The sequence below is a fragment of the Anolis carolinensis genome, chromosome 6, assembly GCF_035594765.1.
Source record: "Anolis carolinensis isolate JA03-04 chromosome 6, rAnoCar3.1.pri, whole genome shotgun sequence".
Taxonomy (NCBI): Eukaryota; Metazoa; Chordata; class Lepidosauria; order Squamata; family Dactyloidae; genus Anolis; species Anolis carolinensis.
The window spans coordinates 112,651,417-112,939,774 of record NC_085846.1 but is presented as its reverse complement, the minus strand read 5'-3'; the positions used below and the strand labels follow the sequence as shown (position 1 = coordinate 112,939,774).

Sequence of the window (288,358 nt, the reverse complement as noted above, 5' to 3'; positions counted from 1 at the left end):
CACCATTCCTAACAGCCTACCGGCTGTTAGGAATGGTGGGAGTTGAAGTCCAAAACACCTGGAGGGCCCAAGTTTGCCCATGCCTGCTCTAGACAAATTGCCTTCCAAGCAGGAGAAGGCAACCCCTTCTTTGGCCAGCAATTGTCTCCTTTCCATAGCTGGGATTATAGAAGGAATAACAGGATTTGCAGCAAGCTTGCGGAGAGAATCCTTGCCAAAAAGGGCCGTTGGTGGGTGGATGGCCGTCCCAGCTGCTGGTACACAAGGCAATTAGAGATGTGCCCGGACATGCCGTTCAGGCCGGAACGTCTTGTTAAAGAGAGATGAAATTCCATCACAAGGCAAGGACAGCCACTTTTGGGACAAACCCTGGAAGCCCTGGGCGTCGGTACAAAGTTCTCCAGAATTTCTAGTAGCATCGGCCAGGGTTTTGCTCTCTTCTGTTTCCCATTCATAGAATCACAAAGTTGGAAAGGACCATAAGAGTCGTCCGACAGAACTGGTGGAAATGTCTTCTGTCTAAAGTACAAGTGTGGCTAAAAGTTTCAAAAGTGTTTGTCCCAACTCAAGGAAACCCACCGAATCAATGAGAAAATGGTAAATCAAAACTTACCCAACTTCTATTTTAGTGAAAATAATAATAATAATAATAATAATAATAATAATAATAATAATAATAATAAGGCCAAGATCGAAAAATCAGCTGATGACCCAAAATGCAGACTGTGCAAGGAAACCGACGAAACCATTGATCATATCCTCAGCTGCTGTAAGAAAATTGCACAGACAGACTACAAACAGAGGCACAACTATGTGGCCCAAATGATTCATTGGAACTTATGCCTCAAGAACCACCTGCCAGCAGCAAAGAACTGGTGGGATCACAAACCTGCAAAAGTATTGGAAAATGAGCACGCAAAAATACTGTGGGACTTCCGAATCCAGACTGACAAAGTTCTGGAACACAACACACCAGACATCACAGTTGTGGAAAAGAAAAAGGTTTGGATCATTGATGTTGCCATCCCAGGTGACAGTCGCATTGACGAAAAACAACAGGAAAAACTCAGCCGCTATCAGGACCTCAAGATTGAACTTCAAAGACTCTGGCAGAAACCAGTGCAGGTGGTCCCAGTGGTGATGGGCACACTGGGTGCCGTGTCAAAAGATCTCAACCAGCATTTGGAAACTAGACATTGACAAAATTACGATCTGCCAACTGCAAAAGGCCACCCTGCTGGGATCTGCGCGCATCATCCGAAAATACATCACACAGTCCTAGACCCTTGGGAAGTGTTCGACTTATGATTTTTGTGATATGAAATCCAGCATATCTATCTTGTTTGCTGTGTCATAATAAAATAATAATAATAATAATACTTTATTTATACCCCGCCACCATCTCCCCATGGGGACTCGGGGCGGCTCACACGGGGCAAGGCCCAACTAGCACAATTTACAGAAACAACAGCATAAATACATTGAACAATATACAAAAAATAATAAAACACAGTAAGACATTAAAACAAGAGTCAATACAGCAGTAAATCAATCAACCATCAAGTACAATTCAGTCGACTTCATTGGTGGGGGTGGGACTGCAGCAGCAATATAAAATAACATCATCAGTTAAAATACCAGAATAAAAGGGACCTAATAAAATTCTGGATAGAGTTATAGTGCCAACTGAGGCTTTTCCAAGTTCTACTCCGAACAAAAGGTGCGAGTGGAGCTCCAATTAGTCAGGCCTCCATATCAGGGGATTTCACTTTGTATATTTTAGTATTACAGGTTTAATTAATATGGATGAGAATGAAGTCAGACAAAAAGTTCTTCATACCTTTTGAGTTCCTCTTTTAATTCTTTCTGACAATTTCTCAAGTAAAAAAAACCCAGTGGGTTGATTTGGATTTTTCAGGTGTCTCTAGGGGTTTTAGGGGCTCATAACTAATAATATAATATACTAGCTTTGCCCAGCCATGCGTTGCTGTGGCTTATGGGAATCCTTTGTTGGCCAGGTGGAATAGCAGTGAATAGCCTTGCAGTCTCAAAGCCTGGCCGTTTTCTGGAGTAGCTGAAGCTTTCTTTGTATGAACGTAGAGGCATGGATGAGGGGTTGTGCTGCCACGTTTAGTGTTTCTGGGATGTGTAGTTTTGTTGTTTTGTCCTAGGCCGAAATTTCATTACCCTTTTATATATATAGATTGTATATGCATATAATTTTTATAATAATAATATTATTTATTTATTTATTATTCAAACGTATATGCCGCCACTCCCCTAGGGCTCGGGGCGGCTTACAAGAACAGGCTAAAATCAACAATTTAAAAACATCTTAAAAACATCTTTAAAAACATCCGAAAAGCACCTTTTATGATGTAATACAATATAAAAATAATACCCTATTATAATTGTATATTTTACTAATAATATTACAATATACTGTTATAGTACAATATAGCAATAAAAGGTAAAGGTAAAGGTTTCCCCTGACGTTAAGTCCAGTTATGTCCAACTCTGGGGGGTTAGTGCTCATCTTCATATCTAAGCCGAAGAGCCAGTGTTGTCCATAGACACCTCCAAAGTCATGTGGCCGGCATGACTGCATTGAATGCCGTTACCTTCCCACCGGAGCGGTACCTATTGATCTACTCACATTTGCATGTTTTCGAACTGCTAGGTTGGCAGAAGCTGGAGCTAACAGCGGGCGCTCACTCCGCTCCCCAGGTTTGAACCTGGGACCTTTCGGTCTGCAAGTTCAGCAGCTCAGCGCTTTAACACACTAAGCCACTGGAGGCTCCCAAATATAGCAATATATAATGCTTATATTGTACTGTGTTAATAATATAATATATTGTATGTAAGTATAACTTGTAAGCCACCCTGAGTCCCCTTTGGGGTGAGAAGGGCGGGATATAAATGTTGCTAATAAATAATAAATAAATAACATAGTTCCCCAGGGATTACATTCAACCTACTTTGGTCTGTATTCTTTTGGCAAACAGTGGCGTGGTTAGTCAAAATAATATCTATTTCCATGTCAACATGGTTGGCAGTTCAAGGCTGTGGGTCAGGGTGAGCTCCTGCTGTTAGTCCGAGCTCCTGCCAACCTAGCAGTTCGAAAACATACATCTGGTAGAGTTAACTAGGCATATTAACAATATGAATAAAGACCTACAATCAATAAAATCCTTCCTATCAGAATGTAATGCCCTACTCACCGTGATAGCTGAGTCTCTGGCTAAACTGGAATCTGAACGTACAAAAGCGAGTAGATAAATAGGTACCAATTTGGCGGGAAGGTAATAAAGGTGCCCATGCAGCCATGCCAGCAACACGACCAGGAGGTGTCGATGAACAACAGGCTCCTCGACTTGGAAAATGGAACAAGCGCACCTCCCCATGGCCAGAGTTGAGCACCACCTCCAGAAAGCTGGAGATCAAAGGAGAAGCCTTTACCTTTGTTCTGTGTATTTGTATGTCATTGTTATTCCACCGTATTAAAGGCATTGAATGTTGGCCTATCTGTATATGTTGTAATCCACTCTGAGTCCCCTCGGGGAGATAGCGTGGAATATAAATAAAGTGTATTAGCATATTATTGTTATTTTCATCTGATCTGCCAGAAATACAAACTTTTACTCCCAAAAGAACATATGCTTTGAGCAAATAAACTATGAGCAAAGGGGGTTATGGGTTAATGTCAATGCACACTCTTTGCTTCTTGCATGATAATTCCAAAACAATTATAACCAAAGGCACTGCAGAAGGAGATTTCCAGAGTCACTACTTACCTGCTTGCTAGAATGGACGTGGTTTTTGTTCCTGTTGCTGTCCAAGAGACCGCCGCACTTGCCCAGGGCAGCAAGATCCTTCATAATAGAATTGATCGCTGCCTCTTCGTCTGCAAATCAAAGGAAATGGATGAGCATCCTGAAAAATATGCTAACTCAAGAATGGGCCAACTTGGGACCTCGAGGTGTTTTGGACTGCAACTCCCACCATTCCTAACAGCCTCAGGCCCTTTCCTTTTCCCCCTCAGCCGCTTAAGCCATGCCAATCCATCATGGAAAAGAGGACATGAGCCAATGCAAACAAAAACATGTTTTTCCTGTACATGAAACCAGAACAGAGACAGGCAGAGAGTGTGTTTCTCACTCTCGCACCTCAGCGCTGGTTCACCTTGCTCTTAACACACATTCCACCACAGCAGGCTAGGTTTAAACAGTTTATTGATAAAAGATAGCAAAGTCTGAATAAAAAGTAGTAAAGAAAGCAAACATCCAAATGCAATGGCAGTCAATAAAAATAATATAATTCAGTAGTAAAAACAATTTGCAGAATATAAATCCAAGTCTCAGATATAGGAAATTAGTCCTTAGAAACAAGGCACCATGAACTTCAGAGTCAAATGTAAAACACAGTTTCCATGAGCTTAGACAAGGCAGAAAATGTGCTTCCAAAGATCAACTTTGCTTCGTCTGAAATCACTTTCTGTTTCTCCTGTATTTAGCCATGTTTACAAGCCAGAAAGGCATTTCTCTGCCCTTGAATTCCCACACATTTACCAGCTATTGTAAGGGAACGTCTGGGGCAATTAACCTTCAACCTGAACCTTGTATCTCTGTCTAAGGAAGATTCCTCTGACTCACTGTCCGAAACACCTGGAGCTTATTGATGTTCTGAATCTAGTGAAAGGTCATCCTTATCATTGTTTTCTATTTCCTCACCAGCTTGCGGCCTCTCTGACAATTCAACATTCCCAACATCATCAGAGCCTTCAATATTTCCAAAATCAACATTGCTTTGGTCAGCCTGCATAAACCCAAATCCCCCTTCATCATCAGACTGAACCACAAAACTCACAGCTCTAAATCATTATAGGGTGCATCTACAATGTGAAATGAACACAGTTTGATACCACTTTGCTATGGCTCAATGCTATAGGATCACGGGAGCTGTAATTTTATATAGCCTTTAGCCTTCGCTGCCAAAGAGTTCAAGTGTCTCACCTAACTACAACTCCCATGATTCTGTAACATGGAGCTGAAGCAGTTCAAGTGGTGTCAAACTTTTTGGGGATTGTGGATGACAGATGGAAGCTCTTACGTGTGCCCATGAGCCCAGAGATACCCTGCAGAATGATGCACCACTCATATTTGCAGAACAGATAACACAGGAACTTTTACTGAATTCAAAAGATCAACAGAACAATGGTATTTACAATAGTCCCTCTGTTTGCTTACAGAAAACAACAGGCAATCCTTCCTTAGTCCATAAGTCTGCTTCAGTGAAGATCAGCAGTAAACAAGGTCTCAAAAATAGTCAGGCCTCCCTGAGTACAAAGCCATCTTCTTTCCAGCTAGTACTCAGAAAACTCACACACAGAGAGAGAAACCTGTTCAAATCGGTTCTCCAGCAGCAGGATAGAAACAGTGGCAAAACCAATTTCCAGTTCCTTGCAAACTCAGCCAATCGGCTCTATGAATTTAATATTCCAGTTAATATACATGTAGTATCTTTGCATACCATGACAAAACTGCATTAATTCTATAGTGTAGATGCATCTGGAATTGGTGTTTTCATTCCCCCAACCCCAAAAAGGGGGAATTTCCCTTCTGCTGACTTTGACACCATAGCTTCCCTTTTCAAGCCATTCTTGAGAACTCGTGCGGTTTGCCAGCTTGGTCGCATATTGTATTGGCCTCGTTGGTTATTATGTTGTTGCCCTGAGTTTGAAAGAGGAAACGTGAAGATCTGCAATGTTTGCATGTACAATATGGGTGGGTTAACTCACAGCAATCCCATTAAACTGCATTGATTCTACAGTGTAGATCAGGCATGGGCCAACTTGTGAAATTTTCCTGATATCACACTTCCTTTAACTTCTCAGCAAGGCAAAAGTGAGAAGAAGAAGAAAATAAAAACAAGCCGCCAGTTAATTGCCGCCTTTGGCACACTTGTAATTTCACTTCCGAGAACATTGTAAAGCGGTCAGTGACTGGATGTCTTCGTCATCTCGATTCAAAACTCAGCAGACAATCGAGATAGGAAACAATGGCAGCAGTTTTCCCTCTAATGCTGAACTCCGATGTGCGGTGCCAAGGGTTTTGCAGCGATGCCCAAACTCAAATACGGGGAAGGGGGAAAGGAGAGAGGTCTGAGAACTCAAAAGTCTGCGGATGAAAAACAAACACATGCATGGATTCCAATCTTCCATCAAAGGAGGCGACCCATCTTTTTCTCCCCAGATGTACAAAAATGCAAAAACCATATACAGGATCCTGTGTGCTAACCTCTAGTAGTGTATGTGTGTGTGTTATATATAGTGGTTTCCCCACATATCTGTGTGTATGCATGTGGATAATAGTTTTTCTGTATGTGTGTGTGTGTATGTGTGTATGTGTACGTCTCCATTTTTGCAGGGATCCTGTGCCCCTATAAATATAGATATTGTGGTTTTCCCATATATGTATGCCTTTATGTGTTGTATGTATGTTATGCATTGTGGATTTCCCCTTTTTGCAGGGATCCTGTGCTCTAACCCCTATGTGTGTGTGTGTGTTATATATAGTGGTCTCCCCACATATCTCTCTCTGTGTGTATATGTGCATGTGCATAATAGTTTTCCCGTATGTGTGTGTGTGTATGCATGTGTGTATGTGTATGCCTCCATTTTTGCAGAGATCCTGTGCACTATTCCCTACTAATATGTGTATGTGTGTGTGTGTGTGTGTATGAATGAATGTTTGTGTATGTGTGTGTGTGTGTGTGTGTGTGTGTGAAAGTGGATAACAGTTTTCCTGTATGTGTGTGTGTATGTGAATGCATGTGTGTATGTGTATGCCTCCATTTTTGCAGGGATCCTGTGCACTATTCCATACTAATATGTATGTGTGTGTGTGCATGAATGAATGTTTGTGTGTGTGTGTGTGTGTGTGAGTGTGAGTGTATGTGTACAGTGGTCTCCCCACATATCTCTGTGTGTGTGTATATGTGCATGTGGATAATAGTTTTCCCGTATGTGTGTGTGTGTATGTGTGTATGCATGTGCGTATGTGTATGTCTCAATTTTTGCAGGGATCCTATGCACTATTCCCTACTAATATGTGTGTGTGTGTATGCATGAATGAATATATGTGTGTGTGTGTGAGTGTATGTATATAGTGGTTTCCCCACATAAGTGTGTGCTTGTATATGCATGTGGATAGTAGTTTCCCCACATATCTGTGTGTGTGTGTGTATGCATGTGTATATGACATTTTTCTGCACTTTGGCCCAGATTTTTTGATCCAACTCATGGCTTTTAACATTATTTTGTATATTGACCTTTTATGACTGTTTTTATCCATGTTGATGTTTTATTGTTGGCTGATTTGTTTATTGTTTTTTGTTTTGATTTTGTGCTGTTGTGTCCGGGCATAGCCCCATGTAAGCCACCCCAAGTCCCTTCGGGGAGATGGGGCGGGGTATAAGAATAAAGTTTTTTTATTATTATTATTATTATTATTATTATTATTATTATTATTATTATTATTATTATTATTATATGTCTCCATTTTTCCAGGGATCCTGTGCCCTAACCCCCACTAATACATACACCCATATTTACTCAAGTCTAATGTGCTATCAAATCTAATGCACACCTCAATTTTCAAAACCCTGAAACCCCAAAAAAGTATTTACCACATTACATGAATTGAAAAAAAAGTGAACATCAGAATCAAATAAATATGGTATATTATGGCTTTTCCCATATATCTAAGAGAAGACCTCTTTAGAAATCTCTAAATCCTCCAGTGCAACTCTACGGACAACTTTCAGAGAATTGCGCATCTATAAACGGCACTGTGGCTTTCTTCAATCTTGACATTAGATTCCTTTTGATGTAGCCTAGAATTGCATTGGCCTTTTTAGCTGCTGCATCACACTATGGAGTCACATTCCACATGGATTGTTTTCAAGCCAGGTGTCACGTATCCTTAATTTACACAATAATATTTAAATTGCACTAAGAATTAAGCCAAATGACTTCTAATCTCAGGAAGCTCCCTATCTTGTTTCATGTACACAATGCTTCTTTGCTCAGCTCAGTTTCCCATGAGCCCGAAACCTATAGCCACAAGCCTGTCACCAGCTCTCCCAGTTAGCTGAATATTACCCTTAAACTGGTCCTGGCAATACTATAGCAAGTCTCATTTTGTATAAAGCTACCCATGTTTTATAAAATGGAATAAAAAGCCAGAATTTGGTTTCTTAGTTCGACATCACAGTTTGGAAGCCGGATGAGAAAATAACGACAAGAAACACACTCGACCACCCAAACAGGTTGAGCTGTCATACGACGTGGAATTGGGGAATATCTTAGCAATGTTTGGATGGTCTAGACAGCTCTGTTATTGTTGGCTTCACTATAGCAGGCTATTAGTTGGAAGAAACTTGTTTGAGGTTCCAAGGATCTGTTTCCATCAATAATGGAAAAATGGGGAGAAAAGCCACATTTTGAAAGATTTAGAAGGAAGACAGCAGGGGCCAGGAAAAGACAGGCTTGCAGACATAGTCCAGGGCAATATTTTCTCATGATATGCAAAACAAGGACCACCCAGGAATATAGTGGCGAGTGTGCAAATACACACTCACCTTGTACAAGACCACCTATGATACAGGTTGAGAGCTCTTATCCAGAACTGAAATCCAACTAACTCCAAATATGGATTAGCCAGTGATGCCTTTGCTATGTTGTAATTCAATGTACCCAAACTTTGTTTCATGCACAGAATTATTTTTAAATACTCTATAAAATTAGCTTCATGCTGTATGTATAAAGTGCATACGAAGCATAAATGCATGCTATGTTTAGACTTGGGTCCCATCTTGTAAAGCAAATAATGTTTCCCAAATTCTGAAAGCCAAAACACTTCTGGTCCCAAGAATTTTGAATAAGTGCATCTAAACAAGACTCGGGTTTGACTTGTGTGTAGATGGGGAATTTCTTAAGTCTAAATACAAATGCAAAATCATTGTAACATCCATGTGTTGGCAAAATGCTAAATAGTGAGAAGGCATTCTATGGGTCAAAGTCGGAAGATGCATCTACACTGCAGAATTAATGTAGTTTGGCACCATGTGTTGTCGAAAGCTTTCAGGGCCAGAATCACAGGATTGTTGTGTGTTTTCCAGGCTGTATGGCCATGTTCCAGAAGCATTCTCGCCTGACGTTTCGCCCACATCTATGGCAGGCATCCTGGGAGTTGTAGTTTACTCAGACCCCATCACTCTTTGGCAAAAAATAATTAAAAGCTTGTGAACCTTGTAAAACTGCAATTCCCAGATATCCTAGTGTTGAGCCATGACAGATAAAGTGGTGTCAAACTGCATCAGTTCTGCAGTGTAGAGGTAACTCAAATCAAACGCTCCCCTAGATAAACAAAATGTTCAATTACAAAAATCCAGCTCCACAAAACCCCATAAACCCTTCTATTTTCCACTCAAATTGTGATAGGAAATGATATGGTGCCAATGCTGATCACCATACTGGAGACAAAACGGACCCACAGATATATTTGGGAATTAGAAATTGGTCCCTGTAACCCAAGGATTCCCAACCTTTGGGCCTCCAGTTGTTTTGGACTTCAATTCCCAGAAATCCCAGCTATCTTACCATCTGTTAGGAATTGTGGGAGTTGAAGTCCAAAACACCTGGAGGCCCCAAGTTTGCCCATGCCTTGTGTAGATGCACCCAAAAATAGAAATTATTTTTTCACCAGTCATAATGAAGTGTTGACGAAAGAGTATCTTTCGTGAGACCCGCACACCACACACTGCGATGGAGAGTTTGGAAAACCCCACCTCGGTTTGTAATAAGAAAATACTTGCACATCTGTTTTTCCTCAATGTTCACGCTTAAGTGTCTGTGATAGCAGTATTGTGAGTTCTCAAACAGGGATTTCCCTCTCTCCTTTCCAGATGAGATTCCCCAACTGCTATGGTAAAACCACAATACGAGAGGGTTTGCAACCCACTGCCATGACAACAGCAACTACACTATCCAAAACACGGAGCGGACCCCGGGGAGAAAGTTAGCCGTGGGTTGCGTTTCCTTGGCTTCTGCTCACTCACTCTTGCCAACACTTTCGAAGCAAGAAGCATTCACTTCAACACGCTATGCTTTTGACTTGCTGTGTAAAAGGTGAAACTGGTGCATCTCCAAATACCAAAGGAATGGTACTATAACTTTTAAAGATGTTAGTACGGCTTGAGCATCCCTTATCCGGAATTAAGAAATCAAAAATAGCCTATCTCAATGCTACTGGGAGTTATAGTTTTACAAAATCTTCAGCCTTCTCTGCCAAAGAGTGCTGGTGCCTCACCAAACTACAACTCCCATAGTTGCACAGCCTTGAGTCATGGCAGTTAAAGTGTGTCAAACAAATTGCATTAATTCCGCAATGTAGGTGCACCCTCAAGGAAACATCCATGTGTATGTGTGTTTCCATGTTGCTTGTCAATTTGTGAATTTCACAGGGCTTTCCTAGGCAACGAATACTCAGCGGTGGTTTTGCCAGTCCCTAGTATTTGTTGGGGTCTCCCATCCAAGTACTAACCAAGACTGACCCTGCTTAGCTTTCAGGATCTGAAGGGATCTGGTGCTTCGATGCACCCCAAAACCCAGAAAAATCAGGAATAAGGAAGCTCCTCTTGAGTAAAAGGCCACACAAGAATAAGGAAAACTAAAAGCAACCCAACTATTTAATGACTATTTAATAATAATTCAAGCAAGATTGACATCAGTCCTCAGTATTAGTTACTAAATCAATATAGATTCTTAGCTATCCAGCTGCTTGAATCTGCTTCCAATTCTTCCTGACTTCCTTTGTTATTTAGGCTGGATCCAAGATAATACTTTGTTCCTGAAACACACTTGCAATTGGGTTGTATGCATATAATTTTCTTTGGTTGACAATACCACAATCAGACTATCCCAAATGTGCGATTCCATATTTTGAATTGCACCAATATCCAATTGATACTGAGACCCCAAGATTCTATACCACTGAGCCATGGTAGTTAAAGCGGCATCAAACTGCATTACTTCTACAGTGGAGATTCACCCTAGTACAGAGCAGGTTATGGAGACTATCTGGCCAGGCAAGTTCTTTCCTAGTTACGTGGTTTACGGTCCAGAATATGGTGACATAACCTGTTAATCTGGAAAATTAGCATTGATAGGACTATTTATACTTCAAAGAGCCTCCTTCATAGGGATCAAGATGCCACCCACTCATGGTTAAAAATAAAATGAACTTCTTCCCAGTCCTTCTGTTGCCAACCAGTATCAACAGCTTTGGCATTTCTTGAGAGCATGCCAAGGAGAACGTTAATTCAGTATCAATTAGTATTTACAGCCATCACCAAGGAGTAATTTTAAGTGTTGTTTCTGAAATGCAGTTCATGCGCTTTGACTTCAAGAGTCCTTATTTTGTTCCAGAAAGTGGCTCAAACAATGCATCCGATGAGCCGGGGCAACAAGCGCAGTTCCTTCCATTGTTGGGTAAAGAAAAGGAACCTTGCCATTTTGCACCTTATCACAATGGGTTAAAGCCAAACTACAGAGCTTCTACACAGTGACCAAAAGCAACAAAGTTCTCTTCCCATGAACTTAATATATATCTAACCTCCCAAGCACATACAGTCGTCTCTCCACATTTGCGGTGTTGACTTTTGCAGATTTGATTGAAATTTTTCTCTGGTCAGCATCCCCCAGTTGTGCTGAGGGATCTGTAGATTTCTAGAGGTCAAAACTGTAAGTAATCAAATCTGCAAAAGTCAAAGCTTTGTAGACATGACCTTGACCCAGGAAAGGTTCAAGCACTTTTTAAAGTCAAGGATTGCATTCACAAGCCTTGTTTCTAAATCCAAAGCCCACTCTCCTGATGGAACAGAACAAACTGCAGCCTTCCAGATGTCTCTGTATCACAACTCCCATCAGCTCTAGTCATGATGTCTAATGAAGTGGAATATGGGAGTTGTAGTCCACCATCTGGAGGGCCACATGCCATGCCAGATTCTGCCCATGAGCCATGAGTTTGAGACATGATTTTAGAGACGTACTAAAGAAAAAGAGAGCTTGGAAAAGTTGCTCTTGCCTCATTAACTTCTCCTGGTTACTTGACATTAGCTCAGGGCTCCTCTCATCCCAAATTGACCTCAAATGAATCTGTGGCACTTTATCTATGTTTCTGAGTCCGCAACTTATAATGTGCACTTTGCTAATCTATCATTACAACCTCACTGTTTTTAATTCTATGTTGTTAGTAAGTGTGTTTCATTTTTCTGGTCAATGTTTAAATATTATAACTGGTGCATATTATTGTTTATTGATGTATAGTACATTGTTATTATTTTCTATCTGATATTTCTGTGAGCTGTCCCAAGTCCCCTCCGGGGGAGATGGTGGCGGGCTACAAATAAACTTCTTATTATTATTATTATTATTATTATTATTATTATTATTATTATTATTATTATTATTATTATTAACAAGAATGGTTGAGAAGCGACACCCAAAAGCCACTTTTCCACATTCTTCATGGTTGCGTTAATTGATGACTAGAGTTGCAAACTTGGTTCTGTTCACAAGATCCAAGCCAGTTCCAGATACAGTTCAATGCAACTTGATGCAGAAGTGTTGTCATGGTCATGAAACTCTTGTTCCACGGTGCAATGATACCTGTCCAGGATCCTAATCTCTCTCCAGCACCAAACTAGTTGATGGAGTTCTTGGCTCTACTTCTCTTTATCTTATTAGGATGTTGCCTCTCCAACCAGACTAATATGTATCCAACAAGAAATACAAACTCTCATTTGGATTCCACCAAAACACTGGAAAACCTAACACATAAACATGTCCCGCAACCCTTTCAAACCGCTCCAAAAAGTATCCAAAAAGAAATACAAACTATCATTTGAAGCCCACCAAAAACACTGGAAAGCCCAACACATAAAACATGTCCCGCAACCCTTTCAAACCAAGAAATAATGGATTCTTACCCATGGCCGTATCTTCATCAGGTCTGTATCTCAATGTAGGAGGTTACTTGTCCTGGGTTGACCTTCAAAGCCAAGGGATGACCCTATAATAAGAAGAATAGACAAAATATGAATAAAGGACCCTTGGGTAGCTATAGTCTCATGGTAGGTTTTGAGTATCCTGGATCAAAGCTGGGCATCTTTCCTATTCTAGAAGAGCCTCTTGCTGCAACCACAAGGCATGGTCAAACTTGGGCCCTCCAGGTGTTTTGGACTTCAACTCCCACAATTCCTAACAGCCGGTAGGCTGTTAGGAATTGTGGGAGTTGAAGTCCAAAACACCTGGAGGGCCCAAGTTTGCCCATGCCTGATGTAAATGATTAAAAGGTTATTATCCAAAGCAATGTTTGAGTACATCCAAGACACCTCAGCAGCAAGTACACATATATTTACACAAACTTATTTTGAGAGATTAAGGCAGGAAGAAAACAAAACATGCACTGAGCCAATAGTCCAAAATGGACATGAAAGCTAAACATGTTTATTCCTTTCGCTTGCTGTTATTTCCTATCAAAGACTCTACTACGGTTATGTTGGGAAACAGAAACTTAGCTGAGCCATCACAAGTCCTTTGACTCAAAGGAAGAAGCAAAATAAGGTCAATATAATGGTTCCAAAGAAACTCCAATCCAAGAAAGTGGCAGAAGAAATCTACATTGGGGACAATGACCAAGGATAGAGTCCAGTTTCCAATCTTCTATCTACCCATCTATCTATCCATTTAAAAAAAAAAAAAAGTCAGCTCCAGAGCATTTTGGATAAGAGATACCCAATCTATATTTTAAAAATAAACCTCATCAATGTAATCAAAGGCAAAGGTGGCTATGATAGTTACAAGCAAAATGCCAGTATTGACATTAGATCTTAAATACGTCAACCAAAGGAGTAAAATACCTTTCATGTTGCTCTAATAAAAGTATTACGCTAATTTGGATTAATGAGTGTAATCTTCTCAGTTTCTAAACTGCTGCCAATACAAACCATGGTGCATCTATACTGCAGAATTAACACAGTTTAATACCACTTTCACTGCCATGGCTCAATGCAATAGAATCCTGGGAATTGTTATTGGATTTATGAGCATAAGCTTCTCAGTTTCTAAACCACTGTCAATACAGACCATGGGTGCATCTACACTGCAGAATTAACACAGTTTGACACCACTTTCACTGCCATGGCTCAATGCAATAGAATCCTGGGAATTGTTATTGGAATTATGAGCGTGAGCTTCTCAGTTTCTAAACCACTGCCAATACAGACCATGGGTGCATCTACACTGCAGAATTAACACTGTTTAATACCACTTTCACTGCCACGGCTCAATGCAATAGAATCCTGGGCATTGTCATTGGATTTATGAGTGTAATCTTCTCAGTTTCTAAACTGCTGCTAATATAGACCATGGTGCATCTACACTGCAGAATTAACACAGTTTGACACCACTTTCACTGCCACGGCTCAATGCAATAGAATCCTGGGAATTGTTATTGGAATTATGAGCGTGAGCTTCTCAGTTTCTAAACCACTGCAAATACAGACCATGGTTGCATCTACACTGCAGAATTAACACAGTTTGACACCACTTTCACTGCTACGGCTTAATGCAATGAAATCCCGGAAGTTGTTGCTTCAAATGGGCTTTAGCCTTCTCTGCTGATGCTTCATCAAACTGCAACTCCCATTAATGAGCCATTGCCATTAAAGTGGCATCAAACTGCATTAATTATACAGTGCAGATGCAGTCCGGATTGCAGAAGTCGCCCTATACAACATTGCTAAAAACTGGGGGTTTCGTTTGTTTTCCAAACGGTGTTGCAGCAACAGACTGAGCTCTGGATTCAGCAAGCAAAATAACACACACACATATATAGATGATAAAAAATACAAAATGGAAAAAGAAATCTTTGCTTTAAAAAGATTCCACAGCGCTAACTTTCAGCGAGTTTCCGGGAGGCCTGCCAGCCGAAGCGGAGAAGGTTTATTATATATGCGTCTGTGTGTCTTGTTGTTGTATGGAACAGTTCAAAAAATATGATCGTCATTTGCCGGAGCTCTTGGGGCCAGCAAAGGGAAGTTCGAACTGCAATAATAACTAAATAATGAGAAACGGCTTGAAAAAGCGAGTGGGTCTCTGAGCTGGAGAAACAAGCGGAGTGTTTGCTTTGAAGGAAAAAGGCCAGTTGCAATAAGGAGGAAGAACGAGAACAAGCGGCGTTTGGGTTTATTTGTAGTCAAGGCACTTAAACATAGATCGGGACGAGGGACCGAAATAGTAGCCGTTTTCATCATAATTGCATTCTGTGAGCCTTCTGGGCATCGGGGTTAAGTTTTAGTTTTGTCATTTTTAGGAAAGAAATGTTTGCACAGCTGGGAAAAATGATTAGAAAGGCTGAAATAAATTGACTAGGTTAGTATAAATAGAGGATGAACGGCCATCTGCAAGGAGGGCTTGGATTGTGGCAGAAAGGAGTTAGATGGGATGGCAAATCTAGTTCTATAGGTGCATCTACACTGCAGAATAAATGCAGTTTGATGCCACTTCTACTGAATCATGGGCATTGTAGTTTTACCAAATCCTTAGCCTTCTCGGCTGAAGACTGCTATGGTTCCCAGAATTCTCTAGCATTGGGCCATGGCAGTTAAATGGTATCAAACTGCATTAAATCTACAGTGTAGATGCACTTACCCAGTTCTATAGGTGCATCTACAGTGCAGAATAAATGCAGTTTGATGCTACTTTTACTGAATCATGTACATTGTAGTTTTACCAAGTCCTTGGCCTACTCAGCTGAAGACTGCTATGATTCCCAGGATTCCCTAGCATTGAGCCATGGCAGTTAAATGGTATCAAACTGTATTAAATCTACAGTGTAGATGCACTTACCCAGTTCTATAGGTGCATCTACAGTGCAGAATAAATGCAGTTTGATGCCACTTCTACTGAATCATGGGCATTGTAGTTTTACCAAGTCCTTAGCCTACTCGGCTGAAGACTGCTATGGTTCCCAGGATGCCCTAGCATTGAGCCATGGCAGTTAAAGTGGCATCAAACTGCATTAAATCTACAGTGTAGATGCACCCTCTGTTGCATTCTGGATTTGGGCACGCTGTTGGAGATATTTGCAGGATTTTTTTAGATGCAGAATGTGTCCACTTGGCACATCGTCTCCCGAATCTGACTCATGCCACAACGTTGTTACCATCTATGGAACAAATAGGAAAGAGTGGCTTGCAAGGCTATGGGGTACAGAAGGAAAGAATGTGGATGAGAAAAACTATTTATGTTGTTTCGCCTTTATATCTAGGGCCCCATGCCATTTATGTGTCCTTTACATGATGAAGAAAAGAAAGCTGGTTTCTATTGCAAAGGTTTCAGGAATCTATGATTCTATGATTCTAAGCAGCCAGGCTTTGAAGCTGCAAGGCCATTCAATGTTAATCAAGGTGGCCAATTGCAACATTTGCCTCAGGCAGACAAGAGGCACCCTGGACCTTCCACAGATATACAAACCACACTTGATAGTTTCCAACTAACCCCACAACCTGTGAGGATGCCTGCCATAGGTGTGGGTGAAATGTCAGGAGAGAATGCTTCTGGAATTTGGCCATACACCAACCCAGCTCCTTGCCCGCATTGCATGCTAGAAGCTATCATGCAAACAATTGGTGCCTTTCATTTTTCGGTTGTATTCATGCTGAAGAATTAATAAGTTTGATAATACTTTAACTGTATGCATGGCTCAGTGTTATAGAATACTGGGATTTATAGTTTATTGTGGCACCAGAGCTCTCCGAAAGAGAAAGCTAAATAGTTTGCAATGCTACTAATCCTAGAATTCTGTATCAATGAGCCATGGATGTTAAGAGAAATAAAAGACATGGACAAACTGACTTTTTTGTTGAAGAAAAATACAGGCAAGATAATGAAAAGAACGAATTGGGACGACCTTCAGGACTATCTGGATAATTTGAGAAAATGAAGATTACAAGAGACAATTTTACTATTTTTTATTTTTTTTTAGTAAGGAAAAATATTTTTGAATAATAAGAAAATATTATCCAAGAAGATGGAATGGAAGTCACATTTATTTATTTATTTTTTATTTTCTGTTGTTTTGTTTTTGTGTGTGTGGGTATATTTTTATAGATTGTAGACTTTTATCTTTCTTTCTCTTTCCTACTTTTCTATACCTTGGTTGTTCTCACTCTTTCGATGTAGTATAAAAAAATTTAATAAAATTCTCTTTTAAAAAAATGAGCCATGGATGTTAAAGCGGTGTCAAAGTGCAACAATTCTGAACAGTGTAGACCAGGAATGGGCAAACTTGGGCCCTCCAGGTGTTTTGGACTACAACTCCCACCATTCCTAACATTCCCTAATTGTATGGGCCTCAAGCCACCTGTCAATTTATGAAGACCCCATTGATTATATAGGGTTTAAGGACTACTCAGAGATGGATCTGTCAGTTCTTTCCATCTGAAACAGAACCTTCAGCTCCTGGTTTCTGTTGGCGGTCTCCCACCCAAGTACTAACCAGGGCTGACCCTGCTTAGCATCCAAGATCAGACAGGATCTTAGACGAATCAGATGCCTCTGTTCTGAGAGGATTTTCCCATGACATTGAAACAAATTGTTCCTCTTTCTCTAAACTTGAATTGCAAAGGTGAATCTCACCCTTAAAGGGAAGCTGGCTACTTTCCTCATTCCACAAGAGTTTCCCATATCTGTGGTTTCAAATAGCAGAAGATTCTTGCCTTATGCAGAACTTATGTAGCTCTCCAAGAATGCATTCTTGCACCTATTTGTTTATTAGTCTAGCACTTTGTGGGAGTCATTTCCCAGCAAGAATGCCTAGGGTTGTGACTGGATGCTAACTTGGAAAGCAGTCATCATTGATTTCAATGGGGTTTGCACAATAATGCACAAGTGCAAAATGTTGATAAATTCTCAATATTATACCCAGTGGGCAGATAAATGAATCTGCATTTGTAGTTGTTGTTGAGTGCCTTCAAGTCATTTCCAATGCATGGCATCACTATCACCCTAGTTTCCAAAGCCATAGAATTAACGTAGTTTGAACACGGTTAATGCAATGGAAGCCTGGGATTTGTAGTTTGCTGAGGCACCAGCACTTTTGGGCAGAGAAGGCTAAAGACCTTGTAAAACTACAATTCCCAGGGTTTCAAAGCACTGAGCCATGGCAATTCAAGTGACATCAAACTATGTTAATTCAACAGTGTAGAAACAGCCTTCTTTCATGTATGTATATACAGTAGAGTCTCACTTATCCAAGCCTCGCTTATCCAAGTTTCTGGATTATCCAAGCCATTTTTGTAGTCAATGTTTCCAATATATCATGATATTTTGGTGCTAAGTCTTATTATTATATGACACAGCAAACGAGATATATATGCTGGATTTCGTATTACAAAATCACAAGTCGAACACTTCCCAAGTGTCTAGGACTGTGTGATGTATTATTGTTGTTGTTGTTGTTGTTGTTGAGTCTCACTTTTCCAAGACTCGCTTATCCAACATTCTGGATTATCCAACGCATTTTTGTAGTCAATGTTTTCAATATATCGTGATATTTTGGTGCTAAATTTGTAAGTACAGTAATTACAACATAACATTACTGCATATTGAACTACTTTTTCTGCCAAATTTGTTGTCTAACATGATGTTTTGGTGCTTAATTTGTAAAATCATAACCTAATTTGATGTTTAATAGGCTTTTCCTTAATCCCTCCTTATGATCCAAGATATTCATTTATCCAAGCTTCTGCCGGCCCGTTTAGCTTGGATAAGTGAGACTCTACTGTACCTTTAAGTCATATTATTATTATTATTATTATTATTATTATTATTATTATTATTACAGTAGAGTCTCACTTATCCAAGCTAAACGGGCCGGCAGAACCTTGGATAAGTGAATATCTTGGATAATAAAGAGGGATTAAGGAAAAGCCTATTAAACATCAAATTAGGTTGTGATTTTACAAATTAAGCACCAAAACATCATGTTATACAACAAATTCGACAGAAAAAGTAGTTCAATACGCAGTAACGTTATATTGTAATTACTGTATTTACAAATTTAGCACCAAAATATCATGATATATTGAAAACATTGACTACAAAAATGCATTGGATAATCCAGAACCTTGGATAAGTGAGACTCTACTGTACCTTTAAGTCTTCTTCTTCTTCTTCTTCTTCTTCTTCTTATTATTATTATTATTATTATTATTATTATAGTAGAGTCTCACTTATCCAAGACTCGCTTATCCAAGGTTCTGGATTATCCAATGCATTTTTGTAGTCAATGTTTGCAATATATCGTGATATTTTGATGCTAAAGTCATAAATACAGTAATTACAATATAACATTGCTGCGTATTGAACTACGTTTTCTGTCAAATTTGTTGTATAACATGATGTTTTGGTGCTTAATTTGTAAAATCATAACCTAATTTGATGTTTAATAGACTTTTTCTTAATCTCTCCTTATTATTCAAGATATTCGCTTATCCAAGGTTCTGCCGGCCCGTTTAGCTTGGATAAGTGAGACTCTACTGTATTATTATTATTATTATTATTATTATTATTATTATTATTATTATCGACATTTATATCCTGCCCTTCTCACCCCGAATGGGACTTAGGGCGGCTTACAAGTTATATGTACATATGATAAATTATATTATTAGCATAGCACAATATAAGCTTTATATTTTACTATATTGTATGTTGTTGCTCTTGTTATGTTATATTATGTTGACTCATGGCAACCCCATGAAATTCAGAAAGGTTTTTTAAAGCAAGGATTCCTGTATGCAGAAGTAACTTTACCAGTTCCTAGGTCTGAAAAATAGCTTTCAGCACCTGGTATTCATTGTTGGTCTCCCATCCAAGCACTAACCAGGGCTGACCCGGCTTAGCTTTCAAGATCAGACTGGATCTGATGCCTTTTTGGGTCTTTGAGCTTCTCAAGTTTCTTTTACTAAGTCCATTACACTAAAATCAGTCTTAATGTCATGCCCTCAAGTTACGCAATAAACTTTGTCGAAGTCTATTCGCAGTTCCTACCAAGGTGAAATGATGCAGCCTGTTTGTTTATTTCGTTCTGTACAATCCAATCAATACCTACCAAAGCACAAAGCACGTTTCCAGGTATTTTTCTCTATCTTCTCAAACTAACATAGTCCTTTCTTTGAAATAATAATAATAATACAAAGACAAGTTCTTTCCACCCCTTGGTCAATACTTTCATCCCTGAAGACGGGTGTTCAATTTGTGCAACATGGTACAGTTTTTCTTAATAAGTGCTAAGCAACTAGTTAAAGCAGCAACTTCTTATCGGTGACGAATGTCAAACGTGCCAGACATCCTATTGACCAGATCTAATCCAACATGGTTTTAATGGCACATTTCACCCCTGTAACATAGTGTGTTGAAGTTGATCTTCAACTTGCTCATATGCAAGAAAAACAAGCTAGAGTTGGCACATAACGAAGGATGCATCTACACTTTAAATTAATGCAGATCAACACCACTTGAACCACCATGGCTCAATGATACACAATCATGGGAGCTGTCATTTCACATAATCTTCAGCCTTCTCTGCCTCACACCAAACTACAAAACCCACGATTCCACAGCATTGAGCCATGGCAGTTCAAGTGGTGTCATTCTGCATTAACTTTGCAGTGCAGATGTGGCCAATATTACAGAATGGAATAACATAGAACATTATAGCATAGAATGACTTCTTTTTTGCAACCTATTGATCCCATCACTCATCCCTTGGTTTAAAACACATATAAAGCTGGGTTGCTGTGAGTTTTCCAGGCTTGTATGGCCATGTCCCAGAAGCATTATCTCCTGACGTTTCACCCACATTTATGACAGGCATACTCAGAGGTTGTGAGATTGATGAACCAACCTGGATACAGCATATTATTTGAGAACACAGAAATGTTGGGCCACTCAAAAAACCACCATGTCAGACGACACAGAGAAGCCAGTGAAATCCACAAGCATATGGACAATAAAACCTGGCTACAAGCATTAAAAAAAACGCTAAAATCAGGACAATAAATAAAGAACAACACTCAAAAACATGGGAATTCCAGACAGGAAACAATCAGGGCCGGCTAACACCAACCAACAACGGATTACCCCAGGCAGGAAGCAGCCAGGCATTGAAGCTGCAAGACTATTCAATGCTAATCAAGGTGGCCAACTGCAACATTCACACTTGCCTCAAGCAGACAAGAGTTCTTTCTCCCACAGATATATACATAAACCCCACTTGCCTAGTTTCCAATTAACTTCACAACCTCTGAGGATGCCTGCCATAGCTGTGGGTGAAGCGTTAGGAGAGAATGCTTCTGGAACATGGCCATACAGCCCAGAAATCTCACAGCAACCCAGTGATTCCAGCCATGAAAGCCTCTGACAACATATAGAAAACCTTTTTGCATCTCAATCAAGATATAAAGTATAACAACAACACCAATAATATAATATAGCCAATAATAATAATAATAATAATATGATGATGATGATGATGATGATGATGATGAAGAAAAACAACAGGAAAAACTCAGCCGCTTTCAGGACCTCAAGATTCAACTGCAAAGACTCTGGCAGAAACCAGTGCAGGTGGTCCCGGTGGTGATGGGCACACTGGGTGCCGTGCCAAAAGATCTCAGCTGGCATTTGGAAACAATAGACATTGACAAAATTACGATCTGCCAACTGCAAAAGGCCACCCTGCTGGGATCTGCGCACATCATCCGAAAATACATCACACAGTCCTAGACACTTGGGAAGTGTTCGACTTGTGATTTTGTAATATGAAATCCAGGATATCTATCTTGTTTGCTGTGTCATAATAGTAATAATAATAATAATAATAATAATAATAATAATAATAATAATAATAATAATAATAATAATAAACGTGTTACCTTCCTTTCCTCACACATTGTTTAGATTGCATAGGTAAAAACATAAGACCATTAAAATACACAGAGCTATGATTGAAACACATTAAAATCATGGTTGGTGTGTGTGTGTGCCGATTTCGTCCATCTGTTTCACCATCAAGAGGAAACGGAAGCGCACCTTTTGTGCAAACCTGCTGAGACATCTTTTGGCCGGAGTCTCTCCACATATAACTGGCCTTAAAAAAACAACAGAGGCTAAACTCCATACAAAAACCCCTGTGCCAAGTCATAAGGAGGAAGACAGGTCCTGTTTCAACTTGTGCATCCATTGCAGAATCCATGCCAACATCCAGAGATCCATCTGCCTTCATCCTACATACAAGGCTGGGGTCCAACCATATGAAACAAATTATAGTTGGCCCTCTGTAGCCATGGATGCAATGGCTCTCTAAACACAACCATAAGACTGATGTAGCCCTTGAAATAAATAAGTTTGATACTCCTGGTTGAGAGGTTCGTAGACAGAGAATATTCATCAAATCCACCAAATAAACAAATCTGCAAAAGCCAAACCTGCAAATATGGAAGACTGACTGCATGCTGAAAGACAGGAATAATACCGAATGGTGCCTTATGATGAGTCAGATTTGAGGAGAAATTGATGGGTGACCTATCAATGGCGTTCCATGCAGTCATGCCAGCCACACTACCAAGAAGGTGTCTACAAACAACACTGGCTCTTTAGCGTAGAAATGGAAATGAACACCAACCCCCAGATTTGGACATGACTAGACTTAATGTCAGGGGAAAACATTTACCTTTACCTGATGGGTGACTAACTCTCACTTGTAAGAATGCAAGGAGCAACTTCCACATCTCCATCTATAACTTAGCCGTATGGTTCTACTACTCAATTATGCTAATTCCTTGGTTATGGAAAGCACGTGGCTCCATGTGTTCATCTCATATGGCACAATGACTTCAAGGATCAATATTATGGGTACATTTCAATCATTGCAAACATCTGCTCCACATATTTCCATGGAAATCATAAATGTCTGCATGTGTCTTCAAGTCACCTGCCAACTCATGGAAATTTATTTATTCATTTACAGTATTTATATTCCGCCCTTCTCACCCCGAAGGGGACTCAGGGCGGATCACAATGCACATATACATGGCAAACATTCAATGCCTTTATTAGACATACGACATATAGACAGACACAAAGGCAATTTAACATTTTCCAGCTTCTGGCTTCATGAGGATATGCTCAGTTCCAGCCACAGGGGGAGCTGCTGCTTCACCATCCACTTGTGACACTGAGTCCTTGATGGAGTACTTCCTCATTCTTCCACACACTGCTGGAAGGTTTTTATGGTGTCATAAATTAGTTAAATTAGCCTCCCACATAAAGCAGTACCTAAATTTCGTACTCGACAGATGCAACTGTTTTTCGGGCTGCATAGGTCAACAGCAAGCTAGGCTATTAATGGTCAGGAGCTCGCTCCGACCCAGGCTGGATTCGAACTCATGACCTCTCGGTCAGTAATGACTTGTTGCAGCTGGCTACTAATCAGCCCATGAACTTCATAGAATTTCCTTAAGAAAGGAGTTGGTTTTGCCAGTTTCTTCATCAGAAATAAAGTCAGTGGGACTCAGAATGTGTTGGCAGTCTCCCACCCAAGTACTAACCAAGGCTGATCTTGCTTAGCTTCCAAGATCTTGTGTCTTTAGGGTATTTATGCCCTGGAAATCATGAAAGACCATTAAGAGGGCAGGCAGTTTGTACCTGGAGCAGATTTCATAGAGCTGGTAGCATTTTATGGAACATCAAGTGCAACTGGCAAATTAATGCAAAATTCTTCAGCCCTCATATTCTAATATGGGATAAGAGCAGCTCTGGGAAGCAATAAAAGGACATGTTCATATGGCCATTGCAAAGCACTGAGACTGACTTCAGTTATTTATGCTTCTTGCATGTACTTCAAGGTGCAATTCCACAGAAGACTTTGACCTACACCGCTGCTAGCCTAACAATATAAAGGCTGACACTACTTACACTGCAATTTAAAGCACACCTAGTTGGAATTAAGTCCCACTCATAATGGATCATTTCTAAGTGGAAATGCACAGGGTTGGAATCTTCAAGAGCAAGAATGTGTATAAAATCTAATGGAATAGCAGGGTCAATAGATATTGATATAAGTCCAGACTCAGGGTGCATCTACACTGCAGAATTAATGCAGTTTGACACCACTTTAACTGCCATGGCTCAATGATACAGATGCAAAGGAGTTGAAATTTTACAATGCCTTTAGCCTCCTCTGCCAAAGACTGTGGGTGCCTTGCCAAACTTAAACTCCCAGGATTCCACAGTAGTTAAAGTGAAGTCAAACTGCATTAATTCTACAGTGTAGATGCACTTACCTAGGAATGAACCCCACTGAAAACAGACAGTTGCTATTTGCTCCTCTTGAATGCAATGAGTCCTAAGTCCTTAGACAAAGCAAAAGCTGGACAGGGCTCTTACTAGACCTTTAATGGTTGTGTAGAAGAGGCAATTTCATCAGGTGTTGCTTGTTACAATTTGGAAGCAAGCAACACCTGCACAAATTCCTTCTTCTTCACAACCATTAAAACTATAGTAAGAGTCCAGTTTTCATTCCAGCAACTCCTAAGACTTATAATGAACTTGGCCAACTGATTTAAACAGGGCTTATATTCTACCAACTCACAAAGCAGGTCTCCTCAATAGTATTTGCCAAAGTGTTATCACATTATATTAATAAGGGCTATGGAATTTTAATTTCCCTATCCTGGTTCCTTTGTTGATGCTGAAATAGAATTTTCTGTTTGGATTTCTGTGGGTTTCTTTCTCCTCCGTTACACCGTATTCCCCAAAGAATTTTTAATGTGCAATTTTAGCCTAGAGTTCAAAGGCTCTGATGGGAAACAACCATGTCTCAGAGGATCTCTCCTATTTAACTTGGACGGAGATGATATGAGTCTTTGGCTCTGCATTTGCATTTCTCCCCAGGAAGCTGCCTCCATTTTAAAGAGTGTACAGGTTTCCAGCTGCACAAACCAAGTCTGGGAAAAGTTACTTTTCTGGATTATCATTCTGAGGCTTTTGCAGCCAGTAGAGCCAGGAAAGAATCAGATACTATAGCCGTGTTTATATATTTTTATTTATTGTAGCAAAAGCGAACAGAGGGTACAGTTGTAATGTATTTAAAAACACAAAAAAAGTTAAAAACTTGGCATTATACTAAATGTCCTTTGACCAGAAGCTGGCCACTTGGAGTGTCTCTGGTGTTGCTATAAGAAGTTCCTCCATTGTGCATGTGGCAGGGCTCAGGCCGTATTGTAATAGGTGGTCTGTGGTTTGCTCTTCTCCATACTCACATGTTGCGGACTCCACTTTGTGGCCCCATTTCTTAAGGTTGGCTCTGCATCTCATGGTGCCAGAGTGCAGTCTGTTCAGCGGCTTCCAAGTTGCTCAGTCTTCTGTGTGCCCAATGGGAAGTCCTCTCATTCAGTATCAGCCATGACTTGAGGTTCTGGATTTTAGCCTGCCACTTTTGGACTCTCGCTTGCTGAGGTGTTCCTGCAAGTACCTCTGTAGATCTTAGAATGCAATTTCTTGATTTAAGGCATTGGCGTGCTGGCTGATATCCAAACAGAAGATTGGCCAGAGATGTCACTGCCTTGGTCCTTTCATTGTCGGCTGCTACTTCCTGGTGGATGTCAAGTGGTGCAATACCAGCTAAACAGTATAATTTCTCCAGTGGTGTGGGGTGTAGACATCCTGTGATAATATGGCATGTTTTCATTAAGAGCCACATCCACTGTTTTAAAGTGGTGAGATGTATTCCATACTGAGCATGCATATTCAGCAGCAGAGTAGCAAAGTGCAAGGGCAGATGTCTTCACTGTATCTGGTTGTGATCCCCAGGTTGTGCCAGTCAGCTTTCATATGATATTGTTTATAGAACCCACTTTTTGGTTGTTATTCAAGCAGTGCTTGTTGTAAGTCAAGGCACGGTCCAGGGTAACCTGTAAGTATTTTGTTGTGCTGCAATGTTCCAGTGGGATTCCTTCCCAGGTCATCCTCAGAACTCGGGGTACTTGTCTGTTCTTAAGATGAAAAGCACATGTCTGTGTTTTAGATGGATTAGGGATCAGCTGATTTTCCATGTAATAGGCAGTAAGAGCACCTAAAGTTTCGGAGAACTTCTGTTCAACCATTTCAAAGCTCCCTGCTTGGGTGGTGATGGCACGATCATCAGCATAGATGAAACTTTCTGTGCCTTCTGGAAGTGGCTGATCATCTGCATAAATGTTAAATATTGATGGATAGCCATGTTTAACTATATGAAATGAGGTCAAACTGAAGAAGGGGCAACTTTGTTTTCTGTTGCTTCCTCTGGAGCCTAGGACACAATGGAGCAATGGATTCAAATCACATGGCAAGAGCTGTTCAACTATAGAATATGCTACTGACTTGGAGTCTGGGAGAGTTTCCTTCTTTGGAGGTTTTTCAACAGAAACTAAATGGCCATCTATTGTGAGGGCTTGGATTGTGTCTTCCTGCATGGCAAAATGGGGTGGGACTGGGTGGCTCTTCGGGTCTAGGATTTTATGACTTTCCTTTAGTGCAGGGAGTGCAGAAAAAAGTCTTGAATGCATCAACCCCCCATGGAGATATTCCCGCTGTTTTCGCATGCACAACGCAAACCACAAGCAGGCTGGGAAACGCTCTTTGCATCAGAGCCACCTCCTGCGATGTCTTTGGTCCCTAGCAGCTGCTCATGAATTGCTATGATTTCATTGCACAGAACCAGAGCCAGCTTCGAGAGGCCCTTGGATAACAACTTGGGGAGGAGAGGGAGGACACAGCAAGCACAGAGCACTCTGCAGAGATTACAGAAATGTCCATAATAGCATGTGTGCATACAGAGATACTGAACTAGGCAGAAATCCCTTGAAAGACAGCTCACCTGTGTGGCGCAACCAGGAGAAAACAAACAAACTAGAGCTTTGGAAAAAAGAGTTGGAATCTGGAATTGGAAGAGATCCCCAAGGGCCATCTAGTCAAACCCCATTTTGCCATACAAAAATGTCCAACAGATGTCCATCCAGCCACTGCTGAAAGACATCCAGGAAATGGATCCTTCACAGTTGCCACTGCTCAATGAGAAGGCCCTGTATTTTTACATCGGGATTCCAGTCTCGTAGTGTCCAATACATGGGAACTAGCAAGGCTGCACATAAAGGTGGAAACTTTATTTTTCAAATGCACTTGTGGGAAACTCTACAGTTTTGGTTACAGCATGGAACAAAAGGAGAGTGAAGCCAAGCATTTAAACTGTGTTCAGGAGAATGAAGTTTACATATTTAAATTTAAATTCTATTGAATTTGTGGCCACTTAAAATGTCTAATTCCCACGGAGAGATCTGCTGCTCTGTACATTGGAGATGCGCAAATATTTTAAAGGCACCCGATCCCACGTGATCTCAAAAACTGGGAGACAACAAACAAATACCAGTCTCTATTTCAAAAGGAAAGGACAGGCACAGCCATCTCTGAATATTCCTTGCTTAAGAAAACCCTAAGAAATTCATGGGGTCCCCATAATAAGACATCTGACTTGGAAGCCACATGCCTATACACCCTAATGCATGTAAATGCAAGTTCTTCATTTGTCAAATGTGAAGGGATGTGAGTAAGCAGTGTCACTCTAATCCTCGAAGGCTCCCTTGGTGCTGCCCCAAACCATGGACAAGATGATCATTTTGTTTTTGTTTTTTCAGGGAGTTTGGAAATCCCCTCTGGCTCTCCAAGGCGGCCTCTTCCAGCCATTCCCTACAGAAACCAGATGCTCCGGCTCAGCCCGAATAATGATCTCACCCATTCTTAGCTCTTTCTGCCGGGCATTTCATGAGTCACGGAAAACAAGTCTCGTTGCTCGGGTAACTGCAAAGCAAGCACCTTGCTCCACTTGCGCCAGATGATGTCCAATGTTCATTGGAAACAGACCGGGATTGCAAACCATCAGGAATAGGGTTTCCCACTTTCTGGATGTTTAATGGAGTTTCAGAGAACTGCTTTGCTTCCCCAGTTATTTAGATGGGAGGGATACAACATTTAAGGATCAATGGCACTGAAGGAGGAGAAAGTTTGGCATATCAGCTGGCATTAATGCTTGGGCACCTATGTTCACCAGTTCCTAGCTGGTTCAATGAATGAATCCAAGCACTATGAGACGTGGTTTAAGCAGCCTGGAGAAGAGAAGGTTAAGAGAAGGCAGGGCACACAATAGCCATATTTAACTATTTGAAAGGAACTCATATTTTTTATGGCGCTTTATGAACCTTTTTATTAAAGATTTATAATATAATGTGCTAAAATGAAACTTCAGAGTTTCCAAGTTAACTTCAGAAAGTGTTTTCCATACAGTCTCAAGTTCATACTGTCATGATTTGTTTTTTTAAAATATAACATTATTTACTGTTCACTCTAATTCAAAACATTTTCAAAGCAAAACCCACCAGCTACTTCGCCCCCCTCTCTGTCATATGCAGAAATCCTATTTTTTTAAAAAGAGAGATTCTTTGCAAGGCAGGGAATATATCTTCATGATCAAGAGAATTTCAGAGTACAGTAGAGTCTCACTTATCCAACATAAACGGGAAGATAATGGCACTCCATGCAGTCATGCCGGCCACATGAGGTGTCTATGGACAATGCCAGCTCTTTAGCTTAGAAATGGAGATGAGCACCAACCCCTAGAGTTGGACATGACTACCTTTTTAATAATGATAATAATAATAATAATAATAATAGTAATAATAAATCTTTATTTGTACCCGTCACCATCTCAGGGGGACTCGGGACAGCTCACAGACGCACTACAGTGCCACATCTGAACCACAATACATACGGTAGGTCTTATTTTCTGGGGATGTCTTATTTTAGGGGAAATAGGGTAGTATAAAAGGTAAAGGTTTCACCTGTCATTAAATCAAGTCATGTCTGACTTGGGGGTTGGTGCTCATCTCTATTTCTAAGCCGAAGAGCCGGCATTGTCCATAGACACCTCCAAGGGCATGTGGCCTGCAGTGCTGCTATCTTCCCACCGGAGCAGTACCTATTGATCTACTCACATTTGCATGTTTTCAAGCTGCTAGGTTGGCAAAAGCTAGGGCTAACCACGGGAGCTCACCCCACTCCTCGGATTCGAACCACCAGTTTTTCGGTCATGAAGTTCAACAACACAATGGTTTAATCCGCTACACCACCGGGGGCTCCAATACATATACACATACACAAATATAAAAAGATGGCAACCTCGAGAAGCACAACCTATTTCCATGGTAACTGGACCTCTGAGCATTATGCCTTTAAAAACAGGTCGATTTGTACCTGCAAATTGTGGAAATGAGTGTTGAACGCAGGTGTGAAGAGATCTCTGCATGAGGCCACCAACTTCAAAACGCAGAGCTCAAGCTCCATTATATACAATAAGGGCTGGCAAACTTGGGCCCTCCAGGTGTTTTGGACTCCAACTCCCACAATTCCTAACAGCCTACCGGCTGTTAGGAATTGTGGGAGTTGGAGTCCAAAACACCTGGAGGACCCAAGTTTGCCCATGCTTGATATAGAGAACCAATAGTATTTGTGTTTCCATATACAGAATAAGATACCCAATCAAAGCAGGTGGTGATGGCAAGAAGTTTCGGTTCCTTGATTTTGGATTCCCAGATAAGGGAGGCTCAATCTTATCTTCTACCTTCTTATCATTCTTATTTTCGCTCCTCCGCTCCTACACCTTGTAGGACAGAAATATACTCTATAATTAAGCCTCTCCCAAATGGAAGAAGGGCTTCCCCAGTGAGCCTGTGACCTACAAACATAACCCTGCCTTGTAAACAGTTTCTAAGGCTGCATCCCTTCCATACTATCACAACGTTATGCCAGATTAAATTTAAATAGTCATCCAGTTTCCAATGATGCAAAAGATATGCATGAATGTTGTCAAATCTCAGAAAAGTTAGTTGCCAAAATGGCACAATCTTCTATTTGAAAAAAAAAATATGTTAGATATGATAGTCATCTCATTTTTTAAAACAAATTTTTATTTTTTTAAAACACAAAAAAACACATACCATACACATACAAAACATTTACAATTCCCACCACCAACACGAGGATTGTTTTCATTTACATATTCATTTCTTTTTGAGACAATATTTATATTTTTATACATTTCCATTCTATATACTATATAACATTTGTATCTTATTTCTTATGGCTTGATCTCCGGATTGATTCATGATATAGTTCTTACCCATGTCCATCTTTCTTCCATTTCTTTCGTTCTATTTTCATTAGTTTTTACAACATTTAATTTCACATTCATAATTTCAAATTCCATGTGCTTCACCATTTATTTACTGTCCATTTTGATTTATCTTTCCACCCTAATACTATTACTGCTATTATTATACCAACATAATAATAATAATAATAATAATAATAATAATAATAATAATAATAATAATAATAAAGGTGGTCCCGGTGGTGATTGGCACATTGGGTGCCGTGCCAAAAGATCTCAGCCAGCATTTGGAAACAACAGACATTGACAAAATCACAATCTGCCAACTGCAAAAGGCCACCCGACTGGGGTCTGCAAGCATCATCCAAAAATACATCACACAGTCCTAGACACTTGGGAAGTGTTCGACTTGTGATTTTGTGATACAAAATCCAGCATATCTATTTTGTTTGTTGTGTCATAATAAAATAATAATAATAATGATAGCCATCTCATTGCAAACACCAAACACTAAAGTTGTTGGTATAAACAACTTATCAAAACCCAGGTAATAATCCTTGCTCTGCTACGAAGCTTGTTGGTTGACTTTTCCCAGATTGCATCTACACTGCAGAATTAATGCGGTTTGACACCACTTTGGAATCTTGGGATTTATAGTTTGATGAAGCATCAGAACTATTTGGCAAAGAAAGCTAAAGAGCTTGCAAAACCACAACCTCACTAGGATTCCATCACATTGAGCCATTGCAGTTAAAGTGGTGTCAAACTGCATCAGTTCTATAGTGTAGATGCATTTCAAGCTCTCTGAACTTAATCGGCATCAATGGGGTGAGATTGTGAGGTAGTCTTGCTGCCTTATCACCCATCCATGCAGGATTTATAAGCCAATCGATTGAAGAAAAGAGAAGTTTTCTAAAAGTATAAAAAAGTTTTTTTCTAGTTTGTTACTCGGGATTAGCCATCTTATCTTGGGTGCATCTCACTGTGCTAGTGCTTTAAATAAACTTCCTGGCTCTTGACTTTGCCGTCTGTCTTTCTTCTCACGCCAGGAGGGAAATTCCCAAGACAAAAATGACACCGAAGGGGAGAAATAGCCAAGAATGCCACTTCTCACTACAGCGTTAAGCAGAAACCAAGAATTGGGAAGCTTCACTGGAAGGACGAACCTAACACTAAGATCCTCTGACTTCTGCAACAAATAAAAAAGAATTATGTTGTCAAAGGCTTTCATGGCAGGAATCACTGAGTTGTTAAGAGTTTTCCGGGCTGTATGGCCATATTACAGTAGCATTGTCTCCTGACGTTTCAACCACCTCTATAGTAGGCATCCTCAGAGATTGTGAGGATGTTAGAAACTAGGCAAATGGAGTTTATATATCTGTGGAATGTCTAGGGTGGGAAAAATAACTTTTGTATGCTTGAGACAAGTGTGAATGTTGCAAACATGCCAGGCATGAAACAATCAGGGCCAGTTAACATCTCTTAACAAAGGATTCCCCCCAAGCAGCCAGGTTTTGAAGCTGAAAGGCCATTCAATGCCAATCAAGGTGACTAATTTCAACATTCACACTTGCCACAAACAGATAAGATTTCTTTCTCCCAACCTGGACATTCCACAGATATATAAACCCCACTTGCCAAGTTTCTAACAGACCTTACCTCTAAGGATGCCTTCCATAGATGTGAGTGAAATGTCAGGAGAAAATGCTTCTGGAAGATGGCCATACAACCTGGAAAACTCACAACAACCCAAAGGGAGAATTCATTTGCTCGCAAATTACCTCCCAAGATGCCCGGTTGGGATTTTTCATCTTATGGTTGGACACAAAAGTTGGACAGGACACATTTGGAACAAAAATATTTCCAATTTTTCATATTTTTTTGCAAAATGTTAGGACGTCCAACCTTCCATCCAGCCTCTGAAACCTTACTCCTGCTCTAAAGGGAAGATAGCCAACAACAACAACAACAACAACAAGGAATAACAGTTTGAGTAATAACATGGTATAACAGTTTGACCATCTAGCAACCACCATGTCAGACTACACAGAGAGGCCATTGAAATCCACAAGCATGTGGACAATTTCAACAGAAAGGAGGAAACCATGAAAATGAACAAAATCTGACCACCAGTATTTTTTAAAAAAACTCTAAAATCAGGACAGTAAATAAAGAATAACACTCAGAAAACAGAGGAGTTCCAGACATGAAACAATCAGGGCCAGCTAACACGTCCCAACAAAGGATTCCCCAGTAGGAAGTAGTCAGGTTTTGAAGCTGCAAGGCCATTTAATGCTAATCGAGGTGGCCAACATTCACACTTGCCTCCAACAGACAAGAGTTATTTTTCCTACTCTGGACATTATTCCACAGATATATAAACTACACCTGGCTAGTTTCCAACAGGCCTCACAATCTCTGAGGATACCTGCCATAGATGTGGGTGAAACGTCAGGAGAGAATGCTGCTGGAACATGGCCATACAGCCCAGAAACTTACAGCAACCTACTCTGGCAACAACTCTGGAGAAAAGGGTTTCAATCCCCACGCAGCCATAGAAACCCATTGGGTGACTTTGGGAAAGTCACACTCTCTCAGCCTGAGAAGGTAACAGCAAATCCAATCTGAACAATTCCTGCTGAGAAAACCCAGCCTCCTTTTAAGTCAGAAACAATTTGATGTCATGCAACAATATTGAAAACCAACAAGTTCATCTTGCATAACCAGCAGAGCAAATGTCGAGCCGAAAACCAAGGGCTCTCACTGAAGCAACAGGTGTGAAATCAAAGAGCCAGTGTTCCTTGTTTAACTACAGTAACCAATTCTTTCCTTGCAACTTCAAAAATATATACTGCATTCCTTCAGGGTTTTTTCTTCTTCTTCTTTCAAGCCATTCTGAACGTAGCCCAATTAGTCATTCTGGTTTATATCGCTTTAGAAAACCACTGGGGTGAGTGGGGATCCGTGGCCCACGTATCACTTTCCGAGAAAAGCAAACACCGTGTCTGGAGTCTCCGAGCAAAGAAAATAACCAAGATGAATCCCATATTTCCTCTGCAGGCCCTTGTAATAGGTTTTCCACACACGTGGTGCACAGAAAAGACATTCAAACAGATTCTTGAAAAGGGAAGCTTGTAATTTAATAAGACAGAAGAATTTCAGACCTATACACTGAAATGTCAGGGCAGAATTTCTCGTTCTGTATCTTCCAGGAAGAAAGCCAGCATGGTGTAGTGGTTTGAAAATTGGACTATGGCTGCATCTACACTGTAAAATGAATGCTGTTTGGCACCACTTTCACTGCTGTGGCTCAACGTCTTGGAATAATGGGTGTTTATAGATTGCACTCATAAAATAACAACTCTCAGGATTTCATAACATTGAACCATAGCAGCTAAAGTGGTCTCAAACTGCATTAATTCCACAGTGTAGATGGTCCCTATGACTCTGGAGACTAGAGTTCAAATCCCCGCCTGTATATGAAAACCCAGCCAGAAACACCAAAACCTTTCTTCATGAGTTCGATTTATGCCAGATTCACAGGGCAAGAAATGGTCACTCAATCATCTTCTAAGGAATGTAGTGCTTCAATGCAATGCTTCTCAAGCTACCTGATGAGTCAGATTTATTATTTATTTTATTTACCACATTTGTAGCCCGAAGGGGACTCAAGGTGGCTTACACTGGCACTTGTTCAGTACCTACAAAGCACATATCCAAAAAAACTCGGGGCTATGTCTGTTTTTATTGTTGCTTTTATTGTTATTTTAAAGCCAAGTGTATTGTTTTAATCTATTTCTGTAAACTGCTCCGAGCCAAACTGGGAGTAAGAGTATACAAGTTTAATAAATAAACATGGAGCCCCCAAGATGGCGTAGTGGACTAAGTGACTTGAAGGTTGGGTTGCTGACCTGAAAGCTGCCAGGTTCGAATCCCACCCGGGGAAGAGTGTGGATGAGCTCCCTCTATCAGCTCCAGCTCCATGTGGGGACATGAGAGAAGCCTCCCACAAGGATGGTAAAAACATCAAAACATCCGGGCGTCCCCTGGGCAACGTCCTTGCAGACGGCCAATTCTCTCACTCCAGAAGCAACTCCGGTTGCTCCTGACACCAAAAAATATATATAAATAAATACATAAACAAATAAACAAATAAATATATTAAAATATACAAAATTAAAGTTAAGCGACGAGATTAAAACCTAACAATTAAAATCACACCATCCATAAGACATAGTAAGCTACTTCTTATCCCAATTTGCCAGGATTCAATGCAGTATGACCCCCATATCCACAGGGAATATATTCCTGGACCACAGATAATAGCAAACCCTATTTGAATGAATGATTCCCAAGGGAAGCATACTATAGAACTGTGCTGGAGGATACAGACAATACCGAAAGAGGATTTCTCCCTAGCATGTCTACCTCCTATAGCATGGTCAAACTCTGGACAATAATACTGGAAGACCTAGAAAATGCCTAGAGAAAATATATTTTTTCAGACACCGATAAGTGACATTGAAGGACCTATGGATACAGGGGTCATACTGTCCTATATCTGTGACATGTTGTAATCATATCTGCAAATGTCAAACATTAGCAGTTGATGGTTTGCAATGTGAGGACTATGGACATGTACAGTCAGCCCTCTGCTTTCGTGGGTTTCACACTTGCGGTTTTCATCATTGGTGAGTTTGAAATGCAGCAACTTTCCAAAGTTGGGACTGCCATGTGAACATTCATCTTCAGGAGACAAACAAATGGGCTGCTCGGGAGGCATTTTCGAGAGTTCTGCCCAGTAGCTCCCATTCTTTGCTTGGTGAAACAAAGACCCACAGCTTACAAGAAGATGAGGAGCTCCTTCATTTAACTTATGGATCAGGTTCCTCTTCCTCAGATCTCTATTGCACTGGGCAAAGGAAGAGAAGGTCCAAAGGAATAAAAACACATGGCAGACATAAAAGAGGAGGCAGAACCAGATCCACTGGAACTGGTCCCTTCTCTTTTGTTTTGCTCTGTATTTCCAGTCCCCAAGTATTTTCTTTCCTTGACCTGGGCAAAAGAGAGAGACGTGCCCTTCAGGAAGAAAAAAAGGAATTTCCCAGAAGACATCACAGCCGTTTCAGCATTGCCTCACTACAAGCTACTTCCAGTGGGATAATGAATTCTACAAACAGAAAGATGGAGTAGCCATGGGGAGCCCTTTTAGCCCAGTCATGGCAAATTTTTACATGGAACACTTTGAGAAACAAGCCCTGGAAACAACAACAACAACAAAACAGCAATAAAAAGGCCACTATATGGTTCCAATATGTAGATGACACCTTCACCATTTGGAGCCATGGAGAAGGAGAACTCAACAAGTTCTTGGACCACCTCAACAGCACCCACCCAAACATCCAATTTACCAAGGAAAAGAAATCAAAGGAAAACTTCAATTTCTAGATGTCCTAGTCATCCACAAACCAAATCAACAATTGGGCCACATGGTTTACAGAAAACCCCCACACACTGATAACATACCTATATAAAAACTCCAACCATCACTCAGGTCAAGAAATAAACACAATTAAAGCCCTGGCAGAGCATGCAAACAGAATCTGCGAGCCCCACCTTCTCCAAGGTGAAATGAATAACTTAAACTGGGCTCTACAGGCCAATGGATACTTCACTACAGATATTACAAGAGCTGCAAGACCAAGAACAAACAATGAGAGTCAAGACAAAGATCCATCTAGAGAAAAAGTGTTCTTACCATACATCATGGGAACCACTGACCGCATAGGCAAGCTGATGAAGAAACACAACCTACAAACAATCTACAGACCCACTAAGAAAATCCAACAAATACTACATTGAGTGAAGGACAAGAGGGATCCTCTCATCTCTGCAGGAGTCTACTGTATACCATGCAGCTGTGGACAAGTCTATAGAGGGACCACCAAATGCAATATTGCCCAAACACAAATCAAAGAACGTGAAAGGCACTGCAGACTAACTCTACCAGAGAAGTCAGCCGGAGCAGAGCACCTGATGAACCAAGCTGGACACAGAATATTATTTGAGAACACAGAAATGCTGGACCACTCTGACAACCATCATGTCAGATGATACAGAGAAGTCACTGAAATCTACAAGAACCATGTGGGCACTTTCAGCAGAAAGGAGGAAACCATGAAAATCAACAAAATCTGGTTACTAGTATTAAAAAAAACAAAAAAACACCAGAATCAAGACAGTAAGTAAGAAACAGAAACAGGGAAATTCCAGACAACAAGAAATCAAGTGCTAATTAACACCTCCCAAAACAGAGGATGCCTCCAGGTAACAGAGGCCAGGCTACATCTATGCAAATTACCCTCGCTGATTATTTTCTCAGCTTCATGGCTTCTCAATGCTATTCAAGCTTGCTAATGGCAACATTCACACTTGCTTAGACAAGGGTTCTTTCTCCCACCACACAGATATATATACACTCTACTTGGTTCACTGCCAACAGAACCTCTGACGATGCTAGCCACAGATGCAGGTGAAAGATCAGAAGAGAATGCTACTGGAACATGGCCATACAGCCTGAAAAACTCACAGCAACCCTGTGATTCTGGCCATGAAAACCTTCAACACATTGAGCTGGGTTTTGCAAGATCAATGACTGCAGGACCACTTTGACTCCTCCCTCCTCGGGGACAATAGTTGTGGTGCCCCATTGCTTTCCATACCATTGATATTTGCAGTAGTTCTACTTTCACTGGGGAGCTGTGCCCCTAATCTTGCAAAAGCAGAGGGACTACTCTGCAAACCTGTAAGTCACAAAGTTTGTTTGTACCTTCCAACTATCAATAGCTCTATAGAGTTTTGGACAATAGTTATGGTCATGTTATTACGACCCAATGTAAAGAAAACTCAACATGCCAGAGGTAGGGCATGCCAAGGGGAAAAGCCAGGCATAGCTTTGGAAGCACAAACAAGGCCCTGTTACTTGTAACTTCTTCCCGCCGAACAACCTCCACCTCTGTGTGATGGACCACAGCAGCACCCACGCTCTAAGCCAGCACCTCTTTGGAAAGTATTTCCCTTCTTTGCAAGATTCGAGTTCCCTTCCCGTTCTGCCCCCATCTTTCTTTTCTCGGAGGAAGCACGTCCCCGCTCGCTCGCCAGCTCCAATTGCTTTCGACATAAAGCATCTCTTTGCTGGTACTTTGCACAGTTGTGGGTTTCCACGCGCCGAAAACTAAGATTCATTGGAGGAGCCGGGAAACCAAAGACCCTGCTCTTACTTTGATGGAGGAGGGTATAAAGAAGCCTTTCAGATCTGCAGCAGAATAGCAACACTGTCAAAAGCACCTCATCCAAAAGCCCGAGAAATTCCCCTCATTGAGTTCACGCACCACAAGAAGACAATTTTATTCTTTATTAAACAGAACACAGATCGGTTTTGGATTTTGCAAACTAGTGAAGGAACCTCAATACACAGTCTTTGCCCTTTTACCAAACAGAAATTGTATTCATCTATTTTGGAATTCCAACTTGTCCCATCCCCTGGATGTATTAACTATCTGAAAACTGATATATTATCCAACATTTCACTGAATGCAAACTGGAATATGTGTTGGAAAGTGATTTAGAGTTTAGTCACGATGGCAACATATACTAATGGGAAAGTGAGGAGAGGCTGCAGCAGTTTGCTTTTGCCTGAATCTACTGGGAAGTGACTCTGTGGTCCCTCCCACACAGCTGTATAAATCCCACATTATTTGCTTTGAACTGGGTTATATGGCAGTGTGGACTCAGATAACCCAGTTCAAAGCAGATATTGTGGGTTATCTGCCTTCGGACCCTTCTGCACAGCCCTATAACCCAGAATATCAAGGCAGAAAATCCCACAATATCTGCTTTGAACTGGGTCATCTGTGTCCGCAGAGCCATATATTCCAGTTCAAAGCAGAAAATGTGGGATTTTATTCAGTTGTGTGGAAGAGGCCTTAATATTCTGGGTTATATGGGTATGGAAGGGCCCTAAATTTCTTCCTCTCTTCCCTGACCCTAAATTAATGGAGTGCAAAATACTTTTCCCATCTGTAGATGTAGGATCTCAGCCTAAGAGCAGAGCTGCTAACACACAAGGTGTATCCATGTGACACAAACACACAGCTGTGATTCTACTTCTGACTGACAAGGCTCTATCCTATCTGTAGTTTAAAAGATACTCAAGATCCCCTTTGTGTCATTCTGGGAGAATATTCTAAGCACCAAACTACAAATCCTAATATTTTGCAAGATGGAACCATGACAGTTTTAGGATCACAAAAAGCAAAAAAGAAAGCAGTGGATTCAAATGGGAAGAAAACAGATTCCGCTTAAATATTAAGAAGTATTCTTAACTGTAAGACGGCGCTCCATGCAGTCATGCAGGCCACGTGACCTTGGAGGTGTTTGTGGACAACGCCGGCTCTTTGGCTTAGAAATGGAGATGAGCACCAACCCCCAGAGTCAGGCATGACTGGACTTAACATCAGGGTTTACCTTTTTACCTAACTATAAGAGCTGTCACTGGACTGAACCTTTTTAAAGGATGGTGGATTCCCCTTCTTTGGAGGTCTGTAAACAAAGCTTGGATGGGGATTGTTCAGGAAAGCTTTAGTTGTGTAGTCCTGCAAAGAGCTGGACTTGATGGCTCTTGCAGTCCCCATCCAGCTCTCATTTGGTGAGCCACCATCGCTATAAGTGTTTGTTCTTCTTTTGTGCTGCTTAAATTATGTGTCAAAGTTGACTTCCTTTTAAAGTGTGTTTTGCTGAAAGGAATACAGTCACAATAAGTGAGTGAAAGGGCCAAACGCAACCCACTCAACTCGAAACTTTTGAGAAACTGGAAGGAACCAAGACGCCTTTTCCTTGGGACTGAAAAGAAAAGTCAAATGCTTCCATCTGATGCAACCGGCTAACAACAGCTGTGTGGGTGTGTCAGCCAACAGCCGAAATTTCCATCTCCTCTTGCAGGCATTGAGGTTGAAGATTGATCTTAGTATATATACTTGGCACCAATATTTCAACAGACTTCTTCCCATGCTTTCTACAGCAATTTCCAACACCAGAGTGCATAATTTTTGCAGCACTTAAAGCAGTGTTTCCTGAGGCATCTGAGGCTTCAGGAGGCCCATCTACACTGCCATATAATCCAGTTTATGAATCTATATTATCTCCTTTGGATTACATAGCAGTGTAGACCCAGCCTTAAACACTCAAATCCATCTCTTTTTTACATACATCCCTTATCCAAAATCCAAAATACTCCAAAATCATCCATCTTGGTGGCGAAGCAAGTAACACCTTTGATTTCTGGTGGTTCAGTGTACACAGACCTTTTTCCCCATGCACAAATGTTATCAAAAATAGTGTATAACGTTACCTTCATCTATGTGTCTATGAAACACATAGTGTCTATAAGGTGTCTATGAAACATAAACAAGTTTCACTGTAAGACTTAGGTCCCATCTGCAAGATCTCAAAGTATATGCCAATATTCCAACATTCAAGAAAATCTGAATTCCGGAAAACCTCTGGTTCCAAGCATTCCAGATAATATTCCATTAGGTTCATATGTGCAAAATATTCCAAAACCTTCATAAAGCAGCTCAGGTATAAAGGTGCTTGCTTTAACAGACCAAACCTCCATCACAAGAAAAACTCTTTGCCAACTTCAGGCCTGCTTTAAAAATACATTTCCTGGTTTCCTTCCTTTTGCTTGCAGCTCAGAACAGGTCCTACTCCATGTGTGCAAACCTGATAATCCCAATGCTAGCCATGCTACAAAGAACCTGGAAGCTAATCAGGAAATTGTACGTTCAGCAGGATCAGCCCTGGTTAGCATTTGGATGGGAGAGGGATAAGGAATATTTGCTGCTGGAAGGAAGGGTTCAAAGCAAGAAACTAGAAAGAAAGAGACACCTTGGGTGATTGTGTTATCAAAGGCTTTCATGGCCGGAATCACTGGGTTGTTGTGAGTTTTATGGGCTTTCTGGCCATGTTCCAGAAGCATTCTCTCCTGACGTTTCGCCTACATCTATGGCAGGCACCCTCAGAGGTTGTGAGGTATATGGGTTCACCATAAGCTGAGATGTGATTTGAAGGTAAACACTTACACAATGTGTAAATGCTTCAGGTTGCTGTGAGTCATCCGGGCAGTATGGCCATGTTCCAGAAGCATTTTCTCCTGACGTTTCACCCACATCTATGGCAGGCACCCTCAGATGTTGTGAGGTATATGGGTTCACCATAAGCTGAGATGTGATTTGAAGGTAAACACTTACACAATGTGTAAATGCTTCAGGTTGCTGTGAGTCATCCGGGCAGTATGGCCATGTTCTAGAAGCATTCTCTCCTGACGTTTCACCCACATCTATGGCAGGCATCCTCAGAGAGGTAAATCCTTCATTTCCAACCTCAACCCATCCACTCAGTCTATTCTATTCTTTTCTTCATACACTTGACTGCCTACTTTTTCCCCCAGGCAGGAAACAGCCAGTCTTTGAGGTTGAAAGGCCATTCAAAGCTAACTGCAACATTCACACTTGCCTCAAGCAGACAAGAGTTCTTTCTCCCACCCTGGACATTATTCCACCGATATATAAACCTCACTTGCCTAGTTTCCAACAGATCAAACAACCTCTGAGGATGCCTGACACAGATGTGGGCAAAATGTCAGGAGAGAATGCTTCTGGAACATGGCCAGACAGCCTGGAAAACACATAGCAACCAAGTGATTCTGGTCATGAAAGCCTTCGACAACACATTTTTCATGTTATTTGCACCAGAGCATTATGTGCTAAGTTATTGTGCCTATCTAAAACAAATACACACTCTACATGTTTTTTTATTTCCTTCCTGCATGATATTCAACAATAGGGAAAAACTCTGCACATGCACAATAGAACCCTAATATCATCACTCCCCTTTTGATGTCGGACTTGTTGCAAGAACTAATGTGCTTTTCCCCCTCTTTTGGACTCCAAAGCCTGGAATCCACACCTAGAGTATCCACCTATCTTGCTGGTTGGGGGATTATGGGCGCTGCAATCCACAGAAGTAATTTTTCCAAGCTGTGTTGCTGCAAGAACTAAGGTGCATTTCTCCTTCTTTTGGACTGCAAAGCCCTGAATCCACACCTAGAGTATCCACTGGTCTCGCTGGTTGGGGGAATCTGGGCATTGCAATCTACAAAATGAACTTTTCCAAGCTGTGATGCCAGGGATTGATAAAGGCCACCAGAGTTAGAAAAGACTTTGAAAACTGACTTAGAAGAGTGGAGTCACGTTGATTTCCAGGAAACGAGGCAAAGCGTGAGATAGCAAGTTACATATATATGGCAGGTTGGCAAAGTTACTTCCTTACTGGCTGCAAGGGACACATGAACTTTCAGCTTTCAGACTTTGAACTCTTTGTCAGGGTGCATTTATACAAGATATGGGCAAACTTTGGTCTTCCGGGTGTTTTGGACTCCAACTCCCACCATTCCTAACAGCCTCAGGCCCTTTCCTTTTCCCCCTCCGCCGCTTAAGCGGCGGAGGGGGAAAAGGAAAGGGCCTGAGGCTGTTAGGAATGGTGGGAGTTGGAGTCCAAAACACCTGGAAGACCAAAGTTTGCCCATGCCTGATCTACCTAATTTTTTTAGAGGCGGGTTGCAAAGACGGCTAGTTTTTGAAGAGAGAAGAAAAACACACAACAGGAAACAGAAGACATGAAGGGATGTGTGTTCAGAGAAGGAGAGATTAGAAAAAAAGGGTTTTGCACTTTGAGCGGAGTGGCCGGATTTGCAACAATAATAACAATAATACAATAATATAGCAATAATATACAACTATCCCTTTTCCATGCTGCTTTATCAGTCAGCTGGGTGGATTTTATCAATCCCTGGCATCACAGCTAATCTTTAGCAAGAACTTCACAGCATTTTTCTCTCTCTCTCGGATTGCAACTCTCATCATCCATATCTATGTCACTTCCTTATAACTGAGCAAAATCTTGAGAGACTTTTCCCTTCTTTTGGATTGCAGCTCCCATCATCCACATCTAAGGGTTTGTATTGCAGCTCCCAAAGTCTATATCTATATCATTTCCCTTGATTGTTGAGCAGACAACTTTGGAGCAATTTTTTCTCTTGGACTGCAACTCCCATCATCCATAGATAGATAGATAGATAGATAGATAGATAGATAGATAGATAGATAGATAGATAGATATCAGTCGTGCCCTTCTTGCTGGATTGACTTTTGGCAAGAACTTGACAGCATTTTTCCCTTTTTGGACTGAAACTCCCATCATCCCCATTGCTGGATTGACTTTTGGCAAGAACTTGACAGTGTTTCTCCCTCTTTAGGACTGCAACTCCCATCATCCCCATTGCTGGCTTGACTTTTGGCAAGAACTTGGCAGTGCTTCTCCCTCTTTTGTACTGCAACTCCCATCATCCATATTGCTGGATTAACTTTTGGCAAGAATGTGAGAAGTGTTTCTCCCTCTTTTGAACTCCAGCACCCATCATCCACACTTAGCACAATTACTACTCAGGCTGGCTGGAAGATAATACTTTAATTACATTAAAACTACATTCAATCCAGCAATCCTGCTGGAAAGGGAACCATACAACAAGTGTCTGTACTGACACTAATGTTGGATCTACACTGGAGAATTAATGCAGTTTGAGACTAGTTTAGCTGCCATGGCTCGATGATATGGAATCCTGGGATTTGTAAACTGGTGAGGCTCCAGCACTCTTTCTCAGAGGCTATGAGCTTGGAAAACTATATCTCCCAGGATTCCATAGCATTGAGCCACGGCAGTGAAAGTGGTGTCAAAATGCCCCAGACAAGAAGTACCTGGACTTTGAGGCTGCAAGGCTATTCAATTCTACTCAAGCTGGCCAAATGCAATATTCACACTTGCCTCAAGCAGACAAGAGTTCTTTCTCCCACCCTGGACATTCCACAGATATATAAACCTACCATCGTTCCCAACAGACCTCACAACCTCTGAGGATGCCTGCCATAGAGGCGGGCAAAACATCAGAAGAGAATGCTTCTGGAACATGGCCAGACAGTCTGGAAAACTCCCAGCAACCCAATCATTATTATTATTTTGAATTGTGTGCAAAGGTACATCTGCACTGTAGAATTAATGCAGTTTGACACCACTTTCACTGTCATGACTCACGGCTATGGTATTCTGGGACTTTCCACAGATACATAAACCCCACTTGCCTAGTTTCCAACAGACCTCACAACCTCTGAGGATGCCTGCCATAGATGTGGGTGAAACGTCAGGAGAGAATGCTTCTGGAACATGGCCAGACAGCCCGGAAAACTCACAGCAATCCATAATAATAATAATAATAATAATAATAATAATAATAATAATAATAATAATAATAATGTGAGGATGCCTGCCATAGATGTGGGTGAAACGTCAGGAGAGAATGCTTCTGGAACATGGCCAGACAGCCAGGAAAACTCACAGCAATCCATAATAATAATAATAATAATAATAATAATAATAATAATAATAAGGATGCCTGCCATATATGTGGGTGAAACGTCAGGAGAGAATGCTTCTGGAACATGGCCAGACAGCGTGGAAAACTCACAGCAATCCATAATAATAATAATACAGTAGAGTCTCACTTATCCAACACTCGCTTATCCAACGTTCTGGATTATCCAACGCATTTTTGTAGTCAATGTTTTCAATATATCGTGATATTTTGGTGCTAAATTCATAAATACAGTAATTACTACATAGCATTACTGCATACTGAACTACTTTTCCTGCCAAATTTGTTGTCTAACATGATGTTTTGGTGCTTCATTTGTAAAATCATAACCTAATTTGATGTTTAATAGGCTTTTCCTTAATCCCTCCTTATTATCCAACATATTCACTTATCCAACATTCTGCCGGCCCATTTATGTTGGATAAGCGAGACTCTACTGTATGTGTGTTATATAGTGACATGTACCTTAAAGTTTGTAACATTGATGGCTAGATTGTGTTAAGTTTTAGAACAGTAACAACAAAAAGATATTAAGATGCATTAAAAGACTATATGTGTGTCTACATATTAACAGCCCAGTTTCCATCCTGTGAATTCCTGGGATCTGTAGTTTGGGCCATTTAGAATTCCCAGCCAATCTGTCTGTGAGGATGTCTGCCATAGATGTGGGTGAAACATCAGGAGAGAATGCTTTTGGAACATGGCCAAACAACCTGGAAAACTCACAGCAACCCAAAATAATAATAATAATAATAATAATAATAATAATAATAATAATAATAATAATAATGATGATGGCACCGCTGGGCATAAAAGTCACAAATAAAGAAATACTTCTGACCTTGTTTTCCTTTTCTTGTTGCAGGAAAGGCTCAGCTCCTGGGTGGCTTCCTCGGCTCCATATCTAATCAAAACAAAATAAATGTAGAAGACAACCAAAAAAAAAATCCACTTCCAAAAGTAAATAAAGTCGAGGAAAAAGTCAAGATCTTTGAATCTCCAACTCCGAAATAAGCGATCCTTTGCTCATCATAATAGTCACCAAACTTCAGCCAAGCTGCAAAGGGACTTTTTGCAAATCTGCTGCATGAAAATCCAAAAAAAGGCACCCATGCAAAACCAGTTTCCTCTGTGCAAAACCGCAACGACTCCTCGTTCAAGAGCAAAGAAATGCGCGAGAAGGTCTTCTTCTTCTCCTTCTCGGTCTGCAAAGGAATGACTAGTAGTAGTAAGTAAGGGGAAAAAGAAAGAGGCAGAGAAAAGGGAAAAGCGCAGTCCTGGGGCCAAAGCGAAGGACAAAAGCGGCAGGAAGCGCTGACGGCAAAGGACGCCTCGGCCAATAGGAAGCCCGGGAAGGCGCCGCCCAAGCACATAGGCCGCCTGAAGACCTCCGTTTTTTTTTCTCTCATTGGAGAACAGTCATGGGCAAACTTGGGCCCGCCTTCCAGGTGTTTTGGACTGCAACTCCCACCATTCCTTAAGCGGCGGAGGGGGAAAAGGAAAGGGCCTGAGGCTGTTAGGAATGGTGGGAGTTGCAGTCCAAAACACCTGGAAGGAGGACCCAAGTTTCCCCATGCCTGATCTAAATAGAAAATGATTTGGTGCAGCCAACTCCCATCACCTTGGGTCAATTGCCACCAAACCCCACCAATACTTCACATTGGTCATGATGAGTAGGTGTGCCAAGTTTGGTGAGGTTATCGGTGAGGTTCACAATGCTCTTTGCATATGGGTGAACTACAACTCCCATCATTCTGGGTCAAGTCCCCCCAAACTCCACCAATACTTGACATTGGGCATGATGGGTCTGTGTGCCAAGTATGATCCTGATCCATCCTCAATGGGGTTCACAATGCTCTTCTCTTATGGGTGAACTACAACTCCCATCATCCCGGGACAAGTCCACCCAAACTCCACTGATACTTGACATTGGACATGATGGGTCTGTGTGCCAAGTTTGGTCCAAATCCATCATTGGTGAGGTTCGCAATGCTCTTTGCATATGGGTGAACTACAACTCCCATTATCCCGGGTCAATTCCCCCCAAACTCCGCCGATACTTGACACTGGACATGATGGGGAGGTGTGCCAACTTTGGTCCAGATCCATCATCTGTGAGATTCACAATGCTCTTTGCATATGTGTGAACTACAACTCCCATTATTCCAGGTCAAGTCCACCCAAACTCCACCAATACTTGACATTGGGCATGATGGGTCTGTGTGCCAAGTTTGGTCCAAATCCATCATCTGTGAGGTTTGCAATGCTCTTTGCATATGGGTGAACTACAACTCCCATCATTCTGGGTCAAGTCCCCCCAAACTCCACCAATACTTGACATTGGGCATGATGGGTCTGTGTGCCAAGTATGATCCTGATCCATCCTCAATGGGGTTCACAATGCTCTTCTCTTATGGGTGAACTACAACTCCCATCATCCTGGGACAAGTCCACCCAAACTCCACCAATACTTGACATTGGGTATGATGAGTAGGTGTGCCAAGTTTGGTCCAGATCCATCATTAATGGGGTTCACAGTACTTTCTGTATGCAGCTGAACTACAACTCCCATCATCCCCCCAAACCCCACCAATACTTTATATTGGTAATTATGTATCTGTATGCCAAGTATGGTCCAAATCCATTATCGGTGAGGTTCACAATGCTCTTTGCATATGGGTAAACTACAACTCCCATCATTCTGGGACAAGTCCCCCCAAACTCCACTGTTACTTGACATTGGGCATGGTGGGGAGGTGTGCCAAATATTGGTCCAGATCCATCATCGGTAGAGTTCACAATGCCCTTTACATATAAGTGAACTACAACTCCCATCATTCCAGGGTCAATCCTCCCCAAACCCCACCAATACTTCACCTTGGTCATGAAGGGTCTGTGTGCCAAGTTTGGTCCAAATCCATCATTGGAAAGGTTCACAATGCTCTTTGCATATGGGTGAACTACAACTCCCATCATCCTGAGTCAATTCCCCCCAAACTCCACTGATACTTGACACTGGGCATGATGGGTCTGTGTGCCAAGTATGGTCCAGATCCATCATTGATAGAGTTCACAATGTTCTTTGCATATGAGTGAACTACAACTCCCATTATCCTGGTTCAATCCTCCCCAAATGCCACTGATACTTGACATTGGGTATGATGAGTAGGTGTGCCAAATTTGTGGTCCAGATCCATCATTGGTAGAGTTCACAATGCTCTTCTCTTATGGGTGAACTACAACTCCCATCATCCCGGGTCAATTCCCCCCAAACTCCGCCAATACTTGACACTGGACATGATGGGGAGGTGTGCCAACTTTGGTCCAGATCCATCATTAATGGGGTTCACAGTACTCTCTGGATACAGGTGAACTACAACTCCCATCATCCCCCCCCCAAACCCCACCAATACTTTATATTGGTAATTATGTATCTGTATGCCAAGTATGGTCCAAATCCATCATCGGTGAGGTTCGCGATGCTCTTTGCATATGGGTGAACTATAACTCCCATCATCCTGAGTCAAGTCCCCCAAAACTCCACTGATACTTGACATTGGGCATGATGGGTAGGTGTGCCAAGTATGGTCCAAATCCATCATCGGTGAGGTTCACAATGCTCTTTTCATATGGGTGAACTACAACTCCCATTATCCCAGATCATTACTACAACTCCCATCATCCAGGGTCAGTTCCCCCCAAACTCCACCGATACTTGACATTGGGCATGATGAGTAGGTGTGCCAAATATGGTCCAGATCCATCATCAGTAGAGTTCACAATGTTCTTCGCATATAAGTGAACTACAACTCCCATTATACCAGGTCAATTCCCCCCAAACTCCACCCATACTTGACATTGGGCATGATGGGTAGGTGTGCCAAGTTTAGTCCAGATCCATCATTAATGGGGTTCACAATACTCTCTGGATGCAGGTGAACTACAACTCCCACCATCCCAGGCCAATTCCCTCCAAATTCCACTGATACAGTACTTGACATTGGGCATGATGGGGAGGTGTGCCAAGTTTGGCCAAGATCCAGCATCAGAATGGTTCACACTGCTCTTCTCTTATGGGTGAACTACAATTCCCATCATCTCAAGCCAATTCCCCCCAAAACCTATAAATACTTAAAAGTTCGTCATGATGGATGTGTGTGCCAAGTTTGATCCAGATTAATCCTCAACAGGGTTCACAATGTTTTCTTTCTTTCTTATGGGTGAACTACAACTCCCATCATCTCAGGTAAATTCCCCTCATACTTAACATTGGTCATGATGGGTATGTGTGTCAAGTCTGGTCCAGATCTATTGTCAGAGGGAGTTCACGGTGATTTCTGGGGGTAGGTGAACTACAACTCCCATCATCCTAGGCAACCCACGCTGAAATGACCTCTTCTATATCATTACTAGTATTATTATATTAATTTATATATAATCATTCTGGTGATAGTGGGAATCAAGGCGACTAACAACATATTTTAAACAATCTAAATTACAAACAATCCAAGACTCGGGGGGAAAGTATAAATGTAAGATTTAAAAAAATAGGTAAACAATTTGTGGTGTTCAAACATTTTAAAATGCAGTAAATCCCACTCTTCTCCCTGAAAAATATATATTAGTACAGGGACATAGTGGTGGCAAATATGTCTGTTTAGCTTGTTTTGTTGGTATGTGTGTTATATAGTGACATGTACTTTAAAGTTTGTATCATTGATGGCTAGATTGTGTTAAGTTTTAGAACAGTAACAACAAAAAGATATTAAGATGCATTAAAAGACTATATGTATGTCTACATATTAACAGCCCAGTTTCCATCCTGTGAATTCCTGGGATCTGTAGTTTGGGCCATTTAGAATTCCCAGCCAGTCTGTCTGTGTTTTGGTTTTTTTTAAGTACAGACCTTCCATAAATGCATGAAATCCATGCAATATTGAATCGACAAATTGGGACCATATCTGTGTTTTGCAGAGAAACATGTGGCTGAGTTAATTGAAATCAATACGTTCATTTAGCGGCAAGCTCAAAGCCGGCTCCTTATTCCCAGCTGCAATTAGGGAGAACACAAGCTTGTTAATACAGCCACCTTTTGTGTCCACAGATCCTGCCTCCTTTGGGAGATATATATTGCAGGCCAGACTTATTTGGGTTGCCAAGTTCGATGTCCGGAAACATATAAAACCAAAATAATCCAAAATATTTAGGAATAAATCCAAAATTCCACTCCCCTTTTTTTCCATGTATTTAAAAATTCCAGATATGTCTGTGTTTATATGTGGGTTGCTGTGAGTTTTCTGGGCTGCATGGCCATGTTCCAGAAGCATTTTCTCCTGATGTTTCGCCCATATCTATGGCAGACATCCTTGGGGTTGTGAGGTCTGTTGGAAACTAGGCAAGTGGGGTTTATATATCTGTGGAATAATGTCCAGATGGGAGAAAGAATTCTTGTCTGTTGGAGGCAAGTGGGAATGTTGCATTTGGCCACCTTGATTAGCACTGAATAGCCTTGCAGCTTCAAGGATTGTCTGCTTCCTGCCAGGGGACACTCCAGAAGCAACTCCGGTTGCTCCTGACATGAAAAAAAACAAGCCAGGAGACATCCTTTGTTGGGAAGTGTTAGCTGGCCCTGATTGTTTCCTGTCTGGAATTCCCGTTTTCTGAGTGTTGTTTTTCACAACTTCTGAAGACGCCTGCCATAGATGTGGGCAAAACATCAGGAGATAATGCTTCTGGAGCATGGACAGACAGTCCAGAAAGCTCAACGCAACATAGTGATTCTGGCCATGAAAGCCTTTGCCCTCTTTATGGAATTGCAGGCCTCTTGTATACTGCCATATAAAATCCTGATTATTAGTTTTGAAGTTGATTAAATGGCAGTGTAGATTTACATAATCCAGTTAAAAGCAGATAATGTGGATTATCTGATTTGATAGTCTGGATTATATGGCAGTGTAGATATTTATTGATATTTTATTCGTTGATCTATTTAATTTATACTCCACCAGGGCTGGTGGCGGTCTCCAAACTTTAAACTCGACATTGGGTGAAATGTTGCATCACAAAATTTACAAGACCAAAGACTTTGTACAACCATAGCTCACATGATTCCATAGCATTGAGCCCTGGCAGTTCAAGTGCTGACAAACTGCATTAATTCTACAGTGTAGATCCACCCACAGATGCTGGTTCACAGCTGAGTCTTGTAGTTTTGGGCAATATCTTCTCTAACCTGAGACCATTGGGCTAAAGCACAGTGTTACAAATGAAAGCACTCTCTTTGGCACCGACCGGAGAGATCCCAGCACAGACCGGAAAAGCCATTCTAAAGAAGCAGCAGGAAACACAAAGTTGTGCTTCCTCCGAAACCAAAGAGCCAGAAAACCACAAGAAGAGGAGGAGAGTTTCTCCTTGCAAAGATATTGCAGAGCCTCTCTCTGGATATTCAGCATTGGGGAGGGAATGCTCAGGCCCTTCTACGCTGCCAAATCAAATAGAGATTATTTGCTCTGAACTGGATTATATGGCAGTGTAGAAGGGGCCTCAATATGTAATAAATAGTGTCCCAGCAATATAATGGAAAGATTGCTGGAAGGGACCCAAGGGCCATCTAGTCTAACCCCATTCTGCTATTCTGGAAGGCATAATCAAATCACTCCTGACAGATGGCCATCCAGTCTCTGCTGAAAAATTACCAAAGAAAGGACTCCAAGGCTCCTTCTACACTGCCATATAATCCAGTTCAAAGCAGATAATTTGGATTTTATATTCAGTGTAGATGAAGTCACAGACTGCATATTCTACTGTCAAACAGCTTTAACCATCAGGAAGTTCTTCCTAATGTTTTGAGGGAACCTTTGTTATGTTTTCTAGGGTTGGTTGGTGTGTCAATCTTGTCCTTTGCTCATTCTTACCCTCTATATAACCTAAACACCTCAGATCCCACCTGATCTTGGGAGCTAAGCAGGGTCACCCCAGGTTGGTACTTGGATGGGAGACCACCAACAAAGACTGCAGTCTATAATTCAAAGGAAATAACTGGCAAAGCCACCTCTGGCTATTCCTTGCCTATGAATACAATATGAAATGCATTGCATCAGAATTAGGAGGCATCAGCTGGATCCACACTACCGTATAGTCCGGTTTCTGAATGCAGATCTGCTTTGAACTGGATTATAAAGTCTTCACTGCCATATAATTTTTATATGCCAGTGTAGATGGGGCCTTGCAGTCACATATAACACCTCCCAACAATGAATTCCCCCAGGCAATAAGCAGCCAGATCTTGAAGCTGCAAGGCTATTCAGTGCGAATCAATGTGGCCAGTTGCAACATTCACACCGGCCTCAAACACACTGGAGTTCTTTCACCCATCCTGGACCTTCCAGAGACATATAAACCCCACTTTTGTGTTAATTTTCTCATTCATTAATTCGTTCAATCACTGCCTTTCCTTCAGTGGCATCCAAGTACAGTCAGCCCTCCATTTCCACAGATTTTTTATCTATGGATTCAGTTGTCATAGTTTGGAAATATATATATATTAAAAATCCAAAAAGGAAACCTTGATTTTACCATTTTATGGAAGCACCACCATTTACTTCCCCATTGTACAGTAGAGTCTCACTTATCCAAGTTTCTGGGTTATCCAAGACATCTTTGCAGTCAATGTTTTCAATATATCATGATATTTTGGTGCTAAATTCATAAATACAGTAATTTCAACATACCATTACTGCGTCTTGAACTACTTTTTCTGTCAAATTTGTTGTATAACATGATGTTTTGGTGCTTAATTTGTAAAATCATAACCTAATTTGATGTTTAATGGGCTTTTCCTTAATCTCTCCTTATTATCCAAGATATTCGCTTATCCAAGGTTCTGCCGGCCCGTTTAGCTTGGATAAGTGACACTCTACTGTATATATAATGGGATCCTATCATCCATTGACTTTAGTATCCATGGGGTCCTGGAACCAAACCTCAACAAATCTCAAGTGAATACAAATTAAGACTCCAAGACTCCAAAATGACTAATGAAAACAGATTGCTTCCAACATTCCTCTTCTACCTTTTGCATAAAGTGTCTACATGCCTTGACATTTATTGTCCCATACTTTCAGAGGCATGGACTTTTTTATTGGGTTTTTAGCACCTCTTACTTATCTGCTATCTCCCTCCCCCTTTATCCTTTTATTTTGTGTGAACCAGAAAGAAACTCTTGCCTCTTCATTCCCAAAACAAAACCAGTGTTCCTAATACTGTCTGCTGGCCATTTATTTTTATTTTTTAAATTTTGTTTTGTTTTGTTTTGCTTCCAAACCACAACTGGGTCTTATTTTACCTACCGATGAGGAAGTAAGAAGCATATGGCTCGAGAGATAAGAGATTTGCGCTGCTGGCCGTTGAGCGCTGCTCCGGCCACTTTCCACCAAAGGCCCATTTATAAACCAAACCGTGCGTCAGTTTGCAATTGTTTCTGTGATTTTTTCCGTCCAGCGATTCCATCCCTCCTCCTCCTCCACTCGCCATCACATTTGCAGAGGAAAAACTGCAAATTTCCTGTAGGAAGATAAGTTTAAAGCAAAAGGAGATTCGAGTTGTAAATCTATTGAATACAGGCTTTGGGGTGCATCTACACTGCAGAATTAATGCAGTTTGACGCCACTTAAACTACCATGGTTGCATGTTTTGCATTCCTAGTAGTTTGGTGATTTAACATCCCTCCTTGGCCCCATCTACATTGCCATATAATGCAGTTTGACCTGCATTATATGATCGGTGTAGACTCACATAATACAGATGGAACTGAATTGTATCATCATCATCATCATCATCATCATCATCATCATCATCATCATCATCATCATCATCTTTATTTATATTCCACTCTATCTCCTGGAGGGGATTCAGTAGATAGAGTGGAATATAAACAAAGTATCTAGATACCATATATACTCGAGTATAAGCCAACCCGAATATAAGCCAAGGCACCTAATTTTACCACAAAAAAACTGGAAAAACATTGACTCAAGTATAAGCCGAGAGTGGTAAATTTCAGAAATAAAAATAGATACCAATAAAATTACATTAATTGAGGCATCAGTAGGTTAAATATTTTTGAATATTTACATAAAGCTCAAATTTAAGATAAGACTGTCCAACTCTGATCAAATCATTATTCTCATCTTCTTCAATGTAAATGTGCTTATGTATCCTTTTAATAATAATAGAGTAAAATAATACATGTAATAATAATAATAATAATAATAATAATAATAATAATAATAATAATAAATACAGGAAAATAATACATGTAATAATAAATACAGGAAAATAATAAATGAAATAATAATAATAATATCAGAGTGAAATAATACATGTATTATTATTATTATTATTAATAATAATAATAATAATAATAGAGTAAAATAAATGTAATAGTAGCAACAATAATAGAGAAAAATAATAAATGTAATAATACCAATAATAATAGAGAAAAATAATAAATGTACCATATATTCTCAAGTATAAGATGACCCAAATATAAGCCAACCAGGCCCCTCACCCGAGTATAACCCAAGGAGGGCTTTTTCAGTCTTTAAAAAAGGGCTGAAAAACTAGGCTTATACTCGAGTATATACAGTATATAAAAATTTAATGTGTGCTTTCCCCATGGAATAAACAACAAAACCACTGAACAAAATCATACCAAATTTGGCCACAAAGACATAGTCATCTAATCTGTGCCTTTCAATCAAAAAAACCTTGAAAAATAAAGTCCAAATTACAGAGGATGAGGAAGAGCCGTTCTCCCCCTAGCTGCCAGTCAGAAGGGTAGGCCCCGCTCCCTTTAGGCCCCATCCCCTTCGTGTCATAGCAACCCCCTCAGCCATAATGGTACCCGGGGGACACGCAGGGTTCATTCTGAACAACACTCTGAAAACAGGGGAATTCCAGATATGAAACAATCACAGCCAGCTAACAATTCCCAACAAAAGATTCCCCTGGGGCAGAAGCAGCCAGGCTTTGAAGCTGAAAGGCCATTACATGCAAATCATTCTGGCTAATTGCAGCATTCATACTTGCTTCCAACAGACAAAGAAGGAACAACAAGAAATATTGTGTATTCACAAGCTTTAGGAAATAACATATACAGTACTAACTTCCACCAGTTCCTCAATACTTTATTTCCCATACCACCATACTTCACCACAGCAATGCGTGGCTGGGCACAGCTAGTATTATTATAAAGAACACACATACAGCAAACATTCAGTGCCATTATATACAATTAAGAAGGTCAGACAATACACAAACAGAGATAAAGGCATTTCCCATCTTGTCCATTTTCGACATCTTGGAGGCTGTGCTCAACTCTGGCCACAGGGGTTTTGTCGCTCCACCTTCCATGCCAAGGAGTTTTCCTCTGATTGATGTCCTTAAGGGCACCTTTATTACCTCCCCACTAAAAGTAGTACCTATTTATCTACTCACATTTCTGCTTTCGACCTACTATGTGGGCAGGGAGCTGGGGCTGACGGTGGGTGCTCACTCGAACCGGGCTCCTACTGCTGACCTTTTGGTTGCCAGGATTTTCTGCAGCTAGCAGTTTAGCCCTCTGTACTAAGCCCGGCCCCCCTTCACTGCTATATAATCAAGTTCAAAATGTATTATAGTGCAAAAAGGACCCTTTTCAGGGAAAGTTAAAGGCCTTGCAAAATTTCATATCATGAAGCCATGACAGTTAAAATGGTATTAAACTGCATTAACTCTACAGTTTAGATGCACTTTGGGTTTCACAATCCGGCCAATTGGAAGGTATTGGCAGCTATGACAAAACATGACTCCGACTCATTTATGGGGAAAGTGCTAACTTGTCCTTGGTTTGCAAATCATAATGCAGAACAATTGCACAATGCAACATGACTTTTGTTCCTGGGTTATAAATGCCATTTCCTAATTGGATCTATCTTAAAATCATAGACAAGTTTTATTAAACTGAAAAAACTTTTGTTTCTGAGAAACACCCTGCAGCCCATTTTGCTATAGTTTTCCAATGAATATATCATTGAGTCTCAACCAATTCAAAATAGTTTGCGGCTGTCACAAAAACAAATTTTTGGAGTAGAGCACCTACTTTCAAAGTAAGGCCCACACAATTAAATAAGAATAACACTTTCAAACAAGGAATGGTGGGAAACAGATAGTTATTCCATTTGATTAGGATAGGGCCATAATTATGATGGACTTTAACACGGCAGGTTAAATAATCAGCTGCAGTAAATCTTGTCCATCAAAAGGTTGATAGTTCATAACCGAGGTCAGGGTGAGCTCCTGGCCTTTAACCCAGCTTCCGCCTACCTAGTGGTTTGAAAGCAAAATGTGAGTAGATAAATAGGTACTGCTTAAAAGAAGGGAAGTATTTTAAGGCACCCATAAGAAAATGCCAGCATTTTGATCAAGGAGAAAGTTTATGAACAAGGCTCTTTGGCAGGGAGATGGAGCAACAGCACGTGCACGCACGCACGCACACACACACACTCACACAGCCAAGGCTGGAACCGAGCACAAGCCACCAAGATGCCAAAGATGGGGAAAGCCTATACACACACACACACACACACACACACACACACACACACCCCTTTATCTATGTACAATTGTCTGTCTTGTCAGTGTATAAATGGCATTGAATGTTTGCCGTATATGTATATTCTGTGATCCGCTCTTAGTCTCCTTTGGGGTGAGAAGGGCAGACTATAAATACTGTAAATAAATAAGTAAATAAAACACAGGATGCATCTAAACCAGGCAGGGGGAAACTTGGGCCCTCCAGGTGTCTTGGACTTCAACTCCGACAATTCCTAACAAGCAGCAAGATGGATGGGATTTCTGGGAATCGAAGTCCAAAACACTTAGAGGGCCAAAGTTTGCCCATACCTGATCTAAACTGTAGAAGTAATGCAGTTTGACGCCACTTGAACTGCCATGGTTCAATGCTGCAGAATCATGGCAATTGTGCTTCTTTAGCCTTCTCTCCCAAAGCGTGCTGGTGTCCCGCCAAACTACAACTCCCAAGATTCCATGGCATTGAGCCCTGGAAGTTTAAAGTGGTGTCAAACTATCTGTCATATAGATGCAACCTTAGAGCAAAAATTATAATTGTACAGTTAAGATTCTCAAACTATTGTTGGTTTGGATTGCAAAGGACTGGAATACACCGTGATCTCAATTTTTGTTGAATAATTGCAAATAAAGACATTCCTCACAAATTAATCAACTTCATGTTGCTGTCAAAAAAACTAATCACTTAGAGCCCAGAAATAAAAGTATAGCAAGCATCCCTCAGCGCCACCTATTGGACAAAACAATGAATTTATTTACCTTGAATGCTTATGATAGCAAAGCTAAGGGTGCATCTCCACTGTTGAATTATTGCAGTTTGACACCACTTTAACTACCAGGGCTCAAGGCTACGGAATCACAGGTGTTGTAGTTTTACAAAACCTGTAGCCTTCTCTGCCAAAGAGTGCTGGTGCTTCACTAAACTACAAATCCCAGGAGACATAGCAGTTTATGTAGTATCAAACCACATCAATTTTACAGTATAAATACACCCAAAATCCAACTCGAACCACTTTTGGACAATGCCAGATAAGAGGAGTCAGCGAATGAGCCAGCTTGGCTTGGTCCGATGGTTATCTTCCCAGGGAACAATGGGAATGTAGTCAAAAATTTAAAAATAGCCCCATTGCGAATAGGAAGACTTATAAATCATCGGGGATAAAGGAAATGTGATTAATTTGTTAATAGGATTGCATAAACTCCGTCGGTGGCCTATTGCCAGGCCCTTTGAAAGTGCAAATCTGCAGAAGTTGAAAAAAGATTATTCAGTCTCATTAACTGGAGCCAGAAATATCAAGTTGCAATGTGAATATAGCATAGTGTCATTTCCTCGGGTCATTTCTGACTTCAAATGGTCTCAGTGTGCTTTATTTTGGTTTTATTTTGTGTGTGTGTTTTAACTTTTGTAGCTTGTGGATGTTTTAACAATGTATTTTTAGGCTTCTTCCACACTACCATATAAAATCCAGATTATCTCTTCTGAACCTAATTATACTGCAGTGTAGACTCATATAATCCAGCTCAAGGCAGATAATGTGGATAATCTGGATTATATGGCAGTGTAGGAGGAGCCTTAATTGTAGTGAGACAGTTTGAATCCTGAAATGGGATAGAAATTATTTATTGCATTTATATACCGCTTTTCTCATCCCTGGTGGGAACCAAAGTGGTTCACATGAAATAAATGGCAAAATTCAATGCCTCACAAGTATAAAATAAAATGGTACATCACACATCAAAACAGTAAACCTACAATTATGAATTAAGCCATTAAAAACTATAAAACACCAGATATGAACATAAAGCAATTAAAAACTGCACTGATCCCGAGGTTGTCATCTATCTGCTATGCTACTTTTGTCACTCACCAAATGTTTGTTTACATAGCCTTGATTTTAGTTGTTTTCTGAACAACAGGAGGGAGAGGGTGATCTAATCTCACCGGGAAGGAAGTTCCACAGCAAAGAGGCCACCACCGAAAAGGCCCCGTCTCTCATCCCCACCAATCGTACCTGCAACGGTGGCGGGATCAGGAACAGGACCTCCCCAGCTCATTTAATGCTCTAACTGGCTCATAAAGGGAGATGCGTTCAGATAAGTAAACTGAACTGGAACCATTTAGGGATTTATAGGCCAAGGACAGCACTTTGAATTGTGCTTGGTAGTACCAAAAGCTGAAGGCAACAGAGAGGTTGTATACTCCCCATATGCTGCTCTGCTTCAAGCTGCCCGTTAGATTACTTGAAGCTTCTGGGCAGTCTTCAAAGGCAACTCCATGTAGAGTGCATTGCAGTAGTCTATTTGGGGTGTAACAAGAGCATGGACTACTGTAGCCAAGTCTGACTTCCCAAGGTACGGGCACAGCTGGAACACAAGTTTTAATTGTACAAATATTCCCCTGGGCACTGCCGAAACCTGAGATTCCAGGCTCAGCAATCAGTCCAGGAGAACCTCCAAGCTGCAAACCTGTGTCTTCAGAAGGAGTGTAACCCCATCTCTGGAGACTAGGATGCGTTACAATGGCTTTAAACTACAGGAATGGAGATTCTACCTGAACATGAGGAAGAACTTCCTCGCTGTGAGAGCTGTTCAGCAGTGGAACTCTCTGCCCCAGAGTATGGCTCCTTCTTTGGAGGCTTTTAAGCAGAGGCTGGATGGCCATCTGTCGGGCGTGCTTTGAATGCAAATTTCCTACTTCTTGGCAGAATGGGTTTGGACTGGATGGCCCACGAGGTCTCTTCCAACTCTATGATTCTATGTTTGCCCTCATCTAGATGGTCAGGTGCCCCTGGTGGCACAGTGGGTTAAACCCTTGTGCCGGCAGGACTGATGACTTGAAGGTTGGGTTGCTGACCTGAAGGTTGCTGGTTCGAATCCAACTAGGGAGAGCGCAGATAAGCTCCTTCTGTCAGCTCCAGCTCTATGCAGGGACATGAGAGAAGCCTCCCACAAGGATGGTAAAAACATCAAAACATCTGCTTGTTCCCTGGGCAACATCCTTGCAGACAGCCAATTCTCTCATACCAGAAGTGACTTGCAGTTTCTCAAGTTGCTCCTGACATGGGAAAAAAATCCAGACTGGGTCAGGACGTGAACAGCCTCCTTAACAATAACAATCTATAACGGAGACAATATACATAGTCTGATGCTGAAACAATGCAGGCACTCTTGAGAATATACACTACACTCATAATTGTGCCTTTGGGTGCATCTACACTGTATAATTAGTGCAGTTTGATGTCACTTTAATTGCCATGCCACAGTGCTATGTAGTCCTGGGAGTTTTGCAAGCTTCTCAGCCTTTTCTGTCAAAGTGTTTCGCCAAACTACATCTCCCCTGATTCCATATCATTGAGCCATGGCAGTTTAAAATGGTATCAAAACTGTGTTAAATCAACAGTGTAGATGCATCTCCAGTATCCGCACTACTAGGCACATGGTATTTTGCTCCAAAACGCCTTTTGCAAGCTGAACGCTCAGCTTGCACATTATTGTTTCTATGATTAAAATATCCCACCAAGTGACTCAGCTTCCAGTTATATTAGTCACACTCAAGATTTTCGATTCATTCAGCCTCTGGAGCACAATGAGGTTTTATATTTAGTCCTGTCTGGCACAACAATGTCCCATAGTCTGGGATAGTTACTTTCTTGTGCACGTTTACAGTGATTCCCAAGGGGGGAAAGTCAAGTTAATTTTGAGTGCATCTACACTGTAGAAATTAATGCAGCTTGATACCACTTTTAATGCTGTGGACACAAAGGAGTTGGGAAAAAAGGCTAAAAACGTAAGACCATTGAAACACTTATACTGAAAGACATTGACCAAATATTAAAACATATCGAAATTATTCTGCTTGTGGAGAGAAAAAGCAGGGTATTAAAAAGATAATAATTAATATGTTTAATTATTATTATTAAATAATAATTATTAAAATTAAAGCTAACTTTAAATAATATGTTTAATTATTAATAATTGCTAAGTAATTATTAAAATCAAAACTAAATTTTAATGTTAAATTGTTATTAAATTGTTATTATTAAAATTAACATTAAAAGCTAAATATAAATGATAACTAATATGTCTATGATTAATGTTCATTAAATAATAATAATAGTACAGTAGAGTCTTGCTTATCAAACTTTCGCTCATCCAACGTTCTGCATTATCCAACGCAGTTTGCCTTTAAGTAGTCAATGTTTTGTGGTCAATGTTTTTAAAACATTGTGATGTTTTGGTGCTAAATTTGTAAATACAGTATTTATTACATAACATTACTGTGTATAGGAACCCCGGTGGCGAAGTGTGTTAAAGCGCTGAGCTGCTGAACTTGCAGACCAAAAGGTCCCAGGTTCAAATCCCAGGAGTGGAGTGAGCGCCCGCTGTTAGCTCCAGCTCCTGCCAACCTAGCAGTTCGAAAACATGCAAATGAGAGTAGATCAATAGGTACCGCTCCGGCAGGAAGGTAATGGTGCTCCATGTAGTCATGCTGGTCACATGACCCTGGAGGTGTCTATGGACAACGCCGGCTCTTCGGCTTAGAAATGGAGATGAGCACCAACCCCCAGAGTCAGACATGACTGGACTTAATGTCAGGGGAAACCTTTACCTTACTATTACTGTGTATAGAACTGCTTTTTCTATCGATTTGTTGTAAAACATGATGTTTTGGTCCTTAATTTGACATTTAATAGGCGTAATATTATCCAACATTTTCGCTTATCCAACGTTTATGTTGGATAAGTGAGACTGTACTGTAATTAAAATAAAGCTAAATGTAAATGCTAATTCATACATTTAATAATTAAATTTTATTATTAAATCATCATTATTAAAGTTAATATAAAAGCTAAATTCAAATACAGTAGAGTCTCACTTATCCAACATAAACGGGCCGGCAATATGTTGGATAATAAGGAGAGATTAAGGAGAAGCCTATTAAACATCAAATTAGGTTATGATTTTACAAATTAAGCACCAAAACATCATGTTATACAACAAATTTGACAGAAAAAGTAGTTCAATACGCAGTAATGCTATGTAGTAATGACTGTATTTACGAATTTAGCACCAAAATATCACGATGTATTGAAAACATTGACTACAAAAATGTGTTGGATAATCCAGAACGTTGGATAAGTGAGACTCTACTGTAATTAAAATGAAAGCTAAAAAGAAATGCTAATTAATACATTTATTAAATGTTATTATTAAATCATATTATTAAAATTAATATAAAATAGCCAATGTTTATGATTAATGTTTATTAAATAATAGTAATTAAAATGCATTCAACTGCTAATTAATATGTTTAATTATTATTACATGTTATTATTAAATCATTATTATTAAAATTAATATAATTTTAATATATGGCAGTTAAAAGTGGTGTCGAAGTGCATTAATTCTGCAATGTAGATGCATCAGGAGATGGCAAGCTCCTCCCTCCAGCTTCCTGCATCCTTCCTCAGTCCCCGCCTCTCTCTCTCTCTCTCTCTCTCTATCCGACTTCAGCCATGGCTTCTTCGCTCCCCAGGACAGCCCTCTGCTTACTAAGGAATGACCTGCGCTGCCACGATAATGAGGTGAGTCTTAATTAATGAAGCCCCCTCCTCTTCCTACATAGTTTTCCCAGGGAACTTTGCAAACTCTTTATGTAACTTTGGACCTTCGAGGCCCCGCCCCTTCTTCCCACGTGCAGCGTTGAAAGTGTTATCAAACGGGGTGGGCGGAGCTTTCGGCCTGCAGCCAGCCAATCAAAAGGCGGCGTCGGCTTTGAGCCCTGGGAAATGCAAATTAACCTTCCTCGTGGAAACTTTTTTTTTTTTTAAATAATCTTTATTGAAGTTTACATATACATCAGTTAAAACTACTAGATTGGGTATCCGGGAAAGGTAGAGGCACGGGTATAACTAGGGTTAGGGGATAATCTGGGGGGGGGGGGGGGGTACTAAAAGTTGGGAGTGGAGAAAGGGGTAGGAAGGAGGGCATGGGGTAAAAGGGGGAGGGGGAAGAAGGGGATGTTGGTCTTCCTTTATCTTCCGTATCGAATGTAGAAGTTATCTATTTATCATCTTTCTTTCTGTCATTATTGTGCTATATAATTTCTAAGCTTTCCCCAGTTTGTTTGTTTAATACTTTTTCCTCTGGATTCTCTTAATAGAAATGTTAATTCGTCCATTTCTTGTATTTCTATCAATTTCTGAAGCCACGCTTCTTTCGGTGGAATTTCTGCCAATTTCCAAAATTTGGCAAAGACTATTCTTGCTGCCGTAGAGCTATACATAAATAAAATGTCATCATTTTTGTCGAACTGTTCGTCTGAGTCTGTTATTCCCAGTAGATAGTATTCTGGTTTAATTGGGAATTTTTTCTTTAAGATATTTTGTGTCTCTTCGTGGATTATCTTCCAATATTTTTTGGTCATCTCACAAGACCACCAGGTATGATAGAACGAGCCTTCTTGTATCTTGCATTTCCAGCAGGAGTTGTTGTACGATTTGTACATCTGTCCAAGTTTTTTAGGGGTCATGTACCATCGATGGAATGTTTTAAGCCAGTTCTCTTTTATTTCTATTGCGTAGGTGTACTTTAATTTTTTGTTCCATATCCGTTCCCAGTCGGCTAGCATAATTGGATGTCCAATGTTTCTGGCCCAATTTATCATACAGTTTTTAATTGCTATCGTCTCCGTTGACCATTCTAGTAACGTGTTATAAATTGTAGAGATTACCTTCTTTTTTGATAGCATGATTCTATCCCACAAACCATTTGGGTCATTTCCTCGTGGAAACTTGAGCTGAGTTTGAAACTTGACCTGATGAATGCCTGCCTCTAGGAGAGAGACAACATGCAGGCACACAAACCAGAAATTTAAATTTAGCTTTTAATATTAATAATAATATTAATTAATGATTTAATAGAGAAAATTAATTATAAATAATTAAACGTATTGTTTAAATTTAGCCTTAATTTTAATAATAATAAAAATTAAAAGAATATATTATTATTTAAATTTAGCATTTATTTTAATTTTAATAATGATTTAAAGAACAATAATGAAACATATTAATTATTATTTAAATTTAGCTTTAATTTTAACCATAATAAAAATTAAAAGAACATATTATTATTTAAATTTAGTTTTTATTTTAATTTTAATTATGATTTAATAAACAATAATGAAACATATTATTTAAATTTAGCTTTAATTTTAATAATAATAAAATGATTTAATAATAAAAATTAATAACTATAATATTATTGTGTATACAGTAGAGTCTCACTTATCTAAGCCTCGCTTATCCAAGTTTCTGGATTATCCAAGCCATTTTTGTGGTTAATGTTTTCAATATATCGTGATATTTTGGTGCTAAATTTGTAAATACAGTAATTGCAACATAACATTACTGCGTATTGAACTGCTTTTTCTGTCAAATTTGTTGTAAAACATGATGTTTTGGTGCTTAATTTGTAAAATCATAATCTAATTTGATGTTTAATAGGCTTTTCCTTAATCCCTCCTTATTATCCAAGATATTCGCTTATCCAAGGTTCTGCCAGCCCGTTTAGCTTGGATAAGTGAGACTCTACTATATTATTTGAATTTAGATTTTCTTTTAATTTTCAAAATAATGATTTAATAATAACAATTAATAATAATTAAACATATTATTTGAGTTTATCTTTTATATTAGTTCTAATAATAAATGATTTAATAAAATTTAATAATTATTAAATGTAATTAGTATTTAAATTTGACTTTCATTATAATGATAATTATTATTTAATAAACAATAATAATTAAACTTATTAATCATTTTAATTTAGCTTTAATTTTAATTTTATTAATGATTTAGTAACAATCAATTAAAAGTATTAATTATAATTTAAATTTAGCTTTTATTTAAATTTTAATAATAATGATTTAATACCAATTTAACATATAATTAAAATTTAATTTTAATGATAACTATTTAATAACAATTATTACTAATTAATTAAACATATTTAAATTAGGTTTAATTTTAATAATGATTATTTAATAATGATTAATAATAATTAATTAAACATTATTATTATTATTATTATTATTATTATTATTATTATTATGTTTATTTATACCCTGCTTTTTTTCTCCATAAGCAGAATAATTGTATGCTTTAATATTTGGTCAATATCTTTCAGTATAAGTGTTTCAATGGTCTTATATTTTTATCTATTAGTTTTAACCATGTTGCACCCCACCTGGGGCCTGAGACCTGGGGTAAGACATAATAATAATAATAATAATAATAATAATAATAATTGTTACTTGTGGAAAAAAAGTATTTGTCTTTGTAATGAATCCTTAAAGCAGTGGTTTTCAACCTGTGGGTCTCCAGATGTTTTGGCCTTCAACTCCCAGAAATCCTAACAGCCGCTAAACTGGCTGGGATTTCTGGGAGTTGTAGGCCAAAACACCTGGGGAACCACAGATTGAAAACCACTGTCCTAAAGGCACCAGATGTGTCTGATCTTGGAAGATAAGCAGGGCCAATCTTGGTTGGGACTTGGATGGGAAACTTCCAGTTTAGTTGCAGTGAGCTCAATTTCAAAGCAGAGCCCCCTTTTGCCTAAGAATGCTCTCTGAAATTAATGGGACGTCACAAGCCGACAGCCATCTAGAAGAGGTTCCAGGTTGATGAGAGATGGGTCTGCTCTGGGTTTTAGTCTGAACTTTAAAAGATAACTTTAAATGATAACTCCTCATTATTCTTACTGCCGATTGGTGCTTTTTTCTGTCCTTGCAGGTCCTTCATTGGGCTCAAAGCCATGCAGACCGCATTGTTCCCCTCTACTGTTTCGACCCCCGGCACTATGCGCAGACGTATCACTACAATTTCCCCAAAACAGGGCCCTTTCGGCTCCGATTTCTGCTGGAAAGTGTGAAGGACCTCAGGGAGACACTGAAGAAGAAGGGCAGGTACGTGCCAATCCAGAAATGATGAAAACAGTGTTGAGTAAATCTATTGTTTATACAACTAATACCAGGAGGCAAGGAGCTATAGTCTGGAGAAGTAAGTTTTCCAAACTCTGGTTCTGAAGGGCATTTAGTTGTATTTTCCTTAAGGTTTTTGAGACACAAAGGTCCAAACCTGTCTAGAATCAGCAATGAATATGAATCTAGAATGAATATTTTGATAATACTTGACAAATAACTTCGGTGGCCGGAGGTTATGGTTATCTTTAATTGGTGCTTGCTGTAATTTTTCTAAAAAAATTATTTGATAGGTTAATTGGGTTTTTATATCGCGATATGATGTTTTAACTGATTGTGTATTGCATTCGGATGTATTTGTATGAATTTTATATGTTGTGCGCCACTTTGAATCCGACCCATGGGAGAAAAGCGGGATAGAAATGCATAAATAATAATAATTATAATTATAATAAGGAATACAGTTTCACATTACTGCCAGGGTTCAATGCTATTGAATCTTGGAAGTTCTAGTTTGGTGAGGCAACAGCCCTCTTTGGAAAAGAAGACTAAAGACCTTGTAAAACTACAACTTCCAAGATGATCCATGAATTGATCCATGGCACTATTTGGCAAAGGTCAACCATTGAGTTTCATAGCTTAGGAAAAACTAGAACTTAGATCTCTTCCACACAGCTGAATAAAATCCCACATTTCTTGCCTTGAGATGGAATATATGGCAGTGTGGACTCAGATAACCCAGTTCAAAGCAGATATTATGGGATTTTTTTGCCTTGATATTCTGGGATATAGGGCTGTATGGAAAGCCTCCTAGAGCTTACAAGCTCCCATCGAATACTCTCATCACTACGTCAAAGTTGTCGGTAATTTTTGCCACTTGTTTCCTCTTTTTCAGTAATTTGGTTGTGCGAAAAGGGAAGCCGGAAGATGTGGTGCGTGATTTGATCATCCAGCTGGGCTCCGTGGCTTCGGTCTCATTTCATGAAGAGGTAAGGTTTTAGGAAATTGTCAAGATAATAGCTCTATTACTTGCAGAGTCCTTTATGAGTGTGTCTATACCAGGCATGGGCCAACTTTGGCCCTCTAGGTGTTTTGGACTTCAGGTCCCACCATTCCTAACAGCCGATAGGCTGTTAGGAATGGTGGGACCTGAAGTCCAAAACACCTGGAGGGCCAAAGTTGGCCCATGCCTGGTCTATACTGTACAACAGATGCAGTTTGACACCACTTGAGCTGCCACGGAAGTTGTAGTTTGGTGCAGAAGGCTAGAGACCTTCCGGGATGCCATTGCACCGAGTTATTGTAATCAAAGCAGTATCAAACATCATTAATTACTCACCAAAAGAGATGAGAAATGTCTGATTTTCTACCAATATGACTGCTAATAGCCCCTTTAGCAGATGCAATGGCTGATGCAATCCAATGCAAGGAAGCCCAAAGCCAAGATCAGTTTTAGAAGGTTTTAATATTTACTCAAGCATTTACCTTTGCCATTTTAGCATATAAATGTTTTATACCATTTTATCTACCATATTCAATACTGTGTTTTAACCTTGTTCTTCACTGTGTTTCTTAATATCTAATTGTATACATTTCTATGCTATTCTGATGCTTGTACATTTTCTGTTGCTGGTCATTGATTGTAATAAATAAATATATAGACTAGCAAAAAAAGCCAAGATCTAGCTCTACCAAGTTCACTTATATTATCACCAACTGGACTCAGATTAATTTCATGTTTAAGATCTTTATTTTGTTTGAATGGCATAAAATGACAATTTCTAAGTAGGTAGGAGCCCCCAGTGGCGCAATGTATTAAACCCTTGTGCCGGCAGGACTGCTGACTGAAAGGTCACTGGTTCAAATCTGGGGAGCAGGGTGAGCTCCCGTCTGTCAGCTCCAGCTTCACATGTGGAGACATGAGAGAAGCCTCCCACAGGATGGTAAAAGATCAAACATCCAGGCATCCCCTGGGCAACATCCTTGCAGACGACCAATTCTCCTACACCAGAAGCAACGTGCAATTTCTCAAGTTGCTTCTGGCATAAAAACAAACAAACAAACAAACAATTGCTAGGTAGGATAAATTCATTCTTATCTCCTGCTTTCTATCTTGTTCAGGCTACAAAAGAAGAGCTCGATGTGGAGAAGGCTCTCATCCGGGTTTGCACTGAGCATGGAGTGGAGGTCCAGACCTTCTGGGGATCGACCCTTTATCACCGGCAGGACCTTCCTTTCAAGCACATTTCCCAGTGAGTCCCCTACTTCAAATACATAGGAGAAGAATTAACCAAATTCTTGCTTCAGCTGTCATGGATGGACTGCTGAGAGAAATATAAACATTAGCCAGGATGATAGGAACAATTGTCCCAATATATCTGGAGTTCCCCAACTGGAGGATATAATTCAGGCTTTGGAGACCTTTTGGGGAACCTTCTGGAAAAGCATGAAAAACAAAACTCCACCACCATCACGAATTGTTCATACACACAACTATAGTGCTGTCATTCCACTTTAACTGTAATGGCTATATTTTACAGAATTGTGGGCTTTTTAGTTTGGTGAAGCACTAGCACTGTCTGGGGTAAGATTTAATAACAAGTTCTTCATTCCTACCAATTTGGGACATGCAGGCTAGTTCGTAGAGGAATACCCGATATCCTTCTTAACCTGCCCATCATCCCCACAGGTTGCCAGATGTCTATACACAGTTCCGCAAGGCTGTGGAGTCGCAGGCGAGAGTCCGACCCGTTTTGAAGATGGAGGGTCAGATGAAGTCATTGCCTCCGGAGATCGAAGAAGGCAACATTCCTTCCCTGGAAGATTTTGGAATGACAGGTTGGAATCGATCAGTTTCCTGATCAATTTCTCATTTTCAAACTTCTGTTTCTGGTTTGAAAGTGTTATTTTCAATTTAACTGTGCTGTAATCACTTTGAAAGTAGTTGTTCTACTCCAGAAACCTTGTTTTTGTCCCTGCCACAAACTATGTTGAATTGGTTGAGACTCTAAAGAGACTCATTGAAAAACTCGAGCAGAATGTGCTGCAGAATGTCCCACAAAAACAAAATTTTTGCAGTTTAATAAACTTTTTCCATGTTTTTAGGATAGAACCAATTAGGAAATGACATTTGTAACTCAGGAACAAAAATCATGTTACAAATTTTGGTTGTTTTTTTTGGGGGGGGGGGGCTGTATGGCCAATGTTCCAGCAGCATTCTCTCCTGTCGTTTCGCCTGCATCTGTGGCTGGCATCTTCAAAGGTTCTGTTGACAGTGAGGCAAGTGGAGTGTATATATAACTGTGGAATAATGTCTAGAGTGGGGGAAAGAACCCTTGTCTGTTTAAATCAAGTGTGAATGTTGCAATTAGCAAGCTTGAAAAGCAATGAGTAGCCATGAAGTTTCCAAAGTCAATCAGTGAAGGTATCTGCATAGAGGTAGCTTCTCCAAAGAAGAATTCTGCTCTCCCAATAAATTTTTCTTTTCATAATGAATCAGACCTGAAGCCATTCTATTTGCTGTATGTGCATACTCCTAGTCAAACTGTGTTTGTACATTTGACTGAATCCTAATCTTTTCCTTGGCAGAACCACTCCGTGATCCACGCTCTGCCTTTCTCTGCAGCGGAGGGGAAACACAGGCCTTAATGAGATTGCAACATTATTTCTGGGAGACAGTAAGGAAGCATGCAACCTTTTGGTTTGGGGAGCGGAAATACGAACATGGCAATAGAGCCCTTGCTTTGATCTTAGGAGGTGTTGCCAAATTCATTCCACAGCTGTTGTGGTTGTTAAGGGTCTGGAACTCAACCTCATCTTCTGGCCACTTTAAGTTAGGGTTTTCTTAGCAGGATTTATCCAGAGAAAATTGACCATTGCCATCTTCTTCTAAAACTGAGGGTTTCACTTGCTCAAGGTGGGCTTCCGTGGCTGAAAAGAGATTTGAATCCAGGTCCCCAATAATCTAGTGCTCTAACCACTGGACAATGCTGTCTCAGCCCTCTAGTACTCAATCCCTAGTGGCCTGAATAAAGGCACGGCACACATAAGAAGTTGCCTTTTAATATGTTAGGTTGGGAGCAAAGAGACTGGAAACTTTGCTTAAGCAAATGCCACACAGGCTGCAGCTATGAATCAATTCAGTCTATTTGTTTATTCAAGGGAGCATCTTCTGATCACTGACATAAATCTCTCTGTGTCTGTTTAAATAAATATATTGCATTCAATATAAATACGTAAATATTACTTGTCTTGCTTTCAATATAAATATGTAAACACGTCTAAAGATTTGCACAACCACATAAGTAAATATTAGCTGAGCATTTGTTGACCGAATGAAAACATTGATGTATGCTGATTGAAACACTGTATACACTGGCCTGGCTACAATATACAAACAATGCAATGCTTTCTTTGTAGCATTTATGGTTGTGGAATTCATAATTCCCATTGGTGGTCAATAGGTGGCTCTCTATTCTATGTTATAGAATCTTATAACATTCAGTTTGCCAAATCTTCAGTATGGTTGAGTCTCCCTTATTCCGAAATTTGAAATGCTCCAAAAACTTAAAACATTTGTTGCCAGACTTTCACTTCTGTCTCTGGGGAAAGGGGACTAGCCACATATCTGGTAGCCACTAAGTTTTGCTTCAAGGAGCTCATCCCTCATTTATTATGTATATGGAAATACAGATATTCCAAAATATCTGTATCCAAACCATTTTGGATAATGGAGACTCTTTTTGTATTATTTCCTTTGGGGAAAAAAGACTGCTGGTGTTGTTTCTCTTAAAACACATAAATATGCTCTTTTTTTATATTTGTACAGAATCTAGTTGCGTCTTACAAGGAGACACGGAATGGATTAATAGGACTGGATTATTCAACCAAGTTTGCACCATGGTAAATGTCTTGCACTCAGTGACTTGGCTTGAATATTGGGTTTCCCTGTCCACGCTTCTCAGAAGACATCCTTCAAAAGTCATTTCAAAGTGGCTTTGGTCAAAGAACAGCCTATCCACATCAACCTCAGTGACATATCAAAATATTGAGAATTGCGATTTTTCATAACAAAATATCTCAGTATGATATTATGGCAAAGAAACATTGGTTGTTTTTTAAGTATCTGGTTTAAATTAAGATGGGATTTGGTCAACAGAAAAAGTAAGGTAGGGATTGTAATGACAAAGACAAGTATCCACTGTTACAGTAATACAGAAATGGTTTTAGATGTCATTAAACCTATATTTAGTTCAATGCATCAATATGAATACAGATACAAAAAGCATTGCTATACAATCAAAGGACTGTTACAGTCACAGTAAAAATAATATTTTTCTCTTGAAAGAAGAATGGACTCCTCTTCTCATGAACAATAATTGTTCTTTAGTTCTTTAATTGTTCCAGATGTACAAATTGACTCCTCTTCTTATATTTAATAATTGTTCTTATTTCTTTACTATGGATAGTAGACTCCAAAACCACAACCGGTTCCAACTCAAAAGAGTTTTCATTAGGTGGATTGTAGTCTATTCTTTAAGTTGTTTTTCTGAGTTTTTTGATATGGATCCTATAGAGAATATATATAGTGGCTAAAGGTTATTTACAATACACATAGTTACATGAGATATACAAGATACATAACAAAGATAATGTAAAAGTATGTTTTCCTCCTACAGTAGAGTCTCACTTATCCAAGCTAAACGGGCCGGCAGAAGCTTGGATAAGCGAATATCTTGGATAATAAGGAGGGATTAAGGAAAAGCCTATTAAACATCAAATTAGGTTATGATTTTACAAATTAAGCACCAAAACTTCATGTTATACAACAAATTTGAGAGAAAAAGTAATTCAGTACGCAGTAATGTTATGTTGTAATTACTGTATTTATGACTTTAGCACCAAAATATCATGATATATTGAAAACATTGACTATAAAAATGGCTTGGATTATCCAGAGGCTTGGATAAGCGAGGCTTGGATAAGTGAGACTCTACTGTATTTTCTTTCTAATTATGGGGAGAAAGGGATTTAAGTTTAGATAGGCTCAAATTGGTCTCACACTTTTGCCTTTCTACCCACTGGAATTTGGCTTTGGAAAACTTCGTTGAAATTGGTTTGGATTTGGTCCTTGGGTGAAGCAGGTTTACCACCTTTGACATAAGACACATCTTGATAACATTTTTGTTTTTGTTTTTCCAGGTTGGCTCTGGGCTGCATCTCACCGCGATATATTTACGACCAGATTCAGAAATATGAAAAAGAGAGGACAGCAAACCAGAGCACCTATTGGTAGGATATGCTCTCCAGCAGGCATGGGCAAACTTGGAACCTCCAGGTGTTTTGGACTTCAACACCCATGATTCCTAACAGCCTCAGGCCCTTTCCTTTACCCCCTCAGCCGCTTAAGCGGCTGAGGGGGAAAAGGAAAGGGCCTGAGGCTGTTAGGAATGGTGGGTGTTGAAGTCCAAAACACCTGGAGGGCTCAAGTTTGCCCATGCCTTCTCTACAGGGATAACCCTGAAAATACGAACCTGCTGGGTAGAACATGGGAGAAAAAGATGAATTCTTGTACATTCTTTACTCATTCATATCTGCTTACATTACCAAACACATTCCCTTTCCCACCGCTGTGACATTGCAACGCTTACTCAGATTCAATTGGCTTTGTTGCAAAAATCTGTTGGCTGACTTTCTCTGATGTCATGGAATTACTAAAATTCTGATTGGTGGGAGCAGAGGAGAATCTATTGACAAGAGAAAACTGACCATTGCAGGTTCTATAAAAGAGCTGAAATTCAGGAAAATATTGATGTTTCCAACCATTTTCAGTTGGCTCTGTAATTATTGATTTGCATCCATGAATTCCACCATCCACACCTTGAATATCTCTTTCTGTCAGTTCCTAAAAGCAAGCCTTGGTCTTTCTGTTTTATACGATGAATAACATTTTACAAGGCATTATATAGATAAGTGGATTTCATCATTTGGTGGCTTACTTATCAGTGGACGGTTGAATGTATTGTGGTTTTCAGTCTGAATTTTAAAGGAAATTTCCAAGATGCTGGAAACCTTCCTCCCCAGATAGGTTTCTACACAGGCATGGGCAAATTTCATCTCTCCAGTGTTTTGGACTTCAACTCCCACAATTCCTAACAGCCAGCAGGAAGTCCAAAACACCTGGAGGGCCAAAGTTTGCCCGTGCCTGGTTTAGCAGCTTGCCTGGTTCCTTTAAATTTTGGACTACAGCCCAGAGCAGATTTATCAATTTGCTAACATGGTACTGCTATTGCGTAGCAGTTTAGGACAAAGTATTTAGACCAGGCACGGGCAAACTTTGGCCCTCCAGGTGTTTTGGATTTCAACTCCCACAATTCCTAACAGCCAGCAGTTGGAGTCCAAAACACCTGGAGGGCCAAAGTTTGCCCATGTCTGATTTAGATTGTATTTAGACTTACAGTTGGCTTCTCTCTTTGCATAACACCAGCTGGTTTTGAGTCGGGCACTGCGGTTGCAGTTCCCATTCACTTCCATTGTTGACTAGGGTTGATGGAAGATTCAATACAAACAAATCCCAAAAGCCACGTGTTGCCCATCTTTTTTTTAATTGAGCTGCTGCCTTTTTGGTGGGGCCACTCCCTTGGGCTTTTGCAACGTTCATAGCAATTATTTATTTCCATTGAGATATTTTTATCTTATGGGTTTTGCAAAATGGGTCATGTCCGTTCCTAGATCTCTGAGGGATCTGATATGTTTGGAGAGCTTTCTTTATTTTATTTTTTTACAACAGAAATTGTGTATCTGTCTCTGTCTCCTCCAGGGTGCTGTTTGAACTGGCATGGAGGGATTACTTCCGATTTGTGGCCCTGAAATACGGCAGAAAGATTTTCTTTCCGAGAGGTGAGTCACCAAAATGTGGCCATTCATGGGGTGCTTTCATCAGTAAGGTAGCTAAAATTATTTTCATCTCCTAGACCAGGCTTAAGCGGCTGAGTGGGAAAAGGAAAGGGCCTGAGGCGGTTAGGAATGGTGGGAGTTGGAGTCCAAAACACCTGGAGGACCAACGTTTCACCATGCATGTCCTAGACAGACTGCAAAGGAGGAATGGACAAGGTTAATTTTCATACATTGCAGCCTAAAGGTGGTTTGTTGATGCTGAAACTGGAAAGAACATATTTCAAAATGTTCTTCATATCTCAGATACATTGACAGTCAGTCTTTTGAGTATCAGATTAGGGATCTGAGTGACCGGATTTCAAATCATTGACCAGCTATGGAAACACATTGGGCGATCTTTGGGCAAGTCACACTCAGCCTTAGAGGAAGGCAATGGCAAGCCCACTTTGAAGAAACCTTGCCAAGAAAACCATATGAAAGGATTGTCAGTAAGTCACAGTTGACATGAGGCATAATAAGGACAAAGCTTGTGCCTGTCATTTCAGTTTGTTAAGTAGATTATGGCATCAGAATTGGAAAGGGATGTCAAGAAGTGATTAAACTGAGACAAGTTACCTCCATCAGTCTCAATCCCTTTCCTGACAAATCTGGCATCGGCTCAGATCACACAGGGACAAAGTTCAGACTTCTCAGTTTTCAGCTGTAAACAGCGGCTTAAACTTTATTGCAGATATATACATCTTATATTCACAGAATGCCGGATGTCTGACTTCTTCAAAGATCACATGAGAAGTATACTCACACATTCCATTCTTATCTTAAACATGAGGTATATCCTGTCACAGATCGGAACCTCCAACTGCTACGCTCTAGCAATGCATACCCACTCTATGCATTTAACCATTGCACTACTGGATTACAAACACACACACCAATAGCCAGCTTTAAACTCTAAGTACAGTTTCATACTACATCAAAACAACTTCATCAACAAGGGACGCATGGATCAATGAGTCCAACCCCCTGCTCAATGCAGGATCTTCAGCTAAAGCATCCCCAATGGGAATCTATCCAGCCTCTTTCCAAAGATATCTGAAAAAGGAGACCCCAACAATTCTATGGGCAATCAATCCCATTACTGAACAGCTCTTGCCATCAATGAACGAAATCTACCCTCCTGCAACTTCAAACCATTAGACCTAGTAATACCCTTAATCTTCACCATCTGATGCTTCTCATTAACATTCAATTTCTTGTCCTCCCATTTTCTCTTCTGTTGCCCCACTCCCTCCCACAGGGCTTCAAGATAAAGACATTTCCTGGAAGAAAGACCCCAAACTCTTTGATGCTTGGAAAGGTCAGTAAATGTAGGCTGTGGCCCGCACAGTGGGAACAGAAAAGCATCTTTCCTATATCTCTATTGGCCTGAAAACAGCCATCCCAACCATGAAGATGTGTTGGGCTACCAACTCTGTCATGAGGATGATGGGAGTTGTAGGTAGGGACCTAAGAATGAGTGAATGTATAGGTAATTTTTTAATGACTTCTTCCCTTCACAGAAGGAAGAACTGGTGTTCCCTTTGTCGATGCCAACATGCGTGAGCTGGCCACGACGGGCTTCATGTCAAACCGAGGGCGCCAGAATGTGGCCAGCTTCTTGACCAAGGATTTGGGGCTGGACTGGAGGATGGGAGCCGAGTGGTTTGAATCTTTATTGGTACTAATTGAAGGGCTTGATTGCTCTCTTCAGGGTGCCTTTATATTCTGGTCTTTTAGAGTCAAATCTCTAAGGTGGAGGGTACGGAAATCACAATCAGGGGACCTTGTATGAACCCTACAAATAGTGTTTTTGTTGCACCAGATTTGCCAGGATACCTGTTATTTCTTGGGTGCAGAAAACTGCATGAATTGTTTCTTGGCAATCCATCTTTTTAAATAGCTTACAGCCAACCCTTGCATTGTTTACACATAAAAGTTTAGCACCAGAAAGGGAGCTTTGGCCACTTTTGAGTTTTTGTGCTCCCAGGGCAGAAACCATGGAATATGACTTGGGGGTTGTAGTTTGGTAAGTCTCTAGCACTCTTTGGCAGACAAGGCGAAAGCTCTTGCAAAACTACAATCCCCAGAATTTCATAGACTTGAGCTATGGCAGTTAAAGTGGTGCTAAACTGCATTAATTCTTCAGTGTAGATGTGCCCCTAGTAAAATTATCCAGACTTGGTCTAAGGGATGCATTTCACCAGGACTAATTGCCCTTTTGTCACCTTCCCTTTCTGTTTTGGGAATCAGGTGGCTTTAAATTGCTTTCAGATTTTTGTAAGTGCTTGATCATGTGTTATTCACATAGCTTATTAGTACCCATATGTCTAAACCAAGGATATCTCATGAGACAACTGGACTCATTGGAAAACACAGCAAAAGAATCAGGAGAATGGAAAGCGAATTCTGCTAAATATCTGATCCAGCATTTTTTAATAATGGTGTGTCTGTTTCCTTCCTCCAAGGTGGATTACGATGTTTGCAGCAACTACGGCAACTGGCTTTACAGCGCCGGCATTGGCAACGACCCCAGGGAAAACAGGAAATTTAACATGATTAAGCAAGCCTTGGATTACGATGGCAATGTAGGTTCTCACCAATAAATATTAATACCTAAAGCAACGTATTGAGCTTTTTCCTGCTTCTTTGGTTATATTGCTACAGTCTCAGCCCTGATGGATTTACATATAATGAATTATTTTAAAGTTCACTTAAAAGGATTGGGCCCCTCTTGTCTGGAGTTACAAAATCCAAAATATGCCAAAATCCACAAATGTGATAGTGACATCTTTGTTTCTTGGTAGTTCAGTATACGCAAAACCTTTCATGCAGAAAATTATTTAAAATATTGAATAAAATGACCTTCAGGATATGTATGTATACAAGGTGTATACAAAACATAATTGAATTCCATGTTTACTCATCTCTCTGATAATGCATTATATAAGTACAGTAGAGTCTCACTTATCCAAGACTCACTTATCCAAGCCTCTGGATAATCCAAGCCATTTCTGTAGTCAATGTTTTCAATATATTGTGATATTTTGGTGCTAAATTCGTAAATACAGTAATTACAACATAACATTACTGAGTATTGAACTACTTTTTCTGTCAAATTTGTTATATAACATGACGTTTTGGTGCTTAATTTGGAAAATCATAACCTAATTTGATGTTTAATAGGCTTTTCCTTAATCCCTCCTTATTATCCAAGATATTCGCTTATCCAAGCTTCTGCTGGCCTGTTTAGCTTGGATAAGTGAGACTCTACTGTATATATAAATACAAGTATTTCAATATCTTTAAAAATCTGAAATTACTTCTGGTCTTTGGAAAACTCAACCTGTATTTCAATGAATGTATGCCTTCAATTATACATTGCATTTGATTGTAGAGTTGATTGCTTTGTGTCATTTTGTTGAGGGATAGAAAAATTGGATAGAAATCTGATAACAGTTGAATCATACACAAAATATCGCTGTTGCATCCAAAACTCTAAAAAGTTTCACAAGCCAGCAACAACTTTGCCAATTCTGGACTGTATAATATTCTAATTATTATGAAGAAATTCATTTGAGTAATGTTTACTGTTACACAATATTCCCGGGTTATAAATGTCATTTCCTAATTGGTTCTATCAGGAAAACATAGAAAATGTTTATCAAACTGCAAAAACCTTGTTTTTGTGGGATTGCCCATAGCATATTTTGCTGTAGTTTTTCAATGACTATCTCAACCAATTCAACATAGTTTGTGGCAGGCACAAAAACCAAGTTTCTGGAGCATAACAACTAATTTCAGAACCAAGGGTCGCGCCATTAAACAGGAAATAATACTTTCATACCAGGAACAGAAGTTTTCAAATTTTGTTACATAGTGTTATCTAGATTTTTTCATTATGCTGAGGAACATATCCACTTTGGATAATGGGATCATACTATATGTGCTATTTGGAACTAAATGTTGCTGGTACTCTTTTGCCATTGCAGGGAGATTATGCCAGGCTCTGGGTTCCGGAATTGCAGTGCATCAGAGGAGGAGACGTACACACTCCGTGGGCTTTAAGCAATGGGGCTCTTTCACAGGCTGGCGTCAGCCTTGGCAGCAGCTACCCTGTGCCCATCATCAAGGCTCCAGAATGGGGCAGGCACATCAACCAGAAGCCGGTAAGTATGGTGCAGAACCTGCAGTGCCTAGGCAATAAGTGCAAGCCACAAAGTTGCTTTGTAGGTGCATCTACATTAGATCTGGGCAAACTTCAGGTGTTTTGGACTTCAACTCTCTCGATTCCTAACAGGCGGAAATGAGGAGGTTGAAGACAAAAACACCTGTGTTACGGGTTGATGATGATAAATGGAAGCTCTTACGTGTGCCCACGATCCAGAGTCACCCGCAGAACAATAACATGCCACTCAGGTTTGCAGAACAAAAACACAGGATCTTGATTTATTTTTTTTTCATGTCAGGAGCAACTTGAGTCGCTTCTGGAGTGAGAGAATTGGCCGTCTGCAAGGACGTTGCCCAGGGGACGCCCTGATTTTTTTTGTTTTGATGTTTTTACCATCCTTGTGGGAGGCTTCTCTCATGTCCCCGCATGGAGCTAGAGCTGACAGAAGGAGCTCATCCGCACTCTCCCCGGGTGGGATTTGAACCTGGCAGCTTTCAGGTCAGCAACCCAACCTTCAAGTCACTTAGTCCACTATGCCACCTTTACTGATTGCAAGAGATCAAAAACAGTAGTATTTACAATGGTCCTCTAATCACTTACAGAAGTCCACAGTCATAAATAGTCCTTTCTCAGTCCACAAATCTGCTTCAGAGAAGAATACAGTCCTGGTTCTTCTCCCTCCTTTCTCAGCAGCAAACAGTCCTCAAAATAGCAAGGCCTCTCTGAGTACACACTGCTCTCTAGCAGTACTCAGCCAGCACTGAAAAACTTGTCCAAACTGGTTCTGCAGCAGCAGAACAGAAACAGTACCACACCAATCCCCAGATCTTTTCAGACTCAGCCAATCAGCTTCATTGACTTCATTTTCCAGTTAACACACACACATGCAAACCATGACAACTTGGAGGGCTGAAGTTTGCCCAGGCCTGATCTACATTGTAGAGTTTGGATTCACTTTAACTGCCATGGCTCAATGCTATGGATTTCTGGGATTTATAGTTCAGTGAGGCACCAGCATTCTTTGACAGAGAAGGCTAAAGACCATGTAAAACGACAACACAAATCCATAGCCTTGAGCCCTGGTAGTTAAAGTGGTACCAAACTGCATTACTTCTACAGTATAGATTCTCTGTCTGTTACATGCCACTGCTGGGAAAGCTGGAAATATTATACCAAATGCCAGCATATGGATGAAGTGAAAGGCTGAATGTCTTCTAATCCCAGTCTATTTTGCTTCTGCATGAAATAATGGTTTACTCTTGTCTTTTCTCTCTTTTTAAATTTGTGGCAGAGCAACCAAGGTCCGAAGGGGAGAAAGGGCCCTTCACACACCCCAAAGCAACACAAAAATAGAGGAGTGGATTTTTATTTCTCTCACAAGAAGGATTTATCCTGAATGGGATGGCTATGGCGTTGTTGTGTTGGACCTCTGGATCTTTGAAGGCTCTGATTTGACAAACCAAAGAGTTCACTGTATCCAGATTTGGAGGAGCATTTAAATTAATGGTGGGAATTGTATGTCCCATGTGCTGTTTGCATCCATGAAAGACCTTTGCATAATCCTGTAAAGCCCTCTATTACACAAAAATTACTTTTAAAAATCCCCACAAAAATGATTCTGTAGCCTGCAGATGGAGTAACACTCCAACAAAACAGGGTGCAATTATTACATGTACAGTGTTTTCACTTTCAAACCTATTGTTAAGAAATTAAGGGTGCATAAACTCACTGTCAATGCTATGGCTTAATGCTATGGAATGATGGGAATTGTAGTTTTAAAAAGCCTTCTCTGCCAAAGCGTGCTGTGGCCTCACCAAACTACAAATCTCAGGATTCCAAACCATTGTGGCATGGCAGTTAAAGTGATGTAAAAATCATTAATTCTCTGGTGGAGATGCACTCCCAATAGTGACCTCCTTGTCATTTCTTATTTTGCCAGAAATTGCTTGTGATTGCAGCCCCATTCCTAAACAACTCCAGGATCTAAGAAAGCAATTTTGCCATATTTACGTATTTTCATCCTTAATATTATAGAACTTTTGCAATAAAATGCCAAAGTGCAATGCCTACAAAATGCCTACAAAGTGCAATCCTATAGAACTTGAGAAAAGAGTTGGACTTTTACGTAACCCTAATCTACAAGCTGCCCCAGCTAACTGATCTCTTGCTTTAAATATTTGCCTTTTTTGCAGTGAAATGTCTTTCACTTCTAATTTGTTTTTGTTTTTAAAATAATGTTTTCTATCTTTGGGAAAGGTTTGGGTTTGACTAGTATATTAGTTCTTTCCTTTGGGCTTGATTTTTTGATGCTGGAATTATTCAGGGCTGGGGTATAACGCTTCTTTGCAAAAAACGTCATAAGATAAATAAATGGAATTGGCAGCAATATGTCTCACTTTTGTATTTTTTTCCTTCCTTCAAAACAAAAAATATGGAGATCTCAGCAATGAGGGCAAAGGCTTTTGCCAATCCACTTGACCCTGAGACAAACAGTGAAAATGACTGGATTACATTGGGTAAATGATGAGCAGGTGCCGACACTAGGTGTTGTTTAAGCTGTTTAGTTCTTCGGCCAACTTCTTTGGACTCAGGCAGGTTGGGGGACCAGCTGTCTTCTGCTCAAGCCAGATTGGTTGATTGTACCAAAGTCCCATATCCAAAATTGACAGAACCCAGTCAACCCCAAGAAGCATAGCTGTTTCGGGTGGTCGGGGTAGGGAGATGGGTGATCGTCTCTATCCCTTTGGGAGCTAGGACCTCGGTCCCACTTTCCAGATCATGTACAGTACCAAAAACCAGACCTTCATGTTCTCCAACTGCACCTTATTTATTTATTTATTTATTTATTTACAGTATTTATATTCTGCCCTTCTCACCTTGAAGGGGACTCGGGGCAGATCACAATGCACATATACATGGCAAACATTCAATGCCATTAGACATACGAAATACAGACAGACACAGAGGCAATTTAACATTTTCCAGCTTCCGGCTTCATGAGGGTATGCTGGATTCCAGCAAAAGGGGGAGGTGCCACTTCATTGACCACTTGTGACACCAAGTCCTTGAGGGTAGTACTTCCTCATTCCTTTCTGTATGCTGCTGGAAGTTTTTATGGTGTCGTAAATTAGTTAAATTAGCCTCCCCGCATAAAGTGGTACCTAAATTTTCTACTCGACAGAGGCAACTGTCTTTCGAGCTGTATAGGTCAACACTGAGCTAGACTGTTAATGGTCGGGAGCTCAATCTGACCCGGGCTGGCTTTGAACTCATGACCTCTTGGTGATTTGTTGCAGCTGGCTACTAACCATCTGCGCCACAGCCCAGCCCCATCTTTTGGGATGCCCAGTATCTCCGCTTGAAGAAGTTGGAAGTTGGTGGAAGTTGGAAGTTTCCACTTAACGCATCCCTCTTTCTCAGGAGTCACAATCAGTAGGTTGCGGGAAAGGGCCTGAGGCTGTTAGGAAGTGTGGGAACTGAAGTCCAAAACACCTGGAGGGCCCAGGTTTGCCCATGCCTGCTGTAGACATAGACTCTTTATGTTGAACTTTCAATCATTAATAATAAAGTGGCTGCATCAAATCACCTTCCAATCAGGTGTCGGGTAGGTATATCCCCACTGGGATGAAAACAGTTTGACAGCTTTGACAGATTTGGTGGGGCTCAAAGCAGAGGCGGTTCGGAGCGGGTGCCGGGCGCACCGAAAGCGAAGCCGGTTTGGCGCTCCTCCTCCTCCTCCTCCTCCTCCTCCCCGACGGGAAAGTTGCGGAAGAAGGAAGGGAAAGCGAGGCCGAAGCAGGAAGGAGCCATGGCCGGTTCTTCTCCGTCTCCGTCTCCGTCTCCGTCCGGGGAAGATGAGGAGGGCGGCGGGTGGCGGGCGGCGCCCTTGGTGGCGCTGAACTACGCGCTGCGCCGGCGGCTGTCGCTGCTGCTGAACCCGGGCGCGGCGGTGGCGGCGGACTGGGCCTCGCTGGCCGAGGCGCTGGGCTACGAGTTCCTCGAGATCCGCGCCTTCGAGGCCCACGCCGACCCCACGGCCCAGCTGCTCCACGACTGGCAGAGGCGGGCCAGCCCCCCCGCCACCGCCGGAGCCCTCCTCGACGCCCTCCGACGCCTCCACCGGCACGACGTCCTCGCAGACCTCGCGCCCGCCATCGGTGAGCACGCCACGCACGAACTACAGCTCCCAGCACGCCCCAGATGGCACTGCCACCCAAACCACAACTCCCCCAAAACCCCAGATAGCAATTCCCCCGAACTACAGCTTCCAACAACCCCAGGCTGTCCTTCTCCCCACACTACAACTCCCACAACACCTTAGCTACCATTTCCACCTATATAACTCTCACAATCCCCAGTTACCCTTTTCTCCCAAACTATAGCGCCCAGGATACTCGAGCTAGCATTCCACCCAAACTACAGCTCCCAGAATGCCCCAGTTAGCATTTCCACCCAAACGACAACTCCCAAAACGCCCCAGCTGCCATTTCCACCCAAACTACAGCTCCCAGAATGCCCTAGCTAGCATTTCCACCCAAACTATAGCTCCCAGGATGATCCAGCTGGCATTGCCACCCAAACTACAGCTCCCAGAATGCCCCAGTTAGCATTTCCACCCAAACGACAACTCCCAAAACGCCCCAGCTGCCATTTCCACCCAAACTACAGCTCCCAGAATGCCCTAGCTAGCATTTCCACCCAAACTATAGCTCCCAGGATGATCCAGCTGGCATTGCCACCCAAACTACAGCTCCCAGAATGCCTCAGTTAGCATTTCCACCCAAACAACAACTCCCAAAACGCCCCAGCTGCCATTTCCACCCAAACTACAGCTCCCAGAATGCCCTAGCTAGCATTTCCACCCAAACTATAGCTCCCAGGATGATCCAGCTGGCATTGCCACCCAAACTACAGCTCCCAGAATGCCCCAGTTAGCATTTCCACCCAAACGACAACTCCCAAAACGCCCCAGCTGCCATTTCCACCCAAACTACAACTCACATAACACCCTAGCTACCATTTCTAGCTATATAACTCTCACAATCCCTAGTTACCATTTCCGCCCAAACTACAACTCCCAGGATGCCCCAGGCCGCACATCTCCCCAAACTACAACTCCCACAACACCCAGCTATCATAACCTATATAACTCCCACAATCCCGTTACCATTTCTGCCCAAACTACGATTCTCAGAAAGCCCCAGATAGCAATCCCCCCCCCAAACTACAACTCCCAACAACCCCAGGCTGCGCTTCTCCCCAACTACAACTCACACAACACCCCAGCTACCATTTCCACCTATGGTATATAACACCCACAATCCTCAGTTACCATTTCCGCCCAAACTACAACTCCCAGGATGCCCCAGGCCACGCTTCTCCCCAAACTACAACTCCCACAACACCCTAGCTACCATTTCCACCTATATAACTCGCCAGTTACCATTTCCGCCCAAACTACAACTCTCAGGACGGCCCAGCTGGCATCTCCACCCAAACTACGACTCCCAGCACACCCCAGCTAGCATTGCCGCCCAAACTGCAACTCCCAAGATGCCACAGCAACCATTTCCACCTATAAACTCCCACAATCCCCAGTAACCATTTTCTCCCAAACTAGACTCCCAGGACACCCCAGATGACATTTTCATCCAAATTACAACTCCCAGAAAGCCCCAAATAGCAATTCCCCCCAAACTTTAACTCCCAACACAGCTTCTCCCCAAACTACAACTCCCACAACACCCCAGCAACCATTTCCAGCTATATAACTCCCACAATCCCCAGTTACCATTTCTGCTCAAACTCCCAGGACGCCCTATATAGCATTTCCACCCAAACTGCAACTCCCAGGACATCCCAGGTAACATTTCCGCCCAAACTACAGCTCCCAGGATGCCCCAGCTGGCATTTCCACCCAGACTGCAACTTCCAGGATTCTCCAGCATCCTCAGCGAGCAACCTTTCCCAAACTACAGCTCTCAGAATCTCCCTACCAGCACTTCTGATTCTTATATTCCTGAGAGGGGGGCCTTCTGGCAGGGGGATTCTGGGAGTTGCAGTCCGAAAAAAGTGCTGGATGGAAAATAGAAGAGTTGTAGTGTGGTGGAAATGTGTGCCTTTCAAAAAATGTTATTTTATGGTTGGCTCCTCCTTCTGACTTACTTCTTCCCCAAATTTGCATCACATCCGTTCCTGCACCCAAGTGAGACTCTGCCGTCTTGCAACAGGGCTTTCCTGCCAAGATTTGCTCAGAGGCTGAGTTGTCTTTGCCTTCCTCTTTCTCTGGAGGTTTTTAAACAGAGATTAGATGGCCATCTGTCAAGAGAGTGTAGTGTTCTGGCGGTGGGTACGTAGGTGACTGGAGCCCTATTCTTGACCCACATGTTCTTCCACAGTGAAGACATTGGTTTCCAGATGGAAGCGGTCCCGGTCAGGGTTGGCTTGACACGCCTTCCTTTTGTCACATAGAATCATAGAGTTGGAAGAGACTCCAGTCCAACCCCCTGCCAAGTAGCAGGAAATCGCATTCAAAGCACCCCCAACAGATGGCCATCCAGCCTCTGCTTAAAAGCCTCCAAAGAAGGAGCCTCCACCACAGTCCGGGGCAGAGAGTTCCACTGCCGAACAGCCCTCACAGTGAGGAAGTTCTTCCTGATGTTCAGGTGGAATCTCCTTTCCTGTAGTTTGAAGCCGTTGTTCCGTGTCCTAGTCTCCAGGACAGTAGAAAACAAACCTTGCTCCCTCCTCCCTATGACTTCCCTTCACGTATTTGTACATGGCTATCATGTCTCCTCTCAGCCTTCTCTTCTGCAGGCTAAACATGCCTAGTTCTTTAAGCCGCTCCTCATAGGGCTTGTTCTCCAGATCCTTAATCATTTTAGTTGCCCTCCTCTGGACGCTTTCCAGCTTGTCAACATCTCCCTTCAATTGCGGTGCCCAGAATTGGACACAGTGTGATTCCAGGTGTGGTCACGTTTCTCCCTTTCGCCCTCCATTTGTGCCTCTTCAGATTCCACAGCACTGCTGGTCACAGCTGGTCTCCAGCTAGAGCGCTCAAGGGCCAGGGCTTCCCAGTTCTCAGTATCTATGCCACAGTTTTTGAGGTTGGCTTTAAGCCAAGCCATGGTGGAATGGGGTCGGACTGCATGGGGTCTTAATCAGCATGTAACGCTGATTAAGAGACATCTCTGGGTCCCTTTGCAGAGGAGGACTGCAAGAAATACCTGCAGAGGAAGCGAGAGGAGCAGGCTGAGCGGCCAGTTCAGGTCCCGGCGGTGGACAGCAGCTTCCCAAGGATGTCCGAACTGCGCGGTATCACCACCCAGGACGACCCCATGGGTAATAGTGGTTTTCTGGACAGTATTGGTTTCAGTGGAATGGAATGGAACACTTTTTCCATCATCATCCTATCTTTAACAACAACAACAACAACTCCCCTTCTTCCTCCTCCTCTCCTCCTCCTTTGCAGGGCAATTCCCGGAGATGTTTGATGCCTTCATTTGCTACTGCCAGAGTGATCTCCCCTTCGTTCAAGAAATGATCCAAGAGCTGGAGCACACTGACCACAAGGTGAAGCTCTGCGTCTTTGACCGGGACGTCCTCCCAGGAACCTGTGTGTGGTCCATCACTAGCGAACTGATAGAGAGGCGGTAAGACAAATCACGGGGCTCTAAGCTGTCATGCCGGCCACATGACCTTGGAGATGTCTATGGACAATGCGGGCTCCAACCCACAGAATCAGACTCGGCTAGACTTAATGTCCGGGGAAAACTTTTACCTTTTTCCTTAAGACAAATATTTAATTTTTTTGATTTTTAATTTTTTTAAATATAATAATTCAGTACATTCGTTATACAGTAGAGTCTCACTTATCCAACATAAACGGGCCGGCAGAACGTTGGATAAGCGAAAATTTTGAATAATAGGAGGGATTAAGGAAAAGCCTATTAAACATCAAATTACGTTATGATTTTACAAATTAAGCACCAAAAACATCATGTTTTACAACAAATCGACAGAAAAAGCAGTTCAATACACAGTAACGTTATGTAGTAATAATTACTGTATTTACAAATTTAGCACCAAAACATCACAGTGTATTGAAAACATTGACTACAAAAACATTGGCTACAAATAAATTGACTACAAATAAAGATAAATGGCATAAAATGAACTTACAGTAACAACATTGTTGGAAGGTTAATTCGTAAAAAGTTCAGTCCTTGCTGCCTAGAGAAAGAATTGTGGATCTGGGCGGGAGGCAGGCTATGTTGGATAATCTAGGTCGTTGGATAAGTGAAGGTTGCATAAGTGAGACTCTGTAAAGAAAATCCAATGTGTTGTCGAAGGCTTTCATCGCTGGAATCACTGGGTTTTGTGGGTTTCCCGGGCTGTGTGGCCATGTTCCAGAAGCATTCTCTTCTGACGTTTCGCCCAGATCTATGGCAGGCATCCTCAGAAGTTGTGAGGTCTGTTTATATATCTGTGGGAATGTCCAGGGTGGGAGAAAGAACTCTTTATCTGTTTGCGACAAGTGTGAATGTTGCAGTTGGTCACCTTGATTAGCATTGAATGGCCTTGCAGCTTCTTGCCTGGGGGAATCCTTTGTTGGGTGGTGTTAGCTGGCTCTGATTGTGTCATGCTTGGAATTCCCCTGTCATCAGAGTGTTATTAAATAATAATAATAATAACAAAACTTTATTTATATACCGTCCTATCTCCTCGAGAGGATTCAGAGTGGCTTCCAACATAGCAAAGAAACCATACAACAAATTTAACATAATAAAGAATAATAAACATGAAACAAGAACATTCAATTCAAAACAACCAGTAAAATTAAAAAAAGTTACAAAATGCTCCATCAGTGGAGCCAGATATAATGATCAGGGCTTCAGAGCGGGCAACTATCAAGTGTTAGGCAAGACAAGTGCAACAGTTCTTTACTATCCTGAGTTTTTTTAATACTGGAGCCAGATTTTGTGAATTTTCATGGTTTTAAGCGGCTGGGGGGGTGGGGGAGGAAGGGGTCTGAGGCTGTTAGGAATTGTGGGAGTTGAAGTCCAAAACCCCTGGAGGGCCGAAGTTTGCCCATACCTGGTATGAGGTGTCAATGAATGCCGAGTTTAGGCTTAGGTCCATCTCCAGAATTTTTGCAAATCCATGCATGGCAGGTCCTGGGCATCCGCTGGGGATTGGCTTTCCTGTATTCTAACTCCTGATCTGTCAGGACTATCTTTTGTCAAAAATAATCTAAAAGTGCCTTGTTTCTCCCTCAACCAATGTGATATTCCTCTTCTTGAGCTTCTCTCTTTAATGCGCCCTGTTTTTCTCACCCCCTCTCCCGTTTCTATTTTGCTGCAGCTGCCGAAAAATGGTAGTAGTCATCTCAGATGATTACCTGGAGAGTGAAGAATGCGATTTCCAAACCAAGTTTGCTCTCAGCCTCTCACCAGGTTAGTTGGTAAATAAATAAACACTTGGGTAGACTGTATCACATAGATAAGGAGTGGGGAAATGCACCTCCGCCCCAATCCTGGGGCCTCCAATGTCTGTGCCATTCATTCCCCCAAAGCCAACAAACCTCCTTCTCCTTCAAATTGTCTCTGCTTTGGGCTGCATCTTGGTCAAAAGAGTGTCAGTAAGGGCCCTTCCACACAGCCCTATATTCCAGAATATCATGGCAGAAATTCCCACTTTATATATGGCAGTGTGGACTCAGATAACCCAGTTCAAAGCAGATATTGTGGGATTTTCTGCCTTGATATTCTAGGATATAGGGCTGTGTGGAAGGGCTCGAAGTTTCCCATCTGGTCACAATTTGGGCCAGACTCATACATCCCAACTGTCCCATATTTGGCAAGGACAGTCCCAGTTCATCCCCTTTCATCCCACTATTTTCAGCTTCTTGTACATGTAGCAGTATTTTTCTTTCTTTTTTCTTTTGAAATCATATAATTAATTATCTGACACATACAATCTAATATACAACCAGAAAATATGCATTCAAAAATAATGAAAGTTGTCTATATCTGTATTCAAATGGCAACTTGTGCAAAATAAGTTTAACATACTTTACCATTCACTCAAATTCAAGACCTTTTCAAAGCAACATCCATGCAAACTATTCCTAACTAGAACTATTGGTTACTATGTTTTAGGAAAAACTGTTTCCATCTGGATAATAGCAATAGTGCCAACAGCTATTTATCACCCCTCTATATCATATGCAAAAATACTAATTTAATTTTTTAAAAAGAGACTCCTTGCAAGGCAGGGGATATAGCTTCAGGATCAAGAGAATTTCAGAATATGTCTAAACACATCATGATATCACATTAATAAAAAATAAACCCATATGAATGGGAACAGGCAATAAAATATTTTCTTGTGGGTTGAGCTTTCTGATGGTTTTACATACACAAGTATGGATAACTATAAAAACCCAATTTGCATAAATTGAAAGATGTTTAAAATCAAAATCAAATGTTTCATTAACGTTATGCCAATATGTTTAACCTTTTCAAGAATCACTTATTTCTAATTTTGTAACATTCCAGCTTGTCCAAATAGCATTACAGTAGAGTCTCGCTTATCCAACCTTCGCTTATCCAGTGTTCTGTATTATCCAACGCAGTCTGCCTTTTAGTAGTCAATTTTTTGTAGTAAATGTTGCAATGTTTTGGTGCTAAATTCGTAAATACAGTAATTACTACACAACATTACCGTGCATTGAACTGCTTTTTCTGTCAATTTGTTCTAAAACATGATGTTTTGGTGTTTAATTTGTAAAATTATAATGCAATTTTATGTTTAATAGGCTTTTCCTTAATCCCTCATTATCCAACATTTTTGCTTATCCAACGTTCTGCCAGCCCGTTTATGTTGGAAAAGCGAGACTCTACTGTACGTATTTCTTTTTCTTTAAATATCTTTTTCCTTTCCCTCTTATTTTTTTCTTTTTTTCCCTATCCCTTCCTTTCCTTGACAACCACACAAACTTAACGTTCACATCTCAAGAGTACTGCCATAATACATAAACTATAGAAAATAAAGTCACATCAAATAGTTCCAAAGGATTCTTCATCATGACTTTTTTTCTTTTCTTTCCACTTTTGCTCTCAGTGTAATGCACCTGCTGTCATACCAGAAATTACATTACGACTTCTGTGCCGAATTTTATAGGGGAAATGTTTCTTGCACTTACCCACAATAGTCTGATTCAGTATAAGGCACCTTCATATATTCCACAGCAAAAGCAGTTGGGGGTAAAATGTCTTTTGGTAAATGATGCATATTTTTCGCCCCACTTCCATGCAGTCTTGTTCTCCTTTCGTAGGGATCTGAAAACTTGGATGTTCCAACAAGCTGCCCCATCCTTTTGGGGAGATTGAGGTGGGGTACAAAATAAAGTTATTATTATTCTTATTCATAATAATTTCTTCCAGGGGCTCGCCAGAAGCGCCTCATCCCGGTGAAGTGCAAGACCATGAAGAAGGAGTTCCCAAGCATCTTGAGGTTCATCACCCTTTGCGACTACACCAATCCTGCCACCAAAAAATGGTTCTGGATGCGGTTGGCCAAGTCCCTCTTGCTGCCCTGAGGCCAAGTGTTAAGAATAGGCATCTCTTGCTTTGTCTGGACTGTGTTTTCAAGGAGGATCAGCCGGTCTCTCTTCACCTTCACCCCAAGCAATGGTTTAAACTTTGCCAAATCTCATGAAACAACATTCTGCTTCAAAACATGGCCAGTTTTAAAAACGTGAGTGATGTTAAGGGTGAAAGGTAAGGACAGGTTCATCTGCTCAAGAGGCATTTGCAAGGTATCAATTCCTGCATTTAACCTCCTCGCCATCCTGCCAAACAGGAGAACCAAGAAAAACTGGACCAAGAAGGAGAGAACTTTCAACAGCATTGGCGTACAAACTGCTGGTAATCTTTAATAAGATGTTGATATTTTCTCTGCTGTTTAAATGTGGGGCCAAAAAGCATCCTTTATCCACAAGAGAACAATAATCCTGTTTCTAATACAGGTGAGTTCTATGTGCCTTAAAACAGGTCTTAGTTGTGGACCAAGAGGGCTTGTGTTTAATGGAGTGCCAACATGTAAACGCAACATGGAGCACAACATCAGCACCAAGCTTGTGTGGGTTCTGTACTGCCAGGTTGTTGTTGTTGTTTGTCTCTGAAATGTGCAGTCTTCTCTTTATAAGACAGAAGTCAAAGCCTGGAAGGAATGACCAGAAACAATGGCTTTAGTTTTCACGTCAACACTCTGCCTTCCAGCAAGAGGTGAATATTTTCTTTTCCTTTGGTTTACTGATACCTTTCCTGCCTCTGGGCAATGGGTAGGAATCAGCCCTGGACAAACAAATAACATGTTTACTACATGGGATTGTCTGCATTATTTGCATAGCCTGCCTTAAAAAATCTTTTGCCTTAGAGCAAGCTTGTAGTACTCAGTTTAGAAATAGCAATAGACTGGCACCATATGACTTTCCAGAATTTAATTAAGCACTTGGCTATATGAGCCTCCCCATATTTTGGGGTTGAACCTTTGTGGATTTGATGAATTGTGGTTAATTTTCAGTGGAAGACATTCTACCCCTGAATGGATATCAAAAGTAGACTGTCAGATTATCTCTAAATACGGAATAAATCTCAGGAGGGGCACCTGGTTTCCTTGCACAAAATGAGATGAGCAAATACTCTGTTGACTCTCTCAGCTGATATGGCCTGACGTAAAGGAGGTGAGGTGGTGGTCTTGCATACCTGGAAGCTTGTTCACTTATTATCTGGATTTGAGATGCCTTTTCTTGTTGGTTTTGCAAGTTGAGGGTTTGCAGGGTATTTAAACCATCATCTCTTGCTCACTTTTCCAGATTATTCATGGCCCATGACACTTTTTGCTATTGATTGTGTGTTCCATTGTGAACCTATCCAAGAATGACTTGCCTTTAACTGTTACACGGGGCCCCTGGTGGCACAGTGTGTTAAAGCGCTGAGCTGCTGAACTTGCGGACCAAAAGGTCCCAGGTTCAAATTCTGGGAGTGGAATGAGCGCCCACTGTTAGCCCCAGCTCCTGCCAACCTAGCAGTTCGAAAACATGCAAATGTGAGTAGATCAATAGGTACCACTCCGGCGGGAAGGTAACGGCACTCCATGAAGTAATGCCGGCCACATGACCTGGAGATGTCTATGGACAACGCCGGCTCTTCGGGTTAGAAATTGAGATGAGCACCAACCCCCAGAGTTGGTCACGACTGGACTTAACATCAGGGGAAACCTTTACCTTACCTAACGGTTACACATCCATACTGCACAATTATGGTACCTTAATATTGCAATATTTGCTATGGCTTCATTCTCTAAAATCTTGGGAAATGCAGTTTTGTGAAATATTGTACAATCCCTGAATCTTCAGGACTGGTATCTGTAGTTTCCCTTACCCATATCCAAACAAAAGAGGCATCTCTGGGCATTTTGAAGGCTCTCAAGTATGATTCTGTGGTTTGCTTCTGCTGGAAGTTGAACACAAAAGTTGCACTGGAGGACCTAGAAATCCTACAGAATTGTTTGATTTAGGTATTTCCTAGATCATGCAGCATGATTCTGTGGTATGTCTCTGCTGGAAGTCCTCCATTTAAATAGAATTTGCCATTACCCGTGGTTTCATGTTTCCATGGTATGTCCAGGAATGTATCCCTTGCAGATACTGAATTCATATTGTATTAAAAATTATATGCTACAGAGGTCTAGTGTCTCATGAAACTGCAAAGCCCAGCATTATGGAAAATGCAGCCATGGTAGTTAAAATGAACTCGACAGTGTTATACATGTGTAGTATGCAAGAAACCATTGCAGTGTCTAATAATCAATGAGAAACCTCGGGAGGAGGAGAGCTCTTAGTTACTTCAAAGGAGTCTGATTTCTTGACTACAGTCTCCACTTAGATTGATGACTAGCCAAGATAACGAAAATCAATAACTATTCTAATGGCTTCCTTATCTACTTCGAAGTTATTTAAATCTTATCTCCACTTCCTTGCATCACTTCTTCTGTCTTTCATTTATTTTTGTATGGGGCTTTGGAAGCAGGACCTCCTCTGGATACCAAAATCAGAGGATGCTCAGGTCCCATTATGTACAATGGTGTAGTAAAATGGTACCCATTTTATAAAATAGCGAAGACATAGACAAATGCATGAGAGAGCTGGAGGATCTATGAAATGGTGGAGTCTAAAGCAGGGCATACATAGGGCTCGGTGCTTGCAAAAATCAGGATTTGCTTTTTGGAATTTTTCATCCAAATGTTTTCAAGTTGTGATTGGTTGAAATCATGGATACAGAATTTGTGGATACTGAATATACTTCTCTGATTTCAATTTCACATGTTTTTTCATGGGGGTCCTATCACACCTATCAGCAACAAATATTTGACTATCAGAACATAATGGAAGTCATGATGGACTAGACCAGTTTCCTCTAGTGCAAGATACACATTTTATCAGCCTTACCCACAGCTTCTTAAAGGAGGTAGTTAAAGAATTGGAAAAGAGTTTGCTTAGTACTGTTGCATATCTGCTGTTCTTTTTGTTTGCTGCTTCAGATCCATCCTTGTTGTTTCAGCAGATTTGTAAAATCCGGGGCAGAGAAGGGAATTTCCCATAAATTGCAGCTGCACATTGTTTGCTGGATACATTGTAAGTGTTTGATGTGTCTGTTACTTCATGGGTCTTTTATGAGCTGATTTTAAAATGTTACTGTAACGTACTATGAGCATTATTCGGGAGGACAAGGTTTTCTAAATACTTTTCAATAATAAAAAAGTTGACAACTGTGGATATGGTCACTGTTCAAAATACCAGTTTCTATCAAACGATGGGTGAAATCCTATATGTGCAAATCAGAGCTTGTGGTTTTACAGCCTTCTTTGCCAAAGAGTACTGAGAACTACGGATCCCAGGATTCCATACCATTGTAGTTCAAGTGGTGTCAAGATACATGAAATCTACTATGTAGATGCACATTTTGTTAAAGAATACTCAAATGTGGTTTCTCTGAAATAGAGACTGTAATACCTGTATTTCTTGGTGGCCTCCCATCCAAGTCCAAACAAAGCAGGGCCCTTCTTATCTCCAAAGAGTAGACAGGACCTGGTACCTTTAAGATACTCTTTCATTGTCCCTTCCTTTGCCTAGTAGTTTACACACTCCCAATTCATCCAATCACACAGGATGTACATCTACAACAGGCATGGGCGAACTTCGGCCCTCCAGGTAGGCTGTTAGGAATTTTGGGAGTTGAAGTCCAAAACACCTGGAGGGCCAAAGTTTGCCCAGTCCTGTTCTACAAGGAACACACATTTACCAGTTTCTCGATGGACTGTCCTTATGTTATAAATAATTGAATCATGTTGCAAATGTCGCTCACTATTATGCTTGTTCTCCTAAAAGTCCTGGACTTTAACACAGCATTTTCCCCCCTGTGGGCTATCAACCTTGGCTAGGAACAAACAGCTAGAATAATTTACTACTTGTGGAAAAGATATCTAAATGGAAGTGATTGTAATAGAAGTTTTCATTCTGGGAGACCACACCTTATTGCAGAACAGATTCCTTTTTTCTTCCTAACATAGCTATTTGTTAACTCTCAATGGAATATTATAACCACATCCAAAACAACTCATAGGTCCTGCTTTTTCTGTGCTTTTTCTTATGGGTGTGTGTATATTGATAGATAGATAGATAGATAGATAGATAGATAGATAGATAGATAGATAGATAGGGAGCCAGCATGGTGAACCACTTTGGAGACATGGGTTCGAATCTCACCTTGGTCATGAAAGCCCTTGGGTGACCCTGGACAAGTCACACATTCTGAGCCCCAGAAAGCCATGCGACTGGGTTGCCAAAAGTCAGGGACGGCTTGAAAGTACTCAGCAACAACAACAAATATACATTTAGCACTTGCTGAATTAAAAATATTGACTTTCTTCCATAAAGCTTTGGAAAATGGAAATCCCCATAACCTTTTGGAGACTGTATAATCTTTGGAAAGGCATGACCTTGTTAAAAGTCATAATATTTTGAAAAATGATGCCATAACCTCTTGGTAAAGCAAGACCTGTTAGAGTCATAACCTTTTGGGAAAAAGTATTCATGCAAGGCAATTACGGTAGGTTCCTTAGCTGTTAGACTGATAAACTTAGATATCTCTTTGTTCTGTTAGGAACAAAGATACGCCAATTCACAAACATATATAGAGAGAGTTTCAGAAGTGTTCTTTTTAGTTGTCCAAAAAAACTATTCTCCCTTAAAATATAGTTGCTTTTAAATCATGCTTTCAAGAGACAAAAATAAGTAGACTTCTTTAAAAGTTGATTTACTCACAAATTTCATGTATTTAGCATAGAGGTACTTTGCTTATCAATCCAGTTACAATCGGATTTGAAGTAGTTTCTCTGTGTCGGTAACACCGGGTATCTTTCTCACAATCAACAGTCCAAAATCAAAAGCATATGTCTGTTCTGAGAGTCTAATAGAATCTCTGTCTAGTCTGAACATCCAGTGGCGTTTGATGGCTTCTGTACAGCATTCTATTCCTACAGACTTCTAAAAGCATACAGAACCCTGAACAAGCCCAGATCTGATTACATGGTCTGCAGCCCCTTCCACAACAAAAGAGTTAAGGAAAATTGCAAATCAATACACAGATATACAACACAGTAAACCATCTGAATTATATACACAAATAACTAATGAAGGTTTGAGAAGGTTGCTATTTCCAACAGAGATTAGGTGGGATTCCAGCCCTAAACAAATTGCAGAAGGAGTAATGTTACCATAGTGTTGGATTTAGTAAACCAAATTCAGCCATACAATCTGCCATACAATCCAGTTTGAAACTATTATAATGGTTAGTGTAGACCAGGCATGGGCAAACTTTGGCCCTTCCTCCAGGTGTTTTGGACTTCAATTCCCACAATGAATGTCAAGAATGAAATAAGTCCACCATGAGCATCCCTAGCATTTCCAATGCGCAACCCTTCTTGCTTCTTCTCTGCATTCCAGCTTTCTCCCTCCCCGAATGCCATGTGTTTCACTCTCTAATCCTTCCTTGTTTTTTCCTCCCCTATATACACAGAAATGCTCCTATTTTTAGCAGCTGTCAGCCAGCGCAGTGACATTGTCCTTGGCCTTTAAGCAATGGCTACATAATAGAAGGGGAGGGGGGCACTTTGCAAGGCTCACATTTGCTGAGTAGACATTGAATGAGGCTGCCTCCCCCCAGACCCTTTTAAATGGATGTTGTGGGCAAAAAAAAAGTTATCTCCGTTCCTGCAGTGAAAGCTGAAAGTGCAACCAAAGGTGAAAAAGAAATGCATGCCTCTCAAGGCTATTATCCACACATCTCAAGAGAAGAAAATCTTGTTTACATCGATCCCTTGATTTCTGCTGGGGTTTGGTTGCAGACTCCCCCCTTTATCTGTTTATCAAATCCATGGATGCTCAAAAACCACGATTTACAAAGGTGTAGTGAAAAGGTGCTCTCTCTTTAAAATGGCAAAATCATGGGGTCGATTTTGGGAATTAAAAAAAATTCAAGGCACAGATGGTTGAATCGTGGATGTGGAATCTGTGGATATGGAGAACCAATAATATTTGGATTTTCAACCTGTGCAAACTTTGCACAGTCAATTAGTTACTTTTTGTAAAAAGGAAGAAATTTCTGTATTCTGTGGACTGTGCAATAAAATCAAAGGCTCAGGGTAACCCCAAGGGCCATCCAATTCAACCCCATTCTGCCAGGCAGGAAAACATAAAGCACTCCCGACAGATGCCCATCCAGCTACTGTTTAAAAACCTTCCAAAGAAGGAGACTTCAGCACATTCTCAGGCACCATATTCTAGTACTTAACAGCTTTTGCCACAAGAACGTTCTTCCTAATATGCAGTGGGATTTCTTTCCCTGCAGTTTGAATCAATTATTTCATGTCCCAGGTTGCATCTACACTATAAAATTAATGCAGTTTGATGCCACTTGAACTTCCGTGGTTCAGTGCTATGGAATCCTGTGAGTTGTAGTTTGGTGTGGCACCAGCACTTTGGTAGAAAAGGCTAAAGACAATGCAGATAAAGTGAGATGAAATTGTACTAATGGAAACAGTGACCCAGCAAGTTAAATACCTGGCATTGGTGCAAATTTCCAATATGCAAGATTGTCTACATGCATTATTGTCTGCCTCTAGCACAAACCTTTTGAGTGTTGATGCAGCAACATTGAAAACGTATTGCTCCCCAATTATAACCTATTTTTAAAAATATTATATTTTCAGACTGAGCCTTATCAGCAAGGCACAGCAAGTGCCATAAGTGGTAGATACTGGGGCCAAAATTATAGGACAGGAAATTGTCAATAATTTATCACTATAATTTTGCCTCCGCATGGATACAGAAAAATTAGATCTTTTGTCTCAGCTGCTGCGTCTTGGGTCATTTCCATTAGCTTTCAGATGACTTTTTCATTGAACCGCAAGGAGTGATGTTAATAAAAGATTGTATTGTGGATTGTACAGTTGCGTCCAAGCTGCGACAGAGAAAATAAAATATGGCATTTAATTCTCTCCATTGGCAGAACTACAAGGTAGTATGCCAGGAAGGGACAGAAGAAGACAATCCTTTGATTGCCACATTAAAATGATTTCAGATTAACGTGTTTACTAAATACTGATTTAGGTTCAAACCCAGTAAGATTATCTGAGGACAAAATAGGTGTGGACACATGGTGTATGCAGGTATATTGTGGAAAATAGAGACGGAGATGTGGGTGCATCTACACTGTAGAATTAATGCAGCTTGACACCACTTTAAGTGCCATGGCTCAAAGCAATGAAATCCTGAGAATTGTAGTTTTGCAAGGTCTTTAGCCTTCGCTGCCATTTGGTGCTTCACCAAATGACACCTCCCAGAATTCTATAGCATTGAGCCATGGCACTTAAAGTGGTGTCAAACTGCATTAATTCTACAATGTGGATGTAACTTGAGTGTGAATTCAAATAGAAGTCACATTGACCAACATCTTACCATACAATAGGGAGAAGGGAAATAAAAGTATGAAAAAAGAGAAATATAATATATACCGTATACTAGAGTATAAGCCAACCCGAATATAAGCTGAGGCACCTAATTTTACCACAAAAAACTGGGAAAACATTGACTCCAGTATAAGCCGAGATAGCAATAAAATTACATTAATTGAGGCATCAGTAGTTTAAATGTTTTTGAACCTTTACATCAAACTGTTATTATTAATAATAATAAAAATAGAGTAAAATAAATGTAAAAGTCACAACAATAATAGAGTAAAATAATAAATGTAATAATAATAATAATTAATAGAATAAAATAATAAATGTAACAATAACAATAATAATAGAGAAAAATAATAAATATACCATATATACTTGAGTATAAGCCAACCTGAATATAAGCCCACCAGGACCCTCACCCGAGTATAAGCCGCGGAGGGTTTTTTCAGTCCTAAAAAAGGGCTGAAAAACTAGGCTTATACTCGAGTATATACAGTAATATAATATGAATGTTTTCATCCCCAAATACAGACATGACACCCAGAGAGAGAGGATGAATCAAAAAAGGTTGCTGCTAACAGCTAAATGAATATTTTAAAAAATTGAGCTCAAAGTGCCACAATAAAGCACATGCAGAAAACATTCTTATGTGTATGTCTTTATGAATTGATGCCGGCTTGGCATAGTTTAGGAAAATGGGAGATGGACAGGGAGGCCAGTAGAAAGGGAATGGAAAAATGAACTGGCAAAAGGCTTACTGAGAAGAGCATGAGCAGCCATCGTTTGAAAGGCTCCGCATTACAGAGAGTAATTGGTGCAGGAAACCTCTTTGGCACCCGGCGACGCTCAGCTTTTGGCTCTTGTTTTGGAAACCTTGGACTCATTCATGGCCGAAGCCACATCAAGAACGAAGGGCAAGTGACTCCAATGCAGTTCCAAACAACAAGACAGGCCGGGAGGAGTAGGTTTGGTGGTTTCGCAAACCACAGCAACAAAAGCTGGTGCCCGGTACTTCCTGGTGGGTTTAGCAAAGCCACAGGCCAGGTTCAAGGGCCTGTCTGCTTAACAAACCAGAAAATATCTCCCACGAGCAGCGACATGGTCAAGCTTTTGGCTTGCCAAGGATCGCTTGGGTATTTTGCAGCCAAAGAGGACGGGCATTGTTGGTTGGGCAAAGCATGACAGCAGCCATTGTTTCTAGTGCATGACAAAGGCTGCCAAGTTCAAGCCGTGAGTCAGTACTTTTGAGTATCGGAAGCGAGAGTTTTGCTCAACGCAGCTCTTTCCATAATAAGCGATCTTAATGTTATCGAAAAAAGATAGATTCAACATGGATTCTAATATATATATAAATTTAATTAAGTTCTTTGCATTTTAAGGGAGCCTCAGGTGGCGCAGTGTGTTAAAGCGCTGAGCTGCTGAACTTGCAGACCGAAAGGTCACAAGTTTGAATCCGGGGAGCGGAGTGAGTGCCTGCTGTTAGCCCCAGCTTCTGCCAACCTAGCAGTTCGAAGAAATGCAAATGTGAGTAGATCAATAGGTACCTCTCCGGTGGGAAGGTAACGACACTGCATGCAGTCATGCCGGCCACATGACCTGGAGGTGTCTATGGATAACGCCGGCTCTTCAGCTGAGAAATGGAGATGAGCACCAACCCCCGGAGTCAGACACGACTAGATTTAACGTCAGGGGAAACCTTTACCTTTACCTTTGCATTTTATGAAGTTTTGCAATATCGAAATAATAACATCCGCCCTCCCCGCAATGGACTTCATTTCCAGTACTCCGTCGAGGATACTACACGTTCCAAAACACCTGAAGAGGAGGACACAGTGGATGTAACGTACCTGGATTTCAGTGAGCCCTTCCTTCAACAAGGTCCCAGTGATCTTCTGGCAAACAAACTAGTCTAATGTGGGCTAGGCAAAACTATGGTTAGGTGGTTCTGTAATCATTTAAATGAACAAACTTAAAGGGTGCTCACCAACATGTCTTCTTCATCCTGGAAAGAAGTGACAAGTGAAGTGCCATAAGCAGGGTTCTGTCCTGGGTTCTGTTCAACATCTTTATTAATGACTTTGTTGTGATTCAGCTGGAACCCCAGAGTGACTCTGATGGGGATTATGGGGTTCAGGTTCAAAATTACTCTGATGGGAATTATGGAATTCAGGTTCAGAGTGTCCCTGTTGTAGAAGATGAGGAACAGGAAGTTTTTCCCACAGCAGGGAATGATGTTGATACTGAAACTAGCCAGGTGCAAATTGACTCAGAAAAGGAGGACAGTTCTCAGTCTGATTGCATGCAGACAGATGCCAATGAGCTGGCTGGCCTTGATGAAACGGAATCTCTAGATCGAGCTGGCCGTTTGGAATTCAGGGTTCGAAGGAATGTGAGAATAGCAAACAAGATGGAGGTCAGAGGCCAAAGAAATGCTTTCATGCTATGCAAAGGGTATTAAAACAGTGTGTTGGGAAACAAACCTTTGTCAAAGCAACTTCTCGCTCAAGTCAAGAAGCAACCTCTCGTTTTCCTGGATTATCTTGCAGCCTTGGTGTATTTATGTTCATGGGACTTTGTCATGCTCTAATGGGACCTTGTCTATTTCTTATGATTTCTTGGATTATTCTTTGAAGCCTTGTTTTGTAACAATCTTTTGGAGCTTTACTTTTGCTTTTGAAGAACTATTTATTTTCTATTTCCTAATAAACTACAAAAGACTTCAACCTGTGTGCAGCCTGGTGTATACAGCAAGGTGAAACTAGCCTGCGGTGCGACAGACTTAGATGAAGGGTTAGAAGGTATGATCATCAAGTTTGCAGACGGGACCAAATTGGGAGGGATAGCCAATACTCCAGAAGACAGGAGCAGCATTCAAAATGATCTTAGCAGATTACAGCTGGGCCAAAACTAACAAAATGAGTTTCAACATGGACAAATGCAGGATGCTCCACTCAGGCAGAAAAAAAAGAGAAACGCACAGATACAGGATGGGATATGCCTGGCTCAACAGCAGAGAGCGTGAAAAAGATCTTGGAGTCCTCGTGGACAAGTTAAACATGAGCCAACAATGTCATGCAGCAGCAAAAAAAGCCAATGGGATTTTGGCCTTCATAAATAGGGGGTTGGTGCTCATCTCCATTTCTAAACCGAAGAGCCGGCGTTGTCCGTAGACACCTCCAAGGTCATGTGGCTGGCATGACTGCATGCAGCACCATTATTTTTCCACCAGAGTGGTACCTATTGATCTACTCACATTTGCATGTTTCCAAACTGCTATGTTAGCAGAAGCTGAGGCTAACAGCGGGAGCTCCTCCCGGATTCGAACCACCAAGCTTTCGGTCAGTAAGTTCAGCCAAGGGGGGCATACGACTAGACTTAACATCAGGGGAAACCTTTACCTTTTAAAATAGGAGTCTAGTGTCCAGATCCAGGGAAGTCATGCCACCTCTTTATTCTGTCTTGGTCAGACCACAACTGGAATCACACTGTGTCCAATACAATCACACTGTGTTTAGCAGTGGAACTCTCTGCCTCGGAGTGTAGTGAAGGCTCCTTCTTTGGAGGCTTTTAAGCAGAGGCTGGATGGCCATCTGTCGGGGGTGATTTGAATGCGATTTTCCTGCTTCTTGTCATTCAAAGCACCCCCTGGCTGTAACACTAGGACTGGGCTAACCTTGGCCCTCCAGGTGTTTTGGACTCCAACTCCCACAATTCCTAACAGCCTACCGGCTGTTAGGAATTGTGGGAGTTGGAGTCCAAAACACCTGGAGGGCCCAAGCTTGCTCTAGAGCCCACCTCAACACTTTTCCCTGAACTACACTTCCCAGGGTTCCAATCGACGTCGCCACGGCAACGTTCTAAAGTGGCAGTTATAACTGGATAGGACCTTAACCAGCACCAGCATTACACAAGCCCCAATTCGAGGTTCCTACGCGATTGACAGCTGGACAACCCAATGACGTAGAAGACATCCATTTTCACCTCACGTTTCCTCCAATCACCATCAAGCACATGCTCCCGCCCTTCCAATTTCCCCCCGTCTGAGGCGCCTCTTCCGCCATCTTGTGTGTGGCGCCACATCGCTTCAGAAGCTTGTCAAAAGCCGGACCGCTTCACCATAATCTACATTTCGGGGGCGAAAGGGAAATAAATACTTTCTCCAAATAGGGGAAGAACGGGTGAGGCTGCGCCGAAAGGGGGTCGCTGTGGAGACGCGCCCAAGATGGCGCCTGCGTCACACCCGTGCGTGCCAGTGTGCGTGTGACGACACGTCGCTTCTGGGCATGGGCAGGTGGGAAGAGCACGGCTAAGTTTGGCTGCTGTTAGTCGGAGGAGGGAGTGGACGCTGGAGGTTGGAGTAGCTGCTGAGGAAGAGGAGGAGGAGGAGGAGGAGGAGAAGGAGGCAACAGCTGGGCAAGCCCTCCTTCTCTTTCCCTCAGCTGCTTTGGAAGAACCTGGCCTGGCCCAGCCTTTGCTCTCTTTCGTGGAGCTGGAGGAGCAGCTGTCCTTGCCATGGCTTCTGCTGCTGCTGCTGCTTCTGCTACTGAGGACTCCAGCTCTTTGCCTTGGTCCATCAACAAGGATGACTATGAGCTGCAGGAGGTGATTGGTGAGTGATTTGGGGCCTAGCCTTCCTTCCTTCAACTGATATATCCCATTGATCATCTCACTTCCAATCAAAGGCAAGGGCAGGCGAAAGTGGAATATAAATATAATAATAGTCACCACACTGCAAATGGACATGGAATGCACCATCATCCACACTGCAAATGGAATTATTATATTTAATCATTATTATATTTATGGTATTCTGCTTTTCTTCTCTGTAACAGACTCTTAAGTGGCAAACTATTACTGTGTATATATGTATACAGAATATATATATATATATATATATATATCCACACAATACATACATACACACATACACATATATTTCATTGTTACTTATACGCTGCTTTTTCTCTCTTAACACTCTTAAATGAACTATATATATTCCTCTCTTTAACAGACTCTTAAGTGGCAAACTATTACTATGTATATATGTATACAGTGTATATATGTGTATATATACATATATACAGTAGAGTCTCACTAATCCAAGCTAAACGGGCGGCAGAAGCTTGGATAAGCAAATATCTTGGATTATAAGGACTGATCAAGGAAAAGCCTATTAAACATCAAATTAGGTTATGATTTTACAAATTAAGCACCAAAACTTCATGTTATACAACAAATTTGACAGAAAAAGTAGTTCAATACGCAGTAATGTTATGTTGTAATTACTGTATTTACGAATTTAGCACCAAAATATCACGATATATTGGAAACATTGACTACAAAAATGGCTTGGATTATCCAGAGGCTTGGATAAGCGAGGCTTGGATTAGTGAGACTCTACTGTATATATATCTCCACACAATACATACATACACACATACACATATATTTCATTGTTACTTATATGCTGCTTTTTCTCAACACTCTTAAATGAACTATATATTTTCCTCTCTTTAACAGACTCTTAAGTGGCAAACTATTACTGTGTATATATGTATGTATATGTATGTATGTATGTATATATATTTCCACACAATACATACATACACACATACACACATATTTCATTGGATTTATATGCTGCTTTTTCTCTCAACACTCTTAAAAGAACTATATATATATAATATTTCATTATATTCTTGTGTGTACATGCTGCTTTTTTCGCTTTGCAGACTCTTAAGTGGCAAACTTTTTATATATCATATTATATGTATATATACACATATACATGTAATATAATATATATATATATATATATATATATATAGTATTTATATGGTGCTTTTTCTCTCTTAACAGACTCTTAAGTGGCAAACTGTTATTATATATTGGATATTCTATATAATATAATATAATATTATTATAATGAAATATTTTGATATTATATTTCATTATATTATTGTATTTATGTGATCCTTTTCTTTCTTAACAGACTTTTAAGTGGAAACCTATTACTCTATTATATGTATATGTATATATGTATATCATTATATTTATATGTTGGTTTTCCTCTCTTAACAGACTCATAGGTGGCAAATATAGAGATATACATATATATATATATATATATATATATATATATACATATATATTGTATATACATATACTATTCATAATAATATATTGTACTACAATATAATACTAATAATGCAATATAATAATAATTATATATATATTATATGTAATATTACTAATAACAAGATATTGATATAGTACAATATAGTAATTTATTGCTAGCATTGTACTATGCTAATAATATAATATTGTATGTAAATTTAATTTGTAAGCCTCTCTGAGTCCCCTTCAGGGTGAGAAGGGCAGGATATAAATGTAATAAATAAATAATATACATATATCATAATATAAATATACACAACTTTTTCTCTCTTAACAGACGCTTAAGTGGTGAACTGTTATTTCTATATTATATGTATATAGATTGATATTTCATTATTGTTATATTTATATACTGCTTTTTCTTAACAGAGTCTTTAAGCGGTGAACAGTTGTTGTTGTATTATATGCCTTATAATCCTTTTCTTCTCTCCGAAAGAAGACCCTTTAAAACTACAAAATAAATAATAACAATTTTAAATCATTCAATAACCATGCTAGAAATGATACAATATACAGGGTGTATAATCTAAAGCCTAAATACCGTAAGTGCTAAAATAGAATTTAACCAAACACTATTTGATATTTAAACTATTTAAACCATTAATAAACTATTTAAAATACATAAAACACCACATAACAACCCAATACCCCCTCTCTCTTTGCACTACATATGCTTTTTTGTGGGGGGTTGGGTTTTCTTGCCTGTTTGTGCACAAGCTTTTGCTGCATTTGTATAGAGGAAAAAGACAGAAGGAGGAGAATTCTGGAAAGGAGAGCTTTATGTGTGCATGTGTCCCAGGGATTGTGTGCATTTTAGTGATTTTTGGAGCTGAAAGGGCCAACTGTTTCACACTTGATTTGCATATATTGTGTGTGCATTGCACACTTGGGTACGGGTAGCACATATTGAGTATGTTTGTATCTGTTCTTGAGTATGCCCGAGTCACTTTACTCTTACCCTCTCTCCTCCCAGGATGTAGAAGCTGCCTTGAGTCTCCTTTAAGAGGGGACAAAGGAGAATAAATATAATAATAATACTAATAATACTGGGTGGGTCACTTTGCTCTTGTGACTGTGCCCTCTTGCCCCTGATGGCTGGAGCTGCTTTGAGTCTCCGTTAAGAGATGAAGTGGAATATAAGTATTATAATAATATGATGCTATGGTATTAAATGGTATGGTAATAAAGGCAGTTATTCAGTATTGAAATCCCTCTGTGACTTTTGGCCTAAATTGCAATAGTAGTATTAATAATAACAGGCATTTCCTTGTGACCTCCTGACTGTGGAGCAGTTTGTGAAATGGAATAATAAAGTCAATGCAAGGGGGTGTGTATGCGCAGGCATGCTTCGGCCATGCGGCCTTATCCAAAGCGTATCTTTTTTTCTAAGGAGTGTAAATGAGTATGGCTTTTTCCTAAATAAGTGGAATGTGCAGCTAAATCGTGGTGCGTCCTTTTCATCTGGCAAAGAGGCCACGGGAGCGTTTGTATGTCTGCTTTTCTGTGTCTGTCTGCTCTTGGTAGTGACAGGCAAATCTCCTCCTAGTAACTGTGGGTGGTGCCGGGCTTCGCCGATAGTTATTTTCTGTGTGTCTGATGCCTTCTAATTCTGGAAACACTGCCTTTTGTATATGTCTTTTTGTCATTCATTCTAAACCATGTGAGTTATGTTTCGGGAATCTTTACGGAGAATCTCTCTGACTGCAACCTTTAAAAATAAAACTTTGTAAAAATGTCTCTGAAAAAGAGAACTCTTGAAAAGTGTGTGCTTTGGGGAACAGGGCTATATTGTGCCAAAATAATAATCTTTGGGGAATTTCAGCAGGGTTATTAAGTGCAAGTAAAAACGATTGTACCAAACAGTTTTAATACACTTTTAAAGCAGATTGGGATCTTATTATTAGATTTTATTCGACAAGCTGACATGTATAGTTATGATGCTGGTTCCCTAAGCTTGCTCTTGTGTGGCCATATAAAGCACTACAGAAGCTCTGAATTTAAAAGCAGTGCTTTATGGGGATCTACATTTTTTTTCCAGTGGAATGATATTGTGCCTTTATAGTGGGTTGTACTTGTCGCTAGCCTTAACATTCCTCTCTGGGCTAATGCTTAAGGGATGAAGAGGGCTGAATACCTGTGGTTTAAAGCCTCTGAGGCTTTGAGGGGGTGTGTCTCTGCTGCAATTCAGATTGTTGCAGTTGGATTTTTGTGCTTAAACTTTCTCCAACCAGTGTCCTGAGAATGCTATGTACCCAAAAGGGTTTTTAATTCTTAAACTGTGTCTTTTTTTGGTATCGTTTTGTACAGAGGCTCAGCACTTATTATGATCTGGGTTCCCCTTTACTTGTAGGTCAGTCTACTGGAACTCTTGATCCAGTAGATGCTTTGACTCTGGAGCTTGCAGTATCGGACTGCGGACCCCAGTTCCGTCAAAGAATTTATTGCAGGTTGGAAAGGAAGGCTTGGATGCCGAGACACAACCTTGCAAATTGCATTCTGTTGCTGAAGCAGCACTTGCCGTACTTCATCCTGACAGCACGTTCCTGGTGCAGTGACCTCTGGGGATGAGGCATTGGTGCCTTTGGAAGATATAGGAGTTGCTGACCTTGGTTAGACCAAGAGTCCAGCATAGGAGTAGGAGGCAAGCTCTGTTCCAGACATTATGCCCAAGGCATTATTTCTGCTCAGTGAGGCAACCTGGGAGAAAAGTTGCTGGCAGCATGGATATATTGCAGACAGAACAGGCTTGAAGCACAGAAGGCAAACTGAGATAGATGAGGAAATAATGGCGATGGAAGGTCTGTAAGATTGGCAAGTCGAGAATTGTTGGTGATATGGTGAGCCAATACAGGGATCCTAGAATAAGAGTTGGAAAAGATTCCAAAGGCCATTTAGTCCAACCCCATTCTGCCACTCAGGAAGACACAATCCAAGCCCTCCTGACAGATGACCTTCCTGCCAGTGCTTAAAAATCTCTAGAGCTTCCACACCTGTGATCATTTTAATTGCCTTTCTCTGGACATGTTTTATCTTGCCATTAGCATTCTCGAATTGCAGTGCCCAGAACTGGACACAGTATAATTCCAGGTGAGGTGTGAGCAAAAGTAAGGACGATGACTTCCCTTGATCCAGACAAGCTCAATTCCAGAAGCTTACTGGGATAAATGAGAAGTAGTGGGCAAGTCATAGACTGTTGGGGCTACAGTGAGCCGTTTTGGTGTAGCTTTAACTAAACACAGGGATAAGTGGTACATCTGTACTATTGAATTAATGTAACTTGACACCACTTAAACTGCCTTGACATAATGTTGTGGCTTAGTTTTACAAGGTCTTTGGTCTCCTCTTCTGAAGAGTGCTGGCACCTCACCAAACTACAGCTCCCATGATTCCATAACAATTGAGCCATGATAGCTAAAGTGATGTCAGATGCAATTAATTCTGCATTAATTAACCCATAGATAGAATGGTTCTAATGTTACAGCCTGAACTCTCCAAGGAAGCCTTTAAGTTGAAAGAGTAAGCACCAATTTGCAGATCTTACTGAAGTCTTTTGGTCATCTTACAACACTTAAGTCCATTGATGAAGCAGCACAGACCCTTGTCTGAGCCCATCTTCTATGGTAGTGTACAACGAGTGTCCATAGTTGATATTTTCTCTTCTTTGGAGGCATTGTCCATTCCAGGACAGATTTGATTCTCCTAGGCTGACCTATTGTGTATGATTTTCTACAGAGTATCACATATTTGACTCTGTGGAAGAGTTGTCTTCTGGAGAGCATTTTCGATGTTAATTCCCCCTCTGGGTTTTTGAGAAGTAACTTTTTAAATACAGGACTTATGAAAACCTCTGACAAAGAAGCTGCATTTTACAACTTAGACACTGCTTTTCCTCCTTGTCGTCTTTCTAGCTGGAGGTTTATTTTAGTAAAATTGACAATAAAACTTGAGCTAGGAAAGAGCGGGATTATGTTCTAGCCAATTGTATTATAGCTGTGACTGCTTGCCTACAACTGGCAAAGTAAACAGCAGCTGCCTCCAAAGTCCCTTATTGAACAATAAATCAGAAAATGGGATGGCAGATAAACCTGCCTTACTCCAGCATGTTATAGGAAAACGGATTTGTAGGTTTGGCCAGCAAAATGGAAATCATAGCAAACATGAAAGTTGGTGAAGGAAAAGCTATCCCTGGATGCTATATCCGAAAGACTCCATATGTCTTTTTCTGCAAGGCTTATTTGACCTGGTTGTTTTGGTTCCCAAGTGCATATTGTTAGTTCTGGATAAAAAGTTTGCTAAATATGTCAAGCTGCTCTTTGCTGTGTTGCAAGAACCTATCCCAGTTTTTTCCATGTTATTCCTGCCTGCAGTATTATAGTGTCTGTTGGAGAATAAAATGCTGGAAGGCATATACTTTGTTAACTGAGATATACTAATACTATTTGCTCTTGGAGGAAGTAACTGAGTATTCCTTGCCTGAAAGAAAACCTTGTGAAATTCATAGGGTTGTCATAAGTTGACAGTAGAGTTGAAGGCTCATATGTATACAAGATTTTAGAAGCTGTATGATGGGTTTCCCTCTGGGAAAAATGCAGCATATTAATGGATGAATGGAAGACTGAGATTGGGCTCAATGGCCCTAAGAGTCTCTTCATGAATCTACAAAATAAATGTCAAAACACAGGTCTCTCCCTTATGCCATTGCTTTTCTGTCACTTTTCAGAGTATGTTACACTTGCTGTCAACACCAGAATTGGTCCCAGGCTGACATGATAAATATTAAAGAAAAGAAGCTGTGTTGGGTTGAGTTTGGCCACTACCCGATTCCTTCTCGCATCTACAAAATCCTCCGTCTTGGTTTCAGTACGCTGTTCCGGTACCCTCCCATGCACGTTGTTGCTGGCTCTCATAAATGAGTCAGTCAGTTGTGGGTCAAACTCCACTGTCAGTGACTCTTTCCCTGTTTTCCTTGTTGGGCCTTGCATGCTTTTCAGGTGATCCAATGGGGGTTCCCTCCTGTGAAATAGCTGAATGGGAGATTGGTGTCATTCTGTTTGCCTTTGTCCATAAGTCACAATCCAAATGACCTTTTTTCATGCCTGGGTTGGTGGAGGAAAGAACAACTTAAATAGAACAGGTGTGTGTTTCAATGATTCTAAGGCCCTCCAGGTGTTTGGACTTCAACTTCAACTCCCACTTCAACTTGTTAGGAATAGTCAAAGTTTGTCCATGTCTGATCTACACTGTATTAAGCTCTTGGGGTGCATCTACACTACCAAATCAATGCAGTTTGACTCTACTTTAACTGCAGTTGCTCAATGCTATGGAATCCATGAGCCTGAAATAAAGTGAAATAACACAACATGGAGATTTAGAAAATACCACCATTGGTGATCATGTTCTACCTAAACTTCTGGACCGCATTCTTATTCTGTGCATAGTCTGTGAGTTTGCTTGTATTCCTCCCCTCCTTTAAATTTGGATTTTAAGGGACACAATCTTCTCTTTTAGTCAAGTTGATAGATACATACTTTGCAAAAATTAATCTGCACACCATATTAAGGAGGAAAAATAAGAAAAAGTCAAAATGCTGCTTTTAGAGAACACCAAACTCATATCACAACATGGTGGATTAATTATCTTCAATGGAAAGTGATTCACCCTGACGTTTTGGAAATCATGGGTGGAACAGTGGTGAAATGCTGAATGATTGCATCTTTTTTACCTATTACCCAGTCTTTCCTTTATATTTTCTGTCTCTATCTATATAACAGTGAGAACTAGAAGCATGATATACTAATAATCTGGTTTCAGAACAAACTACATATCTGACGATTCTGTAGAATGGAGCGATGGCAGTTAAAGTGGTAACAAACTGCTATAATTTTGTGGTGTGGATGGTCTGCACGACTCTGGAGACTGGGACCTGAATCCCCACTCAGCCATAGAAAGTCACACTTTCTCAGACTCAGAGGAAGGCAATGAAGAACCTCTTCTGAACAAATCTTGCCAAGGAAATGCCATGATATGTTTGCCTTCTGGTCTCCATAAGTTGGAAATGACTTGTAGGCACATAGCAGCAGCCTTTTGTGAGAGGAGCCCATTTGTCTGTGGAGTGAAATTCTGGATTGAAGCCACAGATTTAATGTGTTGGAAAGTGTCGTGGGATTGGAGGTTAGCTATTTTTGGCAATCCCGCTTGCACGAGTGCTGTGTAGGAGTTATCATTCTTGTCCATCTTGATTTGTGTGTGGTTTTTAAAAATACAGTCAATGAAATAATTAGTAGGAAAATTCCCATTCTTCTCTTAGGCTATTTCCTAGCAACCATTTGCTGGTCCAAAAGAATGTTTCAGGGTTCTAAATGGTATGGAGTCTCCTTCTTGGCATGTATTTAGACTGAAATTAGATGGCCATCTGTTGGGAGTACTTGGATTGTGTCTACCAATATAGCAGAATGAGGTTGGATTAGATAGCCTTTGAAGGTCCCTCAGATTCTCTGATTCTGTGTTTGAAGTTTAGCTAGCAGGATGGAATATTCTTTCTCCATCTACCAAATTGCTTCTCTCGGTGATGAAGCCTTTTATATTATATCAAGAATTCTGCCTGAATATTCAAACTGTACAGGGTATGATTAAGAACCCTATAAAGAATACATGTAATCTATTGAAAGCAACATACAAACAACCCTATAAAGAACATATGTAATCCATTGAAAGCAACATACAAAGAAACCTATAAAGAACATATGTAATCAATTCAAAGCAACATACAAAGAACCCTATAAAGAACATATGTAATCCATTGAAAGCAACATCATAGTTCATAAATGTTACCTGTAGACTTCTTGTTTCCCTCCAGTTCTTAATTAGATAATATTGAGTTTCTTCAGTAATGTTTTGACTGACAGAGCAAATGGCTTTCACCCCACCTCCATCCCTCTTATCTCTTTTACACCACTCCCAATAGCTTGCATTACCCCTCCCATATGTACAACTGAAAGTCTACTAAAGCTCAAGCTGTGACAAATTCAATAGACTTTATTAAGGAGCCATGGTGAGCTGGTGTTCCTATGTGTATGGCAGTAATAGGGAACGTAAAGCAACCTTCTCAGTGTCTGCTCCCAGTCTTTGGAACTCCCTGCCACAAGAGAGTAAATTGAAGTCCAAACTCTTCTTACTTATACTTTTAATTAGTATTTGAAAACTTGTCTGAGGGAGGGCCTTCCAGGGGTATGCTTTAGGTTTATCTACTTTGTTTAGTTTCAGATGTTATGAATTAGTTCTATTTTAATGGAATTATTATTATTACTATCATTTTTAAAGCTTTATTCTGTTTTAATCTACAGGGACGTCCCCTCAAATGCATGCATCCTTAACATCTTATGGATTTCCTAAAGGTTTATTCAACCATAACAGGTTTAGAGATGGCAGTAGTAGCCGAGTGTTGTAAAATTGCGACTTTAAGAGAAGTTTGGAACTCTGTGTTCCCAAAAAATGTGAGCAGTGCATTGCTGCTCAGGAGGACAATTTCACCATCTTACATAAAATTGTAATTTAAAATAGGTTTGCAGCTCTGATTAAATCATTATGATAATATTGATTCTTCAATATAACTGTATTCTTTTCCATAACTTTATGAAGTTATAATTTTAGCATGGCATTTGTAGCTCTGATTAAATCATTATTATTGTGACATTTATTCTTCAATATAACTGTATTTACTGTAAAAAAAACCCTAATATTTGTGGAGGGCAGGTTCTGAAGGTAGGGCTGAGAGCAATTAATATAACATGACTACAAGTCTTGGCACACTATAGAGTTGCATTGGAGAGTCTAGAGTTTTTTAGAGAGACAAATTTTCTCCAAGTGCGAGAAAATGAAACGACAGATATGGGTTGTGCGGTTCAGGGGTTCTTGCTCTACTTAGCCTTCAGATCATTACCGGTAACATAGCTACTATTATCTATTAAAGGCTGTATTATTTCTTCTTGAGTGTTCTGGTTGCTTGTGTTCCAGTGAACGAGAGTCTACTGTAATTTGATGTCTCATATATTCTCCATCATCTGGATACAATGTCAACTGCCTTTTCAAATTAGTGATATTGCCAGTCGTCGTACTACAAACCACACTGATGCAAACGTCCTAGGAAAGGAAGCAACGTTGTGTGTGTGTTAAAAAAACCGACTTCCTCGCGGCTGGTTCCCTGCTTGAAAGGCACCCACGCACGGCCCTTGTGTTACTCCACTGGGCACCGTGCCATTCTGCTTCTGCTGTTTGCCGAACGCTTTGGGAAAAAATGAAATAAAAGAGAGGAAATCCCCTTGTGGAAATGTCCTTCCTCTATCTAGGGCACCTTTTAAGTGTGGGTAAAACAAATAAAAATGAAATAAAAATCTATTACTCAGCATGGGTCTGTTTTTTTTTGTCCTATTTCCAAGGTCTGTGTTATATCTGTCATGATATGGGTTTAGCTTGAAGTGACTAACAGCTGTGGAGTTTCAGCAGGCTTGGATCCCTCAAAAGTGAAGAAGGCAGATGCAGAAAATATATGCTGACTTATCTTTCTTTCCTTGTCTCCCCTAGTGCATATATGCCATGGGTTTTGTTTGGGTGAATGGTGATTGGGTGAATGTACTCTATAATATTGGCTGTACATAGGCTTCTCTAATTTATTTTCCATTCTTCAAGCAGAAGGAGTACTTGAACCTCTTGTTGTTTGCCTTCAAAACTTTCTGACTTATGTTGATCCTATTAAGTTTTGGGGGTTTTTTGGAAAAATTTCTTCAGAGAGGAGGTTGCCTTTGCCATCACGAGACAGAGAGTGTGACTTGCCCATGGTGGACTGAGAGTGTGTGACTTGCCCACTGTCACGCAGTGGTTTTATCTCCAGTCCTTGTTTCCACAAGTCAGTTTTATCAAAATCCAATTCTCACAGGGTCAGAAAGTGAGGTGAACCTTTCAAAACAGGAGCACAGACAGCAAAACAAACACCACAGGGGTGATGGTGGTGATGATGATGATGATGATAATAATAATAGTTTTATTTCTAAGCCACAACTCTCTTCCTGAAGGGCTTCAGGCCGGCTTCCAAATATAATGCGTAAACATGACAAACATTCAATGCCATAAAAATTAAAACATTTACACATACAATTAAAACAAAAGAGAATGACTTTGGCTAATAGGTTATAAATCAATCAGTCAGGCATCATTGATCATGCAAACAGTTACAATCTATATAAAATCTTTATTATATACATATGTATATGTATATATGGAGCCCCTGGTGGCACAGAGGGTTAGACTGCTAAGTTGGTGAACTTGCTGACTGAAAGGTTGGCAGTTCGAATCCAGGGATTTTATGGAGCTGGTAGTGCTTTAAATTGTGCCATCAACTACCTTGTAGGCTTTCAAGATGACTTTGACTTGTTGCATTTCCATTGTAAGAAGAATGGCTGATGAAGATCTGCGAACTAGCAGAGATGGGCAAAGTGACTGCTGATTAAGGAGGATTTTTTGATGAACTTAAAGATTAAAACTTTTTCATTACCATTTCACAGCAACGTTGGGTGCAAATATCAGCGGTAGGATTTGTGATTGAGATCAGTGATTCCCAAACTGGTCCTCCAGATATTTTGGACTTCAGGATTTCTGAGCATTAGTCAAAGTAGCTGAGGCTGCTGGGAGCTGAAGTCCAAAACACCTGGAAGACCACAGTTTGGAGAATGTTATTATATTCTGAATGGTGGGATGTTAATACTGTATATCCCGAATTCTGGATAAAGACACGACTTTTAGACATGACTTTTGTTTTTGGGACTCCAGCTGCAAAAGAAGTACTTGAATCCCTGTTAGTATTTTAAGTTGGATAATAAAGGTTTTGTGTACCACGTTTGGTTCAGAGCCATCAAGCCATGTAGGAGTCTTTGTGATACAAACAAAAATGATTTGACTTTTATATAGAGAGATATAACCCTTTGCCTAGTTATCTGTGGTGAGTAAATAGAGCTTCCAGATGAGAACAACCAAGGAATTGGTTTATTCGATCGGGAAGGCAGTTCAGGTTCACAAGAGTAAAAGGAAAACAGGCTTTGCTCCAGCAGTTTTTCTACCATACGAACATTTTGGATCCCCAGTAACCTGAGAAGCAAAGGCAATGAGCATGTCATTTGTCATTGGCATCTTCTGCAAAGACAGCTGGGGGCGATTAATGTGGAATGGCATGGCATTTTGTTCTGATGGCCGCAAAGAGACTACAAGATACCTCTACCTCCATTTTGGGGAATTAACACTGGATAGTTTGGCTGGCCTTCCGATTAGGTCAGGGGAGAACCTGGCCAAAGGGGAATGGAAAGGATATAATTGCCCATTTTCAAATGGCAAATCTAATTTGAACATGTTAATCACGCTGCAAGTAAATGCACGGATGTGGCAAGACGCAGAAGGCTCATGTCACTCTCCCGAGAGATCAGTAGCCAGATGGGTGGAGGTACCAGAGATGTTTTAAAGAGTTTTGTGTGTTTCAGGATTTGGCTATACCTGGTTCACCTTCCAGGATAAAGAAGCCTGTCTTCACTCATGTCCAGGAGGTTGTCAAGGGATTGTGGAAAGGCTCTGTTCTGTGTTCAGAATAAATGTTTCCAAAATAACTCTGTATATTTCAAGATTTTGTGAAGAACGGATAGGTGCGTTTTTATTTTCTGCTGTCATGTGGGTCAGGAAGTAGAGATTTTATGAAGAGTCAGCATGATGGTGTGGTTTGGAGATGATGTTGTGATTTGCATATCTGGAGACAATCCTCGCTTCGTCATGAAATCAGCTTCTCTGTCAGAGAGATCTGGTGACACAACAAATACAAATTTAAAGATTCCATAGGATGGAGCTATAGCACTTAAAGCAGTGTCAGACTGTTATAGATCTGTAGGACTCTGCACATCACAATTCAAATCCCTGCTTGGCCATGAAACCCACTAAGTAACCTTTGACACATCACACTTTCCAACCTCAGTGGAAGGCAATGGCAAACGTCTTCTGAACAAATTTTGCAAAACCAACTTCCTTAGCTCAGAACATCTTGAAGATACACATTTTTTTATTTTTAATATATATAGTTATTTACATACATTAACAGCTTACAGTGTAAACAGATCATGAAACAATGTACATTTTACAAACACATAACTCTACCACCAAAGCCCGAACGAGCATCATTTCCTTTGCCATACATTTATGAGTCAACCAGTAAACACATGTCATATCCAGAATTCCTGACCAACAAGGTTGTATTGTTTTCCCTTATCACTCTCTAAAACATCTGTTCTCAACCTATGGGTCCCCAGGTGTTTTGGCCTTCAACTCCAAGAAATCCCAGCCAGTTTACCAGCTGTTAGGATTTCTGGGAGCTGAAGGCCAAAACATCTGGGGACCCACAGGTTGAGAACCACTACTCTAAAATATATTTAATGAAAACCGACCAGTATGAATCAACTTCTGATCTTTTAATTTCCCCCCGAACACCCTTCTTTTCATTGATAGTTTGTCATTTAAGGCTACGTTTCATACTTCCCTGTACCATGCTTCCAAAATAAGATTGGTTACTATCTTCCAATTCCTTGAAATTATAAGTCTTGCCACTGTAAGTAAAATAATCACCAGTTCTTTTTTCCCTTTCTAAGTTCAACTTTGTGGCATCCAGTAGTAACGCTAACCTAGCATCTGGGGTGATGTTTAGTCCTATAATGTTCTCTATTTCCTTAAATATATTGATCAAGAAACTCTCCAGCATGGAACATTCCCACCATAAATGAAAATATGTCCCTTTGTACCTACCACATCTCCAGCAATAGTAACTCTGCTTCTTATCCATCTGATGTAATTTAATATTTGCGTTTGCATTCTGTCCTTGTGTCCAGGGATCTGAGGTCAGTATATATTAAATAAATACTTCAAAAATTAAATATATCTCAATAATGTTTTTGATGTGGTCCTCACTGGAAATCCCATCCCATTTCTGGGTTGGGTTGCTTTCCCCGTCCTCCATTCTGACTCATGCTGTGTGTCATTCCATCACCAGTCTTGAGAGATGTACAATGGAGAGTCATTTTCATTGAATAAATACAAACTGGTAATTAAAAAGACCATTCTGCTGGGAAGGAACATCACCAATATATTACTGCCAAGCCCTTTACTGGGTTGCTTTGGGAGTTAGAACTCAGAGTTAGAATTCTGAGTCTCTACCTTCAGAAATGCACAACTGAAGCACTCCTGAAAGATGCCCATCCAACCTCTGTTTAAATTACTTCAAAGATGGAGAGTCTGTTACCTTCCAAGGCAGACTTATTTCAATCTAGCAGTTTTTAACAGTTAAAAAAATATTTGAGGGTACTTTTACTTTGCCTTTCCCTCTTGCTTCTATTTTGCTTTCCATGCTTTCCTCTTTCAATCTTTCCTCCTGTTTGTAAGTTATCTTTAGATGAGGATAAAGACATCTGATCTCTGCTCTTGTTAGTGGGGAATTTTGAGGGTTGTGTCCTTTCAGAGCGAAGCGCCAATTTGCAGGCAGCCTCTTGTCCCTTTAAGCGTTTTCTAAACATCACGATCTCTGGGCGGGTATTTAAGATGCACATATTTTATTGATGTATCACATGGATTTTTCCTTCAGGGAGTACTGTAGTTTGCATTGAGTTTCCAGAACATCTCCCATCTATGCGGTTTGCTTGTCCACCCCTTCACCAGAGGGGTTTAGCTTGGTTTTCTAAAGGATTTAGGAAAATCATGAATATGTTTTCTTTGCATTCAAGACATTCAGAAGCTTCATAGTGAGCCATGTTAACTCATGATATGCCCAAAGTACGACAGCCTTGGTTTAGTCATTTGGGCTTTAAGTGATAACACTATGTAACACAAGTTTTGTTCCTTGTTTATAAATGTAATTTCCTAATTGGTTTCATCATAAAAGCATGGGAAAAGTTTATTAAACTGGCAGCCATACTGAAGTTTCTGGAGTAGAACAACTACTTTCAAAGTCAGGACCACACAATGAAACAGGAATAACATTTTCAAACCAGTTATTCAAATCAATTTTGTTACATAGTGTAATTTAAGCTTGATATGGTCTTGGACCCACTAATTTTGACTGTAATAGCTTGTGCATTTCAAATGGATTTGTCACTTTCCTGCACTTTTCAGCCTTCACAACCATACATAGGAATTGGAAATAGAATGGCATGGATGATTCCAATTTTGGTATCCTGTGTTATATTTTTACATTTGACGATACCATATAAATGTGTTAAAACTTGGTCTTTGTGAAATAATTGCATGTTGCTTTGTGTTCCATCTTAGGAGAAAGGCGGGGTATATATTTAATATATAAAGACAGTAGAGTCTCGCTTATCCAACCTTCACTTATCCAACGTTCTGTATTATCCAACGCAGTTTGCCTTTTTGTCAAGGACAGAACGCCACAAGATTCAAAGTAACAGAGTTTATTAGATTACAGAACTCAAAAATGCCCGTAAAAACACAAGGGCCAGGCAGTTTTTGCCTTTAGTAGCAAAAAGGGACAAAAGTAAATGTTCAAAAGATAAACCGGATTAAACCGGAGTTTAATCCGGGTAAAAACAAACTGCTTGCTTCAGCCTAGGTATTAACAGAACAAAAGCCAAGGAACAAAAGATACAAAGAATGCAACTAATTGGCAGCAGATTCCTCTCTGCTGCCAGCACTGTGCTTAGAGTAACTTGCGTCGCTCCCACACACACACAGTAGACAGGATCTCCAACACGAGCAATTCAGCCAAGGATTGCAGAAGTAGAGTAGACCAGTTCCGTTCCGTAGATCAAAGCCAGAAGCAGACGTTTGTAGTTTTTCCAAGTCCAAGAAGGGGGGAAGACAAGCCGTGGTCAGTTCAGTCCGGGTTCTCAAAGCAGGAGATGGCGTCCGTCAGAAAGACGACGGAAGGTCAAGCTAATAAGAGTAAGCACAGGTTTGCACAAACAAATGCCCACACAATCCCTCCCGCCGTCTGACCTTGGATTCCAATCAACTTACGTCTCAGCACAGGAAAGCACACAAGTCTTCAGGGAAGCGTCCCACACACACACGGATCCCAAGCGTTTGCCCAGATTACCTTGCCCGACGCAATTTGCAATTGCTCCCAAGCCCCATTTTATGCCAGTTACAAATCTTCATCACTGTCAGCTGTCCTCCTTAACCCGGGCGTTTCCTCATCACTTTCCTCGTCAGAGCTGGAACACCTCTGACTACGCCCAACAGCATCTCCAGCTGTGGATCCCGTCCCATCCCTCCAGCTAAGCCATGGGTCTAATCCTGAAGGTCCCCATTCATCTTCTGTCCCATCATGGCCAGTGGCACCCAATTCCTCCCTTACCCGAGTCCAATCCATCTCATCCTCCTCTGAGCTAACCAGCCCCTCCTCCATTCTCTCCGTAAACCCTTCGAAAGATTCTTCGTCAGATGGTGCTGCAAATATGTCTCGCAGTCTTTTTCTCTCTCGCTCCTCGAGAGTATCTGACTCCCGAGGAGTCTTACGCCCACGTCTGTCAGTAACAGAGCCATGAGGCTCAATCATAACACTATCCCCTCTCACAAAGGCCTCCTCCCCCGATGGCGGAGAAGTGGCAGTGATACCCTCCGCTATAGCACCACGACGACTAGAGGTATCAAGTTTCAACAGTGAACGATGAAAGACTGGATGGACCTTTAAACTAGACGGTAAACGCAAACGAAACGCAACGGAAGAAATCTTTTTAACGATAGGAAAGGGACCCAAATACCGAGGCGCAAACTTTCCCCCAGCCTGTTTAATATGTTTGGAAGATAACCACACCAAATCCCCTTCTTCCAACTCCTCCCCTGCCTGCCTGTGGCGGTCAGCCTGAGTCTTCTGCGTTGCCTTAGCTTCCAGCAGTAAGCGACGGGCAACATCATGCAATGCAGCCATTTCCGTAGAGCGGTACACAGGGTCCGAAGAGACCACATTGGTCGACGGCGCCACACCTCCCCGTGGGTGAAAACCATAAGTTAGCTCAAACGGCGTATGCTGACTAGATGTGTGCACCGCATTGTTGTAAGCAAATTCCGCCACCGGTAGCCACTTCACCCAAGCCGTGGGTTGGTCTAAACAAAAACAACGCAGATATTGCTCTAAGAGCCCATTAACCCGTTCCGACTGTCCATCCGTTTGCGGATGGAAAGCTGAAGAAACGTTTAACTTAGTCCCCAAACACTCATGGAAATGTTTCCAAAAGCGTGACACAAATTGCGGAGCCCTATCTGAAATAATCACCTCGGGTGCTCCGTGCAAACGATAGATGTGCTTAGTAAATAGTAAGGCCAACGTAGGGGCCGCCGGAATGGTTGAACAAGGAATAAAATGAGCCAGTTTACTAAATAAATCCACCACCACCCAAATACAAGTATAACCCCCAGACTTAGGCAAATCTGAAATGAAATCCATGGAAATGATTTGCCATGGCCTGTCCGGAACAGGTAAAGACGACAACAACCCTCTAGGGCGCCCAACAGGCGTCTTACTCTGCTGGCAAACGGCGCAGCTGTCACAAAAGCGCAGAATGTCTTGCCGCATCTTTGGCCACCAATAGCTCCTGGTAATGAGCTGCACGGTCTTGAATCTGCCAAAGTGCCCAGCCATGGGTTCGTCATGGTGGGCTCTAATCACCTCCAACCTGAGGGCCCCCACTGGTACGTAGACCTGCCCCCTGCGTACCAATACTCCGTCTTGATCTTGTAGATGCGGCAGTATGGTACGGTTACCTGCTGAGAGCAGCATCAGTTGCTCCTGTGTCCACACATCATCCCTCTGAGCCGCAAGGATCTGGTCATGTAACCCGAGCTCATTATCTACAACACACAGAGAGGCAGTAGGCAAGATGGTCTGACATACAACCTGCTCATTGGTCTTAAACTCCGGCTTGCGGGATAAAGCATCGGCCCGCAAGTTTGCCTTCCCCTCTACGAACTGCACCTTGAAGTTAAACCTGGAGAAAAACAAAGCCCATCGGATTTGACGCTGGTTTAACTTCTTTGCTGTTTGCAAGTGCTCTAAGTTCTTGTGATCAGATCTGACCACGATCTGGTGCCGTGCCCCTTCAAGCCAGTGCCGCCACACCTCAAACGCCACCTTAATCGCCAACAACTCCTTCTCCCATATGGTATAGTTCTGCTCGAAGGGTGTTAGTTGCCGCGAGTAAAATCCACAGGGACGCAAGGTCCCTGAGGAGTCCTTCTGAGACAATACAGCCCCCAACGCGTAGCTAGAAGCGTCCGCTTCTACCACGAACGGTTTGTCAACATCAGGATGGGTTAGTATGTTGTCCGATTGAAAACTAGACTTAAGTTGTAGAAACGCCTCGTGAGCTTCCCGCCCCCACACAAATGGCTGTTTCTTGCGCAGAAGCTGCGTCAAAGGTACCGTGAGCTTTGCAAAATTCGGAATAAACTCCCGGTAGTAATTAGCGAAACCTAAGAACCTTTGTACATCCTTCTTAGTTTTCAGCTCCTGCCATGAGTTGACGGCGTCAACCTTATGTGGGTCCATTTTAAGTTCCCTACCTGACACTACATGACCTAGGAACTCCACTTCAGGCACATGAAAGACGCATTTGGAAGCCTTGGCGAAAAGCCCATTAGCCCGCAGTCGGTGCAGAACCTGCTTGACATGTTGACGATGTTCTTTCTCGTCCTTAGAAAAAATCAAGATATCATCCAAATAAATCACTAAAAATTGGTCAATTAGGTCCCTGAACACATCGTTCATGAACCTCTGGAAGACCGCAGGAGCATTACAAAGCCCAAAAGGCATGACTCGGAACTCGTGGCATCCGAAACACGTGTTAAATGCCGTCTTCCATTCATCCCCTTCCCGTATACGGATTAAGTTATAGGCCCCCCGCAGGTCAAGCTTGGTAAAGACTTTAGCCCCTTGCACCCTTGATAACAGTTCCGAGATTAAAGGGAGCGGGTACCTATCCCGAATGGTGTATTTGTTTAGGATCCGATAGTCGCAGACCAACCTAAGTTCCCCAGTCTTTTTGGCTACAAAGAATACTGGTGCCGCAGTTGGAGAACTAGATGGGCGAATAAACCCCTTGGCTAAATTTTCATCTAAAAACTCCCGCAAAGCTTGCCTTTCCGGTACAGTCAAGGCATACAGCCTCCCTGCTGGCAGTTTCGCACCTTCTGCCAGCTTGATGGCGCAATCATATGGCCTGTGCGGTGGTAATTTGTCCGCTTCTCTTTTACAAAATACATCAGAGAACTCCCCATACTCAGCAGGCACTCCCTCCATATCAGCATGAGTAACGTTTAAAGTGCAACAATCCTGCCTCTTTAAGATCACTTTACGTGTTGCCCAATCCACTTGTGGGTTTACTACAGCTAGCCAATCCATCCCCAGGATCACATCATATCTAGGCAAGCTCGTAATATCCCACACAAACGTTCCCGTTACTCCCTGCACCTCCCACGTTACTGCTGAGGTTTCCTGGTTAACCACCCCAGTCTCCAGCAGTCTCCCATCTGCTCCCTCCACCCACACGTCGCATGCCTTGCGCACTCTAGGAATGCCATGCTTCTTAGCAAACTCAATATCTATATAGGAGACCGTAGCTCCTGAGTCCAGCAGTGCCAGAGTAGAAACAAGTTCCCTTCCCCCAACAGATAATGTAATGGGTACGAAAACATGCTTCCTCCCCTCAGTTGACTGCTTGAGGAGCCCTAGTGCGTTGGACTCACGTCGCACTAGGGCTGGCCTTTTCCCGAAAGCTGGGAAGGTTTCACATTACAATTTTTGGCAAAATGCCCAGCATTCCCACAGTACAAACACAAGCCCAGCTGCCTCCTACGGCTCTTTTCCTCTGTAGACAGTTTTTTAAAGACCCCAAGCTCCATGGGCTCTTCCCCCATCACCACAGGTGCCCTGGTTACATGCATGGGTGGCGCACACATTGCTTTTGAGTGTTTACGAGCCTCGAACCTTGCGTCTAAACGCAGCACCTTAGCTACTAAGGCGTCCCAGCTTTCAGCCGGCTCCAAGCGTGCTAATTCATCCTGGAGCATATCACTTAACCCGGCAGTAAATAAAAGCATGAATGCATTTTCCCCCCAATCCAGCTGGTGGCGATACAGGTTAAACTTATTTAAGTAATCCAAAACAGTCCCCTTTCCCTGTTTCAACCGATACAGAGCCCACCCAGCGTTCTCCGTGCGGAGAGGATCCCCAAAAGTATCAGTTAACAACTTTTTGAAATTATTCAAATTGTCCTTGACTGGGTCATTTCCCAAAATTAAATTAGTGGCCCATTGTCCTGCGGGACCGGTCAACAAACTCAAAATAAAAGCCACCTTACTAGTGTCCGTAGGAAAAGCATGAACACTGAGCTGTGAAAAATAAAGCTCCACTTGTGCCAAAAAGGTTGGCAACTTGCACCTGGTTCCGTCAAAGCGTTCAGGAGTCAAAACATGTCCTTTCACAGCAAAAGCTGTTTGGCTTACGGTAAAGGCCGTTTGCAATTGGTCTACTTTGGCTCTTAACTCATCCATCGTCTTCCTGACGGGTTTATTGCTGCAATAAACTTTTTATGGGCGTCGGGCAATCTGTCAAGGACAGAACGCCACAAGATTCAAAGTAACAGAGTTTATTAGATTACAGAACTCAAAAATGCCCGTAAAAACACAAGGGCCAGGCAGTTTTTGCCTTTAGTAGCAAAAAGGGACAAAAGTAAATGTTCAAAAGATAAACCGGATTAAACCGGAGTTTAATCCGGGTAAAAACAAACTGCTTGCTTCAGCCTAGGTATTAACAGAACAAAAGCCAAGGAACAAAAGATACAAAGAATGCAACTAATTGGCAGCAGATTCCTCTCTGCTGCCAGCACTGTGCTTAGAGTAACTTGCGTCGCTCCCACACACACACAGTAGACAGGATCTCCAACACGAGCAATTCAGCCAAGGATTGCAGAAGTAGAGTAGACCAGTTCCGTTCCGTAGATCAAAGCCAGAAGCAGACGTTTGTAGTTTTTCCAAGTCCAAGAAGGGGGGAAGACAAGCCGTGGTCAGTTCAGTCCGGGTTCTCAAAGCAGGAGATGGCGTCCGTCAGAAAGACGACGGAAGGTCAAGCTAATAAGAGTAAGCACAGGTTTGCACAAACAAATGCCCACACAATCCCTCCCGCCGTCTGACCTTGGATTCCAATCAACTTACGTCTCAGCACAGGAAAGCACACAAGTCTTCAGGGAAGCGTCCCACACACACACGGATCCCAAGCGTTTGCCCAGATTACCTTGCCCGACGCAATTTGCAATTGCTCCCAAGCCCCATTTTATGCCAGTTACAAATCTTCATCACTGTCAGCTGTCCTCCTTAACCCGGGCGTTTCCTCATCACTTTCCTCGTCAGAGCTGGAACACCTCTGACTACGCCCAACAGCATCTCCAGCTGTGGATCCCGTCCCATCCCTCCAGCTAAGCCATGGGTCTAATCCTGAAGGTCCCCATTCATCTTCTGTCCCATCATGGCCAGTGGCACCCAATTCCTCCCTTACCCGAGTCCAATCCATCTCATCCTCCTCTGAGCTAACCAGCCCCTCCTCCATTCTCTCCGTAAACCCTTCGAAAGATTCTTCGTCAGATGGTGCTGCAAATATGTCTCGCAGTCTTTTTCTCTCTCGCTCCTCGAGAGTATCTGACTCCCGAGGAGTCTTACGCCCACGTCTGTCAGTAACAGAGCCATGAGGCTCAATCATAACACTTTTAGTAGTCAATGTTTTTGTAGTCAGTGTTTTCAATACATTGCAATGTGCTAAATTTGTGAATACAATAATTACTACATAACGTTACCATGTATTGAACTGCTTTTTCTGTCTATTTGGTGTAAAACGTGATGTTTTGGTGCTTAATTTGTAAAATCATAATGGAATATTGATGTTTTATAGGTTTTTCCTTAATCCCTCCTTTTTATTCAATATTTTTGCTTATCCAACGTTCTGCTGGCCCATTAGATAAGTGAGACTCTACTATAAATATAACAGCCTGTAGTACAACACTTCAGGAGGGCACCAGTTTTAAGAAACTTTCCTTAAACTTATTCATTTCTTTGTATTTTGCGCATTGGGTTGATTTACTATGTCTGTAGAGATGCATTCATCTTGTCGGCGTATTAAAGTCTGTCCTGCCTTTCTCACAATACTCATACTATTCTCAAATACGCTTTTCTCTGAGTTTGGTCTCAGTAATGTCCACTTCTGGCTCTTCCTGAGGAATTTTACAATTTAAATTCCATAGCAACGTAGTCATTTCAGGAATTGCAGTTATGCCTTTTATTAACATTTTTCTTGGGCAGCCTGGAAGCCTAGCTTCATTCAGTCTGGAAGAAGCACAGCTAGCAGCTTAGATGGACATTTTCTTGTGTATTTTGGAGTCACATAGTTACAAAATAAAAAAAAGAAGTTTTCCACTCTTGTCCAGTGGAAGGTGCATGTGTGATTCTGTATAGTGAAGAAGACGCGATAAATGACAGCAACGTAAGCATTTGACGAACCTCAGACATTCTTAGAGGTTTTGCCTTATTCAAGTTTTAACTAGAGCTCAGAGGCATTTCATGTTTAGACTACAACTCCCAGAATCCATAGGCAGCATGAGCAACAGCATTGCCATTTGGGAGATTCTGGGAGTTTTAAATGTTTAATAAACTATGCTGTCTGGGGATATATTTGTACTGGCAGATCACCAAAATGAAATAAAAATTTGAATGCCAATGTTTCAGATGTTCAAGCAACCATCCTACATATTGCCAGCTCTTGCCTAACCTTGTGTTTTGTGTGTGTTTCTTTCCTTTCCCAGGGAGCGGAGCCACAGCCGTTGTCCAAGCAGCCTATTGTACGCCGAAGAAAGAGAAGGTGGCCATTAAACGGATCAACCTTGAGAAATGTCAGACCAGCATGGATGAGCTCCTGGTACAAATATTCCATCAATGTTGTTGCACAATTCATGTAGGGTGTGTAAATCACGGTGGCACCCTCTGTGTAGGCATTTGGTAAACGCTTAGCAGTTGCCTTGGATTTCTTGCCTTTCTTTTGTTCTTTCCCTAAAGACAAAGTTCCAAGACATTGTGGAGGTAAAAAAGTTGGAAAGCAGTCCATTTGATGTGTAGTGGGCTCATTCTATTTAGTGGGTTTTCCAAAGGCGGGCTTAGAATTTCTCTCTTGATTTACATAGGGAAACAGTATGCTACTAATGTGACCGGTCAGTGGTACCTTATATGTTAGTAACATTTGTATTCTGTTTCTTTTCTTTTCTTTCTTGCTTTTTTTTTTGAATGAGCGTTACCTGGTCTACAGAAGAGCTACTCAGATTGTGGTCCCAGAAAGATAGAAAGACAGACAGACAAAAGTGGTTGGAGTCAAAAGATATAAATCTTGTTCTAGTCCTTGGCATAGACTCATAGAATCCTAGAGTTCGAAGAGACTTTGTGAGTCATCCAGTCCAACATGATTTTGCCAAGAAGCAGGAAAATCGCATTCAAAGCACCCCCGACAGATGGCCACCCAGCCTCTGTTTAAAAGCCTCCAAAGAAGGAGCCTCCACTACACTTCAGGGCAGAGAGTTCCACTGCTGAACTTCCCACTGTGGTAGAGGTTCAATCTTGGGGTTAGAAAAAATGCCCTGCTAATGCAGTTTTTCACAAACCTTGCCTCTATTTTTCCACTATCCAACTGCTTCATAAATAAGCAAATTAGTATAGTATTATATTAATTGTCTGTATGCATGTTGCCTGTTGACTTAAGGCAACACCATGCATTTCATAGACCTTTCTTAAAGAATATTGAGAGGTGGTTTTAGTCATTCCGTGCTCTGAATATATCCTACAGCATCTGACCTTTCTTCATGGTCTCCCATCCAAGTTCTAACCAGGGATGAGCCTACTTAGCTTCCAAAATCATACTGCTGCCTTCAAGATATTTAGGCCCTATTATATTACAGTTGGCCTTCTGTATCCACAGATTCAGCCATGCACAGCTTGAAAATATATATATTTTAATTCCAAAAAGCAAACATTGGTTTTTTCGTCTTATATAAGGGTGGGCATTTTACTACACCATTTTACATAGTGAGATTTGAGCATCCACAGATTTTGATATCTTCAGGGGTCCTGGAACCAAACCTCCATAATTCTAAAATGCTATTCTAATTTACTTTTTAAACTTTTGAATGCTCATGCCCTCCGGTCAGAGAAATTACCTAAAACGTGATGCTTGAATCACCTGGTTCTGCTTGCATGTTATATTTTAGTTGCTACTTGGCTTTTTTAAATAGTTACTGATTTTGTCAAGTAAGTTGTTTAGCTACAATCTTATGGTACGATGTGATATGGGAGGGCGTCCATGTGGGTGACCATGAGCTACCGTACCATGTAAAAGCTATCCTCGACTGCATCTACACTGTAGAATTCATGCAGTTTGATACCACTTTAACTGCCATGACTCAATGCTATGGAATCCTGGGAGTTGTAGTTTGGTGAGGTACCAAACACTCTTTTGTACAGAAGATGAAAAGACAATATGAAACCACAACTGTTTTCAAATCAGTAGCCAGACCCATGTAATTGGATGCCCACATGTCATTTGCATGGCTCTCTATCTGGCCCTGTTGCTCCTTCCCTGCTGAAGCAATCACACACAGATTATTGGAATTCTGGGCTGATGCCAATTTGTGGCTCAAAGGGCCATTCAGAAGGCCCTGCTGTAGGAAACCTAGATGAAGCGCCTTCTAATTAAATATCTTAATCTCCAGTTGACCCATTCCTCCAAAATACCGGCTATTCCATGGGCTCATGAATGGGACGGCAAAAGAATTGCTGTTTTTCTTCTTCTCAAAAGGTTCCAATTAGGCACCCTATGGGCATATTGTTCTTTGTTTGCCGGGCTTTTGCCAGAGGAAGCAAACTCATGATTTTGTCCTACCAGCGGCTTATACACAACTGACAAAGGTTTTCGGTTCTGGGGTTGCATCCTAGCATTGCTCTCTCCAGAAGAGAACCTTCAGTGAATTCTAGGTAGAACCATAACGCTGGAAGGGGTACCGGTCCAACCTCTGCAATCACAGGAATCGATAGTCCTTTATCTCCATCCAGTTTTGTTTTGATATTGAAACCAGAGATAGGCTTGAGGAAACACTGGTTTTAAGAACATTAGAAAAGCCTGGTTGTATTGGGCCAAAGGTCTATTTTATTCTGTCCTCTAGCAGTAGCCAGACAAATGCCTCTGGGAAGCACAGAGACAAGAGCTTTTTCTTGTTTCCTCCCATATATCATATTCAAATACCAAGGGTTTGGAAATTTTACATTTTTGGACTACCGTTCTCAGGATCGAGCTTAAAATATCTTAAGTTTTGTTCTACAATTAATACGGGATTGACTTTGAAATGGAGCTGAGACTGGCAATCTATTTTAAGCTCCAGAGCATATTCCAGTTGTGGCCAATAAAATTATACTGGCCCATTGGGGCATGCTCTGCTCCTATCAATTTTAACTACAGTGTTTGTGTGGATATTACTGTAAAGGCATTCTCCTTTTTCATGAATGCACAGAAAAGGAATGCTTCTTTGAAAACAGGTTGTGCTCCAAATAGCATGTTCTTTTCATTGAGTTTTTATACCTGTGCAGGTAAATTCTTCACTTGGAGTATCCCTTTTTAATAATGGTAATAATAATAATAACAAAATTTGAAAAATGTTCTATTCCTGGTTTGAAAGTGTTATTTCCTGTTTAAGTGTGTGGTACTTACTTTGAAAGTAGTTATATCCAGAAACCTTATTTTTGCGGCTGCTACAAACTATTTTCAATTGGTTGAGACTCTGTGAGATATTGATAAACTGGAGCAAAACGTGCTGCAGGATGTCCCTCCCGCAAAAACAGAGTTTTTTCAGTTTGCAGTTTATTAATTTTTCCATGTTTTTATGATAGAACTTATTAGGAAATTACATTTACAGTACACTTATCCAACGTTCTGTATTATCCAACGTAGTCTGCCTTTTAGTAGTCAGTGTTTTTGTAGTCAATGCTTTTAATACATTGCGATGTTTTGGTGCTAAATTCGTAAATACAGTAATTACTACATAACGTTATTTTATATTGAACTGCTTTTTCTGTCAATTAGTTGTAAAACATGTTGTGGTGTTTAATTTGTAAAATCATGATGCAATTTTATGTTTAATAGGCTTTTCCTTAATCTTTCCTTATTATCTACCATTTTCGCTTATCCAAAGTTCCGCTGGCTCATTTATATTGGATAAGCAAGAGACTACTGTATAACAAAAATCGTGTTTTATAGTGTAATAACTTATTTATTACCCATCTATCTTTGCAGCTCGAGGCAGGGTACAACATGGTTAAAAGTCGCGAGATAAAACAGAATACTATTAAAATACATATAACAAATATACACAGGAAAAATGCAGATTAAAATTTACCAATCAAATGCACAAGTCAAAATTGGCTGGATAGGCTGCAGTGCAATATAACCCTTTAGCAAAACCATCCATCCCACTGTGGAGAAGGGAGGCGAGTGAAGAGGGACTGAGCGGCTGCCTCTTTTGCAACCCGGCTATTCATGTCCTGCTATCCTTGCAGCTTATGGTGCTGCGGTGCTGATCAAGGGGAGAATCCAAGCACAGTTGCCAGCTTGCAACACATTCCAGCCCGTCTCCAGGCAACTAAATCCCGGCTTTTGTGCAGCATCCAAAGCCCTGCCCTTTCCACCTGGGATGCAGGGATGGAGGCGGGGAAAGGAAGAGCAAGGCGGGAAAAAGGACAGAAAAAGTTTCATCATCCTAACACTCATCCTTTTCTCGGATTAGCCTCACTTCTTATCCTTTCTACTCTTCACTGTGTGAAGCAGGTGTGGACAAACTTCAGCCCTCCAGGTGTTTTGGACTTCAACTCCCACAATTCCTAACAGCCGGTAGGCACGACTGTAACTGATTAATGCATCTTTTTTTTTTAACTTTCCATACTTTATAACATCCAAACATCAATCTCTGTGCACAAAGGGAAGGCTCAAAAGAGTGGTATGCAATATATCATTGTGTCGAGAGCATGTTCAGAGAGAAGAGAAGCATTTGAGAGTTTGTATCGCCATTTTTCTCCACTTCACTGCACTTTTCAGGTGGCTTTCAGCCAATTAATAAGACTAATCACCTACCAGTGTAAAAGGGAAAAACTCAAGTTGATTTATTTTCCATACTGCGTTGTTTGCCTTATTGCCAACACCTGTTTAAGCCCCTGTAAGTGCCTTTTTGAGATGCTTTTGAGAGGGACAGGTTTCACCTTTGTTAATATTAATGAAAAGGCACCATGAACAGAACCAGTAATTTACAAAGAAGTACTATTCCTTCATTCAAAGAGAAGGCATTGCTAGTAATCTTTATAAAAATTGCCATTAATAATGCACCGGAATCAAAATAGCTTGAAGAGAGAACTCATAATAACAAGAATTATTGAAGTTATCTATCTCAATTGAGTGGATTGGGAATTGTTGTCTCTTGCCCATCTTTTTTTTTTTCCTGTGCAGGGAGCAACTTGAGAAACTGAGAGAGAATTGGCCTTCTGGAAGGAGGTTGCTCAGGGGACACCTGGATGTTTGATATTTTACCATCCTTGTGGGAGACTTTCTCATGTCTGGAGCTTATATTAGGCTTTTAGAGATGGAGGATTCAAGTGCCTCTGTAGTCTTGATTTCCAACTTTTTCTGAGCTGTGTATTAAATGTTTAGGAATTTGGATTTATTTGGATTTATGTATATGTCCATAATCTTGGAGATGGAACTCAAGTTTAAACACTAAATGCATTTATGTCCCATATATGTTTAATATACCGTGTTTCCCCGAAAATAAGACCTCCCCAAAGAATAAGACCTAGCAGGGATTTGGGGGGATTGCCAAATATAAGGCCTCCCCTGAAAGTAAGACCTAGCAACTAAGGCTGCAGCAGAGTTCCATTGGGAAGCATGGCTGCAGGGCTAAAGCAGCACTCATACACACACCGGAGGGAGGGAGGGAGGGAGAGAAAGTGCTTGCTTTCTGTGCCTCCCTCCCTCCCTGGCTGGCCTTGCCTTGCCTGTCCCCCAGCCGCGGCTTGAGGCTGCTGCTGCGCTGCTGTTTCTTCCTTTGGAGACAAGGCCATGCTGGCCATGCTCCCTTGCTTCCCAGAGGCTTCTGATTGGCTCCTGGAGCCAGGGCAAGGGAGGGTGGGAGGGAAGGAAGAGGGCTTTCGTCCTGCTGCTTCTGCTCCTTAAAGGTACAGGACGCATTGGGATTCTCCTCTCATCCTTATTCCTATCCTATGCCATGAAACTGATTATTTTATACTATTATTCTATTGCCATATTATTATCATCATATTCTGTTACTATTATTATATCCCATTATTATATTATCCTAATAATATATTTTAAATCATTATATTATATTTTTCTATTATTATTATTATATCATTATATTATTATTCTATTATTATTCTATTATATTTTCATATTATATTATTATTCTGTTATTATTAAATTCCATTTTATATTACCCTATTAATATATTTTATATCATTATATTCTATACTATTATTCTATTATATTATCATTTTATTATTTTATTATTATTAGCATATTCTGTTATTATTATATTCCATTTTATATTATCCTATTATTATTATATTATGCTATTCTGTTATTATATCCCATTATTATATTATCCTATTAATACCATATTATTATCATATTCTGTTATTATTATATCCTATATTATATTATCTCATTAATATATTGTATATCATTATATTATTATTATATTATCATATTATTATTATAGTATATTATATTATTCATCATTCATGACTACATTGAAACTAGAATAGAGAGAAATCAGCGTGGAAACCTTGTGAAACCTAAATTGCAAGAGGTACCATAGATTGTTGTACATGTAAATAATGGTAGTAACAAGAAATTCTTGATAGGATTCATAGTTTGTCTGGTTATGCTGGTTTGTGATGACAACTACTTTACAGTATATAATAAATGTTCATTTTGTTGTTCAACAATAATTGTGAGCTCTTCTTCATGGAAAAATAAGACATCCCCTGAAAATAAGACCTAGTGCATCTTTGGGAGCAAAAATTAATATAAGACCCTGTCTTATTTTCGGGGAAACAGGGTATGTATCCCGTAAACAATTCTATACATTTTAAAAAATAATTTTATGTATGGAACCAAGTTTGTGAATGTTGCAATGTGTCACTTTATCTTGGTGACAATTGTGGTTACAATTGTGAGTATTTCGAATTTTGTGTAAGGGATGCTTAGCATATACATGAAAACGAACAAACAAATTGTTTTAAATTGCTGAAATAGATTTTATTTATATGCCATCCTGAGATTCTGTGACAACAGGGTGGAATAGGAATATTTGAATGCATCAGACTTGGTTGCTGTGAGTTTTCTGGGCTGTGTGGCCATGTTCCATAAGCATTCTCTCCTGATGTTTCACCCACATCTATGGCAGGCATCCTCAGAGGTTGTGAGGTCAGTTGGAAACTAGGCAAGTGGGGTTGATATCCCTGCGGAATTTCCAGGGTGGGAGAAAGAACTCCTGTTTGTTTGAGGCAAGTATGAATGTTGCAATCGGTCACCTTGATTAGCATTAAATAGCCTTGCAGCTTCAAAGCCTGGCTGCTTCCTGCCGGGGTGCATCCTTTTTTGGCAGGTGTTAGCTGGCCCTGATTGTTTCTTGTCTGGAATTCCCCTGTTTTCTATGTGTTTTTCTTTATTTACTGTCCTGATTTTAGAGTTTTTTTAAATTCTGGTAGCCAGATTGTTTCAGACAAACTCAAGCAAAACTAACCTTCAGTCTATTCTACTGCTTTAGTTTAGACCCTAACAATCAGGGCACTTAATATAATGCAAATAAAGTTAGATGCAGAGTTTCTGGCATAGAGACCCACCTTTCATTTCCCTAGGAGAGTTTTTACCTAGAGAGAAAAATGGTTATGTATCTTGGAAGTGCTTGGCCTTAATTCTTTTTTTAAAAGATCTCCAAATATCCTGCAAGAGGCCATATGGCCTGCTCTGACCCTCACACCTTGTTGTCATGCAGCAGTTTGCAGTGGCAATGTGTTTATAATTAAAACAGGCAGGCATTTCTCAATGAATGCCATCTTCATACACACAGCAGCAGGGGTTTAAATTTAGAAGGCAGGGAGGTGCCTGCCCTGGGGATTAGAGTGGGAGATTTAGTTTGGAAATATGCACGCAGTGACTCAAGGACACCTTGGCAGCCAGGCAGGGCAGAGGGGGAAGGAACAGCGGCACACTCTTTTATTTATTTCATTTATGTCCTGCCTGCCTCCTGCCGTTGGGCTTAAGGTGGGCTGTGGGAAGTTGAAACAAAGTACAAGGCAGTCCCCAAGATATGTTCTGTAGTTTTGTTCTTAAGTTAAATTTGTTTGCAAGTTGCAACAGGTACATTTTTAAGTGTAACTCCAGCTATATATATAAGTTTTGGATAGTATAGGGAAGGGTGAACATCCTTGTGTAGTTTGTTTTACTCTCTGTGCTCCTCACTTTCACCTCACTTTCTATTCATGTGATTATTGGATTTTTTAAAAAACTGGTTTGTTGTGGAACCAAAGACTAGTGATAAGGTTCAGTGGATACACTTTTTCTCTATGATAACACTCGTTAACACTACTTTTGTTCCTGGGTTATACATGTGCTGGATATCCTACGGCACATTTTGCTATAGTTTTTTTTTTAATGAATATGTCATAGAAACTTAACCAATACTTTGTGGCAGCCACAAAAACAAAGTTTCTGTAATATAAACATTACTTTCAAAGAAAGCACCGCACAATTAAACAGGAAATAATACTTTCAAATCCGGAACAGAAAATTTTTCAGATTTTGTTACATAGTGTAATAGCTCTTCTAGGAGTTACTTTTTCCAAAACAGCCAGAGGAGCAACATTTGATACCGTTTGACTAAGGTTCAGTGAGACAATGGATGCATCTACACTGTAGAATTAATGCAGTTTGACCTCAGTTTAACTTCCATGGCTCAGTGCTATGGAATTATGGGAACTGAAATCTGATGTGTCACCAGCCCGCTTTTTGCAGAGACAGCTAAGGACCTTGTAAAACTACAAATCTCAGGATGCCATAGCATTGAGCCAGAGCAATTAAAATGGTGCCAAAGTGCATTGATTCCACAGTGTAGATGAACTCGGTGAGCCCCCGATGGCACAACAGGTTAAACTGCTGAGCTGTTGAACTTGCTGACTGAAAGGTCAGCGGTTAGAATCTAGGGAACAGGGTGAGCTCCTGCTGTTAGCCCCAGCTTCTGCAACCTAGCAATGCAAATGTGAGTAGATCAATAGGTACCACTCCAGTGGGAAGGTAACAGCACTCCATGCAGTTATGCCGGCCACATGACCTTGGAGGTGTCTATGGACAATGCCAGCGCTTTGGCTAAGAAATGGAGATGAGTACCAACCCCCAGAGTTGGACATGACTAGACTTAATGTCAGGTGAAAACTCTACCTTTACTATAGATGCACTCAGTGTTTACTGTAGTGCACTCAACTCTTCTCTCTGTGGATGCTTCTTCTTGTTGTTAGTTGCCACAATAGCCCATCAGTTTTGCCCATTTGCTCTTGGAGATGAGCTCTTAGCTCTACCTGATTTAGTTTTAATTTCTCATTCAATATATTTATCATTCAACACACAGACAACATGTGAATGTTTTCAGGGAAAAAAACGTACTATCAAAGGACCAGGATATAAATCTTCAGTATTTTGTTCATCCAGCTGGATGCGGGTTTCTGGGGTGAAAACAGAGTTCACAGAAGTTATTGTTCAGTATATAAATTTTCATAATTCTCTGTGCTAATTTGCCATCTGAGATGGATGATGTATCAGATTAAGTAGACATGCGCTCTGTTGCAATCCTCATTAGTTTGCAAAGTATTTCTGAGGATCTCGGGAAGGATTCCTGAGCATCCTTTTATGTAGAAAAGTCCATGGTAGAGCTCTTAAAACTCTTACTGTGTGTTTTTGTTTCCATCGCTCCTCCAGAAATAATGGAAAGCAGCATCCTCCTCATTAATGATTCATGACCTTACCACTCTGCTTTATGGTCACTTTTTTTTTTTTGCATCTCCTCTTACGAAATCAACTTCTTGCAGATAGCTAAGTGTCTTTTCCCCCCTAATAGGTGCATGATGTCTTTTCCCATTCCCAACATAAATGTGTGGTAGTCAAATATTATTATTCTCATGTCTCCTGTCAGCCTAGGCATGCATTTTGAAATGTAAATTGTTTGTTTTACTGTGTTTATAACACAGTTTTCTTTCGAGGGGTTTACCATGGTATAGACCTCTTCTTCCCACCTCACCCTATTGTTTTCTCTTTAAAATACTATGCTAAATCAGACTTAGGCTCATTTTATACTGCCATATAAAATCCAAATTATCTGATTTGAACTGGATTATATAACAGTATAGATTCATTATCCAGTTCAAAGCAGATAATCTGGATTTTATGGCAGTGTAAAAGAGGCCTTACTCACTCAATGGCAAGTCTACTGGAATCTCGACAGTCCAAACAGCTAGCTTTTATTTAGTCCTTTTCCAATCATGTACAGCAGCTTCACCAAAATTCTGATTGCTTTTCTGGAAACACAAAACAATTGAATCCTAGTTTAAAATAACATTACAGGGTCCTCATTCTATCATAAAAGAGAAAGACATAATATGACCATGAATTACAGTCCTGGTCCCATATCCACAGTTTCACCTACCCATATCCAACGGAATATATTCTTTTTAGGAAATTTCTAGATCCTCCAATGCAACTCTGCAGGAAGTTCTGGCAGGAGTTGTTCATTTCAGTAGGGTTTGCTATTATCTTTGCTTTCCCATTTCTGTGATAAGTTGAGGAATGTGTTCCCCTGAATAATGAGGTCATACTATATTGGTAAAATTTGCAATTTGAGAAATATGTTGGAGAGGTTGTGTTGCCTCTGGCTCAGCTCTGCTTAGTACTCGGATGAGAGATCACCAAGGAATACACTGTCTTGTAGGTCATATTTCAGAGGTGGGAACTGGTAAAACCTATGAAATTTATAGGATTGCTGTATGTTGACTGTCAATTTGAATGTACGTGTGTACACATACACATAGTAACCAAAAAAAGGAAAACCTTACAGCGAGATGTAGTTATAGAACAGGATGAAGGCATTTGGTTGTCAACTGTTGTCAATTAGACTTTGATTTATAGCAGTGGTTCCCAACCTTTGGCCATCCAGGTGTTTTGGACTCCCAGAATTCCTAACTGGCTGGGATTTCTGGGACTTGAAATCCAAAACAACTGGAAGACTAAAAGTTGGGAACCACTGATTAATGGGAACCCTATGAATGAGAGGCCTCCAAGTCACTCTCTCATCCACAGCCCTGTTCAGATCTTGCAAACCCAGAGCTATGGCTTCATGGATGGAGTCTATCCACCTGAAAGGTGGTACCTGTAATACTAACTTACCAAGCATAATTCTAGGAACACGTCTTCTCATGATATGGCCAAGGTATAAAATCATAGATTTATAGTTGGAAGAGATTGCATGAGCCATCTAGTCCAACCCCCTGCCGTGCAGGAAAAGCACATTCAAAGATGTGCTTTCTCAGTTTACTCATCTAAGGAGAGATTTGCTCTAGGACCTATATATGTGTCTTTTCAGCCATCTGGGTATCTGCAGAACTCTCCTCTAGCTCTACATTTCAAATAAGTTAATTTACTTCCTTTCAGCTCTCTTCAATTACTCTGCCTCTTCCCATACAGCAGAACAAGAATAACCTTTTCCTCTTTTTCCCCTCTAGAAAGAAATTCAAGCCATGAGTCAGTGCCATCATCCAAACATCGTTTCTTACTATACCTCCTTTGTAGTGAAAGATGAACTTTGGCTAGTGATGAAGCTCCTCAGTGGAGGTAAGTATAAGGTGTGTGTGTGTGTATGTGTGTAAGTGTACGTTACTCTGATTCTGATCTATTACCCTTTTTAGATGGTAAAAAGTTCTTCATTTTTATATTGAGTCTTAAATAACAGTTTAAGTGTATCAAAATTACTTCATGGTTCATTTATGATCGTGAAAGACATCTAGATAAGGACTGCTTGAAATAGGCAGAACATTTAAATTTGCTACTGTCATGTGCTTTTAAGTTGAATGACCCTAAGCTGAACCTATCATGGGTTTTTGTTTTGATCTGCTTTGTTTAGAGGGATTTTGCCATTGCCTTCTGATGAGAGTGTGTGACCTTCCAAGGCAAAATCCTGAGTTTCTGTGCTAAGCAGGGATTTGAACCCTGGACCCAGCCCTCAAACCACTGCCTCACATTGGCTCTCTTTATTCAAATGTATTTGCCATAAATATTGAAAGAGGTCTCAGCTTGGTTTGTTTGTTGTCATTAAGTTCTAAGTTCAGATACTCGAGTCCTTTCTATATAGGCAGTGATTCTCTCATTTCCTGGTTTGACAAACTATACATCGTAACTCTGGAATAGGGCAAACCATCATTTGCGGAAAGGCTCACCTGTGTGCAAGCCATATAAGTATGACCCTTGTGCCCACAGGACCAGTGCCTGTGGTTTCACGTATACATGTCCAAACTAAAATATGTTTTCTCTAGGCATTTTCTAGGCCCACCAACAAAATTCAATAGTATGCTTCTGTCAAAAGTAATTCATTTCCATAGTGCTTGCTATTAACCACAGTTTCACATTTCCATGGATATGGGAGTAGTTCTCTCTATCTATCTATATGTCAAGGTATGTCTGTGTATCTGTTTGTACCACAAAAGCTATTGCTAGGTGAAGTGATCCTCTGGGAAAGAAAGGGACATATGTATGAGAGGAAGGAAGGAACGAACCATAAATAGAGCCATGCTGCCACAAAGATATTGTGAGATAGGCCCTTTCAGAGCTGGGTGGTAAAGACGGTGAGAAAGGGGTGAGAAAGAAAAAGAAGGGAGGAAAGCATGGGGACAGCAGCCCTTCCGACATTTGTGCAATGCCAGGTATGCATGCTAGTGATTTTATAAATAGTGGTTTGCCCTAACCAGAAAGTGAGATGGTAATGGGTGAACTTCGCATGGCCTAAGTTCCAGGTCAACTGGATCCAAAATGATCTTTCGATGGGAGCCAAAGGATTACCTCCCTTTCTTCTTCCACTAATGGCACCCTCCCTGTTCCTTACTGGAAGAGCCGGCCCAACCCTTGGGAACTGTTTTTGGCTTTGTCAGTTGACTTCAACAGGCAGATGGGTGATTAGAAGTCCATGTGAGCAATCTAATAAGAGAAAAGATGCATGACTTTTGTATGTTTATTTTAAATTATTTGTACTCTGTTTTTCACCCAAAAAAGGCTCCCAGATTAGCTTGTAAAAATAGTACTCACAGTCCCTGCCCCCGAGTTTTAAGATGTGAAAGACATGAGGGATGAGATGAGGAGGGAAAAAGAGAACAAACATGATAACCATGCCTCACTTCTTCTCCCATCCCCTCAAGGAAAAAGAGATGGTTCCTGAGCAGCCCTTTTCTTTTCAAAATATTCTAATGGTTTTTAAAGTTATGCTGCAATTTACAAACATTGAACAATACTCCAGCCAAGTCCACCCACTCAACCTTTGCCAGAAATAACTTACAAAATAGAAGGGATAAAATTATATGGAGAGTCCTCCTGAATCAGATCAGAGGCCTGTGGGAAGTCCACCATCAGAACATGAGGACCCTCCTCATGTTCACTTGCATCTGTTGCTGAGTGCCATTCCTGACACCAGTGGTTATGGGTAATATGTGGCCATCATGGTAGTAACTATTTTTAGTCATATCTTTCATGAGTCTATCTAATTTGCTTTAAAACTGTCCAAGATGATAGCCGCCATCACTATGTCTTGGGTTTGCAAATGCAATGTAATCGTGGCTTAGGTTAGGTCCAGGTTATCTGATAGACCGTATCTCTCCTGTGAACCTATATGGATACTGAGACCTTCAGTAGTTACCTTCCTTTCAATCTCACTATCTTCAGGTGTTGGTGGAAACTTGAGATAGGCTACCTTGGCTTTGGAAGTCCCTCCCAGGGAAGCTAGATTGGCCTCTTTGCCGTAGTTCTCCACAAAAACCCACTAACTCCTCAGAACTTTGAGTTTTCATTTGTCTTTCATTATACTGTAATCATTGTAATTTGTAAGCTACATTGAGTCCCAATCTTGAGGAAAATGCAGATACAACAGCACCAACAACAACCATCATCTTTATGTATGTATCTTCTGAACCTCTTGCTGTTCAGCTTAATTGAGTAATCTTGGATTCTACCACTGAAATAACACTATGTATAAAATTTGGGGAAAAATTCTGTTCCTGGTTAGAAAGTGTATTTCGGCAGACACATCAAGAATCACAGTTAACAACTGCGAGTGAACTTCTCTAATTTGACCCTTTAAATAACATTATGTAGCAAACTTTGAAAGATTTTCTGTTCCTTATTACCTGTTTAATTTACTTTGCAATTAATTGTTGTATTCCAGAAACTTCATTTTTGTGGTTGCCACAAACTATATTGAATTGATTGAGACTCTGTGAGCTATTCAGTAAAAAACTATAGCAAAATATGCTGCAGGATGTTCTGCCAAAACAAAGTTGTTGCAGCGTAATACATTTTTCCCCATGTGTTTTTTGATAGAACCAATTAGGAAATTACATTTATAACCCAGGAACAAAAATTGTGTTACATTACAAAAATCGTGTAGTTCTTCTAATTTAATTTCCGGAGTTAAGATTTCCAGAAATGCTTTGCATTTCTCATAGTCCCATAGGTTCCTTGCATGGCATGAAATAATAATTGGTCAAAAGGTAGAGAACCGATTAGTGAAATGTCTTCATTTATTCCTGGGCCATCTTTTGTGGCTTTGAGGTGTTGTCTTGGTGTTTCTGATCCTGCCGTTGGAATTTTCCACATGGTTTCATTTCTTTTTTTGTCAAGAATTCTGTGATGTTGAACTGCCACCCTGCAGCTTCAGATCCTATCTCCCTTTTGAGGAATGTAATTGCCTGTCTCTGGAGGGAGTGCATTTGAGTCTTTTCCAGCATGTGCATCATAAATCAACTTTTTATTGACCTTTTCCCCTCCAGTAATTACCTCGTTAAGTCTTTTTTTACCTGGCATTTGAAGAGGAGAAAGAGGTGCAGAAAGGAAGAGAAAGGTTCCCAGGCAATGACTGAGCCCGTTTCTTCTTTTAGAAAAGCAACAAGGAAGTGAGAGCACATTACTTAGAGATGTATGACTATCCCCCCCCTTCCCCAAAGGTGGATATGGGCTGGTTGTAGGAAAAATTAATCTTTTGTAGAGTATTTTATTACTAAAAGAGATATATTATAGATAATATTTTATTGAAAGAATTATAGTTTTGCTTGGGAATATCATGTGACCAGTTAACTGAGACATAATGCTTTATTAATAATTCTGATGTGTGTATGGGCAAGAAAAATTAAGAGAAGAGAAGATACAGCGGCATCCCAAAGAGCCCAAAGCAAAACTCGCACAAACATGTGGACTAATAACCTTCTCTGAATTACATTTTTGTGTCTTGTTAATGATGATTAGCTCTTCCCCACAGGGAATTGTGGGGTGTGCCATTTCCTTGTCTTGAAAAGAATTTCAAGTGCTTGGTAAAAAAAAAAGAATCACACTCTTTCAGGCCTGGAAGGTGAGATTTTTCTGCCTGTTCTAAGGACAGTTAAAGTGTGGCTCAACAATAGTGCGTATATATATACTGCCGTTCTTTTAAATCACACTTTCCCCCCATATAAAATTCTAAAAACAGGATAACTTTGAATACCTGATGCTTTTGTATTTATATAAATGAAGATTTTTTTCTTTTGGAGATACTGAAATTAGTATGTGTCTTACAATCGATGGTGTCTTAGAATAGAAGAAATACAGTACAGGCAATCCCTGAGTTATAAACATCCAACTTACGAACAACTCATAGTTAAGAATGGGGGTGAGATGACAGGAAGTGACAGAAATCTACCTCTCAGAAGGGAAATTCACTCTTGGAGTTATCCTGGGGGAATGGTGTCTCCACTGAAGCTTTATCACCAATCCTTGTCTCCACAACAAGCCAGATTTGTCAAAATCCAATTTGCAAAACAAACACTACAGGGTGTCCACCCTTTCATATGCTATCCAAAACCAAACCTACAAAACCTATCTTGTTCACAACTTGAGGTCTGCCTATATACATATATCTCATATATTCATGGTATACATATATGCTTGGTGCCCTTTCCATAATGACAGTAGTTCAAAGTTGGGCTACAAGTAGTTTGGATAAACCACACTGATGTGATGTCTGCTATGTGAGCAGGGATTGTGCTATTTGTGTGTGTAGTGATGGTGAGTTTTCCCCAATTCGGGACTGCAGTAATTACAATAAGCACAGTTCAACACTCGCGGCATGCAAAAGCTAAAAAGCAATTAAACCACCAGAAAATTTAAACCCGTTAAAACAAATTAAGAAAACAACAACAAAGAAAAATCCATCACATTATACATGGCTGGTTACCCCTGATAAATTAGTTCTCAAAAGGTCTGCTGGAATATAAAGGGTTTTTTCATGCTTATGGAAAGATAATAAGGAGGATGATGGTATAGCTTCTCTGGAGAAGAGTCTGGGGGCAGCCACTATTAATGTTGTGACCCACATTCCCAACAGATTTGAAGATAGATGGATCTGTTTATTGCTTAGTCCACTGACTATATCAAGATATGTGAGGATAATGGATTAGATAGCGCGTGGATGGGGGTTTCCTGTGGTTGCTGCTGTTGTTGTTGTTGTTATTATTATTATTATTATTATTATTATTATTATTATTATTATTATTATTATTATTGCCTGTGCACATCATTTGGAGGCCAAAAAGGGCCCTTTTTATGACAATCCCAGATTGGTCTCCCAGGAAACCTTGGAGGGCTACATACCATTGCAGCAATAACAATAATGTGTTGTCGAAGGCTTTCATGGCCGGAATCACTAGGTTGCTATGAGTTTTCCGGGCTGTATGGCCATGTCCCAGAAGCATTCTCTCCTGACAATTTGCCCACATATATGGCAGGCATCCTCATAGATTGTGAGGTGTGTTGGAAACTAGGCAAGTGGGGTTTATAATGTCCAGGATGGGAGAAAAGAACTCTTGTCTGTTTGAGGCAAGTGTGAATGTTACAATTAGCCACCTTTATTAGCATTGAATAGCCCTGCAGCTTCAAAGCCTGGCTGACAAGAGTTCTTTCTCTCACCCTGGACATTCCACAGATATACAAACCCCACTTGCCTAGTTTCCAACAGACCTCACAACCTCTGAGGATGCCTGCCATAGATGTGGGCAAAATGTCAGGAGAGAATGCTTCTGAAACATGGCCTGGAAATCTCACTACAATTTCAGTTCCCCCTCTGTGACATATTAGGTTCAGAACTGGCCTTGATTTTATAGCAGGAAATGACACAGATATCAACTTATGGGCATTTTTTGCATCGAGTCAGGTGTCCTGGAGGCCAGAGGAAACAGCTCTGTTTTAATGCAAATAATTCACTCAATTGCATTATTGTGTACCAGTTTGTAATTGTTGTAATCCATGTTGGATGTGGGAGAAAGGTGTGCTTAAAATATAATGCATAAAATAATAAAAACCCACTTGAGATATTTGTCTCAGGAATGCAACCTGGGCCTGTACCATGTGTATCCCATCATGGTGAGATGTTTTATTAAACAGCCCCGTTCTACTTTACTTGCAGTGATCTGCAGCATATAGAAAGAAATTGGTCTGAGTTTAGAAATATTCCCAGCAAATCAGTAAATGAGCTGACATGTGAAAGGATAGATAAGCATGCCTCAAAATTGAGAGGTTTGCTGTTTTTAAATAAAAGCTCCGAAGAACCTACTGGTAGTAATAGCTCATAAAACGAGATTAATCACAGTTTCATGTAGGAAAAAATGGCATGCATTGCATTTTGTGTTGCCGTCCTGTTCCCCTGCTCTTTTGTAACTCTTTTCCTGAAAATGCGCTGTTTTCTGCCTGGTGCTGCGGAGGACAGCTCAAGAGTATATAATTTTCGGCTTTACTACGATGTTGATGTCTCTTTTTGGTTGTTTTCAACTTTTGACCTTTTGTCCACTTCTCATAAACTGCCCAAAATACAAGAGATACTAATTTCCAGGAATTCAGCCCCTCGTAGCTTCGTTTGTAAGGAACTAAAAACACATAAAATTCAGATGGTACACTTTTAATTGTCTGAATAAACTCATTCTTTTCAACATAGTGCATCAAAACACTGCAGTTGTTTGGCACAAACTAAGTTGTAAATAAAATGTTCTCTACAAAGTAAAAAAGAAATCACATGGTGTTTGTAAACCGCACCAAAAAAAGTATTGCATATTTTCCAGGTTTGCTTTAAATGGTTCAGGATTTTTGAAAATACTAAATCTCCAGAGGGATTACAGCGTGACTATTGGTATCTCAGATATGCAGGTTGTCTTATTAAAAAGCCTTGGGCATGCAAAGGATTTTATGAGAGCACAAGATGTAAATACTCTAAAAGCACCAGATCCTGTCTGATCTTGGAAGCCAAGCTTGGTTGGGACACCGTTCATGAATACTAAATGCTATATTTCAGAGGAAATATTTCTTGCCTCAGAAGACTATATGAAATTCAGATGAGCTGAAGGCATGTACACACACAGCTGGAAAGGTCTATTTGAAAAGGATCATTACAGCTATAAACTACTGCAGTAGCTGAGCATGTGAATGATATTACCACATTCTTCTCTGAACGCTGCTCTTTGGAGCTTGAATTTTCAACCTTTTCCACTTGCGATTCCACCCGACATATTTTCCCGCTGAGCGGTCCATGAATATATACTCTGATTTTTACACATGCATGGTCTTCCTCACTTCCCAAAGTCTTATTTTTGTTTCAAGCACATGTCTGGAGTTGGAAGCCAGCTAGCAATTTTATTGATGCAGAAAGCCATGTAAATATGCCTTTTAAAGTTGGCCTTGTGGATGCTGGAGGCATAAACATTTCTCTCTTCCTAAATAGTGGTGCTTCAGATGGCATGTGCCCCAGGGAGAAGGTGGCTTTTTAATCCTGTTATCTGTTTATCACCTTCTTCAAAATATTAGAGGATACATTTTGCATACTTTAAAGCCACTATTTTCTTATTTTATCCCTTCTCAAAAGGCACTTTCACTCCTACTTCCATAGATCTCTCAGCATCTAAGCTTTAAAAAAATACCCAAGAGAGGGTGGATTTGGTACCTGCAATGCATTAGCAGGATTTCTTAGCAAGTTATTCAGAAACTTTGGTTAGCTTTCCATTCAGATGGTATGCTTCCTACTTAATTGTGACTTTATATTTTGCATAAATAGCCACTCCCTCCTTGCGTGAGTTGCCTTTCGTCTGGTTTGAGAGGGGGAGAAGAGCAGCCAGCATCTGTTGGACTTTGTCATCTCTTCTGTTGTTGCCGTTTCCATTTTGTCATTTGTCGTGTCTTATTTAGAATGTAGCCTGTGCTCCCAAATTAATGATTTGTAAGCTTATCCTGGTTGCCTTCTTGGCTGTAGGTCATGGAACAAATACTATAAATAAAGAATTAAACAGGATAATGTCCTACAGACATTCCTTTTCTTAAAACTGAAGGGATGAATTGTGATCCTCCAGATGTTTTTTGCATGTCATTGGTCTCTGATTGAAGTACTAATCAAGGTTGGCCCTGCTTAACTTCCAATAATATCTGACACCTTTTATGGTACCTAAGACAACACAAGCACCATATATTGTGCACCATTCAAAGCAGGCACAGTTCCTTTGTGGGGCTGTAGGCTGATTAAATAATGCATCTTTTAAAAACTGTAATGAATATAACAATAGAGCAATATAGCAATAGAGAGAAAGAGGGAGAGGTGGGTATTTTATGTGGTTTTAAGGATGTAAGAAACCTACTGCATATTATATTCTGAGAAGCTTTGGAGCTTCTCTTCAAGGTGAAGAATGACCAAACTGCCTTCTTGGAAAGGTAAGTTTTCTCGGGTCTAACTATCCTAAAGGTACCAGATCCTGTTTGATCTTGGAAGCCTTGGTTAGTACTTAGTAGGTTTGAGCCTGGATCAGTTTTTAGCCATTTCCTTTGAACAATCCGGCTTCTTCGGTTTGTTCGGGTGCCCATAACGGCAAGGGACCAGCCGTCATGGATTCCCGTCCAAAACGGGAACACATGGCAGCCAATCCCGGTTCCTCCCCTATTCGGCACCATAGTTTAATCTTTTTGATTTTCCTTTATTTCCTTTATTTTCTTTACTCTTTTTATTTAGTGGGACTGACTGGGAGTTGGGAACATGTGGACACGGGTGGGTGTGGTACGTGTGCACATTTGGGGGCTATTTTAGCTTTTTTCTCCTTCCCTTCCTCTCTTTCAAATACTTCTAAAAGATGATGATGATGATGATGATAATAGTAATAATAATTCATAGTAAACAAAAAGAAAACTCACATTCTTTGAAAACTACTACCACCTAGTTACCTCTCCTCTAGAGTAGAAAGTAGAAATACTTTCTCTATGCAGTAGAAAAAAAAGAGGGTTTTAAAAGGAAGCCCAGAGAAATAGATCCCGGTCGATTACTCTTTCTTCCCTGAGAAGTAGGAAGCCTCTTTAAATGTCTTTTCCAAGGCTATGTGCAGGGACAAAGTGTGCATGCTTGCAGCCTGTCTCCTCTAGAGTAGAAAGAAACCGCTTTAACGAAGCATTAAACTTGGTCTCCTCCACAGACAGAAGGAAAAGGATCGCAGAAAGAGTAACTATTCTTTTAATCCAGGTCTTAATGAAGGATATGGAAGAGGAGCCTGTTGCTGACACACAGGCTCCCTTGAAGTAAAAAAGGAAATGGTCCTAGGAACAGAAAGGGGAGCCTCGTAAGTGAGCCAGATCTAGCCACAGTTTTCGGTTAGAGACCGAAAACGGCTATCTGGCTACCCACCCGTTTTTGGGAGTCATGCGAAAACGTATATGGGAGTCTACAGGTATCTGGTCAGAAGAAATGGATTGAGGTTTAGCCAAAATGTGCAAGCCTAGTACTTTGATGAGAGCTCTCCAACAGATTTAGGTGCTGTGGCTATATTTCAGAGGAGAGAACTGGCAAAACCACATTTGAATATTTCTTGCCTAAGAAAGCTCTATAAATGACTTGATGACTTGAATTCACAGGCACAAATGTTCAAATGGGGGACCTGGCTGATGTCTCTGTGAATCTGAATGCAAATTCTGCAATTGTCTATGATACTTTGGGTCTCATATATTCATCCATCATCTGATAAAGTGCTATAGAAAATGATAATCTGAAAGTAGAAGGTTTGGGAAATCAGGCTCTCACATTCATGTCTCGAGGAGGTAGAGCCATTTTGCTATGAGCTGTCATTCTGGATTAATCAGCGATCAAAAAATAAATACTGTTTAAATCTTATTTATCAGCGAGGACTAAGTTTAAGAAGTCTAAGCTTTACAGAATCCCTGTAACAAGTCTGAACCTGTCGCCTCCCCCATCATGCAGTGTTAATCCGCAATCTTATAACAAAACAGTTTTATTCCAAATTAAATTGCTTCAATGTCTATGACATGGAAGTGTTTTTAAATAAACTTAGTAATATTAAAAACTAGATTGGGTTCAGCTCTTGGTGTGCAATAAGATGCTTTGAATCTTCATTTTTTTAAAAAAAGCTAATGCCATTACTAGTTTTGGTACTTGATTTATTAACCTAAGTGATTATCACATAATTTTTTAGCTGGTTGATAGTGGTGAAATTGTGCAGAACTAATGTCTGACATGCTCAGCCCTGAAATCAACGGGCTTAATGCCTTGCACGCAAACCACTTCAGAATGATGTTTTTAATCTTCCAAACAGTTCCTTTGCTGTCGAAGGCTTTAATGGCTGGAATCACTGGAATGCTGTGAATTTTCTGGGCTGTATAGTCATATTCCAGAAGCATTCTCTCCCAACATTTCACCCACATCTATGGCAGGCATTTTCAGAGGTGGTGAGTTCTGTTGGAAACTAGGCAAGTGGGGTTTATATATCTGTGGAATAATGTCCAGAGTGGGAGAAAGACCTCTTGTTTGTTTAAGGCAAGTGTGAATGTTGTAATTGGCCAGCTTGATTATCATTGAATAGCCTGGCAGCTTCAAAGTCTGACTGTTTCCTGCCTGGGGGAATCCTTTGTTTCTCCCACCGTGAACATTCCACAGATACATAAACCCCACTTGCCTAGTTTCCAACACCTCACAACCTCCGAGGATGCCTGCCATAGGTGTGGGGCGAAACATCAGGAGAGAATCCTTCTGGTACATGGCCATACAGCCCAGAAAACTCACAGCAACCCAGTTCCTTTGCTTTACACTTTCTGTTACCTACCTATGGCAGTATTTTCCTGGCTCCAAAAAAGGGTGTTTGCAAGATAATTCTACCCATTTAAAAATCTTGAGAGGCAGCGAGTCTCATGAAGAATTAAATGCCAGGAATAAACACCTTTTCAGGCAATTTTTTAGTCGAACTCAAGCCCATGTTACATATTTAGCAGAGTACGACAGTAGAATTCTAAAATGGTCGGACAAGTGGTCCAATCTGTCACTCAGCACTGAAGCCGACCGATTCCATTTTTAAAATGTTCCTTCCTATGTAAACTTTTAAATATATACTGCCTCGGCAGTGGTTTTAGTTGACCTTTTTTATATTTGTACTATCTTTAAAAAGGAATTTAATGGAAAGAATAATTAAAAATGTGATCTTCTAACAGCTTGGAATTGTTATTTCATTCAGCTGCATACAGAAGACTTGGACTCAGTACTTACCAATGAAACTAGTTTGGGCCAGTGGGCAGGTTACAGCCTTCTTATTCAGATAGACTTTTAAAGAAGAACATATATAAGATCAAATCAGGAGGTGTTGTGGTTTTTAGTTTTGAATACGTTTTTATGGATTTTCACTGAATTTTTAAAATACCAATGATATTTAATTCTGTTTTGATGTTTGTATATTTTAATATTTTAATTGTGTTGAAATGCTTTTAATGTAACCCACTTTGAGTATCCTTGTAGAGAGAAAAGGCGAGATATAAATAATAACAATAACAATAACAACAACAATATACATGATGCCCAATGTAAATGTCTCAAGCCATAGTTGAGAACCCAAACTTTAACTACAGAAGCTGCAATAGACTATTCATGTGTTGCCGAAGGCTTTCGTGGCCAGAATCACTGGGTTGCTTTGCGTTTTCCAGGCTCCAACAAAGGATTCCCCCAGGCAGGAAGCAGCCAAGGTCAAGGCTTCAAGGCCATTCAGTACTAATCAAGGTGGCCAATTGTAACATTCACACTTGCCTCAAGTAGACAAGAGTTCTTTCTCCCACCTTGGACATTATTCCATAGATATATAAGCCCCACTTGCCTAGTTTCCAACAGGCCTCACAACCTCTGAGGATGCCTGTTATAGGTGTGGGTGAAACATCATGAGAGAATGCTTCTGGAACATGGCCATACAGTCCGGAAAACTCACAGCAATTCATGGTTTAATGTTTATCATCTGCTTTTCATTTTATTCTCCCTAATTATCTCAGCACATCTGATCCTATAAACAAATAAAGACACCCTTCAGTTACCAAATCATCTAGCAAAGGAGCCTCTTTTTACAGAGTCATTTTATACCTGGCCTTCCCCCTTTTCTCCTTTTTTGTCTAGCTAGATCTGTTTAGTAGTGTTGGCATTGGGAGGCTAGGAAGGAAGACTGGCATAGACTTTGTGTTGAGCTGCAGTAGTGTGACTGTGATAAACAATGTGAGTAAACAAGGTTTGAAATAGGAAAAAGTGGAATCATTCCTTAGCCAGTCTTTACTGTGTGCATGAACAGCAAATCAGAAAGAGAGGGTGACAGCAGATAAGCATAGATCTATAAGTTTAACCTTCAAAATGAAAGTGATAAGGGAAGTAGAGGAATAAACAAACCACCCCAAATGCAATTTGGAGACAGCCTTCTAATGGTACCCAGAAGATTCAAATAGGGTTTTTTTTCTTATTTATGCAAAGCTTACCTAACCTGGTTGCTTTTATTTCATGTGGGCATATTGCTGGTTTTGGATAAAAACTTTGTTGAATCATGCTGAACTTCTTTTCGTTTTTATTGTGTTGGAACCTTTCTCTAGTCTTTCCATGTAATTTCTGCCTCCGGCATCAAATTTCCTATTAAAGTAATGCTGAGTTACCTGTACTTCTTTCCAGCTACTAACACTGATCTTGCTTCCTCTACAGGTTCTGTTCTGGATGTTATTAAACACATTGTGGCAAAAGGGGAACATAAGAACGGAGTCTTGGATGAACCGGTAATAGCTACAATCCTGAGGGAAGTGTTGGAAGGACTGGAATACTTGCATAAAAACGGGCAAATCCACAGGTACCTCTTTGACTATTACATTTATAACTTTTCGTTTACTTACACTTCTAATTAAGCCAAAGTGATTCACAATCTGTCTTCTTTGCAAGATAGGTTATATTTATTCCTGTCTGCCTTACAACCACAAATCACAGGGTTGAAATATCGTGGGACTGTTGCTCTCCTTGGCTTAGAAAATATGCTTCTATTAAAACAGCCTTCATTGTCTTTGATGCAGCATCACACTGCTGTCTTATGTTCAGTTTGTTAACAATAATCCCCAAATTCTTTTCACAAGTTATATTGATAGACCATGTATCCATCATCCTATACATATGTAATTTTTTGTCATGTTAGTGTCTGTGACTGACAAAGTTTGAGCTAGTATTCAAATCCAGACTTCCAGTTGTTCTGAAACTTGATAATCTGTGCTTTAAATCCACTTATTCTGTTGCATTTTGCCCTTGTGGTTGTAATTCCTTCTCACGGAGGCTGCATCTTCCAAACGGTGCTTCAGCCTGACCTGGGAAGTGACTAGGTATACTCAGCTCCATCTGTGAGCCTCTTCTCCTGATGTTTAAATATTTATTTTTATGCCAGTTATTTTCCCTAAAAGTAGCATGTGCGGTTAAAGTGAGAAATAACATACAGCATGATATAAAATCAGATTGACAAGAGATAGCAACATCCAAGCACTGGGATTCAGGTTGTCTTTGTCCAGAGTATTCAGATGAACGTCAGTCCTTCAATCTTCTACCGTACAACTGTATCAGTCACACGCGATGCTGTCTATGCATTTTTGCTCCCAGATAGTGAGTCAGATGGGAAAGTGCAAAGTAATTGCACCTAATCCTCTTTGACTTAAAGGGTCTGCTCTCACAAGATATTTTGCTCAACATATAAGCATTTCTGCAAGCCTTCTACAGACACACATTAATGCGGCCACCCATGAAGTATGCATGAACCAAGTGTTCATGGAGGTTAATCAGCAGCAGACTTGTCTGTTGTCTGGAAAACATTGAGCTGTTTTTTTTCTATTACATTTTTGCAGCTGTTTTTGTGTACCTTCATGTTGTTTCTGACCTATTGATCTTATGACGAACCAATATTAGGATTTTCTCGGCAAGACCTTTTCAGAAGGGCTTTGCCTTCCTCTGAGGCTGAGAAAGTTGGACTTGCGCAGAGTCACTCGATTTCCATAATTGAAAGGGGATCTGAAACTTGTTGTAGTCCAGCACTATGCCGTGCTGGCTCACTGTTTTGCATACTGTATCATTATCAAAAAGTATTTTCCAATAGCTAGACGTTGTTGAAATAAATAATAAAGGAGAAAACAAATCAACCAGATCTACCCTGTTTCCCTGAAAATATTTCTAAAATGGGAATGTTTTCCTTCATACAGGACTGGCCAGCAGCCATTCCTGTGATCAGAACAGAAATTCTCTCCATCATCTTTGCATTTAAAATTACTACTAGAGGTATTCACAATCATCTGGTTAATGTATTAATGCATTTGTCCATGCAGAGATGTTCCCAAAGTCAGCTGCTACTATGTAGAGACATATTTTGAACCAGTGCCAAATAAAAGTTGGTTTAAGGGTACATTGGCTGTCAGCTTAGCAGTGGAGCAAAATACGAAGAGAGAAGTGAACAGAAGGGTTTTGTGGCCCATAGGAAGAAATTAGATCCAAGAAGCTGGTCCAAGTGAGCATAATAAAGGGATTGTTCAGTTCCCTCACAGTGGAAGACTTGAGTCATAGATCACACCTTTGGTAGAAAGGCAGCCCAGTACAATTAGAGGCATGGTGTGAGCAGCAGGATGAATGCAGTTTGCACATCTGTCCAGATTTGGCACTCATCTTATTGGCAGAGAAGGAAGGGAGTGATTTCTGGAGTCTTTTTTAGTTATGGTATGTCATAGGCCAGGAGAGAGGAAGAAGATGGGTCAGGTCAGGCTGTGACTGAAAATTGGCAGGAGCTTCATGAGATAGTTATGTGACATTAGATCAGTGGTTCTCAGCCTGGGGTCTCTAGATGATTTTGGCTTTCAACTTCCAGAAATCCTAAACTGGTAAATTGGCTGGGATTTCTGGGAGTTGTAGGCCAAAAACATCTGGGGATCCCAGGTTGAGAACCACTGCATTAGATCTTGTAGAATAGATTGTTTTACTTTACCAGTGGTTCCCAACCTTTGGTCATCCAAGTGTTTTGGACTTCTGAAATCTCAACCATCCCACCCTGGACATTCCACAGATATATAAACCTTACTTGCCTAGTTTCCAACAGATCTCACAACCTCTGAGGATGCCTGCCATAGATGTGAGTGAAATATCAGGAGAGAAGGCTTCTGGAACATGATCATACAGCCTAGAAAACTCACAGCAACCCGTCTTAGCAGCTGTTAGGAATTATGAGAGCTGAAGTCCTAAACACCTGGAGGACCAAATGTTGAGAACCACTGCTTTAAACAGTGGCATATTTTAATAAATAAGGAAGGTTGAATTTCCCTTCTCTGAAATACTTGGGACCAGAAGTGTTTTGGATGTAGGGTTTTGTTTTGCACATACATACATAGTGGGAAAAAGATTGGGGGAAAGGGGCTAGTTACACCTCCAGTAGCTATTGAGTTTTTTTTTATTCCAGGAGCCCTTAAAAGGGAAAAGAATACAGGAGGATGGGCTCTGTAAAAGGGAGATGATACTTCTCTGACTATCAACACATTTTGTGCCCTTTTTGCAAAGTAACTGGGAAAGGAGGGGAAAACGCTTCCCCATCATCACTCCCTGGGAGTCATTTTCATTCTCACCGGTCTGAATAAAGGCATCAGTCAATAGGGTTGCTGTGTACTAACCCTTGCTATTGTTTCCTAGATTGCTATCATTTACTTCTGAAAAGTGAGCACACACGTATCTGAGATACCTACTTTTTGCAAGGAGCTTGTGTAAGCTTCCCCTTTCTCCCCTTTTGTTTTTCCGCAATCAATGCTCCTTGAGTTAAAACTCAGCAGGCCCTGGATGTGTGACTTAGTCCCCTTTCCCCAAAGGCAAAAAGTTCAGGTTTTAGATTTCTAAATAATGAAAACTCAACTTGTAATGAGTTAATGAACTGTTAATAATAACGTAGCAAGCAAGTTATCTGTGGTTAAAAATGCTCCCTCCCTTTAGTCTCTCTCCTTTCATTTCAGAAATTCAACATTCAAACTGCACAGAGTTGGAAAAATCTCTGCAACAATCTCTCTCTGTCTCTGAGGGGGGGTTGAAGGCCTCCGGAAGTGTAGGAATATAACCCGGCTGTTCTACAGGAGTCTGGCTTTGTGTTTCTGGGATGCTGAGTAATGCTTTGACATGATTGCTCCCAGATGTTGTGGTTTCTGTTTTTGTTAAAGAGGAAAAAAAATTGCTCCGCACAGGAATTGCTATGGAGACATCCAGTGCTGTAATTCTTGTGTGTTAGCAACTGCCCCCTATGTGATTCTTCTTCTCCCCGTTTTCCTTCCAGTGCTGGGAATGTTTTTGCTTCAGTGGAACTGTAAGAGGAGAAATCCAGTGGGAACCAGACAGGTCAGGAGAAAAGAGAGAGAGAGAGAGTTTGACATTTGGGGCCCAGTCTCTCCTGCTTGTTGATCCAAGGCCGTGAGAAGCAGGAATTGATTGAAACGTGCTATTGATTGACAGCCCTCTTGTTACTGATACGAAGTCTTAAAGGCCCTTAACTAGAAATATTTGGATGGGTATTTATTTCCAGATTCTTTATTTCTGTGGAGCAGATTTCCTTTCCCTCCACACATGTATAAGGCAGTATAAGACATATTCATGCTTCACCATGGAGAAGGCTAACCTAATTCTCTTTTCTGGATAGGGTTGGGTATGATAAAGGCCGTAATGTAGAGGATCACAACTCATGTGGAAGGGCCGAGGTTCAATCTCTAATATTTTCAGTTAAAGGAATGGATACCAGTAAGTCGCAAGGAAAAGCTCTTTCTGCCTGAAATCCCAGTGAGCTGTTGCCAAGCAGAGAAAAGCTGACCATACTCTGTGGTTACGTCATCTGATCTAGGATAAGCAGAACCTTTGTAAATTTCACGTCCTAGAGTAGTCATGGTTTTCTATTCAGATTGGTTTTAAATACTAGTTAAACAGGAATCTTGCTTAACCAGTTGGGACTGGGAGAATCCACTTCTCCTAGATACGGGAAGGGGGTCATAACAGGTGATCTTGCGGTTCACTAGGCATTTGATTGTCTGTTAGTACTATCCTTGCTCAACTGCATTCTGAAGTCATGCTGTAACACCTGGATAGGTGTGTGTACCTTGTACTTCTGTAGCATTTCCAGAAATAACAGACTTTGGAAGCCAGTGTAGTGTAGTAGTTTGAGTTTTGTATTAGGGTTCTAGAAGACATGGCTTTGAGTTGTTGTTACAGCTATGGAAACCCATTGGATGATATTGGGCAAGTCACACTGTCCTAGCAATGGTAAACATCCTCCAAAGATTTCTTGCCAGGAAAACTCTAGGGGATGGTTCCTGTAAATCAAAGTTGACTTAAAGTAATATAACAACGGCAGCAACAAACTTTGGTCTTGTATGCAGGTGTTTTACCTCTTGTTACTCTTCAAACCAAGCTTCATTGCTCCTTTCCCTTGACCTTTAGTGTGACAAAGAGCCAGACAACATTACTTCCTTTTCTCATTTAATGTTAATTCAGTTCACTGTAGAGTTGCCCAGGAGGATCTAGAACAGGCATGGGCAAACTTGAAATTGTGGGAGTTGAGGTCCAAAACACCTGGAGGGCCGAAGTCTGCCCATGCCCGATCTAGAGATTCCTAAAGAGAACTGAAATTGACCATCAGGTTGTCCTGGAAGACCAAAAGCAAGCACTTTTCCAAAAATCTCTAAGTCCTCTAGAACAATTCTGTCGTCAATTAGCAGCAGAGGTTTATCCTGGAGAGCCAAGAGATTCCTAGAGATAACACTGCTCTAGGACTCTCAATGTTCTCCAGAATGATTCTATGATTAACTTCCAACAGAAGAGTCACCCTGGAGGACCTAGAAATTCCTAGAGCAGTGCTATCTCGGGTTAAAAAGGTGTTTTTTAAAATTTTTTTGGGAGTTTTCCACTTTAGTGGGGGTTCTGCATCCTGCAAAATTGGAGGGCCTACTGTATTGTTTGGTGTTATATATTGTTGAAAGAAAAGGACGTTAGAAATGTGGCATATAAAACCAGATGAAACAACCAAGAAATGGTTAGGACTCATGTTCTTGGAGACCAAAACTCACTAAGAACCAAGTGTTTCTTGTCTACACATAAGTGCAATAGAATGGTAAATGAGTGAGATACAAAGGTTAGAAACTGAATTCACTGTGTTATAAATGAGTGTATGGATTGATGGGAGGTAAAGTGGGGCCGGAAGCTTGGCACAGTTTCCAACGCCTAAATTGAGTCATATTGTTTTACAGTTCCTACAAATTGTCTTTTCATGTACAGGCCTCATTGACGGCCCCCACGTGCGCAGACTGCTTAGACAATGCATAGGAAGATGGATCGTGTGTTTCCGGATTTACTGTAATTAGGAGCGCATTAACCTTTTGTTGCTTTAGCAATAATGTTCAGGGACCCCAGGGTGCCATTTGCTCAGCCATTAAGTATGTAATGGAACAAATTATATCTTTGCACTATAAATAGCATTTTAAAAAAACCCAACAACCCGTATGTCCTGCATTTGCGTTGTGCTTTTGGTGTGCTTTCCGGGATCAGAGTGCAAAACGGTTAATAGGTTTTTAGTGCCTGCTGGAGGTAGTTCATTACAGTCCTTTTTGGTTACGATTACAGTTATGATGAAGAGCTGGCTTGCAGTTATAAAGCTGCCATGGATAGCAAAATAACCGAGTGTACAGTATACTGATTAGAAGGAGGGATTATAGAAGGAGAGGTGGGCTTACGTTTGTTATACCAAGATAGCCAATGTTAGTTTCAGAGCTTGGGGGCAAAATGGAGCTGGAAAAATTTCATTCTTGGAGTCTATGTCTCAAAATCCCCTACCTGGCAAGGCCAGATATACAGAAATTAATATTCGTGGTAGTGCAACTGGATATTAAATTATTATTAATACTGACTTAATTCGTTCTTTAAAAAAACAAATTAATTATTTAAATAAAATTCATTACAATAATGGTTTAGTTTGTTTGTTTTGTTGGGATGATGCTGGTGGAAGGGAGGAATTTACACTGCCAAACATGGCTTGAAGCTGTAGAAACAGCATTTGTTTGCCCCCAGTGCAAGAATTTAAGTACTGTTTTCTTATAACATAGTGGGTGCTCACAACCCAGAATCAAAGGAGGCACCATGGGTCCTTTTAGATTCTCATAATTGTAAGACGCCATTGATTGCAAGATGAACCCTAATTTCAGTACCACCAGCACCACCAAAAATACATAAGAAAGACTGGAGATTCTAAGATTTACCCCATTTTTAGAGATGCTTATTATATATAGGAAATAAGGTGCGTCTTAGAATTGAAGAAATACAGTATACAATGATAGTGTTGTTATAGTGTTTTAACTGCCACGGTTCCATCCTATGTAGTCCTGGAATTAACGGTTTAGAAAGGGACATTTAGTAGGAATCTCAAGCCTGAATACACCAAAGGCACCAGATCTTCTCTGATCTTGAAAGTTAAGCAGGGGCAGCTGTTGTCACTATTTGAATGGGAGCTTGCCAATGAATACCAAACCCTCTAGGCTTAATTTCAGAAGAAGGATTTGGCAAAACCACCTTGGATTATTATTGCCTAAGAAAATTTGGTGAAATTAATGGAGTCCCTGTAAGAACCAACTTGAAGAGACACATATTGAGGATTTTTGGACAGAGCAGTCTAGTGACTTGTTGTTGTTCTTTTGTGCGTTCATGCTATTATTGAACTATGGCAGCTCTAATGGATGCCTATCATTGGCAAAAGTTATTCCAAACAGGCTTGTCTTTGCTTTCCTCTGAGGCTGAGAGAACATGACTTGCCCAAGGTGTCACGACCCAGGCTACAGAGCACCAATAACCATACGCAGAGGCCAGATTCTATCTAATATCTTTATTAAGGAAATATATAAAGTTAGTAAAAGCAAATGTAAAAGTTAGTCCAGAAGCAGACCTTTCAGGAAAGGTCAAAATTAGTCCAAAGAAATAATGTCCAATATGAAATATTAAGGTCCAAAGTTGTAATCCAATAACCGAAACACTCACTTTGCCAGGCAAAGTGAGGGGAGATGACAAGGTCCTTTAGTCCATGAACTTGAGCAAGGCTAGGAAATAACTTGATACTTGAAACAAGGCTTGAAACGTGGAACAAGGTAACGAGGAACAAGAACAAGGTCCGTGGAATAACTTGGTAAAATCCGTGAAACAAGGCAAGGGTTAGTCCTGGGAACAAGGCAAGATCCGTAGGTAAACAAAGGCTGGGAAACAGGAGCGGAGGCTGGAAACAAGGCAAGGCTTGAGCAGGAACGAGGCTTGAATCGGAGCGCGCTGTCCAGACACAACTCGCTCCGGAGGCTGACGAATTGACTCCGCGAAGTTACTACGCGGGTAAAACACCTATATAGAGTCTAACTTTCCCGCCGAAGCAGTTCTCTGGGAACCAGAAACGAAAGCTAAACTCTGAGACCAGATGTCTGACTCCTTAAAGGTTCTCACGAAAAGCAGACTTAATTGGGTACATTCTTAGCTGCTATCCTCGCACTCCTGCGCGAAGCTGCTTCCAAACCCCTCTGTTGTTTACAAAACTCATGGCGAGAGAACACGGGAGATGTAGGCTCAGGGTTTGTTTGACATACTTCTGGGACACAACTTTCTTGCAGGTGCAAGGTTCCCAGATCTGCCTGGGAAAGATCTGGCTGAGAAGATTCCAGTTCTGACTGGGAAGGTAAAAAACCCAAGTTTTCTTCTTCATCAGGCATTACAATGTCATGAGCAGGACTACAAGGCCCATGAGTCATCACACTATCCCCCTCCTCAAGGCCCCTCCCAAACTGGGACTCTCTCCCCGAGGCGCGAGGTCGTGGCTTGGCGGGATAGGTCTGATGAAAGCGACGGGTTAGATCAGGAGCATGGACTGTGGAGGCGTCTTCCCAAGAGCGTTCCTCAGGGCCAAAACCCACCCAGTCAATGAGATATTGCAGGCGGCGGCGGTGAAAGCGAGAATCTAAAATGTCCTGAACCTCGAACTCGTCCTCCCCATCCACCAAAATAGGGACGGGGGCCGGCCGGTCTACATCTGGCCGCACACCATCCGCCGGAAGGAGCAGGGAGCGGTGAAACACTGGGTGAATGCGCATTGAACGTGGAAGTTGGAGTTTGAAAGTCACGGGGTTTAATTGCGCCATCACTGGATAGGGGCCAATGAAACGGGCATCTAACTTCCGGCAAGGGCGGTGGGAGGGCAAAAAGCGAGTGGACAGAAAAACCCGATCTCCTACCTTGATTTCGGGGCCCGGCTGGCGATGTTTGTCCGCGTGACGTTTATAGTCCTCCTTGGCTTGTTCCAGTTGCTGGAGCAAAAGTTGTTGCACCGCTGTGAGTTCCTGCAGCCAATCTTCTGCTGCGGGAACTTCTGAAGTTTCAATGACAGGGGGAAAGAAACGTGGATGGAAGCCGTAGTTTGCAAAGAACGGCGTTTCTTTTGTAGAAGCCTGGACTCCATTGTTGTAGGCAAATTCCGACAGTGGTAACAGAGAAGCCCAATTGTCCTGTTGGTAGTTTACATAACAGCGAAGGTACTGTTCCAAAGTGGCATTGGTGCGCTCCGTTTGCCCATCCGTTTGGGGATGATGAGCTGAAGATAAACGAGAGTCTATGCCCAATAGTTTTTGTAGTGCCTTCCAGAAACGAGAGGTGAATTGGGATCCACGGTCTGTGACCAAACTCTTGGGCAATCCATGTAGTCTGAAAACATGTTGGAGGAATAAATCTGCAGTCTCTTGGGCCGTGGGAAGACCTTCACAGGGAATGAAATGGGCTAACTTGGTGAAAAGGTCCACCACCACTAGGATCGTGGTGAATCCACAGGAAGGTGGTAAGTCAGTGATAAAATCCGCAGAAATTATTTCCCATGGGCGAGATGGGTTAGGAAGGGGGTGTAGAAGCCCTGAGGGCTTCTCCCTTCTTATCTTGGAGCGCTGGCATACTGGGCAGGTGTTAACATATTTTTCCACATCCTTGCGGATCTTGGGCCACCAGAAATCTCTTAGGATCAAATGCATGGTTTTAAATAGTCCGAAATGCCCTGCTGGTTTGCAGTCATGACACAGACGAAGTGCTTTTTCCCTGCCCGGTCCGGGTGGGATATAAACATGATTTCTATAGCAAAGCAGTCCATCTTTAAGCGAAAAGGGAAAATGCAGACCTTGACGAAGTTGGTCCTGCGCCCAGGCATCTGCTTGCTGACTAGCCCTGATTTCTTGAGCACAGATGGGCCCTGGAGTAGAGGGAGTTGAATCAATGGGAGTGGATTTGGTGTTCCCCACTGTGAGCGTGGCAAAGTTCTCGGGTTGTAGTAGTTGGGATTCAAAGATCTCCTTGCGTCCTGCAGCGTATTCCGGTTTACGTGACAGGGCGTCTGCTTGCTTGGTTTGGGCTGGGGTCACATAATGAATCTGGAAGTTGAAACGTTCAAAGAATAAAGCCCAACGTTGCTGCCTCTGATTTAGCTTGCGGGCAGTTCTTAGATGTTCTAGATTCCGATGATCAGTGTGGACTTCAATGGGAAATTTGGCCCCTTCTAGCCAATGTCTCCAAGTTTCAAAAGCTGCCTTTATGGCTAATAGTTCTTTTTCCCAAATGGTATAGTTCCTCTCTGGTGCGGTTAGTTGACGAGAATAATAGGCACAAGGATGAAGGTGATCTCCCACCGGTTGTAGGAGCACAGCCCCAATTGCCACATCAGAGGCGTCCGCTTGCACCACAAAAAGGGTTTCAGGATCTGGATGCTGAAGGATTGGCTGGGATGTGAATAATTTCTTTAGTTGCTGGAACCCTTTCTCTGCTTGATCAGTCCAGCGGAAGGGCTGTTTTCCACGGATGCAGCTAGTGATTGGGTCAGACCAGCGGGCAAAATCTGGAATGAACTTGCGGTAGTAGTTCGCGAACCCCAAGAATCGCTGCACCTCCTTCTTGTTAGTTGGCGCCCGCCATTCCAATACTGCGGAAACCTTGGCTGGATCCATGGAGAGCCCTAGAGGCGAGATACGGTATCCAAGGAAATCTACCTCTTGTAGATCAAAAGCGCATTTTTCCAGCTTGGCATAAAGTCCATGATCCCGCAATCGTTGTAACACCATTTTGACGTGGTTCTCATGTTCTGATTGTGATCTAGAAAACACCAAAAAATCGTCCAGGTAGATTATCAAGAACCTATCTAGATAGTCCTGGAAAATGTCATTGACAAAATGCTGGAACGTTGCGGGAGCTCCACATAATCCATAATTCATAACTCGGGATTCGAATAATCCGAATTTAGTCTGGAAGGCGGTCTTCCACTCGTCCCCTTCTCTGATGCGAACTAAGTTGTAAGCTCCCCGAAGATCCAGCTTGGTGTAAACCTTGGCTCCTCGAAGTCGGTCTAGTAGATCCGAGATTAAGGGCAGGGGGTAGCTGTTCCGCTTGGTGATATTATTCAATGCTCTGTAGTCCACCACCAAGCGTAATTCCCCTGACTTCTTCTTCACAAACATCACTGGGGAGGCGGCTGGGGATTGAGAGGGTCTGATGAATCCCTTGCGAAGGTTTGTCTCTATGAATTCCCTGAGAGCTTCTTGCTCTGGTTCAGTCAGGGAGTAGAGATGCCCTCGCGGGATCGGGGCCCCCTCCACCAAGTCAATGGCACAGTCATAAGGTCTATGTGGGGGTAACCTTTCGGCTTCTTTTTCATTGAATACATCCCAATACTCGGAGTACTTCTTTGGCAAGGTGATAATGGGCTCGGTGTCTGTGGCATGGCAGACCTTGGCTACGAGGCAATGATTTTGGCAGTACTTTGAAGCAAACTGCAGTTCTCTGTTGGACCAGGAGATGCTTGGGTCATGAAGTGTCAGCCATGGAATCCCCAAAATCACAGGGAAATGGGGAACCTCAGTAACAAAGAAGGAAATCTCTTCCATATGTTCCCTTATCCACATCCTGGTGGGTTCCGACCACTGGCTTACGGGGCCCGTCTTGAGAGGGCGACCATCAATGGCTTGCACCACACGGGCATTCTTGAAGTCATGATATTGTAATCCCAGAGAGTCGGCATACTCTCTATCAATGAAATTGTTGGTAGCTCCTGAGTCTATCATGGCGTGGATCATGACGGGTCCCCTTTTTGCTGACCATAAGGTGACCACTAGAAGGAACAGGACCCCGGTTGGCGGCTCTTGAACGGGTTTCTTGACCGGGTTGGCGAGCCTCTCTACGCCCGGTCGTTGGCTTCCCCCGCCGGCTGTGTGCCAGCCGCCTCAGACGCCTTCGTCTCCGTGGAGGACGCCGCCGCAAGACGGGCGGCGGGCTTCCCTTTGGCTGGGCACTCTCTGGCGAAGTGGCCCCCATTCCCGCAATACCAGCAGAGATTTAGGCGTTGGCGGCGGGCCTTCTCGGCGGCATCTAATCTGGGACGCACATTGCCCAACTGCATCGGCACCTCCTCGCTCCCTCTGGGGTATGGGGATGGTGGTGGGGGTCTCCACACTGGACGCGGCTGAACGCTGGCGGGAGCGGAGGGTTTTGCCCCAGCTCTACCGCTCTGGCCTCGGACCCACTGTTTTCTGTTGGCAATCATGACTTCAGCCCGTAAACATTGATCGATGAGTGCTTCCAGCGTTTGGGGAGGATCCACCTTGGAGATTTCCTCCAGCATTTCAATGTTGAGACCCTCCCGAAATTGTCCTCTGAGGGCAACATCGTTCCAGCCGGTGTTGTGGGCCAGCACTCGGAACTCGGCTATGTACTGAGACATGGGTCTGTCTCCTTGGAAGAGGCGGCGGAGTTTGTGCCCGGCGGCCTCCAAATTGTCCTCGATTCCCCAGGTCGCCTTAAGGTGGTCCAAGAAATGTTGCGCTGACCTTAGATGTGGGGAGGCTTGGTCGAACAGAGCCGTCGCCCAGTTAGCCGCTGGCCCGTCTAGGAGACTGTAAATCCACGCCACCTTGATGTCTTCCTGGGGAAACTCGGCAACACGGGCCTCTAGATAAGCTTGGCATTGGCGACGGAAAACATGAACCTTAGAAGCTTCTCCAGTAAACTTGGTTGGCAACGCCATGGCCGGAAGACGGATTCCGCGTTCCTTCAAACCCTTTATTTCCCCATCCTGTGCATTGAGCTTATCACGGATTCGGTCCACCTCATCCTTGTCGATGGTGTAGGTAATCGGCTGGCCGCTCGGCCCAGGTACGGTTCCGGTAGACATTCTGGCCGAGGTTAATTGGTGCTTAGGGTGGCGGAGTCAAGCTGTCACGACCCAGGCTACAGAGCACCAATAACCATACGCAGAGGCCAGATTCTATCTAATATCTTTATTAAGGAAATATATAAAGTTAGTAAAAGCAAATGTAAAAGTTAGTCCAGAAGCAGACCTTTCAGGAAAGGTCAAAATTAGTCCAAAGAAATAATGTCCAATATGAAATATTAAGGTCCAAAGTTGTAATCCAATAACCGAAACACTCACTTTGCCAGGCAAAGTGAGGGGAGATGACAAGGTCCTTTAGTCCATGAACTTGAGCAAGGCTAGGAAATAACTTGATACTTGAAACAAGGCTTGAAACGTGGAACAAGGTAACGAGGAACAAGAACAAGGTCCGTGGAATAACTTGGTAAAATCCGTGAAACAAGGCAAGGGTTAGTCCTGGGAACAAGGCAAGATCCGTAGGTAAACAAAGGCTGGGAAACAGGAGCGGAGGCTGGAAACAAGGCAAGGCTTGAGCAGGAACGAGGCTTGAATCGGAGCGCGCTGTCCAGACACAACTCGCTCCGGAGGCTGACGAATTGACTCCGCGAAGTTACTACGCGGGTAAAACACCTATATAGAGTCTAACTTTCCCGCCGAAGCAGTTCTCTGGGAACCAGAAACGAAAGCTAAACTCTGAGACCAGATGTCTGACTCCTTAAAGGTTCTCACGAAAAGCAGACTTAATTGGGTACATTCTTAGCTGCTATCCTCGCACTCCTGCGCGAAGCTGCTTCCAAACCCCTCTGTTGTTTACAAAACTCATGGCGAGAGAACACGGGAGATGTAGGCTCAGGGTTTGTTTGACATACTTCTGGGACACAACTTTCTTGCAGGTGCAAGGTTCCCAGATCTGCCTGGGAAAGATCTGGCTGAGAAGATTCCAGTTCTGACTGGGAAGGTAAAAAACCCAAGTTTTCTTCTTCATCAGGCATTACAATGTCATGAGCAGGACTACAAGGCCCATGAGTCTTCACACAAGGCCAGCCAGGGGTTTTTCATTACTGTTAGTGTCTTAAGGATTTACCAGGTAGGGATTGCATGCTGTCTAACATGGCCATGTCTTTGAATTCAACCTACAATAAGGCCAGCAAACCAATAAAATAGGAAGTCCAACCATTTATCTAAATCACACTCATTTAAAACCAATTCCTGGATTCAGTTTTCAAATACAAGCAGTTGTTAAATGATTAGTGAATATTGAGCAGAAAAATAAAATCTGACACCACAACAAAAGACCAGATGAAGAGAAAGAAAATAAAAACGGTATGAATTGAAATGGAATTCTGTGCTTGACGTATAACCACTGAACATTTTACCTGCAGAAGATCTGATAATTCTCTTGGTAGATGGTTTAGAAGTGCCAGGGCCAAAAGAGGAACATGTAGCATTCTAGATACTACTGGACTCACATCTCCCATCATTCCTTGCCATTAGGTGGCTTGGGATGATGGGTGCTCCAGTCCTACAAAATCTACAGGGCCGTATGTTTCTGATCCCTGGTTTAAGGCTTTGAAGGTCAATGCAATCACTTAGAATTGCAACTGGACACTAGGAGCCGGCTGAGTTCTTTATTAGTTCTTCATACCATGGCGCCCTGGACAGCCACTTTGTCTCCCTGCTGTATTGTGAATCAGCTGAACTTTCCAAAGACTTTTCAAAGGCAGGCCTATATATCATAGATCACACAAATCAAGCCTGGATATTAATGAAAAGCAAGGATAACATCAGGGTGAGATCATTTCTTGGCAGGAGCTAGGGAACTCCTGGAACTCTTCCGAAGTGGGGGAAGCTTTGGATTCTTCTGGTGGGTTGAGCAATACTGCTGGATCAAGAGCTTGCCCAGATTTTAAGGCTGTGTTTGCTTAGGGAGCAACCAATTCATATAAATTGGAATAGCAGTGTGCAAAGGGATCTTGTAGCATTTTAAGATACTTCCTTTGCATTCTGATACTCCAGATATTAAAATGACTATGTCTTTGATTTAAATAAATTAGAGAACTTCTTCATGGCTGATTCCACCTACCAGCAGTACATCCAGTTTGTCAGTTTGGCTCCATCCCACATCTGTCGGCATCTGTTCAATACATTTTCGGATTATTTTGAGGTGCATCCCATGGGTTGCATTTTTATTACCCTCATTGATCCTTTGAATAAAGGATCCCCCAAAATCCTTGGAAGAGTATGGAGGATTTTTTTTCACTTTTTGAGTCTCTCTTAGCCATTTTAGTCCTTCCCTCAGAAGCCTTTTCTTAATATCAGGAAGTAACTTGTAATAAAAAAGTTATCTCCTTGGCCTAAAATAGTTCAGATGAGGCACAAAAGCCCCCTACATTCCTAAGAGTGTTTTAGGGGAGATTTTGACCCACCCATTAGATTACGACATTTGTTGACTCCTGGGTTAGATGCATAAATTAGCTAATCCTTACTTTTGTTGAGATGTTCCAACAGTAATGGGACACCATCCTGTTAATGGTATATGAAGGCATAAGTCAACCTTATGTTGGTGTATGGCTGTTTTTGGCCTCTACAGAGGTTGACGTTCCCTTTCATTGAATGTTTGCTTTTGTGTTGTGTATGCTGGAATCCGCCCTGAGTCCCCTTGGGGATATAGGGCGGAATATAAATAAAGTATTATTATTATTATTATTATTATTATTATTATTATTATTATTATTATTAATTCTCCCCTTGAGCTATTGTAGAGATGTTGAAGTCTCCAACCTACAACTATTCATGAATGAGGGCCTGTCTAACAACCCATTCAGTTTATGTATTTGTGGAAAGTAGTTTTCAGTCTTCAAAGAGGGGGGCATGTGTTTGAGGTCCCCTCTGATTATGAGCTGCCATTTCCCAACCCAGTTCTCTTTCCAAATGGTGTGATAGAATGATGTAGCTCTTCTTTCCAAAATACAAGCCCTAAGAATGACTACTGGTCGATATTGTTGGCCTTTTGACTCCAGAAAGCTTAAGCTGAAAGTTCTCCAAAGCTCAGTACTTAATGCTAGGAAAGTCTGGTTTACTTAAATACATGCAAGTATCAACAAATTGTAGAACGTTATGTGGATTTCATTCTGTCTTCTCATGATATACGCCAGTGGTAGGCTGCATGGAACAACTCTAGTCTGGTTCACCCTGAGGTTGAATAAATGGCATTCCTTTGCCAGGTTTTCCCTCTCCATCTCTACAGCGGAATCATACAGTCATTCAGTGTTGTTGGACTCACATTCCCAGCATTCCTAACGATTGGTTCCTGATTTAGGATACTGGGAGCTGCATTCACAACAGAGCCTAGAATGCTATATGATCTCTATTTTTGCATTCAGGTAATGTTGAATAAAACTTTGTTCATGTTGCAGTATGGTCATTGTCTATAGGTTGTCAGTGATGTGATGATTTCCGAGAATAAGAGATATAATTTATTGCTTGTCAGACATATTGTGGGAATTGATGTTCTTGAATGTCTGCTAAGTAACTGTTTTATATATTTCCATTTTCTGATGTACTATTGAAGTACTGTTACCTTAGAGTGTTCGGAAAAAACTGGTCAGTATTATTTGCTGAAGAATAAATTGATGCCAAGGTATTAAAGATGATTGTCTTCATCTCCCAAGACCTGTGTGAGGCAGGCACATGCGGATGGGTTTTCAGGCTGGACCGTATGCTCCCCAAAGAGTTCTGAAGCCTACAGTGGAAATTCCCTTTCGTTTCTGGAGTGGGACCAAGCTCACCCTCCCCTGTGTCGGTTATGAAACAAAATGAAAACAAATAGAGCCATTATTCTCTGGACAAAGGCTTTTGCTACTCTTTGGCACTTAGTGGAAGTGAATAGATGGCCAGCAGACAAGGGATACAATGCAGTTTCCTTCTGTGTGATATTGTGCAAACCGATGCCTTTTTAAAAGCCCATCTGAGTGTGACTTGCTTCATTTAATGTGTAAACAATTAGTTTTCTTGTCAGTTTTGAAAGCCGTTTTGGCCTCCTCTTGGTCTTAAGTGTATATATGTCAACTCAGGGTGGAAGAGGAGGCACTCACCTGCTTAGTGTCCAAGTTAGCAAAACTCAGAAAGAGTCTGCCACAGAAATAATAGCATTCCTTTAAAGAGAGCTAGAGAGATTTGGCTGGTTAGAAGAGAGTGGATCCAGAGCTAGATGGATGCATTATCGCTCCCACTATTGCATAGCTTTATATTATGTACAATGAGAGCCCTGAATCCATGGTTTCACTTACTGGGGAAAAATTGCCTCGAGGAATTTGCTAGGTCCTACAGGTGATTATATGGTAGGGTTCCCATAGAGTTGCCTTGGAGGACATAGAATATTTCTAACGAAGATATCTAAGAAATGTCTAGGTCTTCCAGCAAAGCTCTATGTCAGTGGTTCTCAACCTGTGGGTCCCCAGGTGCTTTGGCCTACAACTCCCAGAAATCCCAGCCAGTTTACCAGCTGTTAGGACAGTGGTTCTCAGTCTATGAGTTCCCAGCTCCCAGTGGTCTACAACTCCCAGAAATCCTAGCCAGTTTACCAGCTGTTAGGATTTATGGAAGTTGAAGGCCAAAACATCTGGGGACCCACAGGTTGAGAACCACTGTTCTGTGTTATACTGGGAGCAGAAGTAGCTAATTGAATGGTTGTATCTGAAGTTTCAGCTAATTACAGTGCAACAAAGAACGTATCCGACACAGATAAGACAATCCTACTGCATTTATTTATACAGTAGAGTCTCACTTATCCAACATAAATGGGCTGGCAGAATGTTGGATAAGCGAAAATGTTGGATAATAGGAGGGATTCAGGAAAATCATATTAAACATCAAATTACATTATGATTTTACAAATTAAGCACCAAAACATCATGTTTTACAACAAATCGACAACAAAACCAGTTCAACACACGGTAACGTTACCTAGTAATAACTGTATTTACAAATTTAGTACCAAAACTTCACAATGTATTGAAAAATTGACTACAAAAACACTGACTACTAAAAGGCAAACTGCGTTCGATAATACAGAACACTGGATAAGTGGAGGTTGGATAAATGAGACTCTACTGTAGTTAAATGTTTGTAAAACTGCTTGTTGAAGTTAATAACATTTCTAGGATGATTCACAATTAAAAATATAACTAGTTTAAAACAAGACATAAAATTAAGACAAGAGCAAGTTGTGCATTTGGTCATGTTACAAAAGAGGCAGTAACTTGTATAGGCAGTAAAACTCAGAAACATTTTATATGCAGACTTTAATTCTATATCCACAGCCCTAGTGTGGATTACCTTGTTTTAGGAAGGTAATGTTTCTCATTTTTTACTGGAATTGGACAAGAAGGAAAGAAGAAGCCATAAATAGGACTTAAAGTTGACCATCTTCTTGTTTGTCTTTTCTTTCCAGGGACGTGAAAGCTGGAAATATTCTTTTCGGAGAAGATGGCTCTGTTCAGATTGCAGGTGAACATTTTTCCTTTGTGCTTTCAGGGTGAAAATACTATGGCCTGGTGTGGAGAGTAACAGAAACGCTCTCCTTAAGATGCATTGTTTTTCCTGGAATTTGGAGAAGTTACTTTCTTAATGTAAAATGTCCATACTCCTCCTCCATGATTTGAGAATCACTAATAAAACCCATAGAAACAAAGTTTCCTTCCCATTTTAGTGAAGAAAGATTTATGTGTCAATGAGAGGATGGGAAAAATGCTTTTTTTACCTAATCCAAAAGAGTAACTTTCCCAAGAGCTGCAGTTCATGGGTCATGCCCAGTGCTGAAGGTGGCTCCTCACTTGCTCCTCACAGAAATGTATATAAACACATCCTCAAACTGCCTAACTTGGAAACCATCTAGAAGTGGGTTGGTTGCTGGTTCCAATTTTCTTAGATTTTGGTCTTAGTGTCAGTTTTGTCCCCCAACACCTTTGGGGCCTCCAGGTGTTTTGGACTTCAACTGCCATCATTCCTAACAGCTGGTAAGCTGGCTGGGATTTCTGGGAGTTGAAATTCAAAACATCTGGAGGCCCAAAGGTTGGGAACCACTGTCTTAGACCAAAGAAATGTTCCAGTTGTCTGGATTTTATTTTATTTGCTTTATCTACAATGCTTGCAGGAGATTTCTCTCTTTCTGTAAACGTTGTGCACTTAGATTCAGACCTGAACCTGGATGGCCAGGTTTCAGTGGTGCCCAGGATTATCCTTGCACAACTAAGGCGAATGCAGATGCCAGGAACACATGCTTTAAATTATACCCTATTTGAACTGTTTAAACTTGCTCAACATGAGTCTGCCTTTGGAAGTGGTTAAAAACCTCAGCTAGTCCACAATGCTAAAGACTGTTGCCTGGGAGCACGCAATGCCTTTGCCACAATAGCTTTATTGGCTCCTGATACATTTCCGGGCACAGGTCAAAGAGCTAGTCATGACCTATGCATCCCTATATGACTTGAGACAAGACTGTTTGAAAGACTGTGTTCTCCCAGACTGAAGATGCATTTGAGGCCGTTGCATGAAGCAAGTCATTGTCTTGTACCTCCTCGATGCCCCTGTCTTTGGACTTGCTGTGATTACACTAGAGCTCTTTCAAGTATTCTTGAGAATATGAGTTCTTCCTTTTTTTATCTGCAGAGGTTTATTGGCTTATATTCAGTGGGCAATGACTGCAGTATAAATTAAGATTGCCTGTCTTTTTTCCGCTTCATCTTCTTCCAGAATCACTTAGCTGTGTGAAAGCATCTGAATATCAAAGGGCCACCCGAGCGTCTAGGCTCGCCTTTCAAGCAAGCTCCTGAATCCATAATGATGCTTTGACTGGAAATCCATTGTCGATATCCCAGAAGGAGCCTTTGTGTTCAGAGCTAATGACTTCCCTGCCCGTGTGCTTTGATACCATAAATAAGATCATCACGTGTTACATTCACGTTGTGTTTAGATAAAACTGAAATCCATTGAAGCCCTGTTCATATGTAGGATTAACCAGCTGTGTGAGTGCTAGTAGTCTGTAGAAGCTGAGGAAATCTACAACATTTGGAATAGAGGATGGCATTCAGTTTCCTGATAATTCATCTTAATTCCTTTGCAATAGCTGGCTATTAGAGTATGTGTTGACATTGTCCAGAAACATCTCAAGAGTTGACTAATGGGATTATGTATTGTGAACCAAAGGAAAAAATGTCAAATTTAGGGTTACATCAAATGATAGGGAGAACAGTTTCTTCCCTGGAAAGGGTCATCATCTCAAAAGGTTTAGAGGACATTCTTTCCATGTGTAAAATCAGAAATTCCATTTCTACTTGAGGTCTTGGAGATCTGCTGCCTATCTGAAGTCTTATGGAGCCAAGTGGTCAACTTTATGAGACCATTAGAGCTCTGAGATCTTCTGGATGTACCCTTCTCTTTACCCACTATCTTGTTTGGTGGGACCAAAGTACAGAGGGTCATGTAAGGTGTACTTTTTTTTTTTTTTGCAAGGATGCAGTGGGAAGGGGGTTATGGACCTCTAGGGCTTTGTAGTGGTCTAATACGGCTCTCTTGTGTCTCAAAATTGTCTACCACTGCTGTAGTTGGAGATGTAGTGACAAAGGCATGCTCTGGGGCTGTTGCTTTGCATCTGGCTAAAGGTATACAGCAGGATACAGCTTTATTGGTCTCCCTTTCCATTCAGTGGTCATGTCAGGGTTTCCTCGAAGGCAAGGCACTAGTCTCAAAGGGGATGGATGTCATTTATGAGTGAGGTCATTCCTCCATCCACCAGAGCCACAAAAAGTCATAAGCCAGCATGTGTTGTATGTCCTCATGTGTCTATACACTGACAGCTTAAATCAGTTTCAAACCAGTATTGAAGAAAGTGGTTTCACTGTGCAGATAATTACATAATCACCAACCAGTTTGAGGCCTGGATGGTGATTAGAAAAACCAAAGTTGCACATTAAGGGCTTTCTTTCACACACTTTTGTGGGAGTTTGTTGTCTAGTCATTTGAAGCTACCTTTGAACTGCATTAAATGGTTAATGTAGATGGGGCCATAAACAAGTTCCCACCCAAACAGATGTAACACTAAGATTCAGCCTTCTAGTTAGTTTAACCATTTGCCACTGACAAAATTACTGGAAAGTCAGGCAGCATGCACAAATATACTAGTTTTGATCATTAAACTAGATCTTTTGTAATTCTGACTTACTGTTACTTGCAAACAACAATGTCTTTGCACTGGACAGACATTGCACGAGAGTCAGTACATGATGTTTTGAGAATGAACTATGACTTTGGAAAACGGGGTTCGAATTTCGGCGCTCGGACACAGAAATCCACTATGTGACTTTGGGCAAATCATATTCTCTCAATCTTAGAGAACAAATCTTGCCAGAAAAATCCCATGATGGATTCTCCATAGGTTTTCGATAAGTTAGAAATGTCTTGAAATCACAGAACAACAAGTCTGTCTTATGCGAGATTTCTGCTTGCTAACACGTTTTTCCTCGTATGTCTGCTTTGTATAGAAATGAGACGTATAATTGGGTTGATAAGATGTCTCAAGCATTTCCCAGTTTTTGAAGCAGCTGGTGTAGCTTTTTCCCCTCCCAATGAAAAGTGTGGATTGCTACAGCTGTTAAGTGATCTTATATTTTGACAGTTCAAATTTGTAAGTGTTCGGAAGCTGTTCTGTGTTGAGGGAGATGTTGCCTATAAATGCAAGCCCACACTTTGGTGAGAAGTAATTGAATTCATTTTCTTGTCAAAAGACTGCTTGCATAATTTCTGTCTGAAGGGCCTGTTCTCTGTAGAGTGTATTGAACTGACCCTTGTAGGACGCTTGACAGCAAATATGCCCCACCATAATGAGCCGGCGGCTAAGCTGGGAAAATGATAGATTTGCAATTAAACCCTTGGAAACCTCAGTTGCTGTAAAGGTGGGATGTCAGCCGAGGCATCCAACATTGCTCAGTGATAACATTGAAATCCCAGCTTCCCTTTTTATGTCTGTACATAATAGGCATTTTGTTAATATTCCCCTGTTGCTGAAGTTACCTGTATGTGTAGTTATTTTATAAGTGCTGCCCTGAGCAGCAATAGTATATGGACACATTTCTTTTGGCATGTGAGTTTTCATTTGTAATTGACATGACATAAATGGTATGCAGTGTTGGCCAATAATTTAATGCAGATTTATCCATATTGCTCCAGTTTACAAGGCAATGGAAGGCTCTAGTTCTGATAGATTTTCTGCCTTTTGGAACAGTTTGAGCAACATTCTTTTTTGGCCAGTTGAAAATGAGTAAAAAATGAAGGAGAAAATAATGGAACGCTTGAATTTGTAAATACTTGCTGTTCTGATGTTTGGGAGTACAGGCTTTTTTAGCCCTAATCTGGAGGACTCCCATTCATCTTTGGTTCAGAATACCTTTGTGTGTGTATGCATGTATGTATAAATATATGTGTGTGTGTGTATGTGTGTGTGCCCCTGTCCTATACAGTGCAACCCCTGTATCCACAGGACTGTCATGTCCAACAAAATATGTCTTCTCCAGTCATTTTCCAGGTTCTCCTGCATGACTCCATGGTATTCTTTGGCAAGAAATTGTTTGTTCAGTAGGATTTGCTATAACGCATGGCTTTGTACATCTACGCAAAATCCTGGAACGTATCCCCAACAAATACAGAGGTTCTACTGTACGCTACAATGGTAAAGTGTGGCAGCTTATAATGCACGCCTTCCATGCAAGGCAGATTTGTTTAGAACCAGATATCTGATCCTTGTTTTTGTTCTTGGAAACAATAGCGGCTTCAGAAATCGAGGCGGAGGAACAACAATACTAGAATCTTGTGACTGGGTGATGATCGTGGAGCTGTGGGGGTGGTTCTAGGACAACTCCCATTCAGTTTGAGATGTTGAGGATGGGATGTGACACTCTGCAACATTCTCGCATTAAACCAGAATTTGAAATGGTTACATTTTTAGGTTGAACTAGCCCCATCCCCACCCCTGGGCCATCTAGCATGATACTGAGCATAATGGAAAGGAGAAAGATTCTGGAAATTTAGCTGGGGGAAAAGAAAAGCTTTGGGTATTATTACAGTCAGAGCTAACTGTGCTTAAAATTAGATTAAAATTCTTCAACAATACAGCTGTTATGTAGTCTTTTAATTTTTTTATATGTCCTTTAAACATATCAGCTGGATCCTATAGATTCTGGTGGGTCCCAGGTTCAATGCAATCCTATTGCATCTGCTGGAAGTACTTTGATTGGGTTCTCCTGCGTGGCAGACTGGGATTACAATGGCACTTTTGGTCTCTTCCTACTCCATGATCCTATGTTTCCTTACATTTGGAATGTTGTTGTAAGCTTCTGTTGTGTGTCCTTGTAACTGCTTCATATTCACATTTATGATTGTGGTACCATTCATACCATATCTTTGAAACTCATCTTGCAAACTGGGGGTGCTTTGAATGTCATCTTCCTGCTTCTTGGCAGGGGGTTGGACTGGATGGCCCATGAGGTCTCTTCCAACTCTAGGATTCTATGATTTATTCAGCTGCCTTAAGTGATAGAGGTCTGGAATGCTGGCAAGTGAGGAGTTGAAGGACTAGATAACCAACCATCAGTGAGCAGTGGAATGAGGTGCAGAAAGTCTTGTCACAAATCTCTGTCCTACTTTTGCTTATTGGAAGAAGCAGGATCCTTAATGTCATTGCTCAGTGTTCCATTTTCCAGCCGCATAGGATGGTCGCTTGACATTCAAGGTGGGTTTTGGGGGTCATATCTGGAGAGCCATTGTAGTTCCGATACTGCAGCTCTACTTCCAATGCAGGATCTCACCTATCCTTTCTACTAATTCTACATTCTGTATTGTTTTAGATACAGATCTCTTTACTTATTCGATAGGTTAAGGACTAAGGTTCAAATGGTTGAAAGATGGATCCCAGTCATTTTTGAAGCATCCAGATAAAAAACCCGCTTGTAATAAACTGACTGAGAGAAAAACAACAGTAGTGTACTTCATGGACTTAAGGGGGGGGGGGGGGGTAGTGTGTGGTCCAAAGTGTGGACACAGGATTGAAGGTGCAGTTTGCTGCTTTTGTGTGCTTTTAAGTAATTTCCAACATATATGGTGACCGTAAGGGGAACCTATTATGGTCTTTTCTGAGGCTAGGAGTATAATTTAGATCTATTGAAAGAGGTGAGTTTTTGGAAAGTCTGTATTTGTTTGTTTGATCATAGGCTAAAGTAAGTAACTATGGCAGACTGAAATTTTACTGATGTCCTGTGGAAATGCTGTACTTAGAGATAGAAAAGGAAAGCGGTATGTGCTTGGAAGTGTGGTTTGTTGTTGTGTGCTTTCAAGTCATTTCCAAATTGCAGTGATTCTGAAGCAAACCTGTTACAGGGTTTTCTGAGGCTAAGAGTATAAATGAAATTTGTCGAAAATGACTTTTTGGGAAGTCTGTATTTCCTTCATGTTTGGTCATCATAGGAAGAAGCAGGTGGCTATAGCAGATTCTGAAATTCGACCCATGTCAATTGGAAATGCTGGACAGCTGCCATTTTCAAGCCAATCATCAGTTATAAGGGTTAGAAATTGGCTTTGTAAAAAAGCTGAACATTCAGATTGAGAAAGCTGAATTTTCAAAACCCAAATTTAAAAAAGCGCTTTAACCCAACATCTGGGAGATGTGAGCTAAACAAAACCATGAACATACAGTTCAGATATTTTATTAAAATATTTTATTTTTTTCTATTTCAGATTTTGGTGTTAGTGCTTTTTTAGCCACTGGTGGAGACATCACTCGAAACAAAGTGAGGAAAACCTTTGTGGGCACACCTTGCTGGATGGCACCTGAAGTGATGGAGCAGGTAAGAGGAAATGGAAAAGGCCTGAAAATGAGGATAGTTTTCAACTAGTAATTCACTGGCCCCAAATGCCTTTGACCTTTTGGCCTGCCTTTTCTTTGAAGGGATTTTTATTTTATTTTAAGAGCAGTGGATCTCTGTTGGCAGGAGGAAAGACTGAAAAGAGTTTGGAAGAGATTAAAAATCATACATGAATGCAAGTAGTCAGATAGAGGAGAGATTAAAATATCCATAGTCAGTGAAAAAGGAAAACATTTAAAATAGACTGGTTATGAATCTGAATAGAATTTTCTCTTGAGTTAATTCTGGGGATTATAAAGAAAGAAAAAGATTTGAAGAAATAGATGAGAACCCAAGAGAAACAATACAACTGTAAAAATGATGGGAAACAGCCATGTAAACTTCCAAGACTGGTTCTACTTGGTGGAATAGATATCAGAAATATCTGCTCAACGGATATTGTATTTGATAAAACTTTTCCACATTTTACTGCACCCTGGGTCATAATAAATTGGCGGAATTCATCCGATACATCATTAGGCTGTGCTCTGTAGTTTTTTGGCAGCAAACTTTGTTTTGTCATTATGTCTTTGCACTAGCTGCATCAAATCGCATCCCCAAAGTGTGAAATGAATGTTTGAAATGCACATTTGTCTCATTCATGTATTACATTGTGGGGCATCTGTGAATCAGTTCATAGATGTGTCCAAGAGAGTTTAGAATATGGTGATTTTTGGAGATGCAGATGATTTATTTTTCTATATCTGTTCTGTAAAATTGGAGAAATCCTGACCCATTTGGATGGGAGAATAAAACACAGAAAGACTTCGTAGCATATAAGCGCATTTAAAATTCTGCATTCATTTTCCAGCTTTGCAGGGGGATATTTCCTTCATGTTCAGGACAACATTTTCCATTCATAGTGCTGAATGGACCTGCAATAAAATTATTGATATTCCTCCCAAAGAAATGTTTGTTGTATTAGCAAAGCAATAGGTTCCTAATATAGTTGCAAATACTTTCATTTTCCACTATCTCCAGAAGCAGTTAATTCTTCATCTAGGACCAAAGAAACTAGCTTAACATTCAATGAAAAGAATACTTGGCATCTTTTTTTGCTGTTGAGAGGGAAAATAACAATTCTATTTAAGATTCCAGGTAATAGGCTAATGCCAAAGAGGAAATGACTTTCTTGGAATATGAATTGTTGCTGAAAGTGAAGAAAGACAAGCTTTGATGTATGATCTAGAGACGATTGTGAGCAGTTGCTGGAGCAGTTGTTGGGACAGATGGATAAGGCAGGAGATGGATAGTTTGAGACGGATGAGGAATGCGCTGTTAATAATCTCTAATTTTCCAGGTCAGAGGCTACGATTTCAAAGCAGACATCTGGAGTTTTGGGATCACGGCAATTGAGCTGGCGACAGGAGCGGCTCCTTATCACAAATATCCCCCTATGAAGGTGAGTTGAACTGATGGTCAGGCCCTAATGAATGAGCCACCCTCTTGGAAGGACATTGTCCCCAAGTTAGTAGAAAACTGCAAGCAGAAGCTAATGAAAGCTTCCATTTTCTGCACGAGTATTGGAGTCTGAATTTCAACAGAAAGGAAAGAAGTCAATAGCAAGAAAATAAAACCAATATCTGAATGCCAAACCAGCAATTACATATATAGGACGAATCCTGTATCTCTTTGGGATATGTTCCCAGACTTTGCATAGATATGCAGAATTGCAGATAATAGCAAACCCTGTTGAGATGAAGGACCTTCAGCCCAAGAATATCGTAGAATCACACTGGAGGACCTAGAAAATGCCTAAAGAGGACATACTTTGTCAGGCTAAATGACACCATGGGTAATGGACCTGTGGGTATGGGAGTCATGCTGTACATCAAAAAGGTGGTTTTCAAACTCTGTTTCATGGAAATGTGACTCCTCTCCATAAACTATCCATAGGTTTCTCTCTCTGGAATCAGTCACAGGAATTATGATGGGATGTAAAATTTCCCTGAGAGAGTTACCCATGCGCTTCACATATTTTCCTGTAGTGTTTGCTTTTGGAGTACGCAACAGCTTGGTCCTTCTTTGCCTTTTGGCTGTCCTGGCTCCTTTAATTAGCTGGTTTTAATAAAATATACCGCACAGTTAAATTCATAATGAAGAAAAATTAAATCAATAAACATGAGAAAAATGATGAGGAATTATCTCATCTTCTTGCCCCGTTTCCTCAAGCCCAACCTATCTGGGCCAAGCAAAGCAGGCAGCGTTTCAAGAGTGTTCTTTCTTCTGTTCCATAAAACTGGAATCCGGTAGCATTAATAGGAGCGTTCCCCCAAATGACCTCAATTCCACCACTGAGGTTTGTTGTTCCTGGTGTTCTGGTTTCACCTGGCTGAGCTGGCCTTTCACTATTTTTTCATCCTAACATTTCTATTTTTCTGTCTTGTACTTGAAAGACTACCTTTAAAAAAATATTGTAACCCAAAGCCTGAGTATCATTTCATCTCTTTTTCCTTTTGAAAAAATTCAATTATTTTAACCGGGTCTTGTTTCAATTTTCCATTAAAACAACATTAAGGGAATCAAAATCAACACAAATCCATGGTCATATTGATGATCTTCCATAAGATTGCAGCAAGACTCCAAGGCCATTGCCTCCAAAACAGCAGCTTCGAAACCCGAAATTGTCCATATTGGTGGAGATAGTGACACCCTTGCTTCCATAGAATTACCTTCAGGCTATGAATATAAGGTGTATGTGAAACATGCATGAATTTGGTGTGGGTCCCATCTTTCATGATGGATGTATACGCAAATACTGGTCTTCCCAAATCTGTAAAATTCGAAGTCCCAAAACATTTCTGGTCCCAAGCATTTCAGATAAAGGATTCCCAATCTGTCATTTGTCTTCATGTCTTGAATGGATGTAATCCTCCCAGGTCTTAATGTTAACGCTGCAAAATGACCCACCTTCACTGGAGACAGGTGTACAAGACAAGGACATGTTGAAAAAGTATGGAAAATCATTCAGGAAGATGATCTCATCATGCCTGCAAAAAGACCCCGAGAAAAGGTACAAGATATCTTACTTTGTTGTTGTGTGTCTTCGAGTTATTTCTACTGTACAGGAAGAACCCTAATCACAGGGTAGTCTTGACAGGATTTGTTCAAAGAGGGTTTGCCTTTGCCTTCCCCTGAAACTAAGGGAGTGTGACTTCGAATCACTGGCTTCCATCTATTTAAAACAGAACTGCTTGGCACTTGGGATTAGTCACTGTCTTGTGAATTGATGGGTGTGTATCCTGTTGATGTGACAACATATTTGTTTGGCTTTAAGAGAATTACTCTTAGACAGCCATTGTTGCAAAGAGTGTTGTGCTGGGGTTGCAAGAAAATTGAATTCAAATTTCTACTCAGGCAAGAAATTTATTGGGTTCACCCTTGGGATTGTTAAGAAATTTCATCTAATCTATCTCACATGGTAATTGTGAAGATTAAATGGGGGATAGACTAATTGGTTCACACTGAGTTCATTGGGAGAGAGGGATGTGTGTGTGTGTGTACACATACATAAACACATGCATACATACATGTATGTATATGTATACACTGTATATAATAAATGATGTATCTCTGAATACTTTTGAAAAAGTTGGCTATTTCTAATAAGTGTGTGTCGGTGATCAAGATGAAATCAACTCTTCCTAAATTAATAATAATAATAATAATAATAATAATAACAACTTTATTCTTATACCCCGCCCCATCTCCCCGAAGGGACTCGGGGCGGCTTACATGGGGCTTTGCCCAACGCAACAGTACAAAATCAAAACAAAAACAATAGACAAATCAGCAACCATAAAAACATCAGCATAAGAAAAACAGTCATAAAAAGTCGATACACAGAATAATATTAAAATCATGAATTGGATCAAAAGATCTGGGCCATATAATTGGCCATATAATACAACATTCAAACTATAATTAATGCTTATCATTTGTACAGAGTATTCAGAGTGGTTCACACTATTATCTAATTTAGTTTTTATGTTAATTGGCAGTAAAATATGTCTTATCACAGACCAAGGATGTGAAAATGTGGCATGGTGGTGTAAAGACGTACACGTTTCCATAAGAGACGGGATTTGAATTAGGAATGACCTGGTCTGTAGATTTGCCCTATGGCCGCAGTGCTCTACCATTCTTTGTTTGGTCAGCCTTCCCCAACTTAATGTTCTCCACATGTTTGAGAATATAGCTTCCAGGATTTCTCCAGATGCTGGTTTGGAAGTGATAGGAGGAAATGTTTGAAGCATCTTGGAAGGCACCAAGGTGGGAAAGACGTATCTAAAATGTACCTGAGTCTTGTAGGGCTTTATGAGTTCTGGTTCTAGTGTTCTAAGTTTGGTCAAATGCAGACATGGAAAATTAAGAACACAAAGATGACAAGCAACAGACATCATCCGGTTGAGCCTGTCAGCACTTATTCCTGCTGTCTGATAGCCACATTCTTGTTTGTGATCAGTGAGTGTCACTGTCTTCCCTTTTGCAAAGGTCATTCATTACTTGGGACTTAGGCTGTGCTGTTGACATGTGGCTTGAAGCATACACATCTGTGGCAAACGGTCATCCCTATAATGATCCAAGTTCTTATCTTGAATTCTCTCCCATGAAGGAGCTATTTTAAGGAGACCTTTCATAAAAATTGGCTTAGTTATAGTAAGGGGAAAAACAAACAAGATGCAAGAAAGCAATAGTATATTTCAACTGTTTTTATATTACAGACCAACGGCAGCTGAACTTCTAAGACATAAATTTTTCCAGAAAGCAAAGGTATGGTCAGAGATCGTTTCTCTCTCCAATTTAATGTTTATAGGTCATCAATGTACTGCAAGTCCACAATCCATGCTGTAGTTATTTTTCTCAAATATTATGTACTAGTGGAATCTTGTAAACCAGAGGTGGAGAATGTTTGGTAATTCAGATGTTTCTGGATTATGTGTCCCATCATATGTGACCATTAATCCTGTTGGGTGGGCCAACTAGGAGTTGGGACTCCAGTGTCTTATGAAGAACTAAGAAAAGTTTCTAAGAAAAGTTGTGAGATGTCTCTTAATAAGGGATGTCCCTTGTTTGAGGGCTAGTGAGCTTATTCCTTATAGGGCTGACAAGTTTCACTTATTGTAAGGGTTGTCCCTTATTTGATGGTTGGAAAGGTTTTCCTTTTACAGTAGAGTCTCACTTATCCAACACTCGCTTATCCAACATTCTGGATTATCCAAGGCATTTTTGTAGTCAATGTTGTCAATACATCGTGATATTTTGGTGCTAAATTTGTAAATACAGTAATTACTACATAGCATTACTGTGTATTGAACTACCTTTTCTGTCAAATTTGTTGTATAACATGATGTTTTGGTGCTTAATTTGTAAAATCATAACCTAACTTAACGTTTAATAGGCTTTTCCTTAATCTCTCCTTATTATCCAACGTATTCGCTTATCCCAACTTTCTGACGGCCCGTTTACATTGGATAAGCAAGACTCTACTGTACATGGAATGAAGACTGAAATGTTTATGTCATGTGATCTATGAATGTGGATAATACCTTAGTTTTGCATTGCTAAGTTAAATGAAATCAATACTTTAGTTTGGTGTTTTGTTAGAACACAAACTTGTTTAGCTACTTCCTGAATGTCAACTCTTCATGTCATAAATTTTGACTGCCCTTTATTGCTATTTTTAACATTTCCTAAAATGCTATTTCCCAAACACTTACGTTGGAAATAGCATTTCCAAATTTGCCTGATGAAAAAGTCAGAATGTTTTGAAATTCTACAAGATGAAGAAGGCATTTTTGCCACATTTTGTGTTCTATGTGTTGTCAAAGGCTTTCATGGCTGGGATCACAGGGTTGTTGTATGTTTTCCGAGCTGTATGGCCATGTTCTCTTTGTGTTCTCTTTGGGCTATTTTAAACCTAAGAGAGGCTCTTTGAAAAACAACAAAGAAGCAGTTTAAAAATGGCTGCTCTTGAGTCCAAAAAGAGCTCAAAGTGCCTTCAATGTGGCAAAAATGCCTTCACTCTCCCAAAAGGGTATTTGGGGCCAATAATGGGGACGTTTTTTCCCCATGGGGAAAATAGAGCATTCTCTGAAGAAGGAGGGTCTGGTTGTTTTCCAGTCAGCCATCTAGGAAACTAGAGACAGTTGTCCTCATGCTACTCATGAGAGTTTCATGTTATTCTTTAGAAGGCAGCACATTAACATTTTCCCATCAAAGGCTTTTCTGAATCTATTTTGAGCTACTAGTGAGAGCTATTTTGATACTCCTCTCTGACACACTTTCAAAAAAATACTATTAGAGCCAAACAATGGCCTTTTGAAGAGCAGGATGTAAAAGTCAATGATTTGATATATTTTTTTTTCTAGAATAAAGAATTTTTACAAGAAAAAATGCTGCAAAGAGCACCAACAATCACTGAAAGAGCCAAAAAGGTACAAGTGTGAGACTTACAGTGAGAATGTGACAGTTCTGTTTTGTTGTTCTGATAATAATGACAACAGTGATGATGATGTACAACAACTTTGTCTCGTGAACTTGACAGGGAATATTAAATACACACATGCAACAGTGGAGGATCCACCCAAAGTTCATTTGAATAAAACACTACACGATCTTCAAAAGACATCCAAGGTTGGGTCTGGATGAGCTCCCAGCAACTAGGATTCCAACTTTGAGGGACAGCAGTTCAGATTGTGTTTCTATTTTGCTTCAAAAACAAGAATGGTTGCATCTATCAATTGCAATTTTGTTACTCCTCCATAAGAAAAGTTCAGTTCAACTCTGCAGAAAAGACAGAGCAATTGCATTTGGTTTTCCCTAAATGGTGGCAGCTCTGTTTGGCCTGAACTGCTTAGTAAGTGATCCTTAATAACCACAAAATTACTTGAACCTTCCTGAACTGGAGTGATCTTGACACACACTTGATGAGCACAAATGTAGAGGCATATGCTAAGTCCCAAGGCTATTTAGGACTTAAGTGATCATAGACACTTTGGATCATACTCAGAAACTTGTAAAAATGTGAGTTTGTATGCTGATCCACTTACTCAGTCACCCATCTCCAGCAGAGGTCTTGGCCTGACCTTTTGTCCATGTCTGTTTTCATCCCCTCATCCATCTAGCCCATCTGCCTCCCTAATTATGTAAGCTGTAACGCAGTACTTCTTCGGTGTTGATCCTCCAGATGTTTTGGATTTTAGGCTCCAGGATTTCTGATGGTTGGCGAAGCTGGTTGGGGCCTCTGAGAGTTGTAGTTGCAAACCCCAGAAAGACCAAAGTTTGGGAAACACTACTGTAGAGCAGTGGTTCTCAACCTGTAGGTCCCCAGATGTTTTGGCCTTCAACTCCCAGAAATCCTATCTGCTGGTAAAATGGCTGGGATTTCCGGGAGTTGTAGGCCAAAACACCTGGGAAGCCACAGGTTGAGAACCACTGCCATAGAGTCACGCTAGGCAGCATCTCAGATACAGAATATGTTGATTAGCTTAAAACAATTATTCCATTAATATTCCAAATGTCTACAGGGATACTTACTCAGGCGTTTTGATGAAGTCTGAAAACTTGAAATATTGTAAAAGTTACTTTCCAAAGAATCCTAGATATTGAAGCCCAAAAAGACATAGCCACCCCGTCTAATACAGGATCTCTGAAGTGGTTAGGATGCTTTAAACATAATTTCCAGAGGGCACTGTTCCTAAAAGCAGATATGCCAAGACACCTAAGAACCACTTTCACTAGGGCAAGATTCGAACAAATGGAGTCCATGTAGAGACATGGCAGATTCAATCATATCCCGTATGAAGAAAGATTATGTATTTGTAGCAGCCCTGAAGTCGAAAATTTGAACCACATTTTGCACAACTGTAACCTATATAAAAAAGAAAGGAAACAATACTTATGGCCTTTTATTGGTAATAAAACAAGCTGGGTTATTGAGACCAAAACTTCATTTTTGTTGGCCGGTTATAACCCCACTCTGACAACAAAAGTGGCCCTGTATTTGTTTAAAGCTGCTAAAAGGAGATCAGAGTACATAGATCAGATTGGGGTGCAGTGTAGGGGAGATGAGGATAGTTGATGCATAGATCTTTAGCTAAACTACATTGGCACCAAGCAGGCAGACAGCTGTATATCTGTATTTTATTTTAAGTGAACCAGATATATGTTGTATGTTTTATGTTGTTTTTGTATTGTCTGTCTTTGATAAGGCCAACTGGCTAATCAATAAATTGTTGTTGTTGTTGTAAAAGTTACTTATTACTGGAAGGAAGAAAAACGATTATCTGTACAGAGGGATCTCTATTAGAAATACAGTATGTGTTCCTTTTAATGTGTATAATGTGTTCAATTTTACATGGTTAATTTTATATTGAGGGATTTGGGGGTGTGTGATATTTCCATCTCCTCAACATCTCCTAATACGGTGGAACTGTTAGTAACATAACATTGTTCAAGGGTTAGTAACATAGTTTGGGCTCCATTGCAATACAGGTCCGGAGAGTCCCTGGTTCCAGCGGTCGCCTTCATAAGACGGAAGATGGAGGCTGGGAATGGAGCGACGATGAGTTAGATGAAGAGAGTGAAGAAGGCAAAGCCGCCATTTCACAGCTCAGGGTGAGCATCAGTTGAACTACGTGTTTTTGTGAAAATTAGCTCTTAAAAGGGAAGGAGATCTCATTCAAGCAGCCTTTTCAAGGATGAAGTCATTGTCTTGATTGGAAATACAGTGTGTGTGTGAAGCTGGTAAAGAGAGAAAATGTTACATAGTAGGCCAACTTATTATTTGAGCTCATTGAACGCAGTTTCACTTATGCAGAGTTTTGAATACCACAGAATTTCTCTGGAGGAGCTCGAAAGTACCCCGAGGAGTTCTCTTTAAGACGTCAGCTTGGTTTTATGTTGATTTTATCTTGACCTTCCCTTGGAAGTTGACTTTCGAATTTCTCTGGAGGCCTGGAGAGAACATTTTCTAGTCCTACGGAGCAATTATGTGGAACCCCAAGATATCATTCATTTCGGGTAGGAAATATAACATTCAGATTACACAACATGTGAAGGGTTCTAGACTGAATCGCTTGTGTAATACGTGGGCTTGCTGCATTTGCAAGAAAATCTGGAGGGATAGATTCACATAGCCATTTGTGAAGCAGAATTCAGTTTGGTTTTCACATGACAAATGGGCACTTCATCAACATAGAGTATGGAAAAATAGTTTTTTAACCATAATTCCAAGAATTCCCCCAGCAGTGCCGCCACTGGATTGTGTAAACATGGATGCTGGGAGCTGTCCAAAAAAGCAAGCTTTCCAAGCTCTGGAACATACGCTTATACGGTTCACGTTCCAATATTAGAAAGAAAGAAGTGAGCTAGTAGTTTTTGTGGTCCTGAAAATTGCTACAGTCTTTAAATTTGGATTGTTTCCACACAAATGTCACCAGAGGAGAGAATGAAGTCCTGGAATGTCAGTACCACTGTGCTGTGAAATCTGGCATTTTGTCTATGAGTTCGAAGGGCAGGCAATTGCCTACCATTGGTCCTATTTGTACTTTGCCATTTTTCCCGAAAGACTGGAAAAATCCAATTTTACCATTTTTCATCTATTTGATTTTGAGGACATACAAAGCCCAGGACAAAGTTCAAAGAAGTTCTTTTTGGTTAAAGGAATCCAGGAGTTGTAGCCTCCAAAAGGAACATTTCCAGACTCTGTCCTAGGGACATTCCATAGAAGAACACTTATTTATCCTTTCTCTAGTAATTGCATTTGCCACTGCCCACATTTGGAGATAAATATTTAAAGCACATGTCCCTTATGCATTTAAAGATACTTGCATGTCTATTTCATAGCAAGTGCTCACTCTGGCAAACAGCACCTGAGAATCAGGATACAAGTAGAACACCCCTTGCCTGGAATTCCAAAATATTCCGAAATCTAAAACTATTCACATGAGTGGCTGAGATGCTGCCACCTTTGCTTTTTGATAGTTCAGTGTATGCAAACTCTGTTTTATGCATAAAATATATTAAAATATTGTATATAAAATCAGACTATATTTAAAAGGTGCAAATATAAATGGATTTCATGTTTAGACTTGGGCCTCATCTCCATGATATCCCATCATGTATGTATATGCAAATACAAGTTTTCCGGAATCTGGTGTATATTATATTATATTATGTTATATTATGAAGGAGCCATGGTGGTGCAATGGGTTACATCCTTGTGCCGACTGAACTGCTGACCTGAAGGTTGCCAGTTTGAATCCGTGAGATGGGATGAGCTCCTGTTTGTCAGTTCTAGCTTGCGGGGACGTGATAGAAGCTTCCCAGCAGGATGCTAACACATCTGGGCATCCCCTGAGCAACGTCTCTGTAGATGGCCAATTCTCGTACATCAGAAGTGACTTGCAGTATGTTGTCAAGTTGCTTCTGACAGGATAAATTTTTTTTACATTATATTAATATTTCCAAAATCCCAAACTCTTCTGGTCGCGAGCATTTTGCGTAAGGGATACTCACCCTAAACTTTCAAGTATGTGAAATAGTGGCAGCCTGTTTTTTTTTTTTAATCATCCAAGCCCAGTGCATTGACTCTTTTCATTGCAATCTTTCTGGAGAATAATTGTATAAACAGCCTCTTTAGGGGAATCCAGGATCGTCTGTGAAAACCTTAGGCAATCGGTTTTGATCAGATTTAATTATGTTAATGAACATCTGCCTAGAGAAATATTGGTGGTCTCTATTTCCAGAATAATTAGTTCCATATCCATTTATCCTAGCAGTTGCTCCCTCCAGCTTTTCTGCCTCAGATTTTTTGGGTTGGTGGAGAGGATGCTTTTGAGGAAAAGATACATTTCTATACTAGTTGCTAGTTAGTTCTGGACCGTCATTGGAAAAGACAGCAGTGTCTTTTTCTGAAAGAGACCCTGACCTCTGCGCTGTGCTTTCTAGACATAGATGATGTATTGCTTACTCAGTAGAAAGAGGACAGGGCAACACATGGTATTTCATATGAATTATTGAAAACAAGCCATTTGCCATTATATCTGCATGCACACACTCACACTCTGCTCCCTTCGATATTTTTCCCTCCAGCTTTACAGACATCTGACCTCAGCAGTTCTTCTGTTGTCAGGAAATCATTGTTGGCAATTAGATTGCAACCCATGGGTTTTAAAACAGTTTGTGCTCACTGGAGGGGGGCACATTTATATGTATGTGCACGCAGTGGTTTTGTGCAGTGCAGCCAGGATTTAGCCAAGAGCTAGTGTGGCAAAATTCATAGAGAAACTGAGCTGTGAATCTGGTAGTTCCAGTTAGTCTTTTCTGCAACCCCATGCCTGGAGAGAGGCAAATTATAAATCACATAAACAAATACATTATGTTGAGTGAACTCGGATAAGCCTTTGCTTCTATTTCTTCACCTCTGTTCTCCTTTAGCAACTACTGACCAGTATTGGTAGGGTCATTGTGAGGATAGCAACAAAGATTTCATCCATGTGGTTCTTCAGAAATTTGAAAGAATGCAGTTGAGCAGTTCTTGCATTGAGCAAAACCCATCAATATCAATGAGACTGACCCATTTTATTCATTTTAATGCATCTAAGTCATAGCGGACAGGTATTGGGTTTAGCCTTATATAAATGTCAAGTATTTTCACATCCTTGAGTGCCAGGGATAAAGCCGTTCCCGAAGAAAGTCCCAGGAGAAAGTCCTAGGAGCAAACTTGTTTTCTGCTGTCCTGCAGACTAGGACGTGGAACAATGGCTTCAAACTACAGGAAAGGAGATTCCACCTGAACATCAGGAAGAACTTCCTCACTGTGAGGGCTGTTCAGCAGTGGAACTCTCTGCCCCGGACTGTGGTGGAGGCTCCTTCTTTGGAGGCTTTTAAGCAGAGGCTGGATGGCCATCTGTCGGGGGTGCTTTGAATGCGATTTTCTGCTTCTTGGCAGGGGGTTGGACTGGATGGCCCATGAGGTCTCTTCCAACTCTACTATTCTATGATTCTATGAGAAGCATTGCTTTATTCTGGGCTCTGATATGCCAGCTCTTTCCTATGAGAAAACCACCTGTGAATGGAAAAGTCCGTGGCCCACTCATGTTCACAATTGTTCTAGTTCAAAGGGGCAGGAACGTCACTCCCAATTGTTTTGGTCAACACCTCTTTTCAGCTTGCTTGGCCAATGGTAAGGAGTCATGGGAGTTGTACAACATCCCTGGTTATTATGGAAGCTTTTTGAATGCAGTTTCATTAACAGACAAAGAGCTTTGAACACCATCGAATCATGCTGGAGGACCTAGTGATGTTTAGAGAAGTGTTCTTTCTATTATAATATTTATATAATGTAATTATAATCACAGCCCGGAAAACATACAACAACCCTGTTCTTTCTAGACCTCTGATGCAATTCTGTCATCAGCTCCTGCCAGATGTTCCACTGGATTAAACTGAAGGCCCTAGAGCACGCATGGACAAACTTGGCCCTCCAGGTGTTTTGGACTTCAACTCCCACAATTCCTGACAGCCCAAGTTTGCCAATGCCTGCCCTAGAAAGAACATTTATTTAGACATCATTAGGTTCTATAGCAGTGGTTTTCAACCTGTGGGTACCTAGATGTTTTGGCCTTCAACTCCCAAAATCCTAACATCTGGTAAAACTGGCTGGGATTTCTGGGAGTTCTAGGCCAAAACATCTGGGGACCCACAGGTTGAGAACCACTATTCAACAGCATGTTTTATGGTGTGCTTTGATTGCAAGCCCAAGGCATTGCACATTTTGCATAAGAAATATAGGGTTCCATATTATTTTCCAAAATCGTATTATATGAAATGTCCCCAAAAATTATTCTAAAGCCTCAGACCATTGTAAGTATTCACAGAACTCCCTGATGAAAAAGTGACCATGGCAATATATACAGATAATTTATACACAAATTCATACACAGCCAATTGTATATTGGGAAGTGGGGTTGCATTGCCTTGTTTGTCATTTTCCCTTTACCCTGGCATTGAAAACTAATGGCAGGTATTTTCTCTTTTAGTCTCCCAGAGTGAAAGAATCATTACAGAATTCAGAGGTAAGTTGTTAACCTTTGGTTGTACTGGATTGCTCTGTTTTTATGTTTTAGGGAATGTCAAGAGCACCATAGCCAGGCAATGATAAAGTGGGATCACTGTCAGTATAACAGCTTTTTTTTTTTTTTTTTAAAAAGCACATCTTGTGCCAATATTTGTTATTTCACCTGCCTGCATCTGATAAAATATGTCCTTCCTAAGCATTTTGTTTCCACATTCATTACAAATACATATCTTCATTTGTTTCCCCAATGACAGGCCCACAAGGTCTCCTTTTGTAGTCATGTCAATTTGTGCCCATTGGCTACGATTCTTTCTTTCATCTCTGGTAATTACCAGCAGCTGTCAACCAATGGCATTTGGGCTTGCTCTGGTCTGAGGACCATTATCATGCATAGTTTCGCTTGTTTAAAGTACTGTATTTCATCACATAATAGTCGCACCTCCCTTTACCCCCTCAAAAAGGGTAGGAGCATGACTATTTTGTGGTGAAATACAAGTATTTGTGAAGGATTAATCCCCCCGTTGCTTGAATAGCAATGCATGGCAATAGCTCAGTTTGTGTGTTTGAGGTAGTGGTAGTTGTGTGTGTGTGTCTGTTTCTTTCTTTCCTCTAAACTCGCCTTTTCTTTGCATTTCTAGCTCTTCCCGTCAGCTGAGCCTACAGGTCCGTTGCTCAATGTCCCGGCCCAAATTCCTGCTCAACTACCTCAGCCTGCAGGCCAAGCCCCCACACAACCGTCTCCAGCTGCCCCTCTTCCAGCTTCTCAGGCACCTCCGGCGGCTCCTCCAGCAGCACAGGTAAAGGCGGAGACCTTGAAGAGGGAAAATAGATCTCCAGTCAGGTATCCACCCTCTTTAGGCGTGGATAGCTGGACTGTTTACTTTCATTTGAGGGTCAAGATTTGTTTGTCGCACCTCAGGTTAGCTTCACCTTGCTAAAGACACCAAGCCACACACAAGAAGTAGTCTTTTGTAGTTTATTTAGAAAATAGGCAGAAGATAGTTCATAAAAGGGTAAAAGTTCAGTTCTAAAAGATAGGTACAAAACAAGGCTGTAAGCAATAAGTCCATAGAAACATAGAGCATAAAACAAGGTCCTTTTCATAGAAGCCAAAAGTCCCAGCAAACAGAATATATCCACGAGATATTACAGGAAAGCAAACTTGGCACAGGAAAGCAGACTTGCTTTTCGATCAGGCGATGGAGTTGCATTGACAGAGATCTCTCTACAAGCAGACTGTTTTAAAAGCATGACATAAAGGCATTCCTTTGCCCTTTGAGCTCCCATTTATTAGCTATGCGAAGACTTCTCCGCAACCCTCTAAATTCCAGTCTTGTAGCCCATCGTGAACCCGTTACTGTTATCAGACGGAGGCAAAGCGCTATCCTCCCTTTCTGCTTCCTGCACCTGAAATTCCTCGTTAGAAACAACATCATGATTTATTCCCATGGGAACAACTCCCTGCTCTTCATTTCCCACAGCCAGAACGCTCCTATAATTCCCAGCATCAGAGTCATCTTCAAATTCATCCTGAATCCCATCATTATGCACATATAACCCAGAGTCCTCATCAGAGTCACACAAAGGCAAAGGCTGAGTCACAACAGTGCTAGGATTTGAAACTTTTATTTTGCTACTCTCTCCCATGGAGCACAGGATTCTCAATGTTGTGCACGAGTTTGTGACTTGGGCTTAGTTGTTTTTGGAGAAAGCCTGCCAGATGCAGCGCTATCTGAGGAAGACAGAAAAAAATGTCTAAATGTCATGCAGTGGCTGAAGCTAAAAGTACATATCTCACTAGGTTTGGGTTGTGATTTGGAAAAAGGTTACCTCTTTTTGGATTAGGATTCTAAGAACTTGAGAAAGTTGACTTTCCCAAGCTGGGTATCTATCCAAGGTAGCTTGAGCAGAAGGGCTCATGAGAGTGAGCAGCTTCCACCTCGGTGGCGTCACTAAGTTTGGTGTCACCTTCTACTGTTTCTCTGCTCACTATCATGGAAGACTTTTCATGCAATGCCCACTTCTTGCTTTCGAACTGTTTGGATGGAGGAAATGCAAGTAAACGTGGGTTTCTTACACAGAATGAATTCCTGCCAAAGTCAACTCATTCTTGAGACATGTCTTGCAGTTTGTGCTGAATTGTGGCAACCTCAAGGCTGCCCGGCTGTCCTACTTTCCTCTTCAGTAAAGAGACAAGTGGCTATTCTTGTAGCCTGGGTGAGGCGTCTAAAGCTCGGGAAGGGGCGGGGAAGCATTCTCAAGCCATGGCTCTTACAAGCCCCCTGGGAATCATTTGGTCGCGCTTGTGGCGAGAGCAACACTTGAAGGCTTCAGCTTTTTCCTAGAAACATTTTCATGGTTTTTGGAGCAGGGATATATATAAACCCATCCAGCTCATAAGGCTCCTGTTCTCCTCCTGACAGCACATTAATCTTAGAGGACAGGCCTTGGCATCTGCTGTTCTTGGAGTCTTATTTGGCTGAAATTAAATAGCACTTACTTGGTTTGAGGTCTGCAGATGTTCTCTTTAGAACCAGGTCAGACAATTAAAATGTTTGAGGGCTTTAGCTTTCCATTTTGGGTATTCTTGCATGGCAGGGGTTGGACGGGATGGCCCCTGTGGTCTCTTCCAACTCTATGATTCTGTGAAACAATCCCTAAAATTTCCACAGTGGGTGTCGGTATAGCTTCCCAGTAGTTGTAAAAGGAGATAGCTGATGTCAGTAGAGAGCTGTGTACAACAGCAAGAGAGCAGTGCCCATCAGGTTTAATTCATGTCAGATGTGACCTCTGCTAGGATGTCCGTCCCTACCCAACTTCTTTCTCAGCCTACCCCCCCCCCCCCCCAATATTAATTCCCATTTTGTAAGATGCCAGTTCTAATCTCACAAGTATTCCATCTTGGAGATTTGGTAGGCCATTCGGAATGGAGTTCCTCTCAGACAGACTGTTTATCTCTTTGTCTAAATTTTGTCTGCTCTTATGAGTGGAATTTATCATGATTTTCATGCAGTAGATTGCTTTCACATCTCTAACCTGGTTGCTGTGGGCAGGTGTAGCTCCCCAGATTTGTTTTCACTTGCAGCTCCTGTGTAACAAAATTTGAAAAATGTTCTGTTCCTGGTTTGAAAGTGTTATTTCCTGTTTAATTGTGTGGTCCTTACTTTGATATTACAGTAGTTGTTATAATCCAGAAACTTCATTTTTGTGGCTGCCACAAATTAGATTGGATTGGTTGAGACTTGAGATATTTATTGAAAAACTATAGCACTAAAAACTAATGTGCTGCAGGATGTCACACAAAAACAATTTTTTTGCAGTTTAATAAACTTTTCCATGTTTTTTTTATGATAGAACCAATTAGGAAATGATATTGATAACCCAGGAACAAAAATCATGTTATGTAATGTAATGCCACAGAACTGGCTCTATTGGCCAGTGCTGATGGGTGTTGCAGGCTTAAAAATATTTGGAGGGTCATATTTATTCACTGCTTCTTCAGTTGAAAATGCTAAGTCCTAGGTGTGGAACCATCAGATTTATTTTCTGTTGCCTGTTTGCAAGTCTTTAAAGCCACAGAATTCTGGCATTGCTCCAGTCCATCGCTGAAAATAGCAGGCATTTTCTTTTCTTTCTCTTACTTTAAAAAGGCACCTCCTGCCCCTGCTGCAGCCCCAGCACAAGAGGAACCGAAAGTCCCCATCAGCCTTGTTTTAAGGTTAAGGTAAGTGCATAATAAGTGGTTTGTAGTGGTTTGAGTGCTGGTCTAGGATAGTGGGAGACCAGGGTTTGATGCCCTACTTAGTTGTAGATTTCCACTGGGAGCCTTGGAGTAAGTCTGCTTAAGACGTGGAGTACTGTATTAGAAAGGCAACAATGCTCGGCAATGTAGACAACAGTAAGCTGCATTACAGATGGACAGATTCAGTCAAGCAATTTTGCAAGACCTGAGCATTGTTGAATGAGATGACTTAGAGGTTTCTCATTCATAGAATTAGCATAAGTTGAAATTCTGCCAGTTAACAAACAACACCAATATCTAACATCATCTACAAGGCTCTTTCTGGGTTTCTTACGAGTCCTAAGACTAGTGAATATTTTACGATCAGAATTATTTGGCAGTACAGCAAAGGGATCCCTCTTCAAAATGATATTGTCCTGTTCTTTTATCTTGTTGTAATTTTTAAGCAATCGATTTTGATGTTGCTGTAGTTCATTGATGAATCACTGTGTTGGATGCTAAAGCAATAACAGGCCCAAAATTTTGTGATTTTTGCAATGCATATTGACTCCCATCAGAATGAATCAGGTCCCTTATTGCACATGGATCCATCTGGAGCAAGAATGGAGAAATTGTGGCATTCAGTAACGCTGTTAGAGCTAGAAAACACTTAACTGGAATCTCACTCTGTTTTCTCTGCCTCAACAGGAATTCAAAAAAAGAACTCAATGACATTCGATTTGAATTCACGCCAGGAAGAGGTGAGAGGGGCTTAAAGGATGGAATATAATGCCACGGGGCAGGCATACAACATTGCAAAAGTGCTCTCAATGTTACTATTATGTATATGTTTGGGTTTAACCCCTAAATGGGGATGATAGTGTGCTGGAGGACACAAGCAATTTCTTTGTTTAAGGGTTTTCACTTCCATTGAAGTCCTGGTCTCCCTTCACCCCAATAAATGTGGAGGGTTGGCTGTAGTTGTCCCTTATCCAGGAAATCATATCTTTAACCACTGTCTTTAAAATCTAAATGTCTTTGGATTAAGTTGCATGGAATTGTAACTCCCTTCAAATTGTGATCTTTCCAGATACGGCTGATGGGGTCTCCCAGGAACTCATCTCAGCAGGCCTTGTGGATGGAAGAGACTTAGTAATAGGTAATGAGGGGCTCCCGTTGTAGAAATTCAGTTTGTTCCCACTATTGGGTTTGTGGATACTCATCTTACTGCTTTCTCGGACAGGGAGGGAGAAATGGTTCTTCTTTGTGCCAGAATGTCTATACTTTGAGAAAAATGTGCTCATAATGACTATGCTTGAAAACACCATGTTTCCACCCTCTCTGTCATTTCAGTTGCCGCCAACTTACAAAAAATTGTGGAAGAGCCCCAGACGAATCGATCTGTCACTTTCAAACTGGTATTTACTACATTTCCCTTTATTGATTTGGTCTCTAATAATATATAATGTAATACCTTGACATGCATGGCTTTCTTCTGTTTTTTTTTCCCAGGCGTCTGGTGTCGAAGGCTCCGACATCCCCGATGACAGCAAGCTCATTGGGTTTGCACAACTCAGCATCAATTAAAAAAGACACTCCCCTTCGACGGTCCCCATGGGTGCAACAATCGAGCGCTTCTGTTGGCCTAAAAGCAAAACCACTACTGCCAAAGAACCAAATGACAGGCCCCTTTCTTAGAAGCTTTAACCTCAGTTGTTTTCCGGATAGCATCGCCACGTCTCCCGGTGCCACACACGCGCGCACACACACGCCCCTCGGCTTCTCATCCACTCGCAGGCAGTTCTCGCCTTTTCCTTCATCAGATGTGCAGACCCATCATGTCCCCACCTGCATGGTTGTAGTTTGATTATTGCCTTAACTATTTAAGAAAAGCAAAGGAAGGGAGAGAGATTGACAAAGAAAAAGTAGATGTACTACTTAGAGTCCCAGACGGGTTTCCACGACTCTTCACTGGGTTGGTTTTGTTCTTTAGACCGAATTGTTTTCTTTTGACCACATAGAACTGTCACATAACCACAGTGGCATTTTTTTACTCAAGGCATGCATGTGGTTAAAGAAAAGAAGACCATGAGTTTTCCAAACATAAGACTGAATTACTGCAAGATCTTGCAAAGTCTGCAGAGAGTGAGGCTTGACAGTCTTTAAGGGGCTTATTTGAATTCTTTTAAGGTGCAGATAGATCCATTTGCCCAATAGTTAGCCTTAATTTCCCTCGAATGCAAAAATAACTGGTGCATTTAGAAAGTGTGGAGGGTATTTTCTGGTTTTTCATAATGTTCTGTTTGCAATCTGTGTGAAATTCTCCAGGACCACAGCTCCATCCTGTTGGATATCTGCTCTCTTAAAACTCTGCCTGTTTCTGCTGTTGTGTTGTCACAATAGTCTCAAAAGCAGTAACAGCTATAGGACAAGTAGAGTTTTATGGGATGTCTGAAACAGGTGCATTCATTTCTCTAACCTGGAGGGTTGCAAATGGCACATAGTTCATCTCTTCCTCCATATCCCATTGGCTTTTACCAGCCATAGACACCAGTTTTCCACTAAATTGGCATTTCCTATCTTACCAAGCCAGCACCTCCATTGTGATGATGGGAATGTTAATCCAGGCATGGGCGAAATTCGCCCCTCAAGGTATTTTGGACTTTAACTCCCACAATTCCCAACAGCCAATAGGCTGTTAGGAACTGTGTGAGTTGAAATCAAAAATACCTGGAGGGCTGAAGTTTGCCCATGCCTGTGCTAATCTGTCTGGATTGGGAAAAGCAGATTTACACCATTTTTTATATCTGTTTGTGGGAGATCTCTTCTGCAGAAAGAAGAATGGGACTTTGAAGACAGTTTTTTCTAGACATAGAAAGTTTCCCAAGAATTTTCTTGCTGTTACTCAAATCACTGTTTGGGTAACAGTGAGAATGGGCCCTTCTTGTGCATCTACACTATTTCTGTCAATTAGTTTCAGATCCAAGAGTTATATGTGCACTAGATTGCTGCAATCCCAGAATTCTTTTAATAACAGCATAAAGTTTCTTCAAAATGTGTTCTCATGGGATTGTTTCTGCTTATGGAACGAGACTAAGGACACAAGAAATATCCCTTTGCAAAGTTTGCTAGGTATTGTTTAACTCTAGAGTAGGAGTGTGTTTCGGTGCATAACCATTCATAAAACAAGACATTCTCCCTACGTGGATATTACGAGCACAAGTTGATCATGCGGTCTGGTGACTGAAGGTAGTTTGTGTATGTGTGTATCTTCTGAAACAAATCTTTCTTGGCTCTGTTTGATTCTCCAAGAGCATTTCACTGGTGTGTTCGAGATAAACATGCATTTCTCCTTTGTATTTTGCTTTCTTTTTCCTGCACATACTGGTACCTAAAGAACTGCCCTTGTTCTCTTTTTACAGCAATAATGATGATGATGATAATAATAAAAAGATTGCCAGTAGATTCATACATGGCAAGATTAAGCTCTGGACAGTTTTGTCCCTTCTGCTGCACTAAACTGCTTGGAATTTGCAAACTTGTTTTTTTCTTTTCCTTTTTTATACTCTCAGCTCAAGCATCAAAGTTTGATCAAGACAAAGCCAATATAGCTCACGTTTTAGTATTTTTTTAAAAAAAGAAATGAGTATCTGGTGATGTGTGTGTGTTTTTCCCTGTTTTTTTTATTTCTACATATAAATTATACCTTTTTTAGTTGGAGCAAAGAAACACTTGTAATGCAATATGTGGATACTAAAATGGTGTTGATTCCGTTTCCCTCCCTGATTATCCCTCTTTCTCTGAGGCTGTTCTGTGTTACTTCTAAACCTTGGAAGTATTTTATTGCAGATGTTACCAAACCAATAGAATTGGGATCTCCATTCATCCTACAACCCTCATAATATACACAGCATAGTGGAAACCATGGTTGAGGAATTGGTTTCTAGATTACAGATTTTCTCCAGTTGCCCCTTTCCTCTCTCTAGTGAGAATTATCTAATCCCTTTATCAATTTTACTTTTGCCCCAACATTTTTAAGTAGGGCCCTGTGGTTGGTTTGAGAAACCTTGGTTTAAGGCTAAGAAAAGGGGGAGTTCAGGAGGAAAGCATGGATGCTGTTCCAAAGCCATCCTCTTCACTATGTCTTAAACCGGGGATTGGGAACCTTCAGCTCAATTGAATTTTGGGGACTATAATTCCAACAATGCTTTCTTTTGGAGGCTGGGAATTGAGGTCCCAAGAAGTCAAGTGAGCCAAAGAGTCTACATCCCTGATTTAAGGGAGAAGTCATAGTGGGCAGCAATGCATGCACAGATACAGACCCTCAGGATTTGGGAAATACTGGGAGATCTTACCAAGTATATTTATGTAATTTTCTCCCTGAATAGTTATGGGGAGTATCTTTAAAAGGGAGGGAAATGTATTCTAAAATATTTCAATCTTGTAGACGACTGCTGCAATTGGGGAGATGGAAGAGCTTTGGTAAAAACAGCGATGGGGAGTATGAGACAATGAATGGGGGGGGGACGGACATTTTGCTTGGACTTTTGTGTGTGTCGGGTGTGTTGCAAGTTCAGTTGTGCTTCATCACACATTTCCAAGAAGTACAAACATCTTTGTGCTCATTGGTGCATGAGACAGCAACTTGCAGCCTTTGAATTCGTGAAAGCCGGGTGGGTTTATTAAAATGCTGGCTGTGTGATTCTGCAAATTGTAGTCCCCAAAAGTAACTAAATAAAGTAATTTGTTCAACCCAAAAACGTCATGGGAGGGGCAATCATGACTAGTCCTTGGAAAACTCTCTGAGATGGGCTTCTGACCACCAAGTGGATGATGGAAGTGGCCCACGGAGGCTCCACGGTGACCGCAACTTCTTGACCCCTTTCCCCACTTCTGGTGTAATGGGAAGTCCCCGGGAGCCTGTGATGTTATGTCACTCAGTGGGCGGAGCTTGCCTCTGGCCCCACCCTCTTTACGGGATGATGTCAGAAGGGGCGGGGCTTACAGCTGGACCGACTGTTGGGGAGGGGGTCTCGATCTTGGCCTATGCGCCTACCCAACCCGATCCAATTTGCCCACCTTTTCTTCACTCGCAGAGACTTAATTCTGGTACAGTATTACTTCACTTTTTGCCTGCATGCTGTGGATACCTTGGTTGTCATCCCTGGAGTAGACCTCCAAACTCAACCCGTGAAATTATGTGGACTCTATTTATTTACTCTCACCTCTGTCTAACCCAGGTCTAGCAGGCAAGAGTATCCATGCTGGCTCTTCCCCCAGTATTTTTGTTTTTGTCATTTTTTATGATCCTCAGCTACCTTCATTATTAGATTTCTAGGCACATGTCTCTTGGTGGTAGTATGTTTTGGGAGGTTTTTATTTTTGGCTTCGGATACTATTAAGTGCTAGACAACTATTTTGTTTCTCAAAGTTCAAAAGTGCCAATGATGACGATGATTATTATTATTTTGTTAAGAAATGATTTCTAACCTTTTTTTTTAACCCTTACGGATCAAAGGGTTTTTATTTTTGGGTAAATTCTGAACTTGAATCTAGAAAAAAAATCAGTTGGTATTTTTTTAAACTTAGTTAATATTCTTAAGGATGACAGTGGTGTATTAATATAACAGGAACTTCTACACAATTTTGGTGTACTGTAGATTTTAATGAAAGATGTAAAATATTCAGCCTTTTTTTTTCTTTGACTTTGTATTTTACTGCATGTATTTCTCTAATTTTTAATCAATAAAAAAATTGTCCAAGGCTTTGGGAATGGTCTCTGTGTTATGCCTACAACTGCAGCCACACAGTCCACAAATGGTTTGTTGATATTGAAAATCATAATTTGCATTCAATGTAAGATGGAACTATAGAAGAAAGTGGTTTTGGTCTCATAGTTAGGCCCACAATACCTGTGACAAGTATTGGTTGAAGCTCTGAGGAATTTTTCAGACTAAGTTGGCAGTCCACATTCACTCCATTTAGGGCCCTGGTTCCCAATTGGGGGGGGGGGAGCTGTCTGATTCTTAAAGGGAACAATCAAGAAAGAGTTATTAACAGTAACTATTTTGCATTTCTTCAGGTTCTAGTGGCCTCATTTATGGTGTATAAATTTACGGTATATAAACCATGGTGGCGCAACGGGTTAAACCACTAAGCTGCAGAACTTGCTGACTGGAAGGTCGACGGTTAGAATCTGTGGGATGAGGTGAACCCCAGCTTCTGCCAACCTAGCAGTTCGAAAACGTGCAAATACGAGTAGATCAATAGGTACTTCTTCAACAGGAAGGTAACAACGCTATATGCAGCCATGCTAGCCACATGGCCTAGGAGGTGTCTATGGACAATGCTGGCTCTTTGGCTTAGAAATTGAGATGAGCACCACAGAGTCGGACTATACTTAATGTCAAGGGAAAACCTTTACCTTTAAATATATATTGTGATGTACACATTTGTAAAAGTAAGATCAGAATGTACACAGAGATCAGCTGGTGACAATGGAAAGGGGAAAAGAAAGCCTATTCGGAGAGAAAGGAGAAGTGAGAGCATAGGATTCACTAGTGAGCCCATGAGCCCAGAAAAGGAGGCCACTTTCTTCCCAAACATCCCACTAATCTCAAGCGTTCTTTTAACACCACAAGCTATACAAAATATATTAAAATGTCCCCTTTGTTCTGCATGTGAATAGCAAGAAATTTGTGAAAAAAATTGAAAGCACAATTATGACTTTCAAAGGTAAGTCAATATTAACGTCAGGTTATAAGATATTCTCAGCAAACACACATTGCAATCAAGTTGGACACTTAAATTAATCTAATTTGATGCAGATTACTCAAATCAGTTCTTTTATTTTTCTCTTCCATACGTGCCATGTTATTTGGAAGCTTGTTTAGACCAAGTTAATAGTCTTCTAGGCTTTCTCCACGTGAATAAATAGTTTACTTTTGGAATAAGAATTAGACTATGTAACATGATTTTTGTTCCTGGGTTAAAGCATCATTTCTCCAGAGTCATAGTCCCATACTCAGATGATACATCAGTTCTCTTGAAGTCAGCAATTTCTTTGGGAAAAAAGACACCTTGTCACATGTTGTCAGGATTTAAGTATTAACATACGAGATGTGCCAAGAATCCATTATCTCTAGTTATGCTGAAGTTCACTGCTTTTGGAAGACAACAAGAAATGCATCGTCTTGTCCAAGTCAAGAATGCCAGGTGGTTAATAGGTTACACAGCTTGGTTGCAGAATTGAAGCTGTCCTGGATTGTGTTAACTAGGATTGTCACACCATGTCAAAGATTGTTTTTGGATTAAACATTAGTTTTAGAAATTATTTGAAGGATATTTTGGGAGGTAAATTACAGTGACGGCAGAAAGGGAAAGAAAGTGAACTTGAAACTGGAAAGACTGACCATGTCGGGTGTTGGGGAAGTAATCAAAGCGCTCGATGATTTTGGGCGATTCCAGCATTGCTTGGTGGCATTGCTGACTCTGAACTCTATTTCCCACCCCTTTCATATCTTTGGCCAGTTATTCATGGTTGCCGAAGAACCTCATTACTGTCGGACAACTTGGTTCAGCGCCATCGGCTCGAATCTGACCGAAGAGGAACGGCTGAACTTGACCCTCCCAAGAAAGTCCGATGGAAGCCTGGAAGAATGTTCCATGTTCACTCCGGTGGAACGGGATCTCGATGCCATTGTGCAATATGGCCTCAATGCTACTGAAACGTGTCGAGAGGGATGGGTCTACCCTTCGAAGAGAGAACCTTCATTGGTCACTCAGGTTTGGTGGTTTTACTTTCTTCCGGAATGGATTCCAGGCTTCTATAGTAGTGCAGAATCTCAATGTACATGGGCCTCCACATTTGCGGGTTTCGTTTTTGTGGACTTGATTATTGACAGATTTGATTAATATGCTCTTTCTAGAAATCCCTACGTCCTCAGGCGTAAACTTCTTCAGAACCTAAAGCTTCCTAGAAAGAACACTTTTATGGACGTATCTAGGTCCCGAATGAATTAATTGGATGTTGACTATAGTGTCCCCACTTCCATGAAGGTCCTGTGCTTCTAAATCCAATGAATGTGGGGGAATACAAAGGAAATACAAAGGAACAGAACTTAGAATGATCAAAATTCCTGAGAATAAGTCATAAGAATTATCCACTTTGGGTCCCAGTCCCGGGAGAAGAGTGTGGTGGTAGTGGTGGTGGTATTATTGTTGTTGTTGTTGTTGTTATTATTATTATTGTATGACACAGCAAACAAGATAGATATGCTGGATTTTGTTTCACAAAATCACAGGTCGAACACTTCCCAAGTGTCTAGGACTGTGTGATGTATTTTCGGATGATGCATGCAGATCCCAGTCGGGTGGCCTTTTGCAGTTGGCAGATTGTAATTTTGTCAAAGTCTATTGTTTCCAAATGCCGGCTGAGATCTTTTGGCACGGCACCCAATGTGCCCATCACTACCGGGACCACCTGTACTGGTTTCTGCCAGAGTCTTTGCAATTCAATCTTGAGGTCCTGATAGCGGCTGAGTTTTTCCTGTTGTTTTTCATCAATTCGACTGACACCTGGTATGGTGACATCAATAATCCAAACCTTTTTCTTTTCCACAACTGTGATGTCTGGTGTGTTGTGTTCCAGAACTTCAGTCTGGATTCAAATTATTATTATTATTATTATTATTATTATTATTATTATTATTATTAGATGCACAACAAGATGAGTACATAGCAAACAAGACAACAACAACAACAACAACAACAACAACAACAAAAACAACAATAACTTTATTTTTATATCCCGCCTCCATCTCCCCGCAGGGACTTGGGGCGGCTAACATGGGGCCTATCCCAAATTTCACAACAAACAAATTAAAAATACATTCACAATAAAAACATCATTAACATTTAACATTACACAAATCAAACCAACAATTTACAACAATATAAAACTGCTGAATAAGGGCAAGATAATAAAAATAATCACTATGCTGGCTTTTGTATTGGATGACACTTTGGACACTTCCCAAGTGTCTAGGACTGTCAGGACCCAGGCTGCAGAGCACCAATAACCATGCACAGAGACCAGAATCTATCTAATATCTTTATTAAAGGAATATATAAAGTCAATAAAAACAAGTGAAGAATATAGTTCAGAAGTAGACCTTTCAGGAAAGGTCAAATATAGTCCAGGAAATCAATGTCCAATATGAGATATTAGAGTCCAAGGTTGTAATCCATTAACCGAAACACACACCTTGCCGAGCAAAGTGTGGGGAAATGACAGGGTCCTTTAGTCCAATGGAGCTTGACAACAAGGCTGGGAATCAAACTAGATTCTTGGCAAACAAGACTTGATACGTGGCAACAAGAAGCGAGAACGAGGTCCGAGGCGAGGTCCGGAGAACAAGGCAGGCTTGGAATTAGAACAAGGTCCGTGGCAAGGTCCTGGAAACAAGGAACAGGAGTAGCGTAGTCCACACACGATCTCACTCCCGAAGCTGACGAATTGACTCCGCAAGGATCTCCTTGCGGTAAAACACCTATATAGGATCTTGTTTTCCCGCCAAAGAACACTTTCCCTGGGGAACAAGAAGTGAAACTCATACTATGTCCAGATGCATGACTCCTTAAGATTTCCCAAGGGAAACAGGCTTAATCATCTAATTGTCTGGCAGCGATTCTGGCGCTTCGGCGACTCGCCTCCCTAGCGCCTCTATCTCGATTATAATTATCCCGGCGAGAGAACGGGGGAGAATTCTGCCCAAGGCTTGTTTGGCTGACTTCTGGAGGGCAAACATCCTGCAGGTGCAAGGGCTCCAATTCTGGCTGAAACGGTGGGAAACCAAAGTTTTCCTCTTCGTCTGCCACAATAGTACTTGGAAGGGGACTACATGGCCCATGAGACATCATAAGGACTATGTGATGTATCGGCAAATAATGCGTCCATATCCGAGTAGGGTGGCCTTTTGCAACAGACACATGATAATTTTATCAGTGCTGATTGTTTATTTATTTATTTATTTATTTATTTCCAATATTTCTACCCCGCCCTTCTCCCCGAGGGGACTCAGGGCGGCTTACACAACTGGTAGGATCACTACCAGTACATCATAATACAATAAAATAAGAATAAAACAGTTAAAATAATTAAATAACATAATAAAATACAATATATAAAAATTTAAAACAATGCAACACAAAATATATATACCAATCATCCATCAGACCTTGTGCAAAAGCCTTAATCCGATCCATGTCAATGCTAACTGAGTTCATTCATTAAACGCTTGCGCGCATAGCCAGGTCTTCAGCTTCTTCCTGAACCCCAAAAGGGATGGAGCCTGCCGGATGTCACTGGGGAGGGAGTTCCACAGCCGAGGAGCCACCACCGAGAAGGCCCTGTCTCTCGTCCCCACCAGCCGTGCTTGTGAGGCCGGTGGGATCGAGAGCAGGGCCTCCCCGGATGATCTTAAGGTTCTCGTGGGCTCATAGGAGGAGATGTGTTCGGACAGGTAAATTGGACCAGAACCGTTTAGGGCTTTGTAGGTCAAAACCAGCACTTTGAATTGGGCTCGGTAGCATATTGGCAGCCAGTGGAGCTGGCTTAGCAGGGGGGTAGTACGCTCCCTGTAAGCCGCCCCAGTTATTAATCTGGCTGCCGCCCGTTGTACTAGCTGGAGCTTCCGGGCCGTCTTCAAAGGCAGCCCCACGTAGAGCGCGTTGCAGTAATCCAAACGAGCTGTAACCAGAGCGTGGACCACCGTGGCCAAGTCAGACCTCCCAAGGAACGGGCGCAGCTGGCGCACAAGGCGGAGTTGTGCGAAGGCTCTCCTGGCCACAGCTGAAACCTGAGGCTCCAGGCTCAGCGATGAGTCCAAGAGAACCCCCAGACTGTGAACCTGTGTCTTCAGGGGGAGTGCGACCCCGTCCAACACAGGCTGTAACCCTATTCCCTGTTCAGCCCTGCGACTGACCAGGAGGACCTCTGTCTTGTCTGGATTCAGTTTCAATTTGTTAGCCCTCATCCAGTCCGACACAGCGGCCAGACACCGGTTCAGGACCTGGACAGCCTCCTTAGTGACAGGTGGGAAGGAGTGACAGAGCTGGACATCATCTGCGTACAGATGACACCGGACCCCGAAACTCCGGATGATCTCTCCCAACGGCTTCATGTAGATGTTAAACAACATGGGGGACAGTACTGACCCCTGCGGGACCCCACAAGTCAACGGTTGTGGGGCCGAGCAGGCGTCCCCCAATGACACCATCTGGGACCGACCCTCCAGGAATGAGTGGAGCCACTGCAGAACAGTACCTCCAAGTCCCATTCCCGCGAGGCGTCCCAGAAGGATACCGTGATCGACGGTATCGAAGGCTGCTGAGAGGTCCAGCAGAACCAGCAGGGACACACTCCCCCTGTCCAGTTCCCGGCGTAGATCATCGACTAAGGCAACCAAGGCTGTCTCGGTGCCATGCCCCGGCCTGAAGCCAGACTGCGCCGGATCCAGAAAATCAGTGTCAACCAAGAATGCCTGGAGTTGCGCAGCCACCACACGTTCCAGGACCTTGCCCAAAAAGGGGAGATTGGAAATAGGCCGATAGCTGTCCAATTGAGTGGGATCTAGTGATGGCTTCTTCAACAGCGGTTTGATCACAGCCAATTTAAAGCTCGCTGGAACAATGCCTTCCCGAAGGGAGGCATTCACCACCACCTTCACCCACTCGGCCAATCCCCCTCTGGCTTCTCTCACCAGCCAGGATGGGCAGGGGTCTAGGATGCATGTGGTAGCCCTTGCCTCTCCAAGCACCTTGTCCACATCCTCGAGCTCAACCAATTGAAATGAATCCATCAAAATAGGACAAGCAGGTGCTCGTGTTACATCCTCGGAAGCTGCCATTAATATGGTGTCAAAGCTAGAGCGGATCAGAGCGACTTTGTCCGCAAAGAACTGAGCAAATGCTTCACAGCGGGCTGCCAAGTTGTCAGGGATCCCATCTTGAGAGATGGGATTCAACAAACCTCTAACAACTCGGAACAGCTCTGCTGGACGGTTCTTTGCGGACGCAATATTAGCTGCAAAGAAAACATTCTTAGCAGCATCTATTGCCGCGGCGTATGCCTTTAAATAAAGGCACAGCCGTGCTCGGTCTGGTTCGTTTTGCTTCAAACGCCACACGCGCTCTAGACCCCTCTTCTTTCGCTTCATCGCTGCCAACTCCTCGGTGAACCAAGGAGATGGTTTAGCTCGGGTATTGTTTTCAAGTGCTGGCCAGGGTCTGCGCCCATTGTGCCCATCACCACTGGGACCACCTTGTGCCAGAGTCTTTACAATTCGATCTTTAAATCCTCGTATTGTGCAAGCTTTTCCGGTTGCTTCTCATCAATCCTTCTGTCACCTGGGATGATGATGATATGATGATGATGATGATGATGATGATGATGATTATTATTATTATTATTATTGAATGACCAAATGTAACACAGTGTAGCAGTGCTTTATTCTTTTTTTAAATTGATACTTTCCACAATAACCATTGGGGAGTGGAAGGGAAGAGTAAACATTATTCAAGTTAGATAAGTTTTAGCACATATCTAATGAATCATCACAGAAAGGGAAAATGTTGTGAAAGGCATGTAAACAAAGCATTTTATAACATTATGTTACATCCAAGTTTTAGTCTCTATTATCTTGACATCCTTTATTTAAACTACTAAAGTTTTTGAAAAGTCAATGTTTCTTCTGTAGAAAGGAGGGATCTTATAATATATATGTATCAATAGTCAACTTTTCAGTCACCAAATTAAAGGTAACATTCTGCTTTTAAAATATTAGTTAGCAATGCTTTATTCTTTATAGACTCCGCCCTCCAGTTTTTGGCTGGATTTGATTAATAAGTTTTTTCCAGAGAGAAAACTTCTCAAGGCACTTGTAGGTTGTCCTAAGGTCAATGTCCAGCAGATAGCAATTAAGGATAGTCCAAATGTGTGTCAGGCAGGATTGACAAGAAGTAGTTTTGAACAAACTTGCCCTCTATTGAAATACCAAACAAAAGTACAGCCAACCTTCCACATTTGGGGGCTTAGCTTTTGCATATTTCGTTATTAGAAACTAACTATACAGAGAAGATTTAGAGATTCCTTGCTAAAATACTTCTGTGGGTCCTCCAGCATGTTTCTATGGTCAGCTTTTAGCAGAAGTTGATTATTGAGTTGTGTTGGAGGACTTGTGGATTCCTAGAGAGATTTTCTTTTTGGCAAAAAATATATATAGTGGCTTTTAAAATGTGTTGTTGTTTTTTTCACTTTTGTGTGGGGCCTGCATCTCTTGAATACTGAATGTCAACCCAAATCACTGCACAAAACTCAACACATGATGAATAAGCAAGAGTGTCCCTGCCTCCATTACCATATCTTTGTCTTTTGGATTTTTTAAATTTTGGATCTGCACCCACCGTATAGTCTTCTCAAAGCAGTAGAGTCTTCCAGTTTAGCAACAGTTTGTAGCAACTGAAATAGGCTGAGAAGAAAGGGGGAAGGTGGGAGGAGGAGAAAGAAACCAGGACATTTATTTAAAAGCAGATGAAAAAATGGCAGGGATTCATCGGGACTACGTCTGCCAGATTGGTATGACCTCCTTGAGTTCCCTCTGAGTAAACTGCCTTTCTTTCCCTTTCTTCAGTTTGACCTTGTTTGTGACCGGAAAGATTTGAACAGCATCTCACAATCCATTTTCATTTTGGGAAATCTGGCGGGAGCCCTGGTGTTCAGTGCATTAAGCGACAGGTAAAGGAGACAGCGGTTAGTTAGAAGGATCCCAGAATTAAGCTTGATAATGTGTTGCCTTTAGAAAAAGTTATACTTTTTGGACTAGGTTTCTGAACCTGTTTAAATGTGTTTCTTCCCCCTCTCAGGTTTGGTCGGCGCCCAGTTACTTTGTTGGCAATGCTCATTCAAGGCATAGCTGGCGTTGCGATCACTTTTGTTCCAAATTTCATCGTCCATGTTGCTCTCCGATTTATTGTGGGCATATCCATTTCTGGTGTCTTAATCAGTGGCATGGCTCTAGGTAGGACCTGGGAAATGTTTGAAAATAAAGCGACATATAGTCGGGAACCCTGTAGTTGAACCCTGTTTTCTAGTGTGATAGTCCAGTGCTCAACCCACTACATTTTTGCATGCTCTCTTAAAGGTCTGTGTCATGATAAAAGCTGAGCTAAAAATGCCTGTTGTGTTGTCATAGGTGAAAGTACACGTGTGATTGCTTGAATTCCCATACTCCATGTAATTATTTTCATGATCCGTAGGCGCTGAATGGGTCGGAACAGCCTATCGTCCACTGCCATTGATCATCAACCATGTTGGCTTTTCAGTAGGGCAGATGGTGCTGGCAGGCTTAGCTTATGCCATTCGAGACTGGAGGAAGCTGCAGATTGTAGGTTCTGCCCCCGTTCTTGCCCTCTTTTTTTATGTATGGTGAGTAATGGATCAGAGCAGGAATCCTCAAACTTTGGCCCTCCAGGTGTTTGGGATGTCAGTGCCTAGAGTCCTTCAACGCTGGCCAAATTGGCAAGGATGTTTGGGAGTTGAAGTCAAAACACTTGGAAGTCCATCGTTTGAGAAGCACTGGGTTAGACGAAAACAAATAAATGGAGTAGTTTAGATACAAAATGTCATTGTTTTGGATGCAAAATGGAGTTGGTTTGGATACAAAGTGTAGTTGTACTAGATGCAAAATTGAATTAGTTAGAATACAAAATGGAGTTGGCTTGGATAGAAAATGAAGCTGGTTTGAATACAAAATAGAATTGGTTTTGCAACCTAATCAAGCTGACTTGAATAAAAAAGGAATAGGTTTGGATCCTGCCACAGGTTGGCTTACCTCCATAGTAAAGGGAACCTTGAAACCATTGGCCTGCATACTTGGGAAGACACAAAATCCCCAAGAGCAAGTTGTTGTTGTTTATTTGTTCAGTCGTTTCCGACTCTTCATGACTTCATGGACCAACCCATGCTAGAGCTCCCTGTCGACCATTGAATATCCATTCATCTTGGCCTGGGTTGACCCCTCTTCCTTTTTCCTTCTTTTCCCCCCAGCATCATTCTCTTCTCCAAGCTTTCCTGTCTTCTCATGATGTGTCCAAAGTACTTCATCTTTGCCTCTAATATCCTTCCCTCCAGTGAGCAGTCGGGCATTGTTTCCTGGAGAATTGACTGGTTTGATCTTCTTGCGGTCCAAGAGCAAGTAGTTTTTATTTGGTAGTCTTCAGCACAATGAAGTTATAATACAAGTAGCCACTAGATGGCTTCTTGTATTATTACAGTGTTCTCCAGCTCCTGCCAACCTAGCAGTTCGAAAATATGCCAATGTGAGTAGATCAATAGGTACTGCTCCAACAGGAAGGTAAAGGCGCTCCATGCAGTCATGCCGGCCACATGACCTTGGAGGTGTCTACGGACAACGCCGGCTCTTTGGCTTAGAAATGGAGATGAGCACCAACCCACAAAGTCAGACATGACTGGACTTAACGTCAGGGGAAAACTTTACCTTTACTTCCCTCACTTATCGCAGGGGTTACGTTCCAGGACCACCCGCAATAAGTGAAAATCCGCGAAGTAGGGACATTATAATTATTCTATGTGTGGAGGAGAGCAAACCACAGACCACTTACTACAATGCAGTCTATACTTTATTTTAGCAGCTATAATATACAGTACACCGGCAGAGAAGAAGAATGGAAACTAAATAACCCTTTTTTATTTCCAACCCTTCCCTCCCCTTCCCCTCTCCCTTTATTTCTCCCTTACCCCCTTTCCAAAACCCTTTGCACACCACAAAAATCCACTATAAATACTGCTATAAATGTGCACATTAATATTAATTGAAAACCTGCGAAACAGCAGGTGGAGCGAAAAGTGAACCGCGAAGTAGCGAGGGAACACTGTATATCCAAGCCTGGCTAATTTCTTATCCAAAACCTTCAGTTTTATGCCAGCCCTTACTCATATTGCAGCTGTTACTTATTTGAGTCCACAATATGTCCAGAGGCTTCAACGCCAAACAAGCTTCAGTTCACTCCTTCGTTCCTTTTCCAGTGGTTTCCCTTTCAACAATTTCTCTCATCTGTCCTTCCAGCCTTCTTTCCCCATTCTCCCACCCACTTCCCAGCTATTCTTGCCCTTTTCCCTGCTCCACAGCTCTACTATCCCTTCACAACCACCTCCAAGCTTCCACACTGTTTTTCATTCATCCTTCTCATCCCACGGTCATCTTCCAGGCTCTACTCAGGATTGTCTGCCTATGTTTGGGCTTGGGCAGTTACCTCCTTAAGTGGAACCCTGTTGCAGATGCAAAATGGAATTGGTTTGGATAGAAAATGGAATGTGGATACTCACGAAGTGCACTCAATTTTTTTAATATTATGAATAGAGCAACACTTGTTGTTGGGCTTGTGGGTGTTTGTGTTAGGAATGAAGTACATTTGTCATGGGTTTTAGATTGAACGTTAATAGCTCTACCCAAGGTGTGCAGCTCTACCCCCAAAATAAGTTCTGTACCTTGGATTATGCCTTTCAAGTTAAGATAAATCCTTGATGAGATTCACGATTCCATTTACATGGGCATTATCAGGCACCTCTGTAGTCTCCTTGCAGAAGTCCATAGGTGGAACGAGGACATTAGGGGAAGCCATGGGAACCTGGGATCATGAGTGTGCCCATTCACAGAACCTAAAATGATAAGTGGAAACCCAAGGGTGGGAAAACAAGTCTATCACTGATTTATGTCACTTTGACACTTAGGAAGTCCTTTTTCTCCAAGAGTGTGACTTGCCCAAGGACACCCAATCGGTTTCCATAGCTGAGTGGCGATTTGAATCCTGGTCTCTAGAATCATAGTCCAGTGCTCAAAACACTATAACATACTGGTTGAGAGAAGCAATGCAACAAATAAAAATAAGAAAGACAAACATTCCAGCACTCAGGAGACAACACTGAAACTGATTATCTGTACATTTCTCAGGGTCCTTCCAGAATCTCCCCGTTGGTTGGTAACAAAAGGGAGGATTGAAGAAGCGAAAAAGCTCTTCCAGAAGGCAGCTGCAGTGAATAAAAGAAGCATCCCACCGAAAACTTTAGATCAGGTGAACTTCAACCAACATGCTAAAAACCTTTGTAGGCCTCTCTTGGTCTACCAGATTTATATTGTTGCTTGTATTATGATTTCACTCTATTATTATAGAATACTGAGGGCCCTTGGTATCCACTAGGGTTTGGACCCAGGATCTCAAATCCCATCGTATACAGCTTACTCTGAAGTTTTAAAAAAATTATTCTTTATTCACTAGGAGCCCCCGGTAGTGCATTGGGTTAAACCCTTGTGCCAGCAGGACTAATGACTTGAAGGTTAGGTTGCTGACCTGAAGGTTGCTGGTTTGAATCCAACCTGGGGAGAATGCTGATGAGCTTCCTTTGTCAGCTCTAGCTCCATGCAGGGACATGAAAGAAGCCTCCTACAAGGATGGTAAAAATATCAAAAACATTCTGACATGCCCTGGGCAACATCCTTGTAGGTGGACAATTGTCTCACACCATAAGCAACTTGCAGTTTCTCAAGTTGCCCCTGACACACACAAAAAATCCATTATTCACTGTTTTTCATATTCATGGGGGTCTTCTGCCTCTAATCCTGTAGAAAGTTGACTATATTATTTTCTCAAAAAGCAAACCTTGATTTGTGTCCTCTTGAAAAAGTACACAAGGGAAACGGAAAACAGAGAGACACAAATGGTGATTTCAGCTCACCACTAGATGGCAAAGTTCAACAAGGCTGCAAATATGCAATTACAGAGAAAGAGTATGTAACGAGTTGTGGTTATCCAGTACTCTAGATTGTTCCACAGAAATATTCCCGCATAACCAAGAAAGTATGGACTGAAATGGGGCATTCGGGGGTAGAGGCATGGCAGCTGAAGTTGACTTGCTTTTCTCTTCTTTTCTTTTCTATCATTTCTTATCAATAGCTGAAGCCAGAAAAGGAGGCCAAGTCTAGAAGTATTCTGGACCTCGCGAGACATTCCCACCTAAGGAAAGTGACTTTCCTTATATCAACAGTTTGGTAAGCATTCTCTTGCGTCTTACTATGGGTGCATCTACACAGTAGAATTGATGCAGTTTGACACCACTTTAACTGGTATGGAATCTTGGGAGTTGTAGTTTGGTGGGGCTCCAACACTCTTTGGCAGCAAAGGCTAAATAAAGACCTTGTAAAACTACACCTCCCAGGATACCATAGCATTGATAGAGGGGGGGGGGTAGGCAATTTATTTATTTATTTACAACATTTTAACCCCGCCTTTCTCACCCGAGGAGACTCAAGGCGGCTTACAAAACTGGCAAAATTCAATGCCCAAACAAATTCAATAAAAATCAAGAACACAATTAAATCCCTTAGCAATACATAATAAAAACATTGTACAAAGCTTAGAACATATAAATTGAAAACAATTGCTTTTAAAAATCGTCATGGCAAGAACAGAAGAGCAACAATGACATATGGTAAGCCATCATTGGCAGTACTATGATCCTGATGCTATAGCCATTGGCCTGAATGATGTGATAATGCTCTTAATCTATCATTACACAAGGTGCTGATTCAGAAAATTGCATTGGATAGACTATATCCAATATATGAAATATGTTTTCATGATTTTCTATGGTCAAGCAAATGGCAACTGGTAGATGGCCGGGCTGGGCTGTGGTGCAGGCTGTTGAGCAACCAGCTGCAACAAATCACTCTGACCAAGAGGTCATGAGTTCGAGGCTAGCTCGGAGCCCCATGTTTGTCTTGTCATTGTTCTATGTTAAGGCATTGAATGTTTGCCTTATATGTGTAATGTGATCTGCCCTGAGTCCCCTTCGGGGTGAGAAGGGCGGAATATAAATACTGTAAATAAATAAATAAATAAATAAATAAATAAATAAATAAATAAATAAATAAATAAATATGTTCTGTATCTCAAAAACTAGAGCTGATAATGGAAAACCTTTTGGACGCACCAGGTCAAATATATCCAGAAACAGGTCTAAAATTTGAGGCACCAAAATGTGAGCTGGCCAGTGTTATCTTTTGCCCCTGACAATACAGGACCAGACAAACCAATGCCCTCATTTAGCACAAGGCATCTCTCTTTGATCCCAGTAAATAGTTTTGGAAAGACATCTCTCTATCCGAGACCTTCGAGAGCTGCAGGAAGATGAAATATATGCAAGTCCATGGTTTGATAATGTATAAAGCATCTCCATATGTTAAAATATAAGATGGGAAATCTTATCAACATTCTGTGAATTTTTAAAAAGACATATTGAATTCCTTGAAGGTTAGAAACTTTCTTTCTCAGTGCCGAAGCAATAAATTGCAAATGAAAAGGATCCTGTGTGGCATTTGTTGGACTTGCGTTGCTCACTGTACCCTTTTATACATATTTTTACTCAACTCTCTGCTTTACAGGTTTGCCAACAGTTTGGCATACTACGGCTTAAGCCTGAATGTGGGTAGTTTTGGCTTGAATATCTACCTGACCCAGCTTATCTTTGGGGCAGTTGAAATACCAGGCCGTAGCTGCACTTTCTTTGTGATGCGGTGTCTGGGGAGGAAAAAATGCCAGTCTTTCTTCTTGCTCCTGGGAGGAGCGGTTTGCCTTCTCATCCCCGTAATCCCGAAGGGTAAGAATCACGATAAGGCCATGCTGAAGGGAAGATGTCTTACATGACTTGCCTTGAACCACACCACATGCCAGATGTTTCCCAAGGGCATGCCATTTGTATGTAGTGAATTGAGGAAGGGTTGAATGGGCAAACCTGTTTGGGGAGAGGGGCAAGTCTGACATTGTAGAGACTCCAAATCAGTTTATTTGCTTGTTGACATTCCCAACTGAGGTCCCTCTAGGCTGAAGGAGTTTTTTGGACTCTTTTTGGTCTGGCTATAAGTACTTGTCAGCCTCATTTGAGCCCTAATTACTGATTTCCTTGAGCCACAGTTGGATGATTGTGCCCAATCTATAGTCAGCAAAGAAAATCTAACCAGACCATCCTTTGTTTTGGTATGTGACCATCTTCTTTTTTGAGAGAAGGTGGTCCTTTCCCATGTAGTTTATTAATTGGGAAAGGTTTCATAGCATCTGATAAGCTCTGACTCTCCAAACTGCAAATCTTTACCTACATTTAGGTAGGGGGAAAAAATGAAATGCACGAATATAACATGGGTAGCACTTGGCTTGAAAATGGTAGATGTGAACATTTAGATGACAAGCTAAACATGACTTCACAGTGTGTTTTGCAACTTAAAAAGTGCTGATGAGACTCTAGGCTTCATCAATAGCAGTACAGACTGAGAGAAGCAATAGTCAGACCTCACTTGGGATACTGGATCTAGTTTTGGGCAATACAATTCAGCAAGGACATTGACAAGCTGGAAAGGTGACCAAAATGGTCAAAGTTCTAGAAGCCAAGCCCTTTGAGGAGCAGTTTAAGGAGCTGGAGATGTTTTGATTTGGGAAAAGAAGGCTGAGAAAAGGGGACATGAGAGCCATGTTTAAATGTTTGAAAGGATGTCACACTGGGGAGAAGGCAGGTTGTGAACACTGGGATGTAGAACAATAGATTTAAATTGCAGAAAGAGAAATTCCTCTGACCATCTGAAGAACCTGCTGATGAGCAGAGGTGTTTGATGGTGGAACAAGCTGCATTGGAGTCTGGTGAAGTTTCCCTTTCTGGAGATTTTTAAACAGACTGGATCATGTCTTCCTTTCAGGCAGATTGGGCAGGACTGGATTGTCCCTTGGGGTCTCTCCAACTCCATGATTCTATACCTTGCAGTTCTGTGCCACCAACTTGCACATTGCTCTGTGTAATCCATGCAAACAGCTTGCAGTGGTTCCTGTCCTCCTCCAGATATCCAAATGAATAATGTGCAGATGGTTTGAAGACTTCTGTGGAAACGGGAAGGCTTGCTTTCCTGGTTCACGGGGAAGAGTTTTTCTGTCTTTCACACAAGCATTTGATTCCTTAATGAGGTTTTCTGCCTTTCTGTGAATAGGTTGGGAATCTTGTGTTGTCTTCCTATGTGTTCTTCTCTTGTGCTTTTTCCTTCCCCAAGTGTTCTGCTCTTTCAGACAGAAACTTTGGCTTTCCTCTTAGACCTGCCGGTGGTAATAACAGTGCTGGCTGTCATTGGGAAGTTCACCATTTCTGGGTCCTTCACTACATCCTATGTGTACACCACTGAGCTGTTCCCGACGGTTATCCGGTGAGGCAAATTATGTTCTGAGTTCAAATTGTTATTTTATATACGAGTGGTTTTATTTTGTATTGTACTGTGTGTTTATTTTATGTGTTGTTTTGGGCACTTTGTGCCATATGTAAGCCACTCCAAGTCCCTTTTGGAGAGATGGAGGCAGGGTACAAAATAAAGTTATTATTAACTACACACACACATACACAGATATAAACATGCATGAGATTAATTATCAGAAGGTTTGGAAGAAACAGAGAGCTTCAGAGGCCTCCATTTTGTAGTTTTTAAACTGCTTTGTCTTCCGAGAAAGAAGGAAAGGATGGAAAATCAGCCTGGAATGGGGGTGTGACTATTATGTGAGGAAAATGAAAATACAATTTTTGGCTCTGAAAAAATGGGGGTGCAACTATTATGTGATGAAATAATTATGTACAATTTTAGGATATTTATATGATTTTTAACAATCATTTAAAATGGACTCAAACACTTGGGGATATAGGTTGGCATGGAAGCTTGAACGATACACTGGTACAGTTTGAGTATTCCTTACCTGGAATTCCAGAATTCAAAATGCTTTAAGATCGCTCAAACAGTTGGTGGAGATGAGCAATGCCTTTGTTTTCTGAAGGTTCACTGGACACAAACTTTGTTTCATACACAAAAACATTGCATTACTTACAGGCTATGTGTATAAGTTGTATATGGAGCATAAATGAATTTTGTGTTTAGACCCGAATCCCATCTCCATGATGTGTATATGCAAATATCGTTATTCTAATATCTGAAAAAAAAATAATCTGAAAACCAAAACACTTCTGGTCCCAAGCATTTCTGATAAGGGATAGTCAAGCTGTATTTTATCTCTCTCTTTATATATCTAGTTAGTTATGCATACATACAAACACATAATAATTTGCAGTCTATACTCTAGACTAGGATTGGGCAAATAGGACATAGTGCTTTTGGAAGAGAACCTACACAATGCTCTTGATTTCGCTCTCTCTCTCTCTCTTTCTTGATCAGTTTCTCTTCCAAAAGCACAATTTCTAGATTTCCTAGAATACAAAATGCTATCCAAATATAGAAACTGGGAAATATGCCAACAGAACCAGCAGTCGTAAGAAAACATTGCTACATCCACATGTCACCTCCTGCTTTGTTTCCTCCTTCATAGACAGGTTGGAATTGCCGTGTGCCAGACGGTGGCCAGGGTGGCCGCCGTAAGTTCACCGCTGGCTCGTCTCTTGGAGAAATACCACCCCTCCATCCCTTTGCTGATTTTTGGAGGCACGGCCATCGGGGCTGGGATCCTTACCTTCTTTCTGCCAGAAACACAGGGAAAAGAACTTCCAGATTACATGGATGATGTTATAGGCAACCAGAAGTGAGTGCTCTCTGCAACTTGAATGTGATTTTCCCTATAATCCATGGAAGGGAGATAAATCCTACACTTGGTAATAACAAGTGCATTTACAATGTAGAATGGCAAACACTCAATGCCATTATTAGACATACAACATACATACAGACAGACAGTAGAGATAATTCAACATTTTCCAGCTTCAGGAGGTTATGCTCAATTCTGGCCACAAGGGGTGCTGTCACCTCATCCATGATGATGTCAAGTCTTTTGATTGTAGTATTTCCTCCTTGCTCTTTGCTCGCCGGCAGTTTTATGGTGTCGTAAATTAAATTAAATTAAATTAAAGGAGCCCCGGTGGCGAAGTGCGTTAAAGCGCTGAGCTGCTGAACTTGCAGACCGAAAGGTGCCAGGTTCAAATCCCGGGAGCAGTTAGCTCAAGCTCCTGCCAACCTAGCAGTTCAAAAACATGCAAATGTGAGTAGATCAATAGGTACCGCTCCGGCGGGAAGGTAACTGCATTCCATGCAGTCATGCCAGCCACATGACCTTGGAGGTGTCTATGGACAACGCTGGCTCTTCGGCTTAGAAATGGAGATGAGCACCAACCCCCAGAGTCAGACATGACTGGACTTAACGTCAGGGGAAACCTTTACCTTTACCTTTACCTTTACCTTTTAAATTAAATCAACTTCCCCACATTAAGTGGTCCCTAAGTTTCTCTACTCACAGCTGCAGCTGTTTTCGAATTGCTTAGGTGGATAGTAAGCTAGGCAATTAAACGGTTGGGTGCTCAATCCGACGTGGGCTTCGAACTCATGACCTTTCAGTCAGCAGTGATCTATTACTGTGGGCTGTTAACCAGTTGCGGCACAGCCTGGCAGTTTGACAGCACTTGTACTGCCATGGCTCAATGTTATGAAATACTGGCACCTGTATTTTTTGGCAGAGAAGGCTAAAGACGATGCAAAACTACAAACTCCACAATATTCAGCCATGGCAGTTCAAGTGGTGTCAAACTGTGTTTATTCTATACCCTTTGACTATTATGATGTTCTTCGCATAGGACTATTGTGATGTTCTTTGTATAGGGAAATATATAATGGCAGCATCCCGTATTTTCTGGGATTAGGGGCCCAGATATCTTCTACCTGAAGCCATTCCATATAGGGTGCTTACCAAAAGAGATTGATTCTCATTTGCGGATGGTGTCCAGGCAGAACGGGTTGGTGTTTTGCAAAGGATGCTCTGTGGGCTAGACCAGGACTTCTCAAACTTTCCCACTCAATAAATTTGGCCTTTTGGCCCGATAAATTTTTATGTGACCCTGTATATATAGATATCAGCATTTGCAAGACAGGTTGATTTTCTTTTTAAATGAAGTACAGCTGAAGCATCTTTCAACATAAAGATTGCTTAACAGATTGATCCAAATATCTTAAACAGTCATAAGAAACCTTCAGAAAACTTTTACTGTTGCCAAACATTGAGCAAAGTGGACCCTATTTGGGGTTAGGACCCACGGTTTAAGAAGCAATGGAGTCGATGACCTCCCTGGTTATCTCTAATATTTTACAATCCCACCATTTCTGCAAAGCTATTTTGAGCAAAATATTGCATGCAGAGAATCCTAATCCCTCCTTTTAAACCTTGTTTCCTTCCATTTAGACCCAGCAAGACAGACACCAGAGTTTTGGAAAATGGACATTTAAAGCCAAATGAAGACAATGTCATCAGTATACAGATAAAGACGACTCGGTTCTAAGTTGGTCCTTTAAGCAGTAGCAATGTACATTGGTGGAAATTTCTCATTGCAAAAGTGTGGACGAGAGATATCTATAGTCGGCATTCCATATCCACAGATTCAGCATCCATGGATTCAACCACCTGCAGCTTGAAAATATCACTCCCCACAAAAATATTCTTTGATTTTTGCCATTTTATATAAGGGAGTGCCATTTTACTATGCCATTGTATATATTGGGACATGAGCATCCATGGATTTGGGAATCAATGAAACGCCAGTAAATATCAGAGACATATTGTATATGCCAGTTACACCACCAACAGCACCACCCTGCTTTCTTTGAGGTTTTTGTTTATACTTTCAAGAATACCATGGGCCCATTTCCATTAGCAAAATATAGTATTATCTTTGCCTGTTGAAGGCCTGGTTCTGACATATGTAAAACCTGGAATTTGCATTTTGGGGACAGAAAGCTTCTCTCATGCTTCACCAAACTATCAACCCTAGGATTTCACACAGTCACACCATAGCAATTAAAATGGAATCAGTGCTAAAATTGTGAAATGCAAATGACTCCCCATTTTATTAACTACCTTTTAAAACTGAGTTCTGTGAGTGCAGCATTTTATCTAGTGAAGCAGAAAGTGTTTGAAGATCGGACATTTGTAGGGATACAAGATGCTTGTTTGTAAAGCTATTGTCCTTCTAACTTTGTTGTATGCCTGCAAAACATGGATTGTCTACAAATGTCACTCTCAACTTCTGGAACAATTCTAATAGCATTGCCTCCGAAATCTTTTGCACATCTCTTGGTAAGACAGGCGGACAAATGTCAGCGTTCTTAAAGAAGCAAAGACCACCAGCACTGAAGCGATGATCCCTGCCATCAACTTTGCTGGACTGACTACATTATCTGAATGATCAATCATCCAGGGAAGGGGAGAGGAGAAAAACTGATGGACACAAGTGATAAATAAGTGCAGAAATGGTTAGGTTGAGAAAATAGACCATATCAAATTGAGCAAGAATTGTAAGCGGAATATCATTATTTGTGGGCTCGGGCTGTGGCTCAGGCTGGAGAGCAGCTGCAATGAATCACTGCAATGAATCACTCTGACCAGGAGGTCATGATTTCGAGCCCCGCTCGGAGCCTATGTTTGTTTGTCTTTGTTCTATGTTAAAAGGCATTGAATGTTTGCCTATATGTGTAATGTGATCCATCCTGAGTCCCCTTCGGGGTGAGAAGGGCGGAATATAATGCTGTAAATAAATAAATAAATAAATAAATTTAACCTCGCGGGATTGTTATTGAGATTTGTATCATTCTACTTGTGTAAGGTCCCAGGTTCAAATCCCGAGAGCGGATTGAGCACCCGCTGTTGCTCCAGCTCCTGCCAACCTAGCAGTTCGAAAACATGCCAATGTGAGTAGATCAATAAGTACCGCTCCAGGCAGGAAGGTAATGGTGCTCCATGCAGTCATGCCGGCCACATGGCCCTGGAGGTGTCTACGCACAACGCCGGTTCTTCGGCTTAGAAATGGAGATGAGCACCAACCCCCAGAGTCAGACATGACTGGACTTAACGTCAGGGGAAACCTTTACCTTTACCTTTACTTGTGTTTAAAATAACAATAATTTTAAAATGAATGCCTGATCACTGTCTCCCAATCAGCTACTTTACTCTCAGCTAAGAACAGTGGTGGTTCAGTGTGTTAAACCGCTGAGCTGCTGAACTTGCAGACTGAAAGGTCCCAGGTTCAAATCCGGGGAGCGGAGTGAGCGCCCGCTGTTAGCTCCAGCTTCTGCCAACCTAGCACTTCGAAAACATGCCAATGTGAGTAGATCAATAGGTACCGCTCCAGTGGGAAGGTAACGGCACTCCATGCAGTCATGCCGGCCACATGACCTTGGAGGTATCTACGGACAACGCCGGCTCTTTGGCTTAGAAATGGAGATGAGCACCAACCCCCAGAGTCGGACACGACTGGACTTAACGTCAGGGGAAACCTTTCCCTTTTTAAGATCAGAAAATGGAATGTCAGTGGACAGCAAAAGAGATTTAAAGATGGGCCTAAAGCTAACCTTAAAAAAATGTGGAATAAACACTAAGACTCGAAAACCCTGGCCCTTGAACACTCTGGAGCCCGCTGTTGCCAACAGTGCTGTGGATTTTGAGGAAGAATGAATAGAGGGCGAAAGGGATAGACATGGCGAGAAGAAGAAGTCGCCTCTTGTAAATCCTTGTCAGGACCACCTTCCATCTGGAATGTATGTGCTCACTGCAAAAGACCATGCAGATCCAGAATAGGTCTCTTCAGTCATTTGCGGACCCACCACCAAGACTCTTCACTTGGATGACAATCATACTTGGCCATGAGTGATAGCCTATGATGATGAAGATATCTGAATTCAACATGAGGACTTTAATTAAAGATGACTTGTGCTTAGAAATTCACATTAGTTTAAGTCAGTGGTTCTCAACCTGTGGGTCCTCAGATGTTTTTGGCCTTCAACTCTCAGAAATCCTAACAGCTGGTAAACTGGCTGGGATTTCTGGGAGTTGTAGACCAAAACACCTGGGGACCCACAGGTTGAGAACCACTGATTTAAGTGCTTAATAAAGAATAGTTGCAGTACAGAAAGCAAGATTTGGTCTGCAGCCTAATACATGATATTTTACACAAGAGGATCATAGTGTCTAGATTGGAGAAAGCCATAATCCCAGTCTATACTACTTTGGTTAGACTTCCCTTGAAGGTGTTCATTATTGAGTACTACAGTCCAGGAAATATATTGACAGGCCAGAATGTTTTCATGGAACGTCAAGCAAAATTGTCAAAGGACTGGAAACTATGAATCCCAACAAGGAGCTGCTTTAGGAGCTGGATATGTTTAGCTTGGAGAAAGGAAGATTAAGAGCTATGTTTGAACGCTTGATAGCTGTGTTTGAATACTTGAAAGGATGCCATATTGAAAGTGGAGCAGACTTGTTTTCTGCTGCTCCAGAGACTCGGGCACAGAGCAATGGATTCAAATACTAGGAAAAGAGATTCCACCTGAATGTTAGGAAGAACTTCCTGATGGTAAGAACTTTTTAATAGTGGAATATGCTGCTTTGGAGTGTGGTGTGGTCTACTTCTCTGGGAGATTGTTAAACAAATGCTGGATGGACATCTCTTGGGAGTATTTTGATTGTGTCTTCCTGCATGGCAGAATGGGTTGGATTGGATGGCCCTTGGGGGTCTCTTTTAACTCTAGGATTTTATAATTCTAGGAAGTAAAGAAGATGCTTTATTTCTTAAAATCATAGAATAATAGACTCGGAAGAGACTACATAGGCCATCTAGTTCAACCCCCTGCCATGTACGAACCCAAGATCGAATATATACCTATGTAATAAATAGTGTGATTGAGCTCCAAAATGGTTGTGTTGAACATCACCATTATTCAAACAATTTGTGTACCTGCCAGTGTGCTTGCCAGTTCTCTCATTAGACCATGGGGAATACAAAGTAGCTGCTTCTGCAATTTTGCCTTCAGGTGATATGCTGAAGGCATTGACAACTAGTTCTGCACCACCTAAAGATACATCATTGCATGGCTAGAATCCTTTTTGGTAGCTCCAGCTAGAATTGACCCATGAGCAAATGCTAAGTCAACTTGAGATCAAATCTTTCTACTTTTCTCTATAAGAGTAATTCCCAAACTCTAGTTTACTACATATTGTGGTCTTCAGCCTCCAGAAAACTCACTGCCTTGGCCAACAACCAGGAATTTTTGGAGCTGAAGCCCAAAACACTTGGAGGACCGGAGTTTGGGAAACACTGCTTTAGTTGGAACTACTGATAGGATTTAGGCTCATGTGAAATCATGACAATAGCATTCCATTTATCCAGACATGAGCTAAATACATCTATTGCATAACAACCAAAAAACAAAGAGCTTTGTCTGCCTGTGAGAGGGAACATACACAGGTGTATATGATACCAGTCACTTTGTTGGTCCTGACTTTGTTCTGACAGATGTTTAACCCTCAGAAGCCCCAGCCAACTTGGCCAGCTGTCAAGAATTCTGGGAACAGAGGTCCCAAACTTCAAAGTTTAGGAAGCACTGATGTACCTGTAATGGACGATTATTCACACCAGGAACTGACATCTTTAGATCTTGTGGGTCATTTATTTTGCTCCATCTACTGCTGAGATGTGGCCTCCAAGAACTTCTCTGAAATTGAAGCCAAGCCTTGGGCAGAAAGACATTGCCTGCCTTGAAAGCAATTCAGTGATGACTGAGTATGCTCAGTAGTTATAAATTGTTGAGCATCAGTTGGACATAGGAACTGAATACTGTGCGAATGGGCAGCGGAATACATTGGATCGGCATAGTCTACAAAGGGAGATCCTGTTTTAGGGTAGGAATATTGGAACATTTGTTACAATTGACTTTTGCAGAGTAAATAAGTATAACAGGCATATATAACTAGATATACAGCATGACTATACCTACAGTGGAAATAGGAAACCATGGGTAAGAGCAAATTCTACTGAAATGAATGACTTCTGCTTGAGGCTATCATAGAGTTGTGTTGGAAGACCTCAAAAATTCCTAGAGAGTTTTGCCGCTTTCAAAGACTATTTGCAATCCACAACTTTTTCCTGCACAAAATTCACACCTGGTTGCTTTGGGTAAGAAATTTACCATGCAGAAAAATGGTATTCCCTGTAAAGAAAGTTATATTATCTACAAAAAACAAAACAAAAAATCAACCACAAACATATTTTGTGTCATCACTGGTCCACAATTGTTCTCATCAGGGTTTCTCAACACTTGTGAAACATTTTTGACAATTTTTGGAATATTTTTCAGTATTTGGCCTATTCCTCAAAGGGATTGCCAAACACTGACCTTTGCCAAACACTGACCTTTCCTTCAGAAAGTCCACCTGCAGATCATTTCTGTATCCAGCAGATATAGGAGTTATGTAACCTTCATGATATGGTTATATTTCAACTCATAGCCAGGAGAGCAAAGGATGAATAATGCTAGGAGACTAACACACTTTCCATCTCTGGTGCTATGTTGTTCAGGGATTATAGGAGCTATAATCCAACAGCTTTGGTTTCGCGGAGGCTGTTGTGCAGATTTCTTTGAAGAGCAGGGTTAACTGGTGGCAGGGGAAAGCAAAACCTTCCTGAGAAGCAACAGGTTTGTCCTGTCTCCGGAGAGCAGTGGCCTTTCTGTACTCGGAAGGCTTGCTTTGCTTCACTTAGATAATTACTACCATGACAAGCCCTTAATTAGTTAGCAGGTGAAGATCTTCCATCCAGGATGCAATCCCCATGGATGCAATCCCCATCCATGATGCAAAGGCTTTCATCATGCAGAGTGTTCTTTTGGGTCAAAGGCCTTCTGTTTTCTTCAAGGAAGGAGAATAACAAGTTGGATAGAACCTGGAAGACCAACAGATTTATCATACAATGAGCTCTGGTGAACTGAAATTCATTTTCCCCCATTCATGTTCGGGGGACTTCCATGTCACTCTGGAGGTGTCAATTTGTGTCTTGAGTCTGAGCTTTGAAGAAACTCTCCAAGGTGCTGAATCTATTCTGGATTAAGATCTAACTTCCTAAAATAGACCCTTTAAAGTCTGAACTAAAACCCTGACCGGTGAAGCAATAAACCACCTATGAAAGCAAGAAGACCAATCTATGAGGTCTATACATGATGTTGGGAAGTTTGGATATTAAATCTAATGCATTTAAGAAAGTAGATTTTGATCTATGGAAGTTGTTGCTAAAATAGAGCAGTTTAAATGAGATCTTGAAACAGTATGATCCCTCTACCTGCAGGACTCATGGTTTCACTTGGTGCTAAACTAGATCAGCTCAAACTGGGATCCCGATACAGTGTAATAATCACCTGTATCCACGGGACTCATGGTTTAATTTACCTGTATCTGACCAAATATGTCATCTCTAGTATTTCCTAGGTCCACCAGGTGATTCTATAGTGTGCTTCCACTGGAGCTGATCATGGAAGACACAGTAATGCCCAGAGAGGGGTCACAATGGGGTGTCACAATAGGCTGAGAAGATGAATCTGCCATGTTGTGCTCCTAGGTCCTCCAGCACAACCACGGTCAACTTTCATTGGAAGACATTCAGTTTTAGTACACTACTAGCTTTGCCCGGCCACGCGTTGCTGTGGCTTATGCTTTCAAAGTGTTGCTCTTTATTTACTGTCCTGATTTTAGAGATTATATTGTTCTGTATTATTATATCACAGTAATTATTATATATTATATTTATAATCTTATATTATCTGCTTAGAACTGAATTATATGAGGCCCCTTCTTCACAGCTGTATAAAATGCACACTGAAGTGGATTATATGGCAGTGTGGAGTCCAGATAATCCAGTTCAAAGCAGATACTATAAGATTATAAATGGGTTATATAGCTGTGTGGAAGGGCCTGGAGTCTACACTGCCATATAATCCAGTTCAAATCTGATAATCTGTATTTTATAGGCAGTGTAAAAGAGACCTAAGTGAGGCCTAACTCTGCCTGTCCCCTGGGCTTAGTGGGTTGCTAGGAGACCAAGTGGGCAGAGATTAGCCTTCTAACTGGCAGCATTTGGCTAAAAACAATTCTTCCTCTCCCTCTAATTAGGACTTTATTTTTCTTTTCTTTTTGTTGTATGAACGTAGAGGCATGGATGAGGGGTTATGCTGCCAAGTTTAGTGTTTCTGGGATGTGTTGTTTTGTTGTTTTGTCCTAGGCCGAAATTTCATTACCCTTATATATATATAGATCACCAGCAGTTTCGTGCATCCACACAAAATCCAAAAATGTATCTCCTCTAGATATGGACACCACACTTTACTTGTGGGAACATTTCTCCCTATGTACGGTAGGTTTTCTGGGGGAGGTCTTCTCTTGTGTCCCAACAGTTGGGTCACTCTGCCACATTAGGCTATGGGAGAGGACCTTCTCTGTTATGGCCTCATGGTGAAATGCCCTCTCCTTGGAGGCCCAATTGGCACCATCTCTGGTTTCATTTAGATGCCAAGTAAAGACATTGTTGTTTATGGACATCTTTGGACCTCATTGATTTCTCCCAAAATACTAATAAACTTAAGTCTTAAAACTGTCTCACCATATTTCACATGCACTTGGTCTATCTAAACAAGTGGGTCCCAACCTTTGGTTCTCCAGGTGTAGCTTGACCAACTCTTAGGAATTTTGGGACCTGAAGACCAAAGGTTGGGAACCATTGATAACTATTTTTTTTTTTTGCTATTTTTCATTTGTTTGATTTGATTGGTGCCTTGGCCTCAGATCTTTCAAATTAGGGGAGATATATTGCTATACTATATTAATAAAATAAATAAATAGTCTTGAATGGTGCTACTGTTTTGCTCGAAGACACTAACAAGGCCACCTCTGCAATCAAGGAAGTGAAGAGCCTGCAAGAAAGTACTGTCACAGGGAAAAGGTTGGGTTAAAAGGCAAGGTGTGAACCCAGGTGGTTCTTACCTGCTTCCAACAGCCAGTTGATGCAACACAGTTTGTGGAATATCCTTTCCTGGAAGCATATGAGCTGCACGGACCTTTATCAGGTATGGCTTAAATGTGGGATTGGCATCATATTAGAGGTGTGAGAAATCGGTCACTTTTGGTTTCCCACATTCTCCTTGTTCTGGCTTTAAGATTAGTTCGTTATGAGGTTTGGAAATTTTTAAAAATGAGTCCATGCATGAACATGAACATTTCTCCTTGATATGCAATCTGTTTGTATTGTTATGTGCCTTCAAGTCATTTCTGGCCTACGGTGAGACTCTACAGTGGGGTTTTCTTGGAAATATTTATTTTAAGGGGGTTTGTCCTTGCCTTCCTCCGAGACTGAGAGAATATGACTTGCTTAAGTTCACTTCATGACTGAGTTTGGGATTTGAACCCAGGATTGCTGGAGCATTTGGGTATTTCTGTACTATAGAATTAATGCAGATTGACACCATTTTAACAGCCATGGCTGAATGCTATGGAACCATGGAAGTTGTAATTCGGTGATACACCAGAAAGACCATGTAAAACTACAACAATAATTCCCAGCACCATCCAGCAATCATTATGTGTTTGAGTTTGTGTTACATCTTGTAACTAAGAATTATTATCTGAGTGGAATACTGTAGTTTCCCTTTTTCATCCCAAGCTTTTTCTCTTTTCTGACATGTCTTTTAGACTGCAAACCTCAAGGCGAAAATGGTTTCATGACTGACATCTGTAAATCAGTGTCCAGGCATTGTATGTTTATTTGCTTCAGGCTGGCAAACAGATTTTAAATGTGTTAAATGAATGAATAAATTGCTGGCCCCATCTGCCCTTCTTGCCTCATGATGGAGATCCAAAGTGTTGAACTGGGCTAACGTATAATCCTAATGAATATTAGTTTACCTATTATCGGGATTTTTTTTCAACAAGGAGGTCAGAAATTAAGAATAGACCAAAAATTGCTTTGAGCCAAAAAACCTCAAGGAAAGATTTTATTTTAAAAAAGTAGAGGACTTCAACAAAGCAACTGAGAAATAGAGTGGGATAGTGAATTATTTGGGTCAAGTTTTTACGACAAGATTTGAAGATGAGTTGTGCAATCTTTGCTGAAGTCTAATAGGTGAATTTGAGCAAGTCACTCTCGCAGTCTCAGAGGATGATAGTAGCAATAACTTCAGAATAAACCCTGCCATTAAAACCCTAGGAGAGGGTTGGCAGACACTGGAAATTAACAGCATTTCTAGCTCCGGAAAATACAGCAGCGATCAGCAAACAATATAGGCCACTGGGAGATGTCAGCTACTGTCAAAATGAAGTTGATCAGGCTTACAAAAACAGATCAGCATACAATTGAATCTTTAATTCTTGTTTTAAGTCAACAGTAAGAGGGGGTAGGCAGAAGAGAGAAGACATACTTTCCAAAGTTTGAAACACCCTTCCATCAACATGATGGGGAATAAAACATTTCTTAGGAGGCTTGCAATAGGGGAAAATGCTTTCCACCGAGATGCTTCAAACTGGAATTATTCATTTCTACACATGCCATTGAGCTGGGATTTGCAGTCTTCTCCTACTTAGCAGGGACTGTTGGAGCCCCCGATGGCGCAATGGGTTAAACCTTTGTACCAGTAGGACTGATGACTTGAAGATTAGGTTGCTGATCTGAAGGTTGCTGGTTTGAATCCAACTCAAGAAGAGTGTGGATGAGCTCCCTCTATCAGCTCCAGCTCCCCATGCGGGGACATGAGAGACGCCCCCCACAAGGATGGTAAAAGCATCAAAACATCCGGGCATCCTCTGGGTAACGTCCTTGCAGACAGCAAATTCTCTCACACCAGAAGCAACTTGCAGTTTCTCAAGTTGCTCCTGACATGAAAAAAAGCAGGGACTGCTGACTCCAATGACAACCTGGGGTGCATCTACACTGTGAAAAATTAATGTAGTTTGACACCATTTTAGCTGCTATGGTTCAGTGCTATGGAATGATGAGAGTTGTAGCTGTGTGAGGATCCAGCACTCATTGACAGGGAAAGTCATAGCTAGGATGAAGCAAGCTTGTTTTCTGCTGCCCTGGAGACTAGGACGCGGAACAATGGCTTCAAGCAACAGGAAAGGCGATTCCACCTGAGCATCAGGAGGAACTTCCTGACTGTGAGAGTTGTTCAGCAGTGGAACTCTCTGCCCCGGACTGTGGTGGAGGCTCTTTCTTTGGAGGCTTTTAAGCAGAGGCTGGATGGTCATCTGTCGGGGGTGCTTTGAATGAGATTTCCTGCTTCTTGGCGGGGGGTTGGACTGGATGGCCCATGAGGTCTCTTCCAACTCTACTACAGTGTTCCCTCACTACTTCGCGGTTCACTTTTTACGGATTCGCTGTTTTGCGGGTTTTCAATAAACTCTAAAAGACTATTATAAATCATAAAAAATACAATTTACAGCCTAAGGAAGGGAGGAAGGAGAAGCCAAAGGGAGAGAAAAGGAGGCCAAATGGCAACAGGAAGAGAAGGAGGCAATTTATCAACACACGATTGGTTGATAAAGACTTAAAATAGTGTATAACTACTAAAATAATGTATAAACATTAAAATAAATATACCAGTGTCCCTACTTCGCAGATTTTCACTTATTGCGGGTGGTCCTGGAGCCTAACCCCAGCGATAAGTGAGGGAACACTGTATTTTATGATTCTATGATTCTATGAAAGCGAATGACCTAGTAAAACCACATCTCTCATGATTCCATAGCGTTGAGCCATGGCAGTTAAAGTGGCCCCAAATTGCATTAACTTTACAGTGCAGCTTTTTTTTTTCGTGTCAGGAGCAACCGAAGTTGCTTCTGGAGTGAGAGAATTGGCCGTCTGCAAGGGCGTTGCCCAGGGGACGCCCGGATTTTTTTTGATGTTTTACCATCCTTGTGGGAGGCTTCTCTCATGTCCCCGCATGGAGCTGGAGCTGATAGAGGGAGCTCATCCACACTCTCCCCAGGTGGGATTCGAACCTGGCAACTTTCAGGCCAGCAACCCAACCTTCAAGTCACTTAGTCCACTATGCCATCTGGGGGCTGCAATCCTGGAAGTAATTCCCTCTGAATCCTGAGACCTGAACTATCCAAGGTGCTACATGCCTTTTACACATGAACAGCGACATACAATACACAGACAAAGGTAAAGGTCTTCCTGCTTTTTATCTCTGGTGTCTGGAGGTGATGCCCAACTCCGGCCATGGGAAGGTGCTCTGGTTCTGTTTTTCCATGCCGAGAAGACTGTTGTCCATAAACGTCTCCAATTGTGTTGCCGTCATGTCTGCATATCTGCACAGAGTGCCCTTTTCCCTTCCCGCCAAGGTGGTACCTATAGATGTACTTGCATTGCATGCTTCCAAACTGCTAGGTTTGTAGAAGCTAGAGCTGACAGTCAGGAGTTCACCTCGACCCACGGCTTCGAACTGCCAGCCCTCTAGTCAGCAGATTTCCTGCAGCTAGCCATTTAACCCACAGTGCTACCGTGTCCCCAAAAGGCCTACAAAAGGATGAAGAAGAATCAAGCTGCACAAGAGACAAAGGTGAAATGAGAGCAACAGATGCAAAGAGCAAATGGTGAAGATAGTTACTTGATAAACAGATGTTTTCTTTACAAGTGGTACATTGACTCTAAACCAGGTTGCTCTTTAACACCATATCAGTCTCACTACCAAATGAGTAACTATACTTATAATCTAAACATTAGAACATAGACTTTTTTTGAACTCATGCTCTGCTTTGGCACCTATTTTTTATGGACCCAAAAGTAACTTGAATATGTCTGAATGGGTTTTAACTGTGATTTTAAAAATAATGTTTATATTTAATTCTGTTTTTTTATTATTATTATTTATTTACAGTATTTATATTCCGCCCTTCTCACCCCAAAGGGGACTCAGGGCGGATTACAATGAACACATATATGGCAAACATTCAATGCCAACAGACAAACAACATTCAGTTTAGACAGACACAGAGGGATTTAACATCTTTCCAGCTTCACGATTCCGGCCACAGGGGGAGCTGTTGCTTCACCATCCACTGGTGGCTGTGCTTCCTCATTCTTTTCCTCGTGTTTTGCTGGCAGTTTTATGGTGTTGTAAATTAGTTAAATTAGCCTCCCGCATAAAGCGTACCTAAATTTTCCCTACTTGACAGATGCAACTGTCTTTCGGGGCTGCATAGGTCAACAGCAAGCTGGGGCTATTTTTTTTTTAATGGTCGGAGGCTTAACCCGACCCGGGCTTCGAACTCATGACCTTTCGGTCAGTAGTGATTTATAGCAGCTGGTTACTAGCCAGCTGTGCCACTTCTCTTGGGGAAAAAAGCAGTTCTATCTTGCTTGAAAGGTGCGTGCATTATACATTTGCATATTTGCATATTTTAAATTATGTGCTCATTCTTTTATGTTAAGCTGCTTTGAGTCCCCTTCGGGGAAGATAAAGCAGGGTATAAATAAATAAATATAATAATCATAACAATAATCATAATAACTTCCCAAGCAATGCTTTCTCTGAGATGAACGTTACATTGTCCCTTTACACTGGACTCTTGGAGCTTGTATTAGCTTTGATCGGTGCAAACAGATTCCAAAGTCAACACTGAACAGTTTTGCACAACTTTCATGCACAGCGATAAGCGCATGACATGTTTCTTGGCAGCTGTTGGGGTGGGATGGGATCTATAAATTTATCTACTGAGGATTAATTATTCACCTTCTCCTTATTAGGTTTAAACATTAATTTCGGGTCCTGGGTGTGATGACTCCTCAGTCCGGCTTTTGAAGACCCAGGAATGGTGGAATTTGGAGAAATCTTGAAAGAGGCGGGAGAATTTGGGAGGTTTCAGATATGGCTGGTGTTCCTGATCTGCATCCCGAACTTCCTCACCCCCTTCCACATCTTTGGGCAGCAGTTTATAACCATAGAGCAGCCCCATTACTGCAAGACCAGCTGGCTCCAGGACCTGAACCTGACCCAGGAGCAGCAGGTGAACTTGACCATCCCGAGGAAGCCGGACGGGTCGCTGGAGGAATGCAAAATGTACACGCCGGTTGAGGGAGACCTCGAGCCGATCCTCACACAGGGACTCAATGCCACGGAAAAATGCCAGTCTGGCTGGGTGTATCCAGAGGCACAAAAGCCAACTTTGCTCACCGACGTAAGTCCTTTGATACTTCTCTTGGAGAAAAAAGCAGTTCTATCTCTCTTGAAAGGTGTGTGCATTATACAGAACAGGGCTTTTAAACCATTTTCCATCCACAAACCCTTTCCACCCAAGACATTTTTTTTTTTGCAATCCCAGGTATATAGGTCTATAAAAAAGGTTAGAAAGGCCAAACGATGACTGATAACAAATCAGAATTTATAAGGCTTACTAAACAGGCTGATTTTCATTTTTGTTGTAGGTGTTATTAGGCAACCCTTTAAAAGGTAAAGGTAAAGGTTTCCCCTGATGTTAAGTCCAGTCGTGTCCGACTCTGGGGGTTGGTGCTCATCTATAATATAATATAATAATAATAATAATAATAATAATAATAATAATAATAATAATAATAACTTTATTTTTATACCCCGCCCCATCTCTCCGAAGGGACTCGGGGCGGCTTACATGGGGCCTAGCCCGATAAAACAATCAAATATCAGTAACACAACTATGAAACAATTATACCAGTAAAACATCAATATCAATAAAACAATCATTAAAATCGACAAGAAGCATACAAGAAGCATCTCCATTTCTAAGCCAAAGAGCCGGCGTTGTCTGTAGACACCTCCAAGGTAATGTGGCCAGCATGACTGCATGGAACGCTGTTACCTTCCAGCCAGAGCGGTACCTATTGATCTACTCACATTTGCATGTTTTCGAGCTGCTAGGTTGGCAGAAGCTGGAGCTTACAGCAGGCGCTCACTCCGCTCCCCGAATTTGAACCTTGGACTTTTTGGTCTGCAAGTTCAGCAGCTCAGCGCTTTAACACACTGAGCCACTGGAGGCTCCAGGCAACCCTTTACCATTGCCAATTTTTTTGTGACCCCAACATTGAGCAAATGTTTGGGAGTGGGACCCACAGTTAAAGAAGCAATGATCTAGAACATGCACTGGATTACTCCAAATTGGTTTCGGACTTGGTTTTGTCCTTACAACACAAACAGAATGGGAAACAGCTATGGAAGTTTGTGGACATGGGGTGCATCTACACAGGAGAATTTACAGGAATTGGGAGGGATAGCTAGCTACTACTCCAGAAGACAGGAGCAGAATTCAAAATGATCTTCACAGATTAGAGAGATGATTGGCCAAAACTAACAAAATGAAGTTCAATAGGGACAAATGTAAGATACTCCACTTAGGCAGAAAAAATGAAATGCAAAGATACAGGACGAGGCCTGGCTCGACAGCAGTACGTGTGAAAAAGAGTCCTTGTGGAAAGGAAGGTGAACATGAGCCAACAATGTGATGCAGCAGCTAAAAAATCCAATGGGATTTTGGCCTGCATCAATAGGAGTCTAGTGTCTAGATCCAGGGAAGTCCTGCTCCCACTCTATTCTGCTTGGTCAGACCACACCTGGAATCATACTGTGCCCAATTCTGGGTGCCGCAGTTGAAAGGAGATGTTGACTCTAAGCTGGGATGTGTCCAGAGGAGGGCGACTGAAATGTTCAAGGGGCTGGAGAACAAGCCCTATGAGGAGCGGCTTAAAGAGCTGGGCATGTTTAGCCTGCAGAAGAGAAGGCTGAGAAGAGACATGATGGGGGCCATGGATCAAAATGTGAGGGGAAGGAAGTCATAGGGAGGAGGGAGCAAGCTTGTTTTCTGCTGCCCTGGAGACTAGGATGCGGAACATGACTTCAAATTACAAGAAAGGAGATTCCACCTGAACATTAGGAAGAACTTCCTCACTGTGAGAGCTGTTCATCAGTGGAACTCTCTGCTCCAGAGTGTGGCGGAGGCACATTCTTTGGAGGCTTTGAAACAGAGGCAGTAGGGCCATCTGTCAGGGGTGCTTTGAATGTGATTTTCCTGCTTCTTGGCAGAATGGGTTTGGACTGGATGGCCCACGAGGTCTCTTCCGACTCTATGATTCTATGATTCTGTGAGGATTGACTGTATAATCAAAATGTTCACTTGGGGACTTGTGTCTGTGTGAATGGACCTATGTTTATAGAAAATTATAGTGAGTATTTTTGCAATGTTCATATCCAGCCAGGGACTATTATTATACAAAGGAGCCAATGAACTGACTATTCTGCATTGAAATTGATGCAGAACAGGACCAATGTTGTTTGGACATTAACTTTCCCAAATGCATTCCTCAGTGGTGCAGTCCTAGCAGCAGAACCGTCCCGGGTGCGTTTTCTCTTCTTTCGAATCTTCAAGGAGTCATTCTCTTTTAGCATTAGATAAGGTTTTCTATTTATGGCAGGTTTCATAGGGCAGGGTTAAACTCTTACTCGGATAAGAGATTTATAATAACGAGTTGTATTTAGCAGGCTGTTTGAGAGGCCTATTAACTTAGCTAAAGCTTTGGGGAATGAGTAATTGAGACCTAAAGTATATTGACCTCAGTGGTGGGAGACAGGAGAAGACCTTGCTCTGTGTTTGTCAACCCTCTGTCATGAGCTGAGTTAAACGTTGTGTGTTCTGAAACATCCCAGTTCCTAATTCTAATAAGAACTGTTATTTGTCTCCAAACTGATAGTCGCCTTGAGTCTTATTTAAGAGAGGAAAGTGGGATATAAATATCATCATCATCATCATCATCATCATCATCATCACCATCATCATTATCATCATCATTGTGATGCTGTGAGTTTTCCAGGCTGTATGGCCATGTTCCAGAAACATTCTCTCCCGATGTTTCGCCCACATCTATGGCAGGCATCCTCAGAGGTTGTGAGGTCTGCTGGAAACTAGACAAGTGAGGTTTACCGTATATATCTGTGGGAAGTCCAGGGTAGAAAAAAGAACTTTTATCTGTTTGAGGCAAGTTTGAATATTGCAATTGGCCAGCTTGATTAGCTTTGAATAGCTTCAAAGCCTGGCTGCTTCCTGCCTGGGGGGTATCGTTTGTTAGGAGGTGTTAGCTGACCCTGATTGTTTCTTGTCTGGAGCTTCCCTGTTTTCTGAATGTTGTTCTTTATTTACTCTGTTATTTATTTACTCTTTATTTTCTTTATCCACAACCTCTGAGGATGCCTGCCATAGATGTGGGTGAAACATCAGGAGACAATGCTTCTGAAAGATGGCCATACAGCCCAGAAAACTCACAGCGACCTAGTGATTCCGGCCATGAATGCCTTTGACAACCCAATAATAACCATCATCACTACCACCACCATCATGGTTCAAGGCTATGGAATCCTGGGAGTTGTAGTGCGATACCAACACGCTTTGATAGAGAAAGTGAAAATATTGTAATACTATAACTCCTATGAGTCCTTAACCTTGATCCATGGTAGTCAAAGTGATACCAAACTGCATTACTGCTACAATATATATGCACCCCTAGTTAAACACTCAACGATAATAAATAATGCTAATCATTTTCATTTCTCCCCCTAATGCATGGGTGACTCAACTAAATGGGGGTATAGTTTGCATTTCCACCTTTCTGAATGGAAGAAATGTTTGGCTCTCTGAGTTTCCTAGTAATTGGGGGTGCCTTGGGTTATGGGGTTTGACTGAAAAGGATTTTGTCTCCTTCTCCTTTAGTTTAATTTGGTTTGTGACCAGAAAGACCTCAATGACATCTCTCAGTCCATTTTCATGGCTGGCCTTTTGGTCGGAGCCGTTGTCTTTGGCCCTCTGAGCGACAGGTAATGAACACCTTGAACTTTGCATTTGCCTTCTTGACTTTTGTGTGCCCTTAAAATTCTTATAGGAATAGCCATTTTTTATGCTTTCTTTGGAAAGATGTTGTAATATAACAAGGGCAATGGAGTGCCTTTGCAACAGCAATTCTCTTGCCAATGGGATGGGGAGTCTGTCCTGGGTTTTTTTGCAAACTGCAAATGCCGGACCTATTTTAGGGGTTCGGATTGCACCAGGTGATACCATCAGAGGAGGTGTGACCAAAATGACTGTTTTCTGGAGCATTCCAATAGAAATTCTTTATCTTCTCTCTCTATAAAAGTCAAAGTATGTATGTACAGTAGAGTCTCACTTATCCAACATAAACGGGCCTGCAGAATGTTGCATAAGTGAATATGTTGGATAATAAGGAGAGATTAAGAAAAAGCCTATTAAACATCAAAATAGGTTATGATTTTACAAATTAAGCACCAAAACATCATGTTAGACAACAAATTTAGCAGAAAAAGTAGTTCAATACGCAGTAATGCTATGTAGTAATTACTGTATTTATGAATTTAGCACCAAAATATCACGATGTATTGAAAACATTGACTACAAAAATGCATTGGATAATCCAGAATGTTGGATAAGTGAGACTCTACTGTATGTATTTTGATTGGGCAAAGGCTTCTACATGGCTTGATGGATTCACTTTTTGAGCCTTCTTGTGAGTATGCACTACAATTAGACATGCCATTATGACCCAATTATAATAATGCTTTGAATTACATAGTTTTGACTACATGTGCTATAAGCATGCACTGTTGTTTTTGTAGTTTTCCCCCCCACATTTACTAGTATTTTATCTACAATATTGTGGTCTGGTCTAGTCCAGTAGAAGATCCATTTTTATTTTTTGCAGGTGCATTTGTGTGGATAGCTCCCTATGGGGCTTTCCCCATAACAGAGCATGCCACAGCATTGTTGCTAAAATACGCACCAATTTGCACCATCTGCACCACCCTCGTAACACCCGTGTCCTTAGTGCCCTGCTTTGCTCTGGACAGATTGACCCAAATATGATATGCAAAACAGGGCTTTTCCCAAAGAGGTTTCCTGCTCTTCCAGAGTCAGTGCCAGGAATCCTAGAAAGGAATGTGCATAGGCAGCTATAAATGGGGCGTGCCCGAAAACAAACCCTCCTTGCTTTACTCAAGGAGAATGCTAAGCTGGACTCTTTTTTTCTAGGAATTTGCTGCTGGCTGGGATTCTATAGGATGAAACTATTGCATCATGGATTCGTCCAAGTTGTCACTCCTTAATTAATTAAGGATGCTGTATAATTCAGGGCCAGGCGATATGAGACACTGGGTGCAGCGACACTATACAAGGGTTGAATGAAAAGTAATGCCTCCACCTTCATTACTTGGGTTTGGTTGGGAATATTTTAATAAATCAAATGATCTTCTGTACATGGGACCACATGGTAGGGAGGACACAAAGTGGAAAATCACTTTGCTTGCATATGAAAATGTCTAATATGTATTTCCACCAATTCCTTAATGATGATCATATGCAAGTTCAAGTCTCTGCCTTGCTGACAGACTGATGCATGTTTCTTTTCCCCTTTATGGTTAGGATAGGTAGTCGATGGTCCATTTTGCTCCAGCTCCTGCTCATGGGTTCCTTTGGTGTCGGGGCCGGATTTGCCCCAAATTTCATCGTCTACATTGTCTTGAGATTCGTGGTGGGAGCCGCTTTTGCTGGGATCAGTATCAGCATGGCAGCGTTAAGTAAGATGCCCAGGTTTATGTTTTTTTCCATCCTGAAAAAGTTCAGATTGTATTATTTGATGTATTCATTTAGTACCAGTGCAACAGCCCAAAATAATGAGTCTTGCCAATTCTACCAATACTCACAAAGAATGAGTGATAGAATATAAAACTGTGCGATACAATCGTAACACAAATTATCCCAATGAAATGCAACAAAAACAATATAATATAGGCTGAGGTTTCTCCATCTGGAAATTTAAATGGTCGAGAGAGTGACACCTTTGCTTCCTGATGATTCAATGTGACACTTTTTTCCCTTCGAAAGAGGTTCAAAGTGGTATGTAAATCTTGAGCGATAAAAAGCAATGAGGGCTAAAATATATAAAGAGAGAGCTTTTGTAGGGCTTTGAATGCTAAAGTGCTGAATCCTAGAAGGAATAGGTAACCAATGAAAAGGTACCAGGAGTGGGTATTGGCAAACTGCATTAAAAGAAATCACCCTAAACATTAGGAAGAACTTCCTGAGAGTAGGAGCTTTTCAAGAGTGGAATATGTGGCCTCTGGGTGTGCTGGAGTCTCCTTCACTGGAGGCTGCTAAACAGATGCTGCATGAACATCTGCTGGGAGGGCTTGGATGGTGTCTTCTTGCCCGGAAGGACAGAATTAGGCTAGATGGCCCTTGTGGTTTCTTCCAACTCTACGAGTCTATAACACTATGTAACAAAACTTGAAAAACCTTCTGTTCCTGGTTTGAAAGTATAAATTCCTGTTTAATTGTGCAGGGCTTACTTTGAAAGTTGTTATACAGTAGAGTCTCACTTATCCAACATAAACGGGCCGACAGAACGTTGGATAAGCAAATATGTTGGATAATAAGGAGACATTAAGGAAAAGCCTATTAAACATCAAATTAGGTTATGATTTTACAAATTAAACACCAAATTTGTTACACAACAAATTTTACAGAAAAAGTAGTTCAATAAACAGTAATGCTATGTAGTAATTACTGTATTTACGAATTTAGCACCAAAATATCATGATATATTGAAAACATTGACTACAAAAATGCGTTGGATAAGCGAGTGTTGGATGAATGAGACTCTACTGTACTTCAGAAACTTCATTTAGGTGGCTGCCACAATGCTGAATTGGTTGAAACTCAATCAAATATTTGTTGAAAAACTGTGCCGCAGGATGTCCTTCCTGCAGAAATAAAATTTTTGCAGTTTAATAAACCTTTACCATTTTTTTGTGATAGAACCAATTGGGAAATGCCATTTATAACCCAGGAACAAAAAACATGTTACATAGTGTAATTAATTGGCCAGGAAAAGGCTTCTGACACCCTGAAAACAGGCTGTGCTCCCTTCCAGGTTCGGAGTGGGTCGGCGCTCCCTTCCGCCCTCGGGCGCTGGTCATCACCCACTGCAGCAACGCCGTGGGTCAGATGGCCCTGGCAGGCTTGGCGTACTACGTTCGTGACTGGAAGCTGTATCAGATTGTGGGCTCTGTCCCTGCCTTTGCGCTCTTTTTCTACATATGGTGAGTGAAGCCTGCCTGTTGTGGTTCAGTGAGATCAAGACAAAGGGATTGATATTTCAGAGCCTGGGAGAATGGTGGATGATCCTCTCAATGAGGGAACTGAGGGGAATTGAGAGTAAGATTCTGTCTGTGAGAATAGGCTTGAAATTGAAGCTGTGTTGGAGTCCAGCAGACAGGGAGATGCAAGGACTGGTGGAGACCTTTCACCTAGTGGTAGCATAACAACCCCAGATAATAGAGTGGATGGGCGAGAAAGCTCATCTGAGAGAACATCTGTGCTCGACAAGCATATCAGGCTTGATCTTAGGGAGGAATCAAGCAAACTGAAAAAGTCGCAAAGACTCCACGAGAAGGAAGAGTGTAAAAAGTCTCACAGACAAGGGAGCTAAGGTCACAGGAATGCCTTCATGTTTTGCGGTCCTTAAATCAGAGAAGTGTCTCTGGGAATTCAGATCAGGCAACGCTGCAAAGCAGTGAGGATCTCGAACCAAGTTTCCAGTTCATGATTTGAGTTTAAGATCTTGGGAGTTTGTATTCATGTTTTAACATGCTTGCTTTTGGATTCATGTTCATGGTTTGATCCTTGTTTTCCTGGATTATGCTCATGTTTTGATTTTGGTTTTCCCTATACCTTGTTTTATGGAACAGATTTGACCTGTTTGGATTATTGCCTTTGGAGTGTTTTTCCCTGTTGCCAGCATGGATTGGTTTATTATTTGATGTCTGTTTTTCCCATTATCTGTTGGATTTCCATTTCTTATTTCTTATGGCGACTTTTTCTTTTTATATGTACTTTTAATATTACAATTTTTGGGATTCCTAGCTGGTGAATCCTGGCTGGGGTGCAACACTGCCCAAGACCTACATCACATGTGTCAATCTCACGGCCTGTGAACTAAATCCATCCCACTATGTCACTTTATGTGACCCTCCAGATGGTGGACTACAACACATGTATTCCTCATCATTATACATCATGACTAATGCCAATGGGAGTTGGGATACAGCAATATGTGGAAGGCTGCAGTTTGTTCTGTTTAGTCCGGTTTGGATTTAGATACAAGGCATGTGGATAAGATGCTTGACTTTAAAGTGTTCTTTAAAGTTTGCAGAAGTTTGCTTTTGCCTGATCCATATGGGAAGGCAAGATTCTACCCCCCCCCCCCCCAATCATCTCTCTCTGCTTATGAATTAACGGAGTACAAACCACTTTGAATTTTGAACTCAGCTTTCAGCGACTGAAATAAGCTGAGGACAAAAGGGAAAAGTTAAGGGAAATGAAAAAACTGGAATATTTTAAAAGCAGAAGGTTAATTGGGGCTATCCCTACTGAATCAGGGCAATTACAGCTCACAAAATCTCTCTCTGAGAACAATGCTGGCTATGGGATTCAGGGAGTTGTGGTCCCAAAATACAGCTTTTCTGACCCGGGGGCATGATGAGCATTAAGATTCATGATAAAATGAGTTCATTCCTGCTCTCTGGTTAAGAACAGCTATTTCCTTTTGAGCTTTTTCATTTTTGTCCCTAACCCCTGCGAATGTGGAGGGTCCTTGATCTCTTCATCCTTATGCTTTTGCTCTATTCCGTTCAGGATTGTTGTTGAAGTTCCCCTTGGGATGCTATTGGCACCAAAGTTCTTCCAGTAGCTTTTTGCCTGAACCAGATCTGAATATCATCCTGTCACCCTCCTTTCTACAATCATTTATTGACCAACCATTTGTACTTTGCAGGGTCCTGCCTAATTCTGCCCGATGGCTTGTGACCAAAGGGAAGATCGAGGAAGCCAAAAAGCTGCTCCAAAAAGCCGCCTCCATCAACCGACGGACCATTCCAGAAGAAATGCTCAATCAGGTGTTCAAAAGAATGGGATTTCTATTGCTTCTCTTAAATAAAGTTCTGAGAGATAAGTAAACCACAAAATAGTCCCAAAACAAGATGGTTCTGTATGTGTATGAGTGCAGCTACACTGCAGAATTAATGCAGTTTGATACCATAAAATCTTGGGAGTTGCAGTTTTGCAAGGCCTTATAGGTCCAGAGTGTCCCGAGTCACTCACTGCAATATATATAGTCAGTGTAGACTCATATAATGCAGTCCAATGCACTATATGGCAATGTAGATAGGGCGATATTTATCAAATCTATAGATGTAGAAATTCCTAAAGAAATGTTCTCTTGAGGAATCTCTAAGTCTTCTAGCACAGCTTTTGACAGACCATAGAATTGCAATGGAGGACTAAGAAATACATAGACAGGAATTTTCCCATCCCGCCCCACTTCAATGTGGGTCCCGAATCCCTAACCCCAGCAAATGGGGAAATCTGACTGTATATTGATTTTGGGTTGATGTTTTATCTCATTTGTTTTGCACCCTTTGCAGCTGGCTCCAGAGCAGAAGGCAAAATCTGGGAATGTCCTGGATCTTTTCAAGATGGCGCACCTACGGCGTATGACTTTAATCATGGTCTGGGTCTGGTGAGTCTTTTACATTAAAACAATCCAATAAAACATTTGGAAGAAAGTTTGTAATTTCATTTAAATGGATTCCCAGGAATGCTCTGTCCTGTTCTCTTCTTCTTTGGAAGTGAGGCATAAACCTACCTTGGCTTCGAGCTTCCTCTGAGATCAGTTGAACTCAATCCAAGTTGTTTTTTGGGCCATCCTGGCTGGAGTTGCAGTCCTACAAGTAACTTTTCCAAGCTCTGGTGAATTATGAATGTCTTGGGGTTAATATTTGCAAAGAACACTAGGAAGAATTTCCTCACTATAAAACTGTTCAGTAGTGGAACTCTCTGCCTCAGAGTCTGGTGGAAGCTCCTTCCTTGTAGACTTGTAAACAGAAGCTGAATGGCCATTTGTCAGGGGTGCTTTGATGGTGCTTTTCCTGCATGGCAGAAGAGGGTTGGACTGGATGACACATGTGTTTTCTTCTAATTCTATTATTATATGATTCTACTAGCTGTGCCCGGCTACGCGTTGCTGTGGCATTGTCTGGTGGTGTTGCTGAGAAATTGTTGAGGTAGTGGAGGTATTGAATGTTTGTTGTATGGTTGTCCTTATGTTTAGTATGCACACTGAAGTGGATTATATGGCAGTGTGAACTCAAGATAATCCAGTGCAAAGCAGATAATATAAGATTTTAAATGGGTTATATAGCTGTGTGGAAGGGCCTTGAGTCTACACTGCCATATAATCCAGTGCAAATCTGATAATCTGTGGAAGAGGCCTAAGTGAGGCCTAAGTCTGCCTGTCCCCTTGGCTGAGTTGGTTGCTAGGAGACCAAGTGGGCAGAGATTAGCCCTGTAACTGGCAGCAATTGGATAAACACAATTATTCCTTTCCCTCTAATTAGGACTTTATTTTTATTTTCTTTTTGTTGTATCAACCTAGAGGCGTGGATGATGGGTTGTGTTCTCAAATTTCGAGGTTGGGGGGCCTTTAGTTTTGTTGTTTTGTGGGTCGCCGTGATGCCATCATTCATTTATATATATAGATGAAAGGATACATATTCCGTTCAAGGGAAACAAGAGTCCTCTTTGCTTTGTACTCAGGTTTGCGGACAGCCTTGTGTACTATGGAGTGAGTCTCCACGTTGGGGATTTTGGCGTGGACATCTACATGACCCAGCTCATCTTCGGAGCGGTTGAAATACCATCTCGCTTGTCCTGTATTTTCCTCCTTCAGTGGTTGGGCAGGAAGAAATGCCAGGCTGCATGGCTGCTCCTGGGCGGAATCATGTGCTTGTTGATTCCAGTGGTTCCAACAGGTAAAGCAAAACAACAAAGCCCAAACATTCATGAAATAAACAAACACAAGACCTGCTTGCCTTATAAAGGCAAGCGTTATGATATAATAGCCACTGATAACCAATGATTCAATCCTAGCTGGAGATGCTAGGAAAGGAAGCTGAAATTTTCTTCTACCCTGTTTTCCCTAAAATAAGACATCCCCAGAAAATAAGACCTAGTAGAGGTTTTGCTGAATTGCTAAATATAAGGCCTCCCCCAAAAGTAAGACCTAGCAAAGTTTTTGTTTGGAAGCATGCCCACTAAACAGAACACCAGAGCACGCAGGATCGGTAAATGTACGTACCATAAAGTGTTGTACATGGAAATATTTGTAGTAACAAGAAATTCTTGATAGGATTCACAGTTTGTCTGGTTATGCTGGTTTATGATGACAACTACTGTACAGTATATAATAAATGTTCATTTTTTGGTTCAACAATAAATGTGAATTCTTCTTCATGGAAAAATAAGACATCCTCTGAAAATAAGACCTAGAGCATCTTTGGGAGCAAAAATTAATATAAGACACTGTCTTATTTTTGGGGAAACACGGTAGCAGAGTGCAAACTATCTCCAAGCTATAGACCCAAAGTTTTTTTCTATGTGTGTAGGTGAAAACAGCTTGGAAATCTATAGGTTTTTCTAAGCTATTGGTCTTTCTCTACTTCCTGGCCATCCATGGTATCTTCTGTTTTTGCCCAGATTTCCCTGCAATTGTGACAACGTTGGCAGTTATTGGCAAATCTGCTCTGGCCGCTTCCTTTTCAACCAGTTACGTCTTCTCTTCGGAGGTCTTCCCTACAGTCGTCAGGTGAGGATCCTTTTGCTGTCAAAACAATGAAGAGTATATAGCGCAGGCATGAGCAAACTTCAGTCCTCCAGGTGTTTTGGACTGCAACTCCCACAATTCCTAACAGTCAGTAGGCTGTTAGCAATTGCGGGAGTTGGAGTCCAAAACACTTGGAGGGCCCAGGTTTGCCCATGCCTGGTCTAGGGGCATCATAGAGACAACTGGTTTTATTTGACACAAGCTTTTGTAGACTTTGGCCCACTTCATCAGGTGCAAGATACGTTGAAACGACTACTATGTTCCACAAATTTTTGCATTTGGGATGTACTTAGCCTTAGAAATAGAACTATATTTTAGCTGTTTTATCTTGAAATGTTGCATCTTACAATATCATTAAGCATATATCCACCGTTCCCAGTGTTGATTCATCACACACCAACTAATTCAATTTAACCCAATTACAAAATATAGAGTCACGGCTACCCTTGGTTTTATCCATTCTCATTCAACAAAATTTCTCTAGGTGACTTGGGGTACATCTACACTGTAAAATTAATGCTGTTTGGAACCACTTTAATTGCTCATTGCTATGGAATCTGGAAGCTATAGTTTTACTCTATGGTAAATTCTGGCGGCAGTGATTTATTTCAATAGGATTTGCTATTATCCATGGTTTTGTGTTTCGTTGATAAGTACATTAGTATATCCTCTATAGATCTGAGGGTTTTACTGAACAATAGTATTACAAGCAGCAGCAGCAACAGCAAGAAGAGAAGGAGAAGAATAAGAGAAGAGAAAAGAGGTTGAAATATGCTACAGATATGACTGCATGAATATAGTCAGACATATTCCCAACCCTCCATTGTTCTCATTAGGCATGAGATGTTATGGGATCTCTATTGTAGGTTCAGGGGGTGTTGATAAAGAGCAGCGGTTCCCAAACATTCTTGGTTATGGATGAAACCTTTCAGAAGACATTTTCACCGCAAAGCACTGACTCTGTCCTAAACATTGTGAACCCACATAAAGTTCTTCTTTCTTTCATCTACTCTATTGCCTGAGTGTTTTGTAGAATGTAATAGATTTGGAAATAAAGAGAAAAACATTTCAAATATAAGCACAAAACTTGATTTTTGGTACAGGAAAAGATTGGATCCGCACCTAAAGTGATGAATAAAATTGTTTTATTGTATTTAAAACAGTTTTGAAACCAGACTTTGTATTTGACCACTGAATATACAAATCTAGGATGGCATCCAACTTACTCCTAAATTTGTTTTTGGTATAAGAAATAGCTAAAAAGCCTGATTCACATCGATAGGTGGACAGGAAGGGGAACATTGCTTGGATAGCTTTCCTGCACTGATGGCTATACATTTATCAGTCATCTACTGGAACAGATTCCAATTTCATTTTGAAAGCAGAGATACACTGAATGTCAATGAGATCGAGTCACTCTGCCACAAACTTTAAAAAAAGTTTTGAAGATTTTTTTTGGCAGAACCCCCTATGATGCTTTTGCAGAACCCTGAGATTCTGAAAAAGTAGTTTGGGAACCGCTGGTGTAGAGGAAGGAAGAGCGTACTAACCTTGGTATCAAACTGTCTGTTGGCAGGCTATTCACTCATGTTTGCGATATGTTTGGGTGTAACTTGTGTTTTTCTTCCTTAACCAGGCAAACAGGATTGGGGTTGTGTTCCATGGCTGCTCGAGTGGCCGGCATCATCTCACCACTGATCGGCCTCCTGGACAAGATTCACCCGGCCATTCCCATGTCGCTCTTGGGAGCCACAGCACTCCTTGCAGGAGGCCTTTGTTTCCTGCTGCCAGAGACACGGAACAAAGATCTCCAAGATGACACCACCGCCAAATCCACCTTTGACATGGGGTATGTTGGAGCCATTCTGTCCTTAAAACCAATGTCATGCTGGTCTTTGGCTACCAGCAAACTGGAAGTTGATTTCCCTTGTGGAAGACTAATGTGAAAATCAATTCCAGTTGGATTTCTAGTTCTTTGGAGAAGGGCCTTTTAGAGATGTCCAAGACAATGAAGTGAGGAAGGAGGAGTGTGTTGTTCCTGGTTGCACTGATGGAAGGAAATGTCTTTAGTAGATTTGAGGTGTTGTGTGGTTTCCGGGTTGTATTGCCATGTTCTAGCAGCATTTTCTCCTGACGTTTCACCTGCATCCGTGGCTGGCAACTTCATAGGATCCTTTGAAGGTGAAACATCAGGAGAAAATGCTGCTAGAACATGGCGACACAACCCAGAAACCAGACAACACCCCAGTGAGTCTAGCCATGAAAGCTTTCGACTATACATTTAGTGATCCTGGCCTTTGAATAGTTCAGCACAAGAAGGAAAGAAAGACCTTCTTTTCAGATACCATACTGTTCTTGCCTTTCTCTCTATTTTCCAAATGCTATAGCTTATAACTAGTCTCCAGTAAAATGCTGCACTTACTATTTTGACTTTTGAGCAGAAGTAAGCCCATTTACTACTGAGCTTTGCTCCAGAATAAGCAGACAAATGAGAGTTAGTGTCATGTAATGGTTTGAGTGTTAGACTAGAATCCCAGAAGCTCAGGATTCAAATCCCTGCTCAGGGAGGAATGCCTACTGGCTGAATTTGGATAAATCACAGTCTCTTAGTCTCAGAGGAAGGCATTGGCAAACCTCCTCTGAACAAATATTTCCAAGGAAACCTCATGAAATGTTAACTTTGGAGCTGCATTAAGCATATAACACTAGATCCAATTTGATCATGGAAGCTAAGCAGACTCAGCGCTTGTTAGTACTAGGATGGGGTGGTGGATGCTTCTACGTATATAAAAATAAGTGGTGAATCTGGTTTGGTTGAAGTTCACTATTGTGGAACTATCCAAGGTGTTGAATATATTTGGGGACACATTTCAGCACCATGGATAGCTCATACTAAAGCCTAGTATGGATTCACTTCCTCACTGATAAGAAGCCACCAGCTATCAGTGACTTGTATTTGTTATATATTTATGGAGAGGGAGAAAGGGAAAGGAAAAAAGAACTACCTGTCTCTCAGTTTGCAGAAGTTGCTTTTCCTAGTCAGTTTGGAGTTATTTCTGTTCACCAAAGGTAAATGACAACTTGAAAACCCACACTGAAGCTATGTCAATGCAAGAGATGTGGGCACTGAGTGATGAGGGAAGCTTTTAATCATGTTAAATATATTTCTTTCCTTAGGCCCGAGAAGGTCGCCAATGGTAGCTCTGAAAAAGGACAGACAGAACAGAAGGGAGATGGACAATGCGCAGAATCCAGGAGCACATACTTCTAGTGGCAAATAACAAATCCCTGTGTGATTCAAAAGAATGGGACATAGAGTTTTCTAGAAAGGCAAATGTTCTTGATTTTTACACTCTAGACTTCCCAACCTCATGTTTTCTGATTCTTCCAGAAAGTATGGAGTTCATCACATCCAGGTGATCCAGAAGGGCCCTGCTTTCCCACTACAGTACACTCATTAGGAAATGTTGCTGTTCCATTGTACAGATTCCCTCTGAAGAGAGTTAAAGAAACAGTCCTCTTTTTTGGGACAGTTGATGTACTTCCCTGCAATTCAGTGCTGACCAATAAACTCTACAGCAGGGATGTCCTTCCAGATGCTGCTGGACTTCACTTCCAATTTCCATTCCCCATTGGCTATGCTAGCAAGAACAGTATAGGAATTGCCACCTAATAATAACTGGAGGGCCACAAGTTGCTCACACTTAAAGTATTATTTCTTGGCAATATGCCTACCCTTTCTACACTGGTGTTTATCTACCATCGATGGTAGATTGTATTATTGGTACCAAAGAGTATCCCAGCCTATTCCTGGTCTCTGTCACTTTCTCCTATACCCAACGATAGAGTCATTCTATCTAATTTTTGCTCACACCTACCATCCCATTAAAAACACACACACAAACCTCACTTTTATAGTATATGCACTGTTCTATATTGTTCTCCTTTCAAAAATATGTTCCTCTTTAGTTGTATTTTTGGACCTAAAAACTGCATTGCAAAGTCTGGAGACACACTCCAAAGGAGAAGTCCATTTCAAGCCATTTATTAGACTGGGAAGTATGGATTAGAGATAAGTTTGCTTAGGAAACAGATGCAATCCTCCTGTATTCCTACTGAAAGCAAAACTTTGCTTTCACTAGGATCTAAGTATTGCAAGTGCTGATGTCAAGAGAAAAAAAAAGGATTCTGTTTTCTCACTAATGAACTTAGAAGATTTCTTTTGGACAGATTTTCAGATTTCTTCTGAAAACATTTTATTTGCACAAAATAATAATACTATATTGTCTTAAAACATGATTTTTTTGCACAAAATATCATTGTTGCTGCTACTAAAGTAAGTGAACAGATAAATAAAATAGCCAGAATATTATCTTGGAGCCTTCCATCTTTATAAGGGGACTTAAGTCTACCATAATTACAATGGTGCAGTTGTATAATGTATGTCTCCAGTAGAGAGCTGCGCTTATGTTATTCAAAGGAAGCAATGAAGGATTTTAGGGATTTCCTTCCCATTGGAAAAAAGTCTTTGGAAACAGATTCTTTTTTTTTTTTTTTTGCAAACTATTCACAGTTGGTGACATATTATACACAAAACTGATATGTTATATTTCTGAGCAGAAATCGATATATTTAGTGTGGCTTACAGTATCTTTTGTCCAGAAATATTATTTTCTGCACAGGAAGCAAAGTTTTCTGCGCAAAACAACCATAGCCGAATTTTGTAGAAAGTAAGTCCAAAAATCTGAAGATTGCGGTTGTTCTACGATTCTTGTCAACACTTGAGAAACACATTTCCAAACATTTCCTTGATAATAATAATAATAAAACTTTATTTATACCCCGCCACCATCTCCCTGTGGGCGGCTGTGTTTGAATTTTCTTTCGACCATGAGTATCCAATCCTTAGTCGCCCCAGTTTATTTATATCACATAATCTTGAATTGTAGAGATTAGAAATTTGCCACTTGGAGCTCTGGAAATCTGTGATCATTGCATGATTTCACAAAATATGGCACAATGTATTTTGTAGATTATCAAGATGCCAATATCAGTCAAAATGGGAGTGATCTCATAACCTCATTTAGACTTTGCAGCTTCAAAGTCAATGCATAACACTCCAAGAGAGGAATAAGAAACCTCAGGAATCCAGTCATGCTGTACCAGATCCTTGATATCCTGTTGTGAGTTATGAAGGACTTGCTGGTAATTCATTGCTTTCTTCCTCTAATATGAGGTCACTTTCAGCTGTTTCTTCAACCTTTCCCTTGATTGTATCTCTAAGGAGTTCTGGGATATGATGAAGGGCTGCAAATGGGAAAATTTGATCTTGTCCCATGGGGGAACTACTCTCAGTGGCTTGTCCACCTTGGAGGCCTATCTCAATGGTGTTATCTGAACTAGACTGTGGTTTATCATGCTGAAACATCTCAGAACTTCCACTTTCTGGAGAGTCTTTGTTATTGAGCTGACCATTTTTGACCAACGAAGGGGTTCCAAATTCTGAAAGCTGGTGTGAGATGTTTACTTGTGAGGGATTTTCTGAGGAGTATAAACCAGAAAGAGATCCATCTTCCATTGGCCCGGTTCTTGTGTCCAGATGAGGAACGGATTGTGGATTTCTTCCTTCAACATCCATAGAACATAAAAGCATATCAGGAACATGATGTTCCCCTCCACTTGAAGGGTTCAATAATGAAACACCTTGAAGATTTTTTTCTAGATCTTGATCACCCAACCTGGGCAGATTAGACAGACCATGGATGTCTTGATCACCTCTCCAGTCAGTGATCATTTCAGGATCTATTTTTCCTAAAGAGCTTTCAGGGCATTGTAACATATTGTCTATAGCTGCTACTGAATGCTGAGATTTAGCAAGCAGCGAAATCTTGCTGGGGTCACTTAGGAATGTTTCCATGTTCAAATCAGATTGTTCAGGGACTTTGGGGTTCTGTGTCATGATGGTGCTTGAAATATCTGATCCCAGCTCCATATTGGCATTGAAGTCTTTAGAAGTGTCCAAATATGGAGAGATTTTTCTTTGACCATCTCTTGAGCAGCTTCCACAGCTATCTTGTAGGTCTCCTTCTAAACTCATTGACTGTGTAGCAATTTCTGAGGCTTCCTCTTCCTTGGAGAAGCCAAGACTTGGTAGGCTTGAGGAACCGGCATCTTCTAACCTACCTTGGTCACTTGCTTCTATTAAAGGTTGTGCTGATGATTTTCCTGGTTTTTCCTTTAGATTCTTGTCTTTGCTCAAAGAGTATCCAAACAAAGTGACAAATGGTGATGGAGTCTTAGGCACTTTCTTAGTTCCTACTGTTTTCTGTTTGGGAGCTGTGCCTTGAATTTTGGAATGAAAAAGACACACAAAACGGTTCCTCTCATTTTTTAATGGATGCTTGCCAGCAGAGTCATCTGGAGTACTATTCATATCCATTTCTACATTTCCCGTTACTTTGTTTCCAGTCAAATAGGTAACTTCATGGGAGTTTAATGTTTCTGGCCCTTTGATTGGAGATGGAGAAGCGTGGACAGCTGTCCCTTCAGGCTTGTCTTCTTGGGAGTGAAGAATATTATTATCATTATTATCCTCTCCATATATGCTGGCTGTTTTTACAGGTTCTTGGTTCTCATGAGCAGATGATGTTACATTGCATGTCCAAGTGTTATCTTCCAGGTGATTTCTTGGTGAAATCATCACATTTTCAGGATCATCTGTGCTGGATGACGAATGGCCATTTCCCATTTTGACTTCAGTGGTTGCAACTGGTTTGGTATCTTGGGATTCTGCATCGGAAATGCTGTTTAGTGTCTCAGAGCTGTCTGGTTTTCTTCCCAGCTGCGTATCTTCCTCTTTTTTAATATTGACCTCCTCATGTTGAGTTTTCTCCTCCTCATTTTCTGATCCCTGCAAGCTTGTTGGGCATATCACTTGCACTTGTTCCCTTGGAAAGTCACTCCTGCCCACCCAAGACTGTTCACTTACTTGGTTTACCTCCAAGTGTGTCTTCTCTGAACTGAGACAAGGAGCCAATTTCTCTCCGTCGTGTTCTTCTGCATGGCTTCTTCCATCTTTGTGCTCAGGTAGAAATCCAGAAGCTTGGGATTGGTCATGATGTCTTGTTGCTTCTGCTTTGACCTGACTGGGTTGTTCAACTTCTTCAGGAACCGAAGTAACCAGTGTGTCACTCTTGTTGGTTTCCAGGTGCTTCTTCTCTTTCTGGTTTGGTGGTAACAACCCAGGTAACTTCACTCTGGTTTTAGGAAGAGGCTCAGTTCTCTTCAAGTCCTGTTTTCCATTCCATGCATCAGAATCCCCTTTGCTGGCAGAAGTTCTTCTAAGCTTCTGACCTTCAGAAGAGGATTTGGCAAGGCTGGAAGCAAAAGAGGCCCCAGGAAGGCCTGTGTTAGCCAAAGGAGTCACTTTTTTCATGGCCGGTGGTTCTGAACGGGAAGGAAATACAGAGAAAGGCTTTGGTGGAGGGATTGATATGAAGGGTGAGACCACAGAGACACTTTTCTTCAGTTCGAGCTGATTATATTGCAATGGGGTGGCCTTTTCGGAAATATTCTGCCCTTCTTTTCTTGCCTGGGCTTTGACGTTGATTTCATCCATGAACAACTGCCTCTTTGCTAACACCCGTGGCTCTCTTTTTCCAGCCACAATTTTAGTCTGGAATAAATCAGCCTTTGCACTCTTTGGAAAAGTGACTGTGAGGAAACGACTCTGCTTCGTGTCTGCTGGAGTCTTTGCTTCCATTGTTGAGTCACCTCTTAAGGCTTTGCGGGGATTGTTCTCTGTGTTATTCTGCTTCTGTATAAGCACGATGGGATTTTGTAGCTGTTTCTTGTAGGTTTCAGATCTATAACTTTTCCTGATTGTGTTGTCTTCATTTAAAGGTGGCCAGTGAGTTTGGGGCTTATTCCATGAGGCTATGAGTCTTGTTTTCCCTGTTGACTTTAGCCCAACTTGTGACTGTAAACCACAAAGCCGCGGTTGCATTTTCTCTCTGATCAATAATTTCCCTGTCTGATTATTTTCACTCTTAGATCCCAGGCTAGGGCTTTTCTGCTTTGTTTCCTGCAGTGATTGATACTTTTGAGGAACGTGGCTGTTTTCCTCTTGGCTTGGTCCTTTGGTCTCCGAAAGAAGCTTATGATGAACTTTGCAATAGAAAGCACCATCAAAGGTTGTGTAGCTGAGCAAGCTGCAAAACACACACCAAAAACATGAATTGTATGATTCACTACTTTTCAGGATATCAGCACACCATAGCAGTTTGGTGCCATTTTAATGGTCATGGCTGCATTACACAGAGCCCTGGGATTTATAGTTTGCAGAGGTGTTTAGAATCATCAGCAAGGGAGCTCTAATACACTCCCTGGCCTACCACACTAGAGCTCACTAAACTAAAAAAAATAATAATTATGGTATCTATTGAAACATCAAGTCCTAGGATTCTGTGGGATGGAGCCATGACTGATAAGAAAAGGAAAATATTCCATATTCCGGTAAATCAGTAAGGCAATGCAGAGAGGGTGCAACCTGAGAAAGGAAGGATTCCTAGCTCAATGGTTTCTTATTTTGACCTGCTGTTGAGTCAGTTACAATTTATGGCAATTACACGAATAATTAATTATTCATGTGATTGCTATAAATCATTCATCATTATTCATAATTAATTCTTTTCTTGAACGTCTTGGTTTTTAGGTCTGTTTCTGGCATTATTTGGGGCGCTGCTTCAGAAAATTGCACTGGATAGACCACATCACCTCTAGTTGCTTAGCTATGGTTGTCATGATTTTCTATAGGACAGCAGATAGTGACTGGTAGATGGTATATGTTTTGTATCTCAAAAACTAAAACTGATAGGGGAAAACTGGGGCCACTTTTGGAATGAGCAGCTCAAACATACCCAGAAACAGGGCTAACATTTGATGCACCAAAATGTGTGTTGGCCAGTGTAATAGACCTTCAAGCCACCTGTCTTCAACAGCCCTGCTCAGGTCTTGCAGACTCAGGGCAGCATCCATGACTTCATTGATGGACTCTATGCCATCACACCCAGGCAACTTTTAGAGCTTTAAGATGTGCTTCTTTCTTTGCCCAGGTGAACTGTGGGGCCTTACTTTGAAGCTCAGGAATCCCAGTAACCAAAGTCACTTCAAGTTGAACAATCAAACAAAAAATTATTTTCTCAAAGTCCTTGACAGACTTGGCACAAATTGTTGAGGTTACAAATACAAATAGTCAACTTATAAAACCTTGCAGATGTTCCTTTCTTGCCTTTCCCCTTAGTTGCTGGGTTAACTTCTTCCAAAAGCGAAGAGATCCTGAGATCCCCTCTACCCTAGCCCTGAGCTGCTATATGAAAAAAGAGCAAGTCTTTCACTGTCTAAGCTCAAAGCTATCTTGGAGACGAAGTAATTAGAGCTTCTTCCAATGGCAATGAAATCCTGGGATATTCTTTGCCCCAGTGCTGAGTTGCTATCTTGGAAAGAGCAGGTCTTCCCCTATCTGAACTCAGCACCAGTTTTACAGGCAAGAGGTCACTACTTACGATGGCTTGTCTGAGCTGGCCTACCTTGACCACAAGCACATCTGAGATCCTCTCTCTTCTGCAAAAAGGCTTCTCAAAATGGAGATTTCATCCCCAGGAAAAGGGCCGGTCTCAAGAACAAAATGATACTTTGCAAGATTTCAGCAGCAAAGGCCTCGCAGAATGGTTACAAATCCCTGCTAATGGCTAATTGTGAGAGTGCTGCTGAGTCTGCAGCAACCCTGGAAAAAATGCAAAAAAGGGTGCTATTCCCTACAACCATGGGAGAATACAAATCAAACCCCTGGGAGACAGAACAGACTCCATCCACCTGCAATGGGTTCTTCCTCTTTTCATCCTGCCCTCTACCTGAACGAGCATTATTGTCTTTTCTAGTGAGTCACATCTTCTCATGATATGGGCAAGTATTGAGTTTAACATTTTGGCTTTGTCCCTGGGCTGAAGAAGGCTTGGATCTGGTGCAGTTTGGCTCCTCACTCTGCTTCTCTGCTGCCCTTTTTCTTGAGCCTTTGCTGCCAGCCAGTTCTGTTGGCAGACGGCTCTGTTGGCTGACATCTGAGATCAACCAGCAGATGAGATTCTGCCTATTCCTTACTTACCTCTAGCATATCTCTGAATTGTGGCTGCATTACCCACAATTCATTGTCCTATGATGGGTCAGACTCAACACCCAAAATCTGAGACATAATTAAGAGCAGGCAAAAACTCTTTCTTACCCAATACATGGGTATTGTTGAGGGAGATCTACACTAGGCTCCCCTGTATCCATGAAGGACATGTTCCCCACTGGATTGCTGTGACATGACACCACGGATATGCCCATATGCCATTTAATTACCTTGCTTCTGATCCTAGAGTTGCTTTGGATGAACTAGAAATTCCTAGTATAGTATCCTATCCAGGAATGTCCTAGGTCCTCCAATGTAACTGTTTAGTAACTTCTGGGGGAGGTATGGCAAAGAATCAGCTGGAGGACCCTACACATTCCTATGGAAACCTTTCCTCCTCAGACATTATGGATATTTTATTTTTTATATTCTAATGTTGAGGGAGAATTATTTTAATATAATATTGAGTGGCTGCTGGCATCTTGCATATTAATAGTGTAGCAAAGACTTTAATAGTCTTTAATCCAAGAAAGTTTCAGGACCTCGAGAAGTTCCTTTAAAGTTCAGACTAAAGCATGGGATAGTTATGCCACCTTTCCAGCATGGAAACCACAAGTGAAGGGTCGTTATATGGAACATATAGGAGAAATTCTTGTTGTGTACAAGACCTGATCGTTCATTGCTCACCTTAGCTTCCTTCCACAGCTCTTGCAGCAGAAACATGTGTGGTGCAACAGAATATTCTGGATGGCCATGCGCTCCACTGGGTAGACAGGTTTGAAACACATGGCACATTCTTGCTTTGCTCTCCCCTGAAATGACATGGCAGTAACCAACCAGTCATTGTTTAGACCTTAGTTTTCAACTCGCAAGCCACTTTTCATTCTTAAGCGGCTGAGGGGGAAAAGGAAGGGGCCTGAGGCTGTTGGGAATTGTGGGAGTTGGAGTCCAAAACACCTGGAGGGACCAAGTTTGCCCATGCCTGATGTAAACTGTGACAGAGAATCTCTACTATGGGAGGTTGAAATAGTTGAGGATTTACATCCTGGGTCCTGTGTGGGAGATGCAGGATAGAAAACAATCCTTTCGGCTTAGCCGCATTGTGCCCAACGAATGCTGTGTGAGTATATTTCCCATTGTTCACTGGGTGGTTTGTGCAGATTTACAGCTTTTCACGGTGGGGTGTGCCCTCCACACACAATTATTGCACTTTGACTCTCATCTCATAGAGATCATTCTTTATTTAAGCCCTTTCCTTTCTCTCTTTCCCTACACGTTTGATCTGTTGGGGCAGCCATGAGAAAGTCTGATCAGCTTCACTGCAATTTTTGATGCATGCATGATTTTAGTGCATGACTTGCACTAAACTCTTCTTCAAGTCACATACCCAGCAGTTGTCCCAATTTGGCAGGAACAGTTCCAATTAATCCGTCGTCATCCCATTTTAAAAATGTCTTAGGCTGCATCTACATTGTAGAATTAATGCAGTTTGATACTCCTTTAACTGCTATTTCTCAGTGCTGTGGAATATAGGGATTTGTAGTTTGACATATTCTATATCCTTTTCCACCAAACTACAAATCCCAAGGTTCCATAGCATTGAAGCAAACAGCTATATTGCCTTCCAGCGCAACCTATAATGTAAATAAATGCATTGAGTAGTGCATTGATTGTGCAATGGATTGTGTTTGTGTTGAACGACAATGTTGCCCAACAACATGTAACCAAGGAAGCAGAAGCTGAGCATCCCTTATCTGGAATTCCAAAATACTCCAAAATCGAAAACTGTCCATGTGGGTAGCTTAAAAAGTCACACCTTTGCTTTCTGATGGCTTACAGAGTATTCAAATGTTCACTATATACAGTTTTTAAAAATACTGTATAACATTAGCTTCAGGGTATGTGTATTTGAAAGATAACTGGATTTTGTATTAAGACTTGGGTCTCAATGAATGATAACTGAATTTCATATGAAGACTTGGGTCCCATCGCCAAAATTTCTCATGATGTACATATATGCAAATACAGGTATTCCATAAGCCTCAAAAGTTCAGTCCTAAGGTTTTCCCATAGTAAAGGTAAAGGTTTTCCCCTGACATTAAGTCCAGTTGTGTCCGACTCTGGGGGTTGGTGCTCATCTCCATTTCTAAGCTGAAGAGCCGGCGTTGTCCGTAGACACCTCCAAGGTCATGTGGCCGGCATGACTGCATGGAGCGCCGTTACCTTCCCGCTGGAGCGGTACCTATTGATCTACTCACATTGGCATGTTTTCGAACTGCTAGGTTGGCAGAAGCTGGAGCTAACAGCAGGAGCTCAACCTGCTCCCCGGATTCAAACTGCCAACCTTTCAATCAACAAGTTCAGCAGCTCAGCGGTTTAATCCACTATGCCACTGAGGGCTCCAGTTTTCCACATAAGGAATACTAAACTTTACTAGTGTCAGTTTCAGTAAGACAATGACATTACGTTTTCAGCTCCACTTCCAAGACTTCTAACTAAATGAGGCCTTTCTGAACAAAATGTCCATCTGCTTTTGGGGGGCAACTTCTAAGTGTTTAAAGCAACAGGATTTGGACCTAAGGGGAGCTAAATGAGTTGTATGCAAAATTATGACTTCAGACTTTAATTTTTTGATTTCCTTACAGTACTAGAGTATTTAAAGAGACCCAGCATGAACTATGATCTGAAATCTGAGTTCAAATCCCCATTTGGCCATGGAAACCCATAGACTGACTTTGGGAAAGTGATTCTCTCAGTCTCAGATGAAGGCAGTGGCGAAACCCCTCTGAACCAGTCTTGCCAGAAAACCCCTCGATAGATGTGCCTTAGGATTCTCAGTAAGTTGGAAACAAGATGAAGTTCCACAACAACAAGGCTATATAAACATGTTTGAAAACAAAGGAATGAATGGTACTGAACTGGTCCATTTTGTGAAAATCAGAAAGGAAGATTTCTTTCTCCATCCCCACTTCCCTTTCTTTTGAACAGGGGCCAACTGACATGTGTTTACTTTTTGACCCATAGTGCAATTGGAAACATCTAGTCTGGGCTGGTTCTGCAATCCCTAGGAATTAAATGATGCACTGAAAGCACTGAGGATAACTACGCACCATCCAAGAATGAGCAACCACATGGCTGGGATACTATTGGATGGTGCCGGGTAGACTTGTCAAATCCATTGTTGAATGGGGAGTCTCAACACATAGGTAAATCCGGCTAATTCAATAGCTCCTCTAGTTGGAATAAATTTAATTTCAGCTCACGTAAAATAGCTGCACTTGTGCAACTTTACTTATGCAGCCTTAACTTGAATACGTGCATTGCACAGTGGCCTGCAAAGCATATCTGCACATATCAAGGAATATGTACAGGTGTATAGAATCCAACAGGATTCTGGCAGTAGTCGCATGGCTCTTTTAAAATAGTGTTACTATGCTATTCTGTTTTGTTCAGACTTTCCCTGGAATATTGTGTCCAGTTCTAGGCACCACAATTCAAGAAGGATGTGGATAAGATGGATCGTGTCCAGAGAATGGTGACCAAAATGGTCAAAGATCTGGAAACCGGGAATCTCTATGAGAGAGATGGAGATGTTTAGCTGGGAGAAGAGAAGGTTCAGCGGTGATATAATAGCCATGTTTAAATATCTGAATGGATCATATTGAAGATAGAGTATGATAGGCTTGTTTTTTGCTGCTCCAGAAACTAGGACATGGAACAATGGACTCAAACCTCAGGAAAAGCGATTCCACTTGAATTTTAGGAAGAACTTCTTGACAGTAAGAGCTATTTGACAGTGGCGTATAATAATAATAAAACATAATAAAACTTTATTTGTATCCCAACCTATCTCCCTGTGGGGACCCAGGGCGGTTATCAACAAACAAAGGCATTCAATGCCCATAACAAAGACAAAATCTGTAACATTTAAACAAAAATCACTAACAAATTAAGTTACAACACCAGACATTATATGTTGCCTTAAATGTGATAGTGTCTCCTTCTTGAGATTTTTCAACAGACACTGGATGGCCATCTGTTGGGAGTGTTTTGATTGTGTATTCCTGCATAATAGAATGAGGTTCAACTGGGTAACCTTGGGGTTTTTCCAACTAAATGATTCTATGATTCAGATACCATTATGCTGGAAATAGCAACCTTCTTCAAACCTCCACTAGTAATTTGTTTTCAGTATGATTCTGTTTGCTTACTGTATTGTATATGTATGTTCTGATATGCAGCTTTCCTTTTACTCTATGTTTCTTGAGGTTGTGGGAGGGGCTGCAGACCACATGATCAGATCTGGGACCGCTTTGAGTTCATTTTAAGGCAGAGAGTCACCATGAGACTTTGGACTGTTCAGAGCAAACTCATATTGCTATTGATTATAAAAGAGATGCCTTGTGTCATCTGCACAGAGCAACTACTTCAAATCTATCTGTAACTGAATCGACAAGTTATGTATCTGTATACTGAATACATGAAGGTCGTGAGTAAAACATATATGTTACTTTTAACAAAGTCTGTCTTATTTTTGTCTCTTGAGAGCATGAAATAGAAACAAGATGTTTTATGGGAGAGTAGATGTTTTTGGGCACTGAAGAAAACACTTCTGAAACTCTGCTGTTTTTGTGCATTGGCATAATATCTGTTCTTAACAGATCAGAGACAACAAGGTCTAACAATTGAAAACCAAATTGCCTTGCATAACCACATGTGGTTATACCACTGAAGAGAAGATTTTTTGGCTTTTCTCTGGAAGATCATACTTTGCAAAAAGTTATTATTTTCAAATGGTTGGGAATTCCATTATTTTCCAAAAGGTTATGGAAATTCTGGTTTTCCAAAAAGTTATGATCACTATAAAGTCATGCCTTTCCAAAACATTAGCTCACCATGAATGACCTAAAGGTGAGAATCATGCCAGACGGCAAATCCCAGCAACCTTGGATAGCATAGCCAATGGTGACCAATGTTAGATATTGCAGTCCATCCACATCCAGACAGCCTCCAAAACTCCATTCCTGGTCTAAAATGTGATTTCGGTGGAATCCTGGATCTAAAATGTGATTTCAGTAGGATCCTGTCTTTCTAGCAAACTCAATCCCAGAAATAAATCAACTCACAGCTATTTTCAGAGGTTAAATTTATCTCCATAATGCAATTAAAAAAAAACACCTACAAAACATCTAAAATCATCACTTGAGAATGTACAAAAAGATTCATCATAATAAAATTGATTTACAGGGTTTTTAAAGTCATTTGAAATAATGGACAGGTAAGAAAGTGAGAAAACTAAATACATGTTAACAATCAATAATAAATTACAGTTCTAAGGAAAGCTATAACCATCAATATATATGATAAAAGAGATCTAACTAGAGTATCTCCCCACCTTCTTATTCTAGGGAAGGGAAATGATGAAGAGTCTTCAAATTCCAATGTATATACTTCATTGCTAAATATGGATACTCCTAAATATTTTTCGTTTAAAATGTAATAAAGTACAGGGATGTTGATAGCTAAGAAAATAACTACTCTAAACCCATGCTTTTGCTGCATCTATGGAGATGGAAGAAGGCATTTGTATGATTTTGAGGGAATATGAAATGTTATATAGTAACAGGAGAGAGAAGCAGGTTGGGGGATTTCTAGTGATAGCAAGAAGAAGAAGAAAAGGCAGAGCACAGGAGTGTAGTCTTTGAAGTATTGTATCTATGGCTCTTTGGTTGCTTCAAAGTCTCTTTGGCCTGCGTTTGGAACATCTGACTATCCATTATGGTTGGAAATAAGATGGTGACCTTTGGCCTGATATAATAGGACAATTTTTCTAAGTCCATAGAGAGAATCTTCTTTAAAAGAGCCTTTTCATAACTTTCTTCTTTTCTTTGCACTATTGGACCTGAAATCCAGGACTACGTGGTAATAACAAGTCAGTGGTCTTTTCTCCAATGACTGGATCCAAACACAGGTTCAAGGTTATCTTCAAACATAAAGGCTGTAGTTCCTAGCATTTTGCAAGGCTTAGAAATTTTCCTGATACATGTTTGTGTGTTTGAGAGATAGTCCAGCCCATGAAGTGCTTTCTCTTGAATAAACAGAGTTCGATTCAACTGAATGAGTCTTTCCAAAACCAGTTGGATTAAATTGCTTTAACACAGAACCCTCTGTCTCAGCCAGATCACAATCCTTATTTTTATCTGCCCTTGGAAATCTTTGTTGCTAACATGTCTATTTCTTTGCAGGCTTAGAGTTGCTAAAAGTGACAAACACCACTCCTGCTTCTTGGTGGCCTTCATTTGAGGGGAAGTCGGCTGGGCTGTTCAGATATCTCCGAAGGACTGGAGAAGCTGTCACCTCATATCTTGTGGGGCATGACACCATGTCGCACGTGGAGGATGTCTGGGTCTCAGACTGTTTGGTAACAGTGGTGGAAGAGGTGATGATCTTGTTTCCAAATTCGTCCACCTCCTCATACTGCTCTGTCACTGTTCTAGTAGCCCCAAAGAGCTTTGACCCATCATGGTTGGTCTGAAGTTCTAGGATGCTTTTCTGCCGCCTTGGATTTGATGGGCTTAAAGCACTCAGGGAAGCTTTGGAGGCATGCTCAGGTCCTGCTCCTTGGATCAAATGTTGGGATGCATCCTGTTCCTTATCACCGTTGGTACCAACGTGACGATGGAGAACTTCTGGGCTGCTGAGATGCTGTTGCTTAATTAATCCGGTTCCTTTTTGCATCTGGACAGGGGCATATTCACCTTCACTGAAAGCCAAGTTACAGTCATCTGACCTCACTGATTTTCGTGGTAAGGAGCTAAAAATGTCCTGGGCAGACACTTCCTTTCCCCTTGTATACTGGGACCGAGACATCTGGGGTGAGTCTCCAGTTTTCCGTGCAGCAGATTGAATGGAGATGTAGGAAGGAGAGGAAGGAGAACTTGCGCGGGGCTGAATGATGTGAGGAACCTCTAGCTCCAGTTTTGGTGCCTCCTGCTTTTCTGCCCCCTTTTCACCATCCCAGCCAGAGTGTTGTGTGCCCCTGTCCTGCTTGGATTTGCTGGACACAATACTGATCTTTCGGATGTTGTTCCCACCTGCAAGGCTCTGGGAATTCCCGAGAGACTCTTTGAGAAGTCCAGAGAGCCCAGCGATGTCCGATTCAGATTTCAGGCTTGAAATGGAGCACAGGGCTTTCCGAATGGCTTCTTCAATGTCCAAGAGCCGGCTGAGAGTCTGCTCCTTTAAATGAATTATCTCAGCACTTGCTCTCTCTAGATCTTCAAAGGCCAACTCCACAGATGAGACACTATCTGCATCTTCCTTGACGTCTTTCATTTGCTCGGCTTTCTCCATCTTGGGCTCTTGAGTCTGGTGAGTCTTGTGATACACCACCCAGTCAGGGACATTCTCAAAGAAGTTCTTTAAGGCTTTCACGTCCACCTTGGAGGTTTCCTCCTCAAACTCCTTCACGCGGGTTAGAATTTCTTGAAGCGCCTCTTGTCGTCGCAGGTTCTCAAATATCTCCATGGCTTCTTTCACGTTGCCTTTCATGATCTCCTCCTTGTGGACAGACAGTCTGTTGCGACGCTCATCTTCAGTTTCTCGGCAAGGTTTCTCCCGCATGACCACCACAGGATTTTGCCCCTCCTCTGCATTTTGTTCAGTTGTTCTTTCTGGACCCTTTAATCCTTTGCTGTGCACAAATTGTGGCTCTTCCAAGAAGGGCTTTGATTGGAAAGAAGAAGATGCAAGAAAGGCAGGTTCCAACATCTCTAATCTTGGGCTTGTGGTCTGGTTGTCCATGGAACCTGCAGTTCCAGGTATGCTTAAGTCATCTGTCTTTGAAATGGTGCTATGTGTTGTGATGGCTCCTTTTTTCAGAATATTGGCATGGCATTTGGCAGAGAGATATGGCTTCCTTGGACCATCAAGGCTAGTGAGATCTGTTTGGATTCCAAGAGACAATGGAGAATCTTGTCTACGGGTTAAGGTACCTCCACTTTCTGGTTGGCAAAATGTCAGAAATCCTTCTGTCTCTTTTGTCAGGTAGCAGCTTCCTCCCTCAGATCTCATTTTTGCTGCCTCCACAGAAAGCTTCTGGCCACCCAATTCCACTTTGCTCTGTTCTTCTTTTTTGGCCTTATACTTTTCCTCTGCTACTTGCAAAGGCGTCTTGACCATATCTCTTCTGGGCTTTTTCTCAGACCTGAAGTCCTCAACTACGGTAGACACAGAAGATGGAGCCACAGGAGCAACTGTTGAATGTTGTTGACATGGAGATGGCTCCCAGATCTCAGTCCCAAAAGCTGCCTTTGCACAGTCTGGGATAGGTAAAGTCTTTGACTTGCTTTGCTCAACCTCAGTCAGGGGTTTGGGAGAAGAAAGCTGGGTTGTTTCTATTCCTAATGTTCCTTTCTTGCAGCTAGCTGGGTGGGGAAGTGCTTCCTTCAAAAGGAATTCTGGTTTTGGAGGTGGGACCGGTTTTCTCCTTGGTGGGGCAATCACTTCAGGCTTGGGGGGTAGTTGTGGTTTCTCTAAAGCCTTCTGGTCACTTGGTTTGGTCGGGGCTGGAGGAGGAGCCTTGGGAACATGTGGCTGTGCAAGTGAGGAACACCTTAGAGCTTTCGCTTCTTTCTGTTTGGATGGCTGACATTCGGTCCCCATCACTGAAGCTGGAGAAGGAGGAGGACAATCATTAATAGCCTGCGAGCCTGAAGCTTCTACAGCAGCTGCCTGGTTACTAAGAATCTGAGTCTCGTTTTTCTTTTTACAAATGGAATAGGACTGCCCTGCTTGCCTGTATATCATAGCTGCTTTAAAATCCCCTTTGGAGACATTAACGTTAGACTTTTCCAGGGACTCAAGCGCAGCCTTTAAGTTGCCACGGACAACGTCCTCTTTGTCTACGGGCCTCTGTCCTGTTGCGGCACTCTGCAGGGCTCGGATAGCTGTCTGTACATCCCCTCCGATTATGGGCTCTTGCTCTCGTTCTTCAGGAACGGAGTGTTCTTTGTAATCAGACTCAGCGAATGGGTTTACATAGGGTTTGACGGGTTTGGCAGTGTAAAGGCCGTCCTTAATACTAAGCTCTGCACTAGGCCCATCCTTGGGAGCTGCAAATGGCAGCACCCCGTCCTGCTCAGAAGCACTGACTTTTGGGTGTGGTGCCATGCTCTTCTGAGGCATGCTTTGCTGGGACTTGGGTGTCTCCTGCACGCTGAGAAAGGTTGCATTTCCAGCTTGTTGGTGGCTGGTGGCTACACAGCCCTTATGGCATCCTGCAACCTGCACAGTGGCCGTCTGGGTGGGCTGCTGAATCTCTTCGGTTGTTTTCTGGAGCTTGCTTTGGAATTGGTGCCGGAGGCTTTGGGCCTCTGCGGTGGCAAGTCTGAGACTCTGCATGGCTGCTTGAAGATCACTGCCAAGAGCAGGCGTCTGGGGCTGGTCAACTGTCCCTAATGGGGAAGAGTGAGTAGTCCCACTGGTGACTTTCATCTGCTCTGTTACCTTGGTGGTGGCTGATCCCTCCTCTCTCTCTCCCAGGATTATCTTCTCTTCTCTCACTACCCTGTTGCTATCGTCCTGTGCTTTTTGCACAGATTCGATAGGGAATTTAACTTGCCCAGGAACTTGGTTTCCCTCTACCACCACTGGTTTTAGGGACTGCACAAGACAGTGCTCAGTAGAACCTATTTCTGCCTCCCTTTCTAAAGTCCCTTCTTTGCTCTTACACAAGAATACTTGCTTAGTTCCACTGATATCCCCCAATACCACACCTGCCATTTGGGGCACTAGTTTCCCCTCCGGTAACTGGGCAGTTACCTTGGCTTGTTGCACAGTTTCCATTGGCTCCTCTTGCACCTGGGAGGAAGCCAGGGACTCTATCTCTGACTCTCTCTGGAGGTTCTTCAGGTAGTCCAGATCTCCCTTCTCGATGCAGCTGGTGTACAACTGGACGTTGCCTTTCTCGTTGTCTTCTCGGCGGATGGTAGCCGTTGCCTTCTGCTCTTGGGAAGAAGCCAACAGATTCCCAATGGTTGATTTTACATCTCCCTTAACCAAACTGTGATCTTGATCAATGCGGTGGAGGAGGGAAAAGATCGTTATCTTGGCTGACCCAGTCTCTGTCTCCTGCATGAGAAGTCCTTTCTTGATTGATGTACCTTGACTAAGAAGATCTTGGAGAGCCTTTGCCACATCGTCCTTCAAATCCTCTCTGCTCTTCTCAGCCTTGCCAGTGTCCAGCAGCTGCACTGGTCTGACCCGGATCTCCCCATTCTCTTCTTCCTGCACCAACTCTCCTTTGGCCTCTATGTTGCTCCTCTGAAGTAGCTGCATCAAGATGTTTTGCAGGTTGCCTCCCATGACCTCTTCTTTTTGGACTTCAGGACTTCCATGAGGACCAAGATGGTATTTGGCCATCGTGATACTCTCAGTGTCATTGGCTTCAATGAGGATACCGCCATGTTTAACCACCTGGCGTGAGAAGAGAACTTCCAAAGTGGATGTTATGGCTCTCTGGGTTGCATCCTTTTCTGCACAGTGTCGAGTAGTGCTCAGTTTATCCAGAGGGGTGCTTTCAAATAACCACGTTGTGCTCTTTACATCGGCCTGAGGAGCCACCCGTAAGGTCTCAACGTTTGCTGGGGCCTCTGGGTCTTTTAGGCTGTCCATGGGTTGGGTCTCGAACATCCAAGTGCAGCGTTTCACATCCCCCTTGTGAATGTCCTCCCTCTGCACTGTGCTCAGGCAGGAGGTGCTTTCTGATTCTCCTTTCAGGGAGTCAATGGGCTGGTTTTCAAAAAGCCAGGTGGATGTCCGTACATCTCCATGCTGAACGTCGCTGACACTGACCATCCTCACATACTTCCTTTGACTTGCTTGGTCTGACTCAAAGAGTTGCTTGTTAGACTGGACATCGCCTTTCTGTACATCATCGATGGTTTTCAAGACAGACCTCTTTTCTTCTGCAATGGAATCAAGAGGCTCTGTTTCGAACCTCCATCTGGCTGCTTGGACATCCCCCTTCTTGAAGTCCTCCTGGGTGACAGCCCTGATCACAAACACCTCCTCATCTTTCTTGATCTGATCCAAAGGTTTGGTCTCAAACTGCCACCGGGCTCCCTTCACATCACCTTTCATGATTTCTTCCTTTTTCACAGATGTGACTTCATGGTACTCGCCTTCTTTATCCTGGATGGCATACAGGGGACGGGTCTCAAACAACATGGTGCAGGACTTGATGTCGGCTTTATTCATGGTCTCCTCCTGGATCTTTTTGATTTGCATCTCGTTCTCTTTGTCGTGGATCTGATCTAAGGAGTAGGTTTCAAAAACAAACCTTTTGCCCCCAACATCTCCACCTTGGATGTCCTTTTGGGGGGCCACTTCTTGAATACCCTCCATGCTGCTTTTCAGGGAATCCATAGGGCAGTTTTCAAAGAGCCAGGTGAACTTGTGTACTGCTCCTCGTTCAATGTCCCCATGTGCTGGGGTTTCACTTGCCTTCTTGTCAATGCTCGGTTTATGCATTGAATCCAAAGGCTTGGCTTCAAAGAATTCCTTCACCCTAGACACTTCTCCAGACTGCATCTCCACACGGCTGGAGTACCTGATGATTTTTTTGGTATCCCCACTATTAGTGGTATCACTGACCAAGGGTTCTGTTTCGAATAAGTGTCGCACAGTTTTCACATCTACTCCTTGTAATTCATCCTGATTGTAAACTTTGCTGACCTGCAAATACTGCTCTTCCTGGCCCTTCAAGGAATCCAAAGGTTGTGTTTCAAACATCCATGTGCATGACTTAACATCACCTTGTGGAACACATTCTTCTCCATCCTGCTTCTCGCCCTCCTTCTCATACAGGGTGTCCATTGGATGCGTCTCAAACAACCACCTGCAGGTCTTCACGTCACCCTTTTGGGTTGCTTCTCCTTTCTCAGAGATGTCCTGGTCTGCTGGGTTCATTTGACTGTGGATGACATCGATGGGTTGCGTTTCAAAGAGCCACTTGGCTGTTTTGACATCTCCGGCCACCACTTCCTGTTTGGTGATCCCCTTAACAAGGGCCACTTTTTGGGTGCTGTCATCAAACTGATCCAGAGGTTTTGTTTCAAACATCCACTTATAGTTCTTAACATCTCCACCGGTCACTTCTTCCTCTCTGCTCACAGAAGTGACTTTGTGGAAATTTCCAAAGCAATCTTTGATGGCATACAAAGGTGTTGTCTCAAACAGGATCTGGTTGGCTTTCACATTCCCAGGTGGTATTTCCTCACTTTTCTCGACCATCTCCTCGGAGCTTACCTGCCTAATGCTATCCAAAGGCAGCGTCTCAAAGAGACTCTTGAAGGCTTTCACGTCACCTTTCTCCACCTCTTGAATGTTGGTGGTTGAAATGTCTCCAGCTGGAGATTTGGCAATGCTGCCCAAAGGGCAGGTTTCAAAAACATGTTTCGTTTGCTTCACGGCCCCTTTCTCCTCATCTGTAAGTTCAACTTTCATTAAATGTCCAACTTCATAACTATCCCTCAGCGTTTCCATTGGTTGAGTTTCAAATAACCAGAGACTTGATTTCACATCCCCTTTGACGACTTCTTCTCTGGTTGGGATGCTATTGGAAGATTCTCCTTTCAGAGCATCAAGAGGCTGAGTCTCAAAAAGCAGGCACTGCTTGCTCACATCAGCACCTTGGATGAGATCAGGAGAAGCCTTGAAGTCGCTTTCCTCCACTGTAATTTCTCTTATGGCATCTAAGGGCTGAGTTTCAAACAGCCATTTGGCTCCACTGACGTTTCCCTTGGCTGCTTCTTCCAGCGAAATCCCCCGAATGACTTGCACTTTGGATGTATCCTTGTTGATGGTGTCCAGGGGCTGCGTCTCAAAGAGCCAGCGGGCTGTCTTGACTGCATTGCTCTGTATTTCTTCCCTGCAGACAGATTTGATTTCGTGGATGTGTCCCGTTTGGTCCCGGATAGCGCAAAGAGGCTCTGTTTGGAAGAGCTTGATGGTTTTCTTGACATCACCTTTGTGTTCTTGGATTTCTGACTTGAGTTGCAGGATACTTTGCTCCTCCACCGAACAGCAACGGCCCAAAGCATCCAAAGAATGGGTTTCAAAGAGTTGGGCTGCCCCTTTCACATCCCCTTTCTCAACAGGCTCTTTGAGGACTGCCTCTTGCAAGTCGGTCTCATCCAAATACATTTTGTTCAGAGCATCAAGTGGCTGAGTTTCAAAAAGCCACCGAGCCGTGCGCACATCCCCTTTGGTTTGCTCTGTCTCAGATACTTTGGCTGAAGGCCCATTGCCATTGGGTAGCGGGCTTTCAAATCTCATGGACCTGTTTTTCACATCTCCACTTGGAATGGCTTCCTCCTCAGCGAGCTTTTTCGCAGCTTGATGTTCCCCAATGGAGTCTAGCGTCCAGTTCTCAAAAATCCAGCGCATGGATTGAACCTCCCCAGGAAGCACTGCGTCTAGGCTCATGGAAGCCTGGGCATTTGGGTCATCAGTGCTCAGCATCTCAGCCAGATCCTCTGTCACGGCCTCCTCCAGGTTTTTCCGGAGCTCAGGATGCATGTGGCGGTAAAGCCTCTTGAGCTCATTGACTTGACGCTGCTGATAGAATTTAGAGAAGGTTTCCTTTGGAGGAGGTGGAGGAAGCGGGCTCGAATTCTGACTTCTCGCAATGGAAGCTGCACCTGGTGCAGAGTCCTGGGATGGAGGAGGAGGAGGAGGCGGCAAATTCTCATCTATCTTCCTGATGTTGGATGTGGGATTCCTGTCATTCTGAGCCTCTGCCATCTCTAAAGAAACATTGTGGGACATGTCAGCTCAGATTCTCCACCAAGGCTTCCCTTGTTAGTGACAAAGGCCAAACTCATGCAGCAACTTGGGTTAATGATGCAGATACGCAGGTCCACTCCAAACTGCCAAAGCACACCAAGCATCACACCACTTCAAACTCCTCCATGAACACACACCACCACAGGATTGGGAGTATTGATGTTAGGAAACGTCTAACCACAGCAAGACCAGATAAAACAAACTCACTCCCAGGGCCTGATGGTTGCCTGGGCATCTAATCCCTATTTGTATGTTGAATGGGAGAGTAAAAAAAAGTGTATACCATGGCTATGGTTGGCCTATCAAACACCATGAATGTAGACAAATTATTAGAAGGAAAGGCAGGGAGTGTGCTGCTCCTGTCATGCACCAATGTTCATTAATGTACCCATCATTACCTGCTGTTCTGGAGTGTAGGCCTACCTAATTTCCTGGAAAGTTGGAGGACTTATGCTTAGGAATTGCATGGAGCTTTATTGACCCAGTTCTCTGGACGCTAGCTAGTAGATGACAAGAAATAGGTCTGTAATACTGGATGTTATCTGAGCAACGTTTGTGATCCGTCTCTCTTGCAGTATGCAGATGGATCTTGTAGTGCAGTGATTCCCAACCTTTGGGCCTCCAGGTGTTTTGGACTTTAACTCCCAGAAATCCCAGACAATTTACCAGCTGTTAGGAATTGTGGGAGCTGAAGTTCAAAACACCTGGAAGTCCAAAGGTTGGGAACCACTGTTGTAGTGCTTTAGAGACTGAGTGAACAAGGTTGGTAAAGTAAGCTTTTGAAGACTAAATCTTCTTCCTTGGCTATATCTGAGGAAGAAGACTCAGGGTGCATCTACACTGTAAAAGTAATGCAGATTGACATCCTTTTAATTGCTAGGGAGGTTGTAATTTTACAAGGTCTTTAGCCTTCTCTGCCAAAGAGTGCTGGTGTCTCACCAAACTACCACTCATATAATCCCATAGCACTGAGCCATGGCAGATAAAATGGTGTCAAACTGCATTCATTATATGGTATAAATGCATTAATTCTGTGGTGTAAATGTATTAATTTTACAGCATTAATTCTGTGTTGCAAATGCATTCATAGTGCAGTGTAGCTGCATTAGTTTGTCTCTAAGGTACTAGAGGATCTCTTTGCATACTAATATTCCATTCTGACACAGCAATGTTTTTGTACATCTTGCAATCACAACTCTCTAGTCTAAATTTTATTCTTACTTCAGACTAGAGCAGAGCCATTGAATCTTTTGGATTTATCTATGTTCATCTAACCAATAGATAGGAATTGGGTGCTAATGCTGACTATCCTTCCCAGCAGAACAGAATGCAGTTTAATGCAGGGACAATTCTGAGTCTTTCTCCAGCAAGCCACAAGATGGTCCAAGGCATTCAAAATAAACAAATAATAAACATAACTACTTGCATTGGAAATCTAACTGCAAACGGGTTTAGTTTAATGCATTTTCAACATAAAATACAAGTACAACTGTATTAGTGGAGTTTTAAGCACACGGTTGGTTATATTGATTGGTCAGCCTAGTCACACAACTGACTGTATACACAAGGTTAGGTAGCTGCACACCCGTCTTCATAAATTCCCTACCTTCTTTGCTTTGTGATAATCAAGAGAATTAAAAGAGATCTCACGAATGGAATTCTAAATGAAAGAGAAAAATAACAAAGTTCATCAGACTATATGGGAACTTATGTACTCAATCAAGTACACATTCTTTTTTGCACAACTACTCCCAGCTCCCAGAAGGTGTTGGACTCTTCCGCTTCAGAGGTTGTTTGAACAGAGTTTGGATGGTCATCTCTCAAGAGTGCTTTAGTTGTGGCAGAATAGGGCTGAACTCGATAACCCATGCAGTGCTTTCCAACTCTATAGTATATCCATATAATAGGTTGAGTACCTTGTATCCAAAGTGCTTGGAAGTAGAAGTGTTCTGGATTTTGTTTTGCTTCCCTCCCCCTAGATTTTGGAATACCTGTATTTGCATATATCAGTGATTCCCAAACTTTTTTTGAGCAGGGATCACTATGACAAGGAATTACTATGACCAGGGTCCACTTGACCAGGGACCCCTCTCCAACATTAGTACCAAAAGGGTTACGAATCAGTTTTTGGTCAACTTTAGATTCAGTTTGGTTATTTGGGGTGCTGATTCAGAAAATTGCATTGGATAGACCACATCTACTCTAGTTTCTGATACAGAACATATGCCATCCAGTATTCGCCATTTGCTCGCCCACAGAAAACCATATTTAATAATCTAGAGTTGTTGTGGTCTATCCAAAGCAATTTTCTGAATCATCACCCCAAATAGCCCTCAGGAACAGTCCTAAAAATGAAGACACCAAGGCGACCCCGCTTCCAGGCACCACATGCAACGGCTCCGCTCAGGGGAGAGAGGAGGAGGAGAAGCAGCAGTCAGGAGGCATGTTGTCATGCCTTTCGTGGATAGTCTGCCTTTCCGCTCCTGACATTCCTATTGCCTCAGCACTATAAGAGAGCTTCACAGGACCAGTTGCTCTTGTTGCAATGGTGTAGTAACAGTGAGGCCGTGGACCATATTTTAGTTCTTGGGGACCACAGATTGGGAATCACTGGCATATATGTACAGAATGAGATATCTTGGAAATGGGGCCTAAGTTTATATACAAAATTATTTTATATTTTGTTTACTTCTTTTACACAGAACCTGAGGGTACTTTTAAAGAATATTTTAAATCATTTGATGTATGAAACAAAGTTTGTGTACATGAGAAAGCAAAGGCATCACTATTGCAATCACCCAATTCTGGAAATCCAGTTCAACTTGGATGCACAATTTACATTCACACACCATTTAAAAAATAGTCCCAAGCTAGGCTGGAATTCAGTACGGTACTTAGGTTTTTGTAAATAAGGATTAAGCTTGCATGAGAAATAGAATTGAATAGATTTGTAATGTCTGGATTCACATAGAGTTATCATGACCAGAGCGTAGCGGGTTAAACCCTTGTGTCGGCAGGACTGCTGGCCAACAGGTTGGCGATTCGAATCCAGAGAGAGTGGGTTGAGCTCCCTCTTGTCAGCTCCAGCTCCCCATGCGGGGAGATGAGAGAAGCCTCTGACAGGATGATAAAACATCAAACATCCGGGTGTCCCCTGGGCAACGTCCTTACAGATGGCCAATTCTCTCACACCAGAAGTGACTTGCAGTTTCTCAAGTCATTCATGACATGAAAAGAATCATGACCTTATTATGTAGGGATGTCCCGTGAATAATGGTAGCCAGCGGAGTGAAAGATGTGTCCTAAGAAGTGCAGCAGCCCAACAGGAGAGCCCAATGCGCATCAGAAATGGCAGATGTGCAATAGAAATGCTTGATGCGCATGGGCACACACTTACCCAAACCTTTGAAATCCATCAATCAACCTTTGTTGCACATCTGCATCATAGTTATACATTCATAAAGTTACAAAACATAGACCATGATGTAGAATTTTGTCGCTAGTTTTGCAAAAAAACCCCTCCAGATTGGACTCAGTCTTCTTTGCTCCCCTATGACCATATGCCTTGCGGAAATACTTCTGGTGGGTCAGAAGCATGAGAGAAATGTAAAGCATGAGAAACTTACCAGTTCGGGCAGACCACCGGCGTGATCCGCAGCAGCAGCTGCACGGGACAAATAGAGAACGGACCTCTCCTTCACCGAGGGGGAAGAGGGCAGCCTGCGTCCTTGCGGTGCTATGCGTCTTCGGTTGTCAGTGCCACCTAAAAACCCCAAAGTTTTCTCATCTGGAATAGAAAGAAGCAGGACCTTGTCATATTGGGAAATAATCCGTTTATATCAGTATGCATGCGGTATTTTGCAGACAGAGATGCTCAAGATATGTGCCAGTGTCCTATGCTCCTTTGGAATAGAAACAAGCAGACATAGTTGTACAAAATATGCATGCCGTTCAAATCTGAAATACAAACACATAGAGATGCCCAAAACATGTGCCAGCGTGCCATTCTCATCTGAAAGAGAGAAAAGCAGACAGAAATGCTCAAAATATGTACCAGTGTGCCATTCTCATAAAAAATGGAGACAGAGATGCTCTGATTTTGCTTTTCCTGTATGGCAGAGGGTTGGACTGCATGGCCCTTGTAGTCGTTTGCAACTCTAGGATGTGCCAGTGGACCAATAAAATTTCTGACTGCATTGTGATCAGCACAAGAATCATGGCTATTCCTGGTATTGGATCATATAAGATCCTTGCAAAACAGAAATCATAAACTGTCAACTCTTTGGCTGAATCTAGCCCCACTCATGCTTCCAATTTGTCAAAACTTGCCAACAGGACTTGGCAATAGGATGTATTGAGAATAAGGAACAGGGTATTGTCAATTTTCCTGTTTTTTTGTTTTTTGTTTTGGTGGATAAACAGTTTATTAATGGTATGTTACATAACAAAAGAGCAAATTATAGCAGATAAAGTCAAATAGCAATCCTTTTGAAATGTACATGCATTTTCCTCATTGACCAAAATGCTCTCCCACAATACAAAATGGGGCATTCAGCAATAGATGCATTTATACATAGTAATATATATGTAATACAAAACCATATATATTAATATGTATAAATGCATCTATTGCTGAGCCCCCGATGGCGCAGTATGTTAAAGCGCTGAGCTGCTGAACTTGCGGACCGAAAGGTCGCAGGTTTGAATCCGGGGAGCGGAGTGAGCACCTGCTGTTAGCCTAAGCTTCTGCCGACCTAGCAGTTCGAAAATATGCAAATGTGAGTAGATCAATAGGTACTGCTCTGGCAGGAAGGTAACGGCGCTCCATGCAGTCATGCCGGCCACATGACCTTGGAGGTGTCTATGGACAACACCGGCTCTTTGGCTTAGAAATGGAGATGAGCACCAACCTCCAGAGTCGGACACGACTGGACTCAATGTCAGGGGAGAACTTTTACTAGTACAAAACCTGTTCCTATATTTTCCGTGGATACATGAAACTATGGATAATAGTGAACTTCACTAAATTAATAGATCTTCAATACTTTCTAATTAGACGAGAAGATGAAGGGTGCATCTACACTGTAAAATGAATGAGGTTTGACATCATTGCAACTGCCATGGCTCAATGTTATGGAATCTTGGGATTTGTAGTTTGTCAAGGCTCCAGCACTCTTTGGCAGAGAAGACAAGACCGTGTGAAACTCACCATCCCATAACATTGAGTCATGGCACTTATGGTAGCGTCAAGGTGTATTAACTCTACAGTGTAGATGCACCCAAAGCTTCTATACACCGAACCTTCAGAAAGTATGGTTCTCAGCTGCCCGTGTGGACAGTTCTGGACTTTGGGGCTTTCTGTTGATTTCTAGATTTCTGGGCAAGGGAACCTTACCTGTTATATTCTAAGTATCCATTGTGCCTTGTTTCAGGAGGCTCTGGTGGATCGAGAGCCAATAAGTGAATGATTTCAATAAATAAGAAAAAATAATATTACAGTAGAGTCTCACTTATCCAAGCTAAACGGGCCGGCAGAAGCTTGGATAAGCAAATATCTTGGATAATAAGGAGGGATTAAGGAAAAGCCTATTAAACATCAAATTAGGTTATGATTTTACAAATTAAGCACCAAAACATCATGTTATACAACAAATTTGACAGAAAAAGTAGTTCAATACACAGTAATGCTATGTAGTAATTATTATATTTACGAATTTAGCACCAAAATATCATGATATATTGAAAACATTGACTACAAAAATGGCTTGGATAATCCAGAAGCTTGGATAAGCGAGGTTTGGATAAGTGAGACTCTACTGTATTGTCTTTCTCTGACTTACAGATATATTGGTCTGGCCTATAATCCAAGGGAAATTCAGGTGTACACTTCCCAGGCCTCAAGAATTGTACAGTTTTGGGGGTGTGAATGCAAAGAGGATAAGAGCAGACCTCACAAAGAGGCTGTTTCTCAGCAAAAGCACAAAGATAACAGCTTTGCATTTGGGACGTCTCAAGCTCCGAATGCTTAGACTCCTTGGGGCCATGGATGGCTGCATTGTTGCGTCAGTGGTGCGCATGATAAATGTGCCAGGCATTGGAAGGCAAGGGGGGAAAGGCATTCCTTGCAGTTCCGCTTGGTATTTTCAGCTGCTGGGAGATTTCTTAAATGTCAAGACCTCTCATCAATGAGTCTCAAGGCAGACCCAAGGCTGTCTCTGCAGGTGGAGATGCCAGAATACAAAACACCGGCAAGAAAAGTAGTTTCATTTACTCCTTTCAGAAATAAATACAGAAATGGTGAGTGGGCTCTATTTTCATGCATTTTCAAATAAGGAGGAGTGAAGAAGATACATTTCTGTCCTTCACGATAATGCATTATCTTTTGGTAATCTCTGACATTTGAACCCAAGTTTTATTTAATATAGCCTTGCTGGAAAGACTCAGAGAGCCATGTGTTGTCGAAGGCTTTCATGGCCGGAATCACTGTGAGTTCTCCATGCTGTATGGCCATGTTGCAGAAGCATTCTTTTCTGACGTTTCACCCACATCTATGGCAGGCATCCTCAGAGGTTGTGAGGCACCCAACAAAGGATTGACCTCAGTCAGGAATCAGCCAGGCTTTGAAGCTGGAAGGTTTTTCAATGCTAATCAAGGTGATTAATTGCAACATACATGCCTGTCTCCAACAGACAAGAGTTCTTTCTCCCACAGATATATAAACCCCACTTGCCCAGTTTCAAACAATCTCAACAACCTCCAAAGATGCTTGCCATAGTTGTGGGCAAAATGACAGAAGAGAATGCTTCTGGAACATGGCCATACAGCTTGGAAAACTCACAGCGATCCACTCAAAGAGCAGTTTATGCATCAGCCAAACCATTCTCTTTCCTTTGAAGCCAGACTTTCTTCTTTAAAATGGCACAGCAAAGGAATGGGCATCTTTTCTATGATCAAACAATTGCTCATAAAGTTGGAAGAGACCCCCAAAGTCCATCCAGCCCAGCCCCCTTCAGCTATGCAGGAATACATAAGCAGGAATACACAATCAAAGCATTCCATGCTTTAGGATTCTGGGACTTGTAGTTTGGTGAGGCACTTGCACTCTTTGGAAGAGAAGCATTGAGCCAAATTATCTGAGGACAAAAGAGAAAAGTGGGAGGAAGAAGAGAGAAGCCAGGCCTTTTAAATGTAGCTGAAACATTGGGATGACAGAGGATTAATCAGCACTGTCCTTGCCCAAAGAGTTAACACAATATATAAATGTGGAAATTAATTGATCTAGCTCTTGCAGTTAATACCGACAACTGGAATGATGTCATTTCCGATTGCAGGCAGGAGGTAAGAGCCCTGAAATAACTAAAAATAAACCAGTTCATCCATGAAGCTGCTCTTTTGATAAAAGGGAGAACCAAAGAGCAGGGATAAAAGGAAAGATATTGCTGGTATGTCTTCTGAAACAGCACAGAGAGTGAAATTCTTTGCTCATTCCCATCCTACTATGCAGCAGGGGTCCGTTTTCTGTAACTTGGAAAGCGGGTGTGCTCACATTTTAAAATAGCCGTTCTGAATGCTTTGCTATGACACCACATCTCTGCAATGCCACCGCAAACACTGGAGCATATAGTCATGAACCACAGAGTTATAAAAGACTGGAATCTCTTCTGAAGGCATTCCTCCATGAATCTCTTTCTTAATATGAATGGATTTGTTTCTAGAATATCCACAGCAGAAGCAATACAAAAGTAACCCATGAAAAACCCAAGGCAAACTTTGGCCTTCTGGGTGTTTTGGACTCCAACTCCCACAATTCCTATATGGCTGGAGGTTGGACTGGATGGCCCTTGGGGTTTCTCCCAAATCTCTGATTCTAGGGACTTTCGAATCCCTCCCAGTTCTATGAATATTTGGCCCCATCGACATTGCTATATAATATAGCTTATAACTGCATTATATGGTCAGTAGGAGTGTCCGGTGGCCTAGGGGATAAAAGCCTCATGACTTGAAGGTTGGATTGCTGACCTGAAGGTTGCCAGGTTTGAATCCCACCCGGGGAGAGCGCGGATGAGCTCCCTCTTTCAGCTCCAGCTCCATGAGGGGACATGAGAGAAGCCTCCCACAAGGATGGTAAAACATCAAAACATCCGGGCGTCCCCTGGGCAACGTCCTTGCAGACGGCCAATTCTCTCACTCCAGAAGCAACTCTGGTTGCTCCTGACACGAAAAAAAATATGGTTAGTATAGACCAGGCATGGGCAAACTTGGGCCCTCCGGGTGTTTTGGACTTCAACTCCCACAATTCCTAACAGCTGGAAAAACCAGGAGGACCCAAGTTTGCCCATGCCTGGTATAGATTCATATAATTTCCACTGCAGTTCAATGCAGTGGAAATTGCATGATATGAGTATATATTAACCATTTTCACATGAGCAGCATCAATCTAGCTGAAAGAATTAATCATTGTTCCAGACATTGAGATCTGGATTTTCGAAATCCCCAAACAGATTCCGTTTCTAAGAATGTTGCAGCAATGTCCGTATTAGATCCAACAACTGGGGCCCAACAGTATAGCAACCCAAACTCTTCGTGTCGAGGTTTTTTTTGGCTGAACTTAAGGCCCCCTCTCCCCTCTACCTTGCCCACCCTCTTCTTCTTCTGCCAACCTGGCACAACAGCACCCACCTGTGATCCTCAACCATCTCCTCATCCGTACCAGCTGCAGCTCCGCAGCTTGGCCCCGGCTGCCGACAGACCGAATCCTCTCTCCACAAAACCCCTGAAGCTGCAAGCTCAGCTCTGGGCCTCTGTTAGAGATGGCCAAGAGCCTGTCGTCAGCTTTGCTGATGAAACCATCTGCCCCAAACCAATCGAGCCGCTTTGCAAAACCCTATTGTGTCACTGCGTAAGCCCTGCTTTGGCCGTCCCGATACCAATCCTGCTGGATTTCTCCCTGGCAGGGGAAGCACAGGTCACCCAGCTGAGCTGTATCTGGATTGTGCTTCTTTTCCAGGGCTTGGAAATGCCACCACCTCAGCTGGGGGGGGGGGGATCTGGGAGTAGTAGACCCCCAAAGAAGCATTTCTGCATTGAAACTCCACCTGCAAGATATTCCATCTTGAGACATTCTAAAATTAAGTCCAATGATTGCTGAATTTGGACAGGGACTCAAAGGCCATCAAGTCCAGCCACTGCCAATGCAGGAAATCAATTACGAAAGCTATGTCAATAGGTGGAACCATAAAATTGGAACAGGCCTCAAAAATCATCAAGGCCATCAAAACAATGCAGGATAGGATAATTCTGCCGGAAATGCAGGCATTTATATTCTACCATCTAAGGAAATACATTAAAAAGTATTTTTAATGTACTAAAAAGCAAAAATATACTATTCTAGGAGTAAGAACATGATTTATTACTAGCCTTAATGAAATATTGACTTATCATAAATGCTCTGTTAACTCTCTGTTATCATATTTCTCTGTTAACCAAATGATGACATACTGCTTGGAAATCCTGATTATTATTATTATTATTATTATTATTATTATTATATTTTCCAACTGTTGTACTGGAACAACAATGACTGTTTAGTTTAACTTCAACAGTTTTTGGCAGTTCTTTGTTAGAACATTACCAATGTCAGCTGCTTCTAACCTAGCGATTTTACTTGAAGTGTTTAATGCCAGTGCTAATGCTTTTTTGCTTTTGCTTTTTGGTGTGTTTCTTTGACAAATACTTTTGCATTTTTATATCACAATTTGTTCAGAATATATATATATATATGTGTGTGTGTGTGTGTGTGTGTGTGTGTGTTAGCTTTGTTTTTGGTTTTTTTCTCTCTCTCTCCCTTTTTGATCCTTTTTTAATTGCAGTTTTCCTACTTTCTATACAATCAAATGGTCTCACTCTTTTGATGTTAATTTACTCTATCTTATAAGGTAAAACTTCAAATATATATATATATATATATATATATATATATATATATATATATAAAAATAAAACAATGCAGGAAGGCTACACCTTCCCTGATAGATGAATGTGTAGATTCTACTTAAAAGCCTCTTGGTTGTGTTGCTGTTGCTAACTGCCTTTGTGTAGATTTCGACCTATGGTGACCATATGAACGAGAAACCTTCAACTCACTCTGTCCTCAACAGTCCTGCTCAGGTCTTGCAAAGTCAGGGCAGCTGTGGCTTCCTTGATGGAGTCCATCCATCTAGAATGCGGTCTTCTTTTCCTACTACCTTCTACTTTTGCAAGCAATATCATTTTTTTTCTAGTGAGCCATGCCTTCTCGTAATACATGGACAAAGTATGACAGCTTCAGTCTAGTCTAGTCATCTTCTAGGGAAAGTTCATGCTTGATTTGCCCTAGGACCCATTTATTGGTCTTAAGCAGTTCATGGTATCCACAGAACTACTACTCTCCAGGAAAATTTGCATCTGCAAAACTTCCAGTTGATACCGTGTCCCCCTGTTTAGGGTTTACTTTACCTGCTATAATGCCTCTATTTATAGGATCTCAGGGACTATTTCGATCTCTCAGCCAAACAAATCAATGACCTCACCAAACTCTACACTGCAGGATTCCATGGGATGGAGACATACCATTTACTGTGGAATTACATTGCTATCCCATGGGCCCTTAGTATCAGCCGAGGTTTGGTTCCAGAACCATTTGTGGATACCAAAATCCATAGATGCATATGTCCCATAATATAGAGTCAGCTTTCCACCTTTGCTAGTTTGACTTTTGTGGATTTGATTCTTCACCGATTGTTCTCATCTCTAGGTCTTCCACTGCAGTTTCAGGTTGGAGGACTTAGCGCCCTTCCATACTGCCCTTTATCCCAGGATCTGAACCTAGATTATCTGCTTTAAACTGGAATATATGAGTCCCCACTGTAAGATAAACTGGGATAAACAGATAATCTGGAATCAGATCCTGTGATATAGGGGTAGTGTGGAAGGGCCCTTAGAGATTCCTTGGATGCATCTACACTGCAGATTGAAAGCCGTTTGACACCACTTGTTCCATGCTATGCAATTCTAGGATTTGTAGTTTGGAAGAGAAGGCTAAAGACTTTGTTTAACTACAACTTTCATAATTGCAAAGCATTGAATTGTGGTCGTTAAAGTGGTGTCAAACTGCATTCATTCTACAGTGGAGATGCACCCAAGAAGAAATGTCTGTAGAATATATGTCTGGTGTGATTAGTGAGACAACTTCGGAAGAACATCATGAAATCTTAGGGATTCCATGTGCTTTTTCCTATGGAGGAGCATCCAAGTGATCAAGCAAGAGGAGTTGGGGCAAAACTAAAAGATACGTCCAAGCAACTTCCAGCTTTGAAAAGTGGAAGGGTGTAGGGCATGAAAAGTATGGTGTAAGTGTGGGAAAAAAGTCTGCTTGTTTACCTTGGTGTCAGTATGGTCTTGATTCCTTTTGGATAGTTGTGTGTTTTGGATTGCAACACCCATGCTTCTGCACCATGGATCCAACTGGCAATGGGTGATGGGAATTGCAGTCCAAGAACATCTAGTGGGCCACATTCCTCTACACTTTTACATGAGCAGTTGTCACCAGAGTGTTGTTGAAAGCTTTCATGGCCGGGATCACAGGGTTGTTGTATGTCTTTCGGGCTGTGTGGCCATGTTCCAGAAGTATTCTCTCCTGACGTTTCGCCCACATCTATGGCAGGCATCCTCAGAGGCTGTGAGGCATGGATAGACAAGGCTGGCTTCCAACTGACAAAGGACTCTTGTCACACCCTGGACTCTCCACAGATATATTTTCCTTTCCTTGCCTTGTTTATCCATGCCTCACAACCTCTGAGGAAGCCTGCCATAGATGTGGGCGAAACATCAGGAGAGAATACTTCTGGAACATGGCCACACAGCCCGAAAGACATACAACAACCCAGTTGTCTCCAGAGATTTAGGGGATCCTGAGGTTACCTGGAGGCGAACCCAATAATATCCCTCAAAATATTTCGAATGGTGATGTAATGGGGGAGGAATTTTAACACCCATGAGGATAATTTGGGTGGGAATAGCCTCTTTGAAATTTGGACAAGGCTGATAACTGAACCAATGTGTGTATGTTTGTGTTAACATGCAAAAGTTGGACCTGGGCACCCCCACCTTCCTAGTGGAAGAATAATTGCTCTTTAGCTGTGATCCACCTATGCGCAGCCTCAGAAGTAAGTGTTGTTGTCGCTGCAAAGGCAGGCCAGCCTTGACCCATGACACCCACATTCCAGCCCATCCTTTAGGAATGCGCTCGCTGGCCTCCCCTCCTAATCCTCTCTCCCTTTCTGCTTTGCTGCAAGATAATTTGGGCCCTGACAAAAGGCTTGCTGAGCCTCGGCGCCGCTCATGTGCCTGCCCCGGTGGAATGTGCCGAGATGGGTTAGCAGTCATAATAGAGGCCAATGTGGCCGCTTAATCGAGGGGGGTGGGGAGGTGGATATGATTGAGGAAGGCCTCTGTCCATCAATGGCAGTGTACGCAACCCACTGGCCTGCCGTCATGCTCACTTCTATGCACTAGCAAGCTATTGCTTGACTCTCTAGTCCCAGGTCTAATCTTTTGGTGCTTCTACACTGTGGAATGAATGCAGTTTGGCACCACTGGGACAGCCATAGCTCAATGCTATAGAACCCTGGGTATTGTAGTTTGGTGAAGTACTGGTGCTCTTTGGAAAAGAAGGTATTGTTAAGCTGTATTGTAGATGTGCCATAGAATGCCTTCATTAGATACAACTGTGTGGCTTTTAAGGTAGGTGCAGTTGTGGCAATGGTGCCATAACACTTGCCAATGCACATTTTGGTGCCTCAAATGTTAGCCCTCTTTCTGGGTATATTTGACCTGCTGATTCCAAAAATTGCACCAATTTTCCCCTATCGGCTCTAGTTTTTGAGATGTGGAACATATGCCATCTACCTGTTACCATCTGTTCACCTATAGAAAACCACAATAACCATATCTAAGAAACTAGAGCGGATGTAGACTATCTAAAGCAGTTTTCTGAATCAGTGCCCCACAAAACCCCAGGAACAGGACCAAAATACCAATAATAATAATAATAATAATAATAATAATAATAATAATAATAATAACCAAAACATCAAGAATTATTATTATTTTATATACACAAAGACATAGTGTGACACAGCAAACAAGATAGATATGCTGGATATTATTATTATTATTATTATTATTATTATTATTTTGTTTGGGCTGTGGTCTGAAATTGTAAATATGGCTTATGGCATAATAACTGCTTGACAGGATGCAAGCCAATGCATTTTTTTTTGCACAGTATAATACTTCCATAACGTCTGAGGATGTTTGAGTACAGTATGATCCTTGTACTAGTACTGTAGTACAAAGTGGTGCAGCGTATGCTGCTGAACTTGTGGACCAAAAGGTCGCAGGTTCGAATCTGGGGAGAGGAGTGAGCTCCTGCTGTTAGCCCCAGCTTCTGCTAACCTAGCAGTTCGAAAACATGCAAATGTGAGTAGATCAATAGCTACTGCTCCGGCAGGAAGGTAAAGGTGCTCCATGCAGTCATGCCAGCCAGATGACCTTGGAGGTGTCTATGGACAACGCCGGCTCTTCAGCTTAGAAATGGAGATGAGCACCAACCCACAGAGTCAAACTCGACTGGACTTAATGTCAGAGGAAAACCTTTACCTTTACCTGTGATCCTTGCATCTATGGAGAATATATTCTAAAAAGACATCTGAAACTGTTGATAATAGTGAAACCCTATATATTTAGACTCTACCTGGGATGGAAACATGCCATGGAATCACACTGAAGGATGTGAATGTATTACAAACACTTTCCGGGGAGAATACTTTATGGAACATAAATATCGAATCCATGGATAAAGAATCCATGGATAAAGGGGTCATATTGTATTTGGAGGAAATTTTGCAATTTTATTATTCTTTCTGACCTGGTTTTCCAGTTGCTAGAAATCCTATTTTTTAACCTAGGGATTAATAAGAAGTATTCTTTCCATCCTTGTGCCACTCTTGCGCTTCCAGAACGGCACTCCTCCTTGAGTTGAGGACTTGCTTGAGGGCTGGTTAATTTGGGAGCAGCTTGCATGCAGACAGAAAAGAAGGGAAAAGAGAATGACGTTTGAAAGAATGCAAGGCTTCTATTCCTGGCCTAGAAATGCAAAGCTAGTTCGCCCACCGACAACTGAGAGGGAGATTCGGGGATGTGGGAGGGGAATTCCCTTTTAGCAGGCAGCTGGTGAGAGATGGCCGGCCTTGGCAGCCTCGTTCCTCTGCCAGGAAAGGGAACATATGTGTGTCTGGCAAGCATCTGGAATGTTAAAGAGCACTAATAATATGGATGAAGGTGACAAAGAAAGAGAGCCTGCTCAGTATAGTGGTCTGAGCATTGGAGACAAGGGGTGCACCTACATTGCAGAGTTAATGCACTTTGACATCACCTGCCTTGGCTCAATGCAATGGAATCATGGGATTTGTAGTATCACAAGGTCTTTAGTCTTCTCTGGCAAAGAGTTCTAGTGCTTACCAAATTGCAACTCCCAGGATTCCATTGCCTTGAGCCATGGCAGTTCAAGTGATGTCAAACTGCATTAATTCTGCAGTGTAGATGCACCCTTTGACTTAGCTCAGCTTGCTCACGGTTGCCTGTAATTTAAAAAGTGTGCTGGAAAGGAGACCAGAGCAGCTTAGCTCTGCTCTAGGAATATAACAACAGCAAACTATACCTGCCAAAACGTCCTGGATCTCTCTCCCTCTCTCAATATCTCTCATTTTCCCCTCTCCCCTTTTGCATTTGAGCACCATTAGCTGGATGGAAAGTACAGTCCTTTTGTTGTCATCAACACCGCTCTACAGAATTCTAGAGAGGAAAAGTCACACTCCCTTTCATGTTCCCATTTGAATATTTACGTATTTGGAGCTAGCAACGTGTCAGTCAAGGCTGGTCCGAGGTAATTTTCAAGTATAGGCGAACAGAATTTTGGCACCCCCCCCCCAACCAATTACTGAAAAATAAAAGTGTTGGATAAGTGAAAATGTTGGATAATAAGGAGAGATTAAGGAAAAGCCTAAATAAAGAATAACACTATGAAAACAGGGGAAATCCAGACAGGAAACAATCAGGGCCAGCTAACACCTCCCAACCAAAGATGCCCCAGGGAGGAAGCAGCCAGGCTTTGAACCTGCAAGGCCATTAAATGCTAATCAAGCTGGCCAGTTGCAACATTCACACTAGACTCAAACAGACAAGAGCTCTTTCTCCCACCCAGATATATAAACCTCACTTACCTAGCTTCCAACACAACTCAGGACCTCTGAGGATGCCTGCCATAGATGGGTGAAACGTCAGGAGAGAATGCTTCTGGAACTTGGCCAGGCAGGCCAGAGACCTGGCCTCGAGGAAGGGGCGAGAAGAAAGGCGTTCGCCACTTTGGGCAGCAGAGAAGTGGCGTTTCTCTGCTCTGCAAAGTGGCAAACGTCTTCCTTTTTGCCAGGAAGGCATTTGCCACTTTGCAGAGCAGAGGAGCGCCACTTCTCTGCTCTGCAAAGCAGGGAACATCTTCCTTGTGGAGGCAGGCGCAGCGGTGGAGGCAGGAGTTGCCTCAACAGCACCCCCTACAGGATTGCGCCACAGGCAACTGCCTAGTTTGCCTCGCGGTTGAACCGCCCCTGGTGTCAGTGAGCAAAGAGTGACAGCCCAGTGCTGTCTATGGAGCACACTTCCCAGCTGGTGTAGTGAACTCCCAAGCCATTGTCAAAGCACACATGATGATGATAATAATAATAATAATAATAATAATAATAATAATAATAATAATAATAATAGATGATAATAATAGACAATAGATAATATCTTTTGCCACCCTCATCACTTAGGGTCCTTCCACACAGCCATGTAACCTAGAATACCAAGGCAGAAAACCCCACAATTTCTGCTTTGAACTGAGTTATCTGAGTCCACACTGCCATATATTCTAGTTCAAAGGAGATACTGTGGGATTTTCTGCTTTAATATTCTGGGTTATATGGCTGTGTGGAAGGGCCCTGTGTTCTACTTTCCTCTTCCAATCTTAGCTGCAGCTTTTCAGAATAATGAGAATGTTCACAGCAACAATGGTCATGGTTGCATAGAATAAATATCATGCTGAAGGGTTATCCATTTAGGCAGTTAAGACAATTAGCAATTACAAGTTGACTAAACCTTCCCTGGAATGACCAAATCCTCCCAAAAATCATCCACATGAATCTTTGCTTTCTAATTGTGCAATGTACACAAACTTCATGCACAAAATGATTTAAAATTTCCTTCAGGATAGGAATATAAGGTGTATGTGAAACATAAAGGAATTTCTTGTTTAAATCTGGATCCCAACTCTAAGACCTGTCATAATATATATGCAAATATTCCAAATTTGGGGAAAAAATCCAAAATACTTCTGGCGCCAAGCATTTTGGACAAGGGATACTAAACCTGTGAATGTGTATATGGGATTCAAAAATTATGTCCTTTATGGTGCTGTTATAGGGGTCTTACATTTGAGGGTTGGAAAGTGTTTCCTTTTATATAGAGATACCCTCAAAATCCCATATTTTAGGTGTGGACTCCCCATAAACACAGAGATGTGTGTATGGTGTAATTTATTAATCTTGTGAAATTGATGATATGTTCACTGAACTAAAATCAATACTTTAATTTAGGTGGAAAACAATATGTTAATTGAACTAAAACCAATTTAGGTAGAAAACAATATTAGTCAATGGGTACTTCCTGATTGCCAACCCTGCATATAGTACATTTCAGCTGACCATTATTGCTAATTTGAAAACACAGCAGCACTTTCCATAACCTTGAACTGAATGCAGGCCTTCCTTATAAGACCAAAATATCCAACTGCATCCATAGGGCAACTTAGATGTATGTAAGACATCAACAGGATTCCAGCTAATATACACTGGTTACCTCTCACTGCCCTATTGCAAAATATTTTGGAGTGGCTTTGCTTTGAATGGGCTATTAAGAGCCATTAGCTATGCTAAAGACCTGTTCTTGCTCAAGGCAAAACCTGCTAGAATTAGTTTGTTGACATGGATCAACTTAGCATCTGAAATTAGGACAAGCACGATGTCTTGCGCCTCCAAATTTACTGCTAAACCACTGATATTCTGTCCTCAGTTCTTAGTTTGATCTGTATATTTTAATTCCAACCTCTCTCCTTAAAAAAGGTTTCGTTCATTGTTTACCAACACAACTTCAGATAGATTCTTCTTTGGATTACCAGACGAAAGCAAAAGCAAAAGGAACTGTGTTTTTTCCCTGGCAATTTCTTTGTGTTTGCTCACACCAGGGTGGGCAAAGAATGTTATTTTGGAAACCAAAACTCCGAACTTCCCTTTTCTTGGTGCAAAAATCGCCTTGCTTCTTCGCAGGATCAACAACAGTTGATTTTAATAAGTAGTTTGGATTCATTCAGTGCACCACCGAATCCCTCCCATTATCAGTTTTTCAAAACTAAAAGCACATTTCGGGAAAGGTGATATGCATTTTTGGCCATTACTTCAGCCCCCGATCTGCCACAAGTGCCACTTCTGCTTTATCTCACAGCCCAACAGCTTTGCAAGGTCTTTAACAAAGTCAAAATCCGGGGGCAAGGTCAACATATTCCAAGAAAGACAAGATCCTTTCACTTTGCAATGGCTTTGCAAAGGTTTAAGTACTCAATCCAGACTAAATCCTCTCCGAATGTCAGAAATACAGTACCCAGCATACAAATCAATACACCTTGTATTGACACAATGTGAGCATAAGCCAAAGCATTCCCAAAGGGAGAGGAAGACATGACATGTCAACCCACTGCTGCGAAACTGGAAGTTTCAACTCGATATCGAAAGTCTAGCTGGCTTAAATACGACTTTGCTCAATGTGCTGCTTTAACAAGCACCCAAAGGGGACTCGAGCTGGATGAGACTGTGCACCAGGGAAGATTTATAGTTCTTTGATGAGAAATCTCATCCCAATTATCTAAAGCTAAGACTTACCAAATGTTTCCAGCTATCCGGAAGGGTCTCCGTTGGGTGGCCTCCGTTGTGCCAAAAGCTCCAGTGATAAAGGAGATCCCAAAGAGGAGACCTGCTCCACTTTCGGTGCCCTGATTCTGGCTCTGAGCTTCTCGCTTCCACCCTTCGCAGCGGATTATATCTGGAAGGCCTGAGCTATGTTGGGAGGATGAAAAGGGTGGTCTATTTTTAGGGGGCCAGGCAAGTTGCTATTCCATCCGGCTGAGTCAATCACGGCTTCTTACAAACTCACTGGGGAGGGGAGAAGGAATGCCGGGCCCTGGCAGAAGGTCCTACAAGTTTGTTGAACCAAGGAGGTTTACGCACCCACTGCCTAAGGCCAGCTTTCCCCTCTGGAAATCCAGCCAAGGCTATGTTTCCAAACGGCGCATCACGCATTGGGAACGCTCCTCCTGAGTCATGCTCCACATTGTTGTGTCACAGCAACACCGTGATCATGGTCACCTCATAGATTCTACATGAGGGCAAGGGCTAATTCTGGACTTTTACCGGGATCTTCCTACTGATTTATGATAGAGTAATGGAGATCCAGAGTGACGTAGTGCTTTGAGTGTTGGATTATGACTCTGGAGACCAGGATACGAAGCCCCGCTTGGTCATGGAAAACCCATTGGGTGAGTCACGCACTCTGAGCCCTAGAAAACCCCATGAGGGGTTCAGTTTAGGGTCTCCATGAGTTGGAAATGATTTGAAGGCACACAACAACCCTGTGATAGGGTCACCTCAAAGGTATACAACAGCAATGAAACTGAGGAGGGAGGATGTTTCATGGTAACATAAGTACTTTTCCAGCACAAGAAGGTTTCCAGTAACTCATTGTGGCACAAAGTTTTCCTGGTTGTGCAATGGCAGATGCGTACTGAGAAGATATAACTGCCTCCCAAATTGAAACCTAAATTACAGTAGAGTCTCACTTATCCAACATAAACAGGCCGGCAGAATGTTGGATAAGCGAATATGTTAGATAATAAGGAGAGATTAAGAAAAAGCCTATTAAACATCAAAATAGGTTATAATTTTACAAATTAAGCACAAAAACTTCATGTTATACAACAAATTTGACAGAAAAAGTAGTTCATTACACATTAATGCTATGTAGTAATTACTGTATTTATGAATTTAGCACCAAAATATCACAGTGCGTTGAAAACATTGACTACAAAAATGCGTTGGATAATCCAGAACGTTGGATAAGTGAGACTCTACTGTAGTACTTTTTTTATCATGCCAGAAGCGACTTGAGAACATGCTGCAAGTCGCTTTTGGTGTGAGAGAATTGCCCGTCTACAGAGATATTGCCCAGGGGATGCCTGGATGTGTTACCATCCTGCTGGGAGGCTTCTCTCATGTCCTTGCAAGCTAGAGCTGACAGGTGGGAGCTCACCCCGTCTTGCTGATTCAAACCGGCAACCTTCAGGTCAGCAACCCAACCTTCAGGTCAGCAGTCCAGCCAGCACAAGGGTTTAACCCACTGCTCCACCACGGCTTCAAGTGAGTACTGATTGACAAGGAATATGTCTGCAGATTTCTTTCCCACTGCCATATGATAGATAATGGGCTGCATCTACACTGTTGTGTTACTGCAGTTTGACACTGCTTGAACTGCCATGGCTATGGAATCAGGGCAGTTGCAGTTTTACAAAGTCTTGTAAAGAATGCTGGTGCCTCACCAAACTCCAACTTCCATCATTCCATAGCATTGAGACATGGCAGTTCAAATGGGGTCAAACTGCATTTATTTGACAGTGTAGATCCACTCTAGTCCTATCTTTGATCCATTCTAGCCATTCTAGCCTTTTAATTCAAACCCAATTTCATTGCACTGATAAGATTTTATTTTCTATTTTGGTTTCAAAGGCTATCCAGACTGTAGAATTATAGCAGTTTGATGCCGTCTTACTGCCATGGTTCAATGCAATGGAATCCTGAGATCTGCAGTTTGTTTTGGCACCAGGGCAAAATGGCTCACAAACTATGAATCCCAGAATTGTTTTGCATTAAGCTGTGGCTGCTGATGTGGTATCAAAGTGATATAGATCTGCAGTGAGGTTGCAGTCTCTGGGATTATATATTAAAATGTCTCTTGACAAAAGGGATGTTTATTAGCAGGAAATGCAAAGTTGGTATAGAGCCCAAGGAAGGCACTAGGATGCCACGAAATGAGGCCAAAGAAACAGTGGAATGGGAAAAGGTGGTGTCTGTACAGGCAGGAACTCATATCATTACAGATAAGCTGGGGAATTTGGACATCTCACTTTGTTGTTGCATTACTGGGTAAATCTACACTATAGAATAAATGCAGTTTGGCTCCACTTTAACTGCCATGGCACAATGCTATGGAATCTTGGGAGTTATAGTTTGGTGTGGCCTCAGCACTCTTTGACAGAGAAGGATAAAGACGTCGTTACAACTCCTATGATTCTATAGCATTGAGCCATGGTAGTTAAAGTTATGTTAAGATGTATTAATTCTACAGTCTAAATGCACCCACTATGTCACTCCGGCTTGCTACACACAACGTCTTGTGACATATATGTAACTTACCCTCAAGAACATGGGGTCCGGGTGCAGAATTATAGTTCCCAGTGTTAGATGCCATACCCAGCAACTCCATCTAGTGGTCTCAATGTAAGGGAAAGGGGCTAACTGGACCCATTATGGTTTCCAAGATTGGATTTGAAATAGACTGAATGCCAAACAATACTGACAATTTAGACTGGAATAATGGAGATTAGGAACCAAACACTCTAAAGGCACCAGATCAATTCTATGGAATCATGGGAGTTGTAGTTTTACAAAGGTCTTTTGCCTTCTCTGCCAAAGGATCTGGTGTCTCCCCAAACTGAAGCTCCCAGGATTCCTTTGCACTGGGCCGTGGCAATTCAAGTGGAGCCAAACTGTATTCATTCTACTGATATATCCATTAATTTTTTAAAAAAAACTGAAGAAAATATTCATGGAGGATTGATGTATCCATGGCTGTTAGCGAGAACCTGGGAAAGTAATTTTAATTTTGGATTGCAACCCCCATAATCCCCTAGTTAGCAAGTTTTCTAAACTCTTGCCAGAACGGAACTTCTAATACTCGGAACCAGTATAATCTCAGAATGGCGAGATTAAATGGGGAAAATTGGCATTGCTTGTGAACCTCTGAACTGGTGAGGAAAAAGACGTTGAGCTCAATGGATCTTTAATGTGATCCAGCATGGCTTGTCTGCTTTTATTTATTAGTCCTTCTTAAATAATAAAATAAAAATGAAATATCACCTTCACCAGCAGGTGGCAATCTAAGCCTTTGCAAAGGTTATAATGCCATAGTTGGTGTCCTCTAAGTAAATTTTAACAGATAATATTCAACAAAGGACTGACCAAGAAATATTAGGATTTGATACTGTCCTCTAGAGATAATGTAATAGTGTTTCATTTGATTCGCTGATGTTACGTTACTTGTTAGTTTTGTTACTTGGTAGTTGGTTGCTTGTTATTTGGAAGCTGTGTTACTCATTAGTTTTGACTTCTAAAATATTAAAAAAATTTAAAAGTGCTCCAAAATAATAAAGTTTCAAATTGATTAGTAAACATTATCCACTGCTCCAGAATTTGCATCCTTAAATGGCACAATCCTCCATGATATCATGTTGATCACATGGCTCTTTTGCATTGGGAAAAATAACACAGTCCAACTCTTGGTGTCTTGGTTTTTAGGCCTGTTCCTGGGGTTATTTGGGAGACTGATTCAGAAAATTGTATTCGATAGGCAGCATCAGCTATAGTTTCTTAGAGACATAAAGTTAGCATGGTTTTATGTGGACGAGCCAATAAAGGCTAGTAAATGGCATAAGTTCTGTATCTCAAAACTTAAAGCTGAGAGGGGGAAATTGGTGCTATTTTTGGAATTAGGAGGTCAAATATATCCCAAAACATGTCTAACATTGGAAGCACCAAAACGTGTGTTGACCACTTCAATCCGTCATGTGGTTATTTTTATTGCATTGCTTCCAAAACTATAAACAAAACTGGCTCAATCGTGCCACAAATGAGTCAGTTATTTTTCTAGGCAAATCTAGCCCTGGATATCAGTTTGCCATCATATTCCTATCTGCAAAATTCATTTGCTCTCTTTCTCATGCTCTCCTCTTTTTGCCTGTTGTGCTTTTGATAGATATTGAGTGCCTCTGGTGTCTCAATGAAAAGAAAGGATCACACGATGTAACACAATTTTTGTTCCTGGGTTATAAATGTCGTTTCCTAATTGGTTCTATCAGACGAACATGGGAAAAGTTTCCAAAATTGCAAAAACTTTGGTTTTTGTAGCACATTTGCTATAGTTTTTCAATAAATATCGCATTGAGTCTCAACCCATTCAACCTAGTTTGTGGCAGCCACAAAAAACAAACTTTCTGGAGTAGAACAACTATTTTCAAAGTAAGTGCCACACAATTAAACAGGAAATAACACTTTCAAACCAGTAACAGAAAATGCTTCAAATTTTGTTACATAGTGTTAAGGGATCAAATTAGAGATGTTCACTCACAGTTGTTGACCTTGTTTCTTGACGCATCTGCTGAAATACAGGCCATGGAAGGTGCCTCCTGATTTCTTCTTGTGAGTTGTGTCTCCTGTAAGTAACAAAATAACATTACACATTACAGGTATGTGTGCTAGGGTCAAGAAGTTGGAGCTTGGTGTCAAATTCACTTGATAAATCCAGGATGAAAGACAAGATGGTAGACTTTCCCTCCTTATGGCTTCCATGTAATGACATCTATTGGATTGATGGCCAAGCCTTACTTCTCAATGTGATTGGACAATAGTTACTTTCTTCCACATCCAGTTCTGTCTTCTAGCACTCCATGACCTTTACCTACCTGTCCATCAAGCATTTGGTCAAACAGGGAAGGAGACTCAACCAGATGGGAGAAATGGGCCAGAACTACCAAAATGAATTCCAACAGGGAGTTATTGTAGGAGTTGAAGTCCAAAACACCTGGAGGGCCCAAGTTTGCACATGCCTGCAATAAAGTCATGATGGTGGACCAAGACATTCCTAGAGATGTGTCTTTTCAAGTAAAAAAAAATAGTATTTTTGATTCTGATTTTTCAATTTCATTGAAAGGGTCTTGTGCCCCTTTCTTGTGTGAATGTGAAGGGCTTGATTATACATCCAGGTTTGATTCAGAGCCATCCAAGGTGCTGAATTTCTGCCTAGATTTAGCACGTTGGATAGTTTTTTCTATGTTCAGACTGAAACCCAGAGCAGATTCGCTGCCCATCTGGAAGCCTTTCCCATGTCCTGCTGCTATTTGATGTTTTACATGGCATTGCTATGGATCAAACCTGGGACTTATGTCAGTCGTATATGTGGATAATTTTGGATTTTGGAGTGGTTTGGATTTCCAGATAAGGGATACTCAATCTGGAACTCTCTGAGTGTTTTTAATGTCTGTATCTCAAAGAGATGAATACAGAATAAATAAATAAATAAATAAATAAATAAATAATAACAACAATAACAATACAGACTACAAACAGAGGCACAACTATGTGGCCCAAATGATTCATTGGAACTTATGCCTCAAGTACCAACTGCCAGCAGCAAAGAACTGGTGGGATCACAAACCTGTAAAGGTATTGGAAAATGAGCATGCAAAGATACTGTGGGACTTCTGAATCCAGACTGACAAAATTCTGGAACACAACACATCAGACATCACAGTTGTGGAAAAGAAAAAGGTTTGGATCATTGATGTTGCCATCCCAGGTGACAGTCGCATTGACGAAAAACAACAGGAAAAACTCAGCCGCTATCAGGACCTCAAGATTGAACTTCAAAGACTCTGGCAGAAACCAGTGCAGGTGGTCCTGGTGGTGATCGGCACATTGGGTGCTGTCCCAAAAGATCTCAGCCAGCATTTGGAAACAATAGACATTAACAAAATCACGATCTGCCAACTGCAAAAGGCCACCCTACTGGGATCTGCACGCATCATCCGAAAATACATCACACAGTCCTAGACACTTGGGAAGTGTTCGACTTGTGATTTTGTGATACGAAATCCAGCATATTTATCTTGTTTGCTGTGTCATACAATAATAATAATAATAATAATAATAATAATAATAATAATAATAATAATAATAATAATTGTGAATCACTGGGGGTTTGGCACAATACAAAAGGCACTCACCTTCCTGACCAAAACATCCTTTTGCGAAGCAGTGATGCCGCTCCCTTGCCCTTTCCTTCTGTTGCCGAATAAAAACACTGAATCATCAGTCTGGGGTTTGACGCTGATGTATGGTTGGCGCATGACATCTATGTTGTCGGCCTTGATTTGACTCCTCTTCCTTTGCTCAGTGGCAGAGATTTTGTTTGGGACTTCCACAAAACTCGGTGTGGAGGAGAAGATGGCTCTTTTGGCATCAAAGTTGACTTGGAAACCTCTCTTGGTGTCATTAACTGTGGAAGTGCTCACTTGCCAATGAACCAGATTCTCCATCGATTTGCTCTTGGAAATCCTGGAATCGCTTCTTTGGAAAACAGCAGATCCTGGGTGTCTTGCATCCAGTTTCACTTTCTGTAAAAGCTGTTTCTCCAGAATCTGAAAATGCGTTTAAAGAGGAATACCTTTATGTACCTGTACTTCTTCCCATTCCCCTTCCGCCCCCAACTAGGCACATATTTTCCCACATGCCAATCCAGCAATGTTTAACCTCCTCGCATTGAACTTCACCCTCCAGTCAGGTGGCCTGTCATACTTCAGTGACTCTCTTCTCATCTTAAGCGGCTGAGGGGGGAAAGGAAGGGCCTGAGGCTGTTAGGAATTGTGGGAGTTGGAGTCCAAAACACCTGGAGGGCCAAGGTTTGCCCATGCCTCATCTACCTGCTCTTTCTCTCTCTTGCTTCTTCCATAATCATGTTCATGGATGATAGGACCATCAGTCATGATGAGCTGCACTAATTGAATGGCATCTTCATGTTCAGGAGCAGTCTACCCCTATAAGTGCCATTCTTATGGATGGACAATGGAAACAGCATATACTGTATATACTCGAGTATGAGCTAGTTTTTCAGCCCTTTTTTTAAGACTGAAAAAGCCCCCCTCGGCTTATACTCGGGTGAGGGTCCTGGTTGGCTTATATTTGGGTCAGCTTATACTCGAGAATATATGGTACATTTATTATTTTTCTCTATTATTATTGGTATGATTACATTTATTATTTTTCTCTATTATTATTGGTATTATTATATTTATTATTTTTCTCTATTATTGTTGCTACTACATGTATTACATTTATTTTACTCTATTTTTTATTATTAATAATACATTTATTATTTCACTCTGATCTTATTATTATTGTTGCATTTATTATTTTACTCTATTTATTATTACATGTATTATTATTATTATTATTATTATTATTACATGTACATAAGCACATTTACATTGAAGAAGATGAGAATAATGATTTGATCAGAGTTGGACAGTCTTATCTTAAATTTGAGCTTTATGTAAATATTCAAAAACATTTAACCTACTGATGCCTCAATTAATGTAATTTTATTGGTATCTATTTTTATCTATCATTATTTGCAGTCAATTTGTTAGTAGCCAATGGTTTTGTAGTCAATGTTTCAATACATTACAATGTTTTGGTGCTAAATTCCTAAATACAGTAATTGCTACATAATGTTACCGTGTACTGAACTGCTTTTTCTGTTGATTTGTTGTAAAACGTGATGTTTTGGTGCTTCATTTGTAAAATCATAATGTAATTTATTATTTTATTTATATTATCCAATATTTTCGCTTATCCAACATTCTGCCGGCCCATTTATGTTGGATAAGCAAGACTCTATTTATTTATTTATTTACAATATTTATATTCCGCCCTTCTCATCCTGAAGGGGACTCAGGGCGGATCACATTAAACATATAAGGCAAACATTCAATGCCTTAACATAGAACAAAGACAGACAAACGCAGGCTTCGAGCTGGCCTCGAACTCATGACCTCTTGGTCAGAGTGATTTGTTGCAGCTGGTTGCAGCTGGCTGCTCACCAGCCTGCGCCACAGCCCGGACTCTACTGTATTCATCTTTCTCTGCCAAAGATTGTTAGCACTTCACCAAACTACAGTCCTAGGATTCCATAGCATTGAGCCGTGGCAGTTTAAGAGGCATCAGACTGCATTAATTCTGCAGTGCAGATGCGCCCATTATCCCTCTGCAACCTAAACCAGACAGTCTCTGATTGTGGGCTGACGCATCCTGAAGTTGGCAGGCCTTTATTTATACATCATTCCATCAGTGAGATGAACTGCCAACTATTAATTTCTGCCTCGTTCCCAATGACAGACTGTGTCTAGAGTTCTTTACCGTCTGGCATAAACCTCTTTACCTTCTGCTCACCTTTGACTTTTCGTCGGCTGAGGAAGCAGTTTCGCTGTCAAATATATTCTGATACCTACAAAAAGGACAACGAACCTTAAATTTATTGAACAAATAAATAAATCAACCCTTCCTGAGGGACCTTAGCAGAATTACACCTCCCATTATCCACAACCCAAGACATTGCTTAGAGGCACCGTGGCTATGTCCAAAGGCAGTGGTTCCATTGTCAGATATCTTAGAGTGCATCCACACTGTAAACGTAATGCAGTTTGAACCCACTAAAACACATGGCTCAGTTGTAGTCTTACAAGGTCTAGATTTCTTAGAAAAATAGAGCTGATGCCTCACCAAACTACAGCTCTCAGGATTCCATCACATTGAGCCACGTCACTTAAAGTGAGGCAAAACCTGTATTAATTCTACAGTGTAGATGCACCCTTGAAGTTTCACCTTCCATAAGCCCAGGCCAGTGCGGAAAATGGTCTGGTATTATGGGATATGAAGTCCAAAACATATTGCCATTGCTGAAGAGTACGTGCAGGAAATATCCATCAGTGAATCCAATATTGACATTATTCTACCATCTTTCTTGTGCAATAATTTCTTTCTGCTGTAGATCTAATATTTCAAAGCAAAGGAAGGTCTTGCAAGAACAGTGAAACTGCACAATTGCACAGTTGCAGCAAAATAGAAAAATAGAAATAAAACCCAGCATGCATGCATTAGGTATAGTAAACATGGGTTACATGGAAAAATAATTGTGGGAATTCACATTAATAAAATGCCAGCATAGCACAATTGTAGCAAAGTGTGAAAGTGATCTTTCCAATAACAGTATACAGTAGAGTCTCACTTATCCAACGTTCTGGATTATCCAACGCATTTTTGTAGTCAATGTTTTCAATGCATCGTGATATTTTGGTGCTAAATTCGTAAATACAGTAATTACTACATAGCATTACTGCTTATTGAACTACTTTTTCTGTTAAATGTGTTGTATAACATGATGTTTTGGTGCTTAATTTGTAAAATCATAACCTAATTTGATGTTTAATAGGCTTTTCTTTAATCCCTCCTTATTATCCAACATATTCACTTATCCAACGTTCTGCCGGCCTGTTTATGTTGGATAAGTGAGACTCTACTGTATTTCTGTTTGCTTAAATAATGCAATTGCCATAAGACAACATTCTGGTGTGATAAAGTCCTTAATCAGAAGTCCTCTGCATTACCTATAATCAGGCCCAGTGACTGAGTTTCTTTTTCAAGACATGGGGCTGATAACACTACATAACAAAATTCAATATTTTTCTGTTCCTGGTTTGAAAGCATTATTTTCTGTTTACTTGTGCAGTCCTTACTTTGTAAGTAGTTGTTATACTCTGGAAACTTCGTTTTTGTGGCTGTCACAAAGTATGTTGAATTGGCTGAGACTCTATCAGACATTCATTGAGAAACTATAGC

At 41.3% G+C, this 288,358-nt stretch overlaps 7 protein-coding genes across 9 annotated transcripts in view; 5 read left to right on the top strand and 2 right to left on the bottom strand.

Annotated features, from left to right (window-relative positions):
* Positions 1-45,235, bottom strand: part of LOC100562159 (mitogen-activated protein kinase kinase kinase 3) — an 83,793-nt gene extending 38,558 nt beyond the window's left edge. For both annotated transcript variants that reach the window (XM_008112203.3, XM_008112204.3), the window contains exons 1-3: positions 44,777-45,235; positions 13,051-13,133; positions 3,795-3,904 (exon numbers count right to left, since the gene is read on the bottom strand). In XM_008112203.3, coding sequence (XP_008110410.1) covers positions 3,795-3,904; positions 13,051-13,054 — 114 coding nt within the window. In that variant the 5' untranslated portion in view covers positions 13,055-13,133; positions 44,777-45,235. The remainder of the gene's footprint in view (positions 1-3,794; positions 3,905-13,050; positions 13,134-44,776) is intronic.
* Positions 45,236-61,020: 15,785 nt separating this feature from the next.
* On the top strand, positions 61,021-78,698 carry LOC100561963 (cryptochrome DASH). The gene is made up of 14 exons (XM_008112202.3): positions 61,021-61,148; positions 64,356-64,528; positions 65,439-65,532; positions 66,665-66,795; positions 67,233-67,381; positions 68,132-68,220; positions 69,372-69,445; positions 70,745-70,834; positions 72,363-72,442; positions 73,737-73,796; positions 73,999-74,156; positions 74,944-75,063; positions 76,468-76,644; positions 77,938-78,698. The coding sequence occupies exons 1-14, from the start codon at positions 61,080-61,082 to the stop codon at positions 78,040-78,042; spliced, it is 1,569 nt and encodes a 522-aa protein (XP_008110409.2). The 5' UTR covers positions 61,021-61,079; the 3' UTR covers positions 78,043-78,698.
* Positions 78,699-80,311: 1,613 nt separating this feature from the next.
* myd88 (MYD88 innate immune signal transduction adaptor) lies at positions 80,312-91,486 on the top strand. The gene is made up of 5 exons (XM_003221868.4): positions 80,312-80,803; positions 83,853-83,987; positions 84,118-84,298; positions 86,010-86,101; positions 88,094-91,486. The coding sequence occupies exons 1-5, from the start codon at positions 80,455-80,457 to the stop codon at positions 88,246-88,248; spliced, it is 912 nt and encodes a 303-aa protein (XP_003221916.1). The 5' UTR covers positions 80,312-80,454; the 3' UTR covers positions 88,249-91,486.
* An 8,328-nt stretch (positions 91,487-99,814) lies between these two features.
* Positions 99,815-193,435, top strand: oxsr1 (oxidative stress responsive kinase 1). The gene is made up of 18 exons (XM_008112201.2): positions 99,815-100,344; positions 122,792-122,904; positions 133,860-133,968; positions 146,390-146,531; positions 164,368-164,423; positions 170,700-170,809; positions 172,167-172,268; positions 173,746-173,879; positions 175,591-175,639; positions 177,238-177,303; positions 179,363-179,485; positions 183,913-183,948; positions 184,589-184,747; positions 187,601-187,674; positions 188,380-188,432; positions 188,762-188,830; positions 189,025-189,089; positions 189,184-193,435. Exons 1-18 carry the CDS (start codon positions 100,248-100,250, stop codon positions 189,256-189,258), a joined length of 1,632 nt encoding a protein of 543 aa, XP_008110408.1. The 5' UTR covers positions 99,815-100,247; the 3' UTR covers positions 189,259-193,435.
* Positions 193,436-193,541: 106 nt separating this feature from the next.
* Positions 193,542-213,377, top strand: LOC100561373 (solute carrier family 22 member 13). Of its 2 annotated transcripts, XM_003221866.4 has the most exons (10): positions 193,542-195,456; positions 201,363-201,466; positions 201,595-201,749; positions 201,988-202,156; positions 204,702-204,822; positions 205,702-205,796; positions 207,189-207,403; positions 208,877-208,985; positions 210,148-210,357; positions 212,002-213,377. In XM_003221866.4, the coding sequence occupies exons 1-10, from the start codon at positions 195,085-195,087 to the stop codon at positions 212,096-212,098; spliced, it is 1,647 nt and encodes a 548-aa protein (XP_003221914.1). In that variant the 5' UTR covers positions 193,542-195,084; the 3' UTR covers positions 212,099-213,377. The 2 variants fall into 2 exon arrangements, with proteins under 2 accessions (XP_003221914.1, XP_062814163.1); XM_062958093.1 differs by lacking the exons at positions 201,595-201,749; positions 201,988-202,156.
* An 11,002-nt stretch (positions 213,378-224,379) lies between these two features.
* LOC100561176 (solute carrier family 22 member 13) lies at positions 224,380-241,219 on the top strand. Its single transcript, XM_003221865.4, has 10 exons — positions 224,380-224,805; positions 228,358-228,461; positions 230,077-230,231; positions 231,587-231,755; positions 233,489-233,609; positions 234,138-234,232; positions 235,309-235,523; positions 236,248-236,356; positions 238,011-238,223; positions 239,552-241,219. Exons 1-10 carry the CDS (start codon positions 224,440-224,442, stop codon positions 239,643-239,645), a joined length of 1,641 nt encoding a protein of 546 aa, XP_003221913.1. The 5' UTR covers positions 224,380-224,439; the 3' UTR covers positions 239,646-241,219.
* A 10,457-nt stretch (positions 241,220-251,676) lies between these two features.
* xirp1 (xin actin binding repeat containing 1) lies at positions 251,677-264,078 on the bottom strand. The gene is made up of 3 exons (XM_008112195.3): positions 264,020-264,078; positions 262,000-262,053; positions 251,677-260,353 (listed from the first exon to the last, which is right to left on the bottom strand). The coding sequence occupies exon 3, from the start codon at positions 260,349-260,351 to the stop codon at positions 252,777-252,779; it is 7,575 nt and encodes a 2,524-aa protein (XP_008110402.2). The 5' UTR covers positions 260,352-260,353; positions 262,000-262,053; positions 264,020-264,078; the 3' UTR covers positions 251,677-252,776.
* Positions 264,079-288,358: the final 24,280 nt, after the last annotated feature.

Coding starts and splice junctions, on each gene's coding strand:
- LOC100561963 (XM_008112202.3), top strand. CDS start 61,080: ATGGCTTCTTCGCTCCCCAGGACAGCCCTCTGCTTACTAAGGAATGAC. Junction 73,797..73,998: donor ACTCTTTGATGCTTGGAAAG/GTCAGTAAATGT, acceptor TTCCCTTCACAG/AAGGAAGAACTGGTGTTCCC. Junction 75,064..76,467: donor CCTTGGATTACGATGGCAAT/GTAGGTTCTCAC, acceptor TTGCCATTGCAG/GGAGATTATGCCAGGCTCTG.
- myd88 (XM_003221868.4), top strand. CDS start 80,455: ATGGCCGGTTCTTCTCCGTCTCCGTCTCCGTCTCCGTCCGGGGAAGAT. Junction 83,988..84,117: donor CACCCAGGACGACCCCATGG/GTAATAGTGGTT, acceptor CCTCCTTTGCAG/GGCAATTCCCGGAGATGTTT. Junction 86,102..88,093: donor TGCTCTCAGCCTCTCACCAG/GTTAGTTGGTAA, acceptor AATTTCTTCCAG/GGGCTCGCCAGAAGCGCCTC.
- oxsr1 (XM_008112201.2), top strand. CDS start 100,248: ATGGCTTCTGCTGCTGCTGCTGCTTCTGCTACTGAGGACTCCAGCTCT. Junction 122,905..133,859: donor CCAGCATGGATGAGCTCCTG/GTACAAATATTC, acceptor TTTCCCCTCTAG/AAAGAAATTCAAGCCATGAG. Junction 164,424..170,699: donor TGGCTCTGTTCAGATTGCAG/GTGAACATTTTT, acceptor TTTCTATTTCAG/ATTTTGGTGTTAGTGCTTTT.
- LOC100561373 (XM_003221866.4), top strand. CDS start 195,085: ATGTCGGGTGTTGGGGAAGTAATCAAAGCGCTCGATGATTTTGGGCGA. Junction 202,157..204,701: donor GCCCTCTTTTTTTATGTATG/GTGAGTAATGGA, acceptor TACATTTCTCAG/GGTCCTTCCAGAATCTCCCC. Junction 204,823..205,701: donor CACCGAAAACTTTAGATCAG/GTGAACTTCAAC, acceptor TCTTATCAATAG/CTGAAGCCAGAAAAGGAGGC.
- LOC100561176 (XM_003221865.4), top strand. CDS start 224,440: ATGGTGGAATTTGGAGAAATCTTGAAAGAGGCGGGAGAATTTGGGAGG. Junction 235,524..236,247: donor GATTCCAGTGGTTCCAACAG/GTAAAGCAAAAC, acceptor GTTTTTGCCCAG/ATTTCCCTGCAATTGTGACA. Junction 236,357..238,010: donor GTCTTCCCTACAGTCGTCAG/GTGAGGATCCTT, acceptor TTCCTTAACCAG/GCAAACAGGATTGGGGTTGT.
- xirp1 (XM_008112195.3), bottom strand. CDS start 260,351: ATGGCAGAGGCTCAGAATGACAGGAATCCCACATCCAACATCAGGAAG.